Source organism: Onychomys torridus, chromosome 8 (assembly GCF_903995425.1).
Source record: "Onychomys torridus chromosome 8, mOncTor1.1, whole genome shotgun sequence".
NCBI classification, from domain to species: domain Eukaryota; kingdom Metazoa; phylum Chordata; class Mammalia; order Rodentia; family Cricetidae; genus Onychomys; species Onychomys torridus.
The window spans coordinates 89,300,935-89,581,312 of record NC_050450.1 but is presented as its reverse complement, the minus strand read 5'-3'; the positions used below and the strand labels follow the sequence as shown (position 1 = coordinate 89,581,312).

Here is a 280,378-nt window from a genome sequence, read left to right as displayed (position 1 = left end):
CTAAAACTCATTCTGTAGACTAGGCTGGCCTCAAACTCAGAAATCGGCCTGCCTCTGCCTCTGCCTCTGTCTGCCTCCGGAGTTCTGGGATTAAAGGCATGTACCACCACCACCCAGCTGAGACTGTCTTTTTTTTTTAAAGGGGGTGGGGGTTATAGAGATGGCTCAGAAGTTAAGAGCACTGGCTGCTCCTCCAGAGGACCCAAGGTTCAATTCCCAATTCCCAGCACCCACATGGCAGCTCACATCTGTCTGTAACTCCTGTTCCAGGGGATCCGATGCCTTCATAAAGACATGCACAGGGCGGTGGTGGTGAAAGACCCCAGACCCCTGGGATACTTTTGTCTGCGGGAGGGCACCCCAGAAACCAAGATTTCAAACCAGCAGATGCAACACGCAACAGGACTGTATTCAGCACTGGTGAGAGCGGGCTCTCTGCCCTGGTCAGTCAGAGAGCCCCAAGCAGCAGTTACAAGCATTTTTAAAGGCAGAAACTACAAAATTAGCATAAGATACCAGGTGCCCTGGGGTTGGCCCAATTTAAAAATCATCATATATTTTAGCAATCATTTTGTTACGCGGGAAATTTTGTAACATTAGTCGTAAACTGGTTGGCTCAGGGGAGATCTAGGGGGAGCGGTTACTCTGGAGGGGAGTTCCCATAGTTACAGGCTTGTGATTGGCTGACATTTGACCTAGTTTGCTGGACTCGACAGATGGTCCTTATCTTGGGTCCCATTTGGGGAATTTTTAAACAGACTTACTATTATTTTTTTTAATCTATAATTACAGACCTTGTCCCAAGGCCGGCGTCTGGACTCTGAAACTTTTTACTTATTTCCAGGGAGGGGATGGGTCAGTGTCTAACACAAGCAAGTTTACAGAAGCAAAGTCAGCAATTTGCAATTGTAAAATGTATCTCTAATTTTTTTTCTCAGTGGCACACGCCTTTATTCCCAGCACTCAGGAGGCAGAGGCAGGAGGATCTCTGTGAGTTCAAGGCCAGCCTGGTCTCCAAATCGAGTTTCAGGAAAGGCGCAAAGCTACACAGAGAAATCCTGTCTCGAAAAACAAAACAACAAACAAACAAACAAACAAAGACATTTGGGGGGGGGGAATTTAGCCTAGCAAGTACAAGCCCCTGGGTTCGATCCTCAGCTTAAAAAAAAAAAAAAAAGAAAAAGACATGCATGCAAGGAAAACACCAATGTACATAAAATAAAATAATTTGGAAAAACAAAAAAAGAGGAACTGGGATATTAAGCTCAGTCTGTTATGGGTCTGGGTCATTCAGAGATCCACCAGTCTAGCCATGAATATACTTTACCAAAGAGGAGGCTTTTCTTCAGATACTGGCTCAAGGTCTCCACCAGGCCTGGGGATTCCCAGATGTAGTACCGAACCACATTAGTCAGGGTTTATAAAGGCAAAGAATATAAGATCACATACATTCTGTTTTGCAAACAGATGTCTTGCAAGTATCCCAATTAACTGGAGCAAAACAAGCTTTTGTTTACAGCATCAGAACCGTTAAGCTTGTGACCTATGGCCTTGCATACACAAGTTTTGTTAGAGTTGTACAACACTAGGTGATTACAGAAACAACCCTTAACAGTCCTTAACATGTGGTAGGTCCAATTTTGCTTTATGATTCTCTGAAGCATAGTAATTTTAAACTTTTAACCATAAAGTTAGCCATCAACATGACATTGTCTGGCACAAGCCATAGAGCATTTATCTATTATGTGAAAAACCCTAGGTTGGATTTTGTGAATGGAAATCCCTAAAAAGGTTCGTGTCTGGCCATGAACACAAAGCTCCTGAAGGAGTCTGTGTCTGCAGACTGGTGGACAGATCGAATTTCAGTGGTGAGACTGGAATTTTTGTAGGTTCAAAGCCTAATTACTTCATCTTGGGATAGTGTTCAGCTCTGGACAGCCAAGCCTTGCTCCACTCTGTATCTCAACTAACACCTTGTGTGTGGTAATGAATAAAAACCTTAGGAGCTATTAACTTAGCGGAATGCAAGCTTCCACCAACCTAAGAGCTAAGATTGTCAATAGCATATGAAGCCTATAAAATAATTTTCCCATCTCTGTCTACCTCTCTGGGGTTCTCACCAATGTTTTAAAATTGCCTTGTTTTAAGATTTCTTTGTTCTGTAAAACTCTAAAAACCGCTGGCCAGGCACACCTTTAATCACAGCACTTGGGAGGCAGAGGCAGGCGGATCTCTGTGAGTTCGAAGCCAATCTGAGCTACAGAGTGAGTTCCAGGAAAGGCACAAAGCTACACTGAGAAACCCTGTCTCAAAAAATAAAACCAAAAACAACAACAACAACAACAAAAAACAAAAAAAAACCCAAAAACCAAACAAACAAACAACCTATAAAAACATTGGAACATGGAATTTGGGGACACCTAAATCTGTCCCAGACCACGGTCATGCAAAGGCTCCAGAACAAACTCTCTTATTCTCTAAGATGAGAGCTGAGGTTTTTAGTCTCTAGTGCAGAGTGCAGCAGGGGCAACAGGCATCTCCTGGAGAACAGGGCACCTAGTGGATGAGGTGCACACAGACCAGCAGTGCAGACCTGGAAGGGGAGGGAGCAGCATTCCTTCAAGCTCATCCCTTGCTCTCCTGAGTTGGAAGCAAATGCCTTTGCCCACTCTCCAGAGTGCTTACTTACCCTTCCCTAATAAACCCTCTTATTCCTGTTTCTAAAAAGGGAAAGAAATCATTTGAGACCAGTGCAGGCTGTTATGGGCCTGAAACGTTCAGAAATCCACCAGTCTGACCACGAATACATTTTAACAAAGAGGAGGCTTTTAGTCACATACTGGGGCCAGGTCTACACTGGGATTCCGGATTCCCAAATGCAGGACTAGCCACCTCAGTCAGGGGTTTATAAAGGTAAAGACAAAGTTACATTCTGAAAGTCATCTTGAGCAAAACAAGCTTTGGTTTACAGACTCAGAAACAGCGGTTGACCTTATGACCTTTGACCTTGCATAAACAAGTTTTCTTAAAATTGTACAAGACCAGACAATTACAAAAATCAACACTGAGCAGTCCTTAACATTTGGAAGTTCACTTGTTGCTTTGCAGTTCTTTTAAGCACCGGAATTTTAGATTTCTAAACACGAAGTTAGCCATCAATAGAATGTTAGACATCTCAAGGTTACAAGAGAACCTGTTTCCAAAAGAGTGTGTGTGAAGGGGGCGTTAGCCCATAAGAGCACTTACTGATATCTCAGGTGACCAGAGTTTGGTTCCCAGCCCTCGGTCAGCTGGCTCACAACCGCCTGTGAACCCAGCTCAGGGGATCTGATGCCATCTTCTGGCCTCTCCGGACACAGAATAAAAAATATTTTGAGGGCTGGAGCGATGGCTCAGAGATTAAGAGCACCAGCTGCTTTTCCAGAGGTCCCGAGTTTAATTCCCAGCAACCACATGGTGGCGCACAACCATTATTTGTAATGAGATCTGGCGCCCTCTTCTGGAGTGCAGGCATACATGCAGGCAGAACACAATACATAATAAATAAATCTGTATTTTGAGAGCTGGGTATGGTGGCATACACCTTTAATCCCAGCACTCCAGACGCAGGTGCATCTCTGTATACGAGTTAAACCTGGTCTACAAGGAAAATTCTAGGACAGCCAGGGCTGTTACACAGAGAAACCTTATCTCAATTTTTTTTTTTTTTTTTTTTTTTTTAAGAAAGCAGCACTGTTGATGAAGAGACTGTTAGGGTCTGAGAACCTGGGAATAAATAATCCACCACAAAAGACTGGGTTCAAGCAAGCCAATAATTTATTTTAAAAAACTGATATCAGGGAGGCGACAGGGTTTGGGCTCCAAACCGAGGCAAGGACAACAGCCAGTTTTAAAGGGGAAAACTACAAAGAAACAGCTCTGGAGTTCCATCTAATCGTAACCTTTGCAGGGAGAGCGGTTGGGGACTTTCCACGGTCACACACTTTCAGCCAATCAGAAGGGGCTGGAACATTTGTGCTTCACACTTGTGTGAGGGTCTTGGAGGGCTGCAGTCTGGCCTCAGGAAATTGTGGGTAGCAGCTCAGGGCAGACTGGGACAAAATGGAGTTTCTGCTGCTAACTAGGCTCTAACAAACGCACTCTGGCAGGCCTTGCCCTTCTCTCCCATTCCCCCTGCCTTGCTAAAAATCATCACATTCCTAAAGCTAGTCACCAAGGTCTAGTCCCTTACTTGGCCACCTCTTCCTCCTGAGGCCAGCAATCAAAGCCCACTTTGGCTCACCTAATTAACACGCCCAATTAAAATCAAACACCTCATCCTAACACAAGGTTTCCCCCTTTCCCTTTATAAACCACCATTTGCCTATGGGCCACATCTGTCTTCTTTCTATCTGGAGGCATCCTTTGTCGTCTCTTCCCCTCTCCCCAGGACAAGTAACAAGCCCCTTCCCCTTCATCCTCTATCTCCTGTCTTTTCTCTTAGTCCCTGTTCTTTGTCTCTCTGGGGCAGATAAATCTCCTTTGTCCTGAGAACTTGGTCTTGGGGGTCCTGAGCCGACACCGATTCTTTCAGCTGAGCCCTGTTCTGATCCCCTCTAGCACCAGAACCACCTTTGGGAGCCTTGGGATTCGAGTCAGCTAGCAGGGCACATTCTGGGGTGGGACAGACAACTGATCTGATTCAGGGTATCGCTGCCAAGAGAAACTGGTATCCTGGAATAAAAGCAAGCTGTTGTAAACGCCTGTTGTGGGGCAAACACCGAAGAGGGAGTAGTGGACCCCAGATACTCAAAAGGCCAAGTGGCCAAAGGAGAGAACCAACTCTGGTTCACACACACACACACACACACACACACACACACACACACACACGCACAGAATAAAAAACAAAATGGCCAGGTGCCATCTGGGCTGTAGGCTACAGGGGCAATTCCAAAGGAATACAAAACCAGGAGTCGGCTGTCCTCAAGGCTCTGGGAGAACTACCTGGGCCAGGAGGCAAAATAATTGCTACATAAAGAGGATCAGATCCTTGGGGCCCACAGGAGAAAGTGGGTTAGACTGTCCCTTCAAAGACAGCCTCAGGTGGATCTAAGTCACAGAGAAGTGCCTGAAGCCAGGGACCCAAGCCATACACTAACACAGCAAGACACCTTTGTTAGGCGGCCTTTATTACTCTGGGCCCAGTTCCATTCTGCACAGGGAACCTTTTCCCATCACAGTGACAGGTCTCTCTCTCTTAGACCTCTTCCAAGGCGCTGGGCAAGATCTGGGCCTCACACTTAGGTGTTGAGGGATGTCAGCAGCCCACCAATCAGAAATGTAGAACCTCCCAAGAGAGTGAGATGGCCAGGCCTCGACTCCACACAGGGCTGGTGCAGTTCTTACAGCTCCGGTTCTTCCTCCTCCAAGCTGAAATCGGAGAGACACTCCTCCTCCCTCTGGCCGGGCTGATTCCACGGAAAGGAGCTGACCTGCAGGATGAGGGCCGCCAGGGCGGTGGGAGAGTTCACACAGCGGTTCCTCCAGGCTTGCTTTTCCCTAGTCACTCACCATCCAGTACCATGGAGCCCAGCTCACCACTCCTTAACTTCTGCAGAGGGATTTGGGGGTGGGTAATTCAGCCAGAAGGTTTGTATCAAAATGGGGAGCCTTTCCACTGGCCTGGGAAAGCATCTGCATCCCACACTGACTCACAGGCATTGGCTACCACTTCAGAGATTGGTGTCACACACCAACACAGAGAAGATCCAGCTGACTTCCTTAGGAACCGCTTTTATAATGTATGTTATGATTTGCAAGAAGAGCCTTCATCTTGGGACTGAAGAGATAGCTCAGCAGTTAAGAGTACTGCTCTTCCAGAGGTCCTGAGTTCGGTTTCCAGGACCCACAAGGTGTGACTCACAACCACTTGTTACTCTAGCTCCATGCCTCTGGCTTCCTAGGACATCTGCACTCATGTGCACATAGTCAACATACCAGTGTCCTGGCGTAGCTGGGCACTCAGTGGTGGTTTTAACATGGAATTCATCCTAACGGGCCCCTCTCTATCGGTGAATCTACTGTTGCAATCAGATTTCAGAATCGAGTGCTGATTGCGCCCTCTCACACTCACAGAGAGCTGGACTTGTTTTTGAGACAGTGTCTCACTGTGTAGTTCTGGCCGCTTGGAACTCATGTAGACCAGGCTGGCCCCAAACTCACAGAGATCTGCCTGCCTCTGCCTCCTAAGCATTGGAATTAAGGGTGTATGTTACCGGACAGGACAAAAGCTGGACTTATTGAAAGTGTGACAAGGGGCTGGAGAGATGGCTCAGAGGTTAAGAGCACTGATTGCTCTTCCAGAGGTCCTGAGTTCAATTCCCAGCACCCACATGGTGGCTCACAACCATCTGTAATGAGGTCTGGCGCCCTCTTCTGACCTGCAGTCATACATGCTGTATACATAATAAATAAATACATCTTTAAAAACGAAGTGTGACAAATGTCACGGGGGTGAGCTTGTTTAGCAGTGTGCTTGCCCTGTGTCGTAGCCATTGTTCTACTGCTGTGAAGAGACACCACGGCAGCTCTTCCTTTGGTTTTTCAAGACAGGGTTTCTCTGTGCTGCCCTGGCTGTCCTGGAACTCATTCTGTAGACTCACAGAGATCCGCCTGCCTCTGCCTCCCAAGTGCTGGGATTAAAGGCATGTGCAACCACCACCCAGCTACCAAGGCAATTCTTAAAAAATAAAGCATGTAACTGGGAGCTTGCTTACAGTCATAGGGTTATTTATTATCATCACGGTGGTGAGCATGGTGGCACACAAGGCAGGCATGGTGCTGCAGAAGTAGCTGAGAGCTAATTCTGATCCATGAGAAGCAGGCAGAGAGAGACACTGGATCTGACATGGGGGCTTTTCAACTTCCAAGCCCACTCTCAGTGACACACCTCCTCCAAGACCACACCGCCTTCAACAAGCCACACCTCCTCCAACAAGCCACACCTCCTCCAACAAGCCACACCTCCTCCAACAAGGCCACACCTCCTAATCCCTAAACAACTCACCAACTAAGACTAAGCATGCAAATATAGGAGCCTACAGGGGCTAATCTCATTCAAACCACCACACTAAACCAGGTTTGGCAGTACATAATTGCAAGGCCAAAATTCTGGAGGGGGAAGTATGAGAATCAAAGTTCAGGGCCAACCTGGGCTACTACTTAAGACCCTGCTTCAAAAAACAAAAAACAAAACAACATTGTTGGGCATAGTGGCACAAGCCTTTAATCCCAGCAATTGGGAGGCAGAGACAGGCAGATTTCTGTGAGTTGGAGGCCAGCCTGGGCTACATGAGTGAGATCCAGGACAGGCACCAAAACTACACAGAGAAAGCCTGTCTCGAAAAACCAAAAAAACAAAAACAAAACTGCAGCTATGTTTTGGTAGCTGTGTCTCTTTCTTAGGCAGGGTAATTGACGAGGATGGGGCCAAAGAAACCACAGCTGAACCTTGGGACCTTCCCTCCTGATGTGCAGAATGCTTCTTTATGACGGCATCCTCTTCTGGCTACAGAAGGAAGAACCCAATTGCTCTACGGCCACTTAGATTCCTTTCACCGGTAAAGAGTCTGCAGACTCAAAAGACACCAGCTTCAGTGTAACATTACTTGCATTGTGGCCTCTCTGTCTCTCTCTCTCTCACACACACAGAGGCACACTTGGTAAAAGTAAAAGAATAAATGGATACTACTGCCCAAGGGCCACTGTCCTCACTTTGGGGTAGCCCACCCTAACATCTCTGCAGTGAGCAGAGCCATGGGGAAACAACTACCCAAGAAATCCCTGTTTAAGCTGAACTAAACCATTGCTTTCTATGAAGAACTTTACTTTCTGAGACAGCGACCACTCTATCTGTTCAAAGCAAATAACTTCAAGGTTCTGGGGTGCAGTAGTAACCAAAAACCCTCAAATGACATCCCCATGAGGCAGAACACATTTCGGCCACTACTGCTTTCAAGGTATCTTTTATGTAACAGTGACCATTTTCTTGAAATGACTTTGGCAACTTATTCTCTGATTAAGACCTTCTATATAACTGATTTGTAAGAAGGTCTTTGGCAAAAAACTTATAGGAAGGTCTTCTGCTGGAGAGAAGGGAAATGCAGGAGTTTAAATAACAGTTATATTTGGAGAGAGACTGTTTCCCTGATGGTAGCGCATCAGAGAACTGCCCTGTTCCATGTGCCCTTGGGACTCATGGAGCAAGTTCTGGAAAGATCACTGCTCAGGGACCTCCCACCCATCTGCGGGCCACAGTCACAGTCATGCTGTCAGGGACCTCAGTTCCCGTCAAACTCCACACAAGGGGGAAGAGGCCAGGGCTGGGAGTTCCGGAAAAGGCCCCCAAATGGCCTTACTTCAAGGGACTTCAAGTCCGCACTTCCTTGAGGATGCTGCACGGTGCGGTCTTCCAGATCCTGCTGGCTGCTTCGGTCTTGGCTACCCAGCCCTGGAAACCTCGGCTTAGGTTCCCCATGTACCTGGATTAGACTCTGTAGCTCTTCTTCACTTCCGGCATCTATGGACTCTTCACTGGGAATGTACTCCACCGCGACCTTGCCACTTTCTGAAAGTGAGGATCAGTTCAGAGTTTTTCTTGTTCTCAAACTTGTCAACAGTCCAACAGTCACACTTGATGAAGGCTTACAGTTTCTAAAGGCTAAAGGAGAGCATGTCTCTAGAAATGTCACATCCCATGCTGCAGTTATCAGCAGGACCATCTGCTTAAAGAATGTATGAGCAGGACCAGGATGGTGGCGTGCAGGAAGGCAGATCTCTGAGAGTTCCGGGCCAGCCTGGTCTACATAATGAGTTCCAGGACATACATAGAGGGCTACTACATAGAGACTCTGCCCCCCACCCAAAAAAAAGTGGCCTGGAGAGAGGGCTCAGTGGGCTCAGTGGTTAAGAGCACTGACTGCTCTTCCAGAGGACCTGTGTTCAATTCCCAGCATCCACTTGGCGGCTCACCACTGTCTGTAACTTCAATTCCTGGGAACCTGACGTCCATGGCAAAACACCAATGCACATTAAAAACAATATGAGGTTTCAAGCACGTTAGCTCAAACAACTTTGGTATCTTAGAGACAAGACCAGGGCACAACAAGAAATTGGAAATAAGGAAGGTTGACATGGCTGAAGCCTGAGGCGTAGGTGGCAGACAAAGTGAATTCAGACCTGGCACAGAGGGCACTGGATTAGAAGCAAGAGGCAATTGTCTACTCCCCAAGAAACGAGCTTCCACAAGATAAAGAAATGTCTCACAGTTGCAGCCTCCCACTGGTAGGCACTGTCCCTCTTACGGCATTCCTCACATCAAGCCACGCACAAAGGCTCTGGTCTAAGGGTTTCTGAGTTTATAGAAGGAATACCGCAGCAGAGGAGAGAGACAGAGAGAACTTAGGTATTTAGCCTGGTTCTTAACGGCGGCCACTCAGAGCTGACAGTTGCTGGCACACCTAGCTGATGACCATGGGGGTCATACTTTGACAAGAAGGCTGGCCAGGTCAGAAGGCTGCCGTCAACTGGATCCACCTCTTACATGCACGGAAAAGCCTCACGGAGTTGGGGTATCTCAGTTGCTAAGCCTCCAGGGTTATGAAACAGGAGAGCGATCCTTTTGGAGACTTGTTGCTAAGCTCCAAAAGGTCACACTACTGTCAACCTCTATAGGACCACGATGCCAACGTCACAGCCAGTCAACACTCACAAGAAAGCAGCTGATGATTCCCTGACTGTGCCCACCCCATATGCCAACATCACAAGTGAAAACAAGCCGAAGATTTCATATTTAAGACAGGTCTCAGCCAGGAGGATCTCTGTGAGTTCGAGGCCAGCCTGGTCTACAGAGTGAGTTCCAGGACAGGCTCCAAAGATACACAGAGAAACCCTGTCTTGAAAAACCAAAAAAGAAGAGAGAAAGAGAGAGAGAGAGAGAGAGAGAGAGAGAGGGAGAGAGAGAGAAGAGAGAGAGAGAAGGAAACAGTAATAATTCACAGATTCCGGCTTCTCATGTAAGCAGAGCCCACACTTTTTCTCTCTCTCGCCCTTCCACTTACTCTTTTGATGTCCCCATGAGGAAAGGAGAACCTCTAGCCTGTTTTGCAAATGAGAGAGCGGCTTAGTAACCATAATGTCTACAGATCACTCTAGCTGTGACACAGGAAACCAGTATGCAACCCCAGATGTCCAAAGCTCATAAACCCTATCAATGCCAGGTCAGCAGCAGGTTTGCCTGCAGTGATGAGGCTAGCCCTTTGGCATCCAGACCCGAGAACAAGTGTATCTGCTGTCAGTTTCCTCATAAACATGACAAGGGACAAATCTTAGGCCACTGCTATGGCAGAGTTCCGTGAATGAAAGCGGAATTCAGAATGTTCCAGATATTAGTATTTTCATACTATTTATGGTTTTTTGTTTGTTTGTTTGTTTGTTTTTTGCTGGAGGTGAGGACCGAACCCAGGGCCTTGTGTTTGCTAGGCAAGCGCTCTACCACTGAGCTAAATCCCCAACCCCTATTTATGTTTTAAAATGACCTTCCGGCTCGCTGAGTTTCAAGCTCTCAGGATTATCAAGAAAGGCTCACCTAAAGCCACGATGGCCAGCTTCTGGAAGGCATCCGACAAAGCGCTCTGGATCGCGAGCTTCTGAGCTTTCTTCCTCTTCATAAGAAACGATGGCTGTCCTGGAGCCAACCAAGCAGACAGATTTCAAATACCTGAGTGGGGGCTGACGAGAGGCTCAGTGTTTGCTGCCGAAGCAGGAGGGCCAATGTTTGGACACAGTGCCCGTGTAACAGCTGGGCATGACCCTGTGCATGTCTGCAATCCCACAGCGAGTCGGGCTAAGACAGGGCCTGTTATCTTCTAGCTGGCCAAAACCACAAAGACAAGCTCCGGGTTCAGGGAGGGACTTTGCCTCAGATGAATAAGGAGAAGAGTACTCCCGACACCCTCTTCTGGCTTCTGGGCTTACACACACAGGCCCACACACTTTGTGTGCACACATATATTTGCATACACTACACACAATTACACCATTCACACAAAGTAAAAAATAAATAAATACTTGTATGGATAGCAATTATTCTTTGTTTAAAAAGAATACATTTATGATTCAGTCTCAGATCATTATTTGAGCAACTAAAGGGATGTAGCACAAGGAGCTGGCTGAATGGGTCTGTTGAAGGTACATAATGATAGGGGCCCATTATCTCACAGGCCCAGTGTATTCTGAAATTCCTTATGGAATAACTATGGGACCCAAATGAGGAAGAGGCACAAAACTCATATCACTGGCCAATTCCAAACTGACAGGTCTCCCTGCAGACTCTGCCTGCTGCAGCTCAGGGCTGGACTCACACTGAGCAAGGTCAGGTGATGGAACAAGGTCAGGTGATGGTCCTGATGAAGGGTGTTAGCTATTCAGCAGCCTCAGGAGCCTACTCCACGCCCCCACTAACTCCTTACATCTGACTTGGATTCTTCATGCTGAGGATCATGGAGTCTAGAAAAGTAACTTAAAATCAATTTGAGTACCTTTTCACATTGGCCTTTTTGTCTGTTCAAGCCATTCCATTGTCAGGCAAAGGATTAAGTGTCTATACCAGAGTTTATGGGAATGTTTAGATAATGATAAATGGCACATCTTTGTCTGCAAGTGGCTTTCTCTGTGTACACGAGTGTAGGTGCCCGAGAAGAGAGGCGTGAGATCCTACTGGAGTGAGTGCTGGGAATAGAATGCAGGGCCTTTGCAAGAGCAGTGTGTGCTCCTACACACGGAGCCATTTCCCCTGTCCTACAGCAGGATCTTGCTGATAACTGAAGACAAAGGATTCTGACCAATTATCTCAACACAAAGCAAGTCCTTAACCAAAAACTAGAGACACATGATTTCCTGCCTCTCCTGAGCCTCTGGGCAGGAGGGCAGTTCTATTGTAAATGTAAAGGTTTGGGCAGGCGTGTGCTTAAGTGAAGATCTATATTATAAGGCATAAAAACTCGGCCTAGGACCTCAGCAGTTCAGTGGTGGAAGGGCCTGGCTAGTTAGTAGCTGACAGAGTGAAGAGAAGGAAGAAAAGACAGGCAGGCAGATAGACAGACACATGATATATCCACTCTTGCAGCCCTCCCTGCACTGAGGACAGACCTTCTTCCAGCTGGTGCAGAGGCTCCTCGGCGATGCCAACTCCAGGGCTCCTGCATCCATAGGACGGCAGCACCACCTCCACAGCACAGAAGAACTTGAGGCTTGGCTTCCGCACGGGCCCTGACAGAGCCTCGTCCTCTACTCCGGAGAGCTCCTGCAGCTGGGAAGGGTGAATCCTTTGAGAATCAGACCCGAGGTTTCACCCCTGCTAGGCAAGCTCTCCACCACTCAGCCCCATCTCCAGCTTGCCCAAGATTTCACTGGAGAAACACACAAAACTAAACTCCAGATCCCCACTAACAGCTGCAGCATCCTAGAGCTTCAAAAGCAAGAAAGATTTGCAAAGGAGTGCTACTTTAGGCAACCAAGTCTTACTGAACACAGGAACACTGGAGAAACTACAGACTTCATCATATGTGAACTGGGACGAGTTTTTCCTAACTCTCAGACACACCCACCTATCCTCACCGTAGCTGGCCCCTGACATGTCCTCCCGGAAGCCCTGTTCAATCCTCCCCGATGTCTAGAATTATAATATGGAAGGGGAGAGTGTGATTTGTCAAAAAATGTACAAGGCTTACCTTGAGGATCCTTTTTGACCATCCATTGAAGCCAAAGTAGTAATTTGCCAGTTCTTGGCATCGTGAGCTGTTTAGGGCAAAGGCCTGATGTCTCGGGGCCTTATGTCTAGTGCTGAGGCGAACCTGCAGTCAGGAGAGAGATCCACAATATCACAGCCTGCCAGGTTCCGCTTTGGAGACACGAGGTCAATCAATTCCGATTCCATAAGGGACAGTGAAGAGCAGGTGGATGTAAGGAGGTCCTAAGTCCTGCATCGGAGTGAGCCCCACACACATGCTGTCTGTCCATCTAAGCCTCAGTGCTGTCTGCCATCTTTTTAGGATCCCTGGTTAAGTGGCAGGTTGCCCTGGGGGGCGGGGATGGAGCTCGGTTGGTGAAGTGTTCGCCCAAAACAAACAAAACAAAACAAAAAAAAAAAAAAGAAAGAGTCAAGGGTTGTGAGTTAGCAAAGACATTGTTCTAGGCTTCCCATCTAGTAGCTCCTGCTTGAGACTATGACCCCAGAAGACAGAGATGAACCTGACACTCACACAGCCCCAAGTCAGTAACTCCTACACAAGTGAGAATTCAGAGCGGGGCACCCTGGTGTGCTTTTCTTTCTCTCTCTCTTTTGAGACAGCGTTTCTCTGAGTAATCCTAGACTCATTCTGTAGACCAGGCTAGCCTCCAACTCAGAGATTTCCCCTATCTCTGCCTCCTGAGGGCTGAGGGCTGGGATTAAAAGGTGTGTGCCATCAGGCCCAACAGTGTACATTTTTAATCTCAGCACTTGGGAGGCAGAGGCCAGCAGATCTTCGAGTTCCAGGCCAGCCTGGTCTACACAGAGAGTTCCAGGTTAGCCAGAGCTACATAATGAGACCTTATTTAAAGTAAATCATAACATATATGCACACACACACACACACACACACACACACACACAATTTCACAATTAACTGAACAATTACATGTCAAGCTTATTTGACAAGCTTATTTGACAGGTCCCCGAGGTGTTAGCCTTGCATTCTTAACACATTACTGTGTATTTCTCACTCCACTAACTCCATCCTAGAAGTCTCCATTATTACAAAGTTTTGTGTATTCATAAATTTTGAACAATACAAATAAAGTCAATGTATTGATCGCTCATGGATTATGTTTACGAATGTTCTTCCTTGGCCACTACTTTCAAAGCTCCCTGGAGCTTGAGATGGTGACTGCTCTTAGAGAGGACCATGTTCCATTCTCGGCATTCAAGTCACATGGCTGACAACCACCTGTAACTCCAGCTCCAGGGGGTCTGTCACCTTCTTCTCCCTGGGCACCAGCATTCACTTGTGCACACACCCACACACAGACACACATATACACACAGAACTTAAATACACACAGACAGACAGACACACAAACACCTAAAGTTCCTCTGCAAGTGAGGGCACAAGGAAGGGAAGGGAAGGAAGGGGTTACCTTAAAGGAGAGGGGATGAGGGGATGGCAGGGCAGAAGGTAAAAATGAAAGGGGGAGTACTGTGGGTGGGAAGGCTTAGGCAGGGAGGGAGGCAGGAGGAGTGGGGAGGTGAAGGGGAGAAGATCCAGGATAAAGAGAGTATAAAGCAGCTGGGCAGTAGTGTCACACGCCTTTAATCCCAGCACTTGGAAGGCAGAGGCAGGCAGATCTCTGTGAGTTCGAGGCCAGCCTGGTCTACAGAGTGAATTCCAGGAACGGCACCAAAACTACACAGAGAAACCCTGTCTTAAAAAACCAAAAAAAAAAAAAAAAAAAAAAAAAAGAAAGAAAAGAAAGAAAGAAACCATCTGCAAAGCATAATATGTCCAGTTGTGCAACAGCTTGGCTGTTGGCTGTTGAGCGGTAACTAATCGTTCCCCAAATAGACTGAAGACCCACTCCTTGAGGGGCAGGATGGAACCAACACTCAGGACTATAAACCTGGCTGACACATGGATAAAGGTGTGTGTAGAGGCCTATTTGGAGAACACATCTCTGGTGGTTAACTAAAATGACACAGCACCCAACTACCTTCTACATACCTATGCTTACACCCACAGACAAAGATCAAAGCAGCCTCTGCTTACAATGAACAGTGGTGAATTCGGCAACACATGGTGCTGAACATGCAGAAAATCAGTGAGGGATATGAACCCACCCATAAATTAGCCGCTTAGACCACCCCCTCTAAGATACATAGGGGTAGGGAATAGAGAGCATATACAGAACCAGAAAAATAGGGTGAAGGGCTGTGAAACGCCACCCCGAGACTCACGCCAAATACAGTCATCAATGCAAGTCACCTCCCTGGGCCCACACAAGACCAGTCCTATCCAACAGTCAAGGACAGGCTGGAGAAGCACCACCCCCACCTCTCCCCACCTCTGAACTTCTGGCTTCGGGGAGAAGGGGAATCACTCTCTCCAGCTGTGCACCCTTTACTGAGTCCGCCAGACTCAGAGGACAGCTCCAAACCCACAAACACAAAGATGTCCTGGCTAGTCTTCTGGGTCACAAAACAAATAGACATGAACATGTGAGAGATTTGTGAGGGAGAGTCCAGAGGTGGTAGGGAGGTGGGGTCAGTCTACAAAGCATGCATACCTGAAATTGCTTTAAAAATTAATAAATAAAAGGCCCTAAGCATCCCAGAGTCCATCAATATCTTAATTTTCTCATTCCCAGAACCAGGTATAATTCATAACATCTAACAGAATGGTCTGCTGAGTGAATGACTGAAAGAGTGTGTGACTGAGAACTGAAATCCTTTTCTGATGTTGCCTGTGGGAAAGGAGAAACATGATGGCCAATGTTTAAATGTCCATGTAAAGAATCTTGGTGAGCAACCAAGTTCTCTTGAGAACAGCTGTGTTTACATGCCTGTAATCCCAGCACTTAGAAAACAGAGGCATAGGGGCTGGAGAGATAGATGGCTCAGAGGTTAAGAGAACTGGCTGTTCTTCCAGAGGTCCTGAGTTCAATTCCCAGCAACCATGTTGTGGCTCACAACCATCTATCATGAGATCTGGCGCCCTCTTCTGGCTGGCAGGCATACATGCAAACAGAACACTGTATACATAATAAATAAATAAATCTTTAAAAAAAAAAAAAAAGAAAGAAAGAAAACAGAGGAATAAGAACTAGGGTGTCAGCCGGGCAGTGTTGGTGCATACCTTTAATCCCAGCACTCTGAAGGCAGAGCCAGGCGGATCTCTGTGAGTTTGAGGCTAGCCTGGCCTACATAATGAGTTCCAGACAGGGATATGTAGAGAAACCCTGTCTCAAGACAAACAAAAAAATTTGTTAGGAGGTTAATGAACATCATCTCTAACTAAATATGAAGTTTGGAGGCCAGGCTGGGCTACATGAGAAGTTGTTTTGGAGAAGAAAAAAAAGGGGGGGGGGGGTCAGGTAGAGGAGGCAGAGCAGTTAGTAAAGGGCTATTTTAAAAGCCTGCATGCAAACCTAAAGTCAATCTCAACACAACATACACAGAGTATGGAGACACATCTGTCACTCCAGCACGGCAGGCAGGAAGATCACAAGTTTAAGGTGACTCTTCTCTGACCACAGCAAGTACAAAGCCAAACAGGACTTTCTAAGACCTGTCTCAAAAGCCAAAACCAAAGTGCTCTTGAGTAGCTGTATGGCATACTTAGGTGCCACCTGGAACAAATCTGACAGTTCTTGCCCCAGAGTTCATGCCTGTCCTGGCTAGTTTTTGTTTGTTGTTCTGTTTTTCGAGACAGGGTTTCTCTGTGTAGTTTTGGTGCCTGTCCTGGATCTGACTCTGTAGACCAGGCTGGCCTCGAACTTACAGAGATGCACCTGGCTCTACCTCCCGAGTGCTGGGATTAAAGGCATGTGCCGCCGCCACCACCTGGTTTGTTGGTTGTTGTTTTTCTTTTTGGTATGGAGTGGCTAGTTTTATGCCAACTTGACACTAGCTAGAATCATCTGAAAGGAGGAAACCTCAATTGAGAAAATGCCTCCATAAGGTTCAGCTGTGAGGCATTTTCCTAATTAGTGATTGATGGGTGAGGGCCCAGGTTACTGTGGGTGGCTTGTGGTCCTGGATTCTACAAGAAAGCAGGCTGAGCAAGACAGTAAGCAGCACTCCTCCAGGGCCTCTGCATCAGCTCTTGCCTCCAGGTTCGGGCCCTGCTTGAGTTCTGTCTTGACTTCCTTCAGTGATGAACAGTGACATGGAAGAGTAATCCAAATCAACCCTTTCCTCCCCAACTTGCTTTTGGTCATGGTGTTTCTTCACAGTAGTAATAACCCTAAGACAATGCCAAAGGTGTGTGTGTGGGGGGGTACTTCTCAAGGTGCCTTAGGCCTTCCTTTGATCTTATTTTATAACACACATAAAACGTCTGTGTGCCCAACAAAGCAAACTACATAAACAAACCTAATCTGACCATCCTCACCTCTCAACAGTACCTTGAATTTTTTTTTTTTTTTTTGCTTGTTTTTTTTGTTTTGGTTTTTGGTCTTTGAGACAAGGTTTCTCTGTGTTGTCCTGGAACTCACTTGGCTAGCCTTGCTGATGCCCTGCTCCTTGAAATGTTGTTTTTTTAATATTGAATTTTTAAAATTGTGTGTGTGTGTGTGTGTGTGTGTGTGTGTGTGTTACCTGCACATGTACCTGTGAATCACATGCATGCCTGGTGCCCAGGCCAGAAGGGGATATGGGATCCTTTGGAACTGTAGAACTGTAGTTACTGGAAGTGACTGTGAGCCATCATGAGGTTGAGGGGAATTGACCTTGGGTCCTCTGAAAGAGCAGGCAGGGCTCTTAACGACTGAGCCAACTCTCCAGATTTCCTTCAACACTCTATCAAAATGGTCTTGTTGTCCCAGAGCACGGGAAGCTCACTGCTTAGTAATCTTCCCTCTACCACATACAATATTTATGACTGAGATATGGTCACAGGTTAAAAACATACAAAGTTCAATAATGAAAGGCTGACTGACAGATCATCACTTCAGTACTTGGAAGTGGATGACCTAGGAGAGCAGGTGGTCCTGAACAGTGTACAGAAGTAGAGATTGTATGCTTGGGGTCACTACTGGCTAGAGTGCTCAGATGCAATCAAGGTTCAGTGGAGGAGGAGAGCACCAGGGACTGTGGCTTCAGCAGCAAGTGGGCAGATGGAGTAGCCAATCAGAAACTGAAATGGTTATTTTAAAAGTGGTGGAAACGAGAAACAGTGAGATGTTGTCCTGAGGCTCCGGGCAAGTGAATGGGTTTGCTGTTAATATGGAATGGAGTCTACAAGGTATTAAAAGATGCTCTGCCCACCTTCTGGGACCTGAGGGGAGTTTTGGATAGGGTATTTGAGAATGGTGGCAATAAAGCCTGTTATGTTACAACAGCTTATCAAACTCACACATTTTCTTTTTTTTTTTTTTAGCTGAGGATCGAACCCAGGGCCTTGCTCTCTTGCTAGGCAAATGCTCTACCACTGAGCTAAATCCTCAACCCCTAGTTCTTAATTTTTTTTTTTTTTTTTTTTTTTTTTTTTCGAGACAGGGTTTCTCTGTGTAGCTTTGGAGGCTGTCCTCTCTGTAGACCAGACTGGCTCTGCCTCCCAAGTGCTGGGATTAAAGGCGTGTGCCACCACCGCCCGGCTCTAGTTCTTAAATTTTAAGACAACAGAATGACGTGGGATTTTTCATCTGAACACTTGGCTTTGAGCAGCTACTATCTTGATGAACCTTTTCATCACCGGCCATCCCAAGTTTGAGTTTCTTCATCTAGGGATGCCTGGAGCCAGAGGCTCAGTGACAATGTCCCTGGAAGCACCGTGTAAACCAGAGGGCGGCACAAACGCCAGCTCACGGTTACACTGGGAACTTGACCCTAGGTCCTGCACCGGCACCCACCTTCACTGGCGATGTCTGAAAAAGAGGCTTCCCGTCGCATGCCTTTTGGGCTCTCTGCGCGTCCCTTGAGGAGTAAAACTTGATGATGGCGTAGAAACCGGGGCGGGCCACTGCAGCGTTGGGGAAGACTCGGACTGAATACAGGAGGCCAAACTGGGAGAAGGCTGTGGACAGAGAATGCTGTGGGAGGCCCACGACGTGAGTGCGGACCTCCAGCCCCACGTCAAACCCAGTTCCCGCGAGTGCACGCCCTTCTCCTCCCCGCGCGAACAGGGACTTGCCCCAGGGAGACAAGTGCGGTGGCTCAGGGACCTGTGGGCTCACCAACCACCGGGTCCTGTCCCTACCCGCTCACCCCTCCTGCCCCTGCCTCCTGCCTCCTCTCCTCTCACCCCTCCTTCGTCCCTCCGCGCAGCCCCTCACTCTTAAGGCCTCGGCTGGGGGACCAGCGCTCAGCTCCCACACCAGCAAAACTTTGTCACTCTGGGTGGGAACCACGAAAGAAATAAATTCCGCCATGGTAAAGCCACTGCGCCTGCGCAAAAAACTACCGCGAACTTCGAGGGAAATCGCACCCAAGGGGCGGTGCCAGATGAGAAAGGCCCTCCCACGATTTCCCTAAAATTTACCACAGACCAGGTATTTAAGTTTATTTCAATACCATTGTCTTACAATGTATTAACAACCCTGCATCCCACTGAGTGCTAAGTGAATATATGAACACCTTTAACACTCGTATGTTCTTATCTGTAGTGCTTCTTACAATTACAGTTGTACCTATATGCTAAGCTATCAAATTGTGGGTAAGTTCCCTCTATCGGCTTTGATGTCCTACAGATAGACCATTGGCTACAGAAGTTCTCATTTAAGTTAGGTAGTTGTGCAAACCTTTTAACCCCAGCACTAGAGACAACAGGCAAACATTGCTCATCTCAGAGCTGACACGTGCAAGGAAAACCCAAAGATGGAAACTACAGTGAGAAACACACATAAAAACTTGACGGTCGTGAAAGGTTGCAAGCTCTTATTTTTGAACCGGTACTAGAGATCCCCCGAGGGGGTGCACCGTTCCTGGAGGTACTGCAATACCAGGTCGATGCGTGGAGTGGACGGAGCAAGCTCCTATTCCAACTCCTAGTTCCAAAAATCCATTTAATATATTGTCCTCGGATAGAGGACGTATCAGATATTAAACTGATAAGAACAGATACTACACTTGATCTTAGCCAAAAGGCCGAGAAGCGATAACTCTGTCGCCACAACCGCCCGCGACACTCACGTGCGCACACACCTTAACATCGCGGTCGCGAACACCCGCGCAACGACGGCCACGCGCCCGACACCGACTCTCCTGCTCTGCCCCGACCACGACCTTCACCCCAGGGAAAGCCTGCCAGATCCGACGTGGGCGAGGATAGTTGTGTTGCTCGTTTCGCTCCCAGCGTTCCTGGGAGACGCGGCCACCTCCTCATTTGCATGCCCCGCCTAATTCGTATTCAGTCCCTCTGAGATGCCAGGTTCTTCGCAATATTTCAGACACAGAATTGACAGTACCTACCACAAGACTGACTCTCTCTCTCTCTCTCTCTCTCTCTCTCTCTCTCTCTCTCTCTCTCTCTCTCTCTCTCTCTCTCTCTCTCTCTCTCTTCTCTCTCTCTCTCTCTCTCTCTCTCTCTCTCTCCCTCCCCTTCCCCCTCCCATTTTCTACCTTTCTCACTTTATACAGAGGCTTGAGTATTGTTAAGCGGCGAGATCAACAATGGGGTTGGGTAGGGTTCTGAGGGTGAGTATAACCCCCGGAGAAAGCACACGCTGACCAGCTCAGGGGACAGAAGGATCCTTGAAGAAAGGGGCCTTTTGATTTCCAGCTTATTTTAGATATATATATCTCACTGTTTTTTTGTTTTCAGGCAGGGTCATCTGATTTTCTTGATTGGGAGAGAACCCAGGAGATTCCCAGCACCCACATGGTAGCTCGCAACAATCTGTAACTTCAGTTCCAGGGGAGCCAACGGGCACACACGTGGCACATATACATACAATGTACACAGGAAAAACATTCATACACATAAATAAAATGAATCTAAAAAAATTAAAAGACATAAGAAGTAAATAAAATTTACAAGACTCAGGGAGTAAACCTACAGGATTCAGAGCAAGGTCCTTCTAACCTTATGTACGCAGTAACAATACTGGGCAAAGGTGACTCTCCATTAGCCCAGCTGCCTATGAGTTATTTCAGAGAACCCCAAGAATGCAGTATCACGAGGCTGGGCTTTTTGGCGATGAAGCTCCCTGAGAGTCATCCATGCTCTTTAAGTAACTACCCATGCTCCTGTAAGTAACCCCAATAAACTCACCAGCTCACCAAGCTAGACTCAGATGGAATCCGTTCTTCAGTGTGTCATCAATGCTTTCTCTGGAAAGGAATCAACACCCAAGTGGAGCTGTGAGCCAGGGGACTAGATCCAGGGCCTAAATGGACTGGCCTCCCTGAAGAAGGCCAAAGGCTAAGGAAAGGATGGAGGAGTAGTTGGCCAAGAAAGGCCTCATTGGAATGCTCAGACCAGCCCCAAGGTGAAGACAGGTGTGTGTGTGGGGGGGGGGGGGGTGATTGATACCATTCTCTAGGAAGGATGACTAGGCTTGGATCCTAGAGCTTGCAGTGTAGTTGGTAAGAGGTTTCAGATTCAGAGTGTACTGGGAGAGCAGAGCATGCTCAGACTTGCCAACATGGGGGCTTTGGGTTTGAGAGACAGAGAAATAGAGGGTACATACCTCCAAGAGTTCTGGCCAAAGCTACTGAAGGACACAGTTGCCATATGCTGAGTTGGAGAGTACCAAATTTGCAGAGAGGTGTGTGCCCTGTTCTGAGGGCTGTTTGGGAGTCACAAGCTAGAGGCAGATGTCCGACGGCCACAGTCAAGTGACAGCTCGCTTCAGGCACCATGCTGGGACAAGAACTGTCTGTGGGTTCTCTGCCCGCTAGCCACCTTCCAAATAAACAACACAGAGACTTCAAATAAATAACACGGAGACTTCTTATTAAGAAAGCTCGGCCGATAGCTTAGACTTGTTTCTTTCGTTCTTCTTTTCTTTCTTTCTTTCTCTTTCTTTCTTTCTTTCTTCCTCTCTCTTTCTTTCTTTCTTTCTTTCTTTCTTTCTTTCTTTCTTTCTTTCTTTCTTTCTTTCTTTCTTTCGAGACAGGGTTCCTCTGTGTAGCTTTGGAGCCTTTCCTGGAACTCACAGAGGTCCACCTGGCTCTGCCTCCTGAGTGCTGGGATTACAGGTGTACGCCACCACCGCCCAGCTAGGCTTGTTTCTAACTAGCTCTTACAACTTAAATTAACCCATTTCTATTCATTTACTTTCTGCCTTGTGGCTTTATCACCTCATCGCCATATTGCCTATCCTGCTCCCTCTGTATCTCATGGCATCTCCACTTTCTTTCTGGTGTTCTCTCTGCTCTAAACATCCTGGCGAGCTATTGACCAATCACAGTGGCATATTTTCACACAGTGTAAAGGAATATTTCACAACAGTGGAGACACTTTTTTCCTGTTAGTGGCACTAGAGTTTGAAGCCATGGCCTTGCACATTCCAGGCAAGTGCTCTACATGGAGCTATACCTTCGGCCCTTTCTTAATATTACAGACTGGGCCTTGCTTTGTTGCTCAGGCCTTGAATTAGTGACTTTCCTGCCTCAGCTTCCAAAGTACCTGGACCCCATGGGCCACTGTGCCCTGCTGGGAGTTTCTTACAGCTTGTTAACAACTTGAAGTCAGAGACCACCAGGAAAGCCCCTGCAGTGCAGCAAATTCGGCTTTTCCTTGGGGCATACTTGAGACTGTGTCAGGAATGGCTTGGCATGTGTGCTTGTGACAGATGCTTTGAGGACACAGGGAAGCAAGGCCTTCCTTTGAACAGGGTGCTCTTAAGAAGTGGGGTCTAGCTAGGCAGTGGTGGTGCACGCCTGTAATTCCAGCACTTGGGAGGCAGAGGCAGGTGGATCTCTGTGAGTTCCAGGCCACCCTGGGCTACAGGGTGAGTTCCAGGACAGACTCCAAAGCTACACAGAGAAACCCTGTCTCAAAAAAAAAGGGGGGGGGAGGGAGTAGGGTCTGTGTGTCCTTGCAAATTTCTAGTTAGGTAACATAGGAATCTCCCACAGAAGAGGGGAGAGGAGAGCAAGCCAAGGTCAAGGTCATCAAAAATGGCAGCACTCACTGATATCACCAGCTGGATGAGTGCCAAAGTAGCTTCTGGGGCTGCTCTCCACCATCTCCAAATGCAAGACACGAGTTGAGAACTTTCCCTGCATCTCAGTAGGATGATTGATCACCCCTGAGACAGGATCTCACTATGTAGCTCTCGCTGGCCTGCAAGTTGCTATGTAGACCAGGCTGGTCTGGAATTAACAGAGATCCTCCTGTCTCTGTCTGTGCTGGAATGAAAAACCTGTGATATCACACTCTGCCTTCAATATGAATACTTTTTTTTTTTTTAAATAACTTATTTCTTATTTTATGTACATTGGTATTTTGCCTGTGTGAGGGTGTCAGATTTTGGAGTTACAGACAATTGTGAGCTACTATGTGGGTGCTGGGGATTGAACCTGGGTCCTCTGGAAGAGCAGCCAGTGCTCTTATTCACTGAGCCATCTCTCCAGCCCCAATATGAATACGTTTCACCATATAAAAACCATGTAAATAAATAGGAGAGTATTTAAAAATATGTGACACCAAGCTGGGCATCGTCTACCAGCCTGACCTACATAACAAGTTCAAGGACACCAAGGACTACATAGACCCTGTCTCAAAAACAAACAAACAACAAAAAGAAAAAGGAAGTGAAACAGTCATTTTTTTTTTTTACTCTTGATTATTGTTTTTGTCCAACACAAAAAATACACAAGACAAGGGGTAGTGGACATCTTTAATCCCAGCACTCAGGAGGCTGTGGCAGGCAGATCTCTCTGATTTCCAGGCCAGCCTGGTCTACGTAGCAAGTTCCAGGCTAGCCAGGCTAAATAGCGAGACCTGGTCTCAAAAACCAAAACCAGTTATTTGTACTGCCAGCACTCCTGCAAACATCGTGAACATTCCCATAACCCACCTAGACTTTCTGCAAGAAATGTAGCAAGTATCAGCCCCATAAAGTGACACCATACATAGGAAGGGCAAAGATTCTCTGAGTGCGCAGGGAAAGCGGCGTTCTGGCAGGAGAGAGAGAGGAGAAGCCTTTGAACTGGGCGGCTGGGCAAAGGGAAAGGGCCAAGTGACCCAGCTCCAAGCTGACTCTGTTTCAATGACAGTAAAATCATGAGCGGTTACCCAAAGAGCAAACAGGTACCGAAATGTCAAGCTGTACACGGTGTTCAGGCCTGTAATCCTAGCACTCAGGAGGAGGAGGGTGGAGGATTAGCTAGAGTTCAAGGCCAGCACAGAGAGTAGCAGCCGACAGGGCTAAATAGCAAGCCTCTGTCTTTAAAAAAAAAAAAAAAAATTGTTTCTGTTTTGAGATGGAGTATGTAGTTGTCAAAGCTCCCAATCCTGTTTCCCCACTGAAGGCTGCTCACAACCTTCTATAACTCCTGTTGCATGGCATCCAGCGCCCTCTTCAGGCCTCTATGGGTACCTCCACTTTAGTGCTCCTACCCACACACATTATTAAAAGGAATGCTGTTTCTAAGCTTCCCCAGGACCGTCCTGAGCATACTGTTCCTTGCCTCCACTTTTAGGGAGATATCCTTATCTACTCGAAGGGCTTCCTCTTCATGAGGCTATGAGACATTCTTGAAACATCTGTCCCTGTACTTACACTGGAACAAGATTCTCAAAACAAAATAAATTCAAAAAGGTCAACAAGATCCAGTGGGCTAGAGGAGTTGGCCACAGTTCAAATTACAAGGCTCTTCCCACTGTACACTCAATTACATGGCACACAAATCTGCCCTACACAGAGACATTGATGAGCAAAGTATGGATTGGAAAGATGATAAAAGTATGAGGTGTCAGGACCTCCCTCTCTTAGAAGTCAGCTCATGTAGAGCCACTATGTCATATGACCAAGGAACAACAGATTGCCAGGATTAGACATATAGACAAATTCTATAAAGATATAAATGTGAACATTGATTGTGTTATGCCAGAATTTGAATAATAACTGCAGCAGCTTTAGCCTGAGGATTTTTTCCTGGGCACTCTGACTACTAAGAGTTAATAATGCATTGCTTGAGACATGGCAAAAGGCCCAGGGTGGTTGAAGATTTTGTTTTGGTCTAGTGTCCTTGAAGCAACCAAAGCAACCAGCCTGAGCACAGGCTGTCATATGCCTCTAGATTCTCAAAAATTGGGTTATGGGGTTAATGAATAAGAATGATAACTCTGTTTATTAGTGATGTCAAAACTTGAGGGAAAATGACTGGAAATAACTCTGATCTATCATAGTTTATTAATGATGACTAAAAGATGAGCAAAAGGAAGTGCAACACATGTCCAAAACCAAAAATGATATTATCTATGTTTTGGAACATCATGAATGTATCCCTGCTAACTAAATTCTGTATAAATAAAGAACACTGGAGGCTGGAGAGATGGCTTAGGGGTTCAGAGCATGCCTGTTCTTCCAAAAGTCCTGAGTTCAATTCCCAGCAACCACATGTTGTAATGAGATCTGGTGCCCTCTTCTGGCCTGCAAGCATACATGTAGGCAGAACACTATGTATAATAAATAAATCTTTAAAAACAAAAACAAAAACAAAAACAAAAATCGTTGTGAGTTCGAGGCTAGCCTGGTCTACAGAGCGAGATCCATGAGAGGTGCAAAGTTACACAGAGAAACACTGTCTTGAAAAAAAAAAAAAAAAAGAAAGAAAGAAAAAAGAAAAGAAACACTCTGGCTGCTAATCAGTCAGGCTGCAAGATTCTCCCGACCACCATGGCCTGGCTCACTTCCTTCTCCCTCCTTACATCCTCTACAGGACCCATCCTCCTCTGGGGATGGCTCCTGGCAGGGGCAGAATTCTAAATTTCCAGACTTTTTGCTTATTATAAAAAAGCAGGTGAGCAGGAATAGGGGCATTGTTTCTCTTGGAAAAACTGCTTCCAGCTGACTTGATGGGCGTTGGTTGACTCTTAGGGGCGGTGTTTAGGGAAGGGGGCTTCTGAGGTTGACAGGCGTCATGGGATGGTGGGCTGTCATCTGCTACCTCGGAGCTGTTCATCTTTCTTGGCTTGGCATTCTAGCTGCTTTTGTGTCTGATAGGATGCTGGTGAGACAGAGAAAAGCTTAGAAGAAACAGTTATTATTTTTATTTTTTCCTTTGGGGGGTTCCCAGAGTGATAGAGGGGGTCTCAAGACCAGAAAAGTTTGGGTTTGGCACTTATCTTGAAGTAGATCCGACCTATTGGATGGGTTTAAGCTGGTTTCTGGAGCTTTGGAAAATTTTTGAACATATTAAGCAGCAGCTATGAGAAAATTAAAGTCTTGGGCTAGTGACCACTGTAGTGTTTAGTACTCTTCTGGTTAATGTTAGTGTGGGGGGAGATATTTAGAATATGTTTTTAATTTTTACTTGACATAAGCTTTATCAGAGACATTACTTTAAGGTACCTGTTTCTTTTATTAGTTTAGGATTTAGGAGACACAAGTGATCAATTGCTGAGAGCATTCAACAGTAATAGATGGCTATATTAAAGTCTGTTGTTAGTTTTGATTTTTTTTTTTCAGAGCCCAGACCCTTTTTTAGTCTGGGGGTGTAAATACCTTTAACTGTTATTGTTCCTTTGCCACCTGGGTATATCTGATGGTCCTTGGATTCTGGCTTTATGGTGATCCTGTAACAATTAGCTGAGTAGTTAATTAGAAGAGGGAACCAGGAAGAGAAAAGCTTGTGGGGTGAGACCTCCTTCATCTGGAACTGGGGACAAGGCAGTGGATCCTGATGTCCTCTGGAACTTGAGAGAGGGCAGGGCCCTGTCTGTCACTGCTGACCAGTGTGGAGTGAGGCACATGGAGGGAGCAAATGAAACAAAAGCTCCTACCTTAGCCGGAAAGGCTCTTCTCATTAGGTACCCCTGAAAGAACAATTAAGTCTGGTGAGGTGGGTAAGGCTGGCCCCCTACCCCAACAATAGGGAAACGAGGAGAGGTGGGACCCCAAAACACCCTCAGGACTGAGTAAGTGGCTCCGGTGCCCAGAAGGAAGGAGATGGTTCACCCAGACATTATGACTACCCTGGGATCCCTGTATGAGATGGGAGTGGCCCGGCTGGGAACCAGGCAGCTTCAGTCATCGCTGAAGGCCAAGCCTAGGAAGTCAGCTGGAGGGTCATCCTGATCTGGTGTCCCCATGCGGCTGGGTGCACTGGGCAGTTAGCTGACCAGTGGCCCATCTGGCAGCATTTCGGGCAAGGCCCTATCAGTGCCCCCTGTGGGGCGGTGGTGCAAGCCCGAGCCCAAAGGCCTCTTTTCCTGCACTTAAAATGGGGACCTGGTAGCTTTCCGGGAGTTGGTTGGATAGTGTGTGCCAGCATCTGGCAGTTTCTTTTTGGGGCTTTTTCATCTCTCCCATGGTACACTTTTTTTTTTTTTTTTTGGAGCTGAGGATCGAACCCAGAGCAGTTTGATCTACCACTGAGCTAAATCCACGCTCTAATACCATGCTCTAATACCTCACGCTCTAATACCATGCTCTACCACTGAGCTAAATCCCCAACCCCACTGAGCTAAATCCCCAACCCCCATGGTACACTTTAAATGCCACCACTAACACTCCTGCCTGTGGGTCAGGAGTCTTGCTCTCCAGATGCTTAAGTTTTAGCCCTAAGGAGGGAGTTCTGGGAAACAATGGATTCTATTCTGTGTCTTGATTCCACCCCCCACCTCACCCCCTACCCCCCGGTGGTGGTGGAGGGGGGAGTTTGATGGCTTTAGGAAGACCTGCCAGGAGGCAGGCTGTAAACTGATCTCTGGCTAGAAAGCCATCCGGATTATTGTGATCCCCATGTGGGTCCTGATCGTAAACTTATTTGCATGCATCCCAGCCTGCTTCCAGACCTGTCCGTGCTTGGCAGCCCGGCCAGTACCAGAGGACAGATCAGGTTCTTTGGAGTCAGAGATTCCTTAGGTTCAGGAATGCACATAGGTCGGAGAGAGAGAATCAGAAAGGAGGTTTAGAGTTTAGGTAAAAGGGTAGGGATGGGGCCGGAGAGGTGGCTCAGAGGTTAAGAGCACTGACTGCTCTTCCAGAGGTCCTGAGTTCAATTCCCAGCAACCACATGGTGGCTCACAACCATCTCAGAACCATCTGTAATGTGATCTGGTGCCCTCTTCTGCCTTACCGGATACGTGCAGCAGAACGCTGTATATGTAATAAGTAAATAAATTAAAAAAAAAAAAAGTGTGGGGATAAGGTAACTTTTCATTTGCCCCTTCACTGGCAGAAGTTAGATAATTTCCATGAAATATCAGGTTCAAGCAGCTGTTACACAGCCAAATTTACTGGTATCTGGGATTTAAGGCTTTTCTCAAAGGAGGAGTGGAACCAAGAGGAGGAAGCCTCCATGCCATGACTGTACCCGGGGGGCTCTTTTCCAGGGTGGGGCATGGCCACCGCAAGCCTCAGGCAGCACACTCTATAGGCTCCCAGGGGCCAGTGACAGTTGAGAGGGCATGCCATGTGCGTGTAGGTCAGCTGGCAACTTTTACACTTCTCCTTCCACTTTGTGAGCCCCAGAGATAGAACTCAGGTCATCAGGCTTGGTGGCAAGTATCTTTACTGGCTGAGCCATCTCATTGGTCCCTTGTAGGCATCTCTTAAACGTACACTAGAGACCGCTGTTTCTCATTTCTAAAATAGAAGTACTAGCCAATTTATAGTATAGTGCTGTAAAGAATCACCTCCACCCATCTAGGACTTTTCTACCTCATGCCTCTCCTCGCCTGCCTTTTTCTCACACACTGGCCAGCCTCTGGTGTGTATGCAGCTAGAAACAGAAACACAGACAGGTATTAGATATGCTCACAATTATACATGCATGTTTGCTTTAATATTTTCCATCCTGAAGGGTGGGATTCAGTACCCAGGACACGACTCAGTGTGTACCTGGCTGTTAATCGGCATTTGCTGAGTGAACGAAGGTCAAGTGGCTCAGTGTGTACAGTGCAGACCACCCTCCCTGCTGCCGCTCCCCAGGTTGTCTTCTAATCTGGCATCCCTGAGGAGGCCACGTCCTGGGTTACAGGCAGAACTTTCCCTGCCAAAGGAGTGAGGTATCACTCCGTCCACTGAACCTTGTGGGTACACCATCCCTTGGGAGTCTCACAGCTGTGCATCCAATTTGAACAGAACAGGAAGCAGGCAGATTTGAGGCTGGGCAGAGCTGGGGGAAGCTGAGGAGCAGCCATGTGACCCAAAGTGGGGCATAGAGCTAGCTGCTGAGGTACTCCATCGAGGCCTGCAGAGAGCAATCTCGGAAATTATCTCTCTTACACTGTCTCTACATTGTCCCCCAGCACCTTCTTTGCCTCTAGTTGTCCATGGGTCTATATTTTAAAAAGTAAAACAAACCAATGTGAACTTTCCAGCTGTCTGGTAGGGTGGAGAACACGCTACCAAGCCAGAACTTGAGTTTCGGGACTTGGGGGAGAAAGGACTCAGCTCCACAGAGAGGCAGACCAAATGAATCAAGTGTTCCCGAGACCTGACGCCTTTGAGTGGGCCAGGAGGAGGCAGATGCCCTGAGGGCCACAGGCTAGCCTGCTAGAAATGCCAGACTCCTGATGACCCAGAGGAGGCACCAAGACAACTGGGATTTGGGTTACAAATCATTAACCTTGAAGATAATATGCCATCTGCTCCCAGAGGCGACTTGTGCTGTGTGAATGACAAGATACTTTACAATCAAAGCTGAGCATCCTGTATTTGAAAATAAAAATGTGCCTGTTGCCCAGACAGAAGAGGGTCAGCGCCACTTTGAGCCTTCCTCCCCTCAGGGGCCAGCTCTGTGTGGGGCTTCTGTGAGAGCTTCATTGAGCTCTTAAGAAGCGCAAGGCCAAGGCTGATTCTCGAAATGCCCAGTTAACGCTTGTCTTTCTCTCTTAGGCTTAGCTAGGAATTCTTTTTCTTTCTTTCTTTCTTGTTTTTTTTTTTTTTATGAACACTCTTTTTTTTCCTTTTTTTTTTTTTTTAAGATTTATTTATTTATTATGTATACAGAAGAGGGTGCCAGATCTCATTCCATGTGGTTGCTGGGAATTGAACTTAGGACCTCTGGAAGAGCAGTCGGTGCTCTTAACCTCTGAGCCATCTCTCCAGCCCATTAGCTAGGAATTTTAAGTCATGCCCGGCTGCTTCCCCAGCATCCTTGGGGAAAATCTCATCCCTGTTAGAAGAGTCCTGGTCTTATCGATCCTGGGCCACATTTTTCTCTTGTGTGGCAGGCAAGCCTCGTACATATCCTTCAGCTTTTTCCAAGCGTCCTCTACCTGGGCCACATATGACAAGACGACCTGTCTCAAAGGTTGGCTGCCTTACCCAGAAAACAAGTCTTCCCAGGGAACAGAAGAGGAAATATGGGTTCTCCTCCCCTCCAGTCACAGTGCCAAGCCCCAAGCTTATGTGACTGTCATGTTCCTGGAAGCACCTGTGCTATAGATACCAAAAGGAAGCTCCCTAGGAGAAACACTGGCACAAGACAATTACTGATCATGCCTTTTTGTTGTTGTTGTTGTTTTGTTTTGTTTTCTGTCTCTCCCAAGATGCATCTCGTGGCTGGGTGCTGGATTTCCTTTACTCAGCCCCTTCTCTGGTGTACCATTTCTGGATGCTTTATGGCCGCTTGAGGCCTCCATTCATCCTCCTCTTTTTCTCTGCATTCTTAGCCTCTTCCTGGGCTATATGACAAAACCGTACACATTTCAGCAGTCAACCAGGCCTGAAGGTTCCATAAAAATCAGCAAAGATGGGCTGGTGGTGGCCCACACCTTTAATCCCAACACTGGGCAGAGGCAGATGGATCTCTGAGTTCAAAGCCAGCCTGGTGTACAGAGTGAGTTCCAGAACACAGCTAGGACTGTTGCAGAGGAATCTTGTTTCAAAATACAAAAAAAAAAGTCTCCAAGCACGGGAACAGAACGGATCTGGGTCGATGAGCACATACACATGGAAGGAATGTTCTGCCCCCAGCTCCATACTCTATGGGAGCCTTCCCAGCTCCCTCACCTACGCACCTCTTCCCCTGGCTGTTCACAGCGCCCCTGAATTCTTTGTGTAGCAGATCAGCAGTAGTAAGGAACTGTTTTCCTGGGCTCTGCAAGTCATCCTAGCAGGTGATCAACCCTGAGGTGGCCGTCCAGCTGGTGGGATGCACTGGTGACATCCTGGACTGTGACTGCCATCTGAACAGGGCCTCTGGTAGAGCTGAGCCCTCAGGGGCAGTCGGACACGAACTCCAGTGAGAGCCCAGTTCAGCTGACTCTAGGACATGCAGCTGGTGTCCCCACAGAACTGGGAAGTTGCTGGTGTGGGCCCTCCCTCTCCAGTTGTGCCAGAAGTGCTGAGAACAGTGAAGTAGCAGAGAAAAGGGTGCTTAGCCTGCACCCAGGTAGTTTAAAATGGACCCACAAATTCCGTGACTCTTTTTCAAAAGATGGCGTCTGGCATCCCCTTCCCTTGGACGTGGGCTGGACTTGGTGACTGGCTTCTGTTCATGTGCTGAGGCAGAGGTAATGCTATGGGCCTTCTGAAGCTAGGCTGTAAAGAACATCTCTTCCTCCTCATCCTTCCTCTTCCTCCCCTCCCTCCATCTTCCACCTCTCTTGAGCCACTACCATCACATGTGGACAGAACCCTGTGGACAGGAACTGAGACGTGCCCTTAGCAATCAGCACCTCTTACTAGGCATTTGGATGAGCAAACATCCAAACAACATTGAGCCGGGTGGTGGTGGTGCACGCCTTTAATCCCAGCGCTCAGGAGGCAGAAGCAGGCGGATCTCTGTGAGTTCGAGGCCAGCCTGGGCTACAGAGTGAGTTCCAGGACAGGCTCCAAAGCTACACAGAGAAACCCTGTCTCAAAAAAAAAAAAAAAAAAAAAAAAAAAAAAAAACAAACAAACAAACAAACAAACAAAAAAAAAAACCCAAAACCAACCAAACAAACAAAAACAATAAAAAAGAAACCCTGTCTCAAAAAACAAAATAAAAAAAACATTGGGGGTTGGGGATTTAGCTCAGTGGTAGAGTGCTTGCCAAGCAAGCACAAGGTCCTGGGTTTGGTCCTCAACTCTGGAGAAAAAAAAAAAGAAAGAAAGAAAGAAACAAACAAACAAACATTGAAAGTGTAAACCTGGGGCTTCAGTGAAGGTGGCAGATGGCCATAGCCCTGAGAACCTCGTGAGAGATGCAGAGCTTGAACCATGGAAGCTACTCCTCAGTGTCTAATGGGTACAGGTTGTGTAGAATAGGTGCTTAATATCATCTTAAGCCACTGTTTTGGGGCAGTATCAGTATCAAATAGGCTGGAGGCTCTCAGCCAGTATAGTAATGACCATCCATGGACTGGATGGGGACTTTGGCCCCAGACTGCAAATTGTTACTTGCATACAATCCTTGCCATGCCAGCCTCACTGACTTTCCTAATCTCCTTGCCTCCTATCACACAAAGGAGACACTATCAACATATACTGCAAATATAAAGTGGGTTGATGCATGGCAAAATGAGTATACTCACCCCCTCATCCCAAGTGTCCCTCTAGAGGAGGGGCAGCCTGTGTACCAAGGGAGAGTTTCTGCAGAGAGAGGATCTTCTTCAGAATGCCCTGCGTATTTCTGGGGATGGGGAAGCAAGTAACATCTGTGCCACTAAGAAGGCTGCTGGTGATGATGACCATCTCACTAGGCTGTGGAGCCCAACTTTCCCATTAATGTCTCTGGTTCCTGCTGAACCAGCAAAGACCCTGCTCTTCAGCCTTCCTGTCTGGTGCCCATGTTCTCCTACTTCCTGCTAAGTCTGTCTGTAGCTGCAGTGCCCTCCTGCTTAGCATAACTCTACTTTTAGGCCAGCGGCAAAGGACTGTCCTCAACCTAAGCTTGGTCCTGTCTTCTCACCAATATTTACCACAGTTCCTATGCTTCCACCAAGGCCAGGGATCCGGTTCATCATCTGTCAAGCTTTAGTGCGAACACCTGGAAAGGCCATGCCTCTCTGCTTCTGCACTGTCCCTGCCTCCCTTTTATCAACTCAAACACCCCCCTTATTTACTTCCCTTTCGCCAAGCACCTCTTATGTTGACTCGGCACAGAACTAAGCCTCCTCTTGATGCCTAGCCTCTGCCACATCCAAACAGTCTTCTTGTTCTGGATTCAGCTGTCTGCTCCTCCGACCAGTCTCGGAACCCGTAGCTCTCTGGAATGCTGGGCTAGACTTGGGAAAGTCTCCGTTTCTGCTTTCTTGTCAGCTATTTTGTGTCCAAAGTTATTAGCACCAACAGGCTGCTGGCTCCTGTTATCAGTTTGAGCTGACCTGAAGAGTTTGTTCCTTGTCCCAACATTGTAACTGCAGTGCCCAGCACTGTGCCTGGTATAAGACTGACTGACAGCAACATAGTTTGTGCTTATCTTCCTGTACCCTGTTGCAGGGCAGTATGATGGAGTCTGCCTTAAGAAACCAAGTCTTAGGCTGGAGAGATGGCTCAGAGGTTAAGAGCACCGACTGTTCTTCCAGAGGTCCTGAGTTCAATTCCCAGCAACCACATGGTGGCTCACAACCATCTGTAATGAGATCTGGCGCCCTCTTCCGTATACATAATAAATAAATAAATCTTAAAAAATAATAAAAGGGTTGGGGATTTAGCTCAGTGGTAGAGTGCTAGCCTAGCAAGCACAAGGCCCTGGGTTCAATCCTCAAAATTAAAAAAATAAAATAAAATAAAATAAAACAAACAAAACCAAGTCTTTGTTTGGATGAATGACTTAGGGGTCTTTTGTGGGCTCCTCTCTACCTACACGTTTTTTGTTATTTTGGGTTTTTTGGTTTTTTTGTTTTTTTTTTTTTCTCAAGCTATCAGCAGTTAATTTTGAGGCAAAGTCTTGCTCTGTAGTCTAGGAAGGCCTGGAGCTTACTGTGTAGTCCACACTGATGACTGAGATGGAACTTGTAATTTATCTTCAGCCTCTTAAGTACCAGCTTTACAATCGTGTGCAACCACACCTGGCAGGAGACAGTTTAAAACAATGCTGCCATGATAGACTGTTGGGTTAAATGGCGGAAGCTGTTACAGGCCCAGCCCAGCCTTGGCACCGAGTGTACATACCGTTCCTAAGGGGCAGCGGTGGGCGTGACCGCCACTGCTACCCGCGTCCTCACATTCCGTATTCTTGTGCTAAGTTCCTGACAACACACGGAGAAACACCCGATATCTGTGCTCAGGAAGCAGCTTTCGGGAGGCGCCTCCTTGGCAGTCAGCTAACTGACCAGCCGGGTGAGGGCTAGAGAGCCACTCGCTCTGCTTGGAGCCATCACCAGCCACACAGGCCAGTGGGTCCCCAGGCACACTGCTCCTCTGGGGACCACAGCTGCTGACCATCCCTGACTGGGACCAGTCTTCTTGTCACCAGAATGGCGGCATTTCTGTGATCAGTAGGCACATTCTCAGCTCTCACACATTCTTTTATTTACAAAAGGCTTTTAATTCTCACGAATCTATTAAAATAATTTATATTTTTCATATGACGGAGGAATAAAAACTTACAGGATGGGCAGGATGGGCTGACTTCATCAAGTTAGCGTCTTTCCTCAGGAGCTCCCCTCTCTTTCCATTGAGGGCTGCTGCTCCCGTGAGTCTCTGTCAGCTCTTTGTAAGAATACCAAAGCTTTTTTTTTTTTTTTGGTTTCGAGACAGGGTTTCTCTGTGTAGCTTTGCACCTTTCCTGGATCTCGCTCTATAGACCAGGCTGGCTTCAAACTCACAGAGATCCACCTGCCTCTGCCTCCCAAGTGCTGGGATTAAAGGTGTGGGCCACCACCACCAGGCTTAAAGCTTTTAACATGGGATGGACCAAATAAACTTGTCCTTAGCTCTTCGTTTTAGCCAGGAATGTTTAATCACCCCAGCCATTTCCCCTGCATCCTTATTGAAAATCTCCTCCTTTCTCAAGGACCCCTTGTCTTGTAGATCCTAAGCTGCGTTTTTCTTGTGTTGTCATGCAGAGGTCTGTACAAATCCCCAAGCCTCAGTGGTCTTCTGAGTCAGAAAAATCCTACCTAGAAAACAGAAGGGAAGCCGTGAATTCTGTCTCGCCCTGTTCTCTCCAATCTGTCAGGTTTCAAAAGTATCTAAAGCAGTCTGATTTTTCTACAGGAATGCTGTCTCTAGAACAGTGGTGCTCAGCCTGTGGGTTGTCACCCCTTTGGGGTTCAGAAGACACTTTCACAAGGGTCACATATCAGATATCTTGCATATCAGATATTTATATTATGATTCATAACAGCAACATTACGGTTATGAAGTAACAACTAAAATAATTTTACGGTGGGGGGGGGTCACTGCAACTTGAGGAACTGTAGTAAAGGGCCACAGGAGTAGGTTCTGAAAGAAGATATAATTCTGACAAAGAATTCTCTAGAGAACTCATGTCTCCTAAGATGAAAAGGCCCCTCCTGAAGGGAACTTCTGAGGCTTTTTGCTGGAGAGCATGAAGTCCTCTTTGGAAACATCATTTGAAAGTGTGAATTTGGGGTTGAGGATTTAGCTCAGTGGTAGAGCGCTTGCCTAGCAAGCGCAAGGCCCTGGGTTCGATCCTCAGCTCTGGGGAAAAAAAGGAAAAAGAAAAAAAAGAAAGTGTGAATTTTTCTTCCTGAACTGTCAGCTCTGGATATATTTGGACATCAGCCTGAATTGTCCTTGAGTGGGACAGCAAATTATGATCAAAACTGTCACTACTGCTACAGTCACAGATGAGTTTGTTGTTATGTCTCTACCCTGGAACCTCTTTTGTGGGCTAAAAAGGTAAAGGACACATTTTGTTTAATAACTAAGAGATGTGAAGGATATAAGCTAATTATTCAAAACCCTTTTTTTTTAGAGCTGAGGACCGAACCCAGGGCCTTGTGCTTGCTAGGCAAGCGCTCTACCACTGAGCTAAATCCCCAACCCCTCAAAACCCTTTCTTAAGCCTGGCAGGTTAGCTCATGTCTCCCAAACAATGGGACGGTTCAGAGTTGTCCTGACTTGGTTCCAGACCCTTCTGTTCACCTTGGGCTTCTGTGGTCTCATTGAGGTAGTTCTCGGTTTTCCACTGCTCTGTATCCCAGTCGGTCCTGGACAACTTGAATTCTTGTTGCTCACTGAGAAGCTTCATCAGGAGCCCTGTTCTGGAGATGAGCTTGGCACAGGACAGTTGCACTTCGATGTCAGTGCAGTCCATCTTCAAAGCCCTGATAACATGAGAAATAAGCCTCCTCATGTTATTGTTGGGGATAAGGGGCTGCAGCTGCTTGTTTAGATGAGATTCAAAGTGTTCACCTGGTGACATCACCAACGGGTACTCATATTCTTTGAAATGGTCATGTGAGTGAGACCCCAAGACGAAGTCTAACGGTGGCTCACTGGTTTGCTTAGCAGTTGGAATTAAATAGAATGTAGACACATTAGAATCTGTAGCAGGATTCTCAGGGGGTACGGTTTCTGATGCAGTTTCTTAAGGCACAGTGATGGTTGGTTTGGGGATATTTTCTTCAGTCTTATCTGTTACAATCTGAGTTTCTTCAGGGGGTTTTTCTGTAGAAGGTTCTGAAGCAGCAGATAATCCTGAAAAAGGCTTTTCTTCATAACCCAGGTCTCCTAAAGATGGAAAGACCCCTCCAGCAGGGGAATTTACCAGGCTCCTCATCACAGAGGATGCCGGCTTCTTTGCAATCAACTGGAAATGAGACTTTTTCTTCCTAAGGTTTCGATGTCTCTCTTTAGACTGGAAATTAGGATTAGACCCCTTCGTTCTTTTCACATTGGCATTTGCACTTTCTAAAACATAAAGGGTGTAAGACAAGTCTTTTCGTCTCTCTATGAACTCAGGTAGAGACTTTGTAGTGGGAGCCTCGTCCACCAGGGACTGTTCCGGGGAAGAAGACACTGCCTCCCCGTGTTCCTTTGGGAACAAGGGCTCTGAGCGGAAGGAATTCCCCACTAACTTCCTGGGCTTCTGCCCCAGATGGAGCTGCTGCAGCTCCGTTGTGGGTGGGCTCCTGAGCTGCCCATCTTTGGCGATGTTCTCCACAGGTGCTTGGTCACTCTGCTTGCTCCACAGGCTCTTGGCACTCTCGTCCTTGAAATGCCTTTTCTGTATGCTTCCTGTCCCCTTGAGCACTCTGTTCATCCTGTGGAGCCTTTTCTCTGCCTCCTCAATCTCTGCAAGACTGCTTTCCTCTGCCTCGGCCGGATCCCATCTCTTTTCAAATATTCGTCGTTTAAATTTGGGACCCAAGCGGCTAGACTGTTGCATATGCATAAGCATGGCGGTTTTCTCTTTCTTTCTAACCTCATCAATTTCTGTGTCTAACATTTTCTGGAAAAGTAGAGCTTATTTTTGTAGCTCAAGGTATTAGATGTGGATTAGAGGAGGAGTCTATCATTTTGCAAAGAGCTCAGGGTATTATTTACATCTTGTACATTAGGGAAAAAAGTAGTATAATGAATGGTGACAGCATTAACATTGCATCTTGCAGATTTCCCCTGAGAAGTACAGCAGCATGTAATTTGCGGCACTAATAACATTGCTTCCATTGTTAGAGTCATGAAGCCCGAAGAGCTAAGAGCATCTTTTTCTTTCTTTCTAAGTTTTTTTTTTTTTTTTTTTGAGATTTATTTATTTTTGTGTGCATTGGTGTTTTGCCTGCATGTCTGTGTGAGGGTGCTGGATCCCCTGGAACTGGGATTTCAGACAGTTGTGAGTTGCCATGAGGGTACTGGGATTTGAACCTGGTTCTTCTTGGAAGAGCAGCCAGTGCTCTTAACCACTGAGCCATCTCTCCAGCCCCAATAATCTTGTTCTTGAATAGCTTTCTGACTCAGTAATGAGTTCAGTGCTGGTGTTCTTCCAGTCCAGCAACACCTTCATGGACGCTCCCGGGTTCCTCAAAGATGCTTCAACGAAGAGAAGAATGATTTAGGTAAGAGGGGACTGGCCGCCCATCCACCGTCCCTAGCCAAACAAAATAGGGGCCAGCAAATACTGGTGTGCCGTGAGTGGGGGGACAGCAGACCTGAACTTAAACCTGTGAATTGGCAGCAACACAGATTGTCACTGGCCAAACAGCTGCCTAGTCAGATCACTGTGGTGTGTGCACAGGGAGGATCCTGAGCATAGGCTGTTGCCCCATCCTTCCAGGGCTGGAGGAAAATGTTCGTCCACATCTGCAGATCTGCATGACTGAAAGAGAAGCTCCTCACACCCACACTGTCCTGCCTCACGTAGAGTGCACACAGCACCCTCTATCCTCCCCACATGCACAGGGTGCAGGCAGTCTTCTGAGGGATCTCGGGCAGATGGGCTAAAGAGGCCGCCTCTCACCCTCAGCAGGACAAGCCCTTCTTCACCACCTCCACACAGTGTCTTCCTAGCTCCTGGGGAGCTCTGACCCCACGTATCTGAGATCCCTTAACAGAAAGCCCTTCACAGGCTGGGTGGTGATGTGAGACAGAAGGAAACCAATTATAAGGGACCATTGTCTTCAAGATTCTAATTCTCTCCATGCTTACTCTTGATTTCTCAGAATCCTTTCTTACATGTCATGTCATCTTTAAGTCCAAACTTTCCATTCTGATAAAAAATAAGTTTTTCCAATAGCAATCTCTGAGGTCTCCAGAGGGAAGATGGGGCCCCCAAAACAACTCTCTACCCAGTCCAGAATGATGCCATGGTAATCATCATCATACTACACTTCTTCCAGAATTTCAGACAATCTTACCCATTACTCTGAGAGTTGCTGCAGAATCTACAGTTAGTCTAACTGAGATTTAACTATCTGAGCTTTCTCACAGAACCCAATAGAGATATCATTGCCCCCTAAACAGCAGGAAGCAGTTCTAAGAAAATGACGCCCCTTCTCCCTAAGGTTTCATATTTCTCAGGGTTATGGATGATGGTTCTAGGGTTGGGGGTGGAAGAAACTGTTAAACTCAGTACTCTCCTTAAGGAAAGAAAATATGTCTCAAAAAAAAGGGGGGAAAGAAGAAATGGAATGGATAGGTATAAGATATTATGGTAGACTGTCATGTACATTAGTAAACAAATTTAGTAATATAGCAGCCTTAGATAATTTGCACTGTTATGAATTCTTATATGTTGATACAAATATAAACTTTTTATATTCCTATTTAAGATAATTTGTATATTGATACAAATACAGAACTATGTTTGTTATAATGTACACATATTTTTACTCTTATTTGAAATATTTGTATATTGATACAAATGTAAATTTATATCTGTCATACTGTATGTATGTTCTACTTCTGTTTAAGATATTATGTATACTGATATATATTTAGGATTATTATCATGTTGCATATTGCACTATACATTCCTACCTCTGTTAAAGATATTTTGTGTATTGTCACAATTTTGAAGTCATCATCCTTTACTGTACATTTGCTTACAAACTGTTTGCCTTGTTTACATGAAGCCTTAGTCCTTAGGTTGTTTAGGTAGATAAGACTTATAGATTTATTGTCACTTATGCTTGTCATCTCTATAATTATGTTAGTTAGGTTATCCAGATTTATAAATACATAGGTCGGATGGACAGGTAATCTTCAAACACTTCATAGACCTAGAGAATATGGCATTTAAGTTATTAGAATTCTGTTGACATGAGAGACAATTGCTCCTGGCAGCACCAATTTGATCCCAAGAGAATGTTGGGCTTCTAAGACATTTCCATTTGGAAGTTTGTCTTCTTGGCACAAAATGGCCTACTGGGCAAAGAACTGCCCTTGCCTCAACTGCTGACAGTACGAATGCTGTCCTTTCTGGACAAGCGGGACATAAGGAAAGCGACCACTGTACTTTGCCAAGACAAGGTAAGATGGTCTTTCAGAATTCCTGCTTCTGAAAATGGTCTGTCAGATACTCTAGGCCTGTAGCCAATTTGAATGGACCAACGATGCTGAGAAACATTAGGTGACTGTCCAGGCTGCCAGCTGTCTCTGTCTACTCTTGCAAGAAGCCCGAAAGTTGCTTGCGTCCTTCTCCCATTTCTCAGGTATTATTATATTCCTTCTCAGGTCTTTGATGAGGTTGAAGACTAGCAGTTATAGTTACAACTTTATATATATATATATATATATATATATATATATATATATAATCTTAGATATATATCTTAGATAGAATATATATTAAGTATTAGACTCAGGTTCTTTAGGATAGGACACCTTTTGGAATGATCTTTGTAACATGCCACCTACCCACACTCTAGACTTCCCTGGATTTTAGTATGTGTTTTTTGCTTGATATTGTTTGCATTTATTGTAATTCCAACTTATCTAGGTCATTATCCCTCATTACTCCTGGACAATATTTGATAACCATTTCTTTGTAAATAGTCTTGTATTAGGTTAGAACCTTCTTATTTAGACAAAAGGAGGAGATGTAGTGGGTAGCCATCCCAGCCTTGGCCTGGAAGTTCCAACCCCCATTGAGGCTTCGGTAATGGTCACTCCCACAAGGCGGGGCTGAGGGAGGAAGCTGAAGACCCAGGATCGAGAGGAGAGGCTTCTCTTGGTTCCGGGACCCTGGACGCTGGAGGTAGTTCTCCAGAGAACACTGCCGGACTGCACCATACCTTTCCCAGACCCTGCAACATATCCCTTCATTTGTAAGCTACCCCACAAAATAAACCTCCCTTTTTGTGGAGTGGCCTTAATAATTTCACCAATAGGGTGGTGGTGGTGGTGGTGACGACACACACCTTTAATCCCAATATCCAGGGGGCAGAAACAGGTAGATCTCTGAGTTCCAGGCCAGCCTGGTCTACAGAATGTGTTCCAGAACAGCCAGTGATACACAGAGAAACTCTGTCTTGAAAAACAAAACAACAAAAAAGAAAGTTCTTCACAGAAAAGCACACCATATCCTCCTTAAATATCAGCAGAGATCTGTGGTGTAGGTGGTGAAGACATGTTTAATTTAGCTGGTCTATTCCCGTGTGGAACTGATCAACAGAACAGTAGCAGTTTCCAGATGACCATTACTTGAAGTCCTAAAATGCACAGGATTAGGGGCTGGAGAGATGGCCCAGCAGTTATGAGCATTGCTGTTCTTGCAGAGGACCTGCATTTGGTTTCCAGCACCCACACTGTGGCTCACAGCACATCTGTAACTCCAGTTCTAGGGGAGCCAATGCCCTCCTCTGACCTCTGCTAGCACAGGCGGAACATGGCTCACATAGACATGCAGGCAAAACACTCATACATGTAAAATAAAGTAAATCCCAAACAAACTTTTAGAGAGTGCTCAAGGTCAGAGCTACTCTGCTCCCCCGTCATTCTGTATTGTTCCAGCTTCAATCGAGAACCCTGCAGAGCTTTGGCTGGATAGTCAGGTATACCCTTGTGTTGATGAGTTCTTTCCCTGAGAAAATAAGATTTTTAAAAAGTGTTTTAAATGTGTATGGGTGTTTTGTCTCCATGTATGTATATGTATCATGTGCATGCCTAGTACCCAAGGAGGCCAGAGAAGGGATCAGATCTGCTGGAACTGGAGCTATAGACCATTGCAGGCACGGTGTGTGTGTGTGTGTGTGTGTGTGTGTGTGTGTGTGTGTGTGTGTGTGTGTGTGTGTGTGTGATGGGAACCCAGCCTGGGTCCTCTGCAAAAGCAGTAAGTGCTCTTAACCACTTCACTGTCTCTCCAGTCCCTCCTTACTTTTTAAAGTTACATTTGTATCTTTTTTCCTGCCAATTTGAAGTTCCTTGAAAGCTCGGAGGCTTTAGAGTAACAAAAATATCTGCAGGAACTCAAATGCTTATAAAACAGAGAGGCGAGGGAGTGGTGGGAAAGCGACCGTTCTGGAAGGAGTCAGTTCAGGCATGGCTGGCTCCTCTGTGGCACATCTACAGTGTTACCATTTTGTAACCAGACTACTGGAGCTGGTGCTGCCAGACACCACAAATGCCAATCAGTGGAGACAATTTTTTTTTTCTTTTTGAGACAAGACAGAGTCTATTTAGCCCTGGCTGGTCTGGAACTTGCTGGCCTCAAACTCTCAGAAAACTACCTGCCTCTGCCTCCTGAATGGTGATGTTAATTTAGAGGCGTGTGTCACCACACCCAGCCAATAACTGGATTTTGAAATTGGCCTCTACTAAGAAAGTCATCAGGGCTGGAAAGATGGCTCAGTGGTTAAGAGCACTGGCTGCTCTTCCAAAGGTCCTGAGTTCAATTCCCAGCAACCACATGGTGGAGTTGATGTCCTCTTCTGGCATGCAGGTATATCTGCAGACAGAGCATTCATGCCTACAAAAATACATAAATAAGTAAATATTTTTTTAAAGTTGTTATCTGAGAAATTAGTGGATGAAAACGCCCTGAAGAGACAACACCTGCATCTTCCCTCCAGCTGAGGCTTCAGAGGGAAGATGAACAAAGGCAGACACTCCAGAGCGCAGTTTTACCCTCTAGTCACGTGGTCATCCACATTTCTTATCACTCCTTCCTCATTCTCTGGATGCCTGGGCTTAGGCGCCTGCGAACAGTCTAGTTAGTTAGTTCATGCTATGAACCAGCCACACTCCTCTAAGCACCACCAGGGCTAGGGAGTTAACTCAGAACAAAGCGCTCCTCGCCACTGCCACCCATAAACAGTACAGGGTCTCACTATATAGCATCCTGGCTGGCTTGGAACTTACAATGTAGACAAGGCTAGCCTGAAACTCACAGAGATTCGCCTGCCTCTTTCTCCCCAGCCCTGGGATTAGAGATGTGTGTGGCTACACCTGCCTGTAAGTCGTTTAATAGAGTGTATGTGAGGGAGGGGGGGCAGCGGCTAGTCTTGAGTTCAAAGCTAGATTGGTCTACAGATAGAATTCCATGACAGCCAGGGCTACATGTAAGATCATGTCTTGCAAACAACAACAAAAACCCACAAAGTGGTGGTGAGGAGCCCTTAGGGCCTAGAAGGACTATTTTTAGTGCCCCCCCCACCCACCCATGAGGCTCATTGTATCTACTTCCACCCTCCTATACTTAAAGGAGTAAATTATTGTCTAAAGTGTCAATAATTATCTCCGTAAGGGTTAATGAAGTGTATGCTTCTGGACCTGTGTATAAAGGAGTAAAAGTGCCAGCCTGGTCTACAGAGCAAGTGCCAGAACAGTTAGGGCTGTTACACAGAGGAACCCTGTCTTGAAAAGCCAAATCAAAACAACACAAAAAAGGAGTAAAATTAAGCTTTCAGGACCTGTGAAATGGCTCAGAGTGTGCAGGCACTTGCCCCATACGCCTGATGACCTGAGTTCAATCCTCGAGTCTGCCTGGTAGAAACAGGGAACTAACTCCTGCAAGTTGTCTTCTGGCATCCACACGTGCACCCTGGCATGTACACACACGTGCACACACACACACACACACACACACACACACACACACAATAAATAAGGATAAAAAATCTTAAATTAGCGTTTCATAGCAAAGAATACACTATTTTGTTCTCTAAACAGACAGAAATGCTATGTAGGATGCTAGGCATGGTGGTGCCCTTGTGAGAAAGAGGCAGGTGGATCTCAGTGAGTTCAAGGCTAGCCTGGTCTGCATAGAGTTCCAGGATAGACAAGGATTCAAACAACAGCAACAAAAACCCCAAATAAAACAAAATAATAAAATGCTGTGTGGGTATTCCCTTCTTGGCAACAGGATTGTTGAAATTTGTATCATGAAGTATTAGAGACATGTCTGGTCTGTAACAGTGTGAGGTGGGAAAGTCATGAGTTTGAAGCCAGCCTTGCCTACACAGTGAGACCCTGTCTTAATAAAGAAAAAGCAGGGGCTGGAGAAATGTTCAGTGTTAAGAGCACTGGCTGCTTTTGCAGAGGACCTGAGTTCAAGTTCCCAGCACTCATGACTGGTAGTTCACAACTGCATGTAATAGCAGTTCTGAGGTAGCAAATTCCCTCTGTGTATACTGCACTGAAGTGCACACAACTCCTATACAAACACCATACACACCAGGAATGGTGGAGCATGCTTTTAATTCCAGCACTCAGGCGGCTGAAGCAAGTAGATCTCTCCCAGCCTGAGACTAACTTAGTCTGCATATCACATTCTAGGCCAGCTAGGGCTGCAAGGTGGGAACTATCTCCAAACAAACCGGGCTGGAGAGATGCCAACAGTTAAGAGCATTGACTGTGCTTCCAGGGCACCTGGGCTTGAAGTCCAGCACTCTTTTTTTTTTTTTTTTTAAATATAATTTATTTATTTTACTTTATTTGCATTGGTTCATTACCTTCACGTATGTCTATGTGAGGGTGTCAGATCTTGGAGTTACAGACAGTTGTTAGCTGCCACGTAGGTGCTGGGAATTGAATCCAGGTCCTCTGGTCAGTGCTCTTAACTGCTGAGCCATCTCTCCAGCCCCCGAAGTCCAGCACTCTTATGTCGCTAACAATTGTCTGTAATTCTAGTTCCAGGCGACTCAACAACCTTTTGTGGCCTTCACAGGTACTGCATGCACATGGGGCACAGACTTGCATGTAGGCAAATACCCATATAAATACAAAACCAAAACTTTCAATGGAACCATTGAGATAGCTTAGAAGATAAAAGTGCTTGACTTTAGTTCCCAGAACACACATTTTCTAAAAAGTTCTACCTATATGTAGAACCATTCAGTCCTAATCTCTTGTGACTGGCTAGTTCTTTGACTCAAGGGTTGTTCATGTTATGGAATGTTTTCTTCTTAAAATTTTCCTTCTTTAAAAAAGCTGAATGGAGGGCTGGAGAGGTGGCTCAGCGGTTAAGAGCACCAACTGCTCTTCTGGAGGACCCGGGTTCAATTCCCAGCACCCACATGGCAGCTAACAACTGTCTGTAATTCCAAGACCTGACACCCTCACACAGACATACATGCAGGCAAAAAAAAAAAAAAAAAAAAGCTGAATGGAGCCAGGAGGTGGTGGCTCTCACCTTTAATCCCAGCACTTGGGAGGCAGAGGCAGGTGGATCTCTGTGAGTGCAAGGGCAGACCAGGACAGCCAGGGCTACAAAGAGAAACCTTGTCTCAAAAAAACAAACAGAAAAGATAATCTCTGGCTTGGAGAGATGGCTCAGAGGTTAAGAGCACTGACTGTTCTTCCAGAGGTCCTGAGTTCAATTCCCAGCAACCACTTGGTGGCTCCCAATCATCTGTAATGAGATCTGGTGCCCTCTTCTGGCCCGCAGGGATACATACAGGCAGAACACTATATATAATAAATAAATAAATAAATCTTAAAAAAAAAAAAAAGATAATCTCCATTTTACAGGGAATTGAGTCATAACTAAATAATTTCTCCAGGGCTACTTAATCTCTTCTCTCCTCTCGCCCTCCCTCCCTCGCCCTCCCTGTGTGTGTGTGTGTGTGTGTGTGTGTGTGTGTGTGTGTGTGTGTGTGTTTAGGAGCACCCTGCATTTGGGAGGCCCCTCTGGGCAGAGGTTGCAGTCTACCATAGTTTAGCAGCGCCCCACCCCCCTCACCCCTCCAACCGCACAACACAAAGGACTCCCTCCCTCCTCCCAGCGGGTTTTCCTGCTCTCTTCCTAACCTTCTCTGGAGGATGTCTCTAGGCCCGGAAGCCGGACTTATCTTAAGGATGACCCTTGACACAGTTCCCTGCCAGCGCGCTTCCCCAGCTCTAGCTATTTCCATAGGGCCCTGCTGCCACTAACCCAGCGTTATGATGGGAGAGTGCCACCTAATGTAAATTAGGGCCTGCCCCAGCTACCACCCCAACCCTGTAGGTCTTCTATCCTCTGGAATAAAGTTGAGCTGACTCACTGAAGCTGTCTCTCACCCTCGTGGTGGCCAACAGACCTCAAGGAAACAGGAAACCCACACCAACAAGTAATTGTTGCTTCTGCAGGCATAAGCAAAGCTGGGCCCTGTCATGAACATACCAATGGCATCCACCTTATAAATATTCATAAAAAAAAAACAACTTTATTTTTGTTTTTCAAGACAGCAGGGTTTCTCTGTGTAGTCCTAGCTGTCCTGGAAAACTCACTTTTTGTAAACCAAGCTGGCCTCAAACTCAGAGAGATCCGCTTGCCTCTGCCTCCCGAGTGCTGGGATTTAAAGGTGTGCGCCACCATTGCCCGGCTCATAAAAACTTTAAAAGACTTATGAGTGTTTGTGTCTGTATGTGCACAGTGCGCATGCTTGGAGTTCTGAAGTGGGTGGTAGATCCCCCGAGCTGGAGTTACTGATGGTTGATCCACCAGCTGAATTCTGGGAACTGACCCTGAGTACTCTGCTAGAGCGATAAGGACTCTTAACCACTGTGCCATCTCTGCAGCCACCACAAAAACAGCTTAAGAATCCACCTGTGGGGCTGAGACGGTATCTCTATGGTGACGAATTCCTCGCTTCTTTTGGAGCTGTACCTGGGGCACTCACAGCAGCAGCTTCTCCTCCAACCACTGCAAGCCACGTACGATTCTCCCACCTCCTGCACCGCACCTGTTTCTCAGGTTGATTCTTTTTAATGGCAGTCTGATGTACAAGTATATCTAATTTGGTCTCGTTTGCACTATATACATTTCTGACACCGAAACCTTGGAGTGCCCAAGGCTTTGGACGTGGGGCTTGCTTGCTGGAGGCCAGTGGGTTGGTGGCATTGCAGACTGTTCTTTCCACGCGCCGCAATCCCTCGGTGTCCGTTAGCAGGTCCCGAGGAGGCAGGCGGCAGCGCGTGGAGCTTTGGCTCAGGCCTCCCCGAACCAGGCTGAGAGAAGGCGGGGAGAGCACTCTTGGTGGGCGGGGTCTCTCTCGCCTCTCCTCCCCTCCCCCCTTCTTCCCTCCCTCCCCCCTTCGTTCCTCCCTCTCTTCCTACATAGTCTCACTAAGTAGCCCTGGCTGACTTGGACCGTGCAGGCTTCAAACTCGCAGAGATCTGCCTGCCTCTGAAGAGGTGCACCATCACATCTGGCTCCTGGGTGCCTCTCCTGGTTTTCTTTCTACAGTCTTTTTTTATTTTTATTATTTTGAGAGATGAAGGAGGGAGCAGGCAGGGTCTTATGTAGCCCATGCTACACAACTTTCTGTGTAGCCAAGGATGACCTTAAATTCCTGATCTTCCTACCAACATACAAAACGTGCTTGGACTACAAACCTGTGCCACTGCACCCAATTTCATGGGGTGCTGGGGATCGAACCCAGCACTTTGTGCATGCTAGGCAAACACTCTCCCAACTGAGCTACATCCCAGACCCTCTGAAATTTGCTTTTTTATTTCACACCACAGAAAACACTGGAAATTATGAATTCTGCTATCCGCCTCCCCACTTCCCAGCCTGATAGATAGCATTTTTGGTGGGGAGCTGACTGAAGTAGGCAGGGAGGCAGAACTCCAGAAGAGGAACGTTCGGGGAGGGAGCCATTTTATGAAGCACCATTTGTCTCTAAAAGCAAATTTTACTTCTGTAAAAGGAAACACGAGGCAGGAAGGGAAGCTTCCATGGCCTGGACCATGCATGCTGCAAACCCTGCCTCTTGTAAGTGTCCCGTAGCGTAAAATCCTGGCAGGGTTGATTAACAATCAAGACCAGAAGGCCCTCACCCTAGACTTGTAGCTTTGACAAATAGGAACCCTGGTTGGATTCCTTTCTATTCCAATAACTAGGAGATTCACAGTGGGTAATTTGTGAATGTGGGCCGGGTGGTGGTGGTGGCACACTCCTTTGATCCCAGCACTGGGGAGGTAGAGGCTCTGTGAGTTCGAGGCCAGCCTGGTCTACAGAGTGAGGTCTGGCTGTCCAAGTATTTAAAGATTGTCAGACCAATAACCCGATTTTTGTTGTGTTGTTTTGGTTTTTCAGCCGTGATTTCACTCTGTAATCCACACTGGCCTAGCATTCACTGGGCAGGCTTGAACTCTGGGCAATAGTTCTGCCTCGGTATCTCAAAATTCGGAGATTACAGTCCAAGCTACTATGACCAGCTGAATAAACAAACTGTTAACAAGAGATCTATCCTCATAGCCTGGAAAAAAAATTCATTCAACTGGATAACATGTAAATGTGTTTCCAGCTATTTTTGTATGTGACAGAAAGTAAAATATCAAAGACAGCTGCATTTAATTCATTTAATTCTTCAGGATCAAACGTCTGTTTACTAAGGGAGCTGGTGACCATATTAGGGACTTACAGAGACATATTAAATATAAAGTGATTTGCTTTTTTTTTTTTTCTTCGAGACAAGGTTTCTCTGTGTAGCTTTGCGCCTTTCCTGGATCTCGCTCTGTAGACCAGGCTGGCCTCGAACTCACAGAGATCCGCCTGGCTCTGCCTCCGGAGTGCTGGGATTAAAGGCGTGCGCCACCACCGCCCGGCGTGATTTGCATTTTTGTTTCTGAAAAACTTATATTTCATACAGTGATCTGGTCCTGAGTGGCAGTTCTTAGGGACAGCAGCTGCTACTCAAGGCGAGGGGACAAGGTACTACTATCCTACTTCCCATTGAGCCATTCTCTGTCACCGCATGTAGTAATTGGTTTAGTTATTTCGGTGGTGTTTTGGGTTTTTTCTTTTTGTCTTGTTCCAGAGGAGTGGATAATCTTCAGACCTCCACAGGCACCAGACATGCACATGGCTCACAGCAACACACACACATAAATAAAATGAAATTAAAAAAATACATTTTTGGGGGTTAGGATGTAACTCATGATCATATCTGTGTCTAGCTAGCTAGCATTCTTGAAAACCTAAGAAAGATCCTCTGCACAAAGGGGAAATTTTTTTTTTTTAATTTCACATGCATTGGTGTTCTTCCTGTATGCATGTCTGCTGAGGGTGTCACCCTAGAGTCACAGACAGTTGTATGTAAGTCACCATGTGCTGGGAATTGAACCCAGGTCCTCTGAAAGAGCAGTGGGCTTAACTGCTCTCTAGCCCCTTGTCTGTTTTTCAATGCAAGGTAGCCCTGGCTGTCCTGTAACTCAAGACATCAACCTGCATCTGTTCCCCTGCCCCCACCCCAAATGCTGAGATTAAAGGTTTGTGGACTTAGCTCAGAAGTAGAGCTCTTGCCTAGCAAGCTCAAGGCCCTGGGTTCGGTCCTCAGCTCTAAAAAAGGAAAAAAAGTGGGGGCATGGGAAAGGCGCAAGGCGCAAGACTAGGAGACCAAAAAATATAAAATAAAATAATTTAAGCCGGGCAGTAGTGTTACACCACTTTCAGTGCTGATCTACAAAGTTCCAGGTTCCAGGACAGGCAGAGCTATACAGAGAAAAACTGCCACGAAAGACAAGGTAAGAATAAAATAAATACAATTAAGCATATTTAATGCTATGCTTCCATTAAAAGATATGGTTCAGAAGTCAAAGACAACAGGATTAACACAGCATTGAATTCAAGGCCAGTTTTCCCCACAGCATTGAATTCAAGGCCAGTTTTCCCCACAGAAAATAGATAAGAAGTAAAACAAAAAGTCTCTATTTAAAACAAAGATAAAGACCCCCCGAGGGGGTGCACCGTTCCTGGAGATACTGCAATACCAGGTCGATGCGTGGAGTGGACGGAGCAAGCTCCTATTCCAACTCCTAGTTCCAAAAATCCATTTAATGTATTGTCCTCGGATAGAGGACGTATACAGATATTAAACTGATAAGAACAGATACTACACTTGATCTTAGCCAAAAGGCCGAGAAGCGATAGCGAGGTTTCCGCCCATACCGATGCCGTCCTCTCATCATCCCTCTTTAACTCGTGGTGAGCTCCGAACGTGGCTCTGTCTCCCACCGTGCTCACCACTGGACTCTGCTACAAATTTCTTATGCCCCTCAGGTTTCACAAAAAACTTCGCATGCGTGAGAGACCCTCGCTTTTTTCCCCAACGGAAGCGTGGTCTCTGAGAGATTTGCATGCTCCGCCCTGCCGCGGAGGGGCGTGGCCACCGAGAGCCGACTGCACCCCGGAGCTGTCCAAGGATCCCTGTGTAAGAGGCTGGAGACTTCCTCTTAGGTTGCAAGTGAAGGATGGGGCAGAAGATGACCAAGATGGGCTGCAAAGCAGTTTAAGGGAGTGAGCTCTTGGAGGCCGGCGGTCCGCTCCTTGTCGAAGACAACATGATGACGTACAACACACACAAGAAAAGCCCAGACTTTGGTATACTTAGTTAATTAAGTAGCTAATGCCGGGCGATGGTGGTGCATGCCTTTAATCCCAGCACTCGGGAGGCAGAGGCAGGAGGATCATTGTGAGTTCGAGGCCAGCCTGGTCTACCGAGCGAGATCCAGGAAAGAAGACGCAAAGCTACACAGAGAAACCCTGTCTTGAAAAACCAAAAAAAAAAAAAAAAAGTAGCTAATTAGTTTATAAACAAGATTTCTCAACATAGCCCTGCCTGGCTTCAAATTTGTGATTCTTCTGCCTTGGTCTCCCAGGTCCTGGGATTGTAGGTATGGCATCTAAAAGCTCTTCATATGTTGAGAAGCACATTTCCCGTGGTGTGGCTTGGATTCTTCCTTCCTTGCTTCCTCATTTCCTTTCCCTTTTTCTGAGGCAAGGTGTTCTGGAACTCAGTACATAATCCATGTTATGGGGTAGTCACCAGATAAGACTGCTCAGACAAGCCAATAGAAAGTCTGTGTTGAACCGGCCAGCAGCTACACCACCTGTTTGGGATCCCAGTGTACCCATGAACCTTTCTCAGGGTGAGCTTTTAAGCACAAAAACCATATCCTGGATTGACATACTTCAGCTAACAAGAACAGTTAGCCAGAAGCAGAACTACAGAAGCCAAAAAGCAAGGTTGGTACATTTAGAGACTGCCAGAACTATGGACTTTGATGGGTTAGGCCTTTGTTTTAGTTTAGGCAGGTGGTGCTGTCTACATGCTGAGTTTTACAGCCTGAATGGTACTGCCATCATGGAATCAGTTGTGCTAAGGTCTGGGAGTCTACCAGGGTCTAGTGTCCTGTTACAGTCCATACTGGCTCTGAACTTGAAATCCTCCTGCCTCAGCATCCTGAGTGCTGGAATTACAAGCTTGGGCCACTATTTTTTTGTTTGTTTGTTTTGTTTTTTCCCAGAGAAAGTTTCTCTGTTTAGCCTTGGCTGTCCTGGAACTCAGAGACCTACCTGCCTCCAAGTACTGAGATGATTAAAGAAGTGTGCCACCATGCCCAGCTCTGGATTTATTTATTTTTTGTCATCTTTATCTGAATGTGTTGTTTTGGGAGGCCTTTCTTGTTTGGTGTGTGTGTGTGTGTGTGTGTGTGTGTGTGTGTGTGTGTGTGTTGCGGGATCTAATCCAGGCAGGTGCTCTACCACTCTGCAGTCTGGCTAGCATCTTGGTCCTTCATCAAAGGTCACAGGTAACACTAGCTCTCAGACCCACATGATTCCTTCCTTGGTCTTCTGAACCTTGGGATGGGCTCCAAATTTCCACAGGGATGAAAAGCTTTCTAGTTCTAGTTCAGGGGTGGTTTTCCTAAGTGGTGCTGTATCAAACAAGGATGCAGTGAGGGAACAGCAGCTGGACTTGAGAAGAGCAGGGGACTGTGAGAGCCCACAGGGGCTTCCTAGTGAGAATCTGAGCTTGCTTTACCCAGCAGGGCTGCATATCAAGATGATTCGACCCCAGGAGTGGTTACCAGGTGTTTGGAAGGGTCTACACTTGGCTGTACAGTGTGCTTTGATCTTGTGAGGGGGAGGTCTTTTGCTCCTCTCCTTGGCATGTTATAAAAAGCCCTTTCAGTAAAGTATGAGGCCGTTGGGTATTGACCCGGGCCCTCCTGAAGCTATCCTTGTGTTTCTTTCTTCTCATTGGCTAGGTCTCTCGTTCCATCTGATATTTCCTTATTCCTCTCTCCTCCGCCTAAGAACACTCCAAAAGGTGGGAGCTGGACTCCCACAGGGGACTTGCCCAGCTTTGGGTTCACAACCTTTCATGCTCCAAGCCCCATCAGCCCCTAATACCTTCCCCCTCCGCATGGCCCCCGTTCTTCCTGGCAGGAAGTCCCAGCACCAGACCTTGAATCCTAATTCTGTGTCTAAAACCACCAGCGGGTGATTGATCTCCCGTTGCCTTGGCCCACAGACCCTGGGGGTTTCCTTTTATGTTCAGTAAGGGCTCTGTCTGTGAGCAATGTCACAGACATCGGTCTCCACCTGACTTCTGATGGCCTCCAGACTCCTGTAATCCCTCCATACCAGCTTGATCTAACTATAAAACCTCTCAGTCTTCGGAAGAGCCACTTCTGCATGGGCCCCAGACAAGGGGACCTCTGCCATTCTGCAGTTACCTCCAGGATGTCCTACCTGCTCTTGTTTCTCAGGCCTTAGATACTGGGGGCCACTCTCCTTTCCTTCCACAAGTCTCCACTTTCCTTTGCTTCGGGCACCACATTTGTGTGGTCTTTTAAAGTCTATTCCTGGGGACTGAAGGGATGGCTCAATGGTTATGAGCACTGGCTGCTCTTCCAGAGGGCCTGGGTTCAATTCCCAGCACCCACATGGCCGCTCACAACCATCTGTAACTCCAGTTCCAGGGGATCTGACACCCTCACACGGACATACATACAGGTAAAACACCAATGCCACAAAAATTTAAAAAAAGAAAGAAAGAAATTTGGGGTTGGGGGTTTAGTTCAGTAGTAGAGCAGAGTGTTTGCCTAGCAAGCACAAGGCCCTAGGTTCGGTCCTAAGTTCCAGGAAAAAAAAAAAAAAAAGACAAAATAACAAATAAAGTGTGTCCTGTGGGGCTGGAGAGATGTTCCCGCTCCTAAGAGCACTGGCTGCTTTTCCATAGGACCCAGGCTCAGTTCCCAGCACCCACATGGCAGCTCACAACCATCTGTAACTTCAGTTCTAGGGGATCCAATGCCCCCTGGCTTCCGTGGGCACTGCAAATACATGGTGCCCAGACATGTGTACAGGCAAAACACCCATAAACATTAAATTGTTAAAAAAAATTTAAAGGATGCCTATTTCTCCTTTTCATTCCCAATAGCATGCTATTTTCATTTAGGAGATCTTGATTCAAGCTCTGGCTGTATCACTGAGAAGTCATGGGGACAAGGTATCTGAGAGCCTTTAAGAGACCCACATAGTTAGACTTGGAGCCCCACCTCGGACTCTCTGCTGACTTGCTGCATAGTCTTGGTTGAATCATTTTTCCCCAGGTTTCTTCTTATGCAAACCTGGGAGGCCAGACTCATGGGCTCTAGGATTATACCAGTGTTCTGCCTCCTTGAGCACCCAGTTTCCAACCTCCTAGCCTGTCTTTTAGGGAAGAGGAGCTATCCTTGTTGCCAGACCCTTGAATGTTGAACTCCTGACTAAGTTGGAAAGTTCTCAACACACTTAGAGCCTACTGGGCTCAGAACATCTCAGAAGCCCCAGAAACTGTACTAGGAAGATGGTTTACTGGATAAAGCTCTTGTCATTCAAGCATGAGGACTCAAGTTCAAATCCTCAGGCACTCTGTATCTGTTTATCTAAATCTCTAGGGCAAGAGATGGGATGCCCTGAGGAGACCCTTTGTCCTGTTTCCTCTTTCTTCCCACAGAGCTTAGGGCCAGCCTGTGGTCACATATACCACCTAAACATAAACAGAAAGAGGTTTTAGCAAAATGTATTATTGTTTAAAAATGTATTCTATGTCTCCAAGAATAAGTTCAAAAACCTTTCTTTTAGGGGGCTGGAGAGATGGCTCCATGGGTAAGAGCACTGACTGCTCTTCCAGATGACCCAGGTTCAATTTCCAACACCTACGTATAGACAGTTCACAACTGTCTATAACTCTAGTCCTAGGGACTCCACCACCACCTTCGGGCTTCCTTGGCTACTAGGCATGCATGTGATGCAAAGACAAACACACATACATATATGCACAAATTTAAAATACGTTATGTTTATTAATGTTTATGTGTGTGGCTGATGAGTGGGGACATGTAGGTGCCAAAGCACACGGTGGAGATAAGAGGGCAATTTAAGGGAGTCAGTTCTCTCCTTCTACGTTTTGGGTCCCAAGGTTCAAAGTCAGGTTGTCAGTATTGGTGGCAAGTGCCTTTATCCACCGAATTATCTAAAAGGAGACTACATATTTGTGGGATATTAGTGCTTCTATATCGGTTTTATCTTCTTAAAAGTTTCTTTGGGTGTATTTTTCCAGCTTGTTACACTTACAAGCTCTCCATACTCTATTTTGGTACAGATCGTACAGTTTGATTTTGTGCTTGTGTGTAGGTTTGTGTGCATGGAGAGGACAAAGGTCAGTCTTGGATGTTACTCTTCAGGCACCATACTCCTTGATGATGTTGTTTTTGAAACAAACTCTCTTACAGGCTTGGAACTCACCCAGTAGGCTAGGTTTGCTGGCCACTGAGCCTGTTTGGGCGCCTCCATAGCACTGAGATTGCAAGCATGCACCGCCACACCAAGGTCTGAATCTGAACTCAGGTTCTCATACTTGCATGGCAAACACTTTACTGCCTGAGCGATCTTCCCAGCTCCCATAGAGCTGGATTAAGAAAGAAATCAAAACGCACTGCTTATTGCTATACCACCTCAGGCAGACCTAAGAGAGAGGCCTCAGGAGGAGTCTTGTAATTTTCTTCTGTGTTTTGTAATTTTCTGTGAGTTGTGTAAACCTTCCCCTTCCCTAAGGAGGTAATGTTTCTTTTCTTTTCTTTTTTTTTTAGGAGTTAATGTTTCAATCAGGAGGAAATAGTTACACAACAGAGGATTTGTTTATTTTGGGTGGTGGTAGTGGTGGTGGTGGTGGTGGTTTCCAGCAAGAGTTTCTCTGTGTAGCCTTGACTGTCCTAGAACTAACCAGACTGGCCTTGAACTCACAGAGATACACCTGCCTCTGCCTCCCCAGTGCTGGGATCAAAGGTGTGCGCCACCACTTGGCTGGGGATTTTGTTTTCCTCTTTTCTTTTTCTTCTTTCTTTCTTTCTTTCTTTCTTTCTTTCTTCTCTTTCTCTCTTCCTCCCTCCCTCCCTCCCTCCCTCCCTCCCTTCTTTCTTTCTTTCTTTCTTTCTTTCTTTCTTTTTTTTCTGAGACAGGATATCTCTGTGTAGCTTTGCGCCTTTCCAGGAACTCGCTCTGTAGACCAGGCTGGCCTCGAACTCACAGAGATCCGCCTGCCTCTGCCTTCTGAGTGCTGGGATTAAAGGAGTGCACCACCACACTTGGGTGTCTCTGGGTCTTTAATGACAAGCTTTAGAGGCTGGTAAAATGGTTCAACAATCAAATTGAGTGTACTGTTCTTACAGAGGAACTGTTTGGTTCTTGGCACCCATCAGGAAGCTTACAACCCCTTGTAACTTCAGCTCCAGGGAAACGGATACATTTTTCTGGCTTTGGTGAGCATTGCATTCCCATGTACACCCCTCCCACATATACACATAATTAAAAAACAGAATTTTTCAAAAAAAATAATAAGCTTTATTTTTACTTCAAAAATAAATTTTGAAGATTTTATTTTCTTTTTAATCTATACTTATGTGTGTCTGAGTATGTGAGTGCAGGCGTGGGGGGGGCAAAGGAGTAGAAACCTGGAACTGGAGTTACAGATGGTTGTGAGCATTATGTGGGTGCTGGGAATCAAACCCGGGTCCTCTGGAAGGGTATCCAGGGCTGTCAGTCACTGAGCCATCTATCGCTCCAGCTTCCAGGTTTTATCTTAAAAACAAGATGAGGAAGCAAACAAAAAGTGCAGCTCTTTTTTAAATTGTTAATTAACAATGGGGGCGCACGCCTTTAACCCCAGCATTCAGGATGCAGAGGCCAGTGGGTCTCTAAATTCAAGGCCAGCCTGGTCCACAACACGCTTAGTCCCCAGTTGGTGAATTGTTTAAGAAGGATTAGGAGGACTGGAGGATGTGGCCTTGTTAGATAGAGCAGTGTGTCAATGGAGGTGGGCTTTGAGGTCTCAAAAACCCACACTAGACCCAGTGTCTCTCTCTCTCTCTCTCTGCCTGCTGCCTGTGGATCAGGATGTAACCAGGCCCAATGTTTCTCTCTGCCTACTACCCATGGATCAGGATGCAAAAGTGCTCCAGTAATGTGCCTGTCTGCATTCCACCATGATGTTAGTGGACTAACTTTCTAAAACTGTAAGCAAGCTCCCAATTAAATGTTTGTTTGTTTGTTTTTCTTTTTTGAGACAGGGTTTCTGTGTAGACTTGGCTATCCTGGAACTCACTCTGTAGATCAGGCTGGCCTTGAACTCACAGATTCTTCTACCTCTGCCACCCTAGTGCTGAGATTAAAGGCATGTACCATTACCACCTGACAAATGTTTTCTTTTCTTTCTTTCTTTCTTTCTTTTTTTTTTTTTTTTTTTTAAGATTTATTTATTTATTATGTATACAGCATGTATGACCAGAAGAGGGCACCAGACCTTACTACAGATGGTTGTGAGCCACCATGTGGTTGCTGGGAATTGAACTCAGGGCCTCTGGAAGAGCAGTCAGTGCTCTTAACCTCTGAGCCATCTCTCCAGCCCTCTTTCTTTCTTTCTTTCTTTCTTTTTTAAATGTTTCTTTTTATGAGTTGCCTTGGTCACAATATTGCTTCACAGCAATAGAACCAAATAACCAAGACAGATGGTACACACCTGTAATTCCAATACTTGGGAAGCTGACACACGTGGATCACGAATTTGAGGCCAGCCTGAATTATATGACAAGACCCATCTTAAAAAACCAAACTATGGCTGGGCAGTGGTGGTGGCATGCTCCTTTAATCCCAGAATTTGGGAGGCAGAGGCAGGAGAATCTCTGAGTTCAAGGCCAGCCTGGTCTACATGCAGAAAGCAAAAAGCCTTGTGCACAAAGGTAAGCACTGGAGAAGCCAGGAAAGTTAACTACACAGCTTAGCTCTTCAATGGAATGAAGTGTGTAGCTGCCTTTCCTGGAATGCTGGGCTGTAGTTCTACAACCTGGCGATCCTTTGGATCTGACGAGACAGGCCCTGCCATGTCTCCCAGAGTTTATGTTTTTACTTATCAAGACCTTTTCCCCTAAGTCTTGAGCAATGCTTTTAGACCATAAACCTCCTCTTATGACTGAAGTCATCTGTGCTTTATAGCAGCCTAAGTGACTTCTATGTTATCTTAGGGCCAGGCCAATCCTGACACCCACAGGCATTCTGTTTACCTCAGTCAAACTCCCTAGACCCTAAATCTTGGGCACTATCTCTGAGTCAACATTACTCAGTCTTGTGAAAGAAGCCAGATGTACTTTGTAAGGAATCTCAGTGTAAACATGTCTTAAATTGATGTGCACATGGGACTGAGTTAATCACTATCTGAATACTTTTTTCAAAAATTGTGCTGTGCTTAAATATGGCTAAAGTTAAATGATCTGGTCCGGACTCTTGAAGTCCTGGTCCAGCACTGGTCACAATAAAACTGGGCTGAGCTGAGTTTCACTCTTGTCTCTTTGTGGACTGTTTTTTCCCTGCCTGCTGCAAAGCCTGCAGGAGAACCACCACAGTCTACAGATCGGAGTTCCAGGACAGCCAGGACTACACAGAGAAATCCTTTCTCGAAAATCCAGCCAAACCAACCAACCAAACAAAAAACCCACTCAACTATGGGGGCTAGAGAGATGGATCCGAAGTTAGGAGTTCTTACGACTCTTCCAGAAGACCTGAGTTCAAGTCTTTGTGGTCACAGGACAGCTCACAAACACCTGTGATTCCAGTCCTAGAGGATCCACTGCCTTTGACTCCAAGGGCACCTGCAGTTCCTTCACACACAAGCAACTAAACAAACTAAACTAACAGTTGGGCAGAGCAGTGCACATTTGTAATCCCAGCACTTAGGAGGTACTGTCAGGAGGATTAGGAGTTCGAGGTCATCCTCTGCTATATCAAAAGTTGGAGGTCGCCATGAGACCCTGTAGCAGAACCAAAAGCACCATTGTTTAAGTGGCTCCACACTGATGTCACCAGAGGGAGGTTTCCTGAGGGCCGGCAGGAGTCAACATCAGATGGTCAGAGGCGGAGGAGATGTGCAGTAGGAGATGAGGGCCTGATGGCCGGAGGAAGATTTACATCAGCAGTAGGGTTGGGAGAGGAAGTGCACACAGGGGAGGCAGGAGGGGCCCTAGGAGGATTGCAAAGGGGGAGGACAGTTTTGACAATCACTCCGGGAACCTTTCCTCCCACATAAACACTGCCTCGGGGGTTTGGAAACCATTTCCCTGAATTCCGGCTGCCAGGCCTGCTCTTCTGTCTCCCCCATCTTAAGATTTTCAACTTCAGAGGAAAATGAGAAGAGGAAGTGCAAAAGGAACTCACTTCCTGTTTTGTCCCCCAAGGAAGAGAGCTGGATGTGCCTTTCACATCTTTCTTACCATTTTCCATAGAAATGTTGTTGCTGCTTTGTTTTGAAACAGGATCTCACCTAGCTCAGGCTGGCCTGGAATTTGTAGCATTCTTCTTGCCTTAGCTCCTCGGGTTCTGGGATTATACATATGAGCCATTGTGCCCCCACTTTTTAGAGTTAGTTTATACAAAGATAAACACGATGTGAAGATGAATGTCCAAGCTGGGTTTAGTGGTACAAACTTGTAATTCAACTCCTTGGGAGGCTGAGGTAGGAGGGTCTTAAGTTCAAGACCAGTCTGGTAACTTAGTGAGAATGTATCTTAAACTTTTTTGGAAAGGTAAACAATCAAAACAGCCAGGCTATGGTGGCACAGGACAAAGGCAGGCAGATCTAGTTCGAGGCCAGCCTGGTCTATAGAACAAGTTCCGGAACAGCCAGGGCTACACAGAGAAACCCTGTCTCAGCAAACCGAAAATAAATAATTTTTAAAAAGGGTGAAAAGACACCTAGGGATATAGATCAGTGGTAGCTTGACTAGCATGCAAAACACCAGTACTAATTTTTTAAAAAAGATTTATTTATTTATTATGTATACAGTGTTCCATCTGCATGTGTGCCTGCAGCATGAAATTTGCAGGCAAATGGATGGAACTAGAAAATATCATCCTGAGTGAGGTAACCCAAACCCAGAAGGACAAACATGGTATGTACTCACTCATAGGTGGATTCTAGATATAAAGCAAAGAACAATCAGACTGCAACCCACAGAACTAGGGAGGCTACATAGCAGGGGAGACCCTAGGATGACTGTGGCTTACAATAAGTTTTGGTTTTACTCAATCACTGGGCAAGCCTCAGTGAAACATTTCACTACTAGGATAAGAATTTATACTGTATCAAGCTGATAATAATAAAAAAAAAAGCTCACCCAGAGAAAGGCTCAGTTGGGGTTACACTGGGATCCTGAACACCCAAGTGCAGTAGCTGGGTGGCTAATAAAGACTTTCAATTGGTTTAAAAAAAAAAAAAAAGATTTATTTATTATGTATATAGGAGAGGACGCCAGATCTCATTACAGGTGGTTGTGAGCCACCATGTAGTTGCTGGGAATTGAACTCAGAACCTTTAGAAGAGCAGTCAGTGCTCTTAACCGCTGAGCCATCTCTCCAGCCCCCAATTTTTTTAAAGGCCATTTTAATCTGTTATATCCTATCACTTTGAAGTACCCAGTGCTGCAGATGAGAGAGCACCCCTGGGTACTGAAAGAAGGAACCGTCACCCTTTTACTGAAGAAGGATCCAGCTAGACAAAGCACACCTCTCTTGTCCCACATCAGCATTGGGACAGTCCTTTCCAGCTTTTCATAGCTGCATGTGCTCCACTTTGAAGGCAGGTGTTTTCCAAGCATACCAGTATCCTATCTATCCAGGGCGGGGCTCTGAAACACTGAGTGGCCTGCCCAAGTTCCCTCAGCTTGGCAGGTGACACAGCCAAGATTAAACCTGCATCTGACACTAAAACTCAAGCTGATCCCTGCTGTTGGTTGTTTTTGCTCTTTTGGGGGGACCGCTCCCAAATAAATCACACACAGAGGTGTATTCTTATTTATTTTTTAAAAAGATTTATTTATTTATTATGTACAGAAGAGGGCACCAGATCTCATTACAGATGGTTGTGAGCCACCATGTGGTTGCTGGGAATTGAACTCAGGACCTCTGGAAGAGCAGTCAGTGCTCTTAACTTCTGAGCCATCTCTACAGCCCATATTCTGAATTATTAATGCCCAGCCTTAGCTTGGCTTGTTTCTTGCCAGCTTTTCTTAACTTTAAATTATCCCCATTTACCTTTTGCCTCTGGGCTTTTCTTTTTCTTTCTTTCTTTCTTTTTATTTTTATTTTTTAAGATTTATTTATTCTGTACACAGTATTCTGTCTGCAAGTGTCCTTGCAGGCCAGAAGAGGGCGCCAGATCTCATTACAGATGGTTGTGTGCCACCATGTGGGTGCTGGGAATTGAACTCAATACTGAAGTCAGTGCTCTTAACTGCTGAGCCATCTTCTCCAGCCTGCCTCTGGGCTTTTCATGTTCTCTTACTTCTGTAAATCTTACTCTTAACTCCATGGCTTGCTGTGTAGCTGGGTAGCTGACCCCTGGTGACCTCCTCTCCTTGTTCTCTGGCTAATTCTTTTTTTTTTCTCCCAGATTTGTCCTTCTATTTATGCTCTCTGCTGGCCAGCCCTGCCTGTTTCTCTCGGCTACCTGGCTATTGGCCGTTCAGCTCTTTATTAGACCATCACTTGTTTTACTCAAGCTCGGCAGCACAGCTTCACAGTTTAACAAATGCAACATAAACAAAAGTAACACACCTTAAAATGATATTCTACATCAGATCCCACTACATAGGTGGAATCGATGCAAGAATCCCAGATCCAAGGGCTGCTTCCCACCCCCATCCCTCCACGGAGTAGCTCAGTTGGGGTTTGTGTTTTCTTTCATGTTGACTCAATGCAAATGATTACTGGAAGAACAGTGAGAGAGGGGAGGTGGAAGATTTGGGAAAGGTAATTCCAGACAGCTTGTGAGGAGGGAAGGGCCAGCAGAGGGTCAGGAAGCCTCTTGGCAAGGATTGAAGGGAGCCACTAGGAGAGAAAAATGAGTTTTATTACCAAATTGTCTCCAGGGTCCACTGAAACCCCGGGGGACTATATCTTTTTCCTCAGGACTCTGGAGGACTTGCAGGCATTCCCCACGAGCCTTGGGGATAATGCCTCAACCTCCAACACTTCAGGGGGCTGCCCAGTTGCCCTGGTAGTGGCTACATTGTGAGGTGGTCCAGGTAACAGACAGTGTGGCTGGGGTGGGAGGCAACAGAGGAGTTTGGGTGCAGTGGTATCATTTTGGGCTCTTCCTGCCCTCACACCCCTCTGAGGCTATCACCACATCATCATGGGTAGTGCCTACCACTGGGAGGCTCGGCGTCGGCAGATGGCTTTGGAGCGGAGGAAGGCACTGATGGCACAGCAGGAGCAGGAGCAGGTGCATGAAGGGGCATGACCCACCGGGGTCCTTCACAGGGCAAGTGGGAATGGGGAGGATGACAGACTTCCTCGGAAGTGGGATGTGAGCTTGTGAATGTTGTTTGCTGGGGTAGGAGGCAAGCCAGCTCGGCTTTAGCTAGGTGGGTGGAGGGGGAGATGAGGCCCAAAAGGGTATTTGAAGAGATGAGGTCTCACTCTGTTGTCCGGCGAACTTCTGGGCTCAAAAGATCCTTCTACCTCAGCCTCCTAGTACCTAGTTGAGACTAGCGTGTATACATGGCCTGAACACTGTGTGCTACTGAATCCTTGCCATGTTGTTAGTGAGAATGAACTGGTTTATATTTAATTTGTATATAAGATTAGAGTATTCAAGCTGGGCAGTGGCGCACGCCTGTAATCCCAGCACTCGGGAAGCAGAACCAGGCGGATCTCTGTGAGTTCGAGGCCAGCCTGGTCTACAGAGTGAGGTCCAAGATAGGCACCAAAACTACACAGAGAGACCCTGTCTCAAAACAAACAAACAAAATTAGAGTACTCAATTTACATGGTAGGAAAATTTTGTAAGCATCTTTTTCAACGGTATATATATATATATATTAATATTCATTTATTTACTTATTTAGGTTTTTCGAGACAGGGCTTCTCTGTGTAGCTTTGTGCCTTTCCTGGATCTCCCTCTGTAGCCCAGGCTGGCCTCAAACTCACAGAGATCCACCTGCCTCTGCCTCCTGAGTACTGGGATTAAAGGCGTGTGCCACCACCGTCCAGCTTCAACTGCACATTTTTTCGTGTTTTTATTTACTACTACTTCTTCTTCTTTGGTGATAGGCAGAGTCTTACTATATAGACCAGGCTAACCTAATAATCACAATTTTCCTGCCTCCATTTCCCAAGTTCTGGGATTAAAGGCACAGCAGGCCAAATACTTTTACTTTCTTATATCGATTTTTCTTTTCCTTTCTTTCTCTTTCTCTCTCTCTCTTTCTTTTTTGAGTTTCACCATGTAGGCCTACTTGACCTGGAGTGTACTATGTAGACCAGACTGATCTTCAACTTATCGAGAGCCACCCGCCTCTGCTTGAGTGCAGAGATTAAAGGTGTATTCCACCACACCTGGCTATGTATATATAGTTAAGATTTATTTTTGTATTATGTGCTTTTTGCTTGCATCTATGCCTGTACACCATGTGTGTGCCTGGTGCACTGGAGGCCAGGAGAGGGTGTTGGATCTCAAGACTGGAGTTACAGGTGGGTGTGAGCTGTCATATGGTGCTGGCAATTGAACCTGGGTCCTATGGAAGAGATCAGCTAGTGCTCTTAACCCCTGACCTATCTCTTCAGTCCAGATGTATTATATTTACGTGTGTGTGTGTGTGTGTGTGTGTGTGTGTGTGTGTGTGCATGCATGCATGTTGTATATCGGTGCCCTTATGGGGTCAAAAGAAGGTGTTGGATCCCTCAAAACTAGAGTTACAGGCGTTTGTGAGCTGCTTGAGGTGAGTGCTGGAAACGTACTGTGGACCGTTTAGAAGGACTGCAAACACCCTTCACTGCCCAGCCATCTCTAGGTCCTGAGCTCAACTGCTTCTAGTAAGAACTCAGTGTCACGTGGCTGGAGAGATGACTCTGTGGTTAAGAGCGCTCTTCTGGAGGACCCGAGTTCCTTTTCCTGCAGAATCCTGTGGGGCAGTTCACCGCATCTGCACCTAGCTCCGCAGGCAGCGGCACTCATGCATACACCCTTTTTCCTTCACATGTTCACAATTGAAAAGGATAAAAAACGGGCTGCAGAGATGGCGCTGTGGATAAGAACACTGGCTACTTTTTTAGAGGACCCAGGTTTGATTCTTAGCACCACAGGGTGGCTCATATCCGTAACTCCAGTTCCAGGAGATCTGATATCCCCCTTCTGGGCTCTGTGGGCACCAGGCACGCATGTGATGCACATGTGTACATACATGCATACATACATGCAAGCAAAACATCCACACAAATAAAAAAGAGAGTAATTCCTTGCCAATGCTTTGAAACAGTACTGTCCATTAAAAACTGAATATGTGCCACATGAGTAAGATTTTTATGGTGGGAGAAGGTGCTGGGGTGGAAGCCAGGGCTTTGCCTTTGCACACACTGGGGAAATAGTGTTATGCTACTGAGCTACAACTCCAGGCCTGGTTTTATATCTTCTGGTAACCACACAGTCAGAGAACACAGGTGAACCAGTATTTGTGTGTGTGTGTGGACACACTTGGGTGTACACATATCTGAACATGTATGTGGAGGTGGAGGACAGCCTTTGCTATTCCATAATCACCATCCATCTTGCTTTTGATTTTTCGGGACAGAGTTTCTGTGCAGCTTTGGAGCCTGTCTTGAAACTTGCTCTGTAGACCAGGCTGACCTCAAACTCAGAGATCTGTCTGCCCCTGCCTCCTGGGTCCTGGGATTAAAGGCCCGCACCCCCATTGCTGCCCATCTTGCTTTTTGCGACAGGGTTCCTCATTGTCCTGAAGCCTGTCAAGTAAGCTAGGCTGGCTGGTCACTGAGCTCCAGAGATCCTCCTACCTCTGGGATCCCAGCACTGGGATTATAAATATGGGCCGTCATGCTCAGCTTTTTATTTGCAAGTTATGTGGAATCTAGCTCAGGTCATCACGCCTGCAAAGCAAGCACTTTACCAGCTGAGCTATTATTACCCAGCTCCTTGGTTTTGAGTCTCAGTCTGCAGCCTTGGCTGGTCTAGACCTTGTTATGCCAGCCTGACTGGCCTCTACCTTGTGGCAATTCTCCTGCCTCTACCTCTCAAGTTCTGGAATTATAAGTGTGTGCCACCATATCCAGAAAACCTGTTTTAGTACACAACTCTGGAGCTGGAGTTCCAGGCAGCAGTGAACTAGTGATGTGAGTGGTGGGAAGAGTACTCTTAACTACAGAGCCATTTTTCCTGCCCCAGGAATTAGCTGACCGAGAATGTGACTCAGGACCATGTTTTGGGTACTCTGGGGGAAGGAGACAGCCCAGGCCCTAGCTTCAGCCTCTAACTCCAGGGGATGGAGACACTATACTTCCCCTTTGTCCTCTGGGCTCCACAACATCTTGCAGATAAGTGAGGTGAGGACATAGACTGTCACTTGCTGGGGGTTTCTTGCTAGGAAGCGAAAAAACAGGAAGAGAAGAAGCAGGAAGAGAAGAAGCAGGAAGAGAAGAAACAGGAGGAGAAGAAACAGCATTCTGAGAAAAAATCTCAGCCACATCAGGATTCTAAGAGGCCTCAGGATTCAAAAGGGCCTCCTCCGCCACCTGCAAAGCAGCAGCTACAGGAGCGGGCAGACCCACAGCCACCACCTGGGCCAAAGCCACCGAAGGAGCAAGACCCTCCCCCACAGAGCACCTTCAAGGATGACCTACAGAAGGGCACCCAAAGGCAAGGCCCCAGCCAGCCTCAGCCAGCGGGGGCCCAAAAAGATGGACAGCAATCCTGTAGAACACGTGGACCCCCAATCCTTCCAGGTCCTGGTGAGTGCACCACCTGGGAGCCCCTTGTGGCCACCCCAGCCCCTGTAGTTCAGCTCTGTTGGCTCCTGTCCTCTCTGACTCTTCCCAGCACCAGTAGCCTGTATGGGCAGATAAAACTGTAAACTGTAGAACAGGGACTCACGGACTGGCTTCCTCTCGGGAATTCTTCAGCATAGGCTCAATCTGTGCCTTGACCCAGGAGAAGCCTGCTCCCCGCCCCAGCCTCCTTAGCAACTGCCAGGTGAGTGATATATGTTTGTCTTATCAGGTCCCGCGAGTGCATGCCAGGCTAGCCCTTCTACATATTCCCGACTCACGGTGAGAGGCAAAGGGATTTCTCAGCAGGGCTCCTGGGAGAGGACTGGAGCCACTTAGAAGTCACTTCTGGGTTGTGTTTTGAAATTATTTTGGTGGCACTGGGGGTTGAACCCAGAGCCTTGCGCATGCTAGGCAAGTGCTCTGCCCGACTGCTCCACTCCACTCTGCTCTAGGCCACCTTCCTTTCCGAAAAAGACTTTTTTTTTTTACTTAAAAGAGAGTAGTTACTTAAGTGTATTGCACACGTGTGTGAGGCGGCCAGAAGACAGCAATGGAGCTACAGACAGGTGGTTGTGAGCTGCCGTGGGTGCTGGGAGCAGAACTCTAGTCCTCCAAGACCAGCTAGTACTCTTTTTTCTCATTGCTATTTTTTCTTTAGTATTAATATTTTTTATTCATTTTACATACCAACCACAGATCCCCCTCTCATTCCTCCTCCCGTTCCCCCCTCCTTTTTTCAAGACAAGGTGTGTCTGTGTAGCCCTGGCTGGCCTGGAACTCAGAGATCCACCTGCCTCTGCCTCCAGAGTGCTGCAACTAAAGGCGTGCGCCGCCGCTGCCACCACCGCCCGGCCTCAGCAAGCACTCTTACTGCTAGCTCTTTCCAGCCTCCCACTTTAAGTTTCCCAGGCTCACTTTGAACCCCCTCTGTACCCCAGGCAAGCCTTGAACTTGTGCTCTTCCCACTTCAGCTTCCCAAGTAGATGAGATTACAGGCTTGGAGCCACAGGCCAGAATGTCAATGGGTAACTACTAATCAGAGTCTGAAATGGCAGGAGTGGATGGGGTACGGTCACCGAGGGTGCTGTGCAGGTTCTCAGTGGCTTTGGGCAGAGGAGCAGCTGCTTTGTTTCGTCTGACTGAGTCCTCTGGCCTCAGAGACTTAACACAGTGTCCTGAAAGCAGCTCACCAGAAATGACTAACTTGCTTTGCTTCCTGTCCCCTCACTTTTTCAGTCGACTAATTACATCCAGCAGTGGTGATCCAGAGATGGACTCCAAGACCTGATGATACCACAAAGCAAAAAGAAAAGCAACCAAAAAACCAAAACAAAACATTTAGATAGCAACGGAAAACAGACAGTAATCACACTTTCTTTCCACCCGCAACCTGTCTACTCCAAAAAGCCAGCCACATTTGGAGAGGAGGCTAATTGGGATTAAAATGTGATTCCTGGAAAGAGCCAGGAGGCTGGTCGGCTTCATGAGCAGGGGATGAGGGAGGAGGGCAGAAGGACTCACACCTGGGGGTAGAGGATGGAAGAAAGAAGTCCAGTCCACACTGTTCGGGGCCAAGTCAAGGGAGAACATGGTCTTGAGCCCCACGTCAAGCCAGCACCTCCTACAACTAACGGCACTGTTCCTCATCCAGTGAGGACAGACATCTCGGCTTACTAATGACCATCACTAACCATGCTCATGCTTACTGAGCTACAGCCTGAGAAGGGAGGGTCTGCAATTCGCACTAGAGCAGCACTGGAAAGAGGGAGCAGGTAGGGATGTCCAAGCTTTATACAGTCCCGGGTCCATATTAGGTATTGAGCTGCTAGGCGGGTGGTGCAGGAAGGGGGTGAGAGAACCCGGGAGAGGAGGGTACTGAAGCTAAGAACACATGACCTTAGAAGGGGCAAGGGGCTTGCCTGCTAAAGTCCTCAGGCCTCTATCTTCCCGGGTGTCATATTTTCCATTTAGAAGAGGGCCAGGAGACCCCCAAGACTCCAGATCTCCCTTCTTTACCAGCCCATGCTGGAAGAGGAGGCGGAACTGGGGGCCCTCAATATCAGCCTCCAGGAAAACACACAAGTCCTATGAAGTCCCTTCTGCTCCAGTGCTGAGAAAGCCTCCCTCAGACATGTCAGTCACAACTGGGGACCAATGGGTCATTTCACATTCACCTTTGGGTAAGGAGCCTTGTCTTACTATATATAGTCTAGGGATGATGCCTGAGTGGGACGGCTGGGAAAGAATAGGAACTGGCTTGGAACAGGAATATTAAAGTTCAAAGACAGTTTAGGAATACACAATGGAAAAAAAGCAAGCAAGCCTCTGGGGGTAATCTCTCAGAAGCCAGAGAAACAGAACATGTTTTGGAAGGTCTTGGAAGTCTATATGCCTATCAGAGCACAAAGCCTGGAGAGGGAACACAGCTGATCATCTTGCAGGTACAAAGGCCTTAGTTTAATCCTCAGAACCCATGTGAGCAAAGCTGGGCATAGTGGCAAGTGCTTTGTAATCCCAGTACCAGGGAGGCGAGATAGGTAGATCCCTGGACCTTGATTTTTTTTAAGGATAGGGCTTGGCAGCTGGGCAGTGGTGTATACCTTTAAATCCAACACTTGGGAGGCAGTGACAGGTGGATCTCTCCTAAATTCAAGGCCAGCCTGGTCTACAGTGTGAGTTCCAGGACAGCCAGGGCTACACAGAGAGAAACCCTGTCTCAAAAAACAAAGATAATGTCTAGCATGGTGGCACACTTTTAATTCCAGCCCTAGGGAGGTAGAAGCAGGCAGATCTCTGAGTTCGAGGCCAGCCTTGTCTACATAGTGAGTTCCAGGACAGTCAGGGCTCCACAATGAGACTCTGTCTCAAAATAAAACACATTAAAAAAAAAAAAAAAAAAAAAAAAAAGCTGGGCGGTGGTGGCGCACACCTTTAATCCTAGCACTTGGGAGGCAGAGACAGGTGGATCTCTGTGAGTTCGAGGCCAGCCTCATCTACAGAGCGAGATCCAGGAAAGGCGCAAAGCTACACAGGGAAACCCTGTCTCAAAATAAAACACATAAAAAAAAAAAAAAAGTGCCCAAGGAAGGCCGCATGCAGGCACACAGGAAGTCAAATGGTTTGAGATGTGGAGTGTACCAGCATCCTCACTCATCTGCCCAGGAACCCTGTCTTCCTTCAACACTGCTCAATAGTTTATTGATAAAAGTCTTTCACATCTGGTGGTTTATACATGGCAACCTCAGCCTGACCTCCCTGAATCCATGTTTTGTTGGTACCTTAACCCTGGCTTGGCAACCAGGGAGACTTCCCCTCCCTCCTTGTGGCCCCAGCTAGTTACATAGTTCTGTTACCTATCTCCTTGTATCCACCCATCTTCAATGTCAGCTTTCCCCACCACAGCAACCGTGTTTGCCTCTCCGCCTGTCTGAAGGGCAAAGCTAGCTAGCTTTAGCTAACACACATCCCTGCTCTCTTGCAAATCTGGAGTCCAGTGGGAACCTGGGAGTTACCTGGGGTTTGGCTCCAATCAAGGCCCAGAGGACAGCAGAGGCCTTGGGAACAGAGAGTGGGCCTGATGCAGAGCAGAAAGCCCATGGGAGCCTCACAGCTCTATTCCGAATTAACAGTTTTATGTCCACTCTTCTGTCTGACCTACCCGTGAATACTCACATGGGCTCTGGATTGTGAGAAATTTACTTAGAAACTTACCTTTAATAAATACCTTTTCAAATGACTCTGCCTTTGGTCTAGGGTAGACCAGATGGCCTCTCCTCAGTTACTTAGCTTCTGCTGTGATGATAACATTAAATAAAGCTGCTCTATAGAGAAGATTAGATGGTGTCATATGCAGGTCCAGAGAGGCAGGCCATCACCATCACTGCCACATGACCATAGCAGACAGCACAAGAGAACATTTATAGTCACCTAGAAAGACCTTGGAGACAGCACTGGATGTCCTCAAGGCCACTGTTACTGGGAGAACATGAAAAGGGTTCATCTGTTCTGTTAAAATCTAGTTAAGCTTTCTCTCTTCATTCCAACTGAAGTCCCACCCTGGGAGAGCCAGGCGACCAACAGGTTCAGCCCCAAGACAACGCCAGGTCAGACAGTTCTTAGCACAGACTACAGGTAGAAAGCATCACAAGTGACTCTGGGAGATCTGAGGAGTCAGAGTCTATGGCATTGATAAACAAGCTCCTTGGGCCGAGGGTGTCGGAGGAAGGCACAATAAAGCCAGATGTTTGCTTCCTTCAGCGAAGCCACTAGTCCTTCCTTGAGCTCCATGGAGTTGAGATGCAGACAAGCCTGCAGGAGCCTGCAGGACAGGGGCAGCACTGTCAGGCTGGGCGAGGGCTCTCCAGGTGGGGCACTGATATATTCTCCCTGCAGTCCACATATTCAAAGCTCTCGAAGGGCAGCTCCTGGGGATGGCTCAGGTAGGAGCAGGTCAGAGTACCCCTGGAGAGGAAGGAGGCTTTGTTGCAAAGTCTGGAAGGGAAGGGACCGCTCTGGCCTCGCTTTACTGTGTGTGTGTGTGAGGCTGGCTCCCTAGGACCTCCCGCCCACTTCCCTCTGCTCCCTGCTTTGCCAGGACACTGGGACGGTTACCACACCTGTGTTCTGGAAGCTCCAGACAGGGTTCCTAAGCAAGGTAAGATCCCTGGAACAGGCCCTAGACTTGCTGTTGTCTGGAGCTAACCAAGTTTACTCATGATGTGAGCTACCACGACTCTACCTCATGAAAGGCAGCTGAGGTGAGACCGAAGTGGGAGTGGGGATGCAGAAGTTCCACGCCATACTTACTGGATGTGCAAAAGGATATGGTGGACTTTGACTTTCAGCCACGTGCAGATTTTGCTGAGAGGGAGAGAAGAGTGAGCCTGGTTTTACAGATGGTCGGGAAACTCAGAGGGGACTTACAAGTCACAACTCAACAGTTTGCTTGCCTCCCATCAGGGGCCTCCAAGATGCCTCTCTCAACCCCTTATCCTCTAAGATGAGCCTCGCCACCTGGCCATCCATGTTCTTGGCCCAGGCACATGCTGGCCTCTCCCTCAGCAGAAAGCTAGATACTATTTCTTCCACAGAGCTTCAAAGAGTCCAACTCACGTAAAGATTAACAAAGTTCTACCCATTACTTAATCTAGGTCTAACAGGGAGAGGCGATGGACTTTTACTCTGCCACAAGGGGGCAGGGCGAATGTACCTGCCCTGAGTCTGAAGCAATTACAAAGCCAAGTGGATTTTTGTTTTGTTTTTCCAGACAGGGTTTCTCTGTGTAGCCTTGGCTGTCCTGGAACTAGCTCTATAGACTAGGCTGGCCTTGAAATCACAGAGATCCACCTGCCTCTGCCTCCTGAGTGCTGGGATTAAAGGCATGCACCACCACCGCCTGAAGCCAATTAGATATTTTTTAAATTAAATAAGTATAGTTTGCCAGGTATTGGTGGCACATGTCTTTAATCCTACCACTTGAGAGGCAGAGGCAGGCAAATCTTGAGTTTGAGGCCAGACTGGTCTACAGAGTGAGTTCCAGGATAGGCCAGGGCTACACAGAGAAACCCCATCTTAAAAAACAAAAACAAGGCCAGGCAGTGGTGGCACAAGCCTTTAATCTCAACACTTGGGAGGCAGAGCCAGGCAGATCTCTGTGCGTTCAAGGCCAGCCTCACCTACAGAGCGAGATCCAGGACAGGCACCAAAACTACAGAGAAACCCTGTCTCGAAAAACCAAAAAACCAAAACAAAACAAAAAACCAAAACAAAAAACAAAAAAACCAAAAAACCAAAAAACCAAACCAAAACAAAACTATAAAAACACTGTGTAGTGTGTGTGTGTGTGTGTGTGTGTGTGTGTGTGTGTGTCCAGGCACACTCAAGTCATGGCATATGTGTGGCTATCAAAGGACAATTTATGAGAGTGGGTTCTCCTCTTTCTACCATGTAAGACAGGAAGATCAAACTCAGGCCACGGTGACCAACGTCTTTCCCTAATGAGCCCCTAAGTGAATATTAACTGGGGTTTTAAGCCAAGGAAGAAGGTAGAAGAGGTCAAAGGGTACTTACTATGTGTTGTTATCCCCAATCCTGCTGGCGACTTCGTAAGGCATCTGTCAACCAAAAAGGCACAAGATTAGCCACACCCGAGGCCACCCCCTTTCCACTGCCACATATGTCCACATACCTGCGGACAGGGCTGGTCAGGGAAGAGGGACGTTACCTGTTCACTGGCCAAAGGTCGGATGTGCAGGTGGAGGCTGCTGGTAACCTGGCCTACCACAGAGGTCTGGTGGAGAACCTCTGCAGTCAGCTGTGTAACAGCGATGGGATAGAAGTTGCTGTTGGAGATGTTCAAGATATTCTGGAGAGAGTGGCAAGGAAAAGAAATGGAGAGGATGGCTCCCCCTCCACAGGGAGAGCAAAGCAGCTGCAGAAGCCTAGCTCTTTGGCCTGAGTCCCATCCTACCGTTGGGCCACGGGTACAAAGGACTAGTATTAGTGACTCTGAAAGCTCTTGATGGCAAAGGTCACCTTTAAGGAGTAACACTGAGCTGGGTCCTGTGCTACACCCCCTGTTGTTGTTTTTACTCTTTGGCTGTTTGGGGGGACCTGCCACCCAGCTCCCAAATAAATCACATAGTCTTATTCTTTCTTATGAATGCACAGCCTTAGCTTGGCTTGTTTCTAGCTAGCTTTTCTTAAATTTTCCCATCTATCTTTTGTCTCTGGGCTTTTATCTTTCTCTATTCTATATACCTTTCTTTACTTTTTACTCCGTGGCTTGCTGTATTGCTGGATGACTGGCCCCTGATGTCTTCCTCCTCCTCCTCTCTTTCTTGCTCCTCAATCTTTTCCTCCCAGATTTCTCCTGTTTTATTCTCTCTGCCTGTCAGCCCCACCTATCCTTTTTCCTGCCTTGCTACTGGCCGTTCAGCTCTTTATTAGCCCATTAGGTATTTTAGACAGGCAAAGTAACACAGCTTCACAGAATTAAATAAATGCAATATTAAAGAATCCAACACATCTTTTCATCATTAAAACAAATGTTCCACAGTATAAACAAATGTAACACATTTTAAAATGATATTCCACAACACATCCCCTCGGTCCCAGTTACTCTGGAGGCTGAATCACTTGAGCCCAGGAATTCAGACCAACCTGGGCAACACAGTGAAAACCCATCAATCAATCAAAGTTTGTTAGCTGAGGATCCAGTTTTATTTTTTTTATTTTGCTCCATTTCTCTCCATTCTGTCCTGACACCCTTTTTTTTTTTTTTTTTTTTTTTTTTGGTTTTTCGAGACAAGGTTTCTCTGTGTAGCTTTGCGCCTTTCCTGGAACTCAGGCTGGCCTCGAACTCACAGAGATCCGCCTGGCTGTGCCTCCCGAGTGCTGGGATTAAAGGTGTGCGCCACCACTGCCCGGCTCTGTCCTGACATCCTTATTCCACCCTCTGACTGACTGATCTAACCCAGATTCTAACCCTTCACTATGCAGAGCCCCAATCCCATGTAGCCTCTCAGCATCTTTCTGCATACCACACGATCCTTGGTACCTACACCTTAGGCTACAAGGAAGATGGAAGTGTTTTGGAGAAGGAAGGGCTGAAATCAGGGGCACCTACCACCTACCGTCATGTTGAGTCGTATATGAGTTTTATCAAAGGTCACCATGGAGGAGTTGAGGCCCACGGGATACACGACAATGGACCGTGGATACAGGAAAAAGACGGTGAGGGAGAAAGTCAGCAGGCAGATGATCACTGCCAGGAACACGGAGAGCTTCCTGTGTGAGAACAGGCCCAGGATGGAGGAGAGAAGTCTAAGAACACTAAGACAATCTGAGGAGGGGATTCAGACCCTCCTCTCCAGACAGGTGGCTTCCTCTTGCACACAATCTGGAAATTGCATACTTCGCTCTCTAGCTGTGGTTCAGCACAGGATTGGAAGGCAGTCAACATGGCTTCCATTCCCAGATCTCTATCCTCATTGACCCAATAATGCTGAGTGGTACTACTTAACCTCTTCAAAAGCCCAGTACGTCTGTAAAGTGGAGATAATTAGATCTATTTCATAGAATTTCCTATGAGTCAACAGAGGAAAAAAATAACTAATCACGGTTCCTGGTAGATAGCAAGACCTCATTGAATGTTGCTCTCACTACTTGAAACCAGTCTATATGACTCTTTGAGAGCTCTGAATTTTAATATTTAATTAAACTCAGTACTCAGAATAGGATACTATCTACCCATCAATTCAATCTGAGATATGAATTAGAAAGAACCTAGTATTTTATAAGGAACACTATTTCTAGTTTTATTATATTTATTTATTTTGTATGTGTGTGCTATAGCATGTGTGTGGAGGCCAGAGGGCAACTTGTGGGAGTTACTTCGCTTGTTCCATGTGGTCCTGGGGTTTGAACGCAGGTCATCAGGCTGGGCAGCAAGCCCCTCTATCCCGAGCCATCTCCTGGGATGGGTTCTGCTTTTAGTATAGTGGTTGGGGAGGCCGGCAACAGCTCTCAGGTGGAAGCTGAAGGTTTGGGAGGAGGTTGCAGGGATCCATATCAAATGGATGCTGGTCACATACAGGGTCATGGGCACTGCACTGAAACCCAGGGTTGCTTCTGAACTGAGCAGCTGGTTTTCTACTTCTATTGGGAAGAACACAAGATCTAAACTGCTACAGCAAAGGGAGCTACAACCAGGGCAACCTGTTCCCTCCTGGAAGGATTTACACAGCCATGAAATGGCCTCAGCTCACATCTACTATGATCTATGTGGCCTTTGTTGTTAAGTTATATTTTGACTGACATATAAGTGTACATATTTATGGAGTATGATATTCCAATATACATTGTCTACATTGTGAATCAAGGGTAATTAGCAAAACTATGACATTTATCTTCTCCCCCCACCCCGCTTTTTTATTTTTATTTTTTATTTTGGCTAGAGATCAAACCCAGCACCTCATGCAAACTCTCAGTGAGTCCCAGTCCCAGCTGCTGACACTATCATTCTTAAAAGACAATCCTTGGAAACTCAAAGGTAATATAAGTTTAATCACAGTGAGACTTGAACTTCCTGGATGGGGGAAAAACCAAGAGATAAACCAGAGGAGAAAGGTGAGGCAGCCCCTAGGGATGGATGACACTCACGTGTGTCTGGGCTTCAGTCTTTGGTCTCCGTAAGGGATGAGGGCTACCAGCTGCTTCTCCAGCTCTGTAGAGGGAAAGAGGGTGAGCGAGGAGGCCAAGAAGTCTGTCCTTGACAAATATTTCCCAAGCTAGCCTCCCCCAAGCTCCTCTCCACTCCATCTAACTGGGCCAGAAGCATACTGCCTCTATCCCACAGCAGGATTGAGAACACAGGGATGAAGGCTGGCATCTCAGCTTTCAAGGAGAAAAGGAATATGGTTTCCATTAGCAGGTGAGAAGAGACACTGAGGTGCTATCAAGTTGGAGGAGCCCTGCTCCTCAGGAGAGGTCCTTTTGGCAGCCCCCCTCCCCAAACCTAAGACACAGTATTGTTTGAGGAGCACAGGGGCAAGAAACTTTCCTCTAGGTCTGGGAACAGTAGCGGCAGGATCTGGATGTTTCTCTTTGGCCAGTCTGAGACTAAGTGAGCATGAACTAGCCTGGCCACCTGTAGTTAGAGTTTTCCTGCCTGGCCCAGTCAGGACAAATCTCTCTTACCCGCCAGTCCTACAGTCGCTCAGACCCAACCAAGAAAGCACACAGAAACTTACATTGTTTACAAACTGTATGGCTGTGGCAGGCTTCTTGTTATCTACTTTTTCTATCTTAAATTAACCCATTTCTGTTAGTCTATACTTTGCCACATGGCTTGTGGCTTACCAGTGTCTTTACATGTCGCTTCTCATGGCAGCAGCTGGAGGTGTCTCTCTCCAGTCTTCTACTTCCCAGAATTCTCTACTCTCTTGTCCCGCCTATACTTCCTGCCTGGCCACTGGCCAATCAGAACTTTATTTACACAGAGCGATATCCACAGCACTTCCCCTTTTCTTTTTTTTTTAAAGGAAGGTTTTAACTTTTACATAGTACAATTACATATAACAAAACAATTATCAAGCAAGAATTATAGTTACAATATTAAAGAAGATATCCTATCTATCTTATATTTGTGAGTCTAAGGTTTTATATCTAACTTATCTTGTATCATAACTGAGGAAATTATAACTATCTAGTCTTCAACCACATCAAAGACCTCAGAAGGATATAATATTACCTGAGAACCAGGAGAAGGATGCAAGCAACTTTCGGGAGTCTTGCAGGGTAGGCAGAGACAGCTGGCAGCCTGGACAGTCACCTAATGTTCCTTTGTAAAGTTGGGGCATCTGTTTTCAGCCCACAGGGCTAGAGTCTCTTGGTCACTTTTCTCAGTGTCCTGTAGAATGTCTGGCAGTTTCCTCTGCGAAGCAGGAACCTGAAGGACCATTTTGTCAAGCAAAGTTCAGTGGTCACCTTTCTATGGGTCCTGCACATACAGTCAATCAAGCAGTTCAGGCAAGAACAGTTTCTTGCCAAAATGTCTATTTTTGACAAGGTGAAGATAAGATATGAAGTGTCTTCAATGCCCATCGTTGTCTCTGAAGTAAATCGGTGTTGCCAGGAGCAGACATGTCTCACTGTCCAGAAAGTCTAAATTTTAAAAGTATTTTAAATGCCATATTCTGTAGGTCTTTGAAGTATTTGAAGATTACCTATCTATCTGAAATATGTCTATGTATATCTAGAAGACTTAACTAACATGGCTACGAGTATGATATCATAGATGACTATTAACCTATTTTTAATTATCCATTTCAATTTAAAATGAGCTATACAAACATAATACCTTATATACACACAGTATAACAAAATTAAATTTAAGTTTGTATCAATAGACTAAAATCTACACCAATGTAAAACATTTTAAACAAGTTGTTGCTCTTTAGAAGTAAGTTCCTTAATCTACCCTTTCATCCTATTATATCTATATCCTATCCCCTTTTCTTCTTTAGAAAGAGATCTCATTTATAATCAACCCAATTAAAATAAAATAGTGGTTTTTCTCTGTCCCACACCAGAGGGCTCTTCTGATTTGGGACACAAGAAGCTCTTAACGTTTTCTTTTAGCAATATGTCTGGGTTTAGAGAAGGAGTGAGCCAATTCCATCTCCAAAGCCAGCTTGATAATTTTGGGAATGTGGGCGTAGTTTTTCTTACTACTTCCTGCTGGAGGGGGGCGCTGTATCTTATGGGGACACAAAGAAAATTTTAGGATTATGGAGTAGTCCATTAGGGTGAACCTCTGAGCCAGTTGTCTTGAAACCATTCTGGATGTCGGATCATCTGGGCCATGGTGTCATTGGAGACCTTTCAGGTGGTCTTGGCTGATCAAACCTGATGTATCTTAATCTGGAACAAATCCATAGCCTCTGGCTTTCTGTGGAAACAAAAGCAGAGACTCCTTTCCAAAGCAACATATCCTTATATCCAAATTTTGAAGTCAAGGTACCTTTAAAATTTACATATGTGTTTAACTCAACAGCTTTTATGATCAAATCTTTTTCTGTAGTTAAAAGTCCCAAAGACAAGACAAACCAGATTCTCTGTGTAATATCTATCTTTGTAAGACTGAAACGCTGCTGTGGCTGCTAACTCCGCCCACCTCTGCTTCTCAACATGGCGGCGGTACAGTTTACCGCCAGCTCTGGGTCTGGAGCCATGTGTACCATCAGCTATCAGAAGCAGTTCTATCAAAGCAGTGCATAGCCCAGAAACTTTTTTTTTTTTTCTTTTAATCTAGCAAAGGCTAAATCCACCACGCAGCAGAGTAAAGTACTGCTTGTAGACTCCTCATTCCCGCCACAGTACAGGTCAGACGCACCCGCCAGGAACCCGCCAGAGTAGCGCAAACCAGCAGGCTGCCGCTAACTTGAGAGAGACAACTAGGAAGCTGTTTTTAGCTCCGTTTAGAATCTTTTTTTCAGGTTTTAGGTGGAAACTCTTGCCAATACGTTGGGCGCCATTTGTAGTTAGAGTTTTCCTGCCTGGCCCAGTCAGGACAAATCTCTCTTACCCGCCAGTCCTACAGTCGCTCAGACCCAACCAAGAAAGCACACAGAAACTTACATTGTTTACAAACTGTATGGCTGTGGCAGGCTTCTTGTTATCTACTTTTTCTATCTTAAATTAACCCATTTCTGTTAGTCTATACTTTGCCACATGGCTTGTGGCTTACCAGTGTCTTTACATGTCGCTTCTCATGGCAGCAGCTGGAGGTGTCTCTCTCCAGTCTTCTACTTCCCAGAATTCTCTTCTCTCTTGTCCCGCCTATACTTCCTGCCTGGCCACTGGCCAATCAGAACTTTATTTACACAGAGCGATATCCACAGCAGCCACCTACTCCAGGAGATACAGAGGGGCGGGTCTGGATCTCTTCCTAGTTCCAAGGGTATTTTCCAGAGCCTTGGGCTACTCACCTTGGGGGATCTCCCCATTGCCCAGGCAGGTAGGACAAATCACAAAGCTGGTACGAGCAACCCTTGCATAAGGCACACGGGGGCACGGTGGTTTGCTGCTACACCTGCTGAAGTAGTTGGCAGCCTTGCTGGCCCTGGCTGGGTTATCAGGTAGAAGCGACTTGTTCTCATCCTGCTGGGAGGTGAGCTGGGAGAATGCCTTACCCATAGCTCAGCGGGATTTTTCACTAATGAGAAATAAAACAAGGTTCAGTGCTATTAGCCTGTTAGCATTGATGCCATATATAATTCTGGTTTTAAGTTTTCAAGATTGGCAAGAAGCCTTACCATTATCCAAGCAAGCTTAGCTTAGAGAAAAGAGGTTTGGGCGGTGCCTTGGGGCCCTTTTTTAAATCATTATTATTTATTTTGTTTTATTTTTTTTATTTTTCAGAGCTGAGGACTGAACCCAGGGCCTTGTGCTTGCTAGGCAAGAGCTCTACCACTGAACTAAATCCCCACCCCCCACCCCTTTTTTTAAAATGAGAGTTCAAGTAGAGAAAACCAAGAAAAGCAGAAGTTATTCACTTTCAGGGACTTCCATAAGTGAACGTAGAATATTTTCCAGGAAAAGCTGAACTATCATTTACTTCAGAGACTGGGAGAGGGGAGCACAGCAGTGCAGGGTCCCTTTGTCCTCCCTAATCAAGGGGTTACTCTGTAGAAATCCAAGAGCACCAGGCAGAATTGCCTGAAGTTAGCCTGTGAGTGTAGCAGGGAGGTCTCCATTCTGGAGTCCGTCTATAATAGAAAATCAGGGCTTTTTAATGGAGAGATCGGAGATGTGGCTAAGAAGCCGTTTGAAACGGAACTGGGAGGGAGCCTAAACCTGTTCTTCACTGTCACTTTTGAGTCTGGTCTTCATTAGGCAAGGTCAAGGATAATTTTGAACTTTCCCCCAAAAGCCCCAAACAGTGGCTGGAATGAAGTAGATCGTTAGGACATACTTAGATCTTCTTGGGCTAAAATAAAGACACCGTACTCACCTGGTTTAGGTCTGGGATTCCAGGCTCTTCTCAGCTGCAAGACTGGATTTTCTGGAATGCTCCTTTGGGGAGAAGGGGTTCGCTTCTAAGGTAGGGTGGTCCCCAGGGCGGGGACGATCAGCTAGCTCCCTTCACCGGAGACCTGGGAGAATGAACGTGCGGCAGGAGGGGAGCAGGGATCATTGGCTTCCAGGATCCAAGTTTCCCTCTCTACTGGGGACTCTGACAAGGGCATCAGGTGGGCAAGGAAGGGAAAGGTACAACTTCATTGAGGAAGGATTTTAAATCCTACCACAATGGCCGTTAGTGGAATTTGGGCACTACGTTGGGCGCTGAGAAAGCCCAAACGTCTCTGGGCTCTTGCTTTAAAAAGGGAAAGGAGGAGTGGAGGGTCCCGGGAGTGCCTTACCCCAAGGTGACGACGCCCTCAGCACACCGGGAGTTGGGAGCTGCGCGCTCATCACAAGCTCGGAGTCCAAGCCAGGCGTGGCCCCACCCCTTGCCCCGCCCTTTCCCCTGCCCCGCCCCCCCTCCCGGAACGCCTGCCGCTTGAAGACACTTCCGGCTCCTCGAGTCTCAAGGGAAAACAAATCCTGCAAGGACCAACTAACTAGTCCAAGTAAGCGTTTCAAAGGACATTTATTCATAATTCTTTAAGCGGTTATGTACAAGTACAACGGAAGGAACGACTGGACCCAGATGGTCAACACAGGTTCGACTCTAAATCCACCTCATCACCCACACCATGCAGTTCCGCTTCTACTCCAAACCCCATGAAAACGTTTTAAATAATAAACAGCTTGGTTGGCTTGCAGTTTGAATTGTGGTTTATTTAGAAGCATTCAAGAGTTAGACTGTAAATAAACAGATTATGAGTAATGAAAATCGCCATCTATTTATAAATACCAACTAAGTTAAATAATACTATTTTAACTCTCTTTCCCCCTTGAGCTGGGGTCCAGATTCCTTCTTTTCATGAATACAATCTTTAGTGTTTGTTACCTTTTCTCTCACCACCTGTACCCAAAGCTCCCTTTGATAAACTAAGTGGGACCTAGAATTCCGGAAGCAAGCTTCTTCCCATTTATCCTAGAGTTAAACGAACCTTTTGGTGGGTTAGCCTCCATCCACCACATCCTGTTCTCCTCTCTGAGGCGGGACACCTCAGAAGAGGATTACAAACGTTCAGAAGTCACCAGCATTTCCCTGTCCCTCACATACACCCAAACCTTACTGAGATGAATGTTTGCACATATCTGTTCTTAAGATCTGTCCGACAGTCACAGAAGACTGTTAAATTTTCCTTTTGTGTGACAGGTGGGTTCCCTCTTCTCTATGAGATTAGCGAAATATTTCACACTACCGAGGATTTTTCCTTAAATAAAACTTTATGCAAAATTACTTCAACAATCACTGATCAGTGGGTGCTGGTGGGTTAACTAGCATGCTCTTCCATCCTGCCAGGTGAACACTCAACTGCACCACTGGGGGTCTTTTGAAAGCAAAGGGTTACTTATTTAACTAAGTCTTACAGGGAAATGACTTTCTTGATCTGCTGTCCTTTAAGGTCACATAGCTATGAAGCTTGGAGATGGTTATAGAAATTAGGAGAGTAATTCTTGAAAACATTCAAGGTTAATCTTTAAAAAACAAAAACCAAACTAACATTTAACAGCCCATTAAAAACATCCACATGTAACAGGAAAATACTCAACTTCAGTACAAGCAAAAGGAAAAGCAGTCTACAGAAGTCCGAGTTACACACTTTCACACACTACAGCGGAGAGCTCTGTCCAGATCAGCTGAAAACTCTACACTTACCCCGTTTCTAAAATGAAAATTTAAGTTCTGGTCTTTGATTTGCTCCAAAAAATACTGTAACAGGTATTGTTTTGACAATTCAGGGACACTCGATACAGATTCATCAGATTAAAAACAAGCACGGGCTTGCAGCCACACCTCAATGACAGACTAAGGTCATCTCTGAGCAGCAGGCAGTTATTTAATACAAGATGGGTCCTCAATAGCGGTGGCTGTACCAGTCGTTGTTGTTGATGTGAAGGAGCTCTGTCACAACCTGCAGGATGTTGTAATTGTGTTTTCTCAGCAGCCTTAGGTTCAGCTGCCTGTCGCAGAATCCCATTTCGAAGAGATGAGCCATTAAGGCTGCTGTCTGATCTTCAGACACGATGGGCTGTTGAAGACAAGAAGTAGACCATTTTCTGTATGATCTAATTGCTTATCTTGCAAATCCTTATTATACTGTCATCCTAGTCTTTCCTGACTTGTTCCATATGTTAGGTAATTAGATGCAAGGTACAGCTTTCCTGTCTCCCTCACAAGTCAATGGGTCAAGAGTGCTCTGGCTAGGTATGTGCACAGCTCAAGGAGAAGGGGGCAGAGCAGGACAATAAATGCTTCAGAGGACTTTTTTTGTTTTTTTTTTTTCGAGACAGGGTTTCTCTCTGTAGCTTTGGAGCCTGTCCTGGACTAGCTTTGTAGCCCAGGCTGGCCTCGAACTCACAGAGATCCACCTGCCTCTGCCTCCTGAGTGCTGGGATTACAGGCGTGTGCCACCACCAACCGGCTTCAGAGGACTTTATAAAAGCAACATGCTTAGGCATGGCTCATATCTGTGATTCCAGCTTGGAAGAAGGATACAAGTCCGGGGCTAGCCTGGGCTCTGCAGAGTGAGCCCTTACCTCCAAGACACCAAACAAACAAAAATCATCCATTCTTCAGCCAAGTAAAAATTGAAGTGCAAGATGAAAAGAAGCCTTGAGGACTTGTGAACATAAAATTGTGGGAGGACAAAAATGAGCAAGACAGACATACTGAAGATGGCATGTGATGTCAATCCTTACCAGGCATACAAGCAAGATGGACACAGAATTGGGAAATTTTATCTCAGGCAGTCTTTTTACCCTCAAAATAGAAGTGATCTCAATAAGAGGAAGCTAACACCCATTTACAGAAATCCCCAACCTCCTCCTTTAGAGATAGGGTCTTTTTATAAAGCCCTGGCTGTCCTGGAACTCACTATGTAGATCAGGCTGTCCTTGAACTCACTGAGATGCTGTGTCCACCTGACAAATGCTAAACATGTGGGTTTTTTTTTTTGAGCTGAAGATTGAACCCAGGGCAAGGCAAGCACTCTACCACTGAGCTAAATCACCAACCCCTAAACATGTGTTTTGCCACTGAGCTATAACCCAGCTATAACCCTTAGTCCCTCTTTCTGCTTGTTTTCGAATAGTCTATCACCTTTGACAGGTTTAATCTACTTATATATTTTTTCTTTTTACCTTTACCACCTTAGAAATTTTCCTCACATTTGTATTGATGACATTGTTTAGTTAGGCTTGTCAACTTAAAGTCTTTCTTATAAACACTTCCTTCTGCCTTATGCGGACTAGAGTTTCCCTTCCTTCCCCCATGTAGCTAGCTGTGGGAAAGTGAAGCCTACTTGGGAACTGTCAAATTCCTCACTCCTGGGTCACAGCTCTCTGTGGCATTTAGCACTGCCTACTGTCCCTTTATGAACCTCCCCAAATCCCAGCAGTGGTTTTGTAGAGCTCTGTTGCCTTATCCTTAAAGGCTGTTTCTGCCTTCTCCATTTTCCCTGGCTAATCCTGTCCAATCACACAGCTCCTGCTAGAACCTGTATGCAAATAACTGTTAAACTTCAGCCTCAGGTCAAATCTCTTCTCTCTGATGGAGATGTATACATCCAACTACATGTTGGATGGCTTTACTTTTAACCTGGATAAATTATAAACTCAACACTAAGCAAAACCTACTAGATCAACTCCTACCCAAATAATAAACTCTTTTCATTTGGGGGGGGGGCATTTTATGTTTGTGCTCATATGGTCATTAGAGGACAACTCATGAGAATCAGTTCTCTCCTTCATGATGATTGGAACTTCCCAATCCCTTCCCAGGGATTGGAACTCATGTTTTCAAGGTTTGGTAGCAAGCACCTTTACTCAACTAGGTGGTTTCACTGGCCCTATTTTCTTCTTGTAATGCATGGCACTACTGAATACCTAAGCTAAAGCTTAAAATTTATCCTTGACTTTTGTTTTGTTTTTTTTGAGACAGGGTTTCTCTGTGTTGTTTTGGTGCCTGTCCTGGATCTCGCTCTGTACACCAGGTTGGCCTCGAACTCAGAGAGATCACCTGGCTCTGCCTCCCAAGTGCTGGGATTAAAGGCAAGAGCCACCACTGCCCAGCCCCCTTGACTTGTTTTTAAACACGTAATCATTGACAAGTTCTGACATTTCTATCTCTTTTATGTTATTTTTCAAAACCCCTAATTTCTACCTTGTGGATGTTCATGTGTATTTCTTTACTGGTTCCATTATACTGCTATCCTGTAGAAGACTGACCTCACTAAAAACAAATGTGATCACATTAAATCACATCTTCAAAGTCTGTCCATGGGGATGTGGTGACACATGCCTTAAGTCCCAGCACTCAAGAGGCAGATGGAGCTCAGTGAATTCAAGGACAGCCTAGTCTGCACAGTGATTTCCAGGACAGTCAGGGCTATGGAGAGAGACTCTGTTCCAAAACCAAACCAACCAACCAAACAAACTCAAAACAATACAACAAAAAACCTTCCTATTCCTTAAATAAAACCCCTGCACTTACAGCTTGCCTCTTCTTTCCAGATCCGATTCACCATCCACTCACTGCCAGCTCTTACTAGCTACTCTAAGCAAGAGTTCTATCATCACTAAACTACAATTGTACGCCTTTTAAAATCTTATGTTGAGAAAAAGTTTCACTATGTAGCCCAGGCTGGCTTTGAACTTAGAATCTTTCTACCTCTTCAGTAGCTGGGATTACGGGAGATAGCTACCACATTCAACATTAAAATATTCTTTCCTGGGGAAACACTCGCTTTGTCCTTTAGGCCTCAGTTTAGATACTAACTTCCAGGAAACGTCTGTCCCAGTAGGTGGAGATACTCCAGCTGATGGACCGCACCAGCACAGTATCCTACCTGTCCTGGAAATGTGTGTGCATGCTTTGCAAAGTTCCCAGAGTTGTTGACAGGAATGTGTGTCTTACGCATCCAGTAACACCTGTACGTGTAACTGTACATGAAACTGTACATGTAGTAGGTCTTCAACAAATTATAGGTTCTTTTCCTTTTCTCCCCAGAGTAACTTGATTAAAAAGAGGAAATGGCAGGCTATGTGTTCATAAAAGACTAAATCTACTTATAGTCCATGCCATGTTGATTGCCAATCCAGACAGAAAGACACTGCCATTTGTACTGGTGACTGAGGGGCTGAAGTTAAGGAAAAGAAACCACACACTGACCTGTGCAGTGACTGGTGGCCCAGAAAACAGGGCCTTGTACGCAGAGGCCGCAACAGACAAAGCCCCCTTCACCAGTCCTCCAGCAATGCCGCTCCCACTGTGGTGCCTACAGAGGAAAACCAAATTATCTCCCCAAATAAACTCATGACCTTACAAGATAATGTGGGTGCTAATCTCAAAAGAAAATGAAGTATCCTTAAGAGAAAAAAGAGAATGGACTGTTTTCAGAGCTACAAATCTTGGTTTGATGCAGGGCTCGACTTGGCTGGCACAAGACAGGAGCACTGCAGGACACACACACCTTGTGACCATGCCAGAATTCCATCCCAGCTGAAAATGTAGTTATGGGCACACATGGATGTCAGCAATCTGTCTGTGCATCTCAGAGAAAACACCTGGCAAAGGAAATTTTTCTGGTACTGATTTGAGATGATAGGGACCAGAGAGGTAGCTGTATCTAAGAAAAAAAATGGCCAAAATACACATGGGGCTTGACCTTCCTGTATTCTTGGGCACTATAGTGAGGTGAATTTTAGGGCAGTCCTTTGTCTAAAATGGGAGAATGCTTAAACATAAGCTTTAGCTCTCTGTCCAGTGTTGTGCAAAAGCTTTAGCAGTAACAGCAAGGAGTGAGGGCTCTCCTTCCTGTGCTCTGAGAGGCTCCTGCAGCAGAAGCAGTGCTGGATGCCCACTGCTTCTGAAGAGACTTCACAAGGTCATTACCTGGAGTGGTCACAGCCCCTCTGTCTGCTGTTGACAAGTCCCGATGAGCCTCTGGGCTCTAAAAGCAAGAGAGCTGTTGGTTAGATTTGGCATCCACAGCACCTAGTGTTTCCTGACCCAGCAAAGCTATTATTGAGGCAGGTGGAAAGGTAACGGGATGTCTGAAGTCTTTCCTTCTTTCCTCTCTCTTTCTCCTTTCTTTTCTTTCTTTCTTCTTTCTTTCGTTCTTTCTTCCTTTACTTACTTATTTATTTTTTAAAAGATTTATCTATTTATTATGTATACAGAAGAGGGTGCCATATCTCATTACAGATGGTTGTGAGCCACCATGTGGTTGCTGGGAATTGAACTCAGGACCTCTGGAAGAACAGTCAGTGCTCTTAACCCCTAAGCCATCTCTCCAGCCCCCTTTCCTCTTCTTTATTAAGCAAAGTTCTGTGAGTGGTTGAAGTAACTGAGAAAGACAGTCTAGAAATGCTATATAAGGTGACTTCATTGAATAAAAAAACTTCTGCAATCCTATTACAAGGATATGTTGGTTCTCAAATGGTTTTAGGTATGGAATTTTAGGAAGAATTGACTGTGAGGACCTACTTACTCCTTCACAGTGCTACTGTCCTGATGGTTTGAATAAGGGGACAGACCCAGGGGCATCACAAACTAGCTGAGCTGCTGCATCAATCTGGCGAGGAGAGGCAAGCTTGGGGCTGGCACATAGGCTGGCCTGCCTCCAAGGCTGCACCACCCACCCACCACAGTGCAGCACCTATCTCCAAAGGTCTCCACAGAGACTTGAGAGTAGAAACAGCATGAAGGAAGAGTGCAGAAAGAGAGAGAAGGGCAAGTTTCTAAACAAGGCCACGCATCCCAAAAACGGACAGCCTGTTGATACCCCATTTCCAGTGGAAAGCAGCAAAGGAAGGGAGGTAAAGCTCAAGCTTGTCCTTACCTCCTTTGACCTGGTCAGGGACTGAAGGAACTTCTTGGATGGTAATTGGTGAATCCACTCCTGGGGACCCGTGCTGTCCACAAGGGGAGCTCCTTTAGAAAGACACAAGATTGGAGGGAGGTTGAAAAGCAGTTACAGCAGTGGTCAGAAACAGTCGCAGGGCAGTAGTGCCCGGCTCTGCAGCCTCCACGCTCCTGATCCCCATCTCGTGGGAATGTGGGGATCTGCTCAGAACGGCTGCGTTCCACTCTGACTTCCTCTTTAGCCCAATCCAGCTAGAAAAACTGGTTTCACTCAGGTCACTTCCCCTACATCAGGTGGTGCTAATAGATGGACAGTTTAGTTTCCTGAGTGGTTTAAATTATGTTCAGGGTTCCTATATTTTCTATACTAGTAGGAGAGACCAATGGCCCAGATCCATAAGGAATTTAATCTCCTAATCATTCTTTGTGTTAGTACATGGAGGATGAGGGTTCCTCTGGTAATCCAGGCCCTCATGCTCGCCAGGCAAATGCTCTAACACTGAGTCAAATGACAAGTCTTCACCTAAGATTTTGTCACCTTTAGTCAACTCAAGAATCAAAGCATGAAGGAAATGTCCAGAAATGTTTGTGTTTAAAGATTCTCTCTTAATTATAGAAAAATAAGTGCACAGATGCTCATGTAAGAGTAAGGTCAACTAAAACAAACATTTGTTTAAATCCCAAATTCACAAATGCTGAGAAATTAAATGTCTTTTATTCATTTAAGTTTAGAAATTAAGTTGCTTATTTCACCTCTGAAGAACAGGGCAGCTAAGGGGTGCTGAGTAGTACCTGGACAGTGGGGGTGGAAGTCCTACCACCTCGGGGACTAGGGGCACTGTGTCCAGCGTCTGTGAGGTCGTGAGGATGTCACTGATGCTCTGCTCCTGTGGCTGGCTCTCCCCCTCAGGGAGTCTCTCTGCAGCCTCAGCTGGTTCCTGCCCAGCCTCGATCCCAGGTTGGCCTTCAGCCCCTCGCTCCAGGCCTGGCTGTGAGAGTGCAGAGCTGTACATGGAGTCCCCCAGGGGGCGGCTGGTATCAAAGCACTCAGGCAGGATGATGATATAATCTTCAGAGGAAGCAGAAGACTGACTTTCAACTTCATCTTGGAGCTCCTCTTCCTCCTCCTCAGCAATGTGGACAATCTCTTCCCTCTCATCTCCGAGTGGTCCTTCTTCAGGCAAGGCAAATTTCACTAAGGAACAAAAGTAACCCCGTGAAGGAAAAGGCTCAGCAGCAAACCTCAGTGCTGCACTCACTTGGCAAAGCCTTGTGCCTCAAGAACTAGAGAAAAGCTAGAATGTAAAGACCCAGAGGAATGGGCTGCTGCTGGAGCCTTAACTGTACTCTATGTTTCAAGACCATGCCAAAAGAAAAAGAACAGAAGTCGGCAGAAATAGCCAGGCTTCCTATGAGCACTGAGTCTTACAGTCCCTTTTTCTATTCATTAGGACAGCTAACAGACTGGGATAAAGCTTTTTGGTTGATTTTTTTTTTTTTTTTAAAGATTTGTTTTATTTATGTGTAGTGTTCTGCCTGCATGCATGCCTGCATGCCAGAAGAGGGCATAAGATCTTATGGTAGATGGTTGTAAGCCACCACATGTGCTGGGAATTGAATTTAGGACCCGTGGAAGAACAGTCAATGCTCTTAACCTCTGAGCATTGACTCTCCAGCCCCTGAGGATCTCAATCTCTTAGTCCCCTCAATCTCTCCAGCCCCTGAGATAAAGCTTTATCACAACTTGTAAGGTAGCTATCTATCAGGGCTCTGAAAAGGCGTCATATGGTAAGCACTTCAGGTTGTATGCTTGCTTTCCTTCTCCTGAGAAAAGTGATGCACGGTCAGAAGAGAACACGAGAAAATCATGGGGGTGGGTAGAAAGGTGCCCCAAGATTGTATCAGAGTAGCACTTGTGAACAATTTGGTTTGTCTTTCCATACCTTTCTGCTATTTGTATATATATATTTTTTTATTTTTATCTTTTTACTGCTGCCTAGTTGTATATTTGTAAAAAAGTATTCATATGTATGTGGTTCACTTTAAGCAAAAATAGGACAATTATGTTTAAAGGTATATATAGATCACTTTTTTTTTGAGTATGTATGGTACATGTTAATTACACCTGTTCATATCTCTGTGTGTAGGTCAGGGAGGACATCAAGGGTCTTCCTTTATTGTTTTCCACCTTATTAGAGACAGGCTCTTTCACTTCACCTGAAGCTCAGCATTTTGTTTAGGCTGGCTGGCTACGAGCTCCAGGATCTGCCTGTCTCAGCCCCCAGTGCTGGAGGGACAAGCAGACAGGGCTCTGTTTGAGGTGAGTACTAAGGACTCAGATGTAGGTCATCTTGCTTACACAACAAGGACTCTTACCCACTGAGCCATTCCCTAAGCCCTCAAATTTGGTATTATTATTATTTACCAGAAACTGAACTTTTGGGTAGTTTTTGAGACATAGTACTGGTTCTAACTAATTTGGTACTAGTAGTCTGTTGTGAAGGTTGTGTGTGTGTGTGTGTGTGTGTGTGTGTGTGTGTGTGTGTGTGTGTAAGTGTACAGGCAGATAACTGGACTGTGAATGGAGGCTAGAGAAAAGGTCATACTGGGTGTAGTTCCCTAGAAGCCATCCCCCCATCTTCTTTTGAGACAGTGTTTTACTCTGTAGCTGGCCTCAAACTCAAGAGACGTGCTTACATCTGCACCTCAAGTGCTAGGATTGAAGGTACATGCTAAAATGTCTGTCCATCTGCCTTACTGTTTGCAATAGGGTCTGCCACAGCACCCTGTTTTTTAGAGGGGTGCTAGGGATTGAGCTGACCTCCTCATGCTTGTAAGACTAACAACAGCCACCACCAGAACCCATGAAGGTGGTTTCCGTTCACTTGTTTTTTAAGACAGGGTTTCTCTGTGTAACTGTGACTATCCTGGAACTCTCTCTATAGACCATGCTGGCCTTGAAGTGAGAGATATGCTTGCCTCTCCCTTCTGAGTGCTGTGATCAAAGGTGTGCGCTACCACCCCTGTGACGAAGGTATTATTTTTATGGTAGAATTTAACTCTTGGAAGAAAGCAGAAGGCTCAGTTGCCAATGGGAGCTTCTGCTAAGGAGTTGTCAACTCACAGGAAGAATCCTTTCTGCAGGATCCAGGCAGCATAACTGGCTGCTGTCCCTCTGTGGACTGCAGCTGTAATTCCCCTGAGAAAGTAGAGAACCGAGTTAGGTGGCTTCTCTGTTCCTGGTGCTCTAGCAGGATGATCAATGTGATCAGTTCCTCCACAGACGCCAGCCTCCCTCCCCTCTCACTATTCAGGCGCCCCCTGCTAGCTGGTGGAGATGCAGGGACACTCACTCTGCAGGGACCTCTGCCTACAAGGTGGGTTGTGGTCTGGAGCAGCATCCAAGGTAAGGGATCGGATTACAGTCTCACACACAAACTGGGTCCCACTCAGGTCTTCCTCCGATTCTTCCACTGAAGCAGGGGCCTCAGCCTTCCTCTTTGCTGATAGGGTGGAATCTGAAAGAAACACAAAGCTTGTTTGTACTTCATGTTTAAGGAGTTGAGAGCTTCACCAATCACTGCATATTAACCTAGGTGCGGTATGAATAGCTGCTCTTGCTGACATGAGGGAAGACTGAGAAAGAGCAAGAGATGCTACAGCAATCAATTTGCAAGCTGAGGTAAAGTTAATGAGGAATGGGTGTATGAAAACAGGTATGGAATGGGAAGGGAAGGTACAAGTGCTTTACAGATATTTAACCCCTTACCAGGAAGTGCTTTAAATCCCGCCCCTTCACTCTCTTCCTGTATCTGCCCCAAGCCTGGCTTCTCTATTAAAGGACTGTCATGTGGCAGAGGAGACATGCAGGGAGTCATATCTGGAGAATGAAGACAGGAAAACCATCAACTGAGAAAAAGCATGTATCCAGAAGCAGCAGTCTGTAAATTTCTTGCTTCCTGTGGGGTTAAAATAAACCTAAATATGCTCTACCACCTGTCATAAAGAACTTCTCCAGATTACCAGAAATGCAACTTGCTCTGACCAATCAAGGCTGGGTCACAAACAAGTAAATGACCTAGCAGGTCAAAGCCATATACCAAACCACGAAGGAAGGAACAAAGGGAGAGAAATGAAGGATTCCTTTACAATAAGGGAGTCCTGTACACACTTGTACTGCGGCACTGACAGACAACAGGGAGAGGAGATGGACCATGAATGCGGCTCCCCATCTCATGGGAGAAATCCTCACCCTCCCGTGACTCAGACCGTAATACCAGCAGCACCTAAACACAATGAGCCAAGACATGCTTACCCACAGGGGTGTTGTGGGGCACTCTCTCCAATTCTTGGACAATGTTTATATCCAGCAGCTCAAAGGATAGCAGGTCCTAGAAAAAGAGATGGCCAAATAAAGATGTCTGTCGCAACTGGACCTACAGCCCTGTACATTGCCTCAATTCAATTCTGTTCAAATTCATGCCTCTCCTCAATCAAGTGAAACCACAAAGAGTTCAATGGGAACCAATATTCTCAAATGTCTAACTAGCAGGGTGGAGAGTGTGGTGGTATTTGCTCCACCCATGACCTTGGGCTATAGGGCCTGCAGTTGTAGGTGACCTCTTAAAAGGAGAGAGAGAAGGGTCACATGCCCCTTCTCCCTGCTCCTGCCTTCAAGGTGGATTCACTCCTGGTCAGATCAGAGGAAGACTTCAGCTGTCTACTCCGTTCTGTATTTGAGTGTATTTCTTCTATGTATACAACATTCTGGCACCATGTAACTTTGTACGCCAGAAGAGGGCACCAGATCTCATTATAGATGGTTGTGAGCCACCATGTGGGTGCTGGGAATTGAACTCAGGACCTCTGAAAGAGCAGCCAGTGCTCTTAACCTCTGAGCCATCTCTCCAGCCCCACATGGATTGATCTTAATAGAGAGGAAACAGTGGATGGGCAAGCGAAGCAGGCTAACTAATACGAAGAGACCACTAGAGGGAGGTTGTGGGGAAGCACAAGCCTGAGCTTCCAGCTCATGAAGAAATATTTCACAAACTTGCTCCATAGATGACCTCACTCTCACTAAATACCACTGACTGGATCAAGCCTGCCCAGAAGCACGTATGGCTATCTATCCACCTTCTCAATAACAAGGCGAGGACTCTTTCTCCCCCTGGTCCCTCAAAGTGCTGACTGTTTACCTGGGCAGTCAGAAGGTCCACGGACGGAATGTACAGTTCTCTCCCGTTGGGGACGTTCTGTGTCTTCTGGGAGATGCTGGTTCCTGTCCCTTCTGTCTGCTTCCTCACTGCAGCCAATGGAATCTCTTCCTCAGCCAGAAGAAAAGCTTCCTATGGAGACAAATAATCGGGGCATTTTAGGATCTTAACAGAGCTCAGGTACCAGTTGACATGTCACCCCTAAAATAAAAACACAGTAGAACCTCATTTAATTTTTAATTTTAATTTAGACTTGTAGAAAAGCTGCAGAAATAGTGAAGAGTTCATATACTGTTCCAAAAAGTAGTTAGCTCAAACCAGGACATTAACACTCATTAGCCCCACTAACAAAAGGAACAGCTGATGGTAGCAAGTAAGAGGCAGGTCTAGATGGCATCGGTACCCGGGGAACAAACACACAGGGAGACTCTAGGAGATGAATGTGAAGGGGAAAAGCTACCAGTTCACAGGCAGGCCAGGCAGCCCTTCTTCCCTGGCGTAGCATGCACCATCTCAGACAGTAGCCCTTAGGGACTGCCTGAACCAACCCTAAGGACGCTACGCACCTTCAACACTAGGCCAAACACCAGAACAAAAACGTACCAGAGGGAAGAATATCCCAAAATCCCAAGTGTTAAAACTTTGGGCAGTAGTGGCTTTAATCCAGCATACTAGCCTTTAATCTCAGCACTTGGCAGGCAGAGGCAGGAGGATCTCTGAGTTTGAGGCCAACCTGGTCTACAGAGCGAGTTCTAGGACAGTCACAGCTACACAGAGAACCCTGTCTCGAAAAACCAAAAGCTTGACCTCTAGAGGCATGGCATTACTAGACAATAAACACAGGGTGGAGCCTTCCCTGAGGTCCTTAGGTCACTGTGGGCATGTGCTCAAAGGGAAATGTTGGACTCCGGTCCCTTCCTCTTTTCTTCCTGGCCCTGAGTGGCTTCCCCCCTCCCTCTCTTTGCCAGTACAGTCTAATATTTCAACTAGAGGCCTACAGTAATAGGTCTGCCTAATCATGGACCAGAAGCTCTAAAACTGTGAACCAAAAGAACTCTTTCTCTTTGTACGTTAGTTATCTCAAGTATTTTGTCAGAGTGATGGAAAACTCAGAAACAGTAAACTTCCTGAAAATCTGGAAGAATAACAAGCTATGAATGAGTTCTTTTAGGTTCAGGTCCCCAGAGTCCATCAGTGTCAGTCCTCAGCAAGAGCTAGCCTCAAACTCGCAATGTTTGTGCCTCCGCCTCTCCTGCATGGAATACAGGCTTGTATCACAAAGCTGGACATTCCCCATGACTGGGGAAACAATCTGGTAACTGGAGCAAGGCCGACAGTGTAAGTGCTCACCTCTTGCTCACAGGTGAGATCATCAGCTTTGCTTGAGCTGATCATGCGCCTTTCCGCGCTATCAGAAGAGGGGAAAGAATCCACTATGATACTGCACCAGACCCGAGGCCCAAACTGCTGGCCTTTGTGAGAAAGACGCCAATGGGAAGTGTAGGTTCCCTCTAAGGTTGGAGCGATGAACTCCACAGACACAACTCCCACATGGCCAGCCTTCAAGCAGGGAACCACAACATCCTTCTTTTCTGTAGAAGCCAATGTCAAGTTTCCCCACATGAACTTGAGCTGAAAAGAACAGAAGAAAGCTTGTCACTGTGTCCTTTGCTACTGTGTGTCACCATCTTTCCATTTAGTGAGCAGAAGAAATACCTTGGTGTCCGCACTCCACTTCACATTTCCTGTGTTTTTCATCCTCCAGTGTTTGATAAACTTGGTTCCTGGCTGAAGATGAGTCCCGTCAGGCAAATTCTCATCCACAAACGCTGCACTGAGTGTTGGCATAACTGGGGCACAGGGCTGCAAAGGAAGCCTGGACAAAAATCCAGATGCTTAGTTCCTTACTGTTGGGTGTGATGGCTTCTGAACATGCCACACTGTGATTCAAGAGGCTGACTGCTTTTTAAAGATGTACTAATACATCTGCCTTAAAAAATAACACTAACTAGGCCCCATGAGAAGGCTCAGCAGGGAAAGGTACTTGCCACACCAGCCAGAGTGAGTGACCCGAATTCAATCCCCAGAATGAACAAAGGTTAGAGAAAAGAACTGACTCCACAAAGTTCTTTGCCCTCAACATGCTTGTCATGGCACATGTGTGTGTACGTACACACACACACACACACACACACACACACACACACACGCACACACACACACGCACACACACGCACACACACTAATACAACAAAAACAAAAATAAACAAAAACTAAGACTAATAAATAATAAAAATCCTGTGTACATGCATGTGTGTAAAAGGTAGTACTAGGAATCAAACTCCAGGTTAGAAAACGATGCCTTAAGGACAATAAAAAGTGTCCATAAATACAAATGGAGACTTGTTCTTTTGCTTCCAACCCAGCCAGATTGCCTCCGAACTCTGAGCCTCCCCATTCTGAGGGAAGTCTGAGCCACCCCCAATCTGAGAGAAGTCTGAGCCTCCCCATTCTGAGGGAAGTCTGAGCCACCCCATTCAAAGTCTTATGACTTTCCAGCTTTCTGAATAAGGTATCAAAGTGAGTATCAAAAATAACTCCTGAACCAGCCTGGACCAGACAATGGGAAGCTTGGAACAGGTAGGTGCGAGGAGACACAACAGGTAAGACACAGGATGGCTACAGTTCAGCCTGAGAGCTGGACCCCAGCCACACTCCGGCTGGCCTGGGACTTACATCAGGGTGCTGGACCGCAGCAAGCTCTCGGGTCGGCTCAAAGGGGGCCTGGGACTCTGGAGACCGTGGATTGAATTCCACAGATGAACCTTCCTGTGGAGTTTAAGCTGCTTTTTAAGCTCCTTGACCTCTGCTTTCCGCTGTTTCTTCTCAGCACGCAGCCTTTGCTTTTCTGCTTTCACAAAGTTCTTATCCACCTGTTTCTGGATCCTGTGGGATAATGAGTGAATGTCTTGAAACACAAAAAAACCTCGAGGCAATTTGAAGCTAAGTAAAGCCATCAATGGCTGGCATCTAGCTTCTTAATTTCTTTTATAGTCATCATTTCCACTTGATAAAAATCAGACACCTGTTTCATTATTACAAATCAATTGAAAAGGAGCAAAGTAAGGAGACTATCGGTGATTTTGTGATATATCATTGCATTTTTCTTTTGTTTTGAGATGGTCTCACTATGTAGTTCAGTCCAGCTTAGAACTCAGGACAGTTCTGAATGCTGGGTATCTCAAATATTTTTTTAAAAGATTTATTTATTTTTAATTCTGTGTATGAGCGTACGCCTGCATGAATGCATGTGTACCACATGTGTGACTGATGCTCACAGAGGCTGGAGACAGATATCAGATCCACTGGTACTAGAGCTGCTATGTGGGTGCTGGGAACTGAATCTAGATCCCTCCACAAAAGCATCAAGTGCTCTTAGTGCTCGTAACCATCGATCCATCTCTCCAGCCCAAGTCAGACAATTTTTTTTCAAGACAAGGTTTCTCTGTATAGTCCTTGCTATCCTGGAACTCGCTCTGTAGACCAGGCTGGTCTCCAATGCAGCAATCTGCCTGCCTCTGTCTCCCAGGTGCTGGCATTAAAGGCGTGCATTACCCTGCCTGGCCTATATCAGATACTTTTAACATCAGCATGTTGTGTCAGCAGAATCAAGAAGTCAGGCAGAGAAGCACCCTCGAGTGTATGGCTTTACCTGATTTGTTCAAGAGCAGGAGGCAGACGAGGAGTGGGGCCCTTTAAGTGGGAAAATGGGTCGGAGGGAACCACAACAGGTCTCCGAAACTTTAGCAGGACATGGCTACGGCTATGAGCATATGGCCCAGCTTCACAATCTTCACAAAGGTTGTAGGCCGGGCACACGCTGTGTGAAAAGAACAACACAGTGAAAATGTCACAGCAGGAAGTCCCTGAAGCAGAGAGAAACAAGATCAGACTTTATATTTGCTCCATGACCAGCAAGTTGGTGACTTGGTTATGTCGAGCCTATGCTAAAATGACAAGAGTAACTCCTAATCATGCCTATTTTCATGAAATAATTTATAGGAAGACGACACAAGAACATTTGACCAAGGGGAGGGGTCTATCCTTAGTGATCGAATTTTGACTGAGGGAACTAAATTTTGTCTGATTCTGTTAATCCAAATGTGTAAATGAAGAGCACTTATAACAGTTCCCAGTTACATGTCCCACATGACGTGTAAATGAGGAGTAGTTTGCGCTTCCAAATCCAAGCCACATCACCTACTGCTCAGAGACAGAAGATGTCCAGCTTCCCTTCAAGTACCCAAAATGCTAGGGCAGACACTACCTCTACCCAGGAATCACTTACCTGCACTGGTAACGCACACCCATGATCCTTTTGTGGCACTGAGTGCAAGCCATATGCCAGTTGAACTGCTCCTTTGAAACAGGCATTGAGACTTCTGAGGCCGACTTCTGGAGGACAAGCTTCTCCCGCAACCTCTGTTCAAGCTTCTCAACTGTTTCCTTAACCACTTGTTCTCTGAACTACAAGGCAGAGGAGAAGGTGGGGAAACTCAGTTCCAGCACTGGAAACAGTGAGAAGAGAACAGCAAACCTCAAGTGTCCCTGTCTCTGCTGATACTTAAGAACATGGCTGCTGCCTGCTGGAGGGATGAACAGAAATGTTACAGATCTCTTCCTTTCATGGCTGATTCTTCTTCTTTGTCCTTCTCAAGCAGAACTCTGTCTCTTCCTCACAGGCTTAGACTAGACTGCCTCTTTTCATGATGCCTCAGGCAAAGGCTACAACTTCCTTGACCATATCTGCTCTGTGTCTGGAAATCATCAGCTGCCATTCTCCTTTCACCCACAGCAGAGGCCGCAGCCATCTGGGTTCAGCTTTCTTCCTGTGCCAACAGAGCTGCTAAAACCCAAGTTGGAGAGAACACTCACCGTTTCCAGGTAGCTTGTGAACCAGTACGGGGGCTTGTCATGAGGCTGGTCTGTGTCACAAGGAGCAAGTGGACATGGCTGTGAGAAAATATAACACAAGACCTTGGAAGTTACTTTTCAGAAGTAAGTCTTCAAAAATGTGTTATTTTCAGGTTTCTTTTATCAAATATCATAAGTAGGTAGTTTTTAAAAGTTACAGTGTGAGGGGCTAGAGAGATGGCTCAAAGGTTAAGAGAACTGGTTGCTCTTCCAGAGGTCCCAAGTTCAATTCTCAGCAACCACATGGTGGCTCACAACCATCTGTAATGAGATCTGGTGCCCTCTTCTTATGTGCAGGCATGCATGCAGGCAGAACACTGTATACACAATAAGTAAGTCTTTAAGAAAAAGTTACAGTGTGAAAGGACACAAAAGAAAAACAAAAAGTGTTTTCTAGTGTCTTCTCTTTCTCTAGAAGTAAACCAGAGACGCCAGTTCTTCAGATCCCAATGGTGGACATAACCCCCAGTCTTTTGTGTACGTGTGTGTATGTATGCAGTGTGCACACATGCGGAGGCTGAGCACAACCTTGGGGGTTATTCCTCGGGCACTGTTCACCTTTTTGTCTCTTTGAGGCAGAGTCACTCACTGGCCTGGAAACAGCCAACTGGGCTAGGCTGCCTGGCCTTTACCCTCCAAGTCCCTCTATCTCCGCCTCTTCCGTGCTGAGCTTACACACATGCAGCACACCTGGCTCTTTTGTGTGAGAACAGGCATGCATGTGGAGGTCAGAGGACAGCAGCAGATGGTGGTCCTGCCTCCCACTGTGTGTGTGAGAGAGGGCCTCTCTTGTTCACTACTGTACATGCCAAGCTAGCTGGCTGTGATTGAGAAATCCTCTTGTCTGCTTTCCATCTCACCACAGGAGCACTGGGATTAGACACATCAGGTTCACAGACGTGACACTGTGTCTGACTTTATGTGAACTCGGGGGATTCAAACTATGTATTCATGCTTGCACACAACCTCTTTACCCAATAAGCCATCTTTCCAGCTCTTTTTTTTTTTTTTCTTTTTTAAAAGAGTTCTGGGGATCAAACTCAGGCTCTTGTGTTTGCAAGGCTACCTCCCCAGCCTCCCTGCCCAAATCTTGGATGACTATCCAAATGGTGTATAAGAAACAATGAGATATAAGGTTAGAGTTGGGAAGACAGGCCCATCCTCTTCATACCTGTGCCGCAGGCTCCTCTGTGGTCTTCATATCTGATCCCAAGACTCTCACCAGTGAAGAATAATGTGCAAGTGGCTTCTTCCCTGTCTTGGCAGCCACTTTTTTTTCAACTACAATTTGAGGGAATGCTTCGTCTACAACATAGCACCCTTCATGGACTTGCATCTGCAGTTGGTTTCCTTGCTTAATGTTAGCCATCTGAAAGTGTGTTACAAGAGCATGTTACAAAATAAAAATACATCTCACTTTGTTTTCCAAATGAAATGTCAAAAGCATGGAAATACAGAAGTATAGTAAAGTATGCGATGATTTTTGTTTGCATTTCTAAAGGAACAGGTTGAGAACACCAATCCTCTGAGGTAATGACATGATGCCAGAAGTGGAAAATTAGCACTTGGCATTTTATGATCAATAGTAATCAAACTATTGTATACTAAGAAAACTATAGAAAATTACCTGTAGACTATATAAAGTATGAGACAAATAAATTTCAAATTTAGTCTTGGGACCCATTCCTAAGATATCTCATTATGAATGTACAAATATTGCCACCCCCCCCCCCCACACCCAAATAGAGGCACGTCAAATTCCAAGGGCTTTGGATACAGAAAGTCAACCTCCGTGTTAATATCTAGCCTGCTGTCAAGAATACAAAGAATATTAACTACAAATGACTTTATTATGTTAAAATTTGAGGAAATTTCTAGGTGAGATTTTTCCATTAACAAGGTTCTCCTTTAATTTTCTTGTCTGTTTTGACATGGGGGTCTTCCTGTTTCACCTCCTAAGTACTATAATTCTAGGTATGCACTACCAAGTGTGCCTTTTAACTGGTTGTTCCATAAGGTATTAACTCTAATCTCAACTTTCTAAAACACAAAACTCAATTCCAGACTAGCACTAATCATGGAAACTTAAAGCTATGCTCTATAGCTAAGCAGTTATTTTTCACTAACCTCATATTTTATTTTATTTACTTATTTATTATACATATTTTTATTTTATAATTAACTTAATCTCACATATCAGCCACGGATTCCCCCGTCCTCCCTCCTCCCACCCCCAATTCCCACCTCATCCAAGGCAAGGTCTCCCCTGGGGAGCCAGCTCAGCCTGGTAGACTCAGCTGAGGCAGGTCCAGGCCCCTCCTCCCTACACCAAGGCTGAGCAAAGTGTTCCAGCATAGGCCCCAGGCTCCAAAAGCCAGCCCATGCACCAAGGACAGGTCCTGGTCCCACTGCCTGGGGGCCTCCCAAACAGTTCAAGCTAATCAACTGCCCCACTTATCTAGAGAGCCTGGTCCAGTTCCATGGGGGCTTCTCAGCCATTGGTTCACAGTTCATGTGTTTCCACTAGTTTGGCTATTTGTCCCTGTGCTTTTTCCAATTGTGGTCTCAATATCTCTCGCTCATACAATCCCTCCTCTCTCTTGCCGATTGGACTCCTGGAGCTCCACCTGGATCTCTGCATCTGCTTCCATCAGACACTGGATGAGAATTATATCACGATAGCCAGGTGTTTGGCCATCTGATCACCAGAGCAGGTCAGTTCAGGCACTCTCTCGACCACTGCCAGTAGTCTACTGTGGAGGTATCTTTGTGGATTTCTGGGGACCGTTCTAGCACTCTGCTTCTTCCTATTCCCCTGGGGTCTTCATTCATCATGGTATCTCCCTCCCCGTTCTCCCACTCTGCTCCTGATCCAGCTGGTACTCCCACTCCCCTAAACTCTCTTTCCCCCGACCCTTGCCCTCCATTACCCACCAACCCCGTTTGCTCATGTAGATCTCATCCATCTCTCTGTCATTGGGCAATCCCTATGTCTTTCTCAGGGTCCTCTTTACTAGGTAGCCCCCCTGGAGTTGCTAGATGCCCTTCAACTGAAGAATGGATAAAGAAAATGTGGTACATATACACAATGGAGTACTACTCAGCAAAGAAAAACAATGACATCATGAGGTTTGCAGGCAAATGGATGGAACTAGAAACTATCCTCCTGAGTGAGGTAACCCAGACCCAGAAGGACAAACATGGTATGTACCCACTCATAAGTGGATACCAGATGGAAAGCAAAGGACAACCGTGTATTTTAGAAAGCAAGCTTAAGTAGCTGCATCTTCCTAATCATGTGTTTTCAAACTCCTTCAAGAAGTAGTTTGGCGAGCCGGGTGGTGGTGGCACATGCCTGTAATCCCAGCACTCAGGAGGCAGAGGCAAGTGGATCTCTGTGAGTTCGAGACCAGCCTGGTCTACAGCTAGTCCAGGACAGGCTCCAAAGCTACAGAGAAACCCTGTCTCAAAAAAACAAAAACAAAACAAAACAAAACAAAAAAACCCAAAACCCCAAAAAAAAAAAAACCCCAAAAACAAACAAACAAAAAAACCCAAAACCCAAAAAAAAAAAAAAAGTTTGGCTTCCAGTATTTTTTTTTTAAAAAATTAGGGACCAAATGGCTAGGATTCTAGCCACCTCTGTCTCATAACTGTTTTTCCTTTACCCTTTTATACAATAGACTTAAGACCCATTTAAACTAACAATTCCATTTGTAACTATGTCAACTGATGGATATACTAATAAGTTGATTATCTTAATTAGGATGAGATACAGAGCACTTGCCTAGCATGCAGGAGGCCCTAAGTTAGAATATCACTGCAAAACAAAACAAAACCCTAAAGTTTTTCTGTGTGCAGTAATATTCTGGTTGAAGTAGGGTTTTGCTCTGTTGCTCAGGTTATCCCTAAACTAGTCTCAAACAATCCTGCCACCTCTTCTTTGTTTGTTTCTGGGACAGTTTTTACCACATAGCCAAGGATGGCCTCAAAGTCACTGTGTAGCTTAAGCTGTCTTTGATCTCAATGGTCCGGGTACCTTGGCCTCCTGGGGCTGGGATTACAGAGGTGTCCACAACCAGGCCTTCTTCTTACACGAGATGGTGGACCCAAGGCCAGCAATGAGATGATACAACATGAACTGTATGCTGTGAACACATGTGGCTCCCATTGGATAATAAATAAAGCTGTTTTGGCCTATGGCAAGAAAGCTTACAGCCAGGTGGGAAATCCAAGCAATTTACAGAGAGAAGGGTGGAGTCGGGGGAGATGTGAGCCCTCTGCTAAAGAAGCAACAAGATGTCAGCAGACTGGTAATCCCATGGCCACATGGCAACATATAGAATAATAGAAATGGGTTAATTTAAGATGATAGAGCTAGGTAGCAAGAAGCTAAAGCCATAGGCCACACAGTTTGTAGCTAATATAAGACTCTGAGTGATTATTTTATGGGCAGCTATGGGACTGTGGGTGGGAGAGATTCGTGCGGACTGCTGGGCTAGGCAGGACCAGAGAAATTTCTATCTACAACTATATTAGGAACTGCCCACTGCTGAGTCATACACCTACTTACCATTGTCTCCCTAACAAAATGGGTGTCATTCTATTTATTCTTAGTACTTCCCATGGAGTTCAGGTTTCAATAAATATTTTTAAAATTACTTGGAAATAAAATGAAGTAAACATTACCTTAAGTGCTTCTTCGTATTCTCCTAAAGGGACAAGATAAAAGAAGGAAAACAGCAACAGTGACTCACTTGTTTTACCAGCCCTAACCGTTCTACTGACTACCACCAATGCTACAGTTTTTTGCTTTTTGGGGGGAGAGTGGGGGGTGGGGGGTCTAGCTATGTAGCCCAGGCTAGCTTCAAACTCACAGTAGTCCTTTGTGTGTTGTGATTACAGAAGGGCAACACCATGCTCAGCTATTCCTATAGTTCTAGTATCCAACATGAAGACTACAGTTAGTAGTAACAGATTGTATTTAAGAATTATGCTACAGTAGATTAAGCTACCCTCACCCCAAAGTGGCAGAGGCAGGGCGTGGGGTGGTAACTATGAGATGACACAAACTGTCACCGCTTTCACTGAACTAACCTTTTAAAACCATCTGTATGTATTTCATATGTTATACATCTTAAAATATGGAATTATTTTTAAAAAGTAAACCCAGTCCTACTCAAATTCTTAGACTCCTTACATAGGGACAGTCACTGTTTTTGCTAGACACACTCCCCTCTTATTGTTGTATGGTGCTTTTCCTGCCGGTCTAAGTACCCCCTCCCCACACTGATAAGACAATCAGAGCACAGCAATACAGTGGCAGCCAGAACTCTGGCAAGGGAGCTTCACTGACACTCCATGAAGGTGTCTGGGGAACCTTGCCTGGGATTCCAACTCCCTTCCCCCACCCATTTACAAAGTGAAAGGATGGTTAAAAATGGGACTCAATGAGGAGTGAGAGCCCAAGCCACGACGGGGTAGGATGTGGCAGTGACGTGGTTGTTTGGGGGTCACCCACACTCCCGTATGTTAACTTCCACTCTACAAGAAGATCCGAGAAACTCCCTGGTTTTACCAAGCTGGACTTGTGAGTTGGTGCTTTGATCTGTTATTGGTGCCTACCTGGGATGGCTGGACATTTGTTTGCACCTCCCCAGGAAAAGGGAGTGCAACACTTACCCACTGCAAAGAGGAACTATTACAAAGCATCTTCCTCCTAAGCCCTCAGTACTGCTGTAACCTTCTAGGTGCGAGACATCCACCCAGCTCCTCTGACTATGCTCGGGGAAGCACAAGATTCCGTGGAGTTCCTGGATTGTGTCAAGACTGTCTAACATCTTACCTGGTTCAAATAAAGTTTTAGGGACCAAGATACGGACTATAACCAACCATCTGATAAACATGGCAACATGGTTTGCTTATGCATTAAAATTCACATATGTGTCAAGTCAGAACAAATACAACACGAACAGAATGAATTGTATGTGACAAACTAGATGCATATTATTTTCAGAGGATTAGCATCTTAAATAAGACCTGTCCTTATGATCCATGCAAATGTAGTATCTTCTATTTAAAAAAAAAAGGCCTACAATAAAAATCTCTTATGAGGCTGGGGATGTAGTTGAGCTGGTAGAGAGCTTGCCTACCAAGCCCTGAGTTTAATTACTAGTATTGCATAAAGTGGGGGGTGGAGGAATAAGCCTCTAATCTCAGTACTCAGAGGCAGGAGAATCCTATGTTCAAGGTCATCCTAGGCTACACACTGACTTTTATGCCAACCAGGGCTACCTCCTGAGACCCTGCCTCAAATAGAGAAAAAAGAAAAGAAAAGAAAAATCTCCTATGAAACTAATGCCCACAGTACAATGTCAGTTTACAGCATACCAAATTCTATTCTACAATGTATGCCAGAGCAAAGCATGGTTGAAATAGAAAAACTTCAATGAGCAAATAAATTTGTTGAACTATGTAGCTCAGATTTCCCTTAAATCTGAAATTCTCCTGCCTCAGCCTCCTCAGTACTGGACTTGCAGATAGATACTACCATGTCAGGTAAATTTTAAATAAAGCTGACTAGATTTTTCTCAGGAACTCACCTTGACTATTGATGGATACCTATGAAGAGAAAAAAAGCAACAGTGAATGCTAAGTCTTATCACCTGAGGATTTATGTTAACTAGGGCCAGTCTCATGTCAAAGTCCCAGGCCAGGTGTCTACACAGTAATGCTAGTCTGGTGCATTAACCACTGAGTAGAGTCCCTATTAGTATCAACATCATCAACTAAAAGACAGCCTTGTTAGAGTTTTAGAGTCTCTCTCTGATACTCATTCTCCATGCTGTTTTCCCTTTTCTCAGCTCCATCTCAGATGCCTCTAATCTTCATAAAGTGTGAGATTATCAAATATATTTAAACAATCAGGCAAATGAAATAACATTATTCTTTACCTTTTTCTCTTTTTCCCTTATGACTCTCTGAGATAGTACTTTGTTCTAAAGCCCAGGTTGGTCTTAAACTACCTGAGATCCTCATGCCTCAATCTCCCAAGTATTGGAAATACAGGTCTGAGCCATTATAATGCATTTTATTCTGAGCTTTTTTTTAAGCTGAGGATCGAACCCAGGGCCTTGCACTTGCTAGGTGAGCGCTCTACCCCTGAGCTAAATCCCCAACCCCTATTCTGAGCTTTTTAAACTCTGTATCACTCCTGAAAAGATCCCTATTCTAAATAATTTGGGGAGGGGGCAGTTATTTTACCTCCTCATTTTCCTCATCCAGGTATTTTATTTGAATAGTATTCAGATCAAATGAAACTTTTACCTGCAAATGAAACAAAAGGATCAGTGTATCTCAGTGTATAAAATTGAGTATTTTAATTTTATCCTTTTTTTCCCCTCCCATTTTTTTTTTCTTTTTGGCTTGGGGGTGCTGGTTTGGTGTAGACCTTCCCAAGACCACAGCTCTGATAGCCTGCAGGTATCAATCAGCCCATGCATCCCTACCTTGTATGAAGCAGAATCTCTTGAACCCAGAGCTCACCAATTCGGCTAGTCTAGTTAGCCAATTTGCTTCCAAGATGTGCAATGTAGGCTTCCTAAGCAGCAGATTGCAGAGAACCCATAACACCCACTTGGCATTTATATGGGTGCTGGGGATCCAAATGCTGGTGTCACACCTGCATGGTAAGGGCTCAACCCATGGAGTCCTCTCCCTGACCCTTTATTTTTATCCTTTTTGTGATGCTGGGGTCCAGTGCAGGGCTCTGTGAATGTCTAAGTACATTCTCAGCAAAACATCTTAATATAGTTTTAAAAAATAACTATAAACTTGGGCTGGGGAGATGGCTCAGAGGTTAAGAGCACCGGCTGCCCTCCCAGAGGCCCTGAGTTCAATTCCCAGCACCCACATGGTGGCTCACAACCATCTGGAATGAGATCTGGTGCCCTCTTCTGGCCTGCAGGCAAACATGCAGGCAGAACACTATATAATAAATAAGTCTTTAAAAAACAAAAAACAAAACTACAAACTCAAAGAAAACAGACTGAGAGAAAATATCTGCACGTGGTGACAGATAAGGGAGTAATATCATAAACACAGAAAAGATAATCAAAACTGACAGTAAGATTAATACTCCATAGGGCACCCAGTGTGATAGGGCACATCTTTAGGTATCTACTCCCAGCATCTGGTAGGCAGAGGCAAGCAGATGTCTGGGTTTGAAGCTAGACCGGTCTACACAGTGAGTTCCAGTTCCAGAACAGCCAGAGATATACAGGGGGACTTAAAAAAAAAAAAAGAATTTATCATAAATAGATTAATACAGATAAAAATGTGCAGAACATTTATAGAAGAGGAAATAGGAATGCCTAAAAAATATATAAAATCATTCAACTTTACTGCTAGACAAACAATGTAAACTGAGACAATCTGACAGATTAGGACGGTAAATTTTTTTTCTTTTGTCAAACATTCAGGGCAAGGAACATAACTCAGTGGCAGAGTGCTTGTCTATCATGTAAAAGGTCCCATGTTTGACCCCCCCAGCACCTCACACAAAACAAAACCTCAAAACAAAAAAACCCCTCAAGGTATCAAGTCATTTTTCTCTGCACTGTATAATTATTCATTCTGTGAAATATTTGGCAGTTATCCATTAAAAAAAAATTATTTTTTCCCCCTTTCAAGGCAGGGTTTATCTGCATAACAGCCCTGGCTGTCATGGAACTCACTTTGTAGACCAGGGAGGCCTGGAACTCACAGAGATCCACCTGCCTCTGCCTCCTGAGTGCTGGGATTAAAGGCATGTCCCATCACTGCCCAGCCCATTAATGTGGTTTTTGTTTGTTTTTCGAGACAGGGTTTTTCTGTGTAGTTTTCCTGCCTGTCCTGGAACTCACTCTGTAGACCAGGCTTTCCTTGAACTCACAGAGATCCGCCTGACTCTGCCTCCTGAATGCTGGGATCAAAGCCATGCACTATGGCCACCCAGCCCATTAATGTGTTTTTAATTTTATTTTAAGCATATGGGTGTTTTGCCTTCATGTATCTGTGCACCAGGTACATGCCTGGTGCCTGCAAAGGCCAAGAGGTCATCTCATGTTCTAGAACTGCAGCTACAGACAGTTGTGAGCTGCCACCTGGATGCTAGACATCAAACTGGGTCTTCTAGAAGAGCAGCCAGTGCTCTTAAACACTGGGCCATCTCCCTAGGCAACATCTAAAAACTTAAAATCAGGGCAAATGTACAGTACTTGTTGTATACAATATACACAAGCCTGACAGCCTGAGTTTGTTCTCCAGAACTCACATAAAGGTTGAAGGAAGGAGCCATCACACACACACACACACACACACACACACACACACACCACACGCACACACACATACACACACACACACACGCACACACACATACACAAACAATTTTTAAAAATTCAAAATCACATTTTATCTTTGGATACAGTCCACCCTATAGAACAATATGTAAGTTATCCATACTCAGAGATGTAGGTTCTGTCTTTTTTTTGAAGTCCTGTCTATTTTATATTTGCAAAGAAAGAAAACCCTCACGGGGAAATCAGTAAGTAATGGTTACATCCATAGTGTTCAACAACACTGGTAACACTGTGGACTCAGTCTAAGAAGACTCAGCTTACAGGGTAGTTGGTGGCAAACACCTTTAATCCCAGCACTGGGGGAGGCAGAGGCAGGCAGATCTTTGTGAGTTTGAGGCCAGCCTGGTCAACAGATTGAGTTCCAGGATAGGCTCCAAAGCTACAGAAAAACCCTGTCTGAAAAACAAAACAAAACAACAACAACAACAACAAAAACCCAAAAAACCAACAACAAAAAGACTGAGTTTTACTCTGTGTCTATTGATTAAAAACTATGGCTACAATATACTGATGAGCAAGAGATGCAAGCTGTAGGACAGTGTTTCCTGTGACTCTAGCATGATACCTGCACAAACAGGAACATGGAAATGTGGGGAAGTACTCAGGGCTGTTATCTCCGGTTATTCAAAGGAGGTGTGGAGAGCAGATACAGGGTAGGAATGTGTGGATAGACATTATCTCCTTACACTTAAGATTGTTTCGTGTATTATAATGGGCATGTATCACCTTTTCATAATTTAATTTTCTACAATAAAAGAAAAAGGTAAGTTGCCAACTCACCCAGCTACTAGGAGAAAAATGTAACTGGTGCTGAGATCATTTTCAAAGGTCCCACTGCTTTCCCCATAACCGTCTGCCTAGCAGAAAGAGAAATCTGGGGAAGGCAGGGGACTAGACTAACATTTCCTTCCTTTTAAGCTACCCACACAGGTAACTAGGTCGAGACATGTCTGTAACCAAATGTTACATTAAACACAGGTGCCAAATAGTAAAACATTGACCAAGGCAAGTCAAGGAAACCAGCAGGGTACAAAGGGCTAGTCAAGATGAGAGAAATGAGGAGCAGAAACACCCATGGGGCTTGGCTTTGCTTTCTGCCAACACCGAGATAGCCAACCTTTGACCCAGCAATAAAGCAACTGGCAGGTTTTGCCAAACGCCAGTCCTATCCCAGCAGTTAAAAAACAGCAGTGATGATCTGCTCTCCAGCCAAACAGCATTCCCCTACAGCCTGGCTGGGGTGGAGGACACACTAAGTTATCCCTCAGACTATTTCTAAAATAAGTATGTTTCTAAATTCTATTTCACTTAATAAGTAATTTTACCTGAGCTTGATACCTGGGACTCCATACAGTAGGAGAGAGCCAACTCCTGAAATTTACCCCGACTTTTGCTCCCTCTCAAAAATAAGTATATGTAAATTTTAAAAAAGATTTATTTATTTATTATATATACAGTGTAATGTCTGCATGTATACCTGCAGGCCAGAAGAGGGCACCAGATCTCATTACAGATGCTTGTGAGCCAACATGTGGTTGCTGGGTATTGAACTCAGGACCTCTGGGGAGCAGCCAGTGAGTGCTCTTCACCTGAGCCATCTCTCCAGCCCGTATATATGTAATTTTAAAAATGTTTAAAGGAACCTAATTGTTTCTTCTTTTTAATCCTGGTTACACATCCTATACAAATACTGAAGCCCTGTCAAAAACAATTTTTCAAGAGGTCCAGAAATGGTAATGACAACAACCTTGGCAGTTATGAACTAAACTGCTAAAAATTGGCACATTTTGAAAGAACACCTGTGTTTAAGCCACTGAAAAACAGAACAAAGCGATACTCACCATGGCTTCAACATCAGCCCAAGTTGTATTTTCTGGATCCGAAACCAGAAAGCTTTGAGTTTCATTTTTAAAAGTCACATTTAGAGTAACCTGTGGTTCCATGATGTGGGGTGGGGCTGAGAAGATGGATGGATGGAAGAAAAAGGAAGGGATTAAAAACCCACCGAGACACATTAGGTTTAACATCTAAGTTACATTTGGGAGATCATAGTGAACAGGAGAAACAATGTCCCTACTGTGACATTACTTACTCTACCAAATCTTACTGTTACATAAGAATTTGTCTTTCGGGTTGGGGCTTTAGCTCAGTGGTAGAGCGCTTGCCTAACAAGCGCAAGGCCCTGGGTTCAATCCTCAGCTTCCAAAAAAAAAAAAAAAAAAAAAATTGTCTTTCTCAGAAATACAGACACTAATGCTCAAGCTATGCCATAAAGATCTGCACTTATGCTATAGAATTAAAGTCAATCAGAACTTCCACGTTAACAATAAAAGCCACATTAGGCACAACGGCACACACCTGTAGTCCCAGTGAGTTACTCAGCAAGTTGAAGCAGATTGATAGTTGGAATCCAAGAGTTCTAGGCCAGCCTAGGAAACAAGGAAATGCTGTCTTTAAAAGAGGTGGGGAGTGGGAGGAAAGATAAAAGTTGGCTGAAAGAATTTAAATTTTGGCCAGGCAGCAGTGGCGCATGGCTTTGATCATAGCATTTGAGGCAGGGGCAGGCGAATCTCTGTGAGTTCAAGGCCAACCTGGGCCACAGATTGAGTTCTAGGAAAAGCAAAAAGAAAAAGAAAAAAATTTAAATTGTGGACATATCCACAAGAACTCCCTAACAGGTTTTAAGACTCTAAGGTTTTCACTGCATGGTCCAGGGCTTGGTCAGTATCTATAGTGTGAGCCAACGAGACGGAGAACAGAGACAAGGCATCTGCACTTGGGGAGCAGACAGAAGGAAATTCCAGTTTTAGGCAGTCCATTCAAGAGTAGTGTGGGCTACAGAATGAGCACTTGTCTCCAGAAACGAAGCAAGCAACCTCCCCTCCCCCCCAAAAAAAAGCCCAAAACACAAACAACAACAAAACGCCCACAATTACTTGTGGAAAAAGCTCTCCAGAAGTAACGACTGCTCCACCTTACTCCCAGTTCCCCGGACCAAATTTTCCTAGATTCCTTGGATAACACTGTTAAGGTCAGCAAAATAGTCTGTTTTACAGACTAAACAAGTGAAGCTCAGAGATAAACAGTCTTGCTCACAGTTACATGGCTGGTCCTGTGGTCGAGCTGTACCTGGGACCCAAGTCTTCCCACCATGTCTTTAAAAGAGATGGGGGCGGGGAGGGGTGTGTGCTGACAGAATTTAAATTTCGGCCATATCCACAAAAGCTCCCTAACAGGAGTTAATTTTGTTATCCAGCATTCCTTCCTTTCTGGTGTAAATGTGTGTGTGTGTGTGTGTGTGTGTGTGTGTGTGTGTGTGTGTGTTGTGTGTGTCTGTCTGTCTGTCCCTGCAGATGACACAGGGGTCTGGATGCTAGGGAGCCACTTTACCACTGAACTACAAACTTGCTCCATGACAATGTCTCTCTTGACAAAATAGTCATCCTTTCTTCCATAAATATTTGTAAAATGAGAAAAATTTTAAAAAACCCACCATTATCAGGCTTAAGGAGTTAGCAATTTCTTAATCAAATACCTACTATTAAAATCTAGTTGACTTTAATGAAGGACTTTGCTTACTGATGAACTGTGAATTTAGGAAAAAAATAGTTTAAGTTGTTTAAAGCTACAAGTAGCAAAGACACTGGCAAAAAAAAGTCCTCTTCAAATATTCAGCACATTTTCAATCTGCATGTAGAAAGAGCCAGATTCTGCTCCACACACAAGAAACCAACAAGATTAAGTCCTAGATGTTTCCAGTGTCACAGGAAGGGAGCCAACAGGGTGGGAAGACTTGGGTCCCAGGTACAGCTCGACCACAGGACCAGCCATGTAACTGTGAGCAAGACTGTTCATCTCTGAGCTTCACTTGTTTAATCTGTAAGACAAAGACTGTTTTGCTGACCTTAACAGTGTTATCCAAGGAATCCAGGAAAATTTGGTCCAGGGAACTGGGAGTAAGGTGGAGCAGTCCAAGTATGTACAAGCTGTGGGGTCAATTTCTAGCACCACAAAGTTATATAGGATTCTTTGAAACTGTGTTCAAATATGAAAACTCTTTATCGTAAGAAATAATTCTTTAGTTTCTTTGTTGTTAGTTTTTTTTGGTTTTTTTTCAGACAGGGTTTCTCTGTGTAGCCTTGGCGGTACTGGAACTCACTCTGTAGATCAGGCTGGCCTTGAACTCACAGAGATCCGCCTGCCTCTGCCTCCTGAGTGCTGGGATTAAAGTAAAAGCATGTGCCACCACTTCCCTGCAAGTTATCTTATTATTACTTTTTTTTGATGGGGGCGGGAGGGAGACATCTCACTCTGTAGCCCAGGCTAGCTCTGGAATTCTATGTATGTAGACCAGGTTCTAACTCACAGAGATTTGCCTGCTTTTGCCTCCGGAGTGCAGCACGGTGAATATAACTGTTATTTTAAGAACCGTGTATTCTTTGTTGTTGTTGTTTTGTTTTGTCTTTTTTTGAGCTGAGGATCGAACCCAGGACCTTGCGATTGCTAGGCAAGCGCTCTACCACTGGGCTAAATCCCCAACCCAGAACCTTGTATTCTTATTTACAGATTATTTTAGAGACTCAATTATCTAATTTTTCCATGACTTGTCTTCATCTAGAGTTAAGTTCACTACCAAAGTAATACTAGTCTCTAGCACCAATCCTGTTGACATCCAGCATTCATTTACTTAAAATGCAGTTCCTTAGGATCTTTAAAATTTAGGTAGAATCCCATCAATCCCCCAGGATGTTAAGGGTTTTTTTTTTTTTTGTTTTTAAATCAGGAAAATGAAGAGACTGAGTTCGTCCAAAGTAAAAATTCTGATATGCACTTCCACACTGTTCTGTCTGGAAGGGAACTAATCTTCCCCGTTCTCAAATTACACGAGTGGGAATTGGTTTCCCATACTTTGGTGCTCATCCAGCGGCTCTGTCAATGGAGGAAAACAGGAAGTGGGAGAGTCGAGTTTAGCTGGCCAACATACAGGTCTTCATAAAGGGCCTACCTCACTTTGGCTTACGTGTGACCATTCTGTCAGTCAGAGCATTCACCTTGAACTTGTGAAAATAGCAAAGGTACAGTTAACGCCATCTATTACCTGCTGGTTTACAGCCTGCTGGGCCTAAGCCTGCAGATTTCCTAAGTGGCACTGTAAACGCACGTCTTACTGACTCACATTCATGTGACAAACGTCAGCTTTTCCCCATATGCATTTTTTCAACCTCGACAAATGATGTTAATAAAGCCGACCGGGGAATCTGAACCTAAGCTTTAAAATGGGCGATTTAAAGCCGGGTGCTTGACAAAAAAAGGAAAACGATGGATGCCTCTCTCAACACTAGATCGAGATATTTTCAATAGAGTCTCAAAAAGAGGAAAGGGTGAGAATGAGGAAGACGTGTGTCGTCCTTTCTTCTCAAAGACTTAATCCTAGCCTTCCAGTAATGGTTTCCTGGAATTCCATGTCCCCAGGCCAGAGCCACCACCCCCCGAGGCCCTCTCTTTGTACTGGGGGAATTCGACCTTCTCTTAGCAGAAAACGGCCTTTTAAAGGCACGAACGCTCTCCCTCGGGCAGCATCCACACCCCACTGTCGCTGACAACCCTAGCAGCTGGCTCATCTGGTCACCGAAAGGGCTGGCTGTCCCCGAACACGGAAAAAGTCACTCCTCTTTCCAAGATTCTCCCCTTGAGCTTCCCGAGCCCTCTAAGATCGACGTGACCCCACTCTTAGGTAACAGCAGTGGCTTCCTTACCAGCTTTCCGCCCACGGGGGGCGCTTGCCCGGGGCCACTGCAAGGACCGTTCGCTGCCAGCACGGCTGCTATCCCTGCGGGGTGAATCTAACATGGCGGACAGAGACCAGGCCTAGTCCCATGTTTCTCTGAGCTTCCGATTAGATGATTGGTTCTTACTATTTGTCCCTCAAAATCACCACTCCACTGATTGGTCAATGCTGCGTTGGCAAGGGCGGGACAGAAGCTCTCTGAACCGCACAACAATAACAAACACCCAGGCCGAGGGCGGAACTAGTGCGCAGATGTCAGCGGAGTGGATTTCCCTTTCCCAAGCCGATTGGCCGCCCTCTGCTTTCCCTCGGGTCACTGACCTTGGAGGACTAGTTACCCCAGAATCCCGGGGCTGGATGGGAATTGTAGTCTTCCTGGGACTCGCAGCTTCTTTTAGTCTATTCTCGGTGAGCAAGACATGAAAACAGAACGCTGCGCTGCATAGCAGCTAGCCTGCATAACCGCGAGGTGGACTCCGCTGTATTAACTGGGTTGCTGTAGTAATCGTGCCTGCTTCCGGTGTTGGAAGCTCCTTTTTCTTAAGACTACAGTTTCCAAGAGATGCTGTGGAGAAGGCCTTTCGTTCCGCAATGCATGCTGGAATTGGTAGTTCTTTTTACACAAGCCTTTATTTACCTAAACTGGAGACTTCCATGGCAGGAAGACTAAGGGAGGGATGAGGCCACGGCCTGCCACGGCCTGCAACTGCTTTGGGCACTACCTTGCGCTCATATTCCGCCCTCGGGTAGCGATTCCGACCCTTTGTACAGAATTACTGTGACGTAATAAGCAAGCGTAGCTGCAAAGGAGCGGCTGCCTATTAGGAAACTCAAAATTCTTTCTCTTCCGTCTCTTTCTAGTTACGACATACAGGGAAAGACTAGGCGGCCAATCCCGACCCCGGAAAGAGTGTCAACTTTTTTTTTCTTTTCCTCCCTTCCGCTGACGTGTCTGCATCTTGTGTTCCTAGAGGCTAGCACTAAGGCGCCCAAGCGGCAGGTGTCCTTGGCAACAGAGAGCGCGGGAATTACAGATAACTTGTAATTGCGGCTGCGCGGCGGCCGCTGGTGCCGCGGGAGGACTCAGTGGTTTTCGAGCGGCTTCTCCGGTATTTGGGCCTCGGGGCTCGGGAGCACGGACGTTTTGCTCGGAGTAAAGGTGAGACAGACCTGAGGAACAGAACAGTACCTAGCAATACTCATATGAAAGGCAGCAGCAGCTGCAGGTCCAGACGGGTGTTTACCTGGTAGGAGAATGCCTGGGGCGGAAGGGAACCAAAGGGTCCAGACCTTGCGAAACTGAAAGGACTCGTAGCAGGGGCGCAGTTGGTAGCTTCCCGGGGACCGCTGCGAGGAAGAAGGCAGGGGATGTGTGAGGGGGTGCCCTGGCTGTAATCGTGTCTTGAAGACAGTATAAGGATGCTGGCTAAAAGGTTAAGTGAGAGGAAAGGTTAAGTGTGACAGGGAAATCCACGTACGTTTCACGGAAGGGAAGTACATAAAGGAATGCCAATAGTAATGAATGCTGTTGGCAGGGGGGACGCGTTTCAAGAGGGTCTTGAGGTTAAGAGCCATAACAGGGAAACCCTCAGGACGGCTAGAATGGAGAAGCGTCAGCAGGTTTTGGTTTTGGTGACGTGGGAAAAAAAAAAAAGTGCGTTTCTTTGTCTTGGTTTTAGTTTTTTGTTTGTTTGCTTAGTTTCTGAGACAGAGTCTCATTATGTAGCTCCGGCTGGCTTGAAACTCGATATGTAGAGCAGGTTGGCCTCGAACTCATCTACCTTTTTCTGCCTCCCGGGAGAAGGGGTTAAAGGCTTCCTCTCCCATGCCCATCTAGTTTTGGAGTTCTTGAGGACGGGGTCTTCTGAACTCTGGCTGGCCTTTGAACTCCTTATGTAGCTCAAGGTGACCTTGAACTCTTCATGCTGCAGCCTGCACCTCCAGAGTGCTGGAAGTACAGGTTTGCACCACCATATTGACGACTTTGGTTTCCCTGTCTAGCCCAGGAAGGGCTAGAACTTTCGAAAGCAAACCATCCTTCTCCTTCCACTTCTACATTTCCTGGGACTACCGGCATGACACCACTGCACCCTGCTTGGTTTTGATTTTAAGCAAGAAAGAGAAAACCAGGACTGTGGAGAAAAGTTCACAGCTACTGCTTCTATCCCGTCACTCCATTGTAGCTTTCCTTTTCTTGCACAAAGGAAAGACCAAATGAAGGCCTCAGAGGCCATCTATCAAAGAATAGAGAATTTAGATTGCTAAGTACAAAGAGCAACTGGTAGAATTTTTTTTAATTTTTAAAGAATCATTATTTATTCTGTATGCCCTGTTCTGCCTGCATGTATCCCTGATGGCCAGAAGAGGGCACCAGATCTCATTACAGGTGGTAGTGAGCCACCCTATGGTTGCTGGGAATTGAACCTGGGACCTCTGAAAGAGTAGCCAGTTCTCTTAACCTCTGAGGTATCTCTTAAGCCCAAGATTGATTTTTTTCTTGTGTGCATATATGTGCAGGGGTTATGGCCTGGATCTAGACTTCCAAATACCTGACATAAGTGCTGGGAATTGAACTCTGGTCCTCTGGAGGAGAGACACATCCTTTTAACCACTGAGCCATCTCTCCAGACCCTGAGACCACCACCACCTCCTCCTCCTCCTCCCCCCCCCCCCCCTCCTCCTCCTCCTCCTCCTCCTCCTCCTTAATGAAGATGTTTTTCATTAGCTCTATGGTTGGTATAATTCTAAAGCAAAATTAAATTTCTCTTACTTAGAATGACAAACCAGGTGTGGTAGCTTACACCTGTAACCCCAGCATTCGGGAGGATTGTTACAAATTGGAGGCTAATCTGAGCTGCATAATGATTTCCAGGCTTGTGTGGGCTGCAGAGTGAAACCCCCCCCCCCAAAAGGGTAGATTGGGATGACTTATGTCCAATAATTCTAGCAGTAAAGGGGGTGGAGGTGGGAGGATCAGGGGTTCAAGAATAGCCTTGAGTACATACAAGTACAAAGCTGGTGTGGGTTATATGAGATCTTACCTCAAAAAAGAAAAGAAAATTGGCAGGTAAGCTACTGTATTTAAAAACCTTATAAAGTTGTTTAATTATGTGTGTTTTTAAATTTTCATTAAAGTTCACTGGACCTGGAAGAAATGGATTTATCTGCTGTTCAAATTGAAGAAGTACAAAATGTCCTTCATGCTATGCAGAAAATCCTAGAGTGTCCAATCTGGTAAGTCAGTGGAAGAGTTTATTAGTTTGAGATTCGTTGTGTGATTATCTTTCCTGCCAATGAGAAGTGGCTTTACATAGTAGAGAGAAAAACAATCTGTTAATATCAAGATGATTTTGTATTTTCCATAACTGAAGAGTTTTCAAAATAAAGAAAAGTAATCTTCAGTCGTCCCCCCCCCCCCCATATACACACACACCTCCCTTTCCCAGCCAAAGGCTTGTCTTGGTTTGTTCTTCCTTGGTGCGGGAGTCTGCTTGGAGTAAGTGGCACCTAGGCTTTTCCTCCAGCTGTAGGACCCCCATGATGTCTTGGAAGAACCTTAGTAAATAATGTTAAAATAAGGTAAAGTGTTTGGTGTCTGAGAGCATCTGTCTCTGGCTCAAAGTGGCCCTGTAAATTGAAGTGAGAATGTCGGCAGTCCTCAAAGTCTAGTGCAGAATGAGCTTTTCTTTTCCTGTGAAATGAAGGGAGGATTGATCTGTTGGTCTAATCAGCTATCTCCATGTTCCCACCTTTTTTTTTTTTTTTTAAATAGACAGGCTACACTATAACACCCCAAATCAGCCTCAGACTCACTATCTAGCCTAGACTGGCCTTGAACTCAAATCCTCATGCCTGTGCCTCTTGAGCGCTAGGCTCATAGACATACACTACCACACCTGGCTAAAAGAGTGAGTTTTGGCCAGTGTTTATCTGTGTAAGTCTGTCCCTAGTTAGGATATGAAACATTTGGGGAGTGGCTTACCTAACACTCAGGACGCCCTGGGTTCAGTTCCCATCACTTCATAAATTGGGGCTGTTGACCGATATTTGTAATCCCAGCAGAAGGTGGAGTCAGGAGGATTAGGAATTGCAGAGAGAGTTTTCTGTCCTGCCAGGCATCTCTGTCCTGCCAGCAGGCTCCCTCCCAAATAATCATATAGAGACTAATTAATTATAAATGCTCGGCCAGTAGCTTAGGCTTATTACTAATGAGCCCTTACAACTTAAATTAACCCATTTCTATTAATTTACTTTCTGCCTTGTGGCTTTCTTACCTCTATCCCATTTTGTGTGTCCAATTCGGTTTGCGTCTCCCTAGCTTCTCCCTGTATCCTGGCAACTCTGTCCTTCTTCCCAGCACCCTCTGAGTCTGGTGCTCTTGCCTAACCTCTTCCTGACTAGCTATTGGCAATTTAGCCTTTTATTAAACCAACGAGAGCAACACATATTTACAGTATACAAAAAGATTGTTCCACAGCAAGGAACAAATCTTTCAAGGTTTGACTGAGGCTAGCCTGGGGTACATATGACCCTGTTTCCATTTTTTTCTTCTTCACTTAAAATCATTACTCAGGGCTGGGTGTCTACCTTGGAAGTAGACAACCTAACCAGAGTGCTTTAGGCCTCACCTTCAGTTTCCAGCACCACGAATAAATGGTACTGAGAGAGGGATCCCTGGCATAACCAACCAAGCTGGGGCTGGAGAGATGGCTCATAGTTAAGAGTACATACTGTGCTTTTAAAAGCCTCAGGTTCAGTTTCTAGTCCCCAGGTCAGGTGGCTGATAAGCACCTGGTACTCTAGTTCCAGGGACTCCAACACTTGATACTTTCAAGGGTATCTTCACTCACCAGTGCAAACCTCCACACAGAAACACACGTACACACAATTCAAGCCTTGGGCTGGGTGTGCGCTGCTGCACGCCATTAATCCTAGCACTGGCGGCAGAGGTGGGTAGATCACTAGGTCCAAGGCCATTTTGGCCTACAAAGCAAGTTTCCAGACTAATCAAGGCCACACAGTGAGGCCCTGTCTCGAAAAGCTAAAATAAAGTAAATCTGTTTTTAAAGGAAGCCCAAGCACTCATTAAGTGCTTTCTGTTAGAGTTTCTTGATATAAAAAGTGAATTAAAAGTCATTATCAAAATCCCTTTTAAAGATTTATTTAGCCAGACAGTGGTGGTGCACGCCTATAATCTCCCAGCACTCCAGGAGGCAGAGGCAGGTGAATACCTGAATTCGAGGCCAGCCTGGTCTACAGAGTGAGTTCCAGGACAGGCTCCAAAGCTACAGAGAAACCCTGTCTCGAAAAACCAAAAACCAACACAACAAAAAAAGATTTATTATGTATTTTATGTATATGAGTGCCCTATTTACATGTATACCTGCATGGCGGAGAAGGGCATCAGAAAGGAGAGGGCATCAGATCCCACTATAGATGGTTGTGAGCCACCATTCGGTGCTGGGAATTGAACTCAGGTCCTCTGGAAGAGCAGCCAGCACTCTTAACTGCTGGGCTATCTCTCCAGCCCCAAGAATTTCTTAATGAATGGCTGGAAATGAAAATTAGAATTGTTTTTCTTCTCCCCTTCTCATTCTGTGCAGTGGTTATTTAGACCTATAGCCCAGCTTTTGTTTTGTTTTGTTTTGTTCTTCAAGACAGGGTTTCTCTGTAGCTTTGGAGACTGTCCTGGACTAGCTCTGTAGACCAGGCTGGCCTCGAACTCACAGAGATCCACCTGCCTCTGCCTCCCGAGTGCTGGGATTACAGGCATGTGCCGCCACCGCCTTTTTAACTGTTCTTAAAATGTGCAGCACAATCTCCCACTCTTGCCTTTGAGCCAATAGACTTCATGTTCTCTTTGTCTATAGTCTTCTGATTCATGTAATTACCTGGCTTAAAAATCTTGATTCTTTTTTTGTTTGTTTCTTTTTCTTTTTGTTTTTTGAGACAGCATTTCTCGGTGTAACAGCTCTGGTTGTCCTAGAACTCACTTTATAGACTAGGCTGGCCTTGAACTCAGGATCTTCCTGCCTCTACCTTCAGAGTGCTGGACTTAAAGGCAAGCACTATCGCTGCCCAACTGAAAATCTTTATTCTTGAGGTGTAATTTTTTTTTTTTTTTTTTTTTTCTCGAGACAAGGTTTCTCTGTGTAGTTTTGGTGGCTGTCCTGGAACTCACTCAGTAGTCTAGGCTGGCCTCGAACTCACAAGAGATCCACCTGCCTCTGCCTCCCGAGTGCTGGGATTACAGGCATGTGCTACCACTGCCCAGCAGTTTATGTTATCTTTAGTAGTATCTAGGATATAGTAGGCACTCAATAAACTAAGTTGGTTTTTGCCTTTTTAAAAAAAATTTCTTTTGGTTTTTGGCTTTTTTGAGACAGGGTCTTACTGTGTAGCTCTGGCTATCCTGGAATTCACTATGTAGACCAAGCTGGCTTTGAAGTCACAGATATCGTCTTACCTCTGCCTCTTAAGTGCTGGAATTAAAAGCATGTACCTCCACACCCTGCTTAAATTAGTTCTTAATAGTTTATATATTTATTTTGGTGCTGAGGGTTGAGTTGGGGACTCTTGTGTACTATGTATATGCTCTACTTTGAACTATACCCAGCCTTATTTATGTATGTATGTGTTTGTTTGTTTGTTTCTTTGTCTCTCTGTTTGTTTGTTTGTTTGTTTTCTGGACAGGGTCTCACTGTGTAGACCAGGCTGACTGACTGAGTTCTGTCTACCTCTACTGGATTTAAAGGCATGTGCCACTATGCTTAGCTTTCAGATATTTTTTAAAAATGCATTGTTGTCAGGGCACAGCATTCAGATATAGCGGGCTGGAGAGAGAGATGTCTCAGTGGGTAAAGCTTTTGCGGTGAAGCACAAAGGCTGGGGTTTGGACCCCAGCACCCTCGAAGTGCCAGGTGGGTGTAGCAGCATGCCTAGAATCCTAGTGCTTGGTCCACAGAAGCAGGATGCTCAGAGCAAGCTAGCTAGACTGGCCACATTAGTGAGCTCTAGGTTCAAGTGAAAGACTCACTTCAGTGTTTAAGGTGGAAAGCAAGGAAGACAGCCAATGTCACTCTGGAGCCTCCACACTAAAACACCAATAATTGATCAGTTGTATTTATTTTGAAGTTTTTTTCTCTTTTTTTTCTTTTTTTTAAGATTTATTTATTTAGAAGAGGGCACCAGACCTCATTACAGATGATTGTGCGCCACCATATAGGTGCTGGGAATTGAACTCAGGACCTCTGGAAGAGCAGCCAGTGCTCTTAACCTCTGAGCCATCTCTCCAGCCCCATATTTTGAAGGGTTTTTTGTTTGTTTTTGTTTATTTGTTTGTTTTTAGTGTATGCAGGAGCTTCATCTGCATGTATGCCTACAGACCAGAGGAGGGCATCAGATTGTGAGCTCCATGTGGTTGCTGGGAATTGAACTCAGGACCTCTGGGAGAGCAGCCAGTGCTCCTAACCGCTGAGCCGCCTCTCCAGCCCCAGTTGTAGCTTTTTTTTTCATTTACCTTTGATGGGTGAATTCAAGTAAATTTGCCTCTGTGCATCATGGGGTTGTTATTTATGTTTGGAGTCAAGTTAATACGATTAAGGAAGATATGAGTTTTTAGAGACAGAATTTGAAAAGTGCTAGCCTCTCTACTCTCCACATCACAGCTAAACAAAACCGGGACCTAATGAGATTTACAACCCAATCTATGAACTGTCGGAGCCACAGAGGCAGAAATAACATCGCAAGAGAAAGATTGGTTTTGAAAAACCTAAACTTACTGGGGATGATTACAAACAGTGATCAAAAGTCTTCAATAATGTGGCATTTGGGTCCATTTATTTTACATTCCCATGGGACTCAGTCATAAAAATGTAATGTTCTTTCTCATTCTGGCAAATTAAACCATCAGTTAAAAATTCAGATACATAAAAACTAAAGAAAGCAGCGACTGCTCCATTTTCCTCTCAGTTTCTTGGTGTCTCAGCTCCTTGCTGCACTTTCTTCTCTGCCTTCATGGCCTCAAAGGTCTTGGTCCTCCTACCTCAGCTTCCAAATGCTGGACTTAGAGGTTCATACCTGTCGCTTAAGCCACCTTTTTAAATTTTTTTACTGAGTCTCACTATGTATCTCTGGCTGTCCTGGAGCTCACTCTAGACCAGGCTGGCCTCAACCTCACAGAGATCCTCCTGCCTCTGCCTTCCCAGTGCTGGGATTAAACACCACCACCACCACCATGTGGCAAGTTCAATAATTTTTGAACTAGAGTGTTCACGACAGTCATTTTTGGGGGGGGGGGGTTTTGAGACAGGGTTTCTCTGTGTAGTTTTGGAGCCTGTCCTGGAACTCACTCTGTAGACCAGGCTGGCCTCGAACTCACAGAGATCCACCTGGCTCTGCCTCCAGAGTGCTGGGACTAAAGGTGTGCGCCACCACCATCTGGCCACTACAGTCATTTTTAAAGCTTAAGGTCATTTATATGGAATGTTCTAGAGTGGGACTGAACCTACTGCTTTGTTATTTTTCTGCTGTTGATAGGATTGAGCTGAGGGCCTTTTTGTGGTGTGCTGCATCACACCTACAGTCCCAACCTGGAGGATTTTGTTATGCAAACCCTCCTCCCCTGTGTGTTAATAGGAATTGAATCCAATACCTGATATATACTCTGTTGCTGGGTTACTCCCCCAGCCCATGCAGTTCATTCTTAATGATAACAGATTATGACTAAAAGCTGTTACTTGGAGCCCTTAATTTTAATTCCAACTATTGGGAGGCAGAGGCAGGGGGATCTCTGAAATTCAGGCCAGTCTGGTCTACACAGCAAATTCCTGGACAGCCAGGGCTACATAGAAACTATGTCTCAAAAAACCAAAAACAAGCAAACAAACAAAAAACAACTAGAAAAAGTAAAATGGACTGAGAGAGACAGCTCAGCAGTTAAGAGCACTGGCTGCACTTCCAAAGGCGCTGAGTTCACTTCCCAGCAACCACATGGTGGCTCACAACCATCTGTAGTGAGATCTGGTGCCCTCTTCTGGTGTGCAGCGTACATGCAGGCAGACCACTATAGATAGTAAATAAATAAATCTTTTTTTAAAAAAGAAAAGAAAACAAAGTAAGTTGTTCCTTGGGGTAGCTGTAGTTCTTAGGTCTCCTGCACTGGTATTCCTTCTGTCCCTAAATTATTTGAGAGTAGCAGCTTTATTTTTATTTTCGGGTGGGAGTTTGAAGGTGAGGTCTTAGGATGTCTCCAAATTCTGTGCTCATGTGGTCTTCCCCATGTTTCTGGAACCACTAACATGCACTGCTACATCTAGCTCAGTTGGGAGCTCCTGTGGTAATTGTAGCTCTTTTTGCTTTTTGTTGTTTTCACGACAGGGTTTCTCTGTAACAGCCCTGGCTATCCTGGAACTCACTCTGTAAACCAGGCTGGCCTTGAACTCAGAGATCTGCCTGCCTCTGCCTCCCGAGGGCTGGGATTAAAGGCGTGCGCCACTTCTACCCGGCTCTGTTTACTTCTTTAAATGTTTTATGCCCAGTAGTTTGTTGTTTTTTTCAAACCTAAACCTAACTTCTTTCGCCAGTGATTCATCCTGCTAAAGCTCAAACACAACTTCTCAGTAGGCTGAAAATACTGCGTGGCATGCAAAGTGTTTGAAACACTTGAATTTTATAGTAAACATTTACTCTTATCAGAAGCTGGAAGAGAAACATCGTAAGGTTTTTTTCCATTTTCATTCCTATTCATCCTCAAGCTCTTCAGCAGTCAGCACCTTCTTGAATATGGGAGTTTTCATCTGTTCAGAGTTGGTGTTTACAGTGTGTTTATAGAGCTTGGATCATAATTTCCATACTGAAATATAATTATTTCAGAATTGAGTCAGTGGTGAGAATGAAAGCCATCTGGTATCGTGACTCAATCCAATTTCTCTTTTACTAAGAACTTTCTTTGGTGTCTAGCTTGTCTCAGAAATATGATCTGGTAGCAAATCAGTCTCTTTTGTTGGGATTGTATTCCCGAAGTAGCCCCAGATGACGGCCGGGTGAAACCTGGGGTTCAGGTAGAAACCTTGGCCTGAGGTTGTTCTGCCCGCACAGACAGAGCTGGTAGTATGAGCCGGCCTTCAGACTTGGTCAGGTGTGTTCATTGTTCTCTTCATCTTCAGGGCCCCATGACCACAAGAACCAGAACTCAGTGTGTAGAGCTCAAGCAGAAGAAAGCTAAGGACAAAGTAGACAAGTTTCCTGCCCATCTGGGCTCCCAGCTACCTCTCTCCTCTACTGTAGGCCTCCATCCCTCTGTCTCAGCACACTGGCCTTGCACACACTCCAAGAGTGGTCCTGCTCAGCTTAGCCTCTCTGCTCCCTCTCCAGTTACTGCGTAGCTTGTTTCCTTACATGACTCAGCTGTCCTCCAGTGTCCCTTCCTCACTCATGCATTTTATTGCCACTCTATATTTACCCACCAGCGCATCTCACTGTGTCCTTTTGTCCTGCTTGGTTTTTTTCTTTCTGTAGTTGGAGTTTTCCTGCCTGGCCCAGTCAGGACAAATCTCTCTTACCCGCCAGTCCCACAGTCGCTCAGACCCAAACAAGAAAGCACACAGAAACTTACATTGTTTACAAACTGTATGGCTGTGGCAGGCTTCTTGTTATCTACTTTTTCTATCTTAAATTAACCCATTTCTGCTTATCTATACTTTACCACATGACTTTGTGGCTTACCAGTGTCTTTACATGTTGTTTCTCATGGCGGTGTCTCCCCAGCCTTCTACTTCCCTTTTTTTCCTTCTGGATGATAGTACATGCGGTTCATTTTCCTATTTTATTTGTAAATGTTTGAACTTTCTCATTTTCAAAAGGCAATTCCAAGCCATGTCTTTAATGCCAACATTCGGGAAGCAGAGGCAGGCAGATTTCTGTGAGTTTGAGGCCAGCCTGGTCTACAAAGTGAGTTCCAGGACAGCCAGAACTATTACCCGAGAAAGGCTGTCTCACAAAACAACAACAAAACACGAGCTATGAGGTGAGCCAGTAAGATGGCTCAGCAGGGAAAAGCTCTTACTGCCATGCCCACCAACCTGGATCTGATCCTCAGGACTCACACTCGGTTCTCTGACCTCCACGTGTGTGGACCACAGCAAGCGCACACTCTCACATTGCCCAGTACACATACAGTAAATAAATACATTTTAGTTTGTTTGCTTTTCGAGACAGGGTTTCTCTGTGTAGCTTTGGAGCCTTTCCTGGAACTCACTCTGTAGAACAGGCTGGCCTTGAACTCACAGATCCACCTTCTGCCTCCCAAGTACTGGGATTAAAGGCGTGAGCCACCACTGCCTGGCTCTGTTTTATTTATTTATTTTTTTAAGGTTTTATTGTGTGTGTGTGTGTGTGTGTGTGTGTGTGTGTGTGTGTGTGTGTGTCCCATATCAAGATATGTTACATGTGTTCGGGTTCCTGGAGAGGCCAGGAAAATGTTTCAGGCCCTTTAGAGCTGTAGTTGCTGACAGTTATGAGCCACCTGATGTGGGTTCTAGGAACTGGTCAGATCCTCAGGAAGAGCAGCAAATGTTATTAACTGCTGAGTCATCTTCCAGCCACTGGTTTGATTTTTTTTTTTTTTTTTTGAGACAGGATTTCATGTGGCCAAGGCTGGCTTTGAACTTGCTTTGTAGCTGAGGGTGGCCTTGAACTTTTTCTTCATTCTCCAGCTTCTATTTTGCAAGTTCTAGAACCGTGGGGATGCATTAGCACACTATGCACAAGTTTTGTTGTTGGTGGAGTTTAGTTAAGATTCAGGATGTGCACTCAAAATGCTGGCTGAAAGAGTGAAGATAACCAATATGAAAGCTTGTGTGTGCGGGGTCGAGGGAGGTGGTCGAACTCAGGGTCTTGAACGTGCTAGGGAATGCTTTACTTTTGAGCTCCATTCCCTACCTAGCTAATAGTAATATACAGCATTGAAGAGATCCGTATTTCTGGTATGGTTTCAGAACGTTCCGGGAAAGGATCGTTTGTTTGTTTGCTTGTTTGTTTTGTTTGAGACAGGGTCTTAATGCCGAGATCTACTGATCTGGCACTCTCAGAATAGATCTGCCTGCTTTCGCCTCTATAGGACTGGAGGCTCCAAGACACCCAGCAAGATCACACTTTCTCCTGTGTTCCTTGCTCCTAGCGTGGCAGACCTCTAATATTAAATTGTCCTGAATCATTGGTTCTCAACCTTCCTAATGCTGTGACCCTTTAATACAGCTCCTCATGCTTGGGTGACCCTCAGCCATAAAATTATTTCATTGCTACTCAATAACTGTAATTTTGCTACTGTTATGAATCATAATGTAAATATCCGTGTTTTCCAATGGTCTTTTGGTGACCCCTGTGAAAGGGTCACTTGACCCCCAGGTGGAGAGCCACTCTCCTAAATCTATACTTGGTCTCAGTTATAGCAACTTAAAGCTGAATCTCTACTTAAAAAAAACCAGTTGCTTATAAACAACTTAATTAGCCTCATTTATTTTCTTTCTTCTTTTCTTTTTTGTTCCTGTACTTGTCTAGTTTGGAACTGATCAAAGAACCCATTTCCACAAAATGTGACCACATATTTTGCAAGTAAGTGAACAATTTTGTACATCTATTATTAGCTTTTGTTTGTGTTGTTCGTTACATACACAGCTTTCTAGAGACGTTTGTTTCTTCAGCTAAATGACGACAACAAACTCGTTATTCTTCCTCGAGGGGTACTCATGAAATCATCATATGTATTGGCCTTAGCTATAGTCATTGGTAAAATTTTGACATTGCTTATCTGTGTGTAAAGAATCACGTGAGGTCAACTGTTCAGTTTGCTTTTGGTGTGCGAGGGTGAATGTAGACTAGAGCATCGTGAAATAAACAAATTACGTTCAGCATTTGCATTTCTGTTCATTCCTACATGTTTGCCTACTTCATGATACTGGTGAAGATGGGGATCTGAGCACTCTGTTTAGGCTACAGTCCATTCATATCTATGATTCAAGTTACACATGGCCCTCCATATCTAGAGGTTATGTGTTGGCTGGGTCAACCAACCATGGGTTGAAAGTATTCAGGAACAAATTGTGTTTACATTAAATATATGCAGAAATTTTCTTTTCATTCTTCTCTAAACAATATAAAGTCATAAACATGTATCATAGTGTGTGTGTCTGTGTGTCTGTGTGTCTGTTTATGTGAATGCGTGCGTTCGTGCGTGTGTGTGCCCATGGAGGCTAGGAGAGGGTGTTGGATCTCCTAGGTCTGGAGTTACAGACAGTTGTGAGCTGCCACATAAGGGTGCTGAGAACCAGACTCAGGTCCTCTGGAAGAACAGCAAGTGCTCTGAACCACTGGACTATCTTTCAGGCCCTATCATTTATATATTATTGTATTAGGTATTTTAAGTAAACTCTTTGTCTTTTTATGTAAGGGGATTTTGTATTCAGAGTTTGGTATCCTTGGGACCTATTTCCCCCATTCTGAGGGATGACTGTTAAGAATTCTGTCCCTTTTGCTATTTGTTTGTTTGAATGTTCCCAATATTGTTACAGTCTTAGCAGTCAGAAATTCCAAATGAGAACTAAGGGCTAAATTACAGCTGTTGGCAGAGTTGCTCCATCTGAGCAGTTTCTGGAACAGTCCACCTTCCTGGGCCCTGGCTCGGGCTGCCACTTTCTTTTTTGTTTTGTTTTGTTTTTGTTTGGTTTTTCGAGACAGGGTTTCTCTGTAGCTTTGGAGCCTGTCCTGGACTAGCTCTGTAGACCAGGCTGGCCTGGAACTCACAGAGATCCACCTGCCTCTGCCTCCCAAGTGCTGGGGATTACAGGCGTGTGCCACCACTGCCCGGCAGAGCTGCCACTTTCTTTGTGTTGTCCTGTGCCTTCTGATCCTTTGTCTTCTGTTTGTGTCAGGGTCTCTTCCTAAAGGAGGCTGTCTTCCTTAGGAGTGTTTTGTTTTTTGTTTCCTTTTGTTGTTGTTGGTGTTGTTTTATTTTCTCTTGGTTTTTGAGATGCTCGCCTATGTATCCCCTGCAACCGTGAACTCACTATGTAGACCAGACTGGCTTTGAACTTACTGTGGTCCTCCTGCTTCTGCCTCCTAGATACTGAGAGTACAGATGTGGGTCAATACATCTAGCTGAATGTTGCCTTTGAAATGAAAATATTTCAGCCAAACATGATGGCTTACACCTTGTCTTAGTTACTATTGCTGTGAGGAAACACTGTAACCAAGGCAAATTACAGAAGGAAGCATCTAACTGGAGCTCCAGCACTTTGTCATGGCAAGGAGCATGGCAGTCCATAGGAAGGCGTGGTGCTGGAACAGCAGCTGAGAGCTCACATCCTGACACATGAAGAAGAAGCAGAAAGAGTGCATTTGGGATGATAGGGGATACACACACACACACACACACACACACACACACACACACACACACACCAAGGAGTCTAGTTTCATTTTACATAAGGGTATCCAATTGTCTTGGTGCCCTTAAAAAAAATTAACACTGTTCTGTTTCCACTTAATAGTCTTGGTATAGTAGTTAAGAGTAAAGCCAGGGCAGTGGTGGCACACACCTTTAATCCCAGCACTCGGGAGGCAGAGCCAGGTGGAACAAAAAAAAATAAAAAACAAAAACAAAAAAGAGTAAATAGATGCTTTATGTGAATGTGGGTGTGTTTCCAGACTCTTTTTTCCTTCTTTTTTTTGGTTTTTCGAGACAGGGTTTCTCTGTGTAGCTTTGCGTCTTTCCTGGAACTCACTCTGTAGCCCAGGCTGGCCTCGAACTCACAGAGATCCGCCTGGCTCTGCCAAGAGCTGGGATTAAAGGTGCGCCACCCCCGCCCGGCTCCAGACTCTTCATCTAGTCTACTGGTGTGTGTGCCAGAACCATGTTCTCTGTTTTGTTGGTTTATTGGTTTTGGGTTTTGGTTTGTTTTTTTTGAGACAGGGTTTTCTCTGTGTAGCCCTGGCTATCCTAAAACTCACTCTGTAGACCAGGCTGGCTCTAGACTCATAGATTCATATACCTCTGCCTCTTGTGTACTAGGATTAAAGGTGTGCCACCATACCTAGCTTCAGAACCATATTATCTTAATTACTATAGCTTTGTAGTGAATCACCTGAGATTTTGTTTACTTAATCCCAGGGAGCAAACCTAGGGCTTGTGCATCCTGGGCAAGCACTTCATTACTGATTTTATATATACATTATACATACATATATACGTGTGTGTGTGTGTGTGTGTGTGTGTGTGTGTGTGTGTGTGTATCTTCCAGACCTCAGGTGGTGAGCTTTTAAACTAATACAACCATTTTATATTAACCACTTAAGCATTTATATCTGATTATGCAGCATGAAATAATTATGAATATATCATTAAATGTGCTGCATTGATTTTTTAATTTTTTATTTAATCATAACAGTAAGTCATATGCAGGTAAGTGCAGTTTTCATAGGTCATTTCTTATGTGGTTTGATTTTTCTGCTTATGCAACATCTAAAAATAATCACTGAAGAACCGTTGTATTTACCTATCATTACCCTTTATGTGACTCTTAAGGGTCATTATGAAATTATCTTCATGGCTGTTGCTGTTGGGGTGTTCTTTCTGCAAAAGAACATAAATTGTTTGGGTTTTTTTTCTTTCTTTCTAATTTATAGATTTTGTATGCTGAAACTTCTTAACCAGAAGAAAGGGCCTTCACAATGTCCTTTGTGTAAGAATGATATAACCAAAAGGTATATAATTTGTGTAATCATGGGAGATTGGAAGGAACAATGGCATGGGAGAAAGTAGAAATTCATATGTAGGTAATGTTCCTTTAAAACCTTTCATCAACAGAAAAATAGTCAAAAATGTGTTTGGGGGCTAGAGGTGTGACTCAGTTGGTAAAATGCTGGCCTAGTAGGCACAGGCCTCTGAGTTCATATGACAGTACCACAGAAACCAGGCAAAGGCGATGTGAAGCCTGATGACCAAGACCAATATGATGGAAGATGAGAACTGACTTGCACTTGTCCTCTGGCCTCCAAACATGAACTGTGGCGCATGTATGTGTGTGTGTGTATATATATATATATATATATATATATATATATATATATATATATATATATATATATGCACTTTCTCTAATTAGTCAATTAGTTAGCTAGTAAATTAGTCAATTGTTTTTTGTTTTTAATTTAAGAATAAAGGCTGGCTGGGCTGGAGAGATGACTCAGGTTAAGAGCACTGACTGCTCTTCCAGAGATCCCGAGTTCAATTCCCAGGAACCACATGGTGGCTCACAACCATCTATAATAATGAGATCTGGTGTCCTCTTCTGGTGTGCAGACATACATACAAACAAAATACTGTATACATAATAAATAAATTTAAAAAAAGAATAAAGGCTGGAAAGTTGGCTCAGAGGTTAGAGGTATTTATAGCTTACAGCTCTCTATAACTCAGGTCCCAAGAAAATCTTCTGACCTGTGGGCACCGGGCATGCACATGTTGCAAACACATGTAGGCAAGCAAGATAGTCTTATACACAAAATAATAAAATAAAAGCAGGCGCGGTTTCGTGTGCCTGTAACAGCAGCCCTCAGGAGGTAGAGGATCAGCTTGTGAAGGTTATCCTTGACTACATAGTGTGGGTGGCCAGACTGGATTGTATGTATGAGACCCTGTTTCAAAAAAAAAAAAAAAAAAAAAAAGTGTTTAGCAGACAGACTGTTTCTAAAATTATTTCCTTGGACATTTTATTGAACATCTGCTGTTAACAAGTATTAGCAACTTAGTGCCTTGTTTTCCCACCCATGTGCTAACTAGCCCCTATCCTGCTTAACTTCCAACACCAAATGAGATCAGGAGTACTTGGCTGGTGTGGCCATAGATGACACATAGTCTTTCCCTACTATTCTGAAAAAAACAGAAGAACTTATCAACAGTCTTATCTCAGACGGAGCTGCACTATGTGTATTGTACATCTCTCCTACCACAGTTAGTTCTGTTAGGGCAATGCCTTTATCTCTTTTGCTAACACTGTTGTTTCTCCAGTGTTTAGTACATAGTAGGCAGTCAGATATTTAAAGGAGGAATTAGTTATGTTCTACCTAAGCCTAAATCTCTTTGGATTTTGGTGTCTGATAGAAATCTGAGAAGCAGAGCTAGCAGTGAGGGATTGGGTTGGGTTGAGATGTTAAGAATAGTGATTCTTTCTGCTGTTGATTTTTATCTACTCTGTATTTGGGGTAGAATTTTGTGTCAGGGACAGGTTATGACAAGGTCTTCTCTCTTTGCCTTGAAATTACTATGGCTAGCCTCAAATTCCAGATCCGCCTGCCTCAGTTGAGATTACAGGACTGAGCTGCTCCAGTGTTTTGTTTTTGAAACTGTCAAGTAGTCCAGATTGACCTTGAGCTGACCTCTCTATCTCTGCCTCTCAAGTGCTGGGATCACAGGCATGCACAACCATGCCTAGCTCAGGATACTTATGTTAGGCAGTTTTAGGATTTTGGTGGACTTGTATGAGTCACCAAGATATTTTAAAAATCAGTATAGTCAAAAAGAGAATGAACACACACACACACACACACACACACACACACACACACACACGTCAAAGCAAAATAAGTGTACCTATGAGGATTCTTTTCCCCAGGTCAGTGATTCAGTGATTATAATGTAATGTTGCTGGTAGGTCTATATTTGTTTTTACTGTGCTGAGATCAAATTACTAGTTCTTTGAGTTTGTGCTTTCTGCTGTGTTTACAGTAGGAAACTTACAATCTGTGTTTATATGTCATGTTAGTGTGCTTAAAATTAATATTCATATATGTGCTTCTCAAAAAAATTAATTTCAGAAGCCTGCAAGGAAGTACAAGGTTTGGTCAACTTGTTGAAGAGCTGTTGAAAATCACTGATGCTTTTGAGCTTGACACAGGAATGCAGTGTAAGTGCCGCACAGCCCCAGAGGTGATTCTCAAGGGGCTGGCTGGAAAACTTGAGGCGTTTTTCACGCTATTTTATGTGAATAGCTAATAAGACTTTAGTCTGGTTAAAAGTTAAATCTATGCCTAGAATTATGTTTTATTTATCACAGGGAGCATGGGTTGGGGCAGGTGTGTCTGTATTTGTGTGGAACCCAGAGGTCATCTTCAAGTGTGGTTCCTCAGGAGCCATCCCCATAGTTTTGGTTTGTTTTATTTGTTGTTGTTGTTTTGTTTTGTTTTTTGAGACAGGGTTTCCCTGTGTAGCTTTGCGCCTTTCACTTGGTAGCCCAGGCTGGCCTCGAACTCACAGAGATCTGCCTGGCTCTGCCTCCCGAGTGCTGGGATTAAAGGTGTACGCCACCACTGCCTGCCCCCCCATAGTTTTTTGAGACAAGGTTTCTCACTGGTACATGGCGGTTGCCAATTAGGCTGGGCTGACTGGCCAAGGAGCCCCACAGATCCCTTGTATGCCTTCCCTGGGTCCAGCTTTTTGTTCTAGAGATTTCAGGTGTGATGTTATGTCATTAGTATGAGATTTCTCCAACTTCTTTATGTGTGCATTTAGTGCTATGAATTTTGTCCTCTTAGCACTGCTTTCATAGTGTCCCATAAGTTTGGGTATGTTGTACTTTTATTTTCATTGAATTCTAGGAAATCTTTAATTTATTTCTTTATTTCTTCCTTGACCCATTGGTGTTTCAGGTGGGCATTATTCAGTTTCCATGAGATTGTAGGCTTTCTATAATTGTTGTTGTTGTTGAAATCTAACTTTAAGGTATGGTGGTCCAATAGATACAGGAGGTTATTCCAATGTTTTTGTATCTGTTGAGATTTGCTTTGTGACCAAGCATGTGGTCAATTTTTGAGAAGGTTCCATGGGGTACTGAGAAGAAGGTATATTCTTTTGTGTTAGGGTGGAATGTTCTGTAGATATCTATTAAGTCCATTTGAGTCATAACATCTGTTAGGTCCTTTATTTCTCTGTTAAGTTTCAATCTGGTAGATCTGTCCTTTGGTGAGAGTAGTGTGTTGAAATCTCCCACTACTAGTGTGCAATTTAAGCTTTAGTAATGTTTCTTTTGCAAATGGGGGTGCCTTTGTATTTGGGACATAAATGTTCATTATTGAGACTTCATCTTGGTGGATTTTCCCTGTGATGAATGTATAATGTCCTTCCCGATCTCTTTCAATTGATTTTAGTTTGAAGTCCATTTTATTAGATAGTAGGATAGCTACACCAGCTTGTTTCTTAAGTCCATTTGATTGGAAAGCCTTTTCCCAGCCTTTTACTCTGAGATAATATCTGTCTTTGAAGTTGAAGTGTGTTTCTTGTATGCAGAAGAAGGATAGATCCTGTTTTCTTATCCATTCTGTTAGCTTGAGTCTTTTTATAGGTGAGTTGAGACCATTGATATTGATGGATATCAATGAGCAGTGATTATTAATTCTTGTGGGTTTTTTTTTTTGTTTGTTTTTTTTTTGTGGTAGTGTTGTGTTTCCATTCTTTGGTATTTGTTGGTGTGGGATCATCTATTGCCTGAGTTTTCATGGGTGTGTTTAATTTCCTTAGGTTGTATTTTTCCTTCTATTGCTTTCTTTAGGGCTGGATTTGTGGATATATTCTTTAAATCTGGTTTTATCATGGAATATTTTGTTTACTCCGTCTATGGTGATTGAGAGTTTTGCTGGGTATCATAGTCTGGGTTGGCATCTGTGGTCTCTTAGTGTCTGTATAACATTTGTCCAGGACCTTCTAGCTTTCATAGTCTCTATTGAGAAGTCTGGTGTTATTCTGATGGGTCTGCCTTTATATGTTACTTGGCCTTTTTCCTTTGCAGCTCTTAATATTTTTTCTTAGTTCTGTATGTTTAGTGTTTTGATTATTATGTGGCAAGGGGACTTTTTTTTGGATCCAGCTATTTAGTGTTCTGTAAGCTTCTTGTATCTTCATAGGTATTTCTTTCTTTAGGTTAGGAAAGTTTTCTTCTATGATTTTGTTGAATATATTTTCTGTGCCTTTGAGTTGGTATTCTTCTCCTTCTATCCTTATTAATTATTCTTAAGTTTGGTCTTTTCATGGTGTTCCAAATTTCTTGGATGTTTCGTGTTACGACTTTTTGTATTTAGTGTTTTCTTTGACTGACTGATCTATTTTCTCTATTGTGTCTTCAGTGTCAGAGATTCTCTGTTCCAGCTCTTGCATTCGGTTGGTTATGCTTGCTTCTGTAGATCCTGTTTAGTCAGATTTCCTATTTCCAGCATTCCCTTACTTTGTGTCTTCTTTATTGTCTCGATTTCAATTTTCAAATCTTGAATTGTTTCCTTCATCTGTTTAACTACTTTTTCTTGGCTTTCTTTGATTTCTTCCTAATTTTTTTTTGTTTTTTCTTCCATTTCTTTAAGAAAGTTTTTCATTTCCTCTTTAAGGGCCTCTATCATCTTCTTAAAGTCATTTTCAGGATTGATTTCTTCTTCTGCGTTTGGCATGTTCAGGTCTTGCAGGTGTAGAACCACTAGGTTCTGATGGTGTCATGTAGGTCTTTATGTTGTTGCCTTTACTCATCTGCCATCTACTCATCTCTTCCTCTGCTCAGTGTAGGCAGTGTCTGTGTCTGAAGGTGACTCTCTTGTTCTAATTGATAGTGTCGGTCCACTAGGAGTTCTTGGTCAATCAGTGCTGTTGGACTCTGTTTCTCAGGGAGCAGTTGTTCCCAATTGCTGCAGGGTGGGCTTATGGCTCCAGTGGTTGTTGGTGTCACATGGGATGGTTTTCTTGGTGAGGGGCTAGGGAAAGAGGCCGCTGTCCAGTCCCTGTTGGTGTAGGGTGGGCTTATGACTTCAGTGGTTGTTGGGTTCACAGGGACTGGGGTTTGTTTGTTTTGTTTTGTTTTGGTGAGGGAGCAGGGAAAAGTAGCTGCCTGGTCTCTGGGGCTCCGATGGTTGGGGCATAGGGACTAGAGACCTGGTCTGGCGGTCCAGAGATGGGGCCTTACCTGTTCCCAGTTGGTGTAGGATGGGCTTATGGCTGGTGATCTGGTTCGGTGACTGGACGGCTCCTTCTTTTGTGTTCTCTGGTCTCGTTTTGCGCTAGCCAACTCCCCAGCTGATCGTGTTTCCTCAGACTGCAGGCTGCAGGCTTTTGAATCCTCTCCCGAATGGATATCAGCTGATCAGGTTGATCAGTAGGGCAATCTCACCAACGCTTCCAAGTTGTTGGGCTTCGCAGGGTCAGAATGGCCTTGGGCAGAATGTTCGGTCGTGTCCCATGGAGATGGCTCCACCAGGCTTGTTTGGTGGTGGTTGTTGTTTGTATTATCCTTATACAGCAGGGAGCAGCCTTTTTGGGTATTTAGTGAAGAGTAATGTTTTCTTTTGACTAAAACTTGTTCCTTTATGTTTTAAAGTTGCAAACAGTTACAGTTTTTCAAAAATGAAAAATTCTTCTGAACCTTTGAATGAGGAGACTTCTATCATCCAGAGTGTAGGCTACCGAGACCGTGTCAAAAGACTTCGACAGATTGAATCTGGAAATGCCACCTTGGTAAAGCTGTTTTCCATTTTTTCTGGCATCTATTTATTAAGTGCTAGCATTGTGAATTAGTGGATTTATATGAAAACTTAGGAAAGAGAGGATGATGGTAAATCAAGTGGCTGGACAATGCTCTAATAAGTAAGAGTTATAAGCTTAGAAGTTTAGGGTACCTGTTGTGATCAAGAGACACCTTATAGACCCTCCCCTGTTTTATAACTTCATCAGCTCTGGTGCTTGTCTGAAACAGATACAGTATCACTGATCTTTTGTAAGCATTTGAAAATTACTTCAACTTGACCACTGAAACTACCAAAGAAAATGTAATGACGTTCTCTGTCTGTCTGTATGTGCTGGATGGCAGAGATCACAGAACATACCTACTAAGTGTTCCTAAGAATACTCTTTTGTTTTGTTTTTTTAATGTTTTTATTTAAATAGTCTAGATTTGTTTGTTTGTTTATTTTATTAGTGTTTTTGAGACAGTATTTCTCTGTCTCTGTTCGGAGCCCTGGCTGGCCTCGAACTCACAGACATCCACCTGCCTCTACCTCCAGAATGCTGGGATTAAAGGCAAGCGCCACCCGCCCAGCTAGATTTATTTTTATTTTTCATCTTTAATTAATATGTGTGTCTGTGTGGGGTTTGTGCATATGAATGCAGGTGCTTTGGGTCCTCTGCAAGAGCAGCCTGTGTTCTTAACCAATGAGTCATCTCCCTAGTAACCTGTTTTATTTTTTAAATCAGTATATAATGTGTTAGAGAACACTGTGACCTTTCCAAACAAAATGTGTTTTCATGGCTCTTCCCCTTGACTTCCAACCTTTCCACCTCTGTTCCTCCTTTACAGCCTTCCCCTCAGACTCTTCCTTTTATCATTCATCCTTCTTGAAAATACATTTTATGTTGCCAGTCTTATCAGATACGATTGGAAATACAGACTATCAGCTTCAAATTTCTCTACATTAATACTTAGGAAATACTCCTGATTATAATTAGTTGAAAAAATAAAGCAAAAAAAAGGGGGGGGGTTTCAAAACGTAAAACTTAAAGCATCCTTTATTGTTTAACAGAAGGACAGTCTCAGTGTCCAGCTGTCTAACCTTGGAATTGTGAGATCAATGAAGAAAACCCAGCAGACACAGCCTCGAAATAAATCTGTGTACATTGAATTAGGTAAGGGTCTTGCATTTTATTAAGTTCAAAATAATAATTGCTAAATTGTTTAGCCTATAGTTCTATCAAGAATCTTGGTTGTGATTTATGTATGTTGCGTGAAGTTTTGGTAAATGAAAGTAAAATAATTTTATGGGTTCTATCATGAATTATCAGTTATGTAAAAGTAACACTTCACACCTTGAAGAATCTTACATTGTAAAAAAAAAAAGTGGGGGAAGATGTTGATTATGAACATAAGTGAATTTTGGAAAAATGTAAAGTAATAAAGAAAAACATGGTTAGCTGCCATAGCATTTAGAGGGATCCAAGACAAACTGTACAAGCCCTGGACTCAATCCTCAGTTGGCCACAAAGACAAAAGAAGTGAGCTCAGAGTTCCAAGAGGTCTCTTTACTATCTCTCTAGAGTTTATGAGGGGCCAGGTCTGTCCTGCCAGCATTAGAGAGGCTGAACCAGGAGGATCCTGAGTTTGAGGACAGCCTGGGATACTAAAGAATCCTATCTCAGAAATAAATCAGTAATCAAATTGGGAAGAATGGCTTTATTTTGAGTTCCCTGCACTACCATGGATCTCCATAATATTTATTGGATTTCTTTGAAATTAACTTGTATGTCTTCTAGCCATAATAAATCCATCAATAATGGTGTTGTTTTGTAAAAATATTCCAGCGGGTGATGAGATGGCTCAGTTGGTAAAGGCTTTTGCCACCAAGTTTAATAACCTAAATTCAGTCCCTAGACTCTACATAGTAGAAGGAGAGAACCAACTCCAATAAGTTGTCCTATAACATCTATACTAATGTTGCGTGCATGCGCGCACACACATAAATATGTGTTAATAAAAGTAGTGCAAATCATGTCAGTTAATATTTAGGAGCACTTAACTGTATTTTAGGTGCTGTTGTATTTTTTTGTGTACCTCATTTAAGATGTCGGTCCTGAGGTGGTTACTAATTTTACAGATGAGAAAATTAAGTCAGAGAGGTTAAGAATTTGGAAGTAAGGCTGGCAGTGTTGGTACACACATTTAATCCCAGCACAGGCAGAGGCAGGCAGATCTATGAGTTCAAAGAAACCCTGTCTTGCAAATTAAAAAAAAAATATTTGGACATAGGGAGTTGGCTTTGGAACCCATGCTTTCGGCCGTTTCTCTGTATTGCCACATAGTGGGTAATGCTTATGTAATGTAACATATTAATTATTTATATAAAATATACATTGTAAGTACTTCTGGATGAACCACTGTTTTGCAAGAAGCATTTTTTTAACCCTTTTAATTAAAAACCTTGAATGATTTTTGGGTTTGTTTTTTGTTTTCAAGAGTCTGATTCTTCTGAAGAGACAGTTAAGAGGCCAGACGATCGCAGGTAAGTCCCAGGAGCCTTTTATACCCAGTTCATAGTGAGGGTCCGAGGCTTAGGTCATGGTAGTAGAAGAAACTGTAAGGGTCATTTAGTTTCATCTGTCTATTTTATTTTCTGGGGGAACCTTTTTGGTTTGTTGTACATTTTTCTAATGCAAAAGGAATTTTAGATGACAGTAGAAGCCAGCACACACTTGTTACCACCCGATGGGTATTCTTTGAGTTTCTCATATGTGGTAGTAATTATGGCTGATGAAAATACTAAAGGATCTATTTTGTTTGTTTATTTGGGGGCAGGATCTATGTAGCCCTGGCTGTCCTCTAACTCAGAGATCTATCTGCGCCTCCCGAGTGATTAAAGGCATATTACCACCACACCTGGCCCAACAAGCTTAATTTTATTTATAATCATCCAGTTTTCTTTCTTAAGATCTATGATAACTGGTCATTATCAGTAAATTTTTGTTTATAAATTACTTCTACCTAGCTTTAAAATTGTAGTGAAGCTAGAAGTATGGTTCAGTGCTAGAGGTTTTTTTTTTTCAATGTGGAACTGAGCTTGGTGACAGATGCCTTTAGGCCCAGAACTCTTTGTTTGTTTTGTTTTTGTTTTTGTTTTTCGAGACAGGGTTTCTTTGTGTAGCTCTAGAGCCTGTCCTGGAACTTGCACTGTAGACTACACTGGCCTCAAACTCACAGAGATCCGCCTGCCTCTGCCTCCCAAGCGCTGGAATTAAAGGCGTGCGCCACCACCATCCAGCTAATCCAGAACTCTTTTGTGAGGCAGAGGCAGGTGGATCTCTGTGAGTTTGAAGCCAGCCTGGTCTAAAGAGAGACCCTGTCTCAAGGGAAAAAAAAAATTATGTGTGTGGGTATATTTCCTGAACGTATATTTGTGTGCCACATTTGTGCCTAGTGCCTGAAGAGGCCAGAAGAGTGAGTCCAGTTCCCTCGAACTGGGGTTACAGATGTCTGTGAGCCATTCTGTGGGTGCTAGGGATCGAACCCAGGCACTCTGGAAGGTCAACCAGTGCTCCTAACACTAAACCATTTTTTAGCAGGGTGTGATGGCTCATTCCTTTAGTCCCAGCACTCAGGAGGCAGAGACTGTCAGATCTCTGAGTTCAAGGCCAACCTGGTCTACAAAGTGAGTTCCAGGACAGCCAGGGCTATACAGAGAAACCCTGTCTCGAAACACAAACAACAACAAAAACCTCTGAATCATTTCTCTATTACTCTAGGGTGTGGGAACATCCACTGGAGGCTGTGCTCAATCTCACCCTACAGGGGACCCTACACTCCTGAAGGAAACTCTCTCTCCCTCAGAATCCATGGGCTGTCCATAGCTCCTTAGTTAGAGGCGTGGGCTTGTGAACCCTTTTTCTTTCTATGCTACAGTGTTGACAGGCTTGATCTGGTACAGATGGGGTGCAAACGGCCACAGTGGTGTCGGTTCGTGAGTGCTGTGGTCCTGCCATGTCCAGGAGACACTGTTCTGCTCTCGTCTTTCCAAACTCTGGCTCTTAGAATCTTTCTGCCCCTTCCTCCCCACTGGTTCCTGAGCGTGCCAGTGTGTTCTTTTTGCATATCCAGAAAGCAGCATTCTGGTCTGCTCTTTGTGATTGTTCTGTCTTTGACCCTTCCATTGTTACTGGAAGGCACTTCAAAGGAGAGCAGATCTCAGAAGGTGAGCTCGTCTGCTCAGCTGTGAGGACCCTATCGAGAGGAGCTAAAATATTTGATCTTGCTCACTTGACAGGTTTGTGAGCGTACAAGTAGAATTTCTCATTAGGGGTTCTGTCTTTCCCTCCTTTAGTGTGAGAGACCAGGAATTGTTACAAATGACCCCTCAGGGAGCCGGAGATGAAGCCAGCTTGGATTCTGCAGAAAAGGGTAATGTCAAACCTTCCCAACTGAATGACACTAAAGAGAATTGGTAGATGAGTTCTGTAATTAAATTAATCTGAAGACCAGGTTCCAAACTTATTTATAATTTATAATTCACATTTATAATTCACAACATCTTTAAAGAATTAAGGTACCATTTTTTTTTCTCACTTGCCACTGTGAGATAGTGAGTGGCACTAGACTGCTGTGATTATAGTTTTTTAAGATAAGATTTTTAGATTTATTTATTTTTTATGTATACAGAAGAGGGCGCCAGATCTCATTACAGATGGTTGTGAGCCACCATGTGGGTGCTGGGAATTGAACTCAGGACCTCTGGAAGAGCAGTCAGTGCTCTTAACCTCTGAACCATCTCTCCAGCCCTAACTTTTGTTTTTGAAGACAGTTCTACTATATAACCCAGAGTAGTCTAACCATCCTTAAGCCACCCAAGTGCTGAGATTATAGTCACATACCACCAGCACCTGGCCTTGAACTATCAGGTTTTTTTTTTGTTTTTTGTTTTTTTTTTGTTTTTTTGGGTTGTGTTTTTTTTTGTTTTTTTTTTTGCCTTAACCTTCTCGGTGATGGAATACCACATCTAGCTGCCTGATAGTTTTAAAATTGGAGCATATGAGTCTGCAAACAGAACAGAAAAGTTGAAGTCTGTTGATTGAATAATCTGCTTTTTGTTCAATCTTAAGAGACTAGGGAATAGGAGATATGATTGAATTATCCTATTTAGGAAAATATTAGACTCTACATAATGGGGCTACATGAAAGAGTATGAGCTAGATCTTCAGTATACTTGTAGTTTATGACATTAGCTCCCCTAAAGCCAGTGGAAGCTGGGTGATAGCAGTGCATACCTTTGATCCCAGCACTTGGGAGGCAGAGGCAGGCGGATCTCTGTGAGTTTGAGGCCAGCCTGGTCTACATAGTGAGTTCCAGGACAGCTACACAGAGAAACCCTATCTCAGAAAACAAACAAACAAACAAAAAGCCAGTGGATTGGGGCTGCAGAGATGGCTCAGCAGTTAAAGAGAATTTGTTGCTCTTGAGGAAGACCTGGGTTTGGTTCCCAGCACCAAAAGGGATCTGAAATCCTCTTCTGTCTTCTGTGAGCACCAGGCATGCCTGTGGTGCATATACGTACATGCAAGCAAAACATTTATACTCTTAAAACTTTCTTTAATGTAAAAATTTTAAAAGTATGGTTAGTGGATTGATTTCTACTCCCAAGTTGTAATTAATTAAGAATGTATTTTCTCATGATAATTCCATTTTTAAGTACCTTGTTATTTTGTATATTTCAGCTGCTTGTGAGTTTTCTGAGGACCTAACAGATATTGAACAGCATCAATGCAGTAATAAAGATTTGAACCCCATTGAGAATCATGCAACTGAAAGGCATCCAGAAAAATGTCAGGGTATTTCTGTTTCAAACTTACATGTGGAGCCATGTGGCACAGATATTCATGCCAGCTCATTACAGCAGGAGAGCAGCAGTTTATTACTCGCTGAAGACAGAATGAATGTAGAAAAGGCTGGATTCTCTAATGGAAGCAAACAGTCTGGCTTAGCAAGGAGCCAACAGAACAGATGGGCTGAGAGTAAAGAAACATGTAATGATAGGCAGATTCCCAGCACTGAGAAAAAGGTAGATCTGGATGCTGAGTCCCTCTGTGGGAGGAAAAAATGGAATAATCAGGAAAGTCTGTGCCCTGAGAATCCTAGAGCTACCCAAGATGTTCCTTGGATAGCACTAAATAGCAGCATTCAGAAAGTTAATGAGTGGTTTTCCAAGGCTGGAGAAAGGTTAACTCCTGACGGCACTCCTGACAGGAGGCAGGAGTCAAGTGCTCACGCAGCCGCTGTGTTGGAAGTTTCAAATGAAGTAGATGGAGGTTCCAGTTCTTTAAAGGACACAGACTTAGTGGCCCCTGATCCCCATAACGTGTTAATGTGTAAGAGTGAAAGAGACTTCTCCAAACCAGCAGAGACTGATATCAAAGATAAAATATTTGGGAAGACATATCAGAGAAAGGGAAGCCTCCCTCACTTGAACCATGTAACTGAAATTCTAGGCACATATACTACAGAACCACAGATAACACAAGCGAACCCCTTCACAAATAAATTAAAACGTAAAAGGAGAACGGCATGCCTTCAGCCTGAGGATTTTATCAAGAAAGCAGATATAACAGTTATTCCAAAGACCCCTGAAAATACAAATCAGGGAACTGACCAAATGGAGCCCAATGGCCAAGTGGTGGGTATTACCAGTAATGGTCTTGAGAACCAGACAAAAGGCAGTAATCTTCAGAAAGAGAGAAATGTTAATCCAATAAGATCACTGGGAAAAGAGTCTGTTTTTACAGCTAAAGCCAAAGCTATAAGCAACAGTTTAAGTGATTTGGAGCTGGAATTAAACGTCTGCAATTCAAAAGCTCTGAAGAAAAATAGGCTGAGGAGGAAATCTTCCACCAAATGTGTTCTTGCACTTGAACCAGTCAGTGGGAATCCCAGCCCACCTACTTGTACCGAATTTCAAATTGATAGTTGTAGTAGTGGTGAAGAAACAAAGAAAAACAATTCCAACCAAATGCCAGTCAGGCACATTAGAAAGCCTCAGCTCGCAGTGGACACAGAACCTGCAGCAGATGCCAAGAAGAATAATGAGCCAAATGAACAAATAAGGAAGAGAAGGGCCAGTGATGCTTTCCCAGAGGAGAAATTAACAAACATCCCTGGTTTATTAAATAACTGTCCAAGTTCTAACGAACCTCAAGGGCCTGTCAGTCCTAGCCCTCAAAGAAAAGAAGTGGAGAGACTGGAACTAAGCCAAATGTCCAATAGCACCAAAGACCTGAAGGGTCTGGTGCTGGATGGAGAGCAAGGTTTGCCCACTGAGAGGTCTGAGGAGAGTACCAGTGTTTCGTTGGTCCCTGACACTGATGATGACATGCAGAACAGTACGTCATTACTGGAAGCTAACACTGCCAGATATGCAAAAACAGGATCAAGTCAGTGTATGACTCAGTTTGTAGCAAGTGAAAACCCCAAGGAACTGGTCCAGGGTTCTAAAGGTGCTGGAAGCGGCACTGAGTGCTTCAAGCATCCACTGAGACATGGGCTTAGCCACATTCAGGAGACAGAAATGGAAGAGAGTGAACTTGATACTCAGTATTTACAGAATACATTTCAAGTTCCGAAGCGTCAGTCATTTACTTTATTTTCCAAACCAGGAGATCCCCAAAAGGAGTGTATAAAAGCCTGTGCTTCATCCACATTCTTAAGGGAAGTGAGTGCAAAAGTGACTTCTGAGGGTGAACAAAAAGAAGAAATTCAGGGACATGAAGAGTCTGAAATCAGTTGTGGACAAGCAGTGACTGCCTCAATGGACTTACCTCTGCTTCATCGGGAAGGGAAGCCAAGCGCTGATTCAGTGTGTACTGGAGTGTCCAGGCTTTGTCCATCAGCTCAGTGCAGAAACAATGAAAATGATCTCCGCACTGCGGGTAACCCCGGAATGCCACAAAACTCACGTCTTAAACAATCAGTTTCTCCCATCACATCCTCTGTGAAGACTGACCATAGGAAAACTCTGTCAGAGAGACAAGTTGAGAAACATACATTGTTAACTGAAAAGGCCATGGGAAATGAGACGGTTGTTCAAAGTAAAATACACACAATTAGCCAAAACAACAGGGAAAATGCTTGTCAAGAAGCCAGCTCGGGCAGTATTAATGAAGTATGTTCCAGTGGTGAAAACGTCCAAGGTCAACTCGGTAGAAGCAGAGGAACTAAGTTAAACACTATGCTTCCATTAGGTCTTATGCAACCTGGAATCTGTAAGCAAAGTTTTCCTGGAAGTGATTATAAAAATCTTGAAATAAAAAAGCAGGAAGGTAAGGCTGTTGGTGCAGACTTCTCTCCGTGTCTGTTCTCAGATAAGCTCGAACAACCTATGGGGAGTGGTAATGTTTTCCAGGTTTGTTCTGAGACACCTGATGACCTGTTGGATGATGTTGAAATACAGGAAAACACTAGCTTCAGTGAAGGTGACATTCTGGAGAAGTCTGCTGTTTTTAATGGCAGTGTCCAGAGAAGAGAGTTGAGTAGGAGTCCTAGCCCTTTAACCCATGCATTGCTGGTTCGGAGTCTCCATAGAGGGTATAGGAAGTTAGAGTCCTCAGAAGAGAGTGAATGTGAGGATGAAGATCTTCCTAGCTTCCAGCACTTGCTTGGCAGAGTAAGCAATACACCTGACCTTACCAGACAGAGCAGTGTTGGGACACAGTGTCTGTCTGACAAGGCAGCAGGGACCCGGGTGCCGTGGAAGTGCACCATCAGTGATGACAGTAACGAGGTGATCTTGGTAGAGGATTCTCAGGAGCATCACCTTGGTGAGGATGCCAAATGCTCTGGCAGCATGTTCTCCCAGCACAGTGCTGCGCAAGATGCAGCTGCAAATGCAGGTTCCCAGGACCCCTTGTGCCATCCTCCTTCCAAACAGACGCGTCACCAGTCTGAGAACGAGGGATTGGCAAGTGACAAGGAATTGATTTCAGATGAGGAAATGGGAACTTGCCTAGAAGAAGACAGCGATGAAGAAGAGGATATTATAATCCCAGATTCAGGTAGTGGTGTTGTTTGTGTGTGTCAGTCTACAGAAGTGAGCTGAGTGGTTACGGGTTTCCAAGTACAGTCAGATCAGCTGAAAGATGTTCTTCCCACAGTTCTTTTCCTTAAGTCAAAAGTCCATCCTGGACCTGGAGAGATGGGGTGGTTAAGAACAGGCACTCTTTGGTCATGGTGGAGGGCCTAGAGAGGTGGCTCAGCTGCTAAGAGCACTGGCTGCTCTTCCCAGAGGACCTGGGTTCAATTCCCAGCACCCTCATATAGATACACATGCAAGCAAAACACCAGTGCACATTAAAAAATAAATAAATACATAAAAAGGGATAAAAAGAGTAGGTACTTTCTTGCAATACATCTAAGTTTGGTTCCTAGCATCCATGACTAACTACCTGTAACTCCAGCGGGGATCTAATGCCTCTGACTTCCACAGGTACCTGCTATGTTCACATATAAGTAACCCACACAGACACACAACATACACATAATTAAAAATCATAAAAATAAAATCTTGCCTGGCGTTGGTGGTGCACGCCTTTATTCCCAGCACTCGGGAGGCAGAGGTAGGTGGATCTCTGTGAGTTCGAGGCCAGCCTGGGCTACCAAGTGAGCTCCAGGAAAGGTGTAAAGCTACACAGAGAAACCCTGTCTCAAAAAAAAAAAAAAAAAATTTTTTTTTAATGACTTCATGCAGCCAGAATGTCTGATAGGATGAACTTGAATGACTTAATTGCTTCTGGGTTTTATTGTAGGATTTTTCTGATTTGTTTGTGTTTTTTTTTTTTTAAGACATGATCTCTCTATGTAGCCCTGGCTGGCCTGGAGCAGATATCTGCCTGCCTTTGCCTCCCCAAATCTGGGATTAAATGCATTCCTCACCACACCCAGCCTGTTGTAGGAGTACTGCCCGGAAATGAGCATCCCGAATCTGGTCATTTGTATGACGTGATAGTGAGACAGGTGCTGTGAAAAGGACAGACAGATAGACACTGCAGGCTGCAGAGTTCACACGCTGCTCCACATGACTGACTTCACTGTCGTTCCAGGTGAAGCGGCGTCTGGGTATGAGAGTGAAACCAACCTTTCTGAAGATGGCTCCCAGAGTGAGATTTTAACCACTCAGGTAAGAAGCATTCGCAAGTTGATGGTGTCCTTTGTATATGGTGGTATGAACCCTACATCTTACGCCTGCTAATGTCATCTCTGGATTAATAGCCTAACAAGTGTGCATGATGCCTTGTAAACTCAAATGAGGTTTTGTTTTTTGTTTTTTGTTTTAGAATACCCTAGTGGAACTCGATACCTTTTATAGCTTTGATACCATCTAACTCACTGTAAAACACTGAGTACTAACTTTTAAGATTCCTCCCAACCCCCAGACAGGGTTTCTCTGTGTAGCCTTGGCTGTCCTGGAACTCACCCTGTAGACCAAGCTGGCCTCGAACTCACAGAGATCCACCTGCCTCTGCTGGGATTAAAGACATTCACCACTACCACCTGACTGAATAAGCCAGATCTTTAAAACCTACTTGCCCCATAGCAAAATTACATGAAAGCACTATTGTGTCAAAAGGGATATATTTATTCTCAGAACCTAATTGAAACGTACAGGCCTGCCTTTCCACTAGAGAGCATCTTACCTTTCGCTGTGTTGTGGATATTTATTTTTGTCTTTGATAGTCTAGTTGCTTGTTGGTGCTATGTCGTCTCTTCCTCATTAGAGAAGAACGTACGTGGTATTCATTCCTGGACCTGGTAAGGGACTAGTGACTGGTGATGTTTGTAAGGGACTGCAGTTTTCCTAAATCTGCAGCATTCGGTTGTGTGACCGATTCTGTCCCTGAGGAAGAGCAATATCTTTCTCACAGCCAGAACCTGGTGCTGTCACCTCGTTTTCCTTTTGTAAAAGTGACACCAAAATTTCCCAAACTACTATCCCAACCTTGGATTCATCTAAGCCTTTCTTTCCTGTGTTGATCTCACTAGCTGGGCCACTTCCTAGGGTTCCCTCTGTGTCCCTGCACGGGTCCGATGCAGAGTACACAGTGGTTCTGGCATGAGACTGGTCAGAGGTCTCTGTACCTAACTGTATGGTTTCACTTGATTTGCTTATCTTCCTTGAATTGTGATCGTATGTGGGTGTGTCTGCCACCAGGGTAAATGTGTGGAGGTCAGTGACACCTTATGGAAGTTGTTCTGGGGATCAAATCAGGCCCTCACATGTGGTAGCAGGTGCTTTTATGCTTTGGGCCACCTCCCTGGTCCAGCAGGTACACTGTTAAGATGGAGTTATTTGGAACCTTTTGAATCATCCTGATGGAGCTTTTGCTTTCTCTCCTGAAGCATAAATGTGCTTTTAGCTGCCAACTTAGGAGTGATTTTTCTTCTGTTCCTAAAAAGTACTAAAGTAAGTGAAACTAGGAATTCATAATATTCCTAAAGTCATTCTTGTTGTCATCAAAAACTCAGAAAAGAGAGCCAAGCATGGTAACACACCCCATTAGTCCCAGTACTCCAGAGGTAGAGGCAGGTGAATCTCTGTGAATTCCAGGTCATCCTGGTTTATGTTGTGAGCTCCAGGCCAGCCAGGGCTGCAAAGCGAGACCCTGCCTCAAAAAACAAACAAACAAAAAAACAAATAAATATTAACTAATATTCTACATATTAATATTGTGATTTACCTTTTATCGTGTCATTAAAATTTGACAGTGACTTTTTATCTTATTAATATTCTATTAATTGTGCTAGGAATTGTGTATTCTAGGCTAGCACTATACGATGGAGCTACCTCCCCAACCTCGATGACTATATTGGGGGTCAGGGGTGTTTTTATTTGTTAAGACAGCATCTCATGCCCGGCGGTGGTGGCGCACGCCTGCAATCCCAGCACTCAGAAGTCAGAGGCAGGCGGATCTCTGTGAGTTCCAGGACAGCCTCCAAAGCTATAGAGAAACCCTGTCTCGAAAAAACCAAAAAAAAAAAAAAAAAAAAGCATCTCATTTTGTTATATCTAAGGCTGGCTTTGAACTTGAGGTCCTGCCTCTGCATCTTGAATGCTGGAATTACAGGAGTTCACCATCACGTCTGGCGTCTTTTTAGTTACTGTATAGCTTTCTGTTGTTTGAGTGTGTAATGATTGATTTGCCCCTTTGCTGCCTATTAAGGTCTGGGCTAAGAGGCACCATTGCTATTAGGCGTAGCACTCTAGTAGACATCCTGATTGCTAGATACCACATCTTGATGATTTTGGTGTGTGACACATAGTGTCCTACTGTTCTTTAGAAGGACTAAGCCAGCCTGTGCTTCCAGCTCCTGTAGTGTTTGGCGTTCCCACTTTCCTGTACCTCTGCCAACACTAGGTGGTGTCCAGTGCTGACGTCTTTTAAACTCTTGGCGTTCCTGTGAGGATGACAATGGAGAGGACTTGGCTCCTACAGACCGTTCTCTGTTCAGAGTAAATCCTAGGCCTGAAGCCTGGGCCTTGTTTATCACTCAAATTCTCTACTTTTGCAAGATTGCCATAGTGATCAGAAAGATTAGAAGACTTTAGAGGTCTTCTCTCTATGTTCAGTTCCTCTGATCTTTTCTGGATGTAGATCTGGGGCCCCAGCAATATGTCTGTCACCTAATTCTGTCCCTTGGCTGTTTGTTTTTTAGGTTCCAGCTTTTTATTCCATCTGTCTTAGACATACTGTATTATATTTGACATTCAATAAACTACTTCGTCGTTTCTTATATCTCTGATCTTATTCCCAGAAATATGTTTATTATTTGTTCAGTATTCATTTTTAAAGTGTTTTTATCAAGTATCTATTCAAAACAGGGAACTTTAATCTGGACTAGTACAAACAAGCAAAATGATTGAAATGGGACCTTTCCCCTCTGTTTATATAGAGCTGAGGAGTAATAGATGATAGGTAACACCTAATCTGATATCATTAATATACCTTTTTGATGCTTATTGTGTGCATGTACATGCATATTCCACGGCAGGCAGGTGAAAATGTAAGATTGTCTTCCCCTACCATGTAGGTCCCAGGGATGGAACTCAAGTCTAGGCTTGGTGGCAAGTACCTCTACCCACTGAACCATCTTGCCAGCCTTCCTACCCCCAAGACTAATCCATCCATTTATTCATTTCCGCATTAAATGTTTGCTAAGAACTTACTCTCTACTAAATAGTGGAATCAGGCATGGTGTTGCACACCTTGTACACCCATAACCTTAGCATTCCCGGCCTGAGGAAAGCTTAGGAAGGAGAATCTTAAGTTTCAAGCTAGCCTGAGATACATAGGCCTGTTTTAAAAATAAAACAATAAACAAGAGAAGATTCCTCCCATCCAGAAAGTTGTGTGTCCCCCGGAGTATACTGATGCATTGGCAGCCTGAGCCAAGTCATGAGGCACACTGTCCCTGATAGACAGTTGGTGGGGACGTCCAATGAAGACTTCGAAGCTGGGCTTTGAAAGACGAGATAAGTTTACCAAGTGGGAAAAGAAGGGCGGCAATATCTGAGGAAAGACTCAGAAGCATGGAAGGCCTGGGCATCGCTGACTAATCCTGTGTCTCTAGAAAACAAGGCTTGTGGAAGTGCTCAAAGGAAATGACAGATAAGATCAGGGTGTGGGTGGACTTCGGATGGTGTGTTTAGGGATTTGGACTTTGTCCTGAGGGCAGTAAAGACTAACAGTTCTTTAATGTGCAGAAATACTAACTTATTACCTGAGCTGTATTCTGCCACTTAAGGCCCTTTTGGACAAAAGAGACTTGATAAACATAGCTTTTTGGAAACTTTGGCAATGTCAATATTAAAGTGTGAGAGCAGCATTGTGGGAATAGAACAGAAGAAGAGAGCGTACTAAAGAGTTAGTTCAGACTTGGAATCCTGTCTGGCTTTCCTGCCTCCTGCAGCTGAGCAATTACCTGTAGTAGAATTTGCCTACACATTATTCCTACTGGGACACCCAAAAGCAGGGCCCTGCCCCTGTGCTCCGATTGCCTTTCCCCTGATTTTCTGGTGTTTAATGGCCGCCAGGAAGTTAGCTGGGGTGGTTGTGGGTGCTGAATAATTCGGCTTTTAAAGCCTTGGTCCATCGTCTGTGTGGGGCCTTGGCTAGGGCTGGATCAGTGACGTCAGCACTCAGGCACCACGTGGTGGCACTGGCGTCACCGCAGATGTTGGCAGCAATACAGTCCCAGAGAGAGCAGCAGTGGGAACCTTTGTGAGGCTAGAAATACAGTTTCGTTTTGTTGTTTGGTCATAAAATCCTCCTGAGAACTATGAATTTAGTGTGGCTGCAGGAAGAGAATGGCTTCTTTTTAATGAAGAGCAAAGTCGTTACAAGGGTCAGAAGAAAGGAACAGAAGGTGAAACAGATTCCATCTCCCTCGACGCTGAAAAACAGCATCAACATTCCTTCTAAAAGTGGTGAAGAAACATAGGTTTTGGAAAATTCCTCTTATGCCTATGTTCTTTGCTTGCTAAATACATTAGACTTGATAAATTATTTGTGACAGGGTCTCACTGTAGCCCTGGCCAGCCTGAAACTCCCTATGTAGACCAGGCTGTTGGCAGGGGTGCGGAGCAGTGGCCACATGGGGCAAGAAAAAATAGAAGCTGTTGTTACAAGCTTTCTAGACTGTCATAGGAGATTACTGAACACTTCATCCATTTAAAAAGTTAAATACACTTGGAGCTGAGTACAGCGTCATGACCTACTCTCAGCTACAAATATTCTAAAAATAAAATAATAATAAATGAATCAGGGGCTCGGAAGATGGCTCAGCAGTTAAGAGCACTTGCTGCTCTTATGGAAGACCTGGGTTCAGTTCCCAACTCCTATATGATGGCTCACAACTCCTATTCTAGTGGATACATTGCCTTCTTGTGACCTCTGAGAGTTCCAGGCATGCATGTGCAGACAAAACATCTGTACAGTTTTCTTTTGAAGACTTTATTACACACACACACACACACACACACACACACACACACACACACACACACACACACACACCGTGTTCTGCCTGCATGTATCCCTGTAGGCAGAACCTTTAGGCCAGAAGAGGGCACCAGATCTTATTACAGGGTTGTGAGGGACCATGTGGTTGCTGGGAATTGAACTCAGGACTTTTGGAAGAGCAGCCAGTGCTCTTAACCTCTGAGCCATCTCTCCAGCCCTTGTTCTGTTTTTGAGACAGGATTTCTCTGTGTAGCCCTGGCTATCCAGGAACTCTCTGTAGACAAGGCTGGCCTCAAACTCACAGACATCCATCTGCCTCTGCCTTTAAAGTGCTGAGATTAAAGGCGTGTGACACCACTGACTGACCATTAAAGAATTTATAAAAAAAATAAATCACATTTTTTTTGTGAACTAATCTTACAATATCAAATCTTTGAAGCATAGCTTATGTAAGATGTTAACAGATTCTTGCAAATTTTAAGCCTAAAGTATTGTTACTGTATTTTGTTTTTCTCTTTTCTTTCATCTTTAAAAGAAAATATCGAGCTACAATGAAGCAAGTCTATTTGGGAACGTTGGAGGATGCGCCCTCCTCCAACATCATTTTGAAGTAATTTCAAAGTCATTAACCACACAAGTATGGTTGGATTAAAAAATATTCAACCAGAACCCCTAATTCCATACTAGGTAATTTCAGTTCCCATGCTAAAATTAATTGGTGTGACTCTTGGTGTTCTTTGGTTTTACAGCAGAGGGCTACCATGAAAGATAACCTGATCAAGCTCCGGCAGGAGATGGCCCACCTGGAAGCCGTGCTGGAGCAGCAAGGGAACCAGCCTTCTGGCCACTCCCCCCCACTCATAGCTGACCCTTGTGCCCCCGAAGACCCGCCAAATCCAGAGCAGAACGCACCAGGAACAGGTCTGTAATACCAAGCAAATGCCAGTATCATAAGGAAATTTCCTTCCCTTCACCCTCTATTTCCTTCAGAAAGTGAGGACTGAGTTCCAACCTTGTGTGATCTTTGCTCAGCACATATTTACTGAGTTGCTCTATGAGTAATTTGGGAGCCTTATTGCTAGCCCCTGCTCACAAGTGATGTTCCATTCAGAGGAACCCAAAATATTCATTCATGTCGTTCTCTGCGTGTTTACAAGGCGATGCTATAGAAAATAGAAAGACCCCATAGAAAATAGAAACAGTCCTGTTCTTAATTGTCGGGGAGGTTGGTTATAGGTAACCCCATAATTTCAGAATGCTATGAGAAAATGTACTCCTTACAGTGTCAGCTCACAAAGCAAAGACCTATTTCATGTGTTTTCTTGTTTGAAAGATAAGATCTCCTATTTCAGGAGCTGCACCTTGAGTTCTCAGTTGGAGCGCAGGCTTGTTTGGACATCCCAGCACTTGGGGTGTGGAGGCAGAGTGGTAGGGAGTTAAGGGAGCTTTCATTTAGAGTGTCTGGTAGGACACCCACAGGAGGAGTTGGTGCTTAGGGACTGACAAGGTGGAAAACTCCTGGAGTTTCTCCCCAAGTCTCAGAGTCCCACCTGACTTGGTACCCCAGTTCCTCCTCTAGCACTTCCTCCACTGTCCTCTGGGGGCCCTACGGCCTCCTTGGACTCTTTCTAGGGACTGTCTGTTCATTATTCAGTATAGTGACCTTGGTCTCCACTTGTGCCTTGTAATGTTTTTCTGTTCAGAAAGAAACAGTAGCTCATGCAAGGGAAGCTGGGAACTCTGTTGCCATGGCACTGCTTCAAAAATGTATTTCCTTAAATACTTTCTTTGTAACTGCATCTTCATGGAGTTCATCACCAGATAATGAAGCCCAGAGTCCCGTCCCCAGTACAGTTATCTCTGGGCTACTGTCAACTGTTTTATTGTGAAAATAGACAAGACTTTCAGTTCTGATGCACAAGATAAGAATTGTTACTGTCTGGCTTTCAATATCTGCCTAGACTTACTGCCTCGTATTTGGCATACATGTTAGTTTGTTGTTGTTTTTTTCCCCCCACTGAATATCTGTAGATAAAATGTTGCTTTGTGAAAAAAAAAATAAAAATGTTTCTTTGTGGCTCTTTCTAAAATACTTTACTGTCAATACCAATTCCAGTTTTGAGCCTTTCTCTCCTTAGGCTGATGCATTAAGAAAAACTTGATTTCCTTTTCCTTTTAAAGATACTTAGTCACAGCACTCAAAAAGGCAGATGCAGGAGGATCTCTGAGTCCAAGGCCAGTCTGGCTCACATAGTGAGCTCTAGGATCTAGGACAGGACTACATAGATTCTGTCTCAAGCACACAAACAGATACTTTTAATGTGGATAAGCACCAGGATTAAGAAGGTTTACGAGAAAGGTACAGTGACAGTATGGAGCATTCCCAGTGACTCCTGGCACCAGGGTAGTTTGTTCCTGATGTTACCTTAACGTTATCATTGAAATCGTTTGTTGGGTGAATGTGCTGTATATGTGTGTAGTGTATGTGCAGGTGTGTGTGCAGGTGTGCACACATGGGTGACCTCTTACTTCTCTGAGGTAGTGTCTTCCCCCAGATCTGTAGTTTGCATTTATTTTGGGCCTGGCTGGAAGCAATCCTTTTGTCTTTGCACCCCAACCTTACCCCCAGCACTGGGTCTCAGATGCATATGAGACCACACTGAGCACATGACAAGCTTGAACTGCTGATGGTTTTTCCATTAGCCAAGTGTTAAAATTATGTATGCGTGAGCACTACCATGCTTGTTTTATGCAGTGCTGGGGCTCGAACCCAGGGATTCATGAACGCTAGGTATGCACTCTACCAAGTTACATTCCTAGACCATCATCATTCTTTTCTCAAAACTAAAAAATCAACATTGGTACATTACTTTTAGCTAGTGGCTATTTAAATTTATATACTTTTTTTTTTGAAATTTTTTTAATGTGTATGGTATGTTGTTATGCATTGCCCACGGAGGCCAGAATAGGATGTCTCTGGATCCCTTGGAACTGGAGTTAAAGATAATTGTGAGCCGCCGTGTACATGCTGGGAATTGAACCTGGGGCTTCTAGAAAGCAACCGTTACTCCTAAATTCTGAGCCATCTCTCCAGCCACTGTTTATATTATTCTTAAGATTTTGTATTCCTTTCTCATTTTCATTCTCATTGTATGTATGCATGTTTGCGTGTGTGGTATGTGGAGGCCAGAGGTTGGTATTAGTCATTCTCCTTGGCTATTGCACTTTAATTCACTGGTGCAGGGTCTCTCAGTCAACCCTAGAATCTGCTGTCGTGGCAAGTCTCCCTAGGCAGCTTGTTTTGAGGATCCTTTGTCTCTGCTATCCTAGGCTGGAATTACATGTGACTGTCAGGCCCAGCCAGCACTTATGTGAATTTTGGGGATCCAAACTCTGGTCCTCAGACGTGTGTAGCAAGCATTTTAATCACTGAGCCATCTCCCCAGCCCATGACCTAGTATACTTAAGGATGATGAAAGCCCCTTCCCTGGGGTCTTAAAATCAGTGTCCTGCTCTTCTGCACAGATCTTCCTGTTTGTCTAAGGTTTATTCCACAACCTGCATGATATTTGTGAACAAATTTATACATACCCAGTATAAATTACCTTTCTCTGTAGATTTGGTTCTTACGTGACAGGCACGCACATACCACTCCCTGTCATTCAGGGGGCAAACAGCATTTGTGAGATTGTGGTAGAAGGGATTTTTCAGAGAAATCTAAGCTTTTCAGCTGCAGTGTGTTTACTCCTGGAAACACTTGTTCAGTCTTCTGGAATTCTTCCCTGTGAAAGCTGAATGAGTTGGGATTAGCTGAGATAAATGGCTTATGTACCCTGTTTGTGTGTGTGTGTGTGTGTGTGTGTGTGTGTGTGTGTGTGTGTGTGTGTGTGTGTGTGTGTTTTGTTTTGTTTTGTTTCCCTTAGCAGGATTTTACTGTGTAACCCTGACTGACCTGGAACTCACTCTGGATCTTCCTGTCTCTGACACTAGGCCTGATCACCAGTCTTTTTAGTGGCTAGAAGATACTCTAAGTACATTTGGTTGGTTGGTTGGTTGGTTGGTTTTTGAGATAAGGTCTCACTGTGTAGCCTTGGTTGGCCTAGAAATCACAGAGATTCCTCTGCCTCTCCTACCAAGTGCTAGGATAAAAGGTGTGCCCCATCACATCTAGATTTCAGTGGCTTTTAATAGGATAGAAGATATTAATTTTCAATTAATTGATGTTTAAATATTTCTTCTGCTGTGCATAATAGCATGTGCCTTTAATTCCCAGCCCTTAGGGGGCAGAGGCAAGCGGATCTGTAAGTTTACTGCCAGCCTGGTCTCCAGAATGAGTTCATTTTTTCCTTTAAGCCATTTTCTCAAAGGGGCTAGCACATGCCAGAACCTTGCCTTGGGTCTGTTAGATCTTCCCATTCCTGTGCCTTTCCTTATTAACTCCTTATATTGCCCAAGATTCCTCATCAACCAGCACCTTGAGGATGTATGCGCCTCGCATGTGCTGTTGTTGGTGGGCTTGGTTTTTGTTGTGTTTGTTTCCCAGTAATTGAAAATTCGAGGCAAATGTCATCTCATCTGACTCTTTGCTGCTCCCCCACATCTTCAAGTTTCAGCCTGTATCTTGTGCAGTCTTTGATGGAAGATGGAGCAGGAGATGTGCCTTGTGCTTCTCAGTACTTTTGCTTTCCTGTTAGCAGAGGAGATTTGGGCAGAATTCCGTTTGCTTCTGAGATAAGAATGAATTATATATTCTTGCTTTCTTATCACCCAGGGCCAAAAATGAAAGACGCATGCTTTGTTTTCAGTCTGTGGTGATTGAGTAACTCCATTTACCAAATCTTAAAGGTTTTTCCCTTATTCTTACTATTTTATAATTTTTTCCTTCTACCTGGTGCTGGCATTTGTCTGTTGAACTACTTGTATCGGATCATTTTTATCTACTATATTTGTTTAATTATAGTTCGGTGGGTAGACTGCCTGACTGACATGTGTGGAGCCTTTGGTCCAATGTGGTACAGACAGTCAGGTGTGCTGGCACACAGCAGGCAGCCTGCCCTTGGCTGTGCAGTACAGGCAGGACGAGGAGAAGCTTGGTGATGCCCTTGGCTGTGTGGGTCTGTCCCTGTCACTTGTTCTGGCACATCCTGGTAAAGTCTGCTGCAAAGATGGAGGCAGGAGGGTCATGAGAGTCCCATCTCACATACACACACACACACACACACACACACACACACACACCACACACCACACACCACACACGGTGACACACACACACACACACAAAGAAAAAAGAACCAGTCTGATTGTTGCAGATGGCTGCTTTTAAAACAAAATCAATAACCTAACCCAAATTAAGACCATCAAAACCAATAAGTAAAATAGATTTTTCTCATTCCATTTAAAGCAATTTTAACTTCAAAGAACATTAATGAGAATCCTGTAAGCCGGAATCCAGCATGCGTTTCTGCTGACAAGTTCCAACCACAACCTCCAGATAGTTCCACCAGTAAAAATAAAGAGACAAGAGTGGGAAGGTAAGAAATGTCAGTCTGTGGCGTCTAAGTGACATCTTTGTTTACACGGAACTCCTTCCTGAGGCTGGAGAGATGACCCAGTCAGTAACGTCTTTTCCATGCAAACAAAAGGACCTGAGTTCAGATCCCTAGAACCCACCTGAAAATTATTTGTGGAGCACATACCTGTAATCCCTGGGATTCCTGGGCAGGGGCAGAGACAGGCCGATCTGGATTCAGTGAGAGTAGGGTAGATGGCCATAGAGGTAGACTCCTGATGGGTAGGCGTCCTCTGGTCTCCACACTCACTCACCCATGCAAGCATATCCGCACACATGCAAGCACAACCATATGTATACCTACACCCATACAAAAGTGCCAGGAGCAGTAACACAACCTGTCATCACAGCTCTGGGGATACAACAGCACTAAAGACAGGGAGCTCTTCAGTGCTTTTGGCCAGTCGGTTTATCTAAATTGATTAGCTCCTAAAAATCAAGTTGGATACTCAGTGTCAATTTCTGGCTTCTACCTGTATCCTTATGTATATAATGTTTCTTCCTTCCTTAATGTATATAATGTTTGTTTGTTTGTTTTCTTTTTTGTTGTGTTTTGGTTGGGGGTTGTTTTTTGAGACAGGGTCACCTGTGCTGGTCTGGAACTTTCTTTATAGACCAGGCTGGCCTCAAACTTGCAATGACCTTCCTTCAGCCTTCTGAACACTAGGTGTACACAGTTACGAACACTAAATAGCTCTGGGTCACATTGCTTTCTTTGTTTGGATATAGACTTTTGGGTGTGTCCGAGGCCTAAGCTACAACCTAAGATCTAAGAGAAATAAAGGTCAGAATATAATGCAGCTGAACCAAAACCAAAGCAAGCCTGGAAGCTGATGGACGGTAAACATCTCCAGGCAGACCTAAAGGAAAATTTTGCCTTCCTAGAAAAAGTCCATCCATTAATTTACTATAGTAAATATTCAGAATATTGTTCCAGGATATATATTTAAATCACTATATGTGTGTGTGGGGGGAGGGAGAGAGACAGACAGACAGACAGACTGACTGACTGACTCTGACTGTCAAGTTAGGCTTCTGAATTCAGGAATTACAGGCAGGTACCACCACACCCCGCTTTTATTTTTAAAAATACTTAAACCTATCAGGACAAACATCTCACCACTCCAGGAAACAAGAGTTCTTGTTTTCTGAATCTCTATTATACCTATATATTTCTTTGCGGAATGGTGACAGATTGTCAATAATCTAACAATGCCATCTTTTCCTGGCCCTGGACTTAACTGAGAATTTATTTTTAAGGCTAGGGTACTTGTGGTGATATTGTGTCCCCCAATATATTGTACACCCTAATAAACTTATCTGGGGTCAGAGAACAGAATAGCCACTGGATAAACATAGAGGCCAGAAAATGGTGGCACTCACACCTTTAATCCTATCATTCCAGAGGCAGAGATCCATTTAGATCTCTGTGAGTTCAAAGCCACACTGGAAACAGCCAGGCAAGGTGATAGACACTTTTAATCCCAGGAAGTGATGGCAGGAAGCAGAAAGATATAGCAGAAAGATATATAGGGCGTGAGGACCAGGAACCAGATAGAGCCTTTTTAAGCTTTTAGTTTTTAGCAGCAGTTCAGCTGAGATCCATTCAGATAAGGACTCAGAGGCTTTCAGTTTGAGGAAATGAGATCAGCTGAGGAATTGGCAAGGTGAGGTTGGATGTGGCTTGTTCTGTTTCTCTGATCTTTCAACGTTCACCCCAATACCTGGCTCTGGATTTTTTTTAATTGATAAGACCTTTTAAGATTAGTGCTGCAGGTACACTAGCATTATCTCTCTAACAAAAAAATGAAAAAGATCTGCTTCCTTGGGCACTAAAGCTATATTTAGTTGGCATGCTAAGTCATAAACACTCAAAAAAAAAACTGGAGGAACTACTTGTTGGGCACATATATTATTAACATTTAATGGTTGACTTTTTAGGGGGTGTGATGGTGGGGATCAGATGCAGGCTTTCCTATACTTTAAGCAAAGTGCTTTCCCACTGAAATATGTGCCCACCCCAAAAGTTGGCTTTTTGTTTTTTGTTTTTAATTTTTATTAATCGCATTTATTTTTGTATGTTGTTTCAAGGGTCTCAGGTAGCCCAGGGTTTGAACTTACTATATAGCAAGAGCAACCTTGAACTCCTGCTCTTCTTTTTTTTTTTTTGAGCTGAGGACCAAACGCAGGGCCTTACGCTTGCTAGGCAAGCTCTCTACCACTGAGCTAAATCCCCAACCCAAACTTCTGCTCTTCTACTTCCACCTCAGGAGGTAGACTTTTGGTCTTCCTGGCTCTTTTTTTTTTTTTTTTTTTTTTTTTAATGTGTATTTTGCTCAGATGTATGTCTGTATCATGTGTATCCTGGAACTGGAGTTATGGACAGTTGTGAACCACCATGTGTGTGCTGGGCTCCAATCCAGATCTTCTGCAGGAAGAAGTGGTGGTGGTGGTTGTGGTGGTGGTGGGGGGGTGGAGATGGTGGTGGTGGTGGTGGTGGTGGGGTGGTGGGGTGGTGTGGTGGTGGTGGTGGTGGAGATGGTGGTGGTAGTGGTGGTGGTGGTGGTGGTGGTGTGGTGGTGGTGGTGTGGAGGTGTGGAGGTGGGGTGGTGGTGGTGGTGGTGATGGTGTGGAGGGGGTGGTGAGGTGGTGATGGTGGTGGTGTGGTGGTGGTGGTGGTGTGGAGGTGGGGTGGTGGTGGTGTGGTGGTGGTGGTGGTGTGGTGGTGATGGTGTGGAGGTGGTGGTGATGGTGTGGTGGTGTGGTGTGGTGTGGTGGTAGTAGTAGTGGTGGTGCTGTTAACTGCTAAGTCATCTCGCCAGCCCAGCCTCTTATTTTAGAATGACTTTGGACATTGAAAATTCAGGGAAAGGGGGTAATACTATACATTCTTCTCGAATTGGGTGGAAATAAAGTGTAGAGGTGTCAGCTTTGCTCAGTTTTGGTCTCCATAAGAGGATTCACTCAGATGGAATAGTGTATACAATCTGAATTAGCATCAACGGATAATTTGGCAAAAGAAAAAAAAAAAAGCTGACATACTTTTAAGCAGTTCTGAGATCGACTGCCTCAGCGCAGCCCTGAAGGGGAGGTAGCATGTGTCAGTGGTGGCATGTTGGCAGGCAGCATGAATCTAGGCTCCTGGGCTGTCATGTAGGCTCTTTTTTGCTGGTCATCCCTTATTTCTCTGACAGTGAGATATTTCACTTAAGCTTTGGCTGTCGAGGAGTTATGATTAGGCCTTTCCAAATTGGTGGTGACGGTTTTCTTCTTTCATCCATCTCTCCAGGCCTTCCTCTTTTAAATCTCCGTCGGCAGGCAATAGGTGCTCCTCACACAGCTGCTCTGGGAGTCTTCAAAACAGAAGCTTCCAGCCTCAAGAGGAGCTCCTTCAGGTTGTTGAAGCAGAGAAGTTATGTGAACCACACAACTTAACAGGGCCATCTTACTTGCCAAGGCAAGATCTAGGTAATGCTCCATCTTTTTTAATGAAGAAACACTGTTTCTATATCCTGTATACAAAGCACACTTTTGAAAAATGACATGAGCTGCAATCTGAGTTTGCTTGTAAATTATTACAACTGTCAATGAAGGAGACCCCTCAACAGTGGGGGCTTCGTCCTCGACCCTGCATTAGGCACAAACCACACCCAAACTCCTGTCTTCACAGAGGTCCTTTCTTAAGTGAGGAAGAAAGTGACTGCTTCTGACTCAGGCAGAGCACAGTGGCCCGTGACCTTGCAGGTGAATTTTAAGAGGAGAGGGAAGGCCAGTGTTAGAATGGGCTGGGATGCTGGGGTCAAGGGGAAGGGGGCAGAGCATTTGGACAGAGAGGAGACATACGTGGCCCATAGGCAAATGATGGTTTATAAAGGAAAAGTGGGAACCCTGTGTTAGATTGAGGTGTTTGATTTTAATTGGGCGTGTTGATTAAGTGAGCCAAAGGGAGCTTCTGGTTGCTGGACTTCAACACTTTAATAGCTGGACCTTGGTAGTCAGCCTCAGGAGGAGAAAGTAGCTGAATAAGGGAACAGATCTTGGCTTGGTGGCTAGCTTCAGGAATGAAATCTAACAGTTTTTAGCAAGGCAGAGGGAATGGGGACAAGGGCAAGGCCTGCCAGAGCCACAGGCTCCAGTGGGCCAGTGTCGCTTCAGCAAGGTCATTTGCTGCTGTTCTTCGGCCTGAGTCAGAAAGCAGCTACTCTCTGTGAAAAGCCCATAGTGGATTACTAATAGTTTTGAAGATGATGGGGTCTGGTTGGTTATTATCTACATGTTTTGCTTCACCTGTTAGAATTGTAAGACCCTAGAATAAAGTTACAGGTCTGACCTTTACTGGAAAATAAGTCACATCCTGAAGTGAACTTTTTTTTTTTTTTTTTTTTTTTTTTAAAGCTGAGGATCGAACCCAGGGCCTTGTGCTTGCCAGGCAAGCTCTCTACCATTGAGCTAAATCCCCAACTGTGAACTTTTTTTTAAATGAATATAAATGAACAGCTTTGGCTGTCCTGGAACTCACTCTGTAGACCAGGCTGGCCTTGAACTCACAGAGACCCACCTGCCTCTGCCTCCTGAGTGCTGGGATTAAAGGCGTGCGCTAGCACTACCTACCTGGCTTCCTTATTTTACTCAGTTTTATTTTTAGAATATAGTTATAAATGTGATACGTGTCTGTAGCCTCAGTAACTTGAGCAGTTAATGCAAGAGGATTGCTTCACCTAGAGTTCAAGGCCCGTTTCAATGTATAAGACCCTGTTTCAACTAATCAGTTAAAAGGTTTTTAAACTTGTTGTGTAGCCCAGGTAAACCTTGAACTTGTAATCCTCCTGCTTCAGCCTCGAGTAGCTGGGCTTATAGGCTTAAGCCACCAGACCTGACTACAGTAAATATTTCTGGACTGGCAGGATGGCTTATCAGGTCAGGGCACTTGCCACCAAGTCTGATGACTTGTGAGTTCAATCTGTGGGGCTCACAGGATGGGAGGAGAGAAAGGGAAGAGCCAACCCCCCCCCTTAAGTTGTCCTCTTACTCTATATCATATACACTTACAACATATAACTAAGTAAGTAAATGGATATGTTAATAAATATACACATACTTACAACAAATAAATCAGTAAATGTATTAATGAATATTTTTAGCTACCTTTAATGTGTTAGAACCGTCTTTGCATATCAACATTTCTTTTCAAAGTGTAAAGTATAATGGATGGGCGAGTAAGATGTCTGAGCAGGTCGAAGCACTTCCTATCAAGCTTGACAACCCCAATGCAGTTTCCTACTCAATCTCATTGGACATTTAAGTCATTTCTAAAATTACAGTTTTATAAACAGAGTTGCAGTGTTGCAGTACACATCCTATCAAATAAGATTTATTTATTATTTTATGTGTATGGGTAGTTTGCCTACATGTATGTCTGTGCACCACATTCATGCCTGGTTCCCATAGAGGCCAAAAGATGGTGTTGGATGCCCTGATGATCTAAAGTTAGAGGCAATTTCGAGCTATTACGTGGGTACTGGGAACCACACCTGGGTCTTCTGGAAGAGCAGCCATCTCTCCAGCCCTGTGCTGTTTCTTTTTTTTTAAATAATGCCATATTATTCTTTCTCTAAAGCTAAGGCACCATGCTTTAGCCAGCAGAGTGTCCTTGCAGTATACCTGACGTGGGTCTTTGAGTCTTCAGAGACTGGAACCTTGAATTCAACATTTGTTACCATTTAAGTTAACTTCCCTTCCTTGCAGAAGGAACCCCACATCTGGAATCTGGAATCAGCCTTTTTTCTAATAGAGACCCTGAATCTGAGTCCTCCGAAGAGCCAGCTCATGTTTGCACGACGCCAGCTCCAGCCTCTGCACAGAAAATATCCCAGTGTCCAGTTGCTGAGTCTTTCAAGGGTCCAGCTGGTGCTCGTGTTCACACTGCAGCAGTAGAAACTGGGAGCCAGATAAAGCCAGCACCAACGTCTTCAAAAGGAAGAGCCACTAGAGGAATATCCATGGTGGTATCAGGCTTGACCCTCAAAGAAGTAGTGAGTGGATTCATAATTATCTATAGTGACTGGGACTTGATGTGGTTGCTATAGAAGTACTAGCAATGAATAACCTCTAGGAGGAAGTCTATCTGAGGAGACAATTACTGAATACTAGGCACCGTGCTGGGTATGGTACTGTTTTTGGATTGTATTTGAATTTTCTTTTTATCAAAAAGGGGGGGGGGTAACTAGATACAGCACCTCTCTCCAGAAGGCATCATTTTCCTGATTCACATCTAAGTAAACTTATCAACACGTCTAACTAAACGTAGACTGCTTCGAAAATACTGCCAGACAGTGGCATTTCTCCAGGGTCTGTTTGTCTTTATCTTGGCTGGTAAGACAGCTTTTTCAATAACCTGCTCTGTCCCCTATGTCCTGTGGCACCCCTTGCTTATTAGGATTTGGGCACCTCCTTGGGCCCAGTGCCAGAAATGGGAATTGTTTCATACTCATGGAAACATGAAGCCCACTGAACCCATGTTTCTTTTTAAGCTGCTTATAGATTCCAAGCATTCTGGGAAATTTATTTCTCCTATAATTAGCTGTTATAATAATAAAATAATTATCTATTTCTTTAAAGTATAACATACCAGACTATCAATTGGATTTAATAGTAGATGCCATTTATTGCATACTGAGAGGCAACTAAATCATTCTCAAGTGTCTTGCTTAATAGAGCCTTCGTAGGCTAGGCATCATTCCCATCCTTAAGGCTCTTCAGGTAGTGACTGCATAAATTCTCAGTGGCCCCATGTGTCCTGCTATTGAAAAGGCAAAGCAAGCTTTGTTTGCCCAGATAGATACAATGTATAAGTACAGGATAGTAACTATTGACTTAAAGCAACTTTGTCTGCCCTGATAGATACAATGTATAAGTACAGGGTAGTAACTGTTGACGTTGTCACCTCATAGTCCCGTGCTTAAATGGCACTTGATGGACTTGCCTACACACCTAGAATTCCCATTTATTCACCAAAATTTGTATTCACTGTTCCTTTGTTTTGTGTGTTCAGAGATAGCTAGAGTGGTCTAATCATTTTTTGCCTTGGGCAGTTCTGAGGTGCAGATTAAACTACAAGTGGCTTGGGTGCATGTTTTCTTTAAACAAGTAGAGAGGAAAACTTTGAGCTCTATTCAGATTTGCTGAAGTGTGTTAAATTTATGATGAAAGCCACTGACTGTATTACACATGATTAATTCTGAAGCCGGCATGAAGATGATCTTTTCAGCAGTTGCTCTTCTAACTGAACACTGTTTGAAGGTTGGGATTTCAGCAATTAACCAGTTCAGAATTGCTAATGACACTGGCACAGGGCAGCAGCAAAAGTGGGGGGGTGGCATTGGCCCCTCCAGCCTGCCGTTTCCCAGGGCTTGGGGACAGTGTGCAGTAGGCAGCATGAGAGGTGGCCGGGTTCCACTGCAGTACTCAGGGGCACATAGACATTTGTGTGGGTGTCAGGGCTGGAAAATGATGCTCCCCGGTACAAAAGCTTATTTACCAAACAATAGCTACCAGTTATATCAACTGTTCCCAAAATGGATCTGGTTAATTTCTTTTACTGCCTATTGATTTTTATTTGCTTGATAGATAATAGCTAAGGGACTCTAGATTTCTTTTGGGAAGAATGAATCTCTTCCAATATTTTTCCTTAGGAGAGAATTGATATTTTTTTAAGATTTATTTATTTGTTATGTATACAGAAGAGGGTGCCAGATTTCATTACAGATGGTTGTGAGCCACAATGTGGGTGCTGGGAATTGAACTCAGGACCTCTGGAAAGGCAGTCGGTGCTCTTAACCTCTGAACCATCTCTCCAGCCCCAAGAATTGATATTTTTTGCACTAACTACAAATATCTTTGCTACAGTGCTTTGTAACTATCAGAATTGAGTCTTGGTTTTAAAGTGTATATATATCTACAGCAAAACTTTCTATAGAAGGCTAGTTACCACTCAGTTTATGAGATGTAGGCTGATAAATCTCAGTTATAGGGTGTGGTCTGTCGTTCTGTAAAGAAACTGAGAGAATCAAGTTAAATGATCTTTGGTTGTAATTCCCTGGCTTCTAGTACTACATTAGACTGCATTAGAATGTCTCTCTGACTTACACATGGTTTTGGGGTTTTGTTTCTTTGCTTGTGTGTGTTGAGGGGGAGGGTATCATTTACTTGTTGAAGGAAAGATCTCACAATGTAGCCCTAGCTGGACTAGAACTCAGTTTTTGGTTTTGGTTTTTTGGTTTTTTGGTTTTTTGGTGTTATGGTTTTGGTTTTGGTTTTTTTGTTTGTTTTTGAGCTAAGGATCGAGCCCAGGGCCTTGTGCTTGCTAGGCAAGCGCTCTACCACTGAGCTAAATCCCCAACCCAGAACTCAGTTTTAAGACCAGTTTGGCCTTGAACTCATGGAGATCTGCCTCTGCTTCCTGAGTACTGGGATTAAAGTTGTATGCCACCATCCCTGGTGGCATAGTTTTTGTTAAGTTACCAATTTTGAGATTTCAACCATGTTATATTTTTCAAAGCCAGGGCAAAGTGATCCAGGTGACTCAACAGGTAAAGGTGTTTGCATGTAAGCCTGACGACCTGAGTTCAATCCCCAAAACTCCCAAGAGAGTGGAAGGAGAGAGCCAGCCCCACAGAGCTGGCATCTGACCCGGCATGTACACTGCAGTACATGCACATACACAAATGCACAATGAACATTTAAAAAATTTTTAGAGTGTGCCTTTCCTGAGAAAGGAGACTCAATTAGAATAACTAATACTCTAAGCTGTGTGCCTGAGATAATTTAGCATAATTTTTTAAAGATTTTATTTATTTTATGTGCATTGGTGTATTGTCTGCATGTATGTTAGTGTGAGAGTACCAGATTCCCTGAAACTGGCATTACAGACAGTTGTGAGCCACCATATGGTTGCTGGGAATCGAACCTGGATCCTATGAAAGAGCAACCAGTGCTCTTAACTATGGAGCCATCTCTCCAGCCCCTAACTTAACATAATTCAGTGTTTGATTTTTGTTTCAGATGATTGTGCAAAAGTTTGCTGAAAAATACCGCCTCACTTTAACTGATGTAATTACTGAAGAGACTACACATGTCATTATAAAAACAGGTATACTACAAACCTTTACAGACTGTTGCTTTTATCTCATAAACCACATTAAGAGCCATATAAATAAAAAATTCAAAATCTATACCTATTTGAATATGGACATAGCATTGCAAATGGAAAATTACTTTTGTCCAACAGTTCATAGTCAGGCATGAAGCACGTTGTGTAAAGTTGCCTTGATGGGTTGCAGATGAAGCTTGGTGGAAGAATACCACTTAGTTGGCATGGACAAGGCCCTAGGTCATTGGTTCTCAACCTGTAGGTCGTGACCCAATGGGGTTGAAAGACCTTTTCTCAGGGGTCACCTAAGACCATCAGAAAAGACAAATGTTTACATTATGATTCACAACTAGCAAAATTACACTTAAGTAACAATGAGAATAATTTCATGCCTGAGAATTGCCATATGAGGAACTGTATTAAAGGGTGACAGCATTAGGAAGGTTGAGAACCGCTGCCCCGGTACTATCTCTAGCACCATAAATAAAAAATTAGCCTTAGGTTCTGTATATAAAACATAAACAAGTTGCTGCAGTAACTCAAACTTTTGATCCCGGCATTCAGGCACTGAGGATGGAAGATCAGAGGTTCAAGGCCAGCCTAGACTATAAAGCAAGAGCTTGTCTCAAAAAACAAATGAAGCAGCAACAAAAAGTGGATTTGTGTTATGCACAAAAGATGTCTCATATATGCAAATTTTCCAAAAAATACTTTTGGCCTACCTTTGTGTGAGCGTGCCATGGATGAAGTCTCCCTAGTCAGTTACCGCTTTATAAAGACAGTACTCTCGTATGGCCTTATGCTGGGTTAAAATTTGGAGAGTGACAGGATGAATTGCCGGACCACTTCCAGTGTACCTGCTTGGAGTTCAGTGGGTCTAGGACAGTGACTGGGTCATGGAAGAGCAAGTAAGGCAAAGAGAACAGGACGTGAGCCTCCATCGCTTAGACTGTGGGGAGTGGCTAGCTACATGTGGCTCCTGGCTTGGTGTGGCTGGGTGTGTGTCCTGTAACCTTAACATGGAGAGGAGGAGAGGAGTGGAGCCGCTCACCTTCGTGTGCTCTCCTTTTTCAGTCTTAATTGTATAAGACACCTCTGGGAGTTTTCAGTTGACTGTGTAAAATCTGAGTCAACATTTCAGGGCTGCTGAAAAGCTTACGTGAAACTGGCCTGCATTAATACAAGCCTGATACATGTAGCACGAGAAGTAGGGTCTAGCTTTTGATGAATCTTCTGCTGGAGTGACTGTTTAGGTGATATTTTCTGTGCTGAACACCGTGTTTTCACTGTGGCACTAATAAGCTTAGAGAGGCCAGGTGGTGGTGGTGTACACCTTTAATCCTAGCACTTGGGAGGCAGGGGCTGGCAGATCTCTGTGAGTTTGAGGCCCTCCTGGTCTACAGAATGAGTTCCAGGACAGCCAGGATGGTTACAGAAAAACCCTGTCTCAAAAAACAAAAAACAAAACAACAAAAAGCTTAGAGTGTATCAAGAGGTAGATGGGGAAAAGAAACTCAAAATAATGTTGGAGGGCTGGAGCAGCGGCTCAGCGGTTAAGAGCACTTGTTCTTGCAAAGGATCCAGGTTTGATCCCCACACCCTCTTGTGACCTCAGGCACCATACATGCATGTGATACACAAACATACATGTAAGCAAAACAGTCATCCATAAAATAAACCTAAAAAAAAAATTCTTTTTAATAAAAGTGCTGTTTGGCAGCGGATAAAGGAATGAGAGGACTCAAGGGGCTGAGATATCCATCTTTAAGCATCTGAAGAATTATTATAAGACTCAGAAAGTCACAGATGTGGGAGGTACAAATTATGACTGCACTCTAAACCTTGCTAACAGAATTGGTTTTCTGTTATACGCTTGCCCATTCTGGGATGTCTCTGTCCTTAGAGCCTGTCTTAGTTAAAGGTTCTATTGCTGTAAGAGACACCATGACCACGGCAACTCTTACAAAGGAAAACATTTAATTGGGTGGCTCGCTTACGGTTCAGAGGTTCAGTCCATCATCATGGCTGAGAGCATGGTGACACACAGGCAGACACGGTGCTGGCAAAGTAGCTGAGAGTCTACATCTTGTAGGGAACAGGAAATGGTCTGAGACACTGGGCGGTCTCCTGAGCACAGGAAAACTCAAAGCTCATCAGCACAGTGACACATTTCCTCCAACGAGGCCACACCTACTGATGGTGCCACTCCCTTTAGGATTGGGGGGGGGGGCAGTTACATTCAGACTACCACAGAGCTCTCAAAGGCTTCACCACAGTCCAAAGCTCTTTACCTTAAGACTGCTAAAATCTAGGTTTCTCAGGCGTGAAAATTGTACCAGAGGGCAGTGCTGGTTGGAATCAGGTGCCAGAACAAGATACGGCAAGCTGAGTACTGTTTGAGAGAGGAATGTCATTAAACTTCAGTATATTTTAAGAAATAGGTTTGAATCAAAGGTGATAAAGGGTGAAAGAGAGCTTTAAAAACACAAATTAAATCTAAAGTAACTCTTTAAAGTCAAAGGCAGTACAGCATTTGTTGCTTGTGAACTAAAATCAGCTTTTATAGCATTTAAACAAGAAGCTTCGAAATTTATGAGGAATTCTGTGAGGCAGAATGGCCGCTTCACTACTTGTAGATGGCCTGCTGTGTGGGGGATTTAGTTGAATACATTTCTCCTGTTTTAATGGGTTTTTCTCAGTTTGCTTAGTTCTTCAAAGGGACCTTTGAAACACTAGGCAATAAACAGATTCTTCAGCTACTGCTTATTGAAATACCTACATAGGAAGGAGAATAGCTGTGACGAGACTGTTTCCCTGTCCCTCTCAGGAATACCAGGGGTCGGGGTCCCCAGGGAGAGACCGCAGCGGTGAACTTGTCACACTGGCATTTCTGATTTAGCATCTTTTTCCTCTTTTTTTTTTTTTTTTTTTCAAATTTAGGACTTCTACACTATTTTCTTCTCTTACATATTGCTGTCACGTTAATCACTAGTACCAGTTAACATAGGAAAGAACTCTAGCTAGGCTTGGTATCTCTAAGCTGAGGCTGACAATTCCTCTGGTCCTAACATGGCATCTGCGTCTTCCAGGCTTCCAAAAACCCATTCCTGATAGTTATCGTTAGTGATGGTTCTGGCTTCTGATGTTATCTCAAGGGGTACTGGAGTCACTGTTCCAGGTTGATCTTGAGAGCAAGAGCTGGGCTCCAGCTTCTTGGGCAACACCTTCTACTTCTGTCTTTCTAACCCTTTGGGTGTTTTTCATTCTGTAGATGCTGAGCTTGTGTGTGAACGGACACTGAAATATTTTCTGGGAATTGCAGGAGGAAAATGGATAGTTAGTTATTCATGTAAGTACAACGCAGTGTGTCTGCTCCTCCCTTTAACACCTCACAATTGCATTTTAACACCTGAGGTTTCTGCTGATGCTGAGTCTGAGTTACCAAAAGGTCTTTAACATAACACTAGTTTTGTCTTTAATTTTTGTTTTGTTTTGTTTTTTGTTTTTTGTTTTTCGAGACAGGGTTTCTCTGTGTAGCACTGAGCCTTTCCTGGAACTCACTTGGTAGCCCAGGCTGGCCTCGAACTCACAGAGATCCTCCTGGCTCTGCCTCCCGAGTGCTGGGATTAAAGGCGTGTGCCACCACCGCCCGGCAAGTTTTGTCTTTAAATGCATATGGCTTTGTTCAGATAGGCTGGTGGTGTTGGGAAAGTGGATTTCTAACTAATGGGACCTGATCTTCTCTTAGCATAGAAACAGGGATTTGTTTCATAGTAGGCAGGAATCCATGCACAGCAGCACTTTGATAATGTTTAAACGAAGCAGCAGCTGTCTCCAGGAGGAAATCTGCCACAGGCTTATTAAAGAGTCCATTCTCCTGTGAATCGCTGGACTTCCCACCTCCACTACAGCAACCTGTTGTTCTGTTCTGTGTGGCTTACCTTTTCTGTGTTCTCTTCAGGGGTGATTCGGTCTATTCAAGAAAGAAGACTTCTGGATGTGGTAGGTAGTTGATACGAACTAATCAGAGACGCTTGGTATTGGTGTTCCTTTCTCCCCTTCCATACACATCTTTTCCTCAATGCGGGGACATTGAGGGTGATGCAAGGCAGGCTGGGAAATGCCATTCTGATTCATTCTAGAGTGCAGAAGAGAGTCTTTTCTTTGGAGAAAGAAAGGACTGTACAAAATAAAAGATTCATAGGAACAAATAATGAGCCACTTCCAGAGCCAGATGAGGTGATGCATATCCTGTAATGCTGATAGTCAGGAGTTGAGGCCTGACTGGACTACATAACAAGAGCCTGTCTTTGTTTTTGTTTTTCAAGACAGGGTTTCTCTGTGTAACAGCTCTGGCTGTCCTGCATTTACTTTGAAGATCAGGCTGGCCTTGAACTCACAGAGATACACCTGTCTCTGCCTCCTAAATGCTGGGATTAAAGGCGTGTGCCACCACCATCTTACTGAGCCTGGTTTTTTTTGGGTTGTTTGTTTGTTTGTTTGTTTTTAAGTAATCAGAAATAGCATCCCCAGCTTTTTTTGAGTCTCATATCTTGGAATGGTCTGAAACTCCTAATCTCCTGTCTCTGTCCCTCCCAAGTATTAGGATTATGGGATTTAGGTATGTTCTACCACACCAAGCTCCTCTGACCTCTTGTAAGTGTACACCTTTGTAGGAAGCTAGTTATTCAACATTGTTAAGGAAAAAGACTTTGGGTAGGGATGTGGCTTAGTTTGTGCTTGTTTAACATGGATGAGGCCCTGGATTTGATCCCCAGTACCTCAGAAATGTGAATTACAGCTAGATGGTGGTGGCTCATGCCTTTAATCCCAGCACCCAGGAGGCAGAGGCAGGAGGATCTGTGAGTTCAAGGCCAGCCTGTGCTACAGAGAGTTCCAGGACAGTTAGGGCTACACAGAGAAACCCTGTCAAGAAATGCCACCCCCCCCAAAAAAAAAAATTTACTCATGCTTGTAGTTTCAGTCCTAGAGAGTAGGAGCTGCAGGATGAGACGTTCAGTCATCCTTAAATTACATGAGTTCAAAGCCGGCATAAGCTACATGAGACCCTGTGTCAGAAAAAAAAAAAAAAAAATTAATGTGCTGATGTATCTGTTTAGAAATTGGTCTCCTTCCAAGAAATGCTGCTTTTTTATGATACTGAGAACAATGAGAAATAAATAGTAAGCAGGTAGGAGGAAGAATAATTTTAGAACAGCCAAGAGCTGCTGCTGCTGCTGATGATGATGATGATGATGCTGATGATGATAGATCACACCAACAAAATTAGTGGAATCTGCTTAAAACTCTTATATACTACTAAGTATTCATAATTCAGTGACACTTTTGTTGGTTTTACTTCATTTAGTGACCATTTATTGGGAGCCTACCAAGTGTTGGTTACTAGGAATAATAATACCACAGTAAACAAAAATGACCAACTCCCTATTCTGGAATGATGTATGCCCTAGTAAGGGAAGATATACAATAAATAGATGAATTTCATATACCAATAAGTGCTTTAATGGACATCAGACTAGCAATTGTCTGGAGTCAAGGGTTACCTACCTCAGCTACAGAGGCCAGGCAAAGCTGGGACCTGAATAACGAGAAAGAATTTTCTTCGAAGAAGGTGGAGAACAACTTTTATAGGTCAAGACCGAAAGCGTAAGGATCCGGATGTAGTCTGGCATGGCGGCACACACCTTAAATCCCAGCACTCCAGAGGCAGAGGCACATGGATCTCTGTGAGTTAGAGGCCAGCCTTCTCTACAGAGCTCCCACTGGCTCCCAAATAACTAACCACACAGAGACTTAATGTTAATTATAGATGCTTGGCCAATAGCTTATAGTATACAAAAAGATTGTAAGTTCCAGGACAGCCAGAGCTACACAGAGAAACTCTGTCTCAGAAAAACAAAAACAAAAAACAAATAATAACCAGGTGGTAGTGGTGCACATCTTTAATCCCAGCACCTGGGAGGCAGAGGCAGGCAGATCTCTGAGTTCGAGGCCAGCCTAGTCTAACAACAAGTCCCAGGACAGGTTCCAAAGCTACACAGAAAAACCCTGTCTTGAAAAAAAAACAAATCAAAAAACAAACAATAGACCTGGATATAGTAGTGAGTTTGGTTTATTAAAGAAAACTAGACCATTGTAGTTGAAGACAGGGAATTAGTGAATTTTGTGTAGGGGCGCAGATTTGGTGAGAGGTAAGAAATCAAAGACAAGGACTAGATCAAGTAAGATTTTGTGTTAAATCACAGTAATACTTTGAGTTTTATTCTTAGGATAATTGGAAGCATGGAGAGGTTTTCTATTTTGGGGTTTGTTTGACTTTATGTATTGTGGGGGAAGGTGTGTGCCTTGGCATGTGTGGGGGGTCAAAGGAAAACTTGTAGGCGTTGGAAGTTGACTCCCTCCTGCCTTGTGGAGTCTGAGGAACAGACTCCAGTTGTCAAGTTTGGCAGCAAGAGCCTTGCCCACTCTCTGGCCCTGGCCTGGGTTCTTGATATTCTGACAATGCTTAGCAAGTCTTCCCTACCCTTTGAGTTTCGCTCACAGTGGCTTCCAAGCATTCTTCCCCAAAAGTCCAAACTCCCAGGCCCATTATTCTTTATCTTTTTTTTTTTTTAAGATTTATTTATTTATTATTATTATGTATACAGAAGAGGATACCAGATCTCATTACAGATGGTTGTGAGCCACCATGTGGGTGCTGGGAATTGAACTCAGGACCTCTGGAAGAGCAGTCAGTGCTCTTAACCTCTGAGCCATCTCTCTAGCCTCTTTATCTTCTTATCAAAATAGTTACTATGAAAAACACTGGAGTTTCTTCAGAATACTAAATGTGCATTTTATCTTTTAAATGTTATGCGTGTATGTGTATGAAAGTGTGTGTGTGGAGATGTGTCAGAGGACAGCTCTGGAGTGTCTACTACCTTTATACAGGTTCTGGGTCGGGACTCAGGTTGTCGGTTTTCGTGGCACAACCTTTACCTGCTGAGCCGTCTCACTAGCCTCATTTTATTATTTTGACTTCATTAACTGTAAATCTCTCAACAGAACTCTGGAAAGCCCTGATTTCTTAAGATGACAATATACAATTGATTTACGTGACCCAGAATCCTCCAGTTACCCTTAGAACAGCACAGTGTTAGCGGTTTCATCTAAATGCTAAGTGAATGCTTGAGAAGAGATAGATTTTAGAAATTAAAATACACTTTAAAAAACTCAAGTCCCAGTGAGATGAAAGCTGATTGGTAATTTCAACAAAGATTCGCTTTCAGGCTGTTGAGGTGACTTAGTTAGGTAAAGGCACTAGTTGCCAAGCTTGACAGCCTGAAGGCAAACCTCAGGACCCACACAGTAGATGGAGAGAGCTAGCCTCAGCCAGTTGTCCTCTAATGTCTACTACACGTGTGCCACACACTAATAGCTAAATAAAAACTTTGCTCTAAGTGATTTTAGCAGCTGAGATCCTGGTTATCATATCTAGCCCATAGAATAAAATTATATTCTAATCCCAGCACTCGGGAGGCAGAGGCAGGTGGATCTCTGTGAGTTCTAGGCCAGCCTGGTCTACAGAGTGGGTTCCAGGAAAACTCTGAAGCTACACAGAGAAACTTTGTCTCGAAAAACAGGGGGGGGGGGGGGGGAAAAATTCCTTATCTTTGGTCAAAACTGGTGATTCTGAATACCTAAAGTACTTCAGTGAATGTGGCTTTCCTTCCTCTGGACACAGTGTTTTGTGTGTTTGGGGCTTTTGTTTTCTTGATTTTGCTTGGTTTTGGTTTTAGTTTTTTTAATTGTTTATTTATTTTTGTTTTACATGCATTGGTGTTTTGCCTGCATGTATGTCTGTGTAAGGGTGTCAGATCCCCTGGAACTGGAGTTACAGACAGTTGTGAATGCTAGGAATTGAACCTGGGTCCTCTGGAAGGGTAGTCAGTGATTAAGAGCACCTTGCTATTCTTCCAAGGAACCAGAGTTTTTTGTGTTTTGTTTTGGTTTATTTGTTTTATTGGTGGTGGTTTTCAAGACAGGGTTTCACTGTTGTATTGCCCTAGCTGTCCTAGAACTCATTCTGTTGATCAGGTTGTCCTCAAACTCAGAGATCTGCCTGCCTGTGCCTCCTGAGTGCTGGGATTAAAGGCCACCACCACGCTTGGCTAGGAACCAGGGTTTTATTCCAGCAGCCTTCATGGATTCTCACAGCTATCTGTAACTCCAGTTCCAGGGGATCTAATCTCTTTGGTACTGGGTACCATGCATGAGTATGATACATATGTACACATACATACATGCAGGCAAAACACTCATACACATAAAATAAAAAATAAGAATGAATTTTATTGTGTGTATTTTTTTTTCAAGGCCAGTCTAGTCTACAAATTGAGTTTTAGGCTAGCCAGGTTGCACAGCCTGTGAAATTGTGTGTGTGTGTGTGTGTGTGTGTGTGTGTGTGTGTGTGTGTGTACACCTAATTACAGTGCCTGTGAAAGCCTGTGTCAGTTCCCCCTTGGAACGAGTTACAGGTGGTTGTGAGCAACCAGATATGGGAACTAGGAACCAAACTCTGGTCCTCTGCAAAATGAGTATACACTCTTAACAGCTGGGTCATCTCTCCACGCAACTGATGATAGTTTTGTGTTTGGTTTCAGCATGAATTTGAAGTCAAAGGAGATGTTGTGACTGGAAGAAACCACCAAGGTCCAAAGCGATCCAGAGAATCCCAGGAAAAGGTAAAGTCCCTCTCATGTGTGACAGAAACCCCAGCCTAGGGCTCTGCAGCCAGCTGCTGTGGTGAGATTGCTCTTTACCTGGTAAGGCACATTGCATGCTTGCACTGTGTACTGTGTTCTGGCTGTGTGATGGAGACAGGTTTTGTTCTCTCGACCCAGCACGGCAAACAAAGATTGCCTCTGCCCCGGAAGAGAACACAAAGCTTAGAGTGGTGGCTGTAATTGAGGTTCCAGCTGACAGTGATGGAGTTTAGATTTCAAAGACGGGGGTCTAAGGCTGTGGTGGTGCACGCCTTTAATCCCGGCATTTGGGAAGCAGAAGCAGGTGGCTCTCTGAGTTCAAGGACAGCCAGAGCTACACAAAGAACCCCTGTCTCTAAAAATAAAATAAATAAAAAAATTTAAAAAAACAAAACTCGAAGATGTGACCTAAACCTTTTGCTCTAGTTGCTTCTCCGTGGTCTTTGCTCTGAGTGGCACAGTGAGTGCTGTGAGCAGGGTGTGCACAGTACAGCTGTGGACACACGAACAACTATTATTATCTTGTGGAGGGGTGTGTGGGGGTTTTGAGACAGGGTTTCTCTGTGTAGTTTTGGTGTCTGTCCTGGATCTTGCTCTGTAGCCCAGGCTGACCTTGAACTCACACAGATCTGCCTGCCTCTGCCTCCCTAGTGCTGGGATTAAAGGTGTGCACAGCCACTGCCCCGGCAATTACCTATATTTTACATATGAGAAAATTGAGGTTCAGATAGGTTAGCGTCCCCGGGTCTCTTAGCCTTTAGTGATAGAAGAAGTTAAACTCAGGCACTGGAGCTCCAAATCTAAATTCACAAGTTGTAGATGGCTTTGCAGGTGAAAAAAAAACAGATTAGCCCAACAACCTTGTAAGTAAGAGCAGGACTCGATGACTTTCTGCAGCATGTCATAGCAGATGGTGCAGCCAGAACTGCATCCTCCCTGCAGGAAGAAGTCTTCACAAGATTTCACACCTGCCTGGCAGGCCTGAGCCAACTGCCTTCCCAGGTTACTGGGTAAGTGCTTGTGTTCCCAGGCTGCTTTTCTTCTCTTTCAAGTGTACCCAGCAGGTGTTTCAGAACATTCCCATGAGGAGCACCTTCTGTTCCTCCACAGAAACCTGAGAGGAGACCAGTAAGGTCGGGTTTTCAAAGGAAAACTGCCTTGGACAGGGTCACGAGCCGAGCCTGTGGTTCTGAACCCCGAGAACCGGCCCGCCCTCACTCTGAGCCTCTCAGGTAACTGTTGCAGATGCTGAGAAAAGCTGCTCACTACTTCTGCTTTTCCCTTTCCCCCAAAGGTGTTCTCTCTGAGCCAGCCATGTGTTCTTACCCAGCTGGGGGCCAAGCAGAATGAGCACCAGATCCCCCCTTTTTTACAGGAAACCCCAGTGCAGCAGGATTTCTCTTACACTCAGGATAGCAGTGATGGAAACTGCTTGGGCAAAGGATTGACATTCAGAAGATACTAGAATGCCACTGCAGTATTTTCACAAAGAAATGTATTCGTAGAGGTGAAGCTTTAGAGTCTTTATCTCATAACTAGACACTCTCATCAGTGTTAGCCTGGATATGAAAATTCCTAATGTTTTATATTTCTCAAGGCAGCCTTTGGCTCCAACAGGCTGCCCCGAGGGGACTTTTAGTGTTTATGAGCGTCAAGGTCCTGTCAACACATGGGGACCCATTTTGTTCATGCAGATAGGGGAGCAGCAGAGGTGGGCAGTCATTTCAGCAATACCTGATTGCCTGCCGCCCTCCTCCTGCCTGTCATGTGGGGCGGAGCCATTGCCAGCAGAGCCAGCTGTGGGTTTTAACCCCTTGATTTTCCCTCAGCCAACCGAGAATGAGTTACTCAACTGATATATGAAAATGCGTTTTATTATGTACACAGAAGAGGGCACCAGATCTCATTACAGATGGTTGTGAGCCACCATGTGGGTGCTGGGAATTGAACTCAGGACCTCTGGAAGAACAATCCATCCTCTTAATCTCTGAGCCCTAGCACTCCTTTATAATCCCAACACTAAAGGCTAGGATAGGAAAATTGTGAATTTGAGGCCTGGACTACAGGTTAGGAACCTGTATCAAGCTTTGGGGGGAAAAAAAAAAAAAAGAACCTGTATCAAAATATTAATAACTGGCAAAAATTAGGTTTCTTTAGAATGGTATCTTGAAACCCTTTCTAAGAACTCATGCTGTTATACACATGAGAATTTGGACTGTCTAACACAGTTGTTTCTAGGCACACAGGGTTGTTCCAAGCTTGATTTAAAAAGTTCAGAAGTTCAGTTCCTCACTCACACTAGCCACATTTCACGTGCCTAACAACCTCACATGACTTATGGCTCACTACCTTATGAGACCAGATACAGGACATTGCCAGTGTCGCAGAAAGTTCTTTGGGCAGCACTGACGAGCACTGAAATTACATTTTTCCTTAGGAGGATATGTTTCTCCATATTCTGTATCATCAGAAAATCAGATGTTGGGGCCAGCTGGGTGAAAGGTTTGCACCAAATCATAAAATGTCCAGGTCACCTGAAGATGCTGGCTGATGTCCTCGAAGTGTGAAGGACGGAAGGGACACTTGACTAGGAGAGAGGAGGGGTGTGCACAGATGAGATTGATGGTTCTGCGGGCTGGGGCATGGCTCGTCGTGATGGGCCCAGTCAGGGTAAACATCAAACATCATCCAGTAGCTTTGAATTTCTTGCCATTAGAAAGGTAAAGAAGGACCAGTGACTTGTTCATGTTTGGTTTATTTTCCTCACATCTTACAAAAAGTAAAATCACTTTGCCAGGGTCCCCAAGCATGAGCCTGCACCTGACTGGGGACAACATAGGACATTCATCCCATACATGACAGGAAATGACTACAGGGATTAGAGAGAGGACTCGGAGGTTAAGAGACTTTCTGCTCTTCCTAGCATCCACATTGGGCATCTCACAATGCCTGTAACATCAGCACCAGGAAATCTGACACCTGCTGGCCTCCACGGGCACTGGTAGGCACTTGGACATATGGCGCGTGTTTACACGCGCACACACACATACACACAGATATAATAATGTTTTGTTTTTAAGAGTGACTCTGCGGGTTGGGGATTTAGCTCAGTGGTAGAGCACTTGTCTGGCAAGCACAGGCCCTGGGTTCGATCCTCAGCTCCAAAAAAAAAAAGAGTGACTCTGGAATGTAGATAGTTTTATACATAATCCAATAAAATCTGAAATCAGGGGATGGAGAGATGGCTCAGAGTTTAAGAGCACTGGCTGCTCTTCCAGAAATCCCAAGTTCAACTCCCAGCAACCCTTCTTCTGGCATGCAGGCAGAACACTGTTTGCCTAATTTTTTTTTTTTTAATTAATTAATTAATTTTTTTGAGGCAAGGTTTCTCTGTAGCTTTGGAGCCTATCCTGGACTAGCTCTGTAGACCAGGTTGGCCTGGAACTCACAGAGATCCACCTGCCTCTGCCTCTTGAGTGCTGGGAGTACAGGCGTGCGCCACCACCGCCTGGCATAAATTTTTTTTTTTTTTTTTTTTTAATCCAAAATCAGTTCAGAGTATCAAACTGATTGTCTCTGGGAAGGAGCACAGAAATTGTCAAGTGGTAAAGAATAGGTCTTCCATTTCATGGTGTCTCTATTTCTTATAAAAACCCAAACTCTGGGCATGGTGGTACCATTCCTGTTATCCCAGCATTTGAGAGGTGGAAGCATGATTATCAGGAGTTCATGGCGGACCTATAAGTTTGAAGCTACCTGGCCTATGTTAAGATCCTGTCTCACAGAAAAGGGAGAGGGACTGGAGAGGCAGCTCAGTGGTTAGTGCTTGCTGCTCATTCAAAAGACCTGCTTTTGGTTCCCAGCACCCACACTGGGCAACTCACAACTGCCAGTAACCCTAGCTCCAGAAGCTCTGGCATGCTCTTCTGGCCCCCTTGGGCACCTGTACTCATGTGGCATGTACTCTTTCTCTCCACGCCATCACTCACTCTCTTCTCTTACAGCTCTTCAAAGGCCTAAAAATCTGTTGTTGTGAGCCCTTCACCAACATGCCCAAAGGTAAGAGCCTGGGAGGGCTGTGGAGTTACAGAACCAGCCTTTCCTACATAAACGAGTAGTACAGACAGGGTCAACCATGTGGAGGTTTCAGATTGGTCCAATGTTCCAGAGTTACTTTGTTTCTCTACTATTCTCCAGACAGATGAGCACAAACTTCCCACGAGCTCAGGGAGGACACCATGCTCTGTGCTTGTGTGGGCTAGAACTTCTGTTATGGCTCACTTGGACTAAGGAAGGCTGGCGGGGACGAGAACAACCTAGGCTTTGCCAGGTCTGGCAGCACAGGCCCTTGTTGCTGTAGATATATTACTTTTTGTTAGAGTTTGTTTTCTATTTGAGAAAATATCTCTGTATTATCCTGGAACTTGGTATGTAGACCAGGCTGGCCTTGAACTCAGAATTCACCTATCTCTGTGCTATCACGCCCTCTTAAGAATTGTGTTTTTATTTTTATGTGAAAGGATGTTTGTCTGCATGTATGTATATGCACCACTTGTGTGCCAGGAGCCCACAGGTCAGAAGAAAGAGTCAGATCTCCTAGATCTGGAATTACAGATGGCTGTAAGCCACCTTGTGGGTGCTTGGAACCAAACCTAGGACCTCTGCAAGACCAGTCAGCGCTCTTAACCACTGAGCCATCTCTCCAGTCCTCGGCATATGCCTTTAATCCCAGCATTTTTAGTTTGAGGCCAGCCAGGGCTAAGTGGTAAGAACCCTGTCTCAAAAACCAGGCGGTGATGGCACAAGCCTTTAATCCCAGCACTTAGGAGGCAGAGGCAGGCGGATCTTCAAGGCCAGACTGGTCTACAAAGTGAGTTCCAGGACCGCTATGACTTCTACACAGAGAAACCATTTCCTGAAAAAAACAAACCACAAGAGCCTAGAGTTTCTAAGTGTCAAGAAGAGTTCTCTTCTTCCTGGACCACCTTCATTTAATACCGAAGTTTCATGGTCTGAGCCATGCACAGTCCAGAGGAAAGGGAGGCTCACGATGAATATGTGTGGTTCAGTCTAATGTGTGAAAATCAAGCTGCTCTGAAGCTGGACTTAGTGACGCAGGCCTATAGGAGGTAGAAGCAGTGGGTCAGCAGTCTGGGTTTAGCCTTGAGTGTGCAGAGTCCCCACCACCCACTTGGGCTCCCTGACACCCTGGCTCAAAACAGGTAACAACCGCCATGCTCTGCTCTTGCATCAAAAGCCCTTGTCCAAACAGCCTGGTCTACAAAGCAAGATCCAGGACAGGCACCAAAACTGCACAGAGAAACCCTGTTGGGGGGGCGGGGGGAGCCCTTGTCCAGGTGTAGATTTGGTTAGTTCTCTTCAAAATGAAAGTGTCCCCCTTCTCTGGGCTTCACTATTACAAAGCATAATATAAATATCTGATATTGGGCCCCTGTGAAAGGGTCACTTGACCCCTCCCCCAAGGGTTGAAAACTTCTTCCTTAGTGTCTGGCCATCAGCAGTGAACAGCAGCAGGTGGCCTGGCACTGTAATTCTGCTTCATTCTTACTGGTTATTGATTATTGGGGTTTTAGAAATGTTCAGATGCCAGTCAATGCTTTCTCTATAGTTTTTGATTGGGGGTGGGGGGTGTTTTGTTTTGTATTCTCCGAGACAGGATTTCTCTTTGTAGCCCTAGCTGTCCTCAAACACAAACTCACAGAGATCCACCTGCCTCTGCCTCCTGAATGCTGGAATTACAGGTGTGTGCCGCCACACCCAGCTCTTAATATAGTGAAAGCCAGGGACTCTAGTGAATGTTATTGGAGAAAGGGCTAAGGGCTAAGCCTCAGTGCAGGCAGGCAGGCAGGCAGGAAGGAAGGAAGGAGTACATCCACGAGGCCGGCCTGGTCTACAGATTGAGATCCAGGCACCAAAACTACACAGAGAAACCCTGTCTGAGGGTCTGGGGCCAGAGGAGAAGAGTTCATCCAAAGAAGCCTGGATTGGTCAGTGCTGCTGATTCTTAGACCTAAGCTGATAATTATTCCCAGATATGTGGATTTTAGCTTGCGTGCGCGCGCACAAATACACACACTGAATGAAATACCTTCCCATCTTTTCACTTTTAGAGTAATTATCAAGAATGGCGCTCTCACTGGCTGTGATTATCAATTACCAACACCGATTAGAATGCAGGGCAAGGAAGAAAGATGAGTGTTTAACACGCAGTATCTAGCTATTTAGCAAATTATTGGAAATTCGATCCAGGATTTCTTTTCCAACATGTTTCATTTGGGAGACAAAACCATATCTAGCAAGTATCTTCCTGAGGCTAATGACCAGATCAGGCAGATTAACTTAGAAGCCATATTAATTTTAGGGTTTCCTATTCTTTCAGGGAAAAAAAAAAAATAGCTTATTCAATGAGAAGGTTTGCTCCAGGGAAGACTGTAGAGGGCATGAAGTATGCATATGGATCACTATGATAATTTTATGTTCGTCCTCTGTAGATGAGCTGGAGAAGATGCTGCAGCTGTGTGGGGCTTCCGTGGTGAAGGAGCTTTCATCACTGACCCATGACACAGTGAGTATTGTGGACCTCCCTAAAGAGCCTGTGAACTTGTGTCCAGACTCAACTGGGAGCCGTGAGGAAGGACCTGGGAACTATGAGCAATCAATGCATTGCGGGAAGCCTTTTCTTTCTAGACCTTTGACCGTGTGAAAGTGGAGCATGACTTCTCTCCAAAGCCCTGCTTTGACATTCTTTTTTCTTCCTGGGGATGCAGGGTGCTCCACCAATTGTGATCCTACAGCCAAGTGCCTGGACAGAAGAGAATGGCTGCCCTGGTAAAGTGTCTCCGTGTACTGTGCACTCGTGTCCTCTGAGGTCCTGGTGGGTGGGTTTGATTCACTAGTTACCTGGTGCTTATTTGACTAATACGGCTCTCAGGTGCTTTTTCTTTTCTTTCTTTCTTTTTTTTTTTTTTTTCCCCTCTGTTTGTTTGTTGTTTGGTTTGGTTTTGAGGCATGGTCTCACTATGTAGCCCTGGCTGGCCTGGAACCCACTATGTCTCGGAACTCAATGAGTTCTACCTGCCTCTGCCTCCCAAGTGCTGGGATTAAAGGTGTTGCCGGCCTTCGTGGCCTCTTCATGGTGTTGCGCTGTTTGGTTGGTCTGCTGTGTGATGCAGCCTGGTCTCGGATACGTGGCCGTCCTTCCGCCTCAGCCTCCTAAGTGCATGGGCACGCCCCGGTTGCTCTCAGTGTTGTAGATTTTTCCCTTTTTTATTTTTTAGCCTATTTTTAATGTTTACATGAATTACAGCTAAAATGTCTTTCAGAAAATCTTTGTGTGTGTGTGTGTGTGTGTGTGTGTGTGTGTGTGTGTGTGCGCGCGCGTGCGCAAACATACTTCTAAGTGTTTATGTGTGGAGGTTGTAGGACAACTTAAAGAAGTTGATTTTCTCTGCCCACCATGTGTGTCCTGGGTCAAACTCAGAATGTTAGACTCTGCAACAAGTGCCTTTAACCCCGAGCCATCTTTTCTGTCTTTGTTGTCTGGTATTGTAAAAGTAATATATGTGGTGACGCACACCTTTAATCTCAGCATTTGGGAGTCAGAGGCAGTTCAATCTCTGAGTTCAAGTACATGGTGTGCGTGTCAAGTTCAAGGCCAACCAGAGCTGTACAGTGATACCCTGTCTTTAAAACACAAAGTGTGTATGTATGTGCATGTACATGTACACACGGGTGATGTTTATCATTTATCAGGTTGAAGCTCATGATATTTCAGTTTCCAGAGGCTCTGGCTTCTGAGTAAGGATTTACATCCTGAAGTGCTGAAGTGTTGCTTCAGAGCACCAGTTTGTTTCCCACCTGATTAACCCTAAGGTTCGTGTGATCAGGTCTCAAGAGTGGATTGAGAGTCTGGTCTGGAAGAATGACCTGACACCTATCTCTACTTGTGTTCTGTCAGCAGAGATTGGGCAGCTGTGTGAGGCACATCTGGTGATGTGGGACTGGGTGTTGGACAGTATATCCGTCTACCGATGTCGGGATCTGGATGCCTACCTGGTACAGAATATCACCTATGGCCATGACTGTAGTGATCCACAAGACCCCAATGATTAGTTTAAGAAGTGACCTTTCCATGCCCAGGGAGCATCTCACTCCTGGGTGCTTCCACATCCTACATACTAAGTATTTTATAAGTATCAGCCTGGGGGTATGGGGAGTCCTCTACCTGTGTGAGGGTCCCTTAAAGGTTTTTTTATTTAAGTCTCCCTTTGAAATCTGTCGTGAGCATAAAAAGTGTTTCACATGAGAATTTAAGTCTATTTAAACTCCACCACTTGAACAAGATGCCAATTTGTGATATATTGCTCTTGGAGAGACAGGGTAGAGTGCTTGGCTGGTCTGCCCTTGGCAGGAAGAGACGGGGTATCATGAGTCCAAGGCCAGCATGAGCTATACAATAATGCCCTGACTCAAGAGTGATAGCTAGTAGTCCTAATTTGTTTCTTATAAAATCTCATGTACATAAAGACCAAGAGTCAAGTCCTTCAGGGAAATTGCTTGAGGTCTGTGATTTGACTTAAAATCAGTGGTCAAGGCTCCAGGTTCCATACCCAACACCAAACAACACCCATATTCCCCCGCCCAAGAAAACCAGAACAGCCCTTGGACAAGTCTTGGGTGTCAGTGGACACTGAGGAAGTTCAAAGACAGATAATGTTCAATATGAATATGAAGTTTTTCAAGTGTCCAGGAGAGCCTTCTAATTCCCCATAACTAAAGAACAAAGTGTTTCTTATGACTCTGAAAAGTAACGCGTTCCTCCTGACACCCAAGATCTCTGATATGAATATTTCATGTCTGTAAATGGTGGATCTCACCAGGAAAGGAGCTATTGCCTTCTTTGAAGTAATTTTTCCCTTTTGCTCCCTATTGCTGAACCATATACTGCTTCATAAATAATTTTGTTTGCTAAAGGACGAGAACGTATTTTTCATAAGCTCATTATCTTGGACTGTTTATAGCTGTTGGAGGGACTAGGTCTTCCCTGGCCCCCCAGTGTGCAAGGGCAGGGGAGACCTGATTGTACAAAGTATGTTATATAAATGTTGTACTGTTAATACTGCAAATAAACTGAATAAACTGAATAACAAACACTTTCACTGAGAATGACTGGGGGGCCTGGCAAGATGGCTCAATGGGTAAGGTGCTTGCTTCCACACCTGACAGCCAGAGTTCAATCCCCGGGACCCACATAAGATAAAGAGAGCTGACTTCTGCAATCTGTCCTCTGACCTCCACACATACACATGCTATGGCCTGTGTATGCACATGCAAACTAACTAAATAAACAAATGTCAAAAAATTTAAAGTAAAAAAAAAAAAAGAGTAAAATCATTTTTAAAGGTCTGTAGTGGAGCAGTGGCTCCATAGTTAATAACACTTAACTCTTAAGTTGCTGGTTTTTCTCTTTGGGTCTCTATTATATGGTCTTGACTGTCCTGGAACCCAGATTGTAGACCAAGCTAGCCATGAATTCAGATATCATGGCTATCATTCCTACTCCCTTCAAGCTCCCAGCTTCTGACTGTATTTTCAGCTGTCAGGAAATGCTGGTGCAGCTGGGCAGGAGATGTAGCTCAGTTGTTAGAATGCTTGCCTAGCATGTACTAAGCTCCGAGTTCAATTCCTAGAACCACATAAAACCTGACATAGTAGCTCACACCTGTAATCCCTGTATTTGGGAGGTGGAAGCTGGAGGATCAGTTGTGGTCAGCCAGGGCTACATGAGACCCTGTCTCAAAAAAAAAAAAAAAAAAAAAAAAAATCAAGGGTCTGGAGAGATGGCTCAATGGTCAGAGTACCTACTGCTCTTACATAGATAGGATCTGGTTCCCAGCACTCTGTTGTAGCTCACAATTCTAATGTCAGTTTCTGGAGACCCAGTGGTCTCTGCAGGCACTGCACACATGTGATGCACATGAACTCATAGGCCGGCCACAGACAAAAGATAAATCTTTTAAGAAAAAAAGCTTTCCAATTCAGCCTTCCCAAAGCAAGACCCACCCCCCCCCACCCCCCCGATCTGTCTCTTCCCTGAGAACTCATCAAGGAATTGATGTGTCTCATCGTCAGTGAAAGCAGGTAAGAAATAAGCAGGAGTGCTGTCTTCTAAAAGAGTCATTTCCAGGAACCAGCTATGACTTGAGGTAGACTTTAGCCTGCTGTCCCACAACACTGAAGTTAATAGAAAGAGCACCCCAGCCACTCATGGGATCCTAGGTGAGAGCCGATTTAACTGAAACACGTTAGGTCACATAATTGTCTCAGTGTCAGACATGTGTACACCCTGTCTGATCAGAGCTCTGTATGATGCTTGGCCTAGATTAAGAGTTCTATCTGGGGCTGGAGAGATGGCTCAGAGGTTAAGAGCACCGACTGCTCTTCAGAGGTTCTGAGTTCAATTCCCAGCACCCACATGGTGGCTCACAACCATCTGTAGTGAGATCTGGTGCCCTCTTCTGTGTACATACTAATTAATTAATTAATCTTTTAAAAAAATTCTGCCGGGCGGTGGTGGCACACTCCTTTAATCCCAGCACTCGGGAGGCAGAGGCACTCGGATCTTTGTGAGTTCGAGGCCAGCCTGGTCTACCGAGTGAGTTCCAGGAAAGGCACAAAGCTACACAGAGAAACCCTGTCTCGAAAAAACCAAAAAAAAAAAAAAAGAAAAAAATTCTATCTGATGATGGAGTAAATCTTGTTCCTTTGACCTCTGCCTACCCGCTTTCCCATCCTGCAATCTCTAGCCCTCTCTGAGCAGAGCAGCATTTGAGAACTGGTTCCTATATTGACTTTTATTTCATTCTGCAAAGAAGCCGGAAGGGGAAGAGGATTATCGGGCAGGCATAGGGAGGGAGGGAGCCTAGAGGAGCACTATGGTTGATTATCTCCTTCCTAAAAATGTAACCAGGATCCACAAAGTATCAGCACAAAAACATGCAAGAGAAAAAGAAAGGAATCAGTGTTGGGGCGGAAGGAGCCAAGATGCCCAGAATGTATCCTGTGAAGGCTGCTAGGAGCAGATAAGGACAGCCTCCAAAGTGGACAGCATAGAAAGAAGGGCAGAGTGAGGGGGCTGCAGATGTGCCCAAGGAAGCCGCACAGAAGGCCTGCTGCCCAACAGAAATGGGGCTCGCTCACCATGGCTTCAACTGGCTGAGCAAGCGGCCTCTGCACGCCGCTTCAGATGCCCACTGCCTGCAAACGGCCTAAAAAGCTGCTAAAAACAAGGGAACATTAAAGAGATGCACCTGGCAGGCTAAGAGTTAAAGAAAACTGGAAAAGCTAGTTTCTACAAAGAGCATTCATGGCTTGAGGAATCTGGAAGCCAGACCTCACCTAGCAAGGTGATGCACACCTATTTATTTGCTCTTGGGCGACTGAGGCAAGAGGCTCTGCTTAAGCTGGGAGTGGTAGCTCACAACCTGTAACTTAAACACGTAGGAGGCTGAGGCAGAAGGGTCACTATTCCAGTTGGAGCTACAGGAGACCCTGTCTCCAAAAACAAAACAAGAAACAGCTGTTGAAATGACTGAGCAGGTTAGCATCTGCCTCCCAGACCTGTGACCTGATTTCAATCCCAGGAACCCACATGGTGGAAGGTGAGACCTGACTCAAAACAAGTTGTCTTTTGATCACATGAGCCCTGCGGCACACTTGTGTGCACATACAGACACAAAACAAATAAAATGGGATACAAATTTGAAAACAAAAACAAAAACCAAGAAGCTGATGCTGAATGAAAACCTAAGTGACAGTCCCTAATGTGGCTGAAGGGCACAAACTTTGAACACCTGATTTCAGAGACCTAAATGACATGGTAACATGCACCGTAGTCGAGTGGTTTCAAAACATGCCCCCTTGATGGAGGCCTTGGTGTGGGGCAACCGCATCACCTAAGAACTTAGACGTGCAGATTCCCAGCCCTGCCCTAGACCCACTGAACCAGCAACTATGGCAGGTAGGGCCCACCCAGTGACCTGGGACTGCAACAGACTAAGTCTAAGAACCACAAGCTGAGATAAGGGGAATAAGATCCTAAATCTTGGGTCCTATAATGAATAAATAAGGTCGGTGGGCTTAGAAATGGTCCTTATCTCCACGGTTGCAGCATCTGGCTTCATTTAACTCCACAATGGCCCTTTAAGAATAAACAAAGCCAAGGACAAAGATTATATTATATTAGCCACCAGGAGCAGAAGGGCCAGACTAGTTTAGGAGGTTTTATTAATATTTAAATTGCAGTGAAGCCACCGCTGCAGCCTTTGACTGAGCATAGAGATATGCAAATGTGGCTTTCAAAAGCAAGGCGATTTCACACAGCCCTCGAGGTAACAAGAACAAATAAAACAAATGATTTTGTAATTTATCTCTATTGACTGATGGAGAGCAAGGCATGGATAGCCTTGAGAGAGTCAGCAGCTACTTGCTCTCGGAGGGGAGCAGAGAAAGCCTGTCTGGAGGGAGGAATGCAAGCAGTCCCATAGACTGGGGACAGAAAAGACCCAAGGAGACCAGGAAGCTGCCGGAAAAAGATGACTCCATTAACATGGAGTGTTTCAGAGGCCCAGTCCGAGGTTCTATGACCCATCTGATCCTGCCAACTCATGGGAGCCACAGCAATAATAACCATCAATTACTACCATTTACCATACCCCTGGGTGCGGTGCATTATTCCCTACGTATCAATAAAGAAAATGAAGTTTTGAGACATCAAGTGACTGACCGTAGGTCACACTATGGAAAAAAGTGACAAAGCCCAGGTTGAACGATGTGTCAGGCTAAACAGCCCATACTTTCCCCAGTGCATTTCGCTAGGTACCAGCTGGCAGTGAGCAATAAGATTAGTGACTGAAGCCAGGTGTGGTGCACTCATGAGGCAGAGGTGGGCAGACTGTGAGTTTGAGCCCAGCCTGGTCTCTAAGTAAGTTTCAGGACAGCCAGGGCTGTTACACAGAGAACCCCTGTATTGGAAAAAATAAAATAAAAATAGTGATTGAAGGGAGTCTGTGTGCCTGGTTCTTTGGTAGCTTGTTGAGTATGTGTCTGTGATTGTGAACGAGGGTAACAGGTCCATTCTGGCCTTCTGGTTGCTTACTATACAGTGGAGCCAAGCCAAAAAAGAGTTCTAGTTCAGAGGTTCTTTGGGAATGAAGTGGTAGGGCCAGGACTTCTAGAAAAGAACTCTGACCTTGGGATTTAGGCACCGTTTGGCTAGGTAAAAAGGAGGCCAGGAGTTTCTGGAAGGATGGAGTGAAACCCTCAGATTCTGGAATTAGAGCTGGAAGCTCTTAAGTAGAGAAGAGGTGACAAGAAAGTCTGGCCATTTCCCGGTCTCCTGAGTTCTCTCACAGGTTTTGCTCAAGCTGTACTGAGCTCAAGCTCTGCCATCTCTGCAAGGCCCAAATCTTGCTCAACCCTGTCCTTCACAAAGCCTCTCCCTGACTTCCCAGACTAGAATCCCTCCCCCACTTAGAATACACATTTTGAGGCTAGAGAAATGACTCAGTGGTTAAGAGCAGTGGCTGCTCTTCTAAAGGACCCAGGTTCAATTCCAGCACCCACATGGCCGCTATCAACTGTCTGTAACTCCAGTTCTGGAGATCTGATGCTCTCCTGACCTCTGTTGCATACACATGGTGCACAGATGATATATGTGCAAGCAAAACACACAAACACATAATTTTTCTAAAAGGTAGTTTAGAATACCATTCTGCTTCACTTACATTTAATTTTGTTATTTAGCCCTTGGTAGCTTGGACCTCACTATATAGATCAGATTGGCCTAGATTAAATTCAGAGGTCCACCTGCCTCTGCCTCCTGAGTGCTGGAATTGAAGGCCTGAGCCACCACACCCAGCCATTTTGTTACTGTTGTTGTTTTAATATAGTTGAGGCCTCTGATCCCTTGAAGTGGGAATTACAGGCAGTTGTGAGCTGCTGGACCTCAGTGCTGGGAACTGTACTTGGGACCTCTGCAAGAGCAGGAGTACTCTTCCACTGAGCCATCTCTCCAGCCCAGTTCCTGTTTTGTTTGTTTTGGCAACAGGATTTCATGTAACCCAGGCTGTTTTCAAAACTCACTGAGACCAAGGATGATGACCTTGAATTGCTGAGCCTGCTGCCTCTGCCTCCCAAGAACCGGAGGGTGTGTACCACCGTCCTGGGTAGTAACATCCTCAGTCAGTCACTTGTTTCTACCTCTTCTCCATTTGCCTAGAAGGTGCTTATACTCCCTGTGGGTTGGTTAGTATATTTTTTTCACAGTTGTTGCTACCCAGTTTGTCCTGACGATGCCTTGCTAGGCACCTAATGAGTATCTGCTAAATGAGTTACATGGGATCCATGACCTGAAGACTTATCCAGCCGATAGCCCCACCTTTAAGAACACTGGAAAGCAAGCCACATACTGCCCCAAAATATGCTGATTCCCACCTCCCCATTTTTGTGATTTATTCCACAGTCTAAGGCATCTACACTTCTGAGCCCACTTCCTCTTCTGAGCCCTCTCCCAGAGACTTTCTCTTGGATTCTCTTTGCCCATCATGAAGCCTACCTGGTTGTGATTAGTCAGAACAGCACCTACCCATCAGCCTGCCCTGCTCATCAGCAGCCTTTGCCAGAGAGCCTGCTGCTGCCATGACAGGGGAAATCATTAGGATGTTCCGAGGAATGCCTTTGCCAGTTCAAAGCACTAGCCCTGACATTATCTCTCCTCACTAGGGCAACAGATGCTTCATAGATGATAAAACTGAAGTCCAGGCACTTGTCAAAGGTCACTTTATGAGTTGGTGGCAGAACTGGGCCTCACCAGCCTAGGAGTCCCTATTCATTAGGGCACAGATAGAAATGCCTTCATTAAGTTGTCTGGTCCATGTCTGGGGAAGGGAGCTTTGAATGGAATTTGGGGGCTGGGGAAGGTCAAGGATAGTTTGCAACTGTAACTAAAGGCTTTTCCCTCCCTGGAAGCATCAGTTAGTTCAGAGGAGCTTTTGTCAGGAAAAGGTTTATGTTCCTGTGTGTACTGGGCATGTGGAGGCCAGAAGTCTTCACGTGGCCTTTCTCAGAAGCCAAACACCTTGGCTTTTTTGTTTGATTTGGTTGGCTGGTTTAGACAGGGCTCCACTACCACTGTGTAGCCTTGGCTGGCCTGACACCCATCATATAGACCAGGCTGGCTTAGAAATGACACATCCACCTTCCTCTGCCTCCCAAGTTCTGGGACTAAAGGAGTATATCACCATACCTGACAAACACCCTGGTTTTTGGTGACAGGGTCTCTCACTTGGGACCTCTAGCCAGATTTGCCTGTAGACCCTAGGATCCCTCTTGTACCACCTCCCACACCACCATGCCGGCTTTTTTCATGACTGGTGGGGATCAAACCCAGGGCCTCATGTTTGCCTGCAGCAAGTCCTTCACCAACTGAGCTGCCTCCCCAGCGCCTTCCCTTTCGTTAAAGTACTCCCAAGGTCCTGGGGAGGAAAGGGTTGGGGTAAATGTACAAAGACCACAAGCAGGTCAGCAGGTATCTTGCCATTTCCCTTGAAAACTGCATAAAACAAAATGACTATCAGCAAGTTACACTCCGCTTACATCTTAAGGGCCCTCCCAGCTCGCAGGCTATAGGACTCTAGGATAAAATAGTCTATGTGTACCAAGTTAGAAAATCTTGCCTTGCTAGGCAGTAGTGTTGCATGCCTTTAATCCCAGCACTGGGGAGGCAGAGGCAGGCAGATCTCTGAGTTCAAGGCCAGCCTGGTCTACAGAGTGAGTTCCAAGGACAGCCAGGGCTACAGGGCTAGACAGAGAAACCCTGTCTTGAAAAACCAAAAAAAAAGAGAGAGAAAGAAGGAAGGAAGAAAGAGAGAGAGAAGGAAGGAAGAGAGAGAAAGAAAGAAAGAAAGAAAGAAAGAAAAAAGAAAGAAAGAAAGAAAAGAAAGAAAGAAAGAAAGAAAGAAAGAAGTTTCCTTAGCAAGCTTTGTCCCTGGAACCTAGTGAGGGAGGGCTTTCCAGAAACAAAGGGTTTGTGGGGACCGTCTTTGGAGTCCCCCATAGCTTCTAAGCTTGCTGATAGGATCGCCCCAAACATGTAGAGGTTCAGAAAACCGTGAAACCAAGATCGGTGCTGGAGCCAACTCTGGTTCCTCTCCAAATGCCAAAAAATCAAGAGGAACTGTGCCGGCCCAGGCACTCTCCCACCAACTAGCCCTTCCGCTCCAGACCAGCCTTGGGGTTTTCTCCAACACCAGCCTGCACAACTCCTCCACTGTGCTGCCGTGCCCCCCTCCCCAAAGGCTGCCATGCCCCCCTCCCCAAAGGCTGCCATGCCCCCCTCCCCAAAGGCTGCCATGCCCCCCTCCCCAAAGGCTGTGGTCGATAGTCCGGCAGAGTGACATAGAACCTGAGACCAGAGAGGTGTTCGTTACACCCGCTTGGGAATGCGCTAAACACCAGAGAACTGTACACTTTGCAACGGGAAATTGTATGTGACAAGAATTTCACGTACAGCCCCAGTCAAACAAAACCGCCACGTTTGGGGCAGGGAGGAGCCTGCTCTGAGGCTTTGAAAGGGTCAGGGCTCCTTGCAGGGAGTGGCAAGGCCAGACAATATGAGGGCTAGGCTGGGCCTCCCCCTCCTCCTCCTCCACCAGATGGGAACTGGGACTCGGGAGAAAGGCCCAACTGGGGCACGAAGGACTTGAGCAGAAGAGAGGCACTCAGTGAATGCTCCCGGCCGCAGCCGTCGGCTCATTTGCATCATAAGCGATTGGCTTTCCCTGCTCGTCCCTCATTAGGACACAATGGACAGTTGTTTGCGGGCGCAGCAGATCATTTACCAAGGGAGAGAGGGGACAGAGCACAAGTGACTGATAGGCTATAGTCTTGGGGGTGCGACGCAAGCCTCCACCCCTGCGTTCCACCAGCCACCGGAACTTTTGTTTTCACGCTGAGAGCGGCCCTTACAGCGCCAACCAATCCCCTCCTTTGGCAGCGGTGCGGGGAAGATGGGGGACTCTAGTCAAAGAGCTAGAGCTGGGGCTTCCGGTACCAGGAGTAGACGCCACATTGTTCCAGAGCTCAGCACCCTTCAGCCCTGCAATGGGTCTATTCTCCCTTCCTCCTCTCCTCGGGAGTTCTGGATCTCCTGTTCTGGGCTTTGGTTTCCACCGTGCTGTTCCTCTTGCCTGTTCTACCTCCGATCAACCCTTGCCAGACAAGGGTAGACCTGTGACAGAGGTAGTGATGTGGCAACTGTCTCGGTGTTTCGGAGCTAGGCAGGACAGAACAAATAAATACATGCCGTGGGGTTGGTTTTGTTGTTCTTGTTTCCCTCTTGTTTGGGACCCTCTAACTTCTGAGTGCTGGGATTACAGGCACGCACTACCAAGCCTCGCTGGAGGCACAAAGATGACTACATGATACATTTTCTTTCTTTCCATCTTTCAAGGTAGAGTGGAGCTCAGAGAGGCTGAGTAACTAGGGCAGGGATACACAGTTGGCAAGTGATAACTGTTCGATTAAAAAAAAAAACAAAAAAAAAAACAAAAACCCTTCCCTGACTGGATGTGGTGGCACCCACTTTTAATCCCAACACTCAGGTGGCAGAGGCAGACAAATCTCTGAGTTCAAGGCCAGCCTGGTCTACAGAGTGAGCTCCAGGACAGCCAGGATTTACACAGAGAAACTCTGCCTCGAAGAACAAAAAAATAAAAATTCTCAAATTCTTTCAAAAACTTCCCGGGTGTGGTGGTACACACCTTTAATTCCAGCATTTGGGAGGCAGAGGCAATTGAACCTCTGTGAGTTCAAGCCTAGCATGGTCTTCATAGCAAATTCCAGGACAGCCAGGGCTGTCTCAACAAACAAAAAAGCAAATGAGAATCTGTTTTTTCCACCAGACATCCCCTCACAGAGTCTATCAACACACACCCTCACGAAGGCAGCCACTGCTCTGTTCTCCAGCGACAGGCCCTCAGCACCCACCTCGACTCCCACCTTTCTGTGCCCCTTTTGCAGGATGGTGGAAGTGCACAGATGCAGGGTGTTTACCGCCCCACGGGAGGTGATAGGAAGCAGTGATCCAGACCAAGCAACCTGGCAAACCAGACCATGGGGTCTCCCTCCTGCTAACACCCTTCCCCGTTCCCATCTGCCCCTCCCTTTTGTGGGTCAAGGCTGCCAGCTTCTGAATCTGCTTCATTATGCATTATGCTCTGGGGGAAGGGAGAGTCAGGGTGACGGGGTGTCTATGTGCATGAACATAAGGCCTCCGGGTTCATTCTGACACTGAATGAAAAACTCGCCAATTATTCGTCCAATCTCATTAATATGCAGACAGACATCTGTTATTTAGGAGTCAACAGCAGAGGCATTTTCTTGGGGGGAGGGGTACTTATGTATATCTCTCATCTCTAGCTATTGTAGGATAGCTGCTGGGGACTCACCCCATCCACCAGAATCTGGAGCACCCCTCTTTCCGACCTCACAGCAGCCTTGAGGAAGGGAAGTAGGTAGGTAGAGGTGGAGGGCCACCTGGAACTCAGCTGAAAGGAGGGAGGCAGAGAGGAGCCAAAATTATAGAGGAGACTACTAAGACAAAGAGCTGAGCCTCTTCTTGGGGAGGAGAGTGGAGCTGAGGAGAGAGCCGCACTAGGATGGCCTGTCAGGATCCTGATGTCTGCTGGGAAATTAAAGCCATGACTGCTTACTTGCCCTCCTCTTCAGGCCATTGGACAAATCGAGTGCATCTGGGTGGGTTGCTCTAGCAACATGGGGTCCTTAGCAACTCCAGAAAGCTGAGCATGGTAGCATATGCCTGTAATGCCAGTACTGCTGTGGTTGAGGCAGGAGGATTGCAAGTTGAAGGCCAGTCTAAATTACAGTAAGACCCTGCCTGAAGAACAGAAACAGCTGGGCATTGTGGTCCAAGCCTCTACCCCTCAAAAGAACCCTTTTCTGAGGCTTGCAGGAGCTGGGCCCACCCAGTGGTGTAGGCTGAGACAGGAGACATATATAGATATGAGGATTCATATCTACATATACAGAAAAAAATAAAAATTACCCAAGTGCGGTGGCACATACCTGTAATCTTCGTATTTGGGAGACAGAGGTAAGGTATACACATGTAAATGAGTTCCAGGTCAGACCAGCCAGGGCTACAAGATGAGACCCTGTCTCAGGATTTATTAAAAAAAAAAAAGGTACCAAACCCTGTGGCTGTGGGGGTCACGTGACAGGATGGACTGGATTAGGAACTGTGGCATGAGCAAACACATCCAGAGTCTTTTTTTTTTTTTTTTTTTTTTGGTTTTTGGTTTGGTGTTCGGATCCTCATGTGTATGAGTGTGCACTTGAGTGTGTATGTGCATGCGTTTGTACACTTATGCACTTGTGTGATACACAAGCGGAAGTCTGAGAACAAACTCAGATGTCTTTGCATAGGGCTCTTTCCATGGCTGACCCTCCCTCCAGAGAGGGTTAGAGTCACTGTTGGGGTTGGGGGCCTTCAAGGTTGCAGACAGGGTTTCTCTGTGCAGCTTTGCGCCTTTCCTGGATCTCGATCTGTAGACCAGGCTGGCCTCGAACTGAGTGCTGGGATTAAAGGCGTGTGCCACCAATGCCTGGCCACGTCCAGATTCTATTGCTTAAGCTCCACCCACTATGGTGGTGTTCAGATCCCCATGTGTATGGGTGTGCACTTGAGTGTGTGTGTGCATTTGAGTGTGTGCGTGCATGCGTGTGTGTGCACTTGTGTGTATGCATGCATGCGTTTGTGCACTCATGCATTTGTGTGGCACACAAGCGGAAGTCTGAGAACAAACTCAGATGTCTTTGCATAGGGCTCTTTCCATGACTGACCCTCCCTCCGGAGAAGGTTGGAGTCACTGTTGGGATTGGGGGCCTGCATAGGTTGCAGTGTTTGAGAAATTAACCCAGGAGTCTCCTACCCTACCCTGGCTGATTGCTGAGGTTAAAATACACTGACATCATCCCAGCATGGTTGGTTGTTTATTTCATTAAATGATTAACAAGGCAACAGTGGTGTCTAATTTGTGGGGGAAACAGCCACAGAGGAGGAAGCTGAGTCTAACTCTTGCATGTGGGGTAGGGGGTAGTTGTAAAGTTCCCTCCAGCCTGCAAGGACCTTTTTGAACCTAGGAACAGCCCCATTGCCTCTTCCCACCCAATGGGCTCCTAGGTCCTGAGACCCATCCTCTTCCCCAGAAATAGGTCTGGCAACACAGCCCTGCAGAGGGATCTGAATTCCCTTCCCACTGGTTTTGGAAATATATTAAACTTTGGGGTTTCCTCCAACTGATTTATCTTCCTAATTATGTTTGCTTTAGGCTGATATTGAAATGCATTTGCATTCTCTAAGCATAAATGGTACCGGAGGAAGATTGGGGGAATAAAGAGGTGCAAACGTTCTGCACTGTGGTGGCCACAGGCTTGAGCCTGCATTGTATTAGGTAGTCCAAGAGAAGTCCCCTGCCAAACATTTCAAGTCAGTTTTTCTTTGTTTTTCTTTTTGGTTTTTCGAAAGAGGGTTTCTCTATGTAGCCCTGGCTGTCCTGGAACCCACTCTGTAGACCAGGCTAGCCTCGAACTCACAGAGATCTGCCTGCCTCTGCCTCCTGAGTGCTGAAATTAAAAGTGTGTGCCATCACTGCCAGCTCAAGTCAATTTTTTTAGGATGGGGAGAATCTCATTCTGTAGCTCATGCTGGTTTTGTTTGAACTCTGAGCAATCCTCTTGCCTCACCCTCCTTACTGTGATTTACAGGCACTAACCACCTTACAAGTTCATTTTTATAGCAAGTCCGTACTGGGGAAAAATCAGTCTTGTGGGAGAGACAGAGCCCCAGGCCTCTCCAGCATCTCTTGGTTCAGGATTTAGGGCCCTTGAGAAAGGTCTTAAGAGTCATCCCCTAGCCGGGCGATGGCGCACGCCTTTAATCCCAGCACACGGGAGGCAGAGCCAGGTGGATCTATGCGAGTTTGAAGCCAGCCTGGGCTACAGAGTGAATTCCAGGAAAGGCGCTGAAGCTATACTGAGAAACCCTGCCTAAAAAAACAAACAAACAAACAAACAAACAAAAAAAGAGTCATCCTCTAACCAGCTCCAGCTGAGGGGATAGGATGTCTAGTATCTAGACTCCCTTAGATTGGGGGAGAAGGCTTGGGATAGGAGTCTCACAGGAGATGGTGAGAAGCGGAAAAGGGCAGTTCAGTAAGCCAGAAAATGGGGAAGAAGTTCCTGCCCAGGGAATAGGATCTGGCAGAGGGAAAGGAGAGAGATTTTCTATGTCATATCTCATGGAGCCCAAACCTTTGATCTCCACCACCTCATCCATCCAACAACACCAAATCTGAACACTTCAGCCTGAGAACCCTGTTGGCTCCTCACAAGGAAGTGCTGACTCCCTTGTGGACTCTTGCGTGGCCTCACAGGACCTTTCCACCCTTGCTGTCCCTCCCTACCGTGGGAGCCCTGCTTCGCCACGCTCACTCTATGTCTGCATCTTCTGCACCTAGGCCAAGGGTACCCCCACACTAACTCCCTCAGGACTTACTGGCTCAGGGAGCCCCACAGCAGCCTGTGTGTGTGTACAGGGTCCCTCAGCCAAGGTACCTCTCTTTCCTACTGGGCCACCCTCCAGAAGCTCAGAGATTGTCTTCGTCTCTCAATCCAGCGTGTGGCACCGTTGGCACAGTGCATGCTTGGTGAGTGCAGGGAGGGGTGGAGTGAGTAGGGGGGCAAGGGGGGACCCCACCAGATGGGAGGGTAATGCCTGCCTCCATTGTCTCCCAACATGTCTGGGAGAACTGGATGGGATGGAGTTGGGGGAAGGGAAGAGCCGCGGATGGTTCCTAGGGGAGAATGTCACCAAAAAGAGGCCAGTGGGACCAGAGCCAGGGAGGGAATACAGGACAATCTGAAACCAGACTCCCAAGAAAACAGACCAGCACTGTCCTTGCTGACAAGTACTCCGGCCATCGCCTCCACCAGCTTTCATTCTGGGGTGGGGATGACTCTCGATTACAGATGATGCCCCCCCCCAATCATTAAGGAGCTCAAGGTAGAACTGAGGGGAGTCAATGTTTGGGTCCTTGTAGACTTAGTAACCCTTAGTCAACTTCACCTTACTCAGGGTTCAGATTCAGTGATGTGTGGGGGCTTTCAATGCCCTTCCTATCTTCATAATCCCTAGGGCATCAGCAGGCTGCAAGCCAAGGGTAGAGATGGTGAACAAGGGGCTTGTACCACTTTTAACAGGCCCTCTGCCATGCTAGCAGGACACCCAGCCAGGCTGAGTAATGCTGTACATCAGTTCACTCCAAGACATCCCCCTGCCCCAGCCCCTGCCCACAGTAACTGGAATAAAGAGTTCCAAGGTATTTCACTCTCCCACCCCTGGCTTCTAAACTTCAGATTCTTCAGTACGTGGCTTTCCCCCTGTGTTTTCTCTGTGGGCAAGGATGCTGGTAGATTGGGAGTTTATGAATAAAAGGAACAGAACTAAGTCCATAGCTGATTTCCATGGTCATGGGCTTTATTTGCGGACTGCTGGGGAAGGGGAAAGCTAGCGCTGGTTGCTGGGTTGATGGTTGGAAAGGACTTCTTGCTTTAAAATTTAGTGCGTGTTGCCTGAAGGTTAGAATGTGTGAGAACAGATGGAGAAGTGAGAGGAAAGAAGAGAAGGGCATCCGTGGACACTTTCCTTAGGGAAGGCAGGCAGGATATGGGAACTAGGGTAAGAAGGGAGATACACTTTATATAGAAGACTCATCCAACGTCATTGCTTGACACTGGCTTCCCGCGAACACCCACCTGCCCCATCAAGTTCATGCTCCAGCCGCCCACCCTGTTAGCCCTCTCAGCTACTGGCAGAAAGGGGGATGAGCGTGTGGAGAATGGTGACACCCTTCTGTCCTCTAGCTCCTCCAACCAGAATTGCTCCTCTGCCTGCCAGGGTCAGGAGGTCAAAAAGTCCAGGAGCAGGCAGGGGAACAGTTGTATCTCTCATCCCCTTTTTTCTATGGCCCACTGCAGCCCCTCACATAAGGTTGCAGCTCTTGGCTCGATCCTTATGTATCTCGCCCTCACTGCCCTGGTCTGGCCTTCCCGACAGCTGAGTGGATCTCTGTAGTCCCCGGCGAGAGTCAGTACGGCGCAGCTGCCTGTGGCCACGGCCAAGGGAGGCCACTGTGGCCACATGGAAGACATCCCTGACGCTGCGCTCTGAAGATCGGGAGGAGCACTCAACGTAGGACACAGCCCCCACCTGCTTGGCCAGCACGGTGCCCTGGAAAAGAGAGGGGTGGGTGGGAATTTTACAGGGCTTTGCCCATGCTTCAGAAAGGAGCGTGAAGGCTGTGGGCTAGGGTTGCAGGCCAGAGCTGGGAAAGAATCAAGGGTTAGGGTCAGAGGTTACAGCAAAAGGATGAACCATGTGGGATGTCTTTAAATCAGAGCCCAAACCCAGCATGGGTGAGAGGTCCAGGCTGGGATTAAGTTGCAGGTTATAGGCCTCACCTGCTCATGTGTAACAGGGATAAGTCTCTGCTTGGATAGCTCCCTCAGTGTGGCCAGGTCAGTCCTCATGTCCAGTTTACAGCCAACCAGCACCACCTTGGCATTGGGGCAAAATTCCTGAGTCTCTCCTTGCCACTAGTTGGGGGTGGAAAATAAGAGTTATGAAGAGGTGGAGGGAGACATAGGGAAAAGCCTGAGCCACGCATGCAGAAGTCACTTGGACTCTCCTGGGTGAGGCGAAGCTCTCTTTGGGTTGAGACCAGGACAGTAGAGAAGACAGTGAAAAGCTTCGATGAAGACCCCAGGGCTGTGTGTCAGCCTGGAACCTTCCCTTTCTCACTCCTCTTTCCTATACTTTGTCCCGAGAACAGACCAACCACACCGGAACTACGGATGGATGCCCTAACTTCTGTGCTGTCCGACATAGGCTTTCCAGGCTTTTCTTATGGAAATGATGGCCTGGACAGGAGGTCACAGGGCTTTCCAAAGCCCCAGGACTGGCATTCCCAACCCTTCCATCCAGGGCTTCCACAGCCAAGGAGATAGGGAAGGCAGATGGGCAGCCCGAGTCTCATCTCCCCAGATGCCATTTCCAGCTCCCAGGACTGATTTGCAGGTGGAGTAGAGGGATGCCAGCTCTAGCCACGAGCCATCCGAGGGACACGCCGTGATTCCCTCCTCCTGGGTCATGTGCCCAGTCCCCTCACTAGTGTCCCTGTGTCCCCAGGCTCCCACCTTCTTGAGAACACTGTCCAGGGTTTCTGGCCGGCTAATGTCAAAGCAGATAAGCACAGCATCAGAGTCTGGGTAGGCCAGAGGCCGGACATTATCATAGTAAGAAGAACCTGAGGGAAGAAAGAGAGTAAGCTGATAAGGCTCCTGAGTGGGTGGGAGGCCTGGAAGGGAATGAGGGACCAAACTGACAATGAGCAAGCAGAGAATGGAAGAGTGGCCTTTAACACCCGTCACGGAGCATGTTTTGAGACTGGCAGAGGGGAGCAGACAGTGGGAAACAGATCGCCTCTCCCTTATGGGTTTCTCTAACAGTAATAATCTGTAACTTTCTGGAGTTTGGAAACCCTTTAAGAATCTCAGAAAGGCCAGGCCAAGGTGGCACACACCTTTAATCCCCACACTCGGAAGACAGAGCCAGGTGGATCTCTGTGAGTTCGAGGCCAGCCTGGTCTACAGAAGGAAATCCAGGACAGGCACCAAAACTACATGGAGAAACCCTGAAAGAATCTCAGGCCAGGTAATGGTGGTGCATGCCTTTAATCCCAGCACTCGGGAGGCAGAGGCAGGTGGATCTCTGTGAGTTCAAGACCAACCTGGGCTACAGAGTGAGTTCCAGGAAATGTGCAAAGCTACACAGAGAAACCCTGTCTCAGAAAAAAAAAAAGAATCTTAGAAAATCTACCAATATTCCAACAAATCTTGTGCGTGCTTTCTGGGCTTTGATGACACATGCTCAAAAGTCCTCCAGGGAACCTAGTCAAAATAAAAACCCTTCCCATGGGGTTGGAACAGGGACAGGGAAAGAGTGTTCCTGTTCTCTTGGGACTCCAGTTCAGTCTAGGGAAAGAAAAAAAACTACTTTCCACCACCACCCTCCCCCCACCCAGAAATTCTAAATAGCTCTCCTAAACCCGTCCCCATTCCCTAAGAAACATGTTCCAAAATAAGTCATTTCTTCCCAAGCTCCTTGGGTACGCAGAACCCAGCTGCCAGGTTCAGATATTAGGCTTTTTACTTCAGAACATGGTTTCTGCCGGGCACAAGAAACTATGCCTCAGTTTCCCTGGCTCAAAACAGAAATTGATGGTCTAAAATTGAATGGATGTCTGCGCTAACCTGGAATCTACGGGTCTAGCTAAGAGGCTAGGGTAAGAGACCTTGGCAGTCAGGGTGACCCCAAGGGGCTCAGCTACCTGAAGTATCCCACATGTTGAGCTCAATGCGGCGCTTGTCGATCTCGAAGCTTGCACTGTAGTTCTCGAACACGGTAGGGACATAACTCTGCAGACACGGATGGGTCAAAATGAGAGCAGCTCCCCAGTCCTCACCCTGACAACTGCTCTCCTCCCTCGACACCCGGTCCTGCCCGACCGATCCCTAGACAGAAGTTGGTCTGAGGCTGGACTAAGGGAAGATCCGGGGAGCTACTGCCTCGACCTCCACGGAATCCAAAGGTAGACTCTCAGACCCCCTCGGGGTTCCTTCAGTCCTCAGTCCTTTCCCTCCCGGATGCCCAGGACCTCCGACGTTCTCCCAGAGCGCCATCCCGGATCCTCTGATGCTCCCAAGCCCCATCCATTTCACCGCGTTCCTTGATTCCTTCCACTCCAAGCCTCTGCAGTCCTCTCAGAGCCCCCCAACGCCTCTTTACCCTCCTCAGAGCCTCTTTCTGTCGTCCCTGGTTGCCCTGGTACCGGTTTCCAGCGGGCCCCGGAGCCCCTGTCACCCACTCCCTGCAGCCTCGGTGCCCCTCTCTCCAGACGCCAGTTCCTCACCCCGGGGTAGGCGTCCTTGGCGAACACCTGCAGCAGCGCTGTCTTGCCGCACTCCGCGTCCCCGACCACTACGATCTTGCAGCGGCCGCTCTGCCCCTCCATAGTCCCGGCTACGCGCCGGCCCCCCACGCCGCCCCCCTCCCGGGCCCCGCCGCCGCCTCCTCTGCCGCCTCCTCCCCCGCCGCTGCAGCTGCAGCCTCTCGGGCCGCCGACACCGGCATCTCGCGGGCCCGCGCCGAGCCCCCGCCCGGGGCTGCGGGCCCCCTCTGCCCCGCCCCTAGCCCGCGGGCCGCGCCCCCGGCCCCGCCCCCTACCGCACCGCCGAGGGGCGGGGCCCGGGATGGGGCGGGGCCTGGGAGGGGATGGTGGAAGGGCAGATCCGACCCTAGCTCGCTGCGGTGACCCCAGGAGCGCCTGACGGGGGTGGAGGCCAGCGAGCCCGGCTAAATTGAGTTCCTTAGGAGTGGAGGCGGAGCCGACTAGGGGTGAAGTTCTGAAGGGTCTTGTGCGAAGCTACACACGCTAGCGCGAGGCTTGGGCCTTCCGTGTGCCCACGCGTGCACGCAGGTGTGCTAGTGCGGACACGCGCGGCGGCAGCCATCTACTTCCTGAACACAGGGGGGCGTGAGGTATCAGGAAAGGGAGGGCTTTTGATTTTTGTCTCCCTCCTCCACTCTCGGGTCCAGGCAGGGTTCAGGGAAATGGAAGTACCGACCCTAAGCACTCCCACCCCACATTAGTGACATCATAGCTTTCCGTCTCCCTAGCAACGGGTGGCCGGATCTGGGCCTACAGCAACTTCACTGTGGGCCTGGACCGTCCTAGAAGCGTGGACTGAGTTCCTCTATCCAAGTACTGGGTGGAAAGTTTTAGGGGAGCGTTTGCGTCCTCTGGTGGACATTTTGGTGGAGAGAGAAAAGGAAGACTCAGAACCGGGTGACAGCTCTGCGGGGGCCTTACTGGGCGTGGTGCTGCATGACTTTAATCCCAGTACTTGGGAGGCAGAAGCAGACAGATCTCTCTCAGTCCCAGGCTAGCCGGGTCTATATAAATTCCAAGATATCCAAGACTACAGAGAGACCCTGTCTCAAAGAAAGAAAGAAAAAGAGAGGGAGGGAGAGAGGGAGGAAGGAAGGAAGGAAGAAAAGCAAGATCTTCCTTAAGCAGAGGATGCTCATTTAAATTTCATCTCGTTTTGAATAGCCCTGTAAGGATAACTAGAACACACAACATCATCACTATTTTACAGAAAGGAAGCAGACACACAGCACTGACAACCAAAACTGTCGAGTTTAAGAGTTTAAGCTAGAGATGTAGCTCATTGCCTGGCATTCATGAGGCTCTGGGTTCTATCTTCAATACCAACAAAAGGAAGAGAGTGAGAAAGAAAAGGGAGAGCGGTGGCGCACGCCTTTAACCACAGCACCCAGGAGGCAGAGACAGGTGGACCTCTGTGAGTTCAAAGCCAGCCTCCTCTACATAGCAGGTTCCAGGACAGCCAGGGCTACATAGTGAGAGCCTGTCTTGGAGATTCTCACATGTGTAATTTGCCACTGAAAGACTACAGTAAGTGAAGTCTGCTTACTACTAGTGGGTAGAGTCAGAATCTGGGGCACAATTCCACCGGGTTCTGATCCACAGGTGACTAGCTCCCCAAATCTAATTTAAAATCAGATTTTTGGATTATTCTTATTATCCATGACAGCTTTTAATTCGTATAAGGCTTACTATGAGTAAATCAAGCCTCCGTCCCTCCATGCTCCAGAATCTCCTCATGCTTACCAGTCCACACACACATACACCACCTCCCCTCCTCCGCCTCCCCTCCACCCGCATCGCTAAGTCCTTCAGCGCTCTCTCCCAGCTCGGTCAGCAGAGGGCCTAGCCCTTTAAGTCCGTGCACGAAGCTCCACCCCCCGGACCAAGGCCCCGCCCCAGGGTCCCGCCCCACCCACTGGTGTCCGCAGCCCGCTCCCTTCCTGACGCGTGTCCCGCCCTCCTCGCCGGGCACCCTTTCTGGACAGCTGGGAGCGCACGTCGGGAGTCTAGCCATGTCTGCCGAGAGGGAGGCAGCCGAGGCGGCCACTGCGGCGGCGGCGGCCGAGGCCGGGGCCGGGGCCGGGACCGGGGCGGGGGCCGGGGAGGATGCGTCTTCGCAGCCCCCGACAGTGGAGGTGGCGAGCGACCCGCAGCCGCCCCCGGCCCCCGAGGCGTCGGCCTCCGACTCGGCCCCGCCGCTGCGCTGCTTGGTACTCACCGGTTTCGGTGGCTACGACAAGGTGAAGCTGCAGAGCCGGCCGGCCGCGCCCCCGGCCCCGGGTCCCGGTCAGCTGACGCTGCGCGTTCGAGCCTGCGGGCTCAACTTCGCCGACCTCATGGCCCGCCAGGGGCTGTACGACCGGCTGCCTCCGCTGCCGGTCACCCCCGGCATGGAGGGCGCGGGGGTAGTGGTGGCCGTGGGCGAGGGTGTCGGCGACCGTAAGGTGAGCGGCAGCGAGGCAGGAGTGTGGGCGCGTACCGGGGGTGTGGCCGGACGGGGCAGCCTGCGAGGACGCGGGGTGGACTCACTTGGGACGCCGCATGGGAAAAGCAGTTTTATGTCTTGGCGCTTAGAGGAAAAGGGGTGCCTGGGGACTGGCGACAGCGTTATGGCCCCTTCCCCAACCATTTTTGAGTAGTGGCCGCCGCCCCAAGCGGAGTTCTGGGTGGGTGGGGGGGAACAATAAAGCGATCAGGCGCATGCGCAAGATGACCTGCTCGCCCCCTCCCCCTAGTAAAACCACACCTGTGTACCCCTGCCCACTAAACACTCCCCGGGCAGTTGTGGTCTGCGACTGAGTGGTGACTGGCTCCCGCTTACCCTCCAGAGGGAGCTTTGAGAAGCTGTGTAGCCGGGGTTAGGCGGGGGCGCAGGAGGCTGTGCCAGAGCGCTAGTCACATGCAGCCCCGTGGTGTATGGGGGTGTATGGCGGCCCCTCCCCGAGCTGGGCCAGAGGGGACACACCCATCATGGAGCAGAGAGAGAGCCTTGCTCCCCCCCACCCCACGGGCCTTACACTACTACTCAGGTTTTTGGCGTTAGGGGAGGCGAGATCGGGCTCCCATCTTTGTCTTGGGCTCTCTCTCTCGTGACTGCAACACCATCTCATCTCCAGTGACTCAGCGGGCAGGCCACGACCCGGGGCTACCCTTGGGAATTTCCGGCCCTTTCGGAGGACCCCAGCCTCTGCCATCCGGGGCGGGTGGAGCCCATTTGGACTAGGGTAGAGAGGTGTGGCACCTTGAGCAGGTTGGCCCAGCTTTGCCGGTCTGTTTCTCATTTATCATTAATCGCAGCCATAACCTCGGCCACACGAGACTTAACAGATGACCAGCTTTTTGAGAGATCTGGGGGGTGAGGCCTCTTCATATCATGTGTTCAGGGGTTTCTTTTCGAATCCAGCACCTTCAGGAGAGGCCTCTCCAAAGCAGACTTCAAATCTCGCCTTTACTGTCCTGTGGGTTTGCTGGATTTGTTGAACATGCGAACAGCCCCTCCTTACAGTCCTTCTCCATGACTCCAGCTGTGGTCCCACTATTGCCCTGACTTAGAAATAATCCTTTTCTTGGATGATGCTAAAAGGAATGGGAGCGGGGAGGAGGGTGAAAGGGGAAGTTAATAGTTGGAGTTACTGCTGAAGGCCACCCATCTATCCACTCCTCCCCACACTTTCCGCCTGGTAAATACAGGATATCCTGCCGAAGGCAAGAATCTGCTGTAATCCTGGATTCTGTGGGGAGGGCTTTCCCACCCTCTTGGTGGCTGTGTTGGGGAGGGGTCATGGCCCTGAGCTGGGAGGGCTAAAGGTTAGGGATGAGCCAGACCACTTGACAGTCGTTCTAGAGTGCGTCTGGTGCTGGCCGTTAGTCTGACCGGAAATTATTCTGGTGCTAGCTCTCTTGGGTTGTTACTGTATCTACTAGACTTGAGTTTTGAGGCTTCCTTCCCCTGACCTCACCCCCAGGCCAGAACTCACAGAAAAGGTGTCCTCTTCAGTGGAGTGTGGGGACTTGATGACATGGAAAACGGCCTATGGAGGGTTTTAATCTCCTACCCTGTGGACACTGAATTTCCTGCAGGAGCTAAGATGGGCCCTGATTGTCTAGGACAGCTCCCACACTTCTCTGCGCACTCTTCGGAGTCAGGCTGACTGAGACTCTTCCCTCCTCCTGCTGGAGTTGCTGGAAGGATTCTTCTGTCTCTGTCCCCTCTCCTCCTGCTGAGAGACCCTCATGCAAGGGCCTGAGAACCAAAGACACTGCCTGCCTTTTCCTTGGGGCTGGGGTGGGTTGCCTCTTCTGGGATGGGTTGGGTTGCCCCTTTCGTGCCATATCTGGGTGCATGTTTTTCTAGGGTTGCCGCTGTTAGCTGCCCCTGGGGTGATCACATCCAACCATTTACAGCTCAGGCACATTTACCTGCATCGACTATTGTTAGGTGACATTGCTAATACTAACTGTATGAAAGACAGTGTGCTGAGTGTTACTGAATGTTGGGTTGCTTTTCTCCTATTTAATTCTTACAATTCCCTGATGCAGATAAGAAAACTGGTTAAATAATTTTTATTTGCTCCAGGCCTCATTGTCATTAAAATGGTGGGGCCCACTTTTGCAATCAAAGCAGTTTGATCTCTTTGACAATACTTAACACTTGCCCTAACTGGAAGTTTCTTGCGTTCAGGGACCTTGCACAATAATGAAGTGTCCAATCTGTTACTAGTAGATAAGGATGGCCCAGAGCTGATGTGAGGATTGATTGAACGATCCCATATGAAGTACTAAACACTCAGTAAACGACACTGTTGTTGTTAATATGCGACCACTGCTGCTGCACCTACTGCTGTTTTATGTCCAAAGGTCTGGGCCATGATGAAGGCCAGTAAGTCACCTGTGGGTTAAGGAATGAATAATCAAATGATATTCTTCCGTTTTTTTAAGGCAGGGGACCGGGTGATGGTGTTGAATCGGTCAGGGATGTGGCAGGAGGAGGTCACCGTGCCATCAGCCCAGACTTTCCTGATGCCTGAGGCCATGACCTTTGAGGAAGCGGCTGCTTTGTTGGTCAATTATATCACCGCCTACATGGTTCTCTTTGATTTCGGCAACCTAAGGCCTGGCCACAGCGTCTTGGTACACATGGCTGCAGGTGACAGGTCCCTTCCTTTCTTACCCCACCCTCATTTCCCTTCCAGGGGCCCCTTCTGGAGTCTGTCTGGTTTGTTGTCATGGTAACACCAGGCTGCCTGGCCTGTGGAGCCCAGAGGCCTCTGCAGTATAGTTGCCGTGGTAACATTTAGACACCAGGTCCAGCCTGCTGTCCTTAGCAACGTGCCTACACCCCACACCTTTTCCTGTCCAGTCTCCTTCTCTCCGGTTCTCAAATATGGAATTTGAATGTGGGCCCCCGAAGGAGTTGAGGCACAGTGAATGTGACAGACTGACTGACTGGGTCTTGGGGGGGCGGGGCTGGTGTGCAGAAAAACGGTAGCTAAGTGACTCTGTACCCACCCTGTGCTGCAGGTGGTGTGGGCATGGCCGCCCTACAGTTGTGCCGCACCGTGGAGAACGTGACAGTGTTCGGAACAGCCTCAGCCAGCAAGCATGAGGTGCTGAAGGAGAATGGGGTCACACACGCCATTGACTACCACACAACTGACTATGTGGATGAAATCAAGAAGATCTCCCCCAAAGGTGGGAGCAGGGCCTGGGAGTGGGGAGGACAGCACAGGACAGGGCCGGGCCCGTTTCCAGATCCGTGGATATTAATGTTCTTCACCCCTGGGTCTTACTCTGTGACAGGAGTAGACATCGTCATGGACCCCCTGGGTGGCTCAGACACTGCCAGGGCCTACCACCTCCTCAAACCTATGGGCAAAGTTGTCACTTACGGTGAGTCGTTAGTTCTCTCACATGCAGAGAGGTAACGCGGGGCAGGAGGGTGGGACTAATTAATAATGGAATCCCATTAATAGGGTGGGATACGGGGGGCCTGAGCATCAGGGTTTGGAAGGGTCCTGGATATTAGAATGGGCTTGCTGCCTCTGGGTTCTCTTTCACGACTTTTCCTGTGAGTCATAATTCTGCATTCCCATGTGGGGATTATCTCTATCTAATGCAGACCCAGCTGCTCCGCCTCCCTCCTGCAGTGTCTCCTGGGCAAACTGGACTTTCATTTTAAAACCCACTGTACACAAAAAGGCAAATATGGAAATGAGAGAAATTGTGGGGAAGAGCCTGTGCTCTCTCTCTCTCTGCCAAGGGCTCCCGATTCTTCTGTCTCCTGCCTGCATGTCCGGGGTGCTGAGGTTATGGGAATGCAGCACCATTCCTAGTGCAAAGAGTCTTTTCCATCTCTTCCTCCTCCTCCTTTTTCTTTTTCTTCCATACAGGGTCTCATTAAGTAGCTCTGGCTGGTCTGGAACTCAGAGATCCCCCTGCCTCTGCCTCCCCAGTGCTGGGATTACAGGCGTGTGCCACCACCACCTGGCTCTTTTTTTCTAAATAAAGTTTCAGTATCCTACCTTGGCTTCAAACCCACTTTTTTTTCTTTTCTTTTCTTTTTTTTGGGGGGGGGGATTTTTTGAGACGGTTTCTCTGTGTAGCTTTATGCCTGTCCTGAATTTCGCTCTGTAGACCAGGCTGGCCTCGAACTCACAGAGATCCGCTTGGCTCTGCCTCCCAAGTGCTGGGATTACAGGCGTGCGCCACCACCGCCCAGCCAAACCCACCTTTTAGTCAAGGATGAACTTGAACTTCTCATCTTGCCTCTACTTCCTAAATGCTGAGATTAGTGTTGGTACCACATACTTGATTTATAGAGTACAGGCCAGGCAAACACTCTACCACCTGAGCTACAGTCCCTTGTGTATGGACATATGGGTGCCATGGTGCCCTGGTGCACGTGTGGAACTCAGGACAGCTGGCAGGAGTCAGTGCTCTTCCTCCACCATATGGGCCCCAAGGATGAAACTCTGGTTGCCAAGCTTGGCACAGAGTCATCTTAAGGGCTCACGTTGTGTGTGTGTGTGTGTGTGTGTGTGTGTGTGTGTGTGTGTGTGTGTGTACGCGCATGTGCACGAGTGTGTACGTACATGTATGTGCATGTGTAGACAAATCTCAAGAGGCTGAGACTTGCCATGTAACTGAGAATGGCCTTGAACTCCTGACTCTCCTGCCTCTACCTCCTGAGTAGTGGGATTATAGGCTTGTGCCATTATATCTGCCAGAGAGGAAGAGTTACTTTGTGCCTGGTCACTGGGATTGTCCTGGTGTTGAGTGTGCAAGGAGATTTAGGAGCTAGACAAGCCTGGATTCAGACACACAGGGATGTACCTGGCAGCTGGATCATAAGCCATGTCACTCTGTCCTTTAGGAATGGCCAACGTACTGACTGGCCCCAAGCGGAACCTGATGGCCATGGCCCGCACTTGGTGGAACCAGTTCAGCGTGACAGCTCTGCAGCTGCTGCAGGCCAACCGAGCTGTGTGTGGTTTCCACCTGGGCTACCTGGAGGGTGAGGTGGAACTGATAAGTAGGGTGGTTACCCACCTCCTGGCTCTGTACAATCAGGGCCGCATCAAACCCCGAATTGACTCCGTCTGGCCCTTTGAGAAGGTGAGTGTGGTGACTCCAGGGAGGGTCTGGGTTGGACTCAGAAAGTGCAGAGACTCAGGAGAGGATCCTGGGAGCAGATGGGAACCGTCATCTTGGGGCTGGCTCTCTGAGATGGGACAGATGGCACCAGTAGTGATCTTCCCTTCCCATCCAGGTGGCTGATGCCATGAAGCAGATGCAGGAGAAGAAAAATGTGGGCAAGGTCCTCCTGGTTCCCGGACCTGAGAAGGAGACCTAGGCGAGGGGCTCGGGCCCTTGAGAGCCGGGAAGGGAGAAGATGGGAAGCCCTGTTGTGTTGCCTACCAGCCTCTCACATTTCATCCTCTGTCATGATGCTCTGCCCTCCCTCCCCAAAAGGTCACTGCTGATGACCGATTCCCTACTCTGAGCTTGCCCTTTGCTCAGGGCTGTCCCTCCCCCTTCCTGCCCTCAGAAGAGGTTGGGAAGTGACCACTTGGATGTCTGGGCCCTGCCAAGGGGACAGGAAGGGTCAGCAGGAGGCTGGCTGCTTCCTGCCCCCCCCCCCTCTCCCTGGGCCTGCCATGCTGCTTTTGTGCCAAGGTTAGCCAGTCCCGGAACCCCCCCCCCCCCCCCCCGTCCCGTCCCGTCCAGTCCCATGTACTTCCACCCCTGCCTCATCTCCCCTCCCGCCCCACCACCTCCCCAAAGAATCTAAGTGTCAGCTCAGGATGTGGGGCTAATCTGTGTGAGTCCAGCATGTACCTGTGTCTCCGTGGTGTCCAGGCAACCCAAGCTGAGTGCCCACCCCTAGACTTCATCAGTACCCAACCTTGTCTCCTGCCCCCAATTTCTCAAGCACAATTGGATTTCTTCCACCTCCAGTTTGCTGCCTTTAACCATGGCTGCCTCCTCCAGCAAGGGCAGGAATCAGACCAACTCCCTAGCTCACCACTCTGGGAGGGTACCCAGTACCCCTCCCTTCACTGAGGTCTCTGGATTTGTCTCAGTGCCTTAGCATTGGAAAACCTGTGCTTGTGTGTGTGTTGAGGGAGGGGGCAGCCCCATCTCCAGCTCCTTTCTCTTCTCCCCAGTGCCTTCCCTATCCTGGCGGAGCAGAGGCCTTACTCCTCCCCAGTCCTATAACACTGCCAAAAATCTGTGTACGTGCCAGGGGTGGGAGGGGCCGTTCCAGCCTCTGGGGATCAGTTGCTTTTGCTGTGGTCTGTGCCCTATGCCGTCCTACGTCTGGTGGTGGTGGTGGGGAAGAAAGACGCAGGAAGATGGACCGGCCAGAGTTCTGAGAGATACTGCTGGGTCTTATTCTGGGACCAAAGTGAGAATCCGAACACATTACCTTTGCTGACTGACTAGGGAGGCCGCTGCCTTCCCAGAGCCTAGAGGCAGCTTTGAGGTTCAGCCCCAAACTTTGTTTACAGTGGTGGGGGAGGAGGAGCCTGGGCAGGGAGCGAATGGGGTAGTTAAAAGGACCTGGGCTGCTGGAGCCAAAGTGGGGACCTTTAAGGCTGGGTAGGGGTAATCCCTCTGCTTCAGAGTTTGGATTTAGGGAGAGCTGCTACTCCAGCCTTGTCAGCGGGAGGGAGGGGGAGGGGCCGGCCACTCTGTCTTCTAAATGAGGCCTCCATGTAGGAAGTGCGATTTCTGCTTTTGTGCCCCCCACCCCATTACCACAGCTGCCTTTGTGTTTGTGTCAATAAAAAGCCAAACTCCCGAATTCTGACCAGATGTTGCTTGCTTTTAAGAGTGGTGGGAGCTGGGCAGTGGTGGCGCACGCCTTTAATCCCAGCACTCGGGAGGCAGAGGCAGGGGGATCTCTGTGAGTTCGAGGCCAGCCTGGTCTACAAAACGAGTTTCAGAACTGCCAGGGCACCCCTGTCTCTCAAGGGGAAACAGAAGTGGTGGAGAAAGTGAGTCAGTGGAAGACCACTGTTGTCCAGGTCTGGGTTCCTCCCCCTCCCGTGGCCAAGGAAGATCATCACATCACACAGGGTTAGGTTAGTACATGCATTGTTCTGGGTAGCATTAGGCAGTATGTGACCTCAGTCCCTAGCAGGTGGACATGCAGACCTAGCTTGCTGTGGAAGTGAAGACAGCCAGGCACTGCTGCCCTGAGGGCACAACTGCCAGGGCCTCCACCTCCCCGCCCCCACGGGTGGGCTTCTGGAAGTGGATCTCCAGGATGTCATGCAGTTCTTGGGCATCCAGGACATCAGGAATATTCGTCACCAGCACTGAGTGAAGCGCTGGCTGGTATTTGATCTAGAAAAAGACAGGAAACAGCAAGGGCTTATTGGAACACAGGACAGTGGGGAGCAGAGGTTGGAACGAGGAGTACCTCATGAAAACACAGAACAGGTCTGGAGGACCGGCCGGGAAGGCTGCTGTGTAGGCCAGTGAGGTTTGGGGGTGTTCGGCAGGTAGACGCTTCCCTGGCCCCACTCACCACTCACCTCTGCTTTCTGGATCTTCCCACTCACATAGGGAGAGACTCTCAGGGGGACCTGCTGTCGGCCCAGTGGCACTTGGAACTGGCCAATCTGGCATAGGTGCTGGGCCACTGTGAGGAACAGGGAAGGGTGGCCTTTGTCATTAAGGCTTTTCTTCTCCCAGCCTCATGCACCCTGACCCCAGCCGCCTCCACTACAGGACCTGTACCTTCTTCATCAGCAAAACCTAGCATGACAGTCCCCTGCAGCATCTCCCGGGTCTCCACATCCCCGCCTCCATTCTTGGCCTTGCCAAAGAAGATCTCCAACTTGTCTAGCAGCTCCTCCTCACTCAGCTTAAGTCCAGCAGGAAAGCCACTGACTAGCACCCTGTGGTTATCCGGCTGGCTGGACACCTAGCAGGAGACAGAGAGGATGGCCCACTCATCCATATAAGCCAGCTGCTGAATCCCACCTATAGCATGGGGAAGGACCCTGCCATTCTGTCACCTGGATGTTGGTCACCACAGGTAGCTCCAAGGGCTGGATCTGCACCCGCAGCCGGCAGTCCTCTACGTCAATTTTATGTTCCTTTTGTTGTAGCAACTGATCAGCCACTGGAGGGGGTGGGGAACGACAGCAGGGTCAGTACTGGGAAACCTCTGACCTCCCTCCTAACCACCCCCCAGACGATCCCCTCCCACCCAAGGCTAACCTTTGGGGTCATCAAAGGTGACCAGAGCAGAACCTCCAGGCAGAGGGCAGCAGATCTTCAAGTTAGAAACCAGAAACTTGGGCACTTGACTGCCCTGCTGAGTGCGGCCTTGGAATGCCAGGGGGACCTCGGGCACCGGGAATGGGATCTGGAGGTTGGGAGAGGGAAGCAAGTAATAACCTTCAAGAGTAGGAGAGGTCCTCACTCCTCCCTTCTGAGCAAAATGTCTCCTCCGATTCTGTTTAGAGTACAATGCTCAGTGTAGAATGCCTTCACTGAAGAGCTGTACTGTGTGGTAACAGCAGGTCACACCAGATACTTGATCTTTCTTTCTCTCTTTGGCTGTCCTGGAACTAGTTCTGTAGAGCAGGCTGGCCTCAAACTCACAGTGACCCTCCTGCCTCTGCCTCCAGAATGATGAATGACGGGATTAAAGGCTTGTGCCACCACGCCAGCTCACACCAGCCACTTTTCATACCAGCGTTTGGTTTGTCCTCACAAAGCCTGGAATGTAGGTAACTTGACCTCACCGATGAGAAAACTGAGGTTCAGAGAGCTCAAGCAACATACTTGAGGTCACACAGCAAGGAATAGTAGTTACACGGGTGCATGTGTATCTGTGTGTGTGCAGGGACCCATGAAGGCCAGAAGAGGGCGTTGTATTCCCCCCCCCCCCCTCCCGCATCTGGAGTTCCAGGCACTTAGGAGCTGCCAGGAACTGAACCTATGTCCTCTGCAAGAGCACCAAATTGCTCTCTTAACCACTGAGCCATCTTTCCAGCCCCTGGCCAGCCCCTTTCTACCAGGAATACCTCATTTCCCACCTAACCTTGTCTCTGGGAGAGTCCATGAGCTCCCTTTTCAGCTTCTGCAGCTTCATCTTGAGCCTGGATTGCTCCTCCTGAAGACTGTAGAGGACCTGTTGGAGCAGAAGTGGGTAAGAAGGCAGCCATTTAATCCCAGCACTCAGGAGGCAGAGGCAGGCAGATCTCTGGGTTCGAGGACAGCCTGGTCTACAGAGTGAGTTCCAGGACAGCCAGGACTACACAGAGAAACCCTGTCTTAGGGGAGAAAAAAAACTAAGAGGAAGAGGAGGAGGCAGCAGCCATCGGCCTTTCTTGACATGTGAGCCTTGGGGAGGGAGGCCAGGTCTGGACTCTCCAGATGCAGAGATGATGCCCATGTCTCTGACCCCCTTTCCCGGGACTGGCCTGGTCCTAACCCAGTCCACCTCAGGACCCTGTAGCAGCTACAGCTGATTCACAAGCCTAGGTCCAGACTCTAACAGACACTAGTCTAGCTCTGGCTACAAGGCCTTGGGCCCCGACAGGGAAGAGTCCCGCTGGCCCTCGGTCCTGTAACAAACTCACCCAAGTTCTGGGCTGACTGGGAAGAACAGCAGGAGTTTGGAGGAAGGATAATCCCAACATGAAGATGAAGCAACTGAGTCCTCTAGAAGGAGCCTTGGCTAGGGGCAGCAAAACAGCATTCCACTGTTTGCTGACTTCTGGTGGTTCTGGGGATTGAACCCTGGTCCGTGGGCATTCAAGGTGTACACTATCACTGAACTACACCCTGGCCTATTTGTTAATATTTACTGAGCTAGACCTGCTTGCTTGCTTCCTGCATTTATCTGTGTGATGTGCATGAGGACAAGTTTGTGGAGCTAGTTCTTTCTCCCCTCCCTGTGGGTTCTGAGGATTAAACTCAGGTTGCCAGGCTCACCCAGCAAGCACCTTTACACCCTTCCTTCTTTCCCCATCCCCTCTCCTCCTCCTTTTTTAAAAAAAATTTTTTTTTTTAAAGACAGAGTTTTTCTGTGTAGCCCTGGCTATCCAGGAACTCACTTTGTAAACCAGGCTGGTCTCCAACTCACATAGATCCACCTGCCTCTGCCTCCCTCCCAGGTGTTGGGATGAAAGGCATGAACCATCACACCTGGTGTGCCTCACACTCTTTATGCAGCCATGGATAACCTTGAACTTGAGTGTCCACCTCCCGAGGGCTGGAATTACAGGCAGGTACTGCCACACCTGGCTTAGGCAGTGCCAGGGATTAAACTCAGTACTGCTCCAGAAGGAGATTGTCCTCCAGCCCCCGGGCAGGCCTCAAACTCACAACACTCCTCCGACTTCAGCCTCCAGAGTTGGAGGATCACAGGCATGAGCTACCCCACCCATAAGCTAAACCTTTCAAACTGACTGTGTCAATCAGTTCTTGTCACAGCACTGTGGGGATGCCCTCTTGACCTTACTTTATAGAGGAGGAGACTGAAAAGCCTAGAGGATTTGTCGGAAGTCGTTTGGCCAGGCAGGCTGAGTCCAGAGGGCTCTGCCAACCGCTGCTTCCCAGTGAGGAAACCAAGTCCTGAGTGGAGAAGTGATTTGCACATCTCCTAGCTTGTCCTCTTTCCACATACCAAGCAGCCTTCCTTCCAGGCTGGCGTGAGTTGGAGAGAGTCCAAAGAGAACACAGACAGAATAGCCAGGGAGCGAGGAGTCAGAATGAAGGCACCTTTGTTTGTGGGGAAGCACAGACAGTGGCTGGCAGAGCTCAGGTGCTAGTGAGGAAACCTGATAAGACTGGCCCAGAGAAGGGCGTTCTTCCTTGCTTGGAATAAGCCAACCCGACAGATCCCATCTGTATCCCTAATGTCTAGAACAGTCTCCAGAACGGAACAGGTTCAGTAAATGTGTGATAAATGAATGAAGTTGAGTGAGAGGGAGAGAGCCTGTTACGGTGGTGCTGAAGACATTCCATGAGTGTGTTCTGTGTCAAGCAGAGGACAACTAGAGCTTGACCCAGTTATGCTGGCTTCGGAATGGTGGAAAAGGTCTTGTTTACATCTGTGAATCAGAGGTTACAAACTCTAGCTGAGGGCCAGTTAGATGACATCAGCAAGTCAAGATCAATGCAGGGTGATAAGGAGTGGTTGAGGTTATTTTTTTCCCATGGAGATGTGGTTCCAATATCCTGTATATTCCTATTCTTTTTTGTTTGTGGTTGTTTTTCGAGAAAGGGTTTCTCTGTGTAGCCCTGGCTGTTCTGGAATTCACTATGTAGAGCAGGCTGGCCTCGAACTCCAACTCATAGCACCGCCTGCCCCTGCCTCTGCCTCCCCAGTCCTGGGACTATAGGCATGCACTACCACTACCAGCTTATCTTCCTATTTTTTTTTTTTCCAGAGCTGAGGACCGAACCCAGGGCCTTGTGCTTGCTAGGCAAGTGCTCTACCACTGAGGTAAATCCCCAACCCCTTTATCTCCCTATTTTTAAAAGAAATTAGAGCCGGGTGGTGGTGGCGGCGGCGTACGTCTTTGATCCCAGCACTCGGGAGGCATAGCCAGGTGGATCTCTGTGAGTTCAAGGCCAGCCTGGGCTACCAAGTTACCAAGTGAGTTCCAGGAAAGGCACAAAGCTACACAGAGAAACCCTGTCTCGAAAACAAACAAACAAACAAACAAAAAAAAAAAAAGAAAGAAAGAAAGAAAGAAATTAGAACTCTAGATTTTTATTTGAAAAAGAAAGCTCAAGGAAAAACATACTTGAACAATTTGTCAGGTGGTGGAGGCGGTGGTGCCTGCCTTTATTCTCAGCAATTGTGAGGCAGAGTCAGGAGGATCTCTGAGTTTGAGGCCAGCCTGGTGTACAGAGTGAGTTCCAGGACAGCCAGGGCTACAGAGAGAAACCCTGTCTTGAGAAAACAAAACAAAACAAAAAAACAAAGAAAGATTACCCAAGTGCGGTGGCACATACTTGTAATCTTTGTATTTGGGAGACAGAGGTAAGGTATACACATGTAAATGAGTTCCAGGTCAGACCAGCCAGGGCTACATGATGAAACCCTGTCTCAGGATTTATTTAAAAAAAAAAAAAAAAAAGGTACCAAACCCTGTGGTTGTGAGGGTCACGTGACAGGATGGACTGGACTAGGAACTGAGGCATGAGTAATCACATCCAGAGTCGATTGCTTAAGCTCCGCCCACTCCGCCCACTATGGTGGTGTTCAGATCCCCTTGTGTATGTGTGTGCACTTGAGTGAGTGTGTGCACGTGTGTGCGTGCACGTGTGTCACACAAGTGGAAGTCTGAGGACAAATGCAGATGTTAGTCCTTGCCTTCTATCATGTTTGAGACAGGGTCTCTCAGGTGTTGCCACTGTATGGACCAGGCTAGCCCTGGACTTCTAGGGACTCTTTTGTCTCTGTCTACCATCTTGCCACAGAAGCACCAGGATTATAGATGCAAGATACTATATGCCCAGCTTTACTTGGGTTTCTGGGATTCAAGCTCAGGTCCTCATGCTTGCATAGCACGTATATTGCCCACTGATCCGGGTCCCTACTATGTAATATACTTTATCATATTTTTTAAAACCTAATCTATTAGGGCTGGAGAGGCGGCTCATTGGTTAAGAGCACTGACTGCTCTTCCAGAGGACCTGGGTCCAATTCCCAGCATCCACATGGCAGCTCACAGCTGTCTGTAACTCCAGTTCCAGAGGACCCAACACCTTCACCCAGACACACATGAAGGCAAAACACCAATGCACATAAAATAAAAATAAATTAAAAAACCCCTAATCTATTATTGGACATGTACATTTTCATTTTTCTTTTGTTTTTGTTTTGGACACAGGTCTCTCTTTAGACCAGCTTACCCTAAACTCAAGGCAATCCTCCTGCCTTAGCCTCCAGAGTGCTGGAATTACAGGAATGCACCATGCTCTTGCCCTTTGCCTCCTGTTATAAACGAGCTCCAATACTAACCTCCTCCTAGATGCTCTCTGTTCACAGTAGGATAAGCCCTTTGAGATGAAAATACTGTAAGTAAAAAATGCATTAACTTTTGGAGGTGACCCAAAACAGGAGCCACAGCCCTGTCACCAAAAAGGCCACACCCACCTGCAGCTGAGGTGCTGCTCTAACCAGATGTGTGCATAGCAACAAGGCCATTAAGAAATATGTCATGGGGCTGGAGAGATGGCTCAGAGGTTAAGGGCACTGGCTGCTCTTCCAGAGGTCCTGAGTTCAATTCCCAGTACCCACATGGCAGCTTATATGCTTCTATAATGAGATCTTATGCCCTGTTCTGGCATGCAAGCAGAATACTGTGTATAAATAAATCTTTAAAAAAAAAAAAAAAAAGGAGTAAGTCATTTGGAACACAGTGGAGACCGCTGCCACATTCCTGAAGTGTCTTTGATGGTCATGTGCTTTCCAAATTCTATGGGAAGCTGCATGCACTGTTCCATTCACAGCAAGGTAGTCAGGAATCAATCTCCTGACGCCTGGGAGGACTGACCCTCCCCCTCCTGATTTAGATTTGCCAACAAAGCAACAAAAGCTTGCTTCATAAGAATGACAGACAAAACATCTAAGAAAAAAAAATGGAAATTATACTTTTAAGAAATGCATTGAACCAGGCCGTGGTAGTGCATACCTTTAGTCTCAGCACTCCAGAGGCAAAGGCAGGCAGATCTGAGTTCGAGACCAACCTGGTCTATAGAGCAAGTCCCAGGATAGCCAGGGTTATACAGAGAAACCCTATCTCTTAAAAAGAAAGAGCGAGAGAAGAAATGCATTGGATAACCAGATGTGGTAGTGAAAGCCCATAGTCCCCGTACTAGGAGGCTGCAACAGGAAGACATTATTTGAGAGCAGCTTGAGGTACAGATCCAGACCCTGTCTCAATAAATAGGAAGTCAGAAGACAGAAACACAGGAGAGTTCACTTGTCATAGTTTAGCGGTGTCAGAGGTCATCGGCATGACTCCTTGCCGTAAGCAGAGATAACATCAGATCACAAGTGGAAGAGATCAAAATCCAGAGAGCACTAGCTGGCTAGGTGTGGTGGAGCCTAACTTTAACCCTAATTTGGGAGAGGCAGAGGCAAGTGGATCTGTGAGTTTGAGGCCAGCCTGGTCTATGTTGTAACTTCCAAGCCAGCCAAAGATACTAGTAAGACCTTGCCTCAAAAGTAAACAAACAAAAATTAAAACAAAAAACACTTGTTACTGAATGTAGTCACTTTAACACTATTGTAAAGCCAGACCATTGTGAGTTGAGGACTTATCTGTATGTGAACTTCTGATCATTGTCTTTATGATAAGTTAACTGTTTTTAATTGCCTAATCCAAGTTGCCAAACTTCTGTGATCTGTTCCTCCCCACCACAGTGATGGGGATAGAAACAGGGACTTATAAATGTTAAACACATACTCTATCCCAGAGCTACACCCCCAGCCCAGGAGGTGATTGTGTGATACTTGAATGATAGCATCCCACCATACCTGGCACTTAGTAGGTCCTCATTAGCCACTGATCTGTTTCCCCTGCCTTCTGGGTAAATGGTATTACACTGAAATGGGAGGTGGGGTGGGAGGAACTGGTGAGATGGCTTATGATAAAAACACCTGACACAAGACTGATGACTTGAATTTGACCCCAGATCTATGGTGGAAGGAGAGAACTTCCTGAAAGTTATCCTGTGACTGCCATATGCTCACCATGGCGAGTGCACACACACACACACTAAAAAAGAGTATGTAGTGATTAAAAGATACATTACTGGCAGGGCTAGAGCGATGCCTCAGAGGTTAAGGAGTTCTGGGCTGCTCTTCCAAAGGTTCTGAGTTCAAGTCCCAGCATCCACATGGTGGCTCACAACCATCTGGTGCCCTCTTCTGGCCTGCAGGCATACATGCAGGCAGAACACTGTATACATAATAAATACATCTTTAAAAAAAAAAAAAAAAAAAAGCAGTTGCTGGCCAGACAGTGGCAGCACGCATCTTTAGCACACACCTTTAATCTCAGCACTCAGGAGGCAGAGGCAAGTAGATCTCTGTGAATACGAGGCCAGCCTGGTCTACAGAGCTAGTTCTAGGACAGCAAGGGCTACACAGAAGGATCCCGTCTCAATAAACAAACAACAAAAAAGCACTTGCTGCTCTTGCAGAGGACTCAGGTTTAGTTCCCAGCACTCACATGTTGGCTCACAACTGTCCTTGATTCCCTGGAGGGGATCCAATATCCTCTTTTGACCTCTGAGGGTACCAGTTAAACACATGGTGCACATACATGCATGCTGGTAAAACAACTCATACAAATAAAATAAGATAAATAAATCTGGGGCTGGAGACATGGCTCAGCAGTTAAGAGCACTGGCTGTTCTTATAGAGGACACAGGTTCAGTTCCCAGCACCCATATGGTGATTCACAACCAGCTGTAACTTCAGATCCAGGTAATCCAATACCCCCTTCTATCCTCTACAGGCATTGGGCATGCAAGTGGTATATAGACATACATGCAGGCAAGACACCCATATAATTATAAAAAAATAAAAATAAATCTTTCAGAAAAGATAAATTAATCTAAACCAATTTTTTAAAAAGATAATGATGCTGGAGAGGTGGCTTAGCAGTTAGGACCTAAATTTAGTTACCAGGATTTTTTTTCCCAATGTGTATGTGTATTTTGCCTACATGTATGTCTGTGCACCATATGCATGCCCTGTCCAAGGAGGCCAAAAGAGGATGCCAGATCCCCTAGACCTGGAGTTACAGAAGGTTGTTAGCCTCCGTGTGAGTGCTAGGAATCAAATCCTGTTCTAGGATAGTCAGAGCCATCTCTCTAGTAGAGTTCCCAGGAGATGTGTGTGTGTGTGTGTGTGTGTGTGTGTGTGTGTGTGTGTGTGTACACGTTTGCATTTGTGAATGTTTTGCTTGCATGTATGTCAGTGGACCACATGCATGCCAGGTGCCTGGAGAGGCCAGAAGAGGGCACTGGATCCCCTGGAACTAGAGTTATGGAAGGTTGTACTCCAACAAGCTGGTGGTGGGAACTATAGCCAGGCTCTCTGCCAGAGCAACACATACTCTTAACTGCTGAGCCAACTCTCCAGGCCTCTACCTTACCTTTAAAGACAGGGTCTCTCACTGGTCTGGAGCTGTCCAGTAGGCCAGGGTGGCTCACCGACAAACCCCAGGGTATGTATGCCTGTCTCTTCCAGCCTACTGCTGGATTACAAGCACCTGTCACGGCACTCGGCTTTTAACCTGGGTTCTGAGGCCTGAATTCCTTCTCATGCTTGAAGACAAACAGTTTACAGACTGAGCTGTCTCCCTATCCTTCCATATAGGTACCCTTTGAAGAAGTTTAATATCCCTACGTAGTGAGGAAATGGGGATTAGACTGGAAACTCTAGAAAGGCTAATGACTGGTCCAAGGCGACGATCTAAAGAAACCAGGATTTGAAACCAGGCAGATTTGCTCCGGGAGCCTGTGGTTCTCCTTATTATATCTAAGAAGCAAATGAAAACTTCTCAAGCAACAGAACTAATGAGAGGGGGGACTGGGAAAGCTGGGGAGGACAAGCTGAGCTGGACCCTTCCTCAGAGGTGGTTGCCCACTGCAGGACACTGTGGTTGCTGCTGTGGCCTCACTGGCTGCCCACAGGCCCACTTGACAGCTCAACCTAGCTGCTCAGAGGCCACCCGAGTCAGAGGGAAGTGAGCACTCAAAGAGGAGACCACCTATCCCCGAGAGGAGCAATAGATTGATATGGAAGTCTGAGGGGAGGACTCTGAGGCTGGAAGATACCCCAGGGCGCCCCTGTTTCCCATTAGAGCAGGTACAGAATACTTTAACTAATGGCAATATCTATGAAACCCAAAACATATCCACACAGAATCAAGGTCCTGAGCTGCGTGTGCTGAAAGTCCTGGTCTTTGAGGCACTAGGTAAAATGATCAGCTCCACAGCCTAAGGTGACCCCAGTTCTCTACTTCTTTCCAGCCCTTCAGCGGGCGTGAGCAGAGCAGGTTCTCAGCCTAGAGCACTCTGAATTCCCCCTCACACCCGAAAACACTCCTGCTCCCTTACTTACATCGTGGAGAGTCACAGACATGACTCACACCTGGTTGGCAAAAGCAGAGGCTTCAGAGAGGGTCCTGGAGGACTAGTCTGGCTTGGGCCTTTAGAGGGGTCTTTGGTTTCCTCAGCCTCCAGCAGCGTCTGAAATAAACCCCAACCACTTCTGCTTGCAAGATTTGGTTCCACTTTCGTTTCTGTGAATTCCCACCTCCGAGCACACAGCCCCACCCTCGGGAGGAGCTTTCAAATGCCTGAGAGTCAAGTGTATGCTCTAGGGGATTGAAAGGGAGTGGGTAGGATTTCCCCCTACCCTTTTCTTGGATTTTAAGACATGATTAGCATGAAGCTCTAGCAGGCTTTGACTCTATTGCATTTGCTTCCAAAATGCTGAGATTAAAGACAAGAAGTGAAAGGACATCCAGCAGATTGTTTTTATTTTTTATTTTGGTGTTTTCGAGACAGGGTTTCTCTGTGTAGCTTTGCGCCTTTCCTGAAACTCACTTGGTAGCCCAGGCGGCCTCGAACTCAGAGATCTGCCCATCTCTGCCTCCTGAGTGCTAGGATTAAAGGCGTGCACCACCACCGCCCAGCTCCAGATTTTATTTTTAAAATTACGTTTGTGTGGGCAGGGGTGTCCACGTACCATTGTGAAGGCATAGTAATAACGAGACTTTTTTCTCTATGTAGCTTTGCACCTTTCCTGGAACTAGCTTTGTAGACCAGGCTGGCCTCGAGCTCAAGAGATTCACCTGCCTCTGCCTCACCCTTATTTTTTGGTTTTTCGAGACAGGGTTTCTCTGTGTAGTTTTGGTGCCTGTCCTGGATCTCACTGTGGACCAGGCTGGCCTGGAACTCACAAGAGATCTGCCTGGTTCTGCTAGGGTTAAAGGTTTGTGCCACTGCCACCCTCCCTTAAAAATTGTGTGTAGGCCTGTGTATATGATGTAGGTTCTAGTTAACAAAACTGGTCCTAAGAGAACCGAGTTCTAACTGCTGGGCCATCCATCCATCGTCAGGATTTCTCTTAATGATCTTTCTCCATTGCCTAGGATGGCGAACACTGCCAGGGCTGTACTAGCCAACACCTTATTTGCATTGAGACAACACAAGTTTTTTTCTATTAGCACACAGCCACCTGGTCCCCCTCACACACCTTGTTTTTTAAGATGGTATAACTTTGGCTGGCCTCAACCTCAGAGACCCACCTGCTTCTAGTGCTATTTTTTGTTTGGGTTTTTTGTTTTTGTTGAAACAGGGTTTCTCTGTGTAGGCCTGGCTGTCTGTAGACCAGGCTGTACTCTGCTTCCCAAGTGCCAGGATTAAAGGCTTATATCGCTAACCACCCCTCATGGGGGCACTTATTTAAAACAGGATCTCACTGTTGATCTGGCTGCCCCAGAACTATGTGGACCAGGACAGACTTAAACTCAGAGATCACCCTGTTGGGATTAAAGGCACTAGCTACTGTCTGCATTTTAAATCTCCGCAGGGTTAGCAGAATGAGGTTCCTAATGGGAGGCAGGCTGAGCTCCACCCTTCCCTGCTTTGACAGAACAGTTCTGCACCTCATTAAAATGCCAGGAGTAGGCTGGAGAGATGGCTTAGAGGTTAAGAGCACTGGCTGTTCTTCCAGAGGTCCTGAGTTCAATTCCAAGCAACCACATGGTGGCTCACAACCATCTGTAATGAGATCTGGCACCCTCTTCTGGCGTTCAGGCATACATATAGGCAGGGCATTGTACACACAATAAGTCTTTAAAGGGATCAGCATCACTTTCTTCAAGGATTTCAGTCCCTCAGCTGGTCACCAAGTTCAAGACTCACAAAGCACAACGGCTTCATTTCCCCACAGCCCACTTTCCAATGTCTCTTATCCCATGGTCTCCTTTTTCAATACACATGCAGCAGGCAGACACAAGCTTTTTTTTGTTTTGTTTTTAATGACGGGAACAAAAATATACCTAAAAGCGAAGCTTCTGGAAAAACCATTTGTTCTTCCCTGTCTTGTATCTAGAAAGGAAAAAACAGAAAGACACATGAAAAATGGAACAGAAAAACAAATTGTTTCATGGGTAGTAAAAGTGTATTCAACAAAGACAGGACGTACTTACCGTTCCTCAAACTTGACCTTGGCCTCCCGCCTGGCCTTGCGTTTCAGGGCTGGGTCTCTAAAGACATCCTTGTTGACAACCGTTTTGTCCAAGGGGATGTCCACAGAGTACCTGGGGCAATGGAGCACAGGCAGGGTTAGCTAGAGACTTCATTTGGCCTAGTCCCGGGGACCCGGGGCCAGTAGGATCCAACCCCTCAGTGAAACAGTGAGGAACATTCGCTAAAGGTAGGACATCCTCATGCAATTTCTTGGAATTTCTCATTTTAATATCCATTTCCATTTCCTAAACACTGGGACTTCTCACCTTAACTTCCAGAACCCCTTCTGAAGAGTGAGATCTACCATGTGAGACTTTAAGACCACTCCACAATGATCCTTTTGTCTTCAAAGATTCATTTGAAGACATGCTGCTGGGCTCCAACATAACAGTTCAGGACCCTTGATTCCTATAGTCCCTTTACTCACCCTGTACTGAGATAGCAAGTGCTGGAAAGACTGTCACTCAAGGGCCCAGCAGTTAAAGTAATGAAAAATGGCTTCTCACTCAACACTCTCATTTCACTATACAGCTCTGGCTGGCCCACAGGTCCCTGGCTTCACTCAGCTAGGATCATAACCACACTACCACCTCAGCTGTAAAGAAACTGTTTCTGCGGGTGCGCCTGGAGAGATGGTTCAGCGGTCAAGGGCACTGATTGTGCTTCCAGAGAACCTAGTCTCAATTCTCAGCACCTTCAAGACACACACATACCACCTATATACAAAAAGATTAAAAGAGAAGCTGGAGTACAGGCAGCTTTGAACCGCCTAACACGGAACCCAGCTTGCTCAGCAAGAACAAGCACCCTTAAAGGCTAAGTCACCTCTCCAGTGTGGTCTAAAGCAAACACTTGTGCAGCGCTCTCCTTCTACCTCTATATAACTCCAAGGATTAAACTCTGGTTACCAACAGCAGGCAGGAAGCCGTCTCACAGTGAGAAGGCAGACCAGACCTGTCTTGCCTGCCCTTGATGGAAGACAAATGCAGCCATCTTTACTTCACTTGTAACCCAGGCATTGAGATCCCAGATCTGAGGATAACCCCTTGCTAAAAGACAAAAAAACCACCCCAGCACTCGGGAGGCAGAGACAGATGGATTTGAGTCCAAGGCCAGCCTGGCTTACAGAGCGAGTTCCAGGACAGCCAAGGCCACACAAAGAAACCCTGTCTTGAAAATCCTTTTAACTCTGCAATTGGCTCTTTGTTTCTTATTTAACAAGAACCCATCCCCTCGATAGGAAGGATCCAGGAGACAGAGAAGCATTCTCCAAGACGGAGGAGAGCCAAGCCAAATCAGGAAAGGAAACGAAAATCCACACTTTTCCATTTTTTGGAAAGCTCACCTTGTGGGCATGAGGTGATTGTAGTTATAAACTTTCACAAAGGACTTGATCTTTGACCTCTTGGCGATTTTCTTCTTGCCCATGGCAGCTGTCACTTTTCGGGGATAGCGGTCAATTCCAGCCACCAGGGCATGGCTGTAAGGGCGGTCTGAGGTGCCATCATCAATGTTCTAAGTGAGGAAGAAAAACACACACACAATGATGTTACTGCTTGGACACTATAAGTAAAACTGTATGTTCATTAAACACACACCTCCACACTATCGCAGAGAATAACCATAACCATTTAGTGCTAAGCTCAAAGGGCCAAAGGACAGTAACTTCGCATTAGCCTGTGTTTATTCCCACCACACAAGACTTTGCAAAAGCATTTGAGAGACAAGTTTAAAAATTGCATTTAGCCGGGTGTGGTAGCTCTCGTCTTTAATCTCAGCACTCGGGAGGCAGAGGCAGGTGAAATTCTGTGAGTTCAAGGCCAGCCTGGTCTACAAAATGAGATCCAGGACAGGCTTCAAAAGCTATACAGAAAAACCCTGTCTCGAAAAACAAGCAGACAAAAAAGTTGCATTTGATCCCAGCAGTTCAAGTCCAGCCTGGAACAGAGCTACACAGAGTATTCCTAGGTGCCATCTATCTTTCAACTTGTCCATGAGGCTAATGAAGGTTAGAGCTGAGAATCTAACCCAGAGACCAGTCTCAAGACTGGTCTTGAGGAAGCAGGAGCAGAAAAGCCAGTGTCCTCAACAGCAAAAGTCTAAAATACCCAGGGGATGTTTCAAGTAAAAGCAGCTTCTCACATTCCACACATCTCAGCTGCGGCAGGGATTACTTTGACGTTACACAAGTGAACCCCTCTAAACTTTAGTAAAGTATGTTACTGCAGGAATCACACTCCACACCTGTAAGAGGTTCAATACACGGTGGCCACTATTAAATACTTAGAGCCTAGTCGGTGGATCTCACAGTATGTGCCAGGATCCCAATTCAACTCCCACTTGCTTCGGATCTATCATGCATTTACCGCCCGCAGCCTGGCCGCCGAGTCCCGCAGCTACTGCTAGGAAAGGAGATCTTAAATTCCGATCCCGCCCGTCCTACAGTTCCGCCCAACTGCCCGCATGCAAGCACAGCGCCCTGGCACCTTCACGATGACGGCTTTGCGTCCCGAGTAGCGTCCAGCCAGGACCAGCACCACTTTCCCGGGTTTCATGAACTTGCCCATTTCTGCAGAGAACAAAGACAAGGGGCCGCTCAGAAATCTGTAAAGCGCAAGGTCCCGGAGCCGACTTTCTAGATGCGAGCCCGGGCCCGTAGGCCCGCGACTTTAGATCGCTCGCTGCCGACAAGGCCACGCCGCCCGCAGGTTCTGCTCGAGCGACGCGACTCGCCACGAAGCCGCCAGAGGCTCAGAGTCGGAGCGCGCCCGGCCACCCGACTCCGGGGTCGCGATGGCGGCGGATTGCAAGACCCTAAGCGGGACTCTACTCACCGACAGCAAGGAGCCGGTACCCAGCAGAAAGGAAAGAAGGGCACTTCCGCTAACCTTTCACCCTGCGGAGCGGAGGCTTTACTTCCGGTCCCGCCTTTCAGGCTCCGCTACGCCTCTCGGTTGGTGGTCAAAGTAGCTGGCGGAAGGAGCTGGTTGAGGTCGCGCCGGGCAGCGCGTTTATTTGAATCAAGCTTTATTGGCAGCACTGGCGGCACACAGGAACAGAGTTCAGTCTCCGGCGCACCGAGGGAGGGGCAAAGAGGGCACGGGAGTCTGCGCGCTCGGCTCCGCCGCTTCCTTCGGTTGTAGTCCCCTACTCTGCCACTAGGAGGGGGACGCAGTCTGAAATTTACTGTTTGGCCGTGGAGGACGGAGCCAGGTTTTTTGCGGGGCGCAAACCTGTAATCCCAACATTCCGGGGGCTGAGACAGGATTTCCAGTTCCAGTGTAACCTAGGGTACATACAGAGAATCCTGTCTCCATTAAATAAATAAAAAAGTATGTCATAGGGGACAAAGTGGCCTGTGCACTGTTGGGTGAAAAATAGGGAAGATAAAAATGCTCTTATCTCAGCCCAATGATGTCAACTATTACCGACTAGACTAAGCATGTGGCACTCCTCACGTTTTAAAAAATTATATATATATTTAAATTTTTTATTGCGGGGCGGGATTTCGAGACAAGGTTTCTCTGTAACAGCTCTAGTTGTCCTGGAACTTTCTTTGTGACCAGGCCGTCCTCGAACGATCTGCCTTTCTCTGCACCCCAAATGTTGGGATTGAAGGTGTATGCCAGCACCGCCCGGCATATTTTTATTTTTTATTTATGAGTATTTTACCTGCGTGTATGAAGATGCCTAGTGTCCAAGGAGGTCAGAGGAAGGTGTTGGATTCCCTAGAACTGGCGTAACAGATGACTGTATGTCACTATGTGGGTGCTGGGAATTGAACCTGGGTCCTCTCCAGGTCCTGTGCAAGAGCAGAACATGCTCTAAGACATTGGGCCATCTTTCCAGCCCCGGTTTATGATTATTACTTCAAAATTTTCAATTTATTTTAAAGCATTTATTTTTAATTATGTGTATGTATCAACATGTGTGTGGGTGTGTATGGTGGCCACAGAAGCCACAAGCATTGGATCTCCTGGAGTTGGAGTTACAGGCTGTTATGAACCATTTGATGTGGACGCTAGGAACAGAACTCGGTCTTCTGTTGGAGCAGTAAATGCTCTTCACCTCTAACCCACCTCACCAGCACTTCTGGGACAGGGCTTCCTCTGTGGCTAAGACTGGAACTCACATCATAGCTTAGGCTGGAACCCAACTTTCTCAGACTCCCGAGTCCTGGAATTACAGTTGTGAGCCACCACACCCAGCTTATATTTACATTTCCATATCCAATTAAATTGTGTATATATGTATACACACACATATATACATATACATACACACATCTGTGACTATAGGCATGGACCACCATGCCTGGCTGAAGCAGGAGGAAACATTTCCTAAGGTTATGAACAGACCAGGCTCCCCCACCTGCCAATTTTAAAAACATTTTTAAACGTTTTATTTTTTATTTTACGTGTTGTGGTGTTTTCTAAATGTATACCTGCATACCTCATTTGTGTCTGCACGCAAGCCTGAAGAGGGCACCAGATTCCCTGGAACTTCAGTTAACTATGGGTGTTTGCCACCAACCACATGGGTGCTAGGAATTAAACTCAAGTATCTCTGGAAGAGCAGCAAATGCTCTTAATCACTGAGGTGTCTCCCCAGCCTTCAGCTACCAGTTCTGAATGGAATCTTCATTAGGGAGCAGTTGACCACCTGGCTTGATGCCTGCCCATCAGCTTCCCTACACATCTTGCCTTCACTGATGCTGTGTGAGCCTGCAGGGTCATACTGAGATCTCCTGAAGGCTGCCTCCTGATTGACAAGTGTCACCCAGGCTCACTGCACTGGAGAACACAGAGTATGAAGCACTGTAGAGAGACCCTGTGTACCTGCCTGGCAAGAATGAATGGCAAAGGAGGTATCTTGGAAAAGTATTATGTAGCTCAACAGAAAGACCTGTGTCCAGAGTGGTGGCCCATGACTATAATCCCAATTTACAGGTAAACAGGGGATCATAAATTCAAGGTCATCCTCAGTTACACAAAGAGTTCAAGCCCAGCATGGGCTATAGGAGACTCTACCTTGGTGGCACACATCTCTTAGAGGCAGAGGCAAGAGTGTCTCTGAGTTCGAGTTCAGCCTGGTCTACATATCAAGGTCTAGGACAACATAGAGAAACCCTGTCTCAAAACACCAAAACAAACACAAAAACAAAAACCCAAGAGGCTGGAGTGCTACAGTTAAGAGCACTCACTGCTCTTCCAAAGGACCTGAGAGCATACCTTTAATTATAGTACTCAGGCAGAGGCTGGTAGATCTCTGAGTTCAAGGCCAGTTTGGTTTACACAGTGAGATCTTGTTTTTAAAACAAAACCACTTGTTTGGAGGGGATGGTAGCATACACTTGGTTTTTTTTTTGTTGTTGTTGTTGTTGTTGTTTTCTTTCCAAGACAGGGTTTCTCTGTAGCTTTGGAGCCTGTCCTGGACTAGCTCTATAGACCAGGCTGGCCTCGAACTCACAGAGATCCACCTGCCTCTGCCTCTCCAGTGCTGGGATTACAGGTGTGCGCCACCACTGCCTGGCTTGTTTTTGTTTCCTTTTTTTTGAGCTGAGGATCGAACTCGGGCCTTGTGCTTGCTAGGCAAGCGCTCTACCACTGAGCTAAAGCCCCAACCCTGTTTTTGTTTCTTAAGAGAGGGTTTGTTTTTGTTTTTAAAGGACTTATTTATGTATGAGTGCTCTATCTGCATGTACACCTTTATACCAGAAGAGGGCATCAGATCCCACTAGAGATGGTTGTGAGCCACCAATGACTGCTGAGCCATCTCTCCAGCCCAGGTAGCACACACTTGTAATTTCAGCACTAGGGGGTGGAGGCAGGAGGATACGTTGATGTTCATGCTCAGCTACATAGCATGTTTGAGGCCAACCTTGGCTACATGGGAGCCTTTCTCCCCCAACAAAACTAACAAACAAACCAACCAACCAAAGTATAGAATACTTTAGAAATCTGTTTTTTTATGTTTGTTTGCTTTTGCGATAGAGTCTCTCTATGTAGACCTGGCTGACCTAGAACTCACTATGTAGACCAGGCTGGCCTTACTCTGAGATCTATCTACCTGACTCAACCTCCCTAGTCCTGGAATTAAAGGCATGTGCTGCCAGGCCCGGCCACTTTAGAAATCTTTACGTATGCTATGCAACACAGATCACCTTTCTTTCATTATGTGTGTGTGTTCTATACCCATGCTTTTTGTTGTTGTTTCAAGCAGGGTTTCTCTGTGGTCCTGGCTGTCCGGGAACTTGCTATGCAGAGCAGGCTGGTTGTTTTGTCTTTTGTTGTTGTTGTTTTGAGACAGGCTTCATTACATAGTCTTGGCTGGCCTGGAGGTCATTATGTAGACAAGATAGCCTAAAACTTGTGGCAGTTCTCCTGCCTCTGCCTCCTCAGTGCTGGGACTCCATGCCTGGCCCTCCCCCTTTTCAAAGTTACATTTGTGTGTTTGTATGTGCATAGGAGTGGACACAGCCCATGGTGAATGTGTGGAGGTCAGAGGACAACTTGCATGGACTGGTCTCCTTCTACCCTGTAGGTCCAGGGATAGAACTCAAAGTCGTCATCAGGCTTGGTGGTTAGTGCCCTTACCTGCTGAGCCATCTCACTGGCCTTTATTTTTCCTTCAAGTCTCATGTGTCCCAGGCTAGCCTCAAACTTGTGGCAATGCTCCAGTCTCTGCTCTCTCAGTGCTGGGATGCTAGGCATTAAACTACCACGCCCTTTCTGGTGTTGTTTTTAAAAGTTTACTGGCTCCAGAGAGTAGCAGCTAGCCCTAATCCATTCTTTGTTTAACCCACACCTTTTGTTTCTCTGATGTTGTCCTTTGTGAATCTTGTCTGAGAGTCTCCCAAGGATCAAAGGACTATGCAAAAACTTGGTACCTGAGAAATCTAGGAATCTGTACTTGGCCTTGTATCCTTGGGGGCTCCTTTCAGGGTTCTTTGATGGTATGGAAATTAACTGGCTAAACTGTAAATAGAGAGAAAACAAAAATGCCCTGGGCCAAGGGAAAGTGCTCAGTCCTTTGAGGCTGGACCCCTGCAGCCATGTAAGGCTAGGTTAATTCTTAAGACGCTCTGAGTCTTCTTTCCAGGGATCTGCATGAACCCACACCATACCATGACAATCCATGACATCCTCCCATACAGAGTGCCACTGGGTTTACAGGCCGTGCCACCATGCCCAGGCCCACAGCTCTCTCATTTCCTTTTGAGCATCCTCAGACTTGACAGTCACCCCTCTCCTCCCTTGCTGGGCTGTATCCCAACTGGGGACAGATTTACATTGGTATAGGCAGCTCCTTCTCTAGCAGAGATGACTGCTGGGATGCTGGGGGTCTTTTGTGGGTACTCATCTTTAGGCTTCATGACGAACTTGCCAGAGCAATGCCTGTCTGCCTCACTGCCTTCAGCCTAGTACTTTGGCGGCTAGAAAAATTAAGGGATGGAAACAGGAGAGGTAAACGACTTAAACACAGAATGGCACATTAAAGTAACACGATGGAGCATAAAGGGAAGCTTTGGATTTAGGTGAGTGCAAATCTCAAGTCTCTGAGCGCCCTGCAGTTCAGGTCCCACAGCTGTAAGGGGAGAGGTGATAATGCCAGGCCTTGTAAGTAGGGAGAGTGACATTAGGATGGCACAACAGAAAAACACTTCCCATCCCACAACTACAAAGTCTTCATGCAAATAAGGATTACAAAACAAGCCAGGACCCGAAAGGTGGGTGCTTGCCACACAAGCCTGCTGATAGCTCAGCTCCTGGAACCCACAGAATGATGGAAGAACTAACGCCACGGAAGAGCCACAGAACTCCTGTCCCCACACACAACCACCGTAAAAATAAGTTAAAAGACAGTATGGGGCAAATCTGGGTCATGCTATATACTAATACCCGTTCTCACTCACCCTAAACACTGGCGGCGGCCTGATGAGTAGACTTAACAGTACCAGTTTCCAGAAGCTGCATCCGTGACCACATCCACTGCAGTGTTGCTGCGACAGCCTAGGCAAGACAACCACTACTGCCACCAAATCCTGACTCCATCCAGGGCAGAGAGGAAGTAGGCAGTTCCTAAAGAATACTGACCTAGATTACATGGGCTCATAGGACTAGACTCAGAAAGCAGAGGGGAGCTATGGGCTTTGCAGAGAAGCTACACAAAATACTGTAATTTTATTATCAATCACAGATATATCATTATTTATGATATTTTACAATTTTCTTTTTTTTCCTTGGGGGTGGTGCTGAGGATAAAACCACGTCTCAGACATGCCAGGCAAGCACTCTATTACTATTGCATCCCAAGCCCCGGAACACTACTGTGTTTCACAGGGAAACTGCATGTATTTCCATTAAATGTCAATGGTGCATCTTAAGTGACACGTCACTGAAATAAGTTAAAGTTTACTTCACAGGAACAAAACCAAGTGGCAGTTTAGTTCACCCATCCTTGGTGAGTCCTGGAGCATGTGCTCACTGCATGCTGAAAGACAAGGGAATTACTCTCACAGATGTCAAGTGCATGGTCTGTAAGGAGATTGGTAGTAATTCCCGGCCCCGCTGCTGGCCACACTGCAAGAGCAAACCTTCCCCGTCAGCCATTCTTCAGACAAGTGGTGCCAGCGGGTGACCCCGGGGGCTGTACCGCTCATCCCTGTGTGCTGTGTGTTCTTGAGTGCAAGGACTTTTTTGAATGCTTTCACTTCCAAAGACTATCAGCCCTGAGAGGTTCACAGAGGAAAGTGACTTTCTAGAGATGGTACCCACCATCAGCTGTCATTTTTCGAAACCAGGACAGCACTGTCTGTGTGTGAGGATTACCTCAGCAGGGAGACTGCTGTTCTCATCTTAGACTCACATTAAGACTCCCTTACAAGAAAGGGGAATCAGAATTCCTACCTGGAATTACAGTTCTGGCCCTCGGGCTCTTACAGCTGCTTCTCATAAAGAAGACTGCTCCCAACTTAACTAACAGGAGCCTAAAGTTCAGTGTCTTCCAGAACTCCCTCATACAGTGACTTGCTGCTGAACAGAATGGTGGGCACAACCTGAATTTTCTAAAAATCAGACATGCCACAGTGAGTTGGGCATTAGCTATGTGTGGTAACTGATTCTGTTAACACAGGCTCCTACCCAGTGGAACTGGTGCACTGTGGTGGGTCAGGGCCAGCTCTTTCCACTTGCTCTTAACGTCCTCGGCCCTGGCTGTGTGCATGCCTTCTATGTTTCCATGCACCATGCCACTGAGCGACACCTCTAGTCCTGACACTGTTTTAGATTATATTATTAAATTTACCTGTGTTTGGGCAGGGATGCACAGGTGCCACAGTTTGTGTGTGGAGGTAAGAGGACAATTTGTGAGAGGTCTGTTCTCTCCTTGTACCAGGTGGGTCCCCAGGATCACTCAGATTGCTAGGTGTGATAGCAAGCATCTTTACCTGGTGAACCATCTCTAAGGCCCCTGACACTATTTTTGATGAGAGTCTCTGGCACATCTTTCTAATAATCTAAGAGAAAAACAGACTTTGCCTCCAATAGACTGACCACCTAAAAGGGTTAAAGAAAATGTCTCTAACCCTTCCTCTAACTCCCTGCTTGTATTCTAGAACTCTAGGACATCTCTCTCTTCAGAGCAAGGTGTGTGTGTGTGTGTGTGGGGTGCTAAGGTCAGGCATTCACATCAAAAGGCATCTTTGATGTTCTTGAGCTGGCGCACGGCCAAGTCTACAGGAAGACTGAACTTGAGGCTGCTGAGGCGGCTGAGCAAGTTGAGGGCACTCTCGAAACCTGTGTGGGCCATGTAGCTCCAGGGCTGGTAATGGGGCTCGATGAGGGACCCTGACTTGCAGATGAGGTTTACCCAGGACACCAGGCGCTGCTCATTCAGTGCCATGCACACCAACGCCTTCAGCTCCGAGTCAGCACTGCGCTTGAAAGGGTCATGCTCCGTCAGCACCAGGTGGATGGCTGTCAGAAGGCTTTGTTTGGGGGTCACGGCAGTGCCACCCATTACAGGAAGGGCAAAGGACTGTGAGAGCTTCCGGGCTGGGGATTCCACATACGCACGGCCATTCTTGGCATGATAGTACTTTACAAAGAGCTCCCAGGGGTGCATGGTCTCAGGGGCTGAGGAGAAGGCTGGCAACAAACAAGCAATGGGGGCCATGACAAGGCTCATCCCAGAGGATGAGGAGTACAGTCCATGGGCCAGCAGGTCCCTCACAGCCACCGCCAGCTCCTTCCGCACAGCCATGGTTAGCTCATCCTTGCCTCCTAGAGAGAGTTCCTGGAGGTTGGCCGAAGTGATGACATGGTCATATGGCTGATGTCTCAAGGCTAGCTGCTTCACTCTGTCTACTGACACTTCCAGCCTTTTCAGTAAGGGAGAGTAGTCTCTGTCTGCCTGGCCCCTCGGCCACAAGGTTTGAGGGATCTGGCCTGTGGCACAGCCCAGCTGGCTAACAGCAAAGATCTGGAGCACAGCCAACGCTCGACGCATCAGGTGTAGTCCCGTCTCCCGGACTTTCTTCACATCTTCTGCCTTTGCTGCTTAGAAACAGTGACTCATTAGATAGAGGTCAAAATGACAGGAAACATTCAACAGGTCACAAGCGGAGAGCAGGCTTGCCTCTAAGCCACAGTGCAGGCAAGGATGCAGCTGGCTGATGATTCTAACTGTAATTGAGGTACTGTGCAGACACCCATTTCTAGTATACAATTCAGGCTGCTGGTTGTTCACACAGGATCTTGCTATCATGGCAACCATCCCCTCTCAGCCTCCCTATTGCTAGGATTTCAGGGAGGCACCATGTCCAGGCTAGCCTCAAACTCCATCTTCCTGCCTCAGTTTCTCAAGTGGTAGGATTACAGGTACATGCCACCACACTCAGCTGCTTCTTCTTCTTTTTTTTTTTTTTTAAAGATTTATTCATTTATTATGTATACAGTGTTCTGTCTGCATGTATACCTTAATGCCAGAAGAGGATACCAGATCTCATTACAGATGGTTGTAAGCCACCATGTAGTTGCTGGGAATTGAACTCAGGACCTCTGGAAAAGCAGTCAGTGTTCTTAACCTCTGAGCCATCTCTCCAACCCCCGCCCCCTTTTTCTGTTTTGTTTTGAGACAGAGTTTCTCTGTGTCACTTTGGTACCTGTCCTGTATCTCACTCTGTAGACCGGGCTGGCCTCGAACTCACAAAGACTGGTCTGGCTCTGCCTCCCAAGTGCTGGGATTAAAGGCATGCGCCACCACTGCCTGGCATGCTCAGCTTCTTTTTGTTTTGTTTTTTTGGTACTCAGGATTAAACCCAGGGCTCTAGGACTCCTCCATATGTCTCCCAGATCTGGTCGGGTTTTAAAATTGTACATCATCATCACAATCCATATTAGAATGGTATCATGCTCCAAAGACACCTTGTGCTATTATCATTTCCTCTTCCCCATTTCTTCCTAAGACCTAAGCAGTTCAGCAGTTCATTAATCGTGTGTGTGTGTGTATGTGTGTGTATGTGGTGTGTGTGTGTGGTGTGTGTGTGTGGTGTGTGTTGTGGTGTGTGTGTGTGTGTGTGTGTGTGTGGTGTAGTGTGTGTGTGTGTGTGTGTGTGTGTGTGTGTGTGTGTGTTTCACAAGGTCACAGGACAACCAGAGGGAGTCAGTTCTCTCCTTCTACCATGCAGTGGTAGATCCAACGCAGGTCCTCAGGCTTGGCAGCAAGCACATTATCTGCTGAGCCAATCTCACTGTCCTTTCCTTTAGCCAGACAGAATCTCGATATGTAGTCCAGACCGGCCTTGAACTTTCAGTTCTCCTGCTTCCACCTCCCAATTTCTGCTTTTGTGGCCCGAGCGCTCTAGGAGCTGTACTTACTTTTGCCTGCTCCTGGGGGCAGCGTGCTGCTGCCTATTCTGGTGGAGCCGGTTCCTGTCTTCCCGCTGGCCTTGCACTCACAGTGTCCACTTGTCTGCATGGGGCTTCCCACTTCATCTACCAGCAGAAGTCACAAAACCAAGACATTATTTTTAAAGGGAAAAGGAACAGTTAATAGTGCCTACTGTGTGACCAGGATTTTATAAATTGTGTTCTGCTGGGTGAAAGGTGCCTGGTACATAGTTGACTCAGTAAATATTTGCTTAGCAAATGAAGAATGAATCCTCCCCAGTGAAGACTGTAAGACTAAGAGCGGAGGAATCTGCTCAAGGACATGAGGCCAGCAGTGGGCCTGAAAGACATGCTTCTAGATAATGTTCTTTCCCAATCTACCATGGCATACATAAGGTCTCATTATGTAGGGTAGCCTGGAACTCACTCGATGTGACAGGCTGGCCTATAACTCAGAGAGCTGCCAGCCTCTGCATTCGAGGACTGAAGGCATGGAACACCACACCCATTTCCAGTCTCTAAGTTCTCTTAAAACAGTGACAATTGGCCCCTGTAGATGAGTTCTCAGAGCACAAAGAACTACCACACTGCATACGTTTCTCTCCCCAGATGCTCCTCTGACCTTGGATGAAGCTGATGAACATCTCAAGGTCGCGGATCTGGGTTTTCAGCTGCTCAACCAGCTGTTCTTTCACTCGAGCTGGGTTGACAATCTGAGCCACTGCAGCATCCACACGCTGACGAAGCTCCTCGGTTGACAGGGAACTGATGTCCTCATTCAGATTCATGTCCAGTTTCTTTATTAACTCATCGATGATCACCTATCACGAACACAGCAGTGAGTGTACGCTTTGCAGTTCTCAAGGAGGGTTGGGGAGGAGAGTCTTAGAGAGGCTTCTATGTTCAAACGCAATAAAAACTGCACGGTCCTCTGACTTCAGGAGCAAATGATGCAGCTGCTGATCAAGATGAGGACAGGGCCTAAGAGATGGCTCAGCAGATAAAAGCACTTGTTATACCAGCCTAGTGACTGGAAGTAGATCCTCAGAACCCACTTAAAGGTGGAAGGAGAGATGTGTGCTGTGGCACGTGTGCACCCACACTTATATAGTAATTTAAAATGAAAGATGAGGTGGGGCATTGGTGGCCTATCTAGCAAGTTAGAGGCCAGCCTAGGCCATATGAAAACGGTCTCAAAAAACAAACAAGCTGGGCAGTGGTGGCGCACACCTTTAATCCCAGCACTCAGGAGGCAGAGCCAGGAGGATCTCTGTGAGTTCAAGGCCAGCTTGGTCTACAGAGTGAGTTCCATGACAGCCAGTCTACAAAGAGAAACCCTGTCTTGAAAAACCAACCAACCAAACAAGCCAAAACAAACAAACAAAACAAAATGAAAGTGTTATGGAATAATCCTTTTTCTACACTATGAAAATGTGTCTTTGCCAAGGTATCTTCTGACTGGTTTAATAAAAGAGCTGACTGGCCAGTAGCTAGGCAGAGGTATAGGCAGGACAGTGAGACAAAGGATGCTGGGAGGAAGAAGGGTGGAGTCTCGAGAATCAGGGGGAGTTTTGAGCCAAACTCGGAAGAAGCGACATGGTAAGTTCATAGATGAGGTAAACAAGCCTTGGGGCGGCACACAGATTAATAGAAATGGGTTAATTTAAGTTGTATGAGCTGGCTGGAGACAGGCCTAAGCTATCGGTCAAACATTCATAATTAATAATAAGTCTCTGAGTGGTTATTTGGGAAGTGGCTGCTAAGACACAGAGAAACTCCACCTACACAAAGGACACATAGTTCCTTTCGATCAGAAATGGCACCTCTCATGAACTGTGAACTTACCAGGCCAGTCAACTTTCACCATTAGAACAGGATGAATGATGCAAAGTGGCTAAAGATCCAATAGCCTCATATTTGGGCTGGACAGATGGGTCAGCAGTTAAGAGAACTGGCACTCTTCCAAAGGACCAGGGGTGGGTTCTCAGCACCCACATCACAGCTCACAACCTCTGCAACTCCACTTCTGCTGGTTCCACAAGCACTTCATGCACATGGTACAAAGTTGTATATGCAGGCAAAACACACATATACATAAAATAAAAATAAATAAAGCCCCAAAAGCCTCATATGTGCTTTCTCTAAAGGCTTCCAAGTGAATATATCTATTTCTAATAAAAAACAAGTGATAAAGGAACTTTGGAAAGAAGTGAACAAGAAAGAGAGATTGGTTCCTGGTCCAGGAAATGTCAACTTTCCCTTTGGTTTGGACCCAGGGTTCTCGGTAAGGCCATGGGAGAAGTGCTCTGTGGGGAGCCTATGCTGGAATACCGCCAGCAGGGATATATTAACCATAAGAAACACTGGAGTCGCCTCTGAGGTCTGCTCACCCGCTGTCTTTCCAAGACCACGGACTGCGGGAGGGAGTCATAATTGCCCTCCTGATAGGCGAAAGTTTCCAGGTCATCAAGCTGGGTCTTGAGCTGCAGAATCAGTTCTTTCTGCTTCTCCCTCTGGGTTTCCAGACGCTCTCGTTTTTCCTGCTCACTCTAGGAAGAGAAAAACACTTGGGTCTATTCACAGAAAAGAGAAGCCAAAGGAACTGCAAGACGCTCAGGCCAGTAATGACCAGGAAAATACATAACACTTCCAAATGATTCCACGAGACAATTGACAAGGCAGGGTCTGCAGGAAGAATAGACTTCACCAGGGCAATGTGTAGCCCCGGCTGTCCTAGAACTCACTCTGCAGATCAGGCTCAGAGAGCCACCCGCCTCTGCTTCCTGAGTGCTGGGATTAAAGGTGCGCGGCACTATTGCCCTACATGTGTATTTTCTTTAAGAAGTGATCATTCCTTCATTGGAAACAGGATATTAACACAATGAAGCCTTTTGTTAACAGACTTGTTGTTTTTCAAAAGTCTAGTCAAGAGACAGGAAACTCAGGTAAGATGGCCTCCTGGAGTTAAAGGTGTCATCTTCATGGCCAGTCAACAGCCTAACTCCTCACTACTCTGTGCAAACCGATTCTGCACTAGTCGGGGAGAATGAACCTGCTAGGGTAGCTTGTGAAGTTCAAGTTCAGCATGAACTAGATAGCTAGTTTGAGGCAAGGCTGTGCTACACGAGACTCCACCTCACAAAGCAAGGCCCGGGGGTCTGAGTATAGAGAAAGGCTTTATACATATAGAAATCAACCAGTTTTCTGAAGTTTCAAAGCTACTTGGAAAGGTTATAGCTATTTCTGTAAAAGGGGGAACAATGAAATTTAAGTACCTAAGGCACAGAATACATAGAAGCTAAGTCAGAGGGTGGGAAGGTAACGGTGTGATGTGTGTGCCTATGTGTGAAGTAGCTCTCTCTAAGGACAACCCTCTTTTCATGGCAGTTTCCACGTAGCTTCTGCCCTTAAGTTATTAAAAGTTCTTTACAGTGATCAGGTCTTGACAACATATTCTTAGATACTGGGTCTTTATCATTTCTGAGTACAAATCCTGAACAAAACAAAAAGCAAGCTAGACATGACCGTGTACATCCGCCCTCCTCAGTGAGTTTTAGGCCAGTCTGGACTACAGATACAGACTCTATCTTAACAACCACCACTGAAAAAAAACAACCAACCAAACAAATGAAAACCAACCAACCAACCAACCAAACTGAAAAGGAGCAGAGGCTGTCAGTCACTTGTAGGCCTCAGGCTGAATTTTAAACCAGGATCTACACAGTATCCAGCTTCACCTTAGAGTGGTACTTGCCAAGCCCCCAAGAAGCAAGGTCTGAGGGAGAACAGATGAAAACAAAGAATTAACTTTCGTCAACTTCTTAAAAGCAATGCCCTTTCTTTAGCTTTGTGGAACATGAAAGCAAGCCGAGAATACTCTTCAGATCCTTCCTGAGTCTTACTGCTTTTTCTCAGAGCATGTCCTTTTTCTCGACTTAGTAACGAGGTCTCCGCTAAAAGCTTTCTCTGATTTTCTCCAGGCAGAACGAGTCATTTCTTCCTTTGTCTTATGTACACTTATTCATTACAGGATTTGTTTAGGACCTGTTTCTACTAATCTATAACCTCCTAAAGGGCAAACGCCTTGACTTCCAACCCCAATACACCTAAAACTGTGCCCAGTATGAAGTGAATTCTCAGGAAGTATTTCTTTTCTTCCTTAAGAAATATTTTTAAAATTTTATGTTTGGGGTTGGGGATTTAGCTCAGTGGTAGCTAGCAAGCGCAAAGCCCTGGGTTTGATCCTCAGCTTCCAAAAAAAAAAAAAAAAAAATTTTTTTTACATTTATGGATGTTTTGCCCACATGTATGTCTATGTACCACATGAGTGCCTAGTGTCCATGGAGGCCAGAAGAGGGAGTCTAATCCTTTAGAACAGGATTTATAGAAAGCTGTTATCTGCCACGTTGGTGGGAATCAAACCTGGGTCCTCTGCAAGAGCAGCCAGTGCTTTTAACCACTGAGCCATCTCTCTAGCCCTCAGTACATATTTCTTACATATTTTTGGACTAAATTAGGTACAAAATAACAAATTCCAAATAATGACCTCTGGCTGGAGGATGTTATCTAATCAGCCAAAAGAGAAGGAAATGAAGAAATAGTCCAGCGTTGTTATCCCTTTGTGAAGCCGAGGAAGAAGGAAGCCAACTATAAATGCTGGTTTGTTTCCATGACTACATCTGCCAAGGTCTGTCACTTGCTGTCATAGTTACTGCATATTTGCTGGAGTTGAGCAAACAAATTTAACAGAGAGAACAGTAAGTTCTGGGGCAAGGCAGGAAATAGTAGATTTAATTTCCAGTACAAATTGAGATAAAGTTTAAAGTAATTTGGAAAGGCTTGGGATATAGCTAAGTGGGTAGAGGGCATGCCTAGTGCATACTAGATGCTAGGTTCAAAGCCAAGCACTGGATAACTGGGTATGGTCCCCACGCCTGTAATCTCAGTATTCAGAAGGTGGAAGCAGGAGGATCGGAAATTCAAGGTTAGGGATACTGAGCTGGATGGCCTGTGTTTGATTTCTAGAACTCACATTTTAAAGAGAGAATTGCCCCAGAAAGTTGTCCTCAGACATACATACACAGGCTGTGATACCAGCACTGTGCTCCTACACACACATACACTCACCACTCACATTTTTTTTTTTTAAATACTTCAAAATTATTCTATAGTAAGTTCAAAGGCAGCCTTACCTAGAGAACTTGCCTTAAAAAAAAATTTCTGGGCCAGCGGTGGCACATGCTTTAATCCTAGCACTTAGGAGGTAGAGCCAGACATATCTCTGGGTTCAAGGCCAGCCTGGTCTACAGAGCGGAGTTCCAGAACAGCAAGGGCTACACAGAGAAACCCTATTCCAAAAAACAAACAAAATCGATAATAATAATTTCAAGAGCTGAGGACATAGCTCAATTGATGACAGAGCATTTGCCTACAACATGCAAGTCCCTGGGTTCCACCCCCAAAACCCCTTTGACCCCCCCCAACAGAAAAAGTACATCACTCAACTCAAAGCTGTCTTCCACTCAGGCCCTACCTGTTCATATATCAATGTATCCTCTGAGCACAATTTTTTATGGCTTGCACTGAAAATTTTTCTGAAAGTGATAGTGAACAATAAAAAGTCCCTACCCTGTCTGCATATGGCCTTTCACGTCATTTGCCACTGAACTGGGCCTGGCTACCAGTAATTCTAAATTTATTTTAACTTTTTAAGTCTGGCCACCTACAGCTGATTGCTCCTTGTGCAAGGAGATATGGGTATGAGGAGGGAGGGACTGGAAACAGTTCCGATTAACCAAAGTCAATTATCTGCTACGGGTAAGTTTTCCTGGCTAAAGACATTTTGAGCGAGAAGAAAGCCTTATGTGGACTGTAATCTGCAGAATACGAAGGAGAAAGGCAGCTTGTCTCAATACTTCCAGCTTCCAGAGATGCCAAGTTTGTAAGGAACGTTCTCTTGTTGTGGTTTACAGAATTTCACTGCTTCTTCAGTGTCCTGAGGAACGCACTTGTCAGCCAGAAGGCTCCGTTCAGAGAACCCCGTTAATTAAGCAGGATGGCAGAGCAGTTTGAAGACACTGCTCCACTGCTAGGAATTCCTTATAATCATCAGGTGTGTTTCTTTCCACTACCAAGAAAACCTCTCACTGAGAGAAGACAGCATAAAGATTACAGCACATGCATATGCCAAAAAAGCACGGTGTTTGGGGGGACCTTTCACTTCCCACTTCTGATCCCATGCTCTTCTATCAGCTAGTGCTCAGGGCTGGAGGTATATCTCATGGTAGAGCGCGTGACACACATACACACTCGGGAAAAGTACCTTAAGGCGTGGGCAAGGTAGACGGAGGCAGCACTGCTTCCGTTACCTTTTCCATGTTCGCTGTACGTCTTTCTGCATCTTCTTGTCTCCAGTGTCCGTATCTGGCATTCACGTAACTGCCATACATCCAACTAGCTCGCTCCTCACCCTTTCCGCCTCGGTCCGCCTGGGCATCACTACCCACACACTCCCTGCCTGCCCATCCTCATCCCCAGCCGGACCCAGCCCTAGACTCTCACCCGGTCCTCGCCCCGCACTCGTGGCCGGTCCTCCGGAAGCCCATCGCCTTCGCCGCCGCCGCAGGGGTCTCCCAGCCCCTCGTAACCCAGGACGTGAGGACAGCCGCGGAAGGCGAAGTCTTCCAGCTCGCGCAGGAGACGCTGCTGCTCGGCCGGCGCCCCGCGCACTACCTGGCGCAGGCGGAACTGCACCTGCGCGAAGTGCGAGGACAGCGCGAGCAGGGCCGAGTCCAGCTGCCGCCGCTCGGCTTGCAGTCGCCGCAGCGCGCGGACCGTCGCGTCCGGAGGAGAGCCCCGAGCCGCTCCAGGCTCCTCGGCTGCCGCCGCCGCCGCCTCCTCCGAGAACGCCGCCGCCCCGGGCCCGGCCTCGGCCACCGCGCCCACTGGGGCCCAGCGCACTGCCTCGCATGGTGGCAACGACTCCTCCTCCTCCTCCTCTTCCTCTTCTTCGTCCTTTGCCTTTGGCCCGAAGGTCGTCACCACAGTTGCCTGCTCGGTAGCCACTTCCACGGCCGCCATCTTCCCGGAAACGCCGCCGCACGTCAGTCGCGCCCCCTTGCTGCCATGACAACGGGCGCTGGCAGGGAAGCCTGGAGGGGCGGTGGGCGGGGCCTGCACGCCTCCAGTCTCCCGAGGGCCCGCCCTCTGGAGTCGACTTTAGTGCATTGTGAATTAGACTCTACAGGAGAACTTAGGGTTGGAGGAAACCAATGAACGAGGCCGAGGATAACTAATTTCCTGCCTATAGGGTCTAGGGTAGCCCTTTCCCTGGCCAGAGAGGGTGAATGTATTCCTGATCCGTATATTTCTGGAGACCCGGAGAGGTAAAGGGATGCAGTAAACTCTCCCAGAGTCCCCCTGGAGTGCAGATCACTTTCGCTGCCAGGCCACCTTTCCCATCCTCTCAAGCCTCACCCCTTCCAAATAAGGAGAGGCAGCTGCTAGGCGCGCCCCTAGGATCTAAAGATAGAGGCCCTTGCCTGGTTCTCCAAAAGCCACAGGGCAGCTGGAGCCACCATGGAACGGTGAGTTTCAAGCCGCCATCGTACAGATCCTACTCCCTTGCCCCTCTCCCTGCAGATTCCCTGCCCCACATCTTGTAGAAGCTGCTGATTCTGCCCAGATCCATCGGAGCCCCGGACTCCAGGTCTCTGTGACTGTGGGTGAGAGGAGTGGTATGAACCGAATGTACCTCCTTAACTCCTTACTTCCCTGGACTTTCCGGGTTCGTTCTCACCACTTCCACCTGCTCCAACCACTCCCCCCCATCTGGTTCAGCGGCACCACATCCGACTATATTGTCTCCTCCCTCCGCCTCTCCTTATTGCCTTCAGTCTTGCCCACCCCTACCAAGCCCCACCTCCACCCTCTTCAGGCAGCACGCCCGGACCCTGTGGTACGACAGACCCAAATATGTTTACATGGAGTTTTGTGTTGAGGACAGCACCGACGTGAGTGTACTCATTGAAGATGACCGCATTGTGTTCAGGTAGTGGCCTTCCCCTAGCAAGGGCCTGGTGTCTCAAGAACTGTCCCCTCACTCTAACCTTGTCTCAGCTTTACTGTCTCTTCAGCTGCAGGAACGGTGACGGAGTGGAGCTGTACAACGAGATTGAGTTCTATGCCAAGGTGAACTCCAAGGTGAGGGCAGGGTCAGGATAGTCAGATCTGGACAGAAAGGCTGGCCAAACCAGGAAACTGGAGGTTAATCCTAAAACTCAGTCTCTAAGACAGGCTGTCTTTCTGTCAGGATTCCCAGGATAAGCGCTCTGGTCGCTCTATTACTTGCTTTGTGAGGAAATGGAAGGAGAAGGTGGCTTGGCCACGGCTCACCAAGGAGGATATCAAGGTGAGTGTGTGGGAGGACTCTGCTCCTTCTGTGCACTATATCTTTGTGCTCTCTCTGGGTACCCAGGCATCAGAGTTAAAACATCTGGATTTGGGTTTGCCTTCCTTCAAGTCAGTATTCAGTGAGTTACCTGGGTCCTGTATATTCAATCTCCTAAATATTCTGAGATTTATATATTTTTCTCCTAGTCTAGACTGCATCCATCAAGGTTCATTGGGGGAAGTGCGGTTTTTTTTTGTTTTTTGGGGTTTTTTAATGTTGTTTTTTGGTCTCTTTGTGTTTGTTTTTGAGACAGGCTCTTTCTATGCAGCTCAGGCTGGCCTTGAATTTGCCATCCTTCTGTCTCAGCTTTCTGAATGTTGACTTTACAGGTATGGGCTTCTATGCCTGACTTTGTTGGCAGTTTGCTGCATATTTTTCTGTCCCATCTCTTTTGTTTTGTTTTGTTTTCAAGACAGGGTTTCCCTGTGTAGCTTTGCGCCTTTCCTGGAACTCACTTGGTAGCCCAGGCTGGCCTCGAACTCACAGAGATCCACCTGCCTCTGCCTCCCGAGTGCTGGGATTAAAGGCGTGCACCACCGCCGGGCACCCCCCCTCCCATCTCTTATCCTCCTTTTTATTGTTCCCAGTGTGGTCTGTTAAACATAAGCTGACTTTGTCAGTCTCACTTGAGACTCCGAAAGCAACTTCTCTTCTAAAAGCTGAAAGTTGGCCACCTGCTGGCTGAATCTGGCTTTTACATTTATTTCAGTAGTTTCTTCAATTATTTTGAGCCTGGCAGTGACAGCCTCCACCTTTACTTGGGAAGCAGAGACAAGTGGATCTCTGTGAGTTCAAGGCCAATGTGGTCTATAGAGAGAGCTCCAGGACAGCCAGGGCTACATAGAGAAACCCTGTCTCGAAAAACAATGACAAAAATATTTGAGGGTCTGGATAGTTGGCTTAGTGGTTAAGAGCATTGGTTGCTCTTGCAGAGAACCTGAGTTCAATGTATAGCTCCAACATGGTGGCTCACAACCACCTGTAACTCCATTTCGGGAGTGGGGGGGACCTCTTTCTGACTTCCAATGGACATGTGATACATATACACACATGCAGACAAAACATTCATACACATAAAATAAAACAAATAAATCAAAAAAATATTTTGATTGGCTACTGACATTCACAATTTTTTATTTTTTTGCTAACATTTTAAAAAAATGTAGATTATGGGGGCCAGTGAGACGGTTCAGCAGATAAAGGTGCTTGCTACCAAACCTGATGACCTGATGATCTGAATTTGAGGCCCAATTCCCACATGGTGGAAGGAGAGAACCAACCCCCACAAGTGTGACATTCATTTGTATGTACTGACATACCCCTCCCCATAAATAAATACATAAATGTGATTTTAACATTTTGTATTATAAATTATGGGACTGGAGAGATGACTCAGTTTTTAAGTTACTCCTCCAGAGGCTCCAGGTTCAATTTCCAGCTCATGGTGGCTCAAAATAGAAGTGTTTGTACCTCCAGTTCCAGAAGATTCAATGCTCTCTTCTGGCCTCCATGGGCACCAGGCAGGAACTGGGCACACAGACATAGGAGCAGACAAAATATAGCCAGGTGTGCTGGCACAAACCTTTAATCCCTACATGAGGAAGAGGCCGTGGTAGGTGGATCTCTGTGAGTTCAAGGTCATCTTGGTTTCCAAAGCAGTTCTAGGCTTAGAGCACAAACCAACATATACAAAAACAAACAAAAAACCCAAAACAACAACAAAAAACCCCTGTTGTAGAATATTAAAGATGTTTTATAAACATTTGTTTATGCTGAGGAATATTTGTTTAATGATGCAAAGATGTGTTGCCTGCTTTTATGTTACATTTATTTAACTCTGTGAAGCTGTGTTACTTTGCCTGCCTAAAACTGATGGTCTAATAAAGAGCTGAACAGCCAATAGCAAGGCAGGAGAAAGAATAGGTGGGGCTGGCAGGCAGAATCAATAGAAGAAGAAGAACATGAAGAGGAGGATGCCCAGGGCCAGCCACCCAGCCACCCAGCCAGACATGGAATAAGAAGGAAAGAAAAGATATACAGAAATAGAGAAAGATAAAAGCCCAGAGACAAAAGATAGATGGGATAATTTATGTTAAGAAAAGCTGGCTAAAAACAAGCCATGTTAAGGTCAGGCATTCCAAAGTAAGAATAAGTCTCTGTGTATTTATTTAGGAGCTGGGTGGTGGGCCCCCAAAGAGCAAAGAGAAAAAAAACCACTTCACCCCCACAAGAAAAAAATCTTTAAAATGAATATGTATGAATATTCAATTTTCTTTTGAGATAGGGTCCCAAATAGCTTAGGCTGAACTTTATCTTGCTATATAGCTAAGGATGACCTTGAACCCCTGGTTCTTTAGGCTTCACCTGAAAAATGCTGGCATGATAGGTTGTAGCATTACACCTGGCTTTAAATGTGGGCATTTTGGCATATGGTTCTTACCATTTATAGCCATCAGCTCACAAATAACGACACAGAGAGTTATTATTATTTATGAAAGCTTGATCTTAGCTTGAGTTTGTCCCACTAGCTCTTATAACTTAAATTAACCTATTTATTTTAATCTCTGTTCTGACTCGTTAACAAATCTCTCTGTACTGCCCATGCTGCTTTCTCTGCAGCTGGCTGGTGACTTCACTTTCTTCTTCCCAGAGTTTTCTCTCTGCCCAGAACTCCCACCCATACCTCCTGCCCTGCCTAGCTATTGGCTATTCAGCTTTTTTTTTTTTTTTTTTTTTTTGTGGAGCTGAGGATCAAACCCAGCATTACACTGAGCTAAATCCCCAACCCTGGCCATTCAGCTTTTTAGTACATCAATTACAGCAGTACATTTTCACACAGTGTACAAATATCCCACAACAAAGGGTTGCATCTGACTCTGGGGATGCAGCTTCTCTGTCTTGCTTGATTGAATCCTAGGATACTTTGAGTTCCCTGTCCATCAGTCCTTGAAGGATAGAACTCTGTGCTTTTTCAGACCTTGCTGTTCTTGGCATTATGTTTGGCACTGAGTAGATTCAGGTGAACATTTGTGGATGCAGCTTGGAGGGTGGGTTGGCCAGTAGGGGTGCATCTGGGAACACTAGCACACTGACCTGTCCCTCTGAGGCCTCTGACTATGCACATGCCCCGACTCTTCCCGTGTTCCCTTGCTTCTGTCCTTCCCTCCTGTAACATCTGTGCTTCCTCTTGCAGCCCGTGTGGCTCTCTGTGGACTTTGATAACTGGAGAGACTGGGAAGGAGATGATGAGGTGGAACTGGCTCAGGTGGAGCATTATGCAGAGGTATGAGACACAGCATCCCAATCTTTCGCATTCGGCCAGGCACAGGTATTGAACTCCCCAAGCAGGCCACTCACTGGTGCTGATATGCTGTATATTTTATTCATTGTTTATTTAGCAGAAATGAGAGAAATTAGTATTAGTGAAATTTAAAAGAGAAAAATTAAAGAGTTATTATTTTATTTGTTTATTTTTGAAACAAGTTCTTAACGATGTAGCTCTTGGTGTTTGGAATTTGCTATATAGACCAGGCTGGCCTGAAATTCACAGATATCCACTTGCCTCTGCCTCCCTAGTTCTGCGATTAAAGGTGAGTTCCACTATGCCCAATGTTATTTTTATTTTTATGTATGCACATGTGTTGGATCCCTTGGAGCTGGAGTTGTGAATTGTCTGACATGGGTGTTGGGAACAAAATTTGAATCCTCTGGAAGAGAAGCAGGCACTTAGCTGCTGAGCCATCTTAAAAAAAGAAAGACTTAATACATTTTGCTTCTTTATTTGTGAGGGCCAGATGCGCACATGGCACAGAACCTACACAGGAGTCAGAGTACAACTTTGGGGGTCTGTTTTCTATTTCTGACCTGTAGGTCCCAGGGATTGAACTCAGGAATGAAGCTTGGCAGCATGTGCCTATTCAACCTGAGCTATCTCTCCAGCCCATATAAGTAGACTTTCACACAGCTTCGGTTAGTGTTTGCAGAGTAGTGCCTGCGTTCTGTAAAAATGCTTTTGGTTGTCAGTCTAGCCTTTAAGAGCTGAGCCATCTCTCCAGCCCCAATTCTGTTAAAATGTTAAAAATGTAACAAAAGCTCTCCCCACCACTCTGTCTTTTCTGTCTTTTGTTCTTTTTTTGTTTTTTTTTTTTTTTTTTTTTTGAGACAGGGTTTCTGTATGTAACAGTCCTGGCTGTCCTGAAACTCGCTCTGTAGACCAGGCTGGCCTTGAACTCACAGAGATCCGCCTGTCTCTGCCTCCCTAGTGCTGGGATTAAAGGTGTTAGATAACACCACCACTCATAGGGTCTCCTAATGTAGCTGAAGCTGATCATGAACTTTTGATCCTCCTGCCTCAGCCTATGAGTGCTAGGATTATAAGCCTGTGATTCCACACCCACTTTAAACTAGATTTATGTATGTATGTATGTATGTATGTATGTATGATGTTTTGTTTTTTGTTTTCTCCAGATAGACTTTCTCTGTAGTTTTGGTGCCTGTCCTGGAACTCACTCTGTAGACCAGGCTAGCCTCGAACTCACAGAGATATGCTTGGCTCTGTCTCCCGAGGGCTGGGATCAAAGGTGTGTGCCACCACTGCCCGGCTCAGCTAGATTTTTTTTAAAGTTATTTTTATCTTTTTTTTTGGGGGGGGTTGATTTTTAAAATTTATCATGTTTACTATGTGTGTTTGAGTGAGTTTATGTGTCCCTGAGCCATCTTTCCAGTCTCCCTAAATTAACTTTTAAGAAAGGGAATCAGCCAGGTGGTGGTAGCGAACGCCTGTAATCCCAGCACTTGGAAGGCAGAGGCAGGTGGATCTCTGTGAGTTTGAGGCCAGCCTGGTCTACAAAGTGAGTTCCAGGACAGGCACCAAAACTACAGAGAAACCCTGTCTCGAAAAATGAAAAGAAGGAGAAGAAGAAGAAGAAGAAGAAGGAGAAGAAGATCAATTGACTTCTCTCCAATTGATGGCTGGGTCTGGGACCATTCTCCTGTCTCTACTCATATTCAGACTTTTCTTCCCTCACCCCTCATCTCTTGTGACTGTTTCTATCTTCCCATTAGCTTTTGAACAAGGTCAGCACTAAGAGACCTCCCCCTGCCATGGATGATCTGGATGTAAGTAACACCTTCCCTAGATCTTTCAGTTTCCTTTTAGCCTTTAAAAATAATACATTAGAGCTGGATACAGCTCAATGAAAGAGTGCTTGCCCACCCTCCATAAAGGCACAGAAGAAAAAACATAAACATGTAAGAATGTGTATTCCATTTTCCAGCACACAGTATTTCTCGATATGTTAACCAAGTGGGGGGGGGATTGAAGGATAGGGGGTTTGTGGGGTTTGAGCAGCATCATTGATGGTCACCATAGAAACAGCAGGTGCTTTCTCTTCTCTTTTCAGGATGATTCTGACAGTGCAGATGCAATGACTGATTAGCCTTGTGAGACAGCAGAGCTGGGGAAGAGCCTGTAGCTCTCTTCAGCGTGACAGGCCGCCGTCACCAACGATTTTGTTATGCATTAAGATCCACTGAGACCTTGGAACTTTTCCAGAAGCTCTTTTCTTTCTTTCTTTTTCTTTTTTAAGATAGGGTTTCACTATGTAGCCCCTGGATGTCCTGGAACACTCTCTGTAGACCACACTGACCTAGAACTCACAAAGAACCTCCTGCCTCTGCCTTCTGAGTGCTGGGATTAAAGTCTTGCACCACCTCAGCGTGGCTCAGAAGCCCTCCCCCCCCCCCCCCCCCCAGACAGGATTTCTCTGTGTAACAGTCCTGGCTGTCCTGGAACTCACTCTGTAGACCAGGCTGGCTTCAAACTCACAGAGATCCTCCTGCTTCTGTCTCCCGAGTGCTAGGATTAAAGACCTGTGCCACCATGGCCTGGCTCAGAAGCTCTTTCTTAAGGGTCCCTCTTCAGCCTAGATCTTCCTCCTAGTCTTTACAGGTGTGGTCCTTCATCAGCTAGGAGGGAGGGATGGAGGGACTGGCTGCTGGAGCTTCTGACTTCCCACTGATTTGACTTAGAATCTGTGCGTGGTAAAGCAAAGGCCAAAGAAGAAAGAGATTACAATAAATTCTAGGAGTGATGCCGCCTCTTTCCTTCTTAGGCTTTCCCTTCCTGTGGAAAGCTTCTTTCTCCAGAGATTCTGGCCCCTTTGCAGTGGGAAGCTGTTGTTGGACAGCCTTGTATTCAAGCCAGGGGATTTCATCTCACCCAGATAGACCCCTGTATATCTCTGTGGTTAAGAGTGTGTAGTGGCCAGGTGGTGGTGGCGCACGCCTTTAATCCCAGCACTTGGGAGGCAGAGGCGGGCGGATCTCTGTGAGTTCGAGGCCAGCCTGGTCTACAAAGCGAGTTCCAGGAAAGACTCCAAAGCTACAGAGAAACCCTGTCTCGAAAAACAAACAAACAAACAAACAAACAAGAAAACAAAACAAAACAAAAAAGTGTGTAGTGTATTTTTCAGAGGACAGGAGTTTGGTTCTCAGCACCCACATCAGGTGGGGCACAGCCACCTGTAACTTGGTACACATACACATAAGTAAAAATAAAATAACTTTACAATCCAAATTATCATAAATCATAGGTTCCTGAGGTTTGTGGGTTAAACTCCTTCCCTATAGTTAAAAAAGTTACATGATGAAATACTATGGATGTTGTCTATTTATTTATTGTGCATCAGTGTTGGGTTCCCGGGAACTGGAATTACAGACAGTTGTGAGCGGTCATGTGGGTGCTGAGAATTGAACCCGGGTCCATCTGGGAAGAGTAGTCAGTGCTCTTAACCACGGAGCCATGTCTGGATGTTGGTTTTAAATAAAATATTAACATACATGCCTTGTCTATTTCTGTCCAGCCCCTCTTATTTCCACCTCCATGCACACGGCCCCACGAGCTAGCTGAAGAACGTCTCAGACCGAGTTGTGAATTTTGTAGTCTTTCAGTCTTAAAACGATAACAAAACAACACAGAACACCTGCACTTAGCAGTTTCAGGGAATTTGTTCAAATCACACCCCCTCCTTTGCGCACTTACGTTCGCGCAGAAACGCTTAAGAAACTTTGTCCCAGTTCGGTTTCCGTCCCGCGCCCGGCTTTTCTGCGCGCGCTGGTCTCCGGGGCCTCGGAGACGGCGATGGCGTTCCTGTGTCAGCGCGACAGCTATGCACGGGAGGTGCGGCCTGGTGGGAGAGGGTCCTGAGACCCGGGTTGCCCCCCGGCGGGAGGGCGAGGGCAGGCCCCCGTCTCGGCGTTAAGAGGGCTCCCACTCGCCTCCCTCTCTGCCCAGTGCACCACCACCGTGGTCTCCTGCAGTCCCGCCGAGTGGCAGACGGACGCGAGCGGCGGCAAGAAGGAAGTGCTGAGCGGTTTCCAAGTGGTTCTGGAAGACACGCTGCTTTTCCCCGAGGGCGGGGGCCAGGTACCCGGTGCAGCCTCAGCCCGACCCCCTCCCGGGGACCCCCACGTTCCTGTTCGCCCCTGCAGAAAACGCGATCGCCCCTTCTTAGCCTCAATAAATCAGACTGTTAGTTCATTGCATTATTCATTCAGCAAAGGCTTATGTAGCTATGACACGTGCAGTGTGTCACATTCCAGGCGCTGGTGATAAAGGGTGAACAAGACAGTGCCTCTTAGTACATGGTGTGCTTATTGCAGACAGCCCTGTATGTCAGGTATACGTAATAGTAATGTCACTAGAAATAAAGCTGGGTAAAGGGGAGGAGAGTGGTGGGATGCTCGCCTCTGTGGAGGTCAGTCTAGACTACTCGGTACAGATGTCTGTGAACAGAAGGGGTGAGCCACTGCAGCTGTCTAGTGGTTCTGGGGCAAGAGAAAGGTTTTAGGCAGACAGAATAACAGTGCAAAGGCCCTGAGATGGAAATTAACACCAAGTATCTTACAGGGACTGAGAAAGCTGCCTGGGGGAGAGTTCCGAAGAGGGGGATGGCCTTCAGAGCCCGATGGAGAGCCTGACTCCAGTGTACAAAAAGAAGAGAGTGACTCCATAAGTGGGCATTGTGGGAGAGGTTTCACCAGCCAGGTGGACAGCATACACAGGGGGAGTGAAGCCTGAAAGAATCAGCTAGGTCTGATTGTAAATAAAATAAATAACGCAGTGGTGCTTGAGCTTGTACATGTTGAGGACTAGCTTTGAACAGGTGATTGAGGCTAGTTCAGAGGGCCTTGGAGGGTGGATCAAGGTCATTCAGGAAGCCGTGGAGGATCTGAAGCAAAGAAGTGGTTCTAGAGGATTCAGTAGATGGGTTAGGGGAAAAGCGTTTGTTAATCAGTTCCTTGTTTTCCCACATGGAGACGTCCTGAGCTGCTAAAGAAAAACCCTTGAGTCAGGCGCCACGCCTTTAATCCCAGCTCTCAGGAGGCAGAGGCAGGCTGATCTCTTGTGAGTTTGAGGCCAGCCTGGTTTACAGAGCGAGATCCAGGACAGGCACCAAAACTACACAGAGAAACCCTGTCTTGAAAAACAAAAACAAAAACAAAAAAACCCAAAAAACAAAAACAAAAACCCTTGACCCTCAAGTGTCACCTGTTCAAAGCTTGTCCTCAACATGTACCACAAGCTCAAGCACCACTGCGTTATTTTATTTACAATTAGATTTAGCTGATTCTTTCAGGCTTCACTACCCCTGTTTATGCTGTCCACCTCAAGTGTCTTTAAAGTGTCTCTTCTTTTTGTTATTTTTAAAACTACATTATTCATTTTATTTGTGTGTGTGTGTGTGTGTGTGTGTGTGTGTGTGTGTGTGTGTGAGAGAGAGAGAGAGAGAGAGAGAGAGGACTTGTGGGAGCTGGTTTTCTCCTACCCAGGTGCCAGGGATAGAACTCAGAACTCAGGTACTCAGGCTTGGCAGCATCTTATCAGCCCTGAAATCTTACACACTTCATGTTACACCCTTCCTTCAGTTTTCCCAGGTTCCCCAAAGCTATTAGGTCTCTTTAGATTTAGTTTCTGTGGCATGATTCCCACTGCGTTATTTGCTTGGCACAGTGCCTTGTAAGCAGCTGGCACTTGATACTTTTCTAAATGATGAACATTGTTGAATCTAATTCTGGCATCAGTGCTGAGGAATGAGGGGTTAAAGGCAGGAACACTCAGGTCACTTTAGAGACTATTTAAGATAATCTAAGGTGACAGCAATTAGGATTAAGGCTCTTTGGGTTTTACTAAAATCTTCAGTACTGTGCTTGCTTCTTTTTGTTTTAATTCTGCTATTCTGCCCTAAAGAACAACATATATGGGTGTTTAAAAAAGAGGACAGGAAATCCTGTCATATGACAAAGCGGGCCCGCCTCACTTGACATTGTCTCCTCTTCCTCTAGGAAACTCAGGATCTGGGTCCGTCTCTCTGAGAGCTTAGAGAGTCTTGCATCTTGGTAGCATGAGAACTGCCCCTAGTGCTGTTTACTTTTTCCCCCAGCCTGATGACCGTGGTACCATCAACGACATCTCTGTGCTGAGAGTGACCCGTCGTGGGGCCCAGGCTGATCATTTTACACAGACACCTCTGTCCCCTGGGAGCCAGGTCCAGGTCCGAGTGGACTGGGAGCGGAGGTTTGACCACATGCAGCAACATTCAGGTAAGGGTCACAGGATGGGGACATATGGGAGATGAACTGTGAATAGCAGTGTCATATGATGGCAGTGGAGTTTCTATCCTCTAGGAGTTAGCCTTTTAAGGGATGGATATTCTTAGAATCAGCCTTGATTCAGGTAGTATATGACAGGTGTTGTGAAAATAATATGAATATTAAAGTTCTGGAAGAACTTTTGGCCTTCTTGTCTCCTTTTTTTGTTTTTTGTTTTTCCGAGACAGGATTTCTGTGTGTAACAGTTCTGGCTGTCCTGGAACTTGTTTGTAGACCAGGCTGGCCTTGAACTCATAGAGATCCATCTGCCCTTGCCTCCTGAGTGCTGTGATTATAGATGTGTACCACCACTGTCCAGCTTTTTCTTTGTTTTAAAAATATTTTTTCTTGGGTTTGGGATTTAGCTCAGTGGTAGAGCACTTGCCTAGCAAGCGCAAGGCCCTGGGTTCGATCCTCAGCTCAAAAAAAAATTTTTTTTCTTTGTTTATCAGGGAGTGGGGTATGCATGTGTCACATTATGCCTGTGGAGGTCATAGGACAACTTGTGGGAATCAGTTCTCTCCTTCAACCATATGGGTCCTGGGGGTTGATCTCAGGTTGTTAGGCAGTACCTTACTTATTGAGCCATCTTACCAGCCCTTTCTTGTTTTTGGGGGGGACAAGGTTTTCCTATGTAGCCTTGGTTAGCCTGAAACTCAGTATGTAGATCAGGCTGACCTCCTGCCTCCTAAATACTGGACTACAGGCGGCGTAAGCCACCGTGCCCACTCACTTACTGCTGGTTAGGAATGTTCCCACATGTCTCTGTCTGGATGTCTTATAGATTTTCAAATTCATAGTGTCCCAAAATGAAAGGGAAAGGTCATCATCTTCTACTTGGGCTTGCCTTAATATACTGTTGGTCATCAACATATCCTCAGTCATTCATATCATTCCAGATGCCTCTTTGCAGATAATGGGTCAGTCACTAAGTGTCTTGATTTCTCCTCAACTATCTTTCTACTTCCGTTCACTGCAGTCTTCCTAGTCCCAGCCCTCGACATCTTCCCTGTGACCCTCTGGCTGATTTCCTCACGTCTGGTCTTGCTCCTTGCTCCTCTGTGCCTGTACAACAGCCCAGACAGCCTTCCTTCCCTCACAGTAAGGATTAAATCCAGGGCCTCATGCTATACAGCAATCTTTTATTTTCTTGCAGTGAAGAAAGATTGAGCCCAAGACCCTGAGTGTGCTAGCTACACCCTCTGTCACAGAGCTCTGTCCCGAGCCTCAGAGCAATCCTTTAAAAAAACAAAATCGGGGCTGGAGAGATAGCTCAGCAGTTAAGAACACTCGCTGTTCTTCTAGGGGACCTGGATTCAATTCCCAGCACCCACATGGCAGCTCACAACTGTCTGTAACTCTAGTTCCAGGGGACCTGACACTTTCACACAGACATACATGCAGGCAAAACATCAATGCACATAAAATAAAAAAATAAATTATAAAAAAAGAAAGAAAATGCAAATAAATATAAAACAAACAAACAAACAAAATCAGATCGTCTCACTCCCTTGCACTTAAAAATCTTCCTGTAGTCCTGTATGGCCAGCCATTCTCCTCACCAAGGCCTCCAGCCCTGGGGGACTGTTCTTGCATGGGCTCCAGCCTCACTGGGGCTCTCCACGGCTTGCTGCCTGCACCTCCATCACTCCCGTCTTTTGAACATGTTGCTGGCAGCACAGATCATTCTTTCCTCCTCAAGGCTTTGACTGTTTGTCTCTTAGCTCTTCCTGGTTAACTCTTCCTCTTCCTTTTCTTACTGTCTCCACCCTCTCATTGGTCAGGAGTGCAGCTGCATCTCTGACCTGGAGCCCTGTGCTCTGCGTGTGTTCAGTAAACATTTCTCAAGTGAGTGAATGACACACACCAGAACTTCAGCTCACATCCGGCCTCCACAGAGCTGCTTTGCCTTGGCCAATTATTGTTAAATAGCATTGTAAAGCTGCTGGGAGAATTCTCATGGTGATCTATCTCTCTCTCTCTCTCTCTCTCTCTCTCTCTCTCTCTCTCCCTCCCTCTTCCTCTTCTTTTCCCCCTTCTCTCCTTTTCAGAGAGAGAGAGAGAAGGGGGAGGGGAGAAGGAGGGAGAAATTCAGAGACATTGACTTAGGGCCTTGCACTTGCTAGGCAAGCACTCTGCCACTGAGCTAGACCCTCCAGCCCCTGCTGTGATTTTCACTAAAGTATCTAAAATGCTGGGTATCCCGCCAGTGAGAATTTCTGAGATTATGCTGTCGTGGGGATGTGTGACGGGGCTTCTCAATTTGCTCCTGTCTCTTGCTCTCGCTTAGGGCAGCATCTCATCACAGCAGTAGCTGACCATCTCTTTGGGCTGAAGACGACATCGTGGTGAGTCGCGGCACACATGTGATGGGTCCCTGACTCCCACCTCTGTTCCCAGTGATGGATTAGGGTAGGAAAAGAAAAGGGCAGTGTTCAGAGTTGCTTGTCTTTTCTTCTTGAAGACTGGGTCATGGGAAGACCTTGGGTTTCTTAGGAGCAACACAAGAGCAGGGACATCTGCCTTGGCTTGGCAAAGAACATACACTTCAGAGGCTAGAGCTGAATGTATGGTCCTGCCACTGCGTGACTTTGGTCATATTCCTTCTTCATTTGTAGACTGGGAATGGCAGTCCCTACCTATGAGATATTTTGGTGTGGATTCAATAAAAAAAAATTTTTTTTGAAAGATTTATTTATTATGTATATAGCATGTATCCCTGAAGGCCAGAAGAGGGCGCCAGATCTCACTACAGATACTACAGATGGTTGTGAGCCACCATGTGGGTGCTGGGAATTGAACTCAAGACCTCTGGAAGAGCAGTCAGTACTCTTAACCTCTGAGCCATCTCTCCAGCCTTCAATAAAATTATATGTATGTGTGTGTGTGTGTGTGTGTGTGTGTGTGTGTGTGTGTGTGTGTGTGTAATTTTTTTTTTTTTTTTTAAGATAGAGTCTTTCTATATAACCCCGGCTGGGTTTATAGTTTGAGGTTGGTCTGGAATTCACAGCAGTTAGCTTCCTGAGTATGAGACTAGAGGCTTGGCCCCACCCCACTGTTAGAGGAACATGAACTCAATGTTCACTGGAAGGCAACCTTAAGGTCCGTGTTCTATCTCCCAGGCACTAGGATTACAGGCCAGCACCTTCAGGCTCAGTGTGAACGTTCCTCATGCACTTTGAGCATGGGTGCCCGGCTGCTTTTTCTGGCAGGGAGCTAGGGAGACTGCGGAGTGTGATTGAGTTGGACAGCCCTTCTGTGACTGCTGAGCAGGTAGCTGCCATTGAACAAAGCGTCAATCAAAAAATCAGAGATCGGCTGCCTGTGAGTGTGCGAGAGTTGAGCCTGGATGACCCTGAGGTGGAGCAGGTGAGAAGAGAGCGAGGCACCCGCTTCCAGAGTGGCTCTCCAAGGGCTCCTCATCAAATTTCAGACAGCCCCGTTCCCTTCCCTCTGTTCCAGGTGAGGGGCCGGGGTCTGCCAGATGATCATGCAGGGCCCATTCGAGTCATCACCATCGAGGGTGTCGATTCCAACATGTGCTGTGGGACCCACGTGAACAATCTCAGTGACCTGCAGGTAAGTGGGCAAGGGTGTGGCGTGTGTGAGCACAGGTTACTGGGAAGCAGGGGTGAGAGTGGTGGGGGGTCTGATCTCTCCCCTTCATGTCCTCAGACCCACTGTGGTGTGTGTGTATGTGTGTGTGTGTGTGTGTGTGTGTATGTGTGTGTTACCCCGTTTGTGCAGGTCATTAAGATTCTGGGCACGGAGAAAGGGAAGAAGAACAAAAGCAACCTGGTGTTTCTGGCTGGGAACCGGGTACTGAAGTGGATGGAACGAAGTCATGGGAGTGAAAAAGCCCTGACCGCACTCCTCAAGTACGCCCTGCTCCCCCCCTGCTCCCAAGGGCTGCACCCCTGGGGCTTAGCATTCCACCTGCCAGGTGGACAGAATGATTACTGCTCTGGAGGGTAAGGTGCTTTGGACAGTAGCTCAGGCATACACAGAATGCTTTATTCCTCCATATCCTCTCTCCCAGTTGCTTACGGGACCCTTTGAATGTTCCCATCTTGAGGAAGGCACCCCAGCAAGGAGGGTTCATTGATTTACGCCCCCTAATTCTGGAAGCACCTGGGCAGTTGGCCAGTCTCCATTAACCGTTGTCTTGTAGGTGTGGAGCGGAGGATCACGTGGAAGCAGTGAAAAAGCTCCAGAACACCACCAAGCTCCTGCAGAAGGTGGTTCTGTGGGGGTGGACAGGCCTGGGCTCTGCCTCTTGCCTGGGCCGATGTATGGATTATCAAGGGGGTTTGAGGGCCGCACAGGAGGAGAGGTAATGGTTCCCTCTGTTATCTTTTCCACCTGACTGAGCTCTCGCATCCCTTTCAGAACAACCTGAATCTCCTCAGAGACCTGGCTGTGCACACTGCTCACAGCCTCAGGAGCAGCCCGGACTGGGGAGGTGTGGTTACACTACATAGGTGAGAAACTGGGCGCTGGAGACAAGGCAGAGGGATGAGAGGGGCTGGGGGCTCAGGCTCTCCCAAGAGTGCATCGCTCTCTGTGGTGCTCCAGGCTGAGTAGACCACAGGAGAGGAGTTACTGGACTCCTGGATTTGATGTTAGCATCTTCACTGTAGCTTACACAGGCTCACTAGCTCCTCCACTGGCCGCTCTCGCTGTCTAACAGGCCCCCCAGGTTCTTGGAGATCCTTTGCGTATAAACTGCTGAGACATCTTCTGTGTGCTGAGGGGTCTGGGGCTTTGTGTGATTAAATGGGAAGCAATGAATCATCAGTTGTTGGCCTGCATCAAGAGGAGGAGCAGGCCTCCTTCGGTTCGCAGCACGGCTTCATCCTGGGTCTTACATCTGTGTCCTTTGTCATAGGAAAGAGGGTGATTCTGAGTTCATGAATATCATTGCCAATGAGATTGGGTCAGAGGTAAGAGGAACAAGAGAGTCTCCACTCTGCAGAGGCCCTGGGAGGTATGACTTGAGGGAGTTAGCTTAGCCAGAGTCCCTTCAGGTTAACGCTGAAAGAAATTTCATCCAGATTATTTTTTCTAGCACTAGCCATGATCCAACCTCTGGTGTTACTCTAAAGCCACCTAGATCTGTGCTGAGAGAATGTCAGGGTCCGAGAGACCCCTCAGAGACCTCTGCTTCAGGCCTCACTTGCCTTTCTTCATCCTAATCGTCCAACAAAGGAGATTGTCAGGTCTCTCGCCCTTATTTTAAACCCTATATGGAATGCCTTCCTGGGGCTTAAGCCTCAGGTCTCTGTAAATCCGCTCTCTACACAGCACTGATTCTCAGGGAGCCTTGTTCTACCCTGAGAGACATGTGTCTGTCAGCATTTATAATTCAGAGTGACATGCTGGAGGCAGAACCCATTACCTAAAGGGGACGAAAGGCTTCAGGGCCAGGCCACAAAGCCTGCTTAGAGGTATTCAGGTAGCCAAGGAGCAGAGTGGCTGGCAGCAGCAGCAATGGCAGAGAGGGTGTCTTGTTGAGCACGATAGGAAAGGATGGTGGCAGTGAGACCATGGAAGGTATCTTCCACTCAGCACAGTCGGCAGCCTCCTGCCTCTTAGTGGTCAACCTCCTGGCCATTCTCATAAAGCTTGGTGGGCCAGCATGCCAGAGAGAAGGCTGCGTCATCAGTCATCAGCAACATCTCTGCTTTGAGGGAGCTGCCTGTTCTTGACTCAGCAGAGTATGGGGCTTAGGGGAGCTGACCCCATGTGTGCTCGTCTCTTGTCTTCCCTCCTAGGAGACCCTCCTGTTCTTAACTGTGGGGGATGAGAAAGGTGCTGGGCTCTTCTTGCTAGCGGGACCAGCAGAGGCTGTGGAGACCCTGGGGCCCAGGTGACGTGATTGATGTAGGGCTCCTGTGTGGTGGGGAAGTTGTGTACTTTTTTTTTTTTTCCTTTTTCATCTAAAACTTTTATTTTTTTCCTCACTTCTCTATCTCCTCCCCCCCCCCCCCCCCCCCCAGCTGAGGACCGAACCCAGGGCCTTGAGCTTGCTAGGCAAATGCTCTACCACTGAGCTAAATCCCAACCCCTTTTGTCTCTCTCTCTCTCTTTTTTTTTCATCGAAATGCAAAAGCAACACAGTAGAGGCTGGAGGAGGTGACTGCCCCTCTGCAAGCTCAGTTTTCAAAAACCACAAGCTTACATCATTTAGGGATGCTAGTATGGGCAATTCTGATAGGCTCAAGTTTTAGGGGCTTTTCAGAATTTCTGTGTTATCTTACTTCGTAGTTTTAACCAGTTGTTTGTCAAACTTTATAGACTACCTCCGGCATTGGGGCATTCTGTGGTTAATCAATTGTTACCAGATAGTCCTTCAAACATTCTGACTTTGTACTTTGACCATCTCCCACATTGGGGCCTTCTATGGTTAATTAGTTGCTACCAGATGGCTCTTCCTGACTTTGTCCAGGGACCTATGTCAGCAGCTCTGAGAATTTTGAAACTCAGGCCTGTTTCAAGCTGGGGTGAGGGGGCTTGCTTGAAATGTGGATGCTTTGGCTCTTCATGCCATTAGGCCCAGCCACTAGCCTTTTTTTTTTTCTTCGAGACAGGGTTTTTCTGGGTACCATTGGTGCCTTTCCTGGATCTCACTCTGTAGACCAGGCTGGCCTCGAACTCACAGAGATCCGCCTGCCTCTGCCTCCCGAGTGCTGGGATTAAAGGTGTGTGTCAACACCACCATCACCACCACCACCACCACCACCACCTGGCATGTACTTCTAATATACTGGTGCAGCCTTGTTCTGGTTAGCAGGGCATCACGTCTGCGATCACCTTGGTTCATAGAGGCATGTGAGGCAGGCTGTGCAGGTGTGGTCTGACACCAGCATTCCTAGTTTGGCGGATTAGGGATCCGTACCTCACGCACTGGAGGTCTCATGGTTAAAGTGGGAGAATGAGACGCAAACAGAGGGATTTTGTTTGTTTGTTTGTTTGTTTTAAAGAAAATTTGGTCCCTAGAGCTAGGTGTTCTGTGACACTATATTCCTGGAGACTCAGAAACAAATGTTTCCTCACCCCTGACTGGGATCCAACGACAGTAAGGATGGATACCACTGAAGTCTTACTCAGTGAGACAGTGACTTTTACTGGGGTCACTTACAGAAGCAGAAATGACTCAAAGACAGCCATGTCACTGAAGCCCACCCCAGCATGGGTGACAGCTCACAAAGCTGCCTGCCTTTGCCTCCTGAGTGCTGGGATTAAAGATGTGCACCCCCACACCTGGCTTCTTTTCTTGTTTGAAATCACCTCCAGAGGTGTATGATTCCTGTTCTTTAGGGCCTTGGGAGTTCTCAGTCTTTATGGGTTCTCTGGAATATGTATGTGTTCCTTGGAAACATCCAAGGAACACAGCTATTTATAATGGAGATTCCCAACAGGCGGCATGAGTGGTCTGCAGTCTGGTTTGGCTTGTGCACTGTCCCACCCTCCTGCCCTCCCTCCCTCCCTCCTGCCCTCCCTCCTTCTCTGCTCCCCCCTTTCTTCTTTCTTTCTTCTTGGACGAGGTTTTACCCTGTAGCCTTGGCTAGTTTCAAACTCTTGATTCTTCTGTCTCCACTGCCCAAGCACGTATCGGTACATCCAATTTTTTTCGGTTTTTTTTTTAGTCTTCAGAGCTGGCCTCAAACTTGCATCAGCCTCCTGCATCAGCCTTCTGATTCCTAGAAATCACCCGGTCTCCTTTCTCTGGGCCCTGGGTACTGACTGCCCTTGATTTTTGACTTTTCACAAACCATCTCCTTAACTATTTCTCCATTCTCTAGGGTGGCTGAAGTCTTAGAAGGCAAAGGAGCAGGGAAGAAAGGCCGCTTCCAGGGCAAGGCCACCAAGCTGAGCCGACGGGCAGAGGTGCAGGCGCTTCTGCAGGACTCTGTCAGCACACAGAGTGCGGAGGAGTGAGGGCCAGGACACCAGGCCTGTAACCACAGCAGTCTTTTGGACAGTCAGCAGGACTCCAGAGGGTTGTGTACTGTCATTTATGCTGGGGGCCAACTTGCACAATGCCTTCCAGTGTGCTTTTGTTATTAACACCTGCGTGGGCAGCTCCAGTCTTGGCTCCTTTTAGGTATATCCCCATGAGTGGACATTAAATTAATGAACTGTACTGATCTAGGCTCTGCTGAAATCTTCTTGCTGGGATAGTTGCTATGGCTGCTACAAGACTTGCCCCAGGCTTAGCCTCATCCAAATCTCCTTGCTTTATTTTGTCTTTGTTTTTTTTTTTGAGCTGAGGACCGAACCCAGGGCCTTGTGCTTGCTAGGCGAGCACTCTACCACTGAGCTAAATCCCCAACCCTTGTCTTTGTTTTTTGAGAAAGTCTTTCAATGTCACCCAGGCTGGCCTCCTCACAATCCTAAGTGCTGAGATTATGGGCATAAGCTACCAGGTTTCAGGCCTGGGTTATGTGTGTGTAGACAATAGCAATTGTGCATAGGCTACCGGGTTTCAGACTTGGGTTTTGTGTGTGCACACACGTGTGTGGTCACAGTAATTGTCTTCAAAGTACCATCTACCTCTTAATTGTTTTTAATTAATTTATTTATTATTGCAAGAGCATCTCTACTGACCTGGAACTCAACAATTAGGCTATGCTGGTCAGTGAGTCCCAAGGATCCTTCTGTCTGTACCTCCCCAGCATTGGGATTACTAGCATACACCACCATGCCTGCCTAACTTTTTTTGAGACAAGGTTTCTGTACAGCCTTGACTGTCCTGGAACTCACTGTGAAGACCAGGCTGGCCTGGAACTCACAGAGATGCCTACCATGCTCAGTCTAACCTGTGTAACTGGAGGGTCTGGGGATCAAGTCAAGTCCTCAAGCCTGTAGCACGGCTGCTCTGTCAGCTGAACTATTTCTCCGGCCCTGCAGACCTCTTTGTGTGTGTGTGTGTGTGTGTGTGTGTGTGTGTGTGTGTGTACACATCAGAAAACTTTGAGGAGTCTCTTGTTTTTCCCCATTTTATTGTTTACTCCAGCTATCTGGCCCCATAGCTTCCTGGTGATTCTCCTTTCTGCCTCCCATCTCACCTAGGATTGTTGAGATTACAGATGCTTCCCGCTGTGTCCTGCCTCTATACAATTTTTAAAATGTGTTTACTTTGGGTGTGCATGCCAAATGTGTGGAGGGCAGAGAACAGCTTGTGTGAATCAATTCTTTCTACTGTGTTTGTTCTGGGGATTGAATTCAGGTTGACAGTCTTAGAGCCCAGGACCTTTACCTACTGGGCCATCTTGCCAACCTCACATCCAGCTTTTTATGTGGGTTTCAGAGATCTTAAATCAGGTTATCAGGCTTACACAACAAGTACTTTCCACCTACCGAGCCATCCCCACAGCCTCATGGACCTCTTACAAGGGTCACGTGAACGTGAGTGCTCTGCCCCTGTCACACAATCATATCATAAAAGCTACAGCCTCCATACCATCACTGCACAGCTACGATGTGCATTTTCAGGGGACAGCACTGAGGCCATAAAGGGTCTAATACAGTGGAGCATGAGTGGCCAGACGCTTTATTCAAGCTTGGGCTAGCTGCCGAATAAGTCCTAAACCCTCCTTGCTGGGCGACTTGGAACTTCTGGCTCACTGCTGAGGCACTGCCTGGCCTCCAGTTTCTTGACCTGAACTTGGGAACATGAGCACAGTGTCCTGAGAGAGAAGGAGCTTTTTTAAATAACTCAGTTAGGAGGAGGCATAAACACTGGGGCAAGTTACATGAAAACAGTAATTAGTTGTGTAAAGCAGGATGAATAAGCAGTTTGGACTGGCGACATCACTCAAGCCTGTCAGTTCTTACTCCAATGTCTGAGGTCAAGAACAATGTGTGCTCAGAGAAGAGATGGACTGTCTGATAAGGTTCACCAGAAAGCATGACAAAATAGGTTTAGGGCTGGAGAGATGGCTCAGTGGCTAAGAGCACTGACTGCTCTTCCAGAGGTCCTGAGTTCAATTCCCAGCAACCACATGGTGGCTCACAACCATCTGTAATCTGATGCCCTCTTCTGGCATGTAGACATACATGCAGACAGGACACTGTACACATAGTAAATAAGTAAATCAAAACAAACAAACAAACAAAAGACAGAATAGGTTTATTTGTTGGAGGAGAATTTTAGAGGGCCCGAGGCGACGACTCAGCCATTCAGAGTGCTTGCTGCTTTTCTGGAGGTCTGTAGTCTGGTTCTTAGCATCTATATTGGGCGGCTCACAACCACCTGTAACTTCAGCTTCAGGGGATTTGATACCCTTTCTCACCTCCTCAGACAGCTGCACACATGTACCATACACATAAAAAAAACTTAAGGGGTTGGGGATTTAGCTCAGTGGTAGAGCACTTGCCTAGCAAGTGTAAGGTCCTGGGTTCCGTCCTCAGCTCCAGAAAATAAATAAATAAACTTAGAAGTTATTATGGGCTGGAGAGATGACTTAGCAGTTAAGAGCACTGGCTGCTCTTCTAGAGGACCCAAGTTCAATTCCCAGCACCCACATGGCAGCTCATGTAGTTTACCTGTAATCATAGTCCGAGGGGTTCTAACTCCCTTTTCTGTCTGGCCTTTTTGGTCACCAGACAGCATGTTATACAAGACACACATTCAGACAAAACACCCACACAAATAACATTTTGACAATTTAAAAGGGGCGCTGAAGAGATGGCTCAGTGGTTAAGAGCACTGGCTGCTCATCCAAAGGGTTCAATTCTCAGTACCCACACTGTAACTCCAGTTTCAGGGGATCTGACACCCTCATACAGATATACATGCAGGTAAAACATTAATGCACATAAAATTTTAAAAAAGCATTTAAAAATGGAAAGGTATTATATATGTCTACACATAGAGATCATACTTTCTGGAGTGGAGTATAGCTGTGGTGCTTTGGTCCACCCTTACAGCAGGATTTGTCTTCTTGGAGCATAGGTCAGTGTGAAAAATGAAAGACAGTCAGTCCCCAGAACAGGAGAAATGAAAGACAGTCAGTCCCCAGAACAGGAAGCAGACAGTCGTGTCAAAAATGTCCCTTAGCCCTACTTCACCCTTGGTCCTGGGTGGAACCCCATAAGTCAGCCATGGGTTTCTTGTTCTTTGTTTTTGTTATTTTTTTTTTTCCCTGAATGAGAACTTAAGTAAACTCTGGGGCCCTGTCTGGCACTTATGGGAAAACAGATGGTTCAATATACTCTGATGAAAAGCCCTTGGAGAAAGTGCCTGTTTTCCTGACTCTGAGTCAACTATGACTAAAGTGTCCTCAGCAGAGGGCAACCTCAGCAGTAAGAGTGATGGAGGAGTTTCCTTTCTTCCTCCAGGAAAATGTTGCACCTTCCCTGACTGTCCTGAGGCTGTGCTCTGAGCCAAAGAGGCTCCCTTGGGGAGACCCTCCTCTTGTCTCCTGAAGCCTCTCCTCAGGTCCTGTATGCCTCTGAGGCCCATTGGTAAAAGTCCCTGTTTTTGTTCCAATGTCAGCCTCAGGCTGGGGGTGTACCTCAGTGGTAGGGCATCCAAAGTATGGGTGGGATCCTGGGTCTCAAACTGAAAAAGAAACACATGGAGACCCCATCAGCCTCAAATCTAAGTGGGGTAGATGGAGGGAGGGTACTGGGTGGATGTTGGCCAAAGCATAGTCAAAGGATAGAAATATCCAAAGCTGGCACATGCCTGTAACTTCTACATTCACCAGGATAAAGCAGGATTGCCCTGGGCTATGTAAATGAGAAAAGGCAGGGTGGTCTGAGAAGAGGGCTCAGTCAGTACAGTATTTGCCACACACCTACATTAAAATCAGGAGGCAGAGACAGGAGGATCCCTAGAGTTCTCTGGCTTACCTAAATCAGCATGCTCCAGATTCAGTGAGACACCCTGTCTCAAAAAAGAAATTGATAGGGGCTGCAGAGACGACTCAGAGGTTAAGAACACTGGCTGCTCTTCCAGAGGTTCTGAGTTCAATCTCCAGCAACCACATGGTGGCTTCCAACCATTTGTAATAGCATCTGATACCATCTTCTGGAATGGAGGGATACACGCAGAGCACTCATACATAAAAATATAAATGAGTTAAATTAAAAAAATAAGTTGGTGGTGAGCAATAGAGGAAGATGCCTGGCATTAACCAATGTACATAAACAGGCACTAGAACACACACATGAATGGATATACCCACCCCCCCCCCCCCCCCCCTTTTTTTTTTTTTAGACAGGGTCTCTCTATGTAGTCTAGCTATCCCGGAATTTATTTAGACCAAGCTAGCCTCAAATTCACAGTGTCTGCCTCCCAAGTACTGGGATTAAAGATGTGAGCCACCATGTTCAGCAATATTTGTTTGTTTGTTTGTTTGTTTGTTTGTTTAGAGAGGCAGAATAATTTAAGAGCTCTACAGTTGCTGGGCGGTGGTGGCTCACACCTTTAGTCCCAGCACTTGAGAGGCAGAGGCAGGTGGATTTCTGTGAGTTCAAGGCCAACTACAGAGCTAGTTTCAGAACAGCCTACACAAAGAAACCCTGTCTTGAAAAAACAAAACAAAACAACAACAACAAAACAAACAAAAAGATCTGGATTAAAAGTGGGTCTTCCTGGGGTTGGGGATTTAGCTCAGTGGTAGAGCGCTTGTCTAGCAAGTGCAAGGCCCTGGGTTCGATCCTCAGCTCCACATACAAAAAAAAAAAAAAAAGTGGCTCTTCCACTTCAAATTTTGAAGCTGGAGAGATAGCTCAGTGGTTTGGTTAAAAACACTCACTGCTCTTCCAGAAGACCTGGGTTCAATTCCCAGCACCCACATGGCAGCTGAGAACTTTCTGTAACTCTAGTTCCAGGGGATTCAACATCCTCACACAGACATACATGCAGGTCAAACACCAATGCACATAAAAATAAATGAATCTGAAAAAAACTTTAAAAAGGGGGGGGGGCTCTATAGTCACCAGTCAGTGGTGGCATGCGCCTTTAATCTCAACACTTGGGAGCATTGTGAGTTTGGGGCCAGCCTGGTCTACAGAATGAGTTCTAGGGTAGTCATTGCAGTTACACAGAGAAAAACCCTGTCTGGAAAAAAAAAAAAGTTCCATAGTCCATCATGGTGACTATACTTAAAGTAATTACCATTTTTTTTCCTCATTTTTCTGAGGGTGGGGTGGGGAGGTGGATTGGGGATCAGTCCCAGATCTTCACACTTGCTAGGCACCGAGCCACACTCTCAACCCTGGATTCTTAAGATTTGTAAAGAGAATAGATTGTAAATGTTGGCTCACTGAACCATTCATTCTACAGTGTTCACACACTTCAGAATATCAAGTATGTGGTAAATACATGGAACTTTTTTGCTAATTAAAATAAATAAAGCCAGCCGGTGGTGGTGATGGTGGTGGTGGTGCACACCTTTAATTCCAGCACTTGAGAGGCAGAGGTGAGTGATCTCTGTGAGTTCCAGGTCAGCCTGGTCTACAGAGCAAGTTCTAGGACAGCCAGGGCTACACAGAGGAACCCCATCTCCAAAGACCAAATAAATATAAATATAAATAAATAAGTAAAGCCAAGGAGTTTCAGAAAGAAGTAACACTTCTGTGGACAGAAAGACTTCTTGTCCTTTCACAGAAAGGCAGATTACATTTTTGCATTGCTGTTGAATTGTGTCTATAATGACTGAGTCCAAAATTCATTCACTTATTTACTCAAGATGTTTTTTTGAGAGCTGAGCATGTGTTCAATGTGTCCTAAGCTCCTGAGCTCACTTGGGACACAGCTGTAGACCCTGTTCTTAAGGTAACTATAGCTGGGGAGAAGAAAGACCTATAGAAAAAGAAAGAGCCAGGTGGATCTCTGTGAGTCTGAGGCCAGCCTGATCTAGAGAGTGAGTTCCAGGACAACCAGGACTATTACACAGAGAAACCTTGTCAGAGGAAAAAAAAAAAGCACTTGTTGCTCTTGCTGGGCTTACCCAGCACCCACAGGGTAGATCACAAACATCTATAACTTCTGTTCCAGGGGATCCAATATCCTCTTCTTACCTCCATGGATACTAGGTCACACACTTGGTGCCCATACATATCGCCACACAAAATACTCATAAAATAAAATTAATCTAATTTTTTTTTTTAAGGAAAATAATTGATTCTCAGCCTTTTGGCTAAGACCAAGAATAGTATCTGTTCTTATCAGTTTAATATCAGATACGCCCTTTATCTGAATACATGTTTTTGTTTTGTTTTGTTTTTCAATACAGGATTTCTCTGCAGCTTTGGAGCCTGTCCTGGACTAGCTCTGTAGACCAGGCTGGTCTCGAACTCAGAGAGATCCACCTGCCTCTGCCTCGGACGAGTGCTGGGATTACAGGCTTGTGCCACCATCGCCCAGCCTGAATACATTTTTATTGTTTTGTTTTTGTTTTTTGAGACAGGGTTTCTCTGTGTAACAGCTCTGGCTGACCAGGCTGGCCTCAAACTCATAGAGATCCACCTGCCTCTGCCTCTGGAGTGTTGGGATTAAAGGCGTGCACCACCACAGCCCAGCTCTGAGGACAATATATTAAATGGATTTTTGGAAGTAGGAGTTGGCACAGAGCTTGCTCCGTCCACTCTATGTGTATACTGCATACACCTGGTTTTGTAGTACCTCCAGGAACAGTGTACCCCTCGGGGAATTTTGGAAAATTTTTTTAAATAAAAGGAAAAATAAAATGAAAATAATGTGGAAGTAGAAAATATTATGTCAGAGAGGAGGGCAGGGCAGAGCTGTGGGTGCATCACGACCCACCGGGAGGGTTTGGGTCCCTGATTTCCAGCATCCTGACCATTAGTGCTGAAGAGACCAAACTCTGTAAACAGACAGCTGGCTCCCCTTCCAGCAGGATGGCCACCTGGAGTCCCTCCTGTACGTTCCAGAGCTACAAACTGCCTCAAAGTTGTTCAGAGTCTAGAAGAGTCTGTGGGTCATCCATGACTCTTCAAATGTGGCAGATTTGGCAAAGGTGAAGGTAAAGAGGAAGATTAGCATGGAGCTGCTGTCTCTCCCCTCCTCCCTCCTCTCCCCCCTTCTCCACCTTTCCCTCCCTCCCCTCCCATACCCTTCTCTCCCCTCTCCTCTCAATACTTCAGACAAGGTCTCACTCTGGAGCCTAGGCAGCCCTCCGAGTTGACGTCCTCCCCACAGAGGACTTCAGATGAGCACCACCAGGCCTTCCTGGACCTGACCTGTTTCTTCTGACTCCGTGTCGCTGATCTCTTTCCTTATTCGGGAATGGGTAAACGTTTATGATCCAGGGATAGGGCCTAACACCTATAATCCCAGAGTTCAAAAGACTGAGGCAGAAGAATTACCTAAACCCAGGAGCTTGATGCCAGCTCGGTTCGAGTCGTGAGGCCTGTCTCAAGGCAAAACAAATCTTGACTCATGTGAGGGTGTGATATTTGCTTAGTGTTAGTGTGTGATGGGTATGTACAAGATCCTGAGTTCTCTCTCTCTCTCTCTCTCTCTCTCTCTCTCTCTCTCTCTCTCCCCACTGAAACAATCAGTCAATCAAACAAAAATACATTTTTTTCATCTTTATAAGAACCCTGTAAGATAGGTCCCATCACCATTCCCATTTCACAGGTGAGGATACTAAGAGAGAGGTGCGCTTGCCTGAGCATATGTCTGCCCTCCCCCGTCCATCCCCTCCCCCTCCCCGTTCTTTCTTTCTGAAACAGGATATCCTATATCTAGCCCAGACTGGTCTGGAACTTGCAGGGATCCTCCTGCCTCAGCCTCCCCAGTGCTGAGATTGCAGGTGTGGCACCCCATGCCTGGCTTTGAGGCACAGCTTTGAGCAGCAGCCTGGTTCCTAAGCCTATCCCTGAGCTACCAGGCCCTCTGACTGCTCAATGGCATGTCTGACAAGGTACTTAAAAGAAACACATAAACTACGGTGGCTCACATCGTTCCTGACCTGTAAAGTAGCATCGATTTCTCAGGGTCAAATGAGTACTTTTGGGAAATTGAGGTTGTTGAGTGATAACAATAACCAAGTCTTCAAGCTTTCAATTGCAGGGCCCTGCCCCCCTACCCCCCACCCCACCCTCCAGTTTTGGGTAGCTGTTGCCTTGCTTGCTGACCTTGATCAGATGTCCTCCCTATGCTGATTCCCTGCTGGTTTCCTTCCTGACCGGAGGTTCCTCGTTTGTGTGTCCTGCATTTGGTGTAAACAGCTTAGATGCAAGAATGTAGAACATCGGCAGCGAACCTCTGCCCTCCAGGGTTCTCCCATTGTGCTGTAAGCCTGTATTTAAGGCCTCCTCCCCCTTCAATAAACGGCATTTGGTATTCTGCTGAGGCGAATGACCCACTGTCTTTTGTCTGTTTTTTGATCCACAGCCCCTCCCTCGGACTTGATGAACGGGTGGTAGTAGTACTGCTACATTCAATGTGAAAACCCTCCCTTGAAATGTTGCCCTGAATCTCTAGTTCAGGGCAGGCACACACATAACATGACTGAGAAGCTAGGGTTTATTCTTTTCCATGTATGCATTACATCAGGGGTCTTCCTCCTCTCTCCACTACACTTGAGACAGTCTCTCTCTCCCTCTCCTCCCTCTCCTTCTCCCTTTCCCTCCACCTCTCTCTTTGAACTGGAAACTCACTATTTCATTCAAGCCAGCTGCCCAGTGAACTCTAGATTCCACCTGTCTCCAGCTCCCAGTGCTGGGGTCACAGGCATGCATAGCCACACTCAGCTTCCCCCCTTCCCCCGGGGTGTTAGGGATTCGAACTCAGGTCCTCATGTTTGTGCAGCAAATGCTCTCACCCTCTGGGGTATCTTCCTAGACCCCAGTGATTAATCTTTGTGGGGTTCTAAAGGTAAGTCCCTAGTTCCCTACACTTCATCCTCAGCTCCTAATTTGTGTCTGTAACCCTGGTTAACAGACAGGACTAAATGTGCATAACTTGCCATTTTTGATGCCTTTGGTGTGGAGGTCTGGAAGGTTTCTACTAAGCTCAGAAAGTCTGAAAAACCATCACTGGGGCAACGTTCAGGCCCTTGGTTCCCTTGCTTCATGGTTCCCCCATGTTGTGATCTAAGTGAGTGGTCTTTACAGCTCCATATCCAGATCCTTCAGCAATGTCAGTCCCAACAGCCCATCCCTTGTGATAGAACAGCAGAGGGTGCTGTGAGCCTGTGCATGCCAAAGAGACCTCTGGCTGAAGCACAGAAGGGCTGGGACATAGCTCGGTTGGTAGAAGGCTTGGCTGATGAAGCCAGTCTGGACCCTGTCTCCAAGTTAATTAATTAATCAACTAATGAAATAAAAGAAGTAGCAAGGGTTAAAGAGCCCTGTCCAGTGAGGGAGGCATGGTTTCCTGGTTCCTAGAATGTGGGACGCAGGGTTCCACAACACAAGGAGAGAAACAAAGAATGAATTATAGGCTTCTGGGAATTATTTTCCTCCACTCCTCCCTCCCCTCCTTCCCTCCTCTTTCTGTGAGTGTGTATGTGTACATATGTGTACATATGCCTGTGTGTGCTGGTACACGTGTGTGCACTGGTCCTCATGCTTGCGTGGCAAAGGCTTTATGGACTGCACCATCTCCCCGGGCTCTCTGCCTCTTTCTTCCAGTGGGAGTCTTGCTATACTGCCCATCTGGCCTTGAATTCCTGGACTCTGCTGTCCTCTTCCCCATGTGACCCAAATAGCCAAGGCTCCAGATGTGTAGTGTTGCTTAGCTTGGTATCATCATTTTTACCTATCTATATGTCTGTCTATCTGCCTATCTATCTATCTATCTATCTATCTATCTATCTATCGAGACAGAGTTTCTCTGGCTGTCCTGGAACTCACTCGGTAGACCACGCTAGCCTTGAACTCACAGAGATTCTCCTGCCTCTGCCTTCCAAGTGCTGGGATTAAAGGTGTGTGTTGAAATGGCTGGCTGCTTCTTCTTTTCCTTCTCCTTTGGGTTTGCCTTTATTTTATTTATATGTATGGTGTCTTAGTTAGTTCTTTTTTTTCTTTTTTCTTTTTTTTGAGTTGAGGATCGAACCCAGGGCCTTACACTTGCTAGGCAAGCACAGTTAGGGTTCTATTGCTGAGAAGAGACACCGTGACCACGGCAAGTCTTATAAAGAAAACAATTAATTGAGGGTGGCTCTCTTATATTTTCAGAGGTTCAGTTCATTATGATCAGGAAGGGGAGTATGGCAGCGTGCAGGCTGACGTAGTGCAGGAGTAGAGAGTGCTACATCTTGCAGGCAACAGGAAGTCAACTGACTCACTGGGTGGTATCCAGAGCATAAGAAACCTCAAAGCTATATAGAATATACAAACTCATAGAGACAGAAAGATTAGACATTATCTCAAGACAGAGAAGAAAGGAATATAGAGCAAGTACAGAATTTCTGTTTTGTGTGATGGAAAAACCCCACAAACAGACAGTAGTATCAGGACATATCATGAATGTAATAAATCAATACAATTAATGTAATTAATGAATATCATAAATATAATTATTAATGAATACTGTGAATGTAATCAATGAGTATCACAAATGTAATTAATATCATGAGTGTAATTAATTAAAAAAAGAAACCTCAAAGCCTGCCCCCACAGTGACACACTTCCTCTAACAAGGCCACACCCACTCCAACAAAGCCACACCTCCTAATAGTGCCACTCCCTGTGAGATTATGTGGGGCCAAATACATTCAAAGTACCACATATGGGTACTGTTTTAGAGTTTCTGTTGCTGTGAGGAGACACCATGACCATGGCAACTCTTATAAAGGAAAACATTTAACTGGGGGCTTGTCTACAGTTTCAGAAACTTAGCCTGTTATGATAACAAGGAACGTGGCGGCAGGTATGGCTCTAGAGCAGTACCTGAGAGTTACATCCTCATCTGCAGACAGAGAGACAGAGAGAGAGAGAGAGAGAGAGAGAGAGAGAGAGAGAGAGAGAGAGAGAGAGACTGGGCCTGACATGGAATTTTGAAACCTCAAAGCCCACACACCTCCTATCTTAAGGTTTCTATTGCTGTGAAGAGACACTATGACCAGGGCAACTCTTATACAGGAAAGCATTTAGTTGGGGCTGGCTTACAGTTCAGAAGTTCAGTCCATTACCATGATGGTGGGAAGCATGGCGGCATGCAGGGAGACGTGGTGCTAGAGAAGTTGCTGAGAGTTCTAGTCCTTGATCTGCAGGCAGCTATTATTAGGTGTTGTTTGAGCTGCGACCTCAAAGCCCATCTCCAAGTGATCCACCTCCTCCAATAAAACCACACCTACCTCAACAAGAAGACACCTCCTAATACTGCCACTCCCTTTGGACCTATGGCGCCCATTCTCCCCATCCCCATAGTTTCACTGTGTAGCCCTGACTGGCCTTGAACTCACAGAGATCCACCTGCCTCTGCCTCCTGAGTGCTGGGCTTAAAAGTGTGAGCCATCACTGCCGGCGGGCATTTTAATTCAAGCCGCCACAGGTGCTTGCATGCATGCCTGTGTGCCACATATATGCAGCATCTGTGGTGGCCAAAGGGGGACAGCTCCTCTGGAGTTAAGGATGTTTGTGAGCTTCAGTGTCAGCACTGGGAGCCAGACTCGGGTCTCTGCAAGAGCAGCAAGTGTCCTTAACTGCTGAGGAGTCTCTCTGGCTCCCTTCTTCTTCTTCTTCTTCTTCTTCTTCTTCTTCTTCTTCTTCTTCTTCTTCTCCTTCTCCTCCTCCTCCTCCTCCTCCTCCTCCTCCTCCTCCTCCTCTTCCTCCTCTTCCTCCTCCTCCTCCTCCTGCTCCCCCTCCTCCTCCTCCTCCTCCTCCTCCTCTTCCTCCTCCTTCTTCTTTGTTTTTTTGAGACAGGGTTTCTTTTCTCTGTGTAGCTCTGTGTAGCTTTGGAGCCTGTCCTGGCACTCGCTCTATAGCACAGGTTGTCCTCGAACTCACAGAGATCTGCCTCCCAAGTGCTGGAATTAAAGGCCACCACTGCCTGGCTTTCTTTTTTGCATTTAATTCCACAACTCCCTTAGCTGGGAAGGCAAAGTCTCCACGTTTATGTGCCTTTGATTCCAGGGAACTTTTTTGTTTTTTTTGTGTTTTGGCTTTTTCGAGACAGGGTTTCTTTGTGTAGCCCTGCCTGTCCAGGGACCTCTGTAGACCAGGCTAGCCTCGAATTCACAATGCTCCAGTGTGCTGGGATTAAAGGTGCATGCTGGATGATTCCAGGTAGCCTTTAACTGGCAGAATTAATTACTTTATGAAATCTAAAGACTGTGAGGAGGCAACATTTGTAGAATGTGCATGAAAAAATGACTCAGCTTTTGGAAATCATTGCCACTTTTGACAATGAAGTCCATGGACAGGTTGCAAGGTCAGGAACTTATGAGATTCTGTGTCTGATATTTGTGGCCTCTGCTTCTTTTAGGTAAAGTTTCCATGACAGTGAGAACTGGACTGGTGAGATGGCTCAGTGGGTAAAGACACTTGCTGCCAAGCCTGATGACCCAAATTCCAGCCCTGGAACCCACAGAGTACAAGGAGAGAACCAACTTTAGCGAGTTGTCCTCTGACCTCCTCATGTGCACTGCGGCACACACACCTGAGTGGTACACATACGTAAAATAGGTTAAAAAAAACAAAAACAAAAACAAAAAACTTTTACCGCCTGTAATCCCAGCACTCAGGAGGCAGAGGCAGGCAGATCTCTGTGAGTTCGAGGTCAGCCTGGGCTACCAAGTGAATCCCAGGAAAGGCGCAAAAAGCTACACAGAGAAACCCTGTCTCAAAAAACAAAAACAAACAAACAAAATAAAAACCTTCTAAAAATTCTTTATTGATATTTAAAGAAGAAAGAAAAACAGTCCAAACCACACAATCAAAATAAACAGCAACCCAATCCCTCCAAAACCCAAACAAAATAAGTAAATATATAAGGCTGAGGATGTGGGGATGTGGCAGAGTCCTTGCTTAGCATGCCGAAGGACTCAATTGTCCAGTTAGATACCAAAGGGGTTTTCTGATTTGTTTACATTTATTTACTTACTTAATTGTGTGTGTGTGTGGTGTGGTGTGGTGTGTGTATGTGTGGTGTGTGTGTGTCTGTGGTGTGGTGTGGTGTGTGTGTGTGTGGTGTGTGTGTGTGTGTGTGTGTGTGTGTGTGTGTGTGTGTCTGTGGTATGGTGTGGTGTGTGTGTGTGTATGTGTGTGTGGTGTGGTGTGGTGTGTGTGTAGTGTGGTGTGTGTGTGTGTGTGTGTGTGTATTTGGTGTGGTGTGGTGTGGTGTGTGTGTGTGTGTGGTGTGGTGTGTGTGTGTATTTGGTGTGGTGTGGTGTGTGTGTGTATGTGTGTGTGGTGTGGTGTGGTGTGTGTGTAGTGTGGTGTGTGTGTGTGTGTGTGTATTTGGTGTGGTGTGGTGTGGTGTGTGTGTGTGGTGTGGTGTGTGTGTGTGTATTTGGTGTGGTGTGTGTGTGTGTGTATTCGGTGTGGTGTGGTGTGTGTGGTGTGTATGGTGTGTGGTGTGTGTGGTGTGTATGTGTGTATTCGGTGTGGTGTGGTGTGTGGTGTGTGTGTGTGTGTGTGTGTGTGTGTGTGTGTGTGTGTGTTGGGGGGTAAGTAGCCGATATCTTCAGCTAAGCTGGCTGTAGAGTTCCTACACAGCCACAGAAAGAATGCTCTGACGTCACTGTGTTGATGTTGTTCTGACATTTCCCAACTTCTTTTCCCCACTGAAGAAGAGGAAGAGGAAGAAGACAAGTTAAGTCTTACTTTGTGTTGTTGGAGAAAAACCTGGTCAAACATTCAGAATGCCTGAATGTGTTTTGTGGAAATTTAGGGAAAGCTGCCAAAAGTCCTGCCTTGCCAGGAGCCTTAAGGAAAACAGAAACCATATGATTCTCAAAAATGGATACAGTAGCTGGGCACATCTTTAATCCTAGTGCTCAGGAGGCAGAGGCAGGAGGTTTTCTGAGTTCAAGATGAACCTGGTCTACAGAGTGAGTTCCAGAACAGCCAGGGCTACAAAGAGAAACCCTGTTTTGAAAAACCACACATACACACAAAAATGAATACAGTATTGGAAAATAAAAAATCAGAACTCTCAAATATACCACCATCCACCTGGAGAATGTCCTAACAAGTAGGTACTAAGAGCTATGCAATTTCAAACCTTTGACCCACTCATTTTTGGGATTATAACCCAAAAAAGGGGAAAATGTAATTTTCACAAAGATATCCATGTACTATTTATAAGAGCAAAACATTGAAACTGATCCAAATGCCAAATAAGGGAACAGCTTAGTCCTTATGATACAGAGACCTTGGTAGCCCCAGGACTCTGCTCTCAAGGTCAGGGGTATAGTCTTGGTGGCTCTGATAATTAGGAGTGACAAGAACATTGTAAAGTGTGTGTTAGTGCAGAAACGCTTCTTCTGCAGTGATTTGCAGTATCCACCAGTTTATTGATTCATGCATGCCACAGTGGGATTGGGGATCAGAGGACAATTTATGGAAATCAGTTCTTTCCTTCCACTACGTGTGGGTCCTGGGGCGTGAGGCCTGAGGTCAAGAGCCTTTACACACTGAGCCATCTCACCAGCTCTTATTTATTTATTTATATTTTTATTTATATATTTATTTATTTAGAGGCAGGCTTTCACATAGCCTAGGCTGACCTCAAACTTGCCAGATAGTCAGATGTCACCTTGAACTTCCACTCTCTTGCCTCCACCTCCCCAGTGTGGAGTTACAGGCACTAGTGACCACTTGGAGTTTTTATTTGGCACTCAAAGCCAGGGCTTCCTGCACGCTGGTCAAGCACTCCACCAACTTGAGCTACATCCTCAGCCTTTAAAGTAAGGTCTCTTGAATATGAGTTACTATGTAGCAACCAGAAAGCACACACACGTTCACTGGAAACAATGTTGCCATGTTTATTCATCACGCTAAAGCTCATTTGTCTAGGGAATTGGTTGTTGTTTTGAGACAGGGTTTCCTGGCTGTTCTGAAACTCACTCTGTAAACCAGGCTGGCCTCGAACTCACAGAGATCTGCCTGCCTCTGCCTTTCCAGTGCTGGGACTAAAGGCGTGCGCCACTAGCACTGGGCTCTAGGAAATTCTTAATGTCAGACTACTATTCAGCATGGGAGAGTTTCTTTCTTCAACCTTAAGTTAGGCAGAATAACAGTTAAGTTGGGATCTCCTCATTAGTAACTGATGGGAATTAAAATACATTTATTAAAGCAGTATACACACTGAATTTTGTGGTAGTATGACTGTAAAGAAGAGCTCAGGGGTAGAGTATACCTGTCAATCATTTGCAAGGCCCTGCATGTAGCAGGAATCTTAGAGTCTTACTAATAAAATCAACCTCAGCCAGGTATTGGGGTGAATGCTGGAAGATCAGAGAGACAGAACAAGCCACAGCTACCTCAACTTGCCAGTTCCTCAGCTGATCCTGTTTCCTCAAACTGAAAGCCTCTGAGTCCTCATCCAGAATGGATCTCAGCTGAACTGTGCTGCTCCAAAGCCTGAACGCTTAACCAGCCAAATGCTTAACTAGCTCTGGTTTCTAGTTTTCATGCCTTATATATCTTTCTGTTCTCTGCCATCACTCCCTGGGAATAAAGGTGTGAGTAACCATGCCTGGCTGTTTCCAATGTGGCCTTGAACTCACGGAGATCTGCCTGGCTCTGTCTATCCTCATGTTTAATATTGTGGCTGTTCTGTCTCTGACCCCAGATAAGTTTATTAGGGTGCACAATATTTTGGGGAACACAATACCACCACACCTGGACTCAGTTCCCAGCACTGTAAACAAAAGGGAAGGTGTAGAGGGGATGAGGGGGAAGAGGAGGGAAGGAGGAGAAAGGGAGAAGGAAAAAAAACCAAAACATTAGGTATGGTAGCTTACCCTGTAATTCCAGCATTTAGGAGGCTGAGGCAGGAGGATTGCAAGTTCTAGACCAGCTTGGGCTGTATAGTGAGCATCAGGGTAGGCTGGGCTACAGATGAAGGAGGGAGGGAGGGAGGGAGGGAAGGAAGGAGGGAGGAAGAAAGGGCAGAAAGTGAACTTAGTACACATTTGACCTCCTCCATCCCTCTGAGAAGTCAAATCTGAGCTGAGTTATGCAGAGTTTGCCTTAAATGTGGAGTTTGTCTTAACTACAGCGTGTTTTGTTTGGCTCACTCTCCTTGGTGACTTCACAACAGTGTTAAGTACACCCACAGCCTCTGGGGGAGGCAGCTGATCTCTCCCACTAACTCCTGCAAAAGCTGGCTGTGTCAGACTTGGCTCATCTCACCCAAACGTTGGCCGAGATGCTCAGTGTATCTGGACCCCAGAGCTATCTGCATCTATGGGTGACAGCATTCAGTCAGTGTCCGGGGCTCTGACCCTGGAGCTCACAGTGGTTTTACGTGTATGAAGGCAGATGTAGTGACTCTGGTGCTTTAACAGTGAGACCTGATTGGATGACATATTTTCGAATTTAGAGCAATGAATCTCCCATGTAAGAGAACTGGAAGAGGGTTGTTTTGTCAATTAGTTGCAGCTGTCGGGAGGGGTGACGTGGACTGGTAAGGAAGACCTTGGCGGTTTAAAGACAAGGTCTATACTAGTTACTTCTCTCCTTGCTGCGGCAGAAAACCAGACAAAAAGCAGCTTAAGGGAGGGAGGGCTTATTCTGAATCATGGTTTGAGGGTGTGGTCCATCACGCAGGGAAGGTTGGGAGCAGGAATGGTGAGGTGATGGGACATATCATTTCCGAGATCAGGAAGCAGAGGGAGATGGATGCTGGTGTTTAACACACTTTCTTCTCCCCACCCCACCCCCCAAAAAAAAGTCAGCCAGGCTGTGGCGGTGAATGCCTTTAATCCCAGCACTCAGGAAGGAAACAGAGGCAGGCGAATCTCTGTGATTCAAGGCCAGGCTGGTCTACAGAGTAAGTTCCAGGACAGCCAGGAATACACAGAGAAACCCTGTCTTGAAACAAAGTCGTGTGTGTGTGTGTGTGTGTGTGTGTGTGTGTGTGTGTGTGTGTGTACATGTTGTTGCGAGTGATTTTGGGCACCTGAGTGGCCTGGTGTGCATATGGAAGTCAGAGAACAATCTCAGGGGTCAGTACTTGCCTTCTACCTTATTTGCTGTTTGCTTCTGTACATACCAAGCTAGCTGGCCTGAGAGCTTCTAGGGAATTTACTGACTCTGCCTCCCGTTGAGATCTAGGAACACCAGGGTTACAGAAATGTGCCACCAAGACCGACCTTTCACAGGTTCTGGAAATTCAAACTCAGATCCTTGCAGGCACTTTTATCCAGGCATCCATCTCCCCAGACCCCTAGTTTCCCCTTATTAGACCCCAGCCTAGTGGGGAGCGTCATTCAAAGGCAGGGTGGGTCTTCACTCTGTTAAACCTCTCTGGAAACACCTTGAGGTGTATCTCCTAGGTAATTCCAAACCCAGTCAAATTGATAGTGAAGACAGCTATCACCCCATCCAAAAAAGAAAATTAATTTATGCCGCTTGAGTTATTAAATCAATTAAGCCAAATTATATCTCGTGAAAGGTTCCTTTGCCTTCAAGATGAATGTGGATTCAGTGGGTTGAAGGCAGATTTTTAAGGGAAGGAGAGAGATGAAAAGATGAAACTCATGCCACTAGAAGATGACACACCTCAGTCAAGGAGTCTCGAATCAGTCCGTAGAGAAGATGAAGGAATTTTGTTTGTCCCTCCCTTGGAGAGACAGGAGTTGTAGAATGCTGTCCTCCAGGCAGAACGTCATCGCCAAGCAGCTGTGGCTCCTTGCAAGAGATTCTCAAGATTGGGCCTGTTGACATTCTGTCACAGAGGAGGGATGGGGAGACTCTTACACACTCACTTAACATTCCAGCTACTCCTTCCCACAGCTCCCTTCCATCCATGTGCTATATTCTGCCTGAGCACAATTGGTCTCGAGGTTGTGGGAGGTGATGGAGTGTACAGAATGTAGACAGTTAACTGAAGGAGGGTCCCATCTGTGTAGCTATGTGGTTGTTGTTATTCATTCTGGGGTGAGACTTTCTAGTACTGTGGGTGTTTGGCAGTCACCTACACTCCTGTAACTCCTCACACATGCTTTGTGAGTAAGCCTAATAAACACACCAGTTCTCCCAAGTTGAATTTCAGTGGAATCATACTTTGGTCAGTCATTGGTGCGGAGTACGTCTTCACATCTCCCCAGGGGAAGTTCATGCAACAATAATAAAGGACTGGAACCAGACTGGAGAGATGACCCAGCAGTTGAGACCACTGGCTCTTAACTTACAGAGGACCTGGCTTTGATTCCCAGCACCCACAAGGCACCTCCTAGCTCAGCCAGGGAGTTCCAGGACAGCCAGGGCTACATAGAGAAACCCTGTCTTGAGAAACCAAAACAAACAGGGCCTAGAGGGATGGCTCAGTGGTTAAGAGCACTGTGTGCTCTTCTTGAGAACGCAGGTTCAATTTCCAGCACCCACGTGGCTGGTCACAACTGTCTGTAACTCCAGTTCCAGGGAATGTTCATACAACTATATATGCAGGCAAAACACCAATGTACATAAAATACAAATAAATATATATATATACATAAATTATACAATGTACAAAAAATATAAAAAATTATATAAAAACAAACAAAAAATGTTGCTCTCTGAAAAACTAGCTTTATACTTTTTTAAAAAAAATTTCTTAAGACTTATTTATTTATTATGTATACAGAAGAGGGTGCCAGATCTCATTACAAATGGTTGTAAGCCACCATGTGGTTGCTGGGAATTGAACTCAGGACCTCTGGAAGAGCAGTCAGTGTTCTTAGCCACTGAGCCATCTCTCCAGCTCCCCCCCCCCCCCATACTTTTTTTATAAAAAGCCCAAAGCTCCATATAAGCAGCAAACCCTCGTAGTTATCTTGGAGTATTTTGAAGTTGTGTCTCTGCACTGGGAACACTTAGGAATACAAAGGGAGAGAAACACACAACTTACAAGACAGGCCCCCTTTCACACAGGTACTCTAGCCGTGGTCTGGCTCTGCTTCAGACAAGCTGGCTCAGCTGTTTACTCATGTCTTGTACTTCCGTTTCAACAGCTGTGTGTTGGGAAGGAGACTGGCAGAGGGGAGACTGCTCAGGGCTAAGAACCCGGGAAAAGTTAGAGTTGTGACTTAGTACTGCCTTTGTATCACTTTGGCCTCAACTTCTCTTCCTCCCTCCCTCCCTCCCTCCCTTCCCTCTCTCCCTCCCTCCTTTCCTCCCTCCCTCCCTCCCTCCCTTCCTCCCTCCCTCCCTCCCTCCCTCCCTCCCTCCTTTCCCTCCTTCCCTTCCTCCCTCCCTCCTCTCTCTCTCTCTCTCTTTCTTTTCTCTCCTTTTCTTCCTTCCTCTCTCCTTTCTATTTTCCTGCCCCTCTTCCTCCCTCCTTTGGGAATAGGGTCTTCCTGTGTAGCTCATGTTTGGCTTAAACTAGCTATGTAGACCAAGCTGGTTTCAAACTCAATGTCATCCTGGTTCAGCCTCCCTGGCGCTGGGAATACAGACATGCACCAGTATACTTAGTGTTTCTTGGTCTCAATTTCTATGGAATGGTAAAAAAAAAAAAAAAAAAAAAAAAAAAAAAAAAAAATCAATAGAAGTAACAGTGACCACGTTAAAAAATAAAAAAAAGCCAGGTGGTGGTGGCGCAAACCTTCAATCCCAGCACTCGGGAGGCAGAAGCAGGAGGATCTCTGTGAGTTTGAGGCCAGCCTGGGCTACAGAGTGAGTTCCAGGACAGCCAGGGCTACACAGAGAAACCCTGTCTGGAAAAACCACCACTGCCCAGCTATTTTGTTTTTTTAATTAACCTTTTTTTTCCCCCATTTATTTTACATGCCCACCACAGTTTCCCCTCCCTCCTCTCCTCCCATTCCCTGTTTGTAAGGCTCCTCGCAGTGAGGTCAGGACCTGTCCCTGGTTCTTAGCTGGCTTTTGGAACCTGTTTCCCAAGCTGGATGACCTTGCCTAGCCTTGATGTAGGGGAAAGCTCGGTCCTGCTTCCAACAGCTTTTGAACCTTTTGTGCTGAAATTTGCTCTGGGCCTTTCAGCTGTTCATCACCCACTGGCTTCAGCAGGTGCTAGCTAGCATCTCGACTAAATGAATTACATCCTTAGTTTCCTGACAGGAGTGACTTTTGGTTGATTGCTCCTTCATCCCATTTCTAGTCAGTTCTTTCCTAAAAACACACCAGAAGATTCTCTCCCATCTCAAGAGGCTTCTGACAACTCTTAGTCACTAATGCTACCATCTTATTTTATCTACACGCAAAGGCCTCAAATGCATCTGTCTGCTTCAGTGATGACTACAGAGTAAAGTCATATAAATACGATACATACTAATCATTCAGCTGCTAAAGGGATAGGTTTCAACCCACCTTCATATTTTGACAGGTTACAAACAGCTACTCCATTGATTAGGGCCGGAACTTCCAGTGTCCAGATGGGCCCTCAACTGAAACGGCCTGGCCCTTATAGTCCTTATGGACGGCAAATCCATTGCCGGTGACAGGAGGAGGGGTTCCCACTGGACTCCATGACCCATCTTTCACAAAGCAAGGAAGTGGAAAAAGGACTGCTGTAGGTGTGATCCAGAAGAATTAAGAGAGGAGTCGAAACCACAGACAGACTGGCACTTCCTCACAAGGTTAACCATAGGACCAGGCATTTCCACTCCTAAGGGCACTCCCAAGAGACATGACATCACACAGCTGTGCAAATATTCATAGCAGTGTTACTCACAATAAGCTCCAAGTGGGAGCAACCCAAACATCCACCAACTGAGTCATAAGCCAACCAAGCGTAGCATATCCCTACAGTGAAATATTACTTATGTATACCAAAATGGATGCCCACCCAACATGGCACATGCCTTTAATCCTAGCATTCAGGAGGTAGAGGCAGATGGTTCTCTGTGAATTTGATGTTAGCCTGGTCAACATATAGCAAGCTCAGGCCAGCCAAGGCTACACAGTGAGATCCTGTCTCAAAAAAAAAAAAAAAAAAAAAAAAACCCAAAAGAACAAATTAACAACAGCAAAACTCACCTGTGCTGGATAGCTTTATGTCAACTTGATACAAGCCAAGGTCATTTGAGAGGAAAAAACCTCAATTTAAAAAAAAAAAAAAAAAAAGATGTCTCTATAAGAACAGACTGTAGGCAGGCCTGTAGGGCATTTTCTTAATTAGTGATTGATGGGGGGGGGCAGCCCATTTTGGGTGGTGCTATCCCTGGGCTGGTGGTCTTGAGTTCTGTAAGAGAGCAGGCTGAGCAAGCCATGATGAGCAAGTCAGTCAGCAGCACCCCTCCATGGTCTCTGCATCAGCTCCTGCCTCCAGGTTCCTGCCCTCCCTGCTCTTTTTTTGTTTGTTTGTTTGAGACAGGGTTTCTTTGTGTAGCTTTGTACCTTTCCTGGAACTTGCTCTGTAGCCCAGAACTCACAGAGACCTGCCTGGCTCTGCCTCTCAAGTGCAGGGACTAAAGGTGTGTGCCAGCATGGCTCTCTTTTATTTTTATTATCATTTTTAATCACACAAAAGAACTCAGACTTTATGTAATTTACACAAACTGGAAAGAGGAACCACCACCACCACCAAAAAACTCCATTGAAAATTGTCCCACACATTCACCTAGGAGTTCCCAACCTACCAAGGCCTCCCGTGTGCCGTATCATTACAGGTGGCACAAATATTCAGTCCATAACAACACATAGCTACTTTTTGTGTACCAACCAGTATTGTGACATGACACTATTTCCTTACAAATACAATTTACATACAGTCATTTATTCTTAGCACTTTGACTAGTTATGTATAAGTCTCTGTTAAGTGGTGCCCACTGCAGAAGAAACTTGCCTGGCCAAGGCTGACAGCAGCACAGATCTATGGATATAAATGTAAATACTTCAAAGGCAGTTTGATGACATGATCACTTAGCAAAACAATAAAAGGGTTACTCCTCATGGCCTACAAACTCCCCAGCCATGTGTTGTTGTTGTTGTTGTTGTTTTAACCAGGTTACAGTACTAATAGGTTTTTCTGTAACGTGATAAGTTTCTCTGCTGATGCAGTAAGCCAGATCAAGCCAAATTGAAAAAGTAAAAGAACAGGTTTAATTGAACTAAGCAACTTCCGGGTGAGCCCCCTAGCCCCAGCGATCAGGTCTGAAGTCAAGCAGGGAGCTTATATACCCCCTGTAGGCGACGGGGTGATGATGTGTCTGTCCTCCACAAGCTGGGTTTGTGCACAAGTATGGTCAAAAGCTGATTGCTTTAGGTGGGTTCTTGGGCTGCTGGCAACTTCCGGGGAGGAGCCGCCACAGCCACCAAGAATGCAGAACTGGGCTTTTTGGTGACTTTTCTTTGTTGAAAATTCTCTGAGAGGGTGAGAGAGGGGGGTTTGGAGAGAGAGGAATGGGGCTTTCTAGAACGATCAGGAGTGAGCTGGAGGTTCCAGCTGAACAAGTACCACCCATGAATCCCCTCCTGTGGAGCATGTTCAGATACCCAGGAAGGCCAAAAGAGGATTCCTTACAATTGGAGTTACAGGAAGTTGTGAGTCACCAAATGTGGGTGCTGGGAACTGAATCTGAGTCCTCTGGAAGAGCAACCAGTGCTCTTAACCACTGGACCATCTCTCCAGTGTCAAGGTTGCCTGATTGTTAAACTGGCCCACTAGTGTGTCTAGCTCCTCAGCCCCTCTGTCTAAGCCCATGCAATGTGGGATTAAATGAGAGTAACTTCCCCAGTTAGGTTAAGAGGATGTAACTAACTGTAAAGGTAACTTACATAGCACGCTAATGAGCGTTGTCTGTTGCTGGTGTGCTCATCGGCGGCACAACTGGAAATCTGGGGGCTTCACATTCTGCTAGAATCCTCTGGCAAGGAACCAGAGTTTGGAGCATCAAGTGTGGGCCCCAAGCTTGAGTTGTGGGGTTCGATCAGACAGATGAGAACCAACACCCTTCTTCCTGGGACCATTAGAGAGACTCTGACAGGCTTAGGCCCTTGCTGAAGAACCCCAGACTATTAGGGGAAAAAATGCACCAGTCCTGAAATAAACACATTCCAGGAATCTGGGGCAATCAATCTTGCCTCAGGCAATGCAGGGTTGTGGTGATGAGGGGACGGGGTGAGGCTTCAGGGGTACACTGTGAACCAAGAAGAAATAAATTGTTTAACAGAAACTTGCTTCCTTGAGCATTCCTGGTACTTGGAGCTGCCTTAGGCTTTCTTTACTTATAACCCCAACCCTTGGTGACAGCAGGTCACTAGTCTTGTCCTTGTCCGACCCTCTCACACACTCTTGCGTGCACGCTATTGCTTCACTTGGTAGCGGTGCAGCCCCACCCTCTCAGAAATGGCAGTGTGATCCTAGAACAACTCTTGCTGACCTGTGGTCTGGTAACCAGTATGCAGTCTTGGCCAACACTATCTTTGCAGTTCTGAAACTCAGCACCGAGGCCAGCGTGTGGTCCGCCTGCCCATTTCACCTCACTTGACCCTTGTCTGACACAATAATTGTTATCAGGTGAGTTTAGTGATCAGCAAGAGAGGCTGCAGGGAGATGCCCTGCCCCACCTGAGCCTGTCCGTGTATAACGTGTCAGGCGCCATCTCCCCAGCCCTGCTACTTTTTTCACTTTGATACAGGGTCTCACTAAGTCATTCAAC

At 46.1% G+C, this 280,378-nt stretch overlaps 12 protein-coding genes, 2 non-coding genes and 1 pseudogene across 27 annotated transcripts; 6 read left to right on the top strand and 9 right to left on the bottom strand.

The window, feature by feature from the left end:
- Positions 1 to 4,845: 4,845 nt before the first annotated feature.
- Positions 4,846 to 19,178, bottom strand: Rdm1 (RAD52 motif containing 1). Of its 2 annotated transcripts, none has more exons than XM_036197143.1 (7): positions 19,069 to 19,178; positions 18,646 to 18,825; positions 12,771 to 12,893; positions 12,190 to 12,349; positions 10,628 to 10,726; positions 8,523 to 8,608; positions 4,846 to 5,474 (listed from the first exon to the last, which is right to left on the bottom strand). In XM_036197143.1, the coding sequence occupies exons 1-7, from the start codon at positions 19,162 to 19,164 to the stop codon at positions 5,385 to 5,387; spliced, it is 834 nt and encodes a 277-aa protein (XP_036053036.1). In that variant the 5' UTR covers positions 19,165 to 19,178; the 3' UTR covers positions 4,846 to 5,384. The 2 variants fall into 2 exon arrangements, with proteins under 2 accessions (XP_036053036.1, XP_036053037.1); XM_036197144.1 differs by lacking the exon at positions 4,846 to 5,474 and adding an exon at positions 7,382 to 7,610.
- A 522-nt stretch (positions 19,179 to 19,700) lies between these two features.
- On the bottom strand, positions 19,701 to 19,891 carry LOC118590564. The gene has a single exon (XR_004945838.1). It is a non-coding gene; the product is annotated as a U2 spliceosomal RNA (small nuclear RNA).
- A 29,467-nt stretch (positions 19,892 to 49,358) lies between these two features.
- On the bottom strand, positions 49,359 to 49,550 carry LOC118590569. Its single transcript, XR_004945843.1, has one exon. It is a non-coding gene; the product is annotated as a U2 spliceosomal RNA (small nuclear RNA).
- Positions 49,551 to 60,369: 10,819 nt separating this feature from the next.
- On the bottom strand, positions 60,370 to 78,770 carry Tmem106a (transmembrane protein 106A). Of its 3 annotated transcripts, none has more exons than XR_004945590.1 (10): positions 78,706 to 78,770; positions 78,297 to 78,438; positions 77,272 to 77,498; positions 73,943 to 74,006; positions 72,415 to 72,568; positions 71,004 to 71,144; positions 70,850 to 70,893; positions 69,587 to 69,640; positions 68,492 to 69,241; positions 60,370 to 60,826 (listed from the first exon to the last, which is right to left on the bottom strand). XR_004945590.1 is itself a non-coding variant. In XM_036194637.1 (9 exons), the coding sequence occupies exons 3-9, from the start codon at positions 77,477 to 77,479 to the stop codon at positions 69,121 to 69,123; spliced, it is 786 nt and encodes a 261-aa protein (XP_036050530.1). In that variant the 5' UTR covers positions 77,480 to 77,498; positions 78,297 to 78,438; positions 78,706 to 78,770; the 3' UTR covers positions 67,875 to 69,120. The 3 variants fall into 3 exon arrangements, 1 of the variants encoding a protein (XP_036050530.1); XR_004945589.1 differs by lacking the exon at positions 60,370 to 60,826 and adding an exon at positions 65,626 to 66,064; XM_036194637.1 differs by lacking the exon at positions 60,370 to 60,826 and having other exon boundaries at positions 67,875 to 69,241.
- Positions 61,134 to 66,043, top strand: Ccdc200 (coiled-coil domain containing 200). Its single transcript, XM_036194638.1, has 4 exons — positions 61,134 to 61,223; positions 64,423 to 64,741; positions 65,010 to 65,059; positions 66,017 to 66,043. Exons 1-4 carry the CDS (start codon positions 61,134 to 61,136, stop codon positions 66,041 to 66,043), a joined length of 486 nt encoding a protein of 161 aa, XP_036050531.1.
- Positions 78,771 to 78,916: 146 nt separating the features above from the next.
- Positions 78,917 to 110,802, bottom strand: Nbr1 (NBR1 autophagy cargo receptor). 4 transcript variants are annotated; one of them, XM_036195644.1, is made up of 23 exons: positions 110,673 to 110,802; positions 107,275 to 107,345; positions 106,758 to 106,873; positions 102,779 to 102,841; positions 102,118 to 102,136; positions 100,205 to 100,227; positions 96,687 to 96,884; positions 95,477 to 95,554; positions 94,890 to 95,068; positions 94,254 to 94,421; positions 93,278 to 93,487; positions 92,258 to 92,417; positions 91,892 to 92,173; positions 90,524 to 90,673; positions 89,641 to 89,716; positions 89,095 to 89,205; positions 88,679 to 88,843; positions 88,450 to 88,524; positions 86,118 to 86,520; positions 85,303 to 85,394; positions 84,354 to 84,411; positions 83,631 to 83,736; positions 78,917 to 80,490 (listed from the first exon to the last, which is right to left on the bottom strand). In XM_036195644.1, exons 3-23 carry the CDS (start codon positions 106,857 to 106,859, stop codon positions 80,317 to 80,319), a joined length of 2,892 nt encoding a protein of 963 aa, XP_036051537.1. In that variant the 5' UTR covers positions 106,860 to 106,873; positions 107,275 to 107,345; positions 110,673 to 110,802; the 3' UTR covers positions 78,917 to 80,316. The 4 variants fall into 4 exon arrangements, with proteins under 4 accessions (XP_036051537.1, XP_036051539.1, XP_036051540.1 ...); XM_036195646.1 differs by lacking the exon at positions 88,450 to 88,524; XM_036195647.1 differs by lacking the exon at positions 89,095 to 89,205.
- An 886-nt stretch (positions 110,803 to 111,688) lies between these two features.
- Brca1 (BRCA1 DNA repair associated) lies at positions 111,689 to 179,905 on the top strand. The gene is made up of 23 exons (XM_036194496.1): positions 111,689 to 111,863; positions 113,840 to 113,938; positions 123,263 to 123,316; positions 126,386 to 126,463; positions 128,576 to 128,664; positions 132,109 to 132,245; positions 133,307 to 133,409; positions 134,734 to 134,779; positions 136,592 to 136,668; positions 137,979 to 141,305; positions 142,350 to 142,426; positions 148,016 to 148,187; positions 152,671 to 152,800; positions 156,128 to 156,306; positions 158,584 to 158,870; positions 161,899 to 161,986; positions 165,258 to 165,335; positions 165,948 to 165,988; positions 170,650 to 170,730; positions 174,756 to 174,810; positions 177,264 to 177,337; positions 177,540 to 177,600; positions 178,730 to 179,905. The coding sequence occupies exons 2-23, from the start codon at positions 113,859 to 113,861 to the stop codon at positions 178,882 to 178,884; spliced, it is 5,469 nt and encodes a 1,822-aa protein (XP_036050389.1). The 5' UTR covers positions 111,689 to 111,863; positions 113,840 to 113,858; the 3' UTR covers positions 178,885 to 179,905.
- Positions 179,906 to 193,366: 13,461 nt separating this feature from the next.
- Positions 193,367 to 197,142, bottom strand: Rnd2 (Rho family GTPase 2). Its single transcript, XM_036196352.1, has 5 exons — positions 196,881 to 197,142; positions 196,299 to 196,386; positions 195,106 to 195,215; positions 194,371 to 194,505; positions 193,367 to 194,140 (listed from the first exon to the last, which is right to left on the bottom strand). Exons 1-5 carry the CDS (start codon positions 196,980 to 196,982, stop codon positions 193,892 to 193,894), a joined length of 684 nt encoding a protein of 227 aa, XP_036052245.1. The 5' UTR covers positions 196,983 to 197,142; the 3' UTR covers positions 193,367 to 193,891.
- Positions 197,143 to 198,838: 1,696 nt separating this feature from the next.
- Positions 198,839 to 206,226, top strand: Vat1 (vesicle amine transport 1). Its single transcript, XM_036197139.1, has 6 exons — positions 198,839 to 199,363; positions 201,858 to 202,065; positions 202,440 to 202,610; positions 202,719 to 202,808; positions 204,292 to 204,533; positions 204,688 to 206,226. The coding sequence occupies exons 1-6, from the start codon at positions 198,932 to 198,934 to the stop codon at positions 204,769 to 204,771; spliced, it is 1,227 nt and encodes a 408-aa protein (XP_036053032.1). The 5' UTR covers positions 198,839 to 198,931; the 3' UTR covers positions 204,772 to 206,226.
- Positions 206,227 to 206,502: 276 nt separating this feature from the next.
- Ifi35 (interferon induced protein 35) lies at positions 206,503 to 216,702 on the bottom strand. Its single transcript, XM_036197140.1, has 7 exons — positions 216,541 to 216,702; positions 208,483 to 208,572; positions 207,654 to 207,801; positions 207,449 to 207,555; positions 207,168 to 207,354; positions 206,963 to 207,069; positions 206,503 to 206,771 (listed from the first exon to the last, which is right to left on the bottom strand). The coding sequence occupies exons 1-7, from the start codon at positions 216,559 to 216,561 to the stop codon at positions 206,580 to 206,582; spliced, it is 852 nt and encodes a 283-aa protein (XP_036053033.1). The 5' UTR covers positions 216,562 to 216,702; the 3' UTR covers positions 206,503 to 206,579.
- A 1,730-nt stretch (positions 216,703 to 218,432) lies between these two features.
- Rpl27 (ribosomal protein L27) lies at positions 218,433 to 221,596 on the bottom strand. The gene is made up of 5 exons (XM_036196560.1): positions 221,513 to 221,596; positions 221,165 to 221,247; positions 220,024 to 220,193; positions 218,639 to 218,749; positions 218,433 to 218,537 (listed from the first exon to the last, which is right to left on the bottom strand). Exons 2-5 carry the CDS (start codon positions 221,243 to 221,245, stop codon positions 218,489 to 218,491), a joined length of 411 nt encoding a protein of 136 aa, XP_036052453.1. The 5' UTR covers positions 221,246 to 221,247; positions 221,513 to 221,596; the 3' UTR covers positions 218,433 to 218,488.
- A 5,246-nt stretch (positions 221,597 to 226,842) lies between these two features.
- On the bottom strand, positions 226,843 to 237,704 carry Rundc1 (RUN domain containing 1). 2 transcript variants are annotated; one of them, XM_036194887.1, is made up of 5 exons: positions 237,131 to 237,704; positions 232,960 to 233,118; positions 231,192 to 231,390; positions 230,558 to 230,674; positions 226,843 to 229,237 (listed from the first exon to the last, which is right to left on the bottom strand). In XM_036194887.1, exons 1-5 carry the CDS (start codon positions 237,647 to 237,649, stop codon positions 228,369 to 228,371), a joined length of 1,863 nt encoding a protein of 620 aa, XP_036050780.1. In that variant the 5' UTR covers positions 237,650 to 237,704; the 3' UTR covers positions 226,843 to 228,368. The 2 variants fall into 2 exon arrangements, with proteins under 2 accessions (XP_036050780.1, XP_036050781.1); XM_036194888.1 differs by having other exon boundaries at positions 226,843 to 229,234.
- Positions 237,299 to 244,628, top strand: Ptges3l (prostaglandin E synthase 3 like). 5 transcript variants are annotated; one of them, XM_036194894.1, is made up of 8 exons: positions 237,299 to 237,671; positions 238,211 to 238,355; positions 238,465 to 238,619; positions 238,705 to 238,771; positions 238,881 to 238,979; positions 242,215 to 242,304; positions 244,086 to 244,139; positions 244,424 to 244,628. In XM_036194894.1, the coding sequence occupies exons 2-8, from the start codon at positions 238,308 to 238,310 to the stop codon at positions 244,457 to 244,459; spliced, it is 549 nt and encodes a 182-aa protein (XP_036050787.1). In that variant the 5' UTR covers positions 237,299 to 237,671; positions 238,211 to 238,307; the 3' UTR covers positions 244,460 to 244,628. The 5 variants fall into 5 exon arrangements, with proteins under 5 accessions (XP_036050787.1, XP_036050785.1, XP_036050788.1 ...); XM_036194892.1 differs by having other exon boundaries at positions 237,299 to 237,954; XM_036194897.1 differs by having other exon boundaries at positions 237,304 to 237,954; positions 238,211 to 238,277; positions 238,506 to 238,619.
- Positions 244,629 to 246,116: 1,488 nt separating this feature from the next.
- Positions 246,117 to 256,822, top strand: LOC118588525 (alanyl-tRNA editing protein Aarsd1). Of its 3 annotated transcripts, none has more exons than XM_036194889.1 (12): positions 246,117 to 246,201; positions 246,316 to 246,447; positions 248,465 to 248,624; positions 250,963 to 251,020; positions 251,885 to 252,041; positions 252,135 to 252,251; positions 252,420 to 252,550; positions 252,844 to 252,910; positions 253,062 to 253,153; positions 253,561 to 253,615; positions 254,447 to 254,541; positions 256,478 to 256,822. In XM_036194889.1, the coding sequence occupies exons 1-12, from the start codon at positions 246,163 to 246,165 to the stop codon at positions 256,611 to 256,613; spliced, it is 1,239 nt and encodes a 412-aa protein (XP_036050782.1). In that variant the 5' UTR covers positions 246,117 to 246,162; the 3' UTR covers positions 256,614 to 256,822. The 3 variants fall into 3 exon arrangements, with proteins under 3 accessions (XP_036050782.1, XP_036050783.1, XP_036050784.1); XM_036194890.1 differs by having other exon boundaries at positions 254,447 to 254,555; positions 256,478 to 256,515; XM_036194891.1 differs by lacking the exons at positions 253,561 to 253,615; positions 254,447 to 254,541.
- Positions 256,823 to 262,808: 5,986 nt separating this feature from the next.
- On the top strand, positions 262,809 to 262,989 carry LOC118590572 (annotated as a pseudogene).
- The last annotated feature ends 17,389 nt before the right edge of the window (positions 262,990 to 280,378 follow it).

What these genes read in the sequence shown, in the direction of transcription:
- Rpl27 (XM_036196560.1), bottom strand. Translation starts at nt 221,245, where the DNA reads ATGGGCAAGTTCATGAAACCCGGGAAAGTGGTGCTGGTCCTGGCTGGA. An exon ending in GCAAAGCCGTCATCGTGAAG is followed by an intron (nt 220,194 to 221,164) that starts GTGCCAGGGCGC and finishes TTCCTCACTTAG; the next exon opens with AACATTGATGATGGCACCTC. An exon ending in AATCACCTCATGCCCACAAG is followed by an intron (nt 218,750 to 220,023) that starts GTGAGCTTTCCA and finishes CCATTGCCCCAG; the next exon opens with GTACTCTGTGGACATCCCCT.
- Nbr1 (XM_036195644.1), bottom strand. Translation starts at nt 106,859, where the DNA reads ATGGAACCACAGGTTACTCTAAATGTGACTTTTAAAAATGAAACTCAA. An exon ending in GGGCTGATGTTGAAGCCATG is followed by an intron (nt 102,842 to 106,757) that starts GTGAGTATCGCT and finishes TTTCATTTGCAG; the next exon opens with GTAAAAGTTTCATTTGATCT. An exon ending in GCCCCACAACACCCCTGTGG is followed by an intron (nt 89,206 to 89,640) that starts GTAAGCATGTCT and finishes TTCATTCTCCAG; the next exon opens with ATATGACTCCCTGCATGTCT.
- Rdm1 (XM_036197143.1), bottom strand. Translation starts at nt 19,164, where the DNA reads ATGGCGGAATTTATTTCTTTCGTGGTTCCCACCCAGAGTGACAAAGTT. An exon ending in TTCAGACATCGCCAGTGAAG is followed by an intron (nt 12,894 to 18,645) that starts GTGGGTGCCGGT and finishes TCCTGACTGCAG; the next exon opens with GTTCGCCTCAGCACTAGACA. An exon ending in TCTGCACCAGCTGGAAGAAG is followed by an intron (nt 10,727 to 12,189) that starts GTCTGTCCTCAG and finishes GGTTGGCTCCAG; the next exon opens with GACAGCCATCGTTTCTTATG.
- Ccdc200 (XM_036194638.1), top strand. Translation starts at nt 61,134, where the DNA reads ATGGGTAGTGCCTACCACTGGGAGGCTCGGCGTCGGCAGATGGCTTTG. An exon ending in CACAGCAGGAGCAGGAGCAG is followed by an intron (nt 61,224 to 64,422) that starts GTGCATGAAGGG and finishes GAGAAGAAGCAG; the next exon opens with GAAGAGAAGAAACAGGAGGA. An exon ending in CTACATATTCCCGACTCACG is followed by an intron (nt 65,060 to 66,016) that starts GTGAGAGGCAAA and finishes TCACTTTTTCAG; the next exon opens with TCGACTAATTACATCCAGCA.
- Ifi35 (XM_036197140.1), bottom strand. Translation starts at nt 216,561, where the DNA reads ATGTCTGTGACTCTCCACGAT. An exon ending in TGGACTCTCCCAGAGACAAG is followed by an intron (nt 207,802 to 208,482) that starts GTTAGGTGGGAA and finishes CCCAACCTCCAG; the next exon opens with ATCCCATTCCCGGTGCCCGA. An exon ending in CACCTTTGATGACCCCAAAG is followed by an intron (nt 207,556 to 207,653) that starts GTTAGCCTTGGG and finishes CACCCCCTCCAG; the next exon opens with TGGCTGATCAGTTGCTACAA.
- Ptges3l (XM_036194894.1), top strand. Translation starts at nt 238,308, where the DNA reads ATGAACCGAATGTACCTCCTTAACTCCTTACTTCCCTGGACTTTCCGG. An exon ending in TACTTCCCTGGACTTTCCGG is followed by an intron (nt 238,356 to 238,464) that starts GTTCGTTCTCAC and finishes TATTGCCTTCAG; the next exon opens with TCTTGCCCACCCCTACCAAG. An exon ending in CTGCCATGGATGATCTGGAT is followed by an intron (nt 244,140 to 244,423) that starts GTAAGTAACACC and finishes TTCTCTTTTCAG; the next exon opens with GATGATTCTGACAGTGCAGA.
- Rnd2 (XM_036196352.1), bottom strand. Translation starts at nt 196,982, where the DNA reads ATGGAGGGGCAGAGCGGCCGCTGCAAGATCGTAGTGGTCGGGGACGCG. An exon ending in CCAAGGACGCCTACCCCGGG is followed by an intron (nt 196,387 to 196,880) that starts GTGAGGAACTGG and finishes CCGTGTCTGCAG; the next exon opens with AGTTATGTCCCTACCGTGTT. An exon ending in CAACATGTGGGATACTTCAG is followed by an intron (nt 195,216 to 196,298) that starts GTAGCTGAGCCC and finishes TTCTTCCCTCAG; the next exon opens with GTTCTTCTTACTATGATAAT.
- Rundc1 (XM_036194887.1), bottom strand. Translation starts at nt 237,649, where the DNA reads ATGGCGGCCGTGGAAGTGGCTACCGAGCAGGCAACTGTGGTGACGACC. An exon ending in GAGTGCGGGGCGAGGACCGG is followed by an intron (nt 233,119 to 237,130) that starts GTGAGAGTCTAG and finishes TTCTCTTCCTAG; the next exon opens with AGTGAGCAGGAAAAACGAGA. An exon ending in TGGTCTTGGAAAGACAGCGG is followed by an intron (nt 231,391 to 232,959) that starts GTGAGCAGACCT and finishes TGTTCGTGATAG; the next exon opens with GTGATCATCGATGAGTTAAT.
- Brca1 (XM_036194496.1), top strand. Translation starts at nt 113,859, where the DNA reads ATGGATTTATCTGCTGTTCAAATTGAAGAAGTACAAAATGTCCTTCAT. An exon ending in AAAGAGACAAGAGTGGGAAG is followed by an intron (nt 152,801 to 156,127) that starts GTAAGAAATGTC and finishes CCATCTCTCCAG; the next exon opens with GCCTTCCTCTTTTAAATCTC. An exon ending in GCTTGACCCTCAAAGAAGTA is followed by an intron (nt 158,871 to 161,898) that starts GTGAGTGGATTC and finishes TTTTTGTTTCAG; the next exon opens with ATGATTGTGCAAAAGTTTGC.
- Tmem106a (XM_036194637.1), bottom strand. Translation starts at nt 77,479, where the DNA reads ATGGGTAAGGCATTCTCCCAGCTCACCTCCCAGCAGGATGAGAACAAG. An exon ending in ATATACGACTCAACATGACG is followed by an intron (nt 71,145 to 72,414) that starts GTAGGTGGTAGG and finishes CACTCTCTCCAG; the next exon opens with AATATCTTGAACATCTCCAA. An exon ending in GACCTTTGGCCAGTGAACAG is followed by an intron (nt 70,894 to 71,003) that starts GTAACGTCCCTC and finishes TTTGGTTGACAG; the next exon opens with ATGCCTTACGAAGTCGCCAG.
- Vat1 (XM_036197139.1), top strand. Translation starts at nt 198,932, where the DNA reads ATGTCTGCCGAGAGGGAGGCAGCCGAGGCGGCCACTGCGGCGGCGGCG. An exon ending in AGGGTGTCGGCGACCGTAAG is followed by an intron (nt 199,364 to 201,857) that starts GTGAGCGGCAGC and finishes CGTTTTTTTAAG; the next exon opens with GCAGGGGACCGGGTGATGGT. An exon ending in CTTGGTACACATGGCTGCAG is followed by an intron (nt 202,066 to 202,439) that starts GTGACAGGTCCC and finishes CCTGTGCTGCAG; the next exon opens with GTGGTGTGGGCATGGCCGCC.
- LOC118588525 (XM_036194889.1), top strand. Translation starts at nt 246,163, where the DNA reads ATGGCGTTCCTGTGTCAGCGCGACAGCTATGCACGGGAG. An exon ending in CCACATGCAGCAACATTCAG is followed by an intron (nt 248,625 to 250,962) that starts GTAAGGGTCACA and finishes GCTCTCGCTTAG; the next exon opens with GGCAGCATCTCATCACAGCA. An exon ending in CCACCAAGCTCCTGCAGAAG is followed by an intron (nt 252,911 to 253,061) that starts GTGGTTCTGTGG and finishes CATCCCTTTCAG; the next exon opens with AACAACCTGAATCTCCTCAG.